Source organism: Dipteris shenzhenensis, chromosome 3 (assembly GCF_047967505.1).
Source record: "Dipteris shenzhenensis isolate YYH24624 ecotype China chromosome 3, Dip_SZ_1.0, whole genome shotgun sequence".
Lineage (NCBI taxonomy): Eukaryota > Viridiplantae > Streptophyta > Polypodiopsida > Gleicheniales > Dipteridaceae > Dipteris > Dipteris shenzhenensis.
In genome coordinates this window covers 2675777-2964134 of record NC_141598.1, presented here as the reverse complement: position 1 = coordinate 2964134, position 288358 = coordinate 2675777, and the positions used below count along the sequence as shown (strand labels likewise).

The 288358-nt window shown below is 43.0% G+C and overlaps 3 protein-coding genes across 3 annotated transcripts; 2 read left to right on the top strand and 1 right to left on the bottom strand.

Annotated features, from left to right (window-relative positions):
* Nucleotides 1–18472: 18472 nt before the first annotated feature.
* Nucleotides 18473–22603, bottom strand: LOC147903232 (uncharacterized). The gene is made up of 10 exons (XM_087371161.1): nucleotides 22372–22603; nucleotides 22091–22236; nucleotides 21911–22005; nucleotides 21245–21813; nucleotides 20357–21145; nucleotides 20028–20188; nucleotides 19861–19937; nucleotides 19613–19760; nucleotides 19351–19503; nucleotides 18473–19180 (listed from the first exon to the last, which is right to left on the bottom strand). Exons 1-10 carry the CDS (start codon nucleotides 22601–22603, stop codon nucleotides 18473–18475), a joined length of 3078 nt encoding a protein of 1025 aa, XP_087227287.1.
* A 70098-nt stretch (nucleotides 22604–92701) lies between these two features.
* On the top strand, nucleotides 92702–100978 carry NPQ1 (non-photochemical quenching 1). Its single transcript, XM_087373000.1, has 5 exons — nucleotides 92702–92921; nucleotides 93314–93674; nucleotides 96653–96749; nucleotides 99612–100003; nucleotides 100276–100978. Exons 1-5 carry the CDS (start codon nucleotides 92852–92854, stop codon nucleotides 100775–100777), a joined length of 1422 nt encoding a protein of 473 aa, XP_087229126.1. The 5' UTR covers nucleotides 92702–92851; the 3' UTR covers nucleotides 100778–100978.
* Nucleotides 100979–138948: 37970 nt separating this feature from the next.
* Nucleotides 138949–284478, top strand: OWL1 (DNAJ heat shock N-terminal domain-containing protein). The gene is made up of 13 exons (XM_087372999.1): nucleotides 138949–139283; nucleotides 183514–183809; nucleotides 184218–184415; nucleotides 184496–184610; nucleotides 204945–205031; nucleotides 205185–205273; nucleotides 210914–210998; nucleotides 211252–211305; nucleotides 232257–232337; nucleotides 235588–235665; nucleotides 245995–246261; nucleotides 273881–273988; nucleotides 284319–284478. The coding sequence occupies exons 1-13, from the start codon at nucleotides 139146–139148 to the stop codon at nucleotides 284466–284468; spliced, it is 1746 nt and encodes a 581-aa protein (XP_087229125.1). The 5' UTR covers nucleotides 138949–139145; the 3' UTR covers nucleotides 284469–284478.
* The last annotated feature ends 3880 nt before the right edge of the window (nucleotides 284479–288358 follow it).

The window sequence follows — 288358 nt, the reverse complement described above, 5'->3', positions numbered from 1 at the left end:
AATCATGCACTTCGGTAGGGAAGTATTTGAGGCTCCTTGAGAAGGTGCACCAGGTGCTTGATGTAAATATTTTTGCTAACTCTTTCTCAGCACACATCCTTCTTGTTGGGAAAACACGCATCTCGGTCTTCTCAAATGATTGTAGGAGTTCCTTTATTTCATCACTGATTAGGCTAGTGCAGTGTTGCTTCCAACATGCAACCAATGAGAATAGTCCATTACCATCATCAGCCCGTGCATAGACTCTAGATCTTGCCTCATATAAGTTACACCTAGGAGCTTGAAGTACTCTTGAGACCTTTTCCATGGGAATGCACTGATTGGAGTTCATCAGCATAGTCAATGCACTTTTCTTCCAAAACAACTCATCTTTGGAAGCTAGTTACTTTACAATAGCCAGTGTACTGTGAACATTGTCAATGAGGCATGCTTGAATGTCAACTTTTTGTCTTGATGAAAGGTCACAAAGGAATTGGACCCAAGGATGTTGCAATATTGAATTGAAAATTTCTGTCCTGAGTTCTGCACCCATACGAGTTGTCATGCTATCAAAAAAATTTATAGTTTTGTTAACAATCCTCCACTTCTATAAGTCATCAATTCCATGTATAGTAACCTCCCTCTTGCATTTGTCTCTTGTGTGCTGGCCTCTTTTCTTTCTAGTTTTATAATCCCTTATGACATTGTCCTGTACTGTTGGTTCAATGGATCTTCCCATGTTGTCTTGCATTAGCTCACCTTGTTGGTAGCTCAAATGTAAACCCCAAACCTGCAATTCAGGTGTAGGCTAAAAACTAAGCAATGCACTGAACGACGAATAATATAAAGCAATGCACTGAACTTTTTGCATAAGCTCCATAATGAAAAGTCTAAAAATAAAGCAACAAGTGGAAGCATTAAGATCTGGTGACTGTGGTGAGCATACTTACCAAAGCTTCAAGAAAGCTTGATTGCAAGGATATTTGACAAGATTGTGGTAGCCCCTTCAATGTAGTCTTAAATGATATGTGTCATTGGAGAGAGAGAGAGTACACACGAGAAAATACTCTGCCTCAACAAGGATTCTTAGTGATAGAGAAGGCAGGAGGAAGCATGCGCCTGTGTGTGAGTGCATGTGAGAGAGAGGTAGTCCAGGAATTGCCATGTCACCTGCAACAGCAAGCAAAGTGAGTGAGAGGGAGGACAATAGTTCCTAGCGACGGAACAAGTAGGAGAAAGATTGCACCTCTATTAGAAAGAGAGCTGGTGATGGAGCAACCAAGATGAAGACTGCACTCCTCTGTGTGTGAGAGTGAGAACGAGAGAAAGAGAGAGAGGGCAAAAGAGTGACCTCGGGCTATAATTGCAATTCAAATTCAAAAGAGAGAGAGACTCCACATACAGGCTAAGTGTAATTGCCAATTAACATTATGCTCACTTACAGACAAAGCCAAAATGTGCTATTCAATCGCACTTTTTAGCATTGTCCATGGATATGCTTTTTTGAGCAGGTTAACGTGCTTCCGTCCCTTAACACAATATGCCACATTGATTCCCAATTCAACCCACATTAGGAAGAACAATCCACTACTTGTTGCAAGGAATAACAATGGGCATGTTGGAGTTTGACCCTTCAAACATTAAAGTTCATGGACCAGTATACATAGCACTATCAAGGATACATGAAGCTATGAACTTGTACATAATCAACAAATTGGAACATTAAAATATAAAAGTAGACTTTGCGAGACTACAAGAGATTGAAAGAAATTCAACTTCAACTTGGAACCTAGAACAAATAGACTTCTCCACATTCACAACAGCACAAAGCACACCCACAGATCCATTTCCTTGACTTAAAAAAAACTTACGGGTGCTTCTATTTGTGCATCTACAGACCCACATCTATAGGTGCGTCTATATAACGTGCCTATATAACGTTTATTTGCGTCTATAGGAGCGTCTATATAACGTCTATTTGCACGTCTATAGACTCGCGTCTATAGGTGCATCTATATAACACAATATAATTTGAGATTGATACTTACAAATTGGGCCTCCCATGATTCAACACCCCCTACTCCAAAATGCACATTTCCATATTGCTCCATTTGGATCCTTTGTGCCTCTCACATGCTGCAGACTGGGGTCTGCCTTCACTGCCTTCATTGCTTTCTTTCACTCACGCTTGTGAGCGGTGTGGGGCTGGCCCCTTGGTGGTTGACCTCCCTCTCTCTTGGCAATCTCGGCTAGTGCTTGCCTCTTAAGTAAAGATCTTTTATTGGCAAGTATCATAACAATCTTTGACTTGGCCCATTTATCTATGAACTGAACATTGGGGGGATTGGGATACCTAGAGCGAACAGCAGCGAGGGTCTCATCAACAAACTTTTCTGGCTGGTCTTTGTAGTGAATAAAGAAATCTCTATAATTGTTAGCAATTACAGAGCACATGAAGGCCATGATGTTCTTCCCCCGTGCATCCATCAAGATGCCTCCTATATGAGTGAATGTCATAAAAGATCGTACCATCACCCTCTAGCATGTCTACATCATCTGAATCATCCCTGCCCCCACCATTTACCCCCCCCAAAGCATTGTGCCATGCATCCCCCACCGCTCTCCCTACTACTATGCTTGCTTTCCTATTGTGTCAAGCTAGTATGCTGGCCACTCGTAGCTAGAGAAGCGACTCTCGATTGCACAAGAGTACGCTGGCCACTCATAGCTGGAGAAGCAACCCTTGACTGCATGGGAGTACGCTGGCGGCTTTGCGAGGCAGAAGGGCCTCCTCACCGCAGGGGGGGAGAAGGGGCGGCTTTGTAGTTGGTTGGGTTGTCTCGACTCCATTGGGATAATCTCAACTAGTGTGGGGTTGGGGTGGTTTGAAGTCTATACTACTGACTCTTGGGGGGTGTTTAGAGTACTCGTCATGTATGTGTATAACTCCCTAGGAGTGGGAGGGTGCCCCAAAATGTTATATAACTCCTGAAAGATGGCATCCCGAAGATCAGGTGAGGCTGAAGAGCTTCCTGGCCACATGATGAACTGAAGAAAAGAAAAGAAGAAGATTACCATTGAGCATGCCCTCTTTCCATCATGCAAAAGAAAAAATAGAGTGATAGCCTGACATTGAGCAAGCATTTACAGACTCCTACATTCTTTGAATTAGAGTGACAGAAGTTTGCATCTGCTTGCTCAATGTCAAGCTATTGAAGCTTCACGTGGGAAAAAAGAGAGAAGGAAAAAGAGGACAAAAGAGAGGAAAAGAGAGGAGAAAAATGAGAAAAGAGAGGAGAAAAAAGAGAGAAAAAGAGATAAGATAAGAGAGAAAAAGAGAGAAAGTGAAAAGAGAAAAATGAGGATAAAAGAGAGAAAAAGAGAGAAGGAAAGGAAGGAGAAAAGAGAGGAAAATAGAGGAAAATAGAGGAAAAGAGAGGAGAAAAAAAGAGAGAAAAAGAGAGGAGATAAGAGAGAAAAAGAGAGGAGATAAGAGAGAAAAAGAGACGAGAAGAGAGAGGAAAAGAGACGAAAAGAGAGGATAAAAGAGAGAAGGAAAAAGAGAGAAAAAGAGAAGGAAAGAGAGGAGTCAAGACAGGAGAAAAAAGAGAGAAAAAGAGAGGAGATAAGAGAGAAAAAGAGAGGAAAAGAGAGGAAAAGAGAGGATTATTAAAAGAAAGAAGGAAAAAGAGAGGATAAAAGAGAGAAAAAGAGAGAAGGAAAGAGAGGAGAAAAGAGAGGAAAAAAAAGAGAGAAAAAGAGAGGAGATAAGAGAGGAAAAGAGACAAAAAGAGAGAAGGAAAGAGAGGATAAAAGAGAGAAGGAAAAAGAGAGAAAAAGTGAAGATAAAAGAGAGGAAAAGAGAGAAGGAAAGAGATGAGAAAAGAGAGGAAAAGAGGAAAAAAAAGAGAGGAGATAAGAGAGAAAAAGAGAGGAGAAAAAGAGAGGAGAAAAGAGAAGGAAAGAGAGGAGAAAAGAGAGAAAAAGAGAGGAAAGAAGAATGCTCCATCATGCATGCCCTCTTTCTTTATCACGCCCTCATGCTTCAGTCCGATTTTCCTCTTTCTTGGACCCGCCCTCATGCAATCACTCATTTTCATCATTCATGCGATCTCTTATTTCCTCACGAATGCAATCCCTTTCTTGATTCACGCAATCCCTTTCCATCATTCATGCAATCACTTATTTCCATCATTCATGCAATCCCTTTCTTGGAAGGGGAAGGGGAAGGGGAAGGGAAAAGGGAAAGATAAGGAAAAGGAAGGGAAAGAGGAAAGAGAAGGAAAAGAAAGGGGAAAGGGAAAGGGAAGAACACATAAGAAAAACTGTCATACCGTGCCTATAGGTGTGTCTAATAGTGTGTCTACAGGCGCAGTTGTCTATTTTTCCAAAAATAAGATACGCTCTGACAGATGCCTTTTTGAAAGAAACTGAAAAGGACATGCACCCGATCCCAAAAAGAACAACACTAGTACCAAAAACAACCCTTCCCTACATATGACAAAGGATGAGAATCCAAAGACAGTAACTTCCAAAGAAATCCAACTGCCAAGAGACTTACCTTGGATAGAGGTATGGAAGCTTCTTGTCCTTTAAAGCTACTTCTCTTTCTTCTCTTCCTTGTTCACCCTCTTCTCTTGTATGCTTGGGGATGATTGTGTAAGCCTAGAAATGAGTGTGGGTGCTTGGAGATAAGTGTGGATGCCTGGAGCTATGTCTATTAATAGGAAAGCAAGCTGCGTGATGCTAAAAGTATATGAAGGAAAGCAAGCGTGCTAAAAGTAGGTTCGAAAATCAGCTCACAGTCTGCATGTCTAAAAGCACATCTAAACACGCATCTAAAAGTGTGTCTAAAAGCGTGTCTAAATGCCATCTATCAACGTGGCTACACTATGTTTTAGATGCACCTATAGACGCATTCCATAGTACAGATGCAGTGTTAGATGTGCTTTTAGATGCACAGAGTTTTGACATTTACAACTCATGCAAGAATGTGTTGTTTATTTGTAGGATGTCTTCATCTTTAACAAGTAACTCCAGTGAGGATGAATCCCTCTATATCCACCATCATGAAATGCATCTGGAGCAAAAAATCAAATGTATGTGTGATCGATGTCAAGGAAACATGTATCGTGCATGCAAAATTACACTCAATCACGTCTCAAAGTATGGAGAATGGGATGCAACCGTAAACATGGTAAGTGTTAAAGAGTTAAGGTTGGTTGAGATACCTATGGGTGTTCATGTGTTTGATATACATGATCCTTTATAGGATGTAGTGCCACACCCGCATATGTTGCCCTATGCTCATCATGAGGAGGCGAAGCATCAGCAATATGAGGTGGGATCTTCAGGAGGGACCGTTACAGATGCATGGAGTGATGGTGATAGTAGCCCTCCACCATTACCTCATGAGGCCATGGAGGAGGAGGTGTTTAATGATATGGTGTAGGATTTATATGTCCATCAATCCTTAGGTAGGGATGATAGCATGGAGCATGACGATCTTTTTACTACAGCATCAACTCCACTGTTTGAGGGGTGCACATTCTCTGTTCTACGTGCCTCCCTTGAGTTATTAAACTTGTAGACCATCTATGGATGGAGGAATGCAAGTTTGAATGCATTACTCAAGTAAGCTTTAAAGTCTATTTTGCAAACATGGTGAATTATGCTAGTGGGTTAATTACTCGAATGCTTTTTCTCATTTGTGGTCTTCATGTGCAAGCTATTGTGTAAAATGCTTCCAAGGGAGAATAAATTACCGACCTCAAGAGATATGGCAAGGCAACACGTGACCTCTCTTGGAGGATTAGATTACAAGCGCATCCATGCATGCATCAATGATTGCATTCTATTTCGTGGACCACATAAGGATGCAAGAGAGTGTCCTACTTGTGGATTTGAGGCAAGATATAAAGCAGATCTCAAAACTTTGGATGTGCCTCGTAAGGTTCCGTGAAATTTTTTCATAATCCCTCGCATCCAACATATGTTCAAGTGCAAATCCATTGCAGATCTCATGTCATGACATTCCTCCCATCGATCAACCGATGGCAAGTGGAGAACTCCTGTAGACACTCTTGCGTGGAAACATATTGAAGACACATGGCCAAGCTTTAAGGAAGAACCTAGGAACTTGAGACTTGGATTGGGTATGGATGGTGTGAACCCATTTGGTCTCAAAAGCACCTCTTATAGTGTATGGCTAGTGATATTGGTGAATTATAATCTTCCACCCTCTATGGCGATTAAGAAAGGACATGTTATGTTATCCCTTCTAATTCCAGGGAAACATAAATTAAAAAATCCTAATGTTTATTTGAAGCCTTTGATTGATGAGCTAAAGATACTTTAGAGAGGTATCGAGCTGCATGATGTGAGTAGACCTTCCTCGTCACGAGACTTCAACTGCAAAGCAGTCTTGATGTGGATGATGCATGACTTCCCAGGCTATGGCGAGTGTTTAGGTAAGCATTGAACCTTTAATTATGAGAAGGCAATCGATGTGGCACCCTGAACCCACCTTGAACTCTTAATTGTGTCTATTATTTAGGTTTCACTACATCGAGTTACCATGCATGTCTTGTTTGTGGTCATTCGCTAGTTGGCTCATGGAAAAATGCATTGAATAAGGTCATCTATGAGAATCACCATCGATTTCTTCCACCTGATCATCCTAGATATGTCGGCCCTTGGAATGAAGTCCCTCCATAGTCACTCACTATAGGAGATTGGATGAGAACTTGGGATGGTTTCACAACTCCTCCACCACTTGGCATGAGCCGATAAGGGTTTGTAACTATTATGTGCTATATTGAATGGAAATAAAGATTGCATGCTAACACCAGCTTTTGTTTAGATACTCCATCTTTTATCATTTACCATATTGGTTCCACCTCAAGATCAATCACCTGCTTGATCCCATGCATATCTTCAAGAATATAGCATCTACCATTTGGGAACATTTGAATGGGACACGAGATTCTGCAGGCATAAGGAGGATCTATGCACCATAGCGAGGATACGTGAAGCTTGGCCACAAGAGAGGCCAAATGGGCATGTCCTTTACCTCATGCATTGTGGAGGTTATCAAAGCTAGAGATAGTGATGGTGAAGCGAGCTATCACTACAATTCGTACTCCCACTAGATGCATGAGGTGTTTGAAGGGGGCCTTCACAAAGAGCAAGAAAAGAGGTGTAGAGTGATTATATGGCTTGAAATCTCATGATTGGCATAAGATGCTTCAAGTAAGTATTTTATGTTGATAATATCTTTTTCCTTCCAAATTTGTGAGTGAATTAGAAGCAACTAATCAACCATTCCTCATGTGTTCAGTTCATACTACCTACTAGTATTTCTCGTAGTGCATCGAAGGACATGAAGAATTGTATTTATAAGATGGGCGAGCTTGTGAGGTACTTTACAGGATACAAAATTTGAAGCATATCAATGGTGTTCATATTGCTAATATGGCATACTTTTTTCTTTCTAGGTATGTGAGCTCAAAGGAAATACATCCCACCATGCTTGAGAATGCTCGAGTTATGTCAATGGAGGTGGTTTGTTTAGTGGAGGAGACATTTCCATGTTCTATTCTCACAAGCCAACTACATCTCATAGTGCATTTGGTGGATGAGATTGCTATATGCGGTACTGTACATGCACAATGTTTGTTCTTCCTCGAGCACTTCATGAAGACCTTGAAGGGTTTCGTGAGACAAAATGCAAGACCCAAAGGTAGCATGGCCGAGGGTTGGTTGGTACAAGAGTCACTTGTATATATTTTTGAGTTTCTTGTTGATGTGGATAGCTCTCTCCCATGACTATGGAGAGATGATGAAGACCTTAGGATGACCTCTATTATGCCTCAAGGGAAAGGATGGAGCAAAGTAATACACACGGAGTTGCTTAATAATATCAACATTTATTGCATGCTTAATAGTGATGTGATGAAAAGATGGGTGACAAGATATGAGGATGCAAAGGCAAGAAGACAAGGAGAAAAGGCCCTCTTTCATACACACCACGGATCTGGTGTCCATACCCTCAGCACTTCCAAAGGATATTCATGTGGATTGGCTATTTGACGAAATGGAGAGAGCAGAGAGAGATGAGGGGATGCATATCACAATGGAAAAATGGGAGTATGCTAGGGGATGCATGAGCAAGGTCGATATATATAGAATGTTATGCATAAGTTAGGAGCTTTCAACAATTTAGATTGCTTATTTAATTGATTTTATCTTGGTGTAGTGCACTATGTTCAATGCTATATGGTGTGATGGCAAGCATTTTCGAACACAACGGATTGATGATAAGAGAAACACACAGGATTGCTGCATCATTGCTAGCTTTAAGGGAGCCAATGGAGCCATGGATGATTAATATTGTGACATAATCCAAGATATTATTAAGCTTGACTTTTGACACTTCTTTGTGTATGTTTTGGATATAAAGTGGTTTAAGGACATGGTGGAAAGAGGCCCTAATGCAACAATCAAACGCCATGCAAGTGGCTTTGTAACTATTGACTCCATAAAGTTTTGACAAAGTAAGAAGGACACACTAGTACTACCGCAACAATGTGAACAGATATTGTACACACATATAAAAATACTCACTTTTAAATATTTGATACCTTCGATGCAAGGAAAATAACATGATTGTATTTGTAATTGAATTAGGTTGTCTATCAACCAATGGCGGATAATAATAGGTGGTGGCATGTCATACCTATTACGCCACGTTCCAAAGTGATGTATAGTACATTTACTAATATGGAGCGTATGGAGGATGATCATGGCCATGGAGGTGATGATGACCGTGATATGAGAGAGAAGGATGATCATGAGATAGGAGATATAGGTATTGAGGCCATTACACGTGAGGACGAGCCTCCCATTGATGATGCTGATTTCGATGAGCACATGAGTAGCACAAGTAGTAGTGGGCTGAATGTATTTCTAGATCTCAACACTAGTTTGGATTTTGAAGTAGATAGTTTGGCAAGGGTTGATCTCATTGAGGATGAAATTGAATTGTAGCCCATCATTGATATTGGGCAAAACTATTTTACATATTGTTTCATTCTCCTCACCTTACTTAATTTTTGTATATGTGGGTTTGCCAAAAAGCATTGATATTTTTATTAAAATTATGTGCTTTGGTAATCATGGGCAATGTTTGGAAAGCAGTGATGTACATTTATCAACCTCCACTGAAATCCCACTTTTTGTATTCTCTGTTTTGTGTTTAAATCTGTGTCTAAATCACAGTGCAGATGCGCAAATAGATGCGCTATTAGACACGCTCGTATTTTCACTATTCTAGCAGTGCTTATAGACATGCCCGCTATTTTGCACGTCTATAGTTGCTTTGTCTTGTTGTGATTACACAGAGACAACTTCAACATACAATCACTAAACATCAGATCAATACAAATGCATAAGCATAACATACGCTACTACACACGGATCCTATTGCGACATTTATGTACCGACGTTTAGCGCCCGCTTAGCGTTAATCATCGGTATGAAAAGCGGGTTTCCTAAAGCATCACTATATAGCGACTCTTGCTAAATGTCGCTATATAGCAACTTTTAAGTGTCGCTATATAGCGACACTGATATACAATTTTATAGCGACGTTTTTCCAGAGAGGTTTTTTTTTTTTATATAGGCCTTAAAAGTTAGTTTTTTCCAATGACAAATTTTTTTAAATTTTCATACATGTTTGAGCTCATAGAGAATAAAAAAATGAGAGCATGTACATCAAGCCTTTGAAGCTCATATATTCATGTCCAAGTTTGAGATGAGAAAAATCAATTAAGAGCATTTACATCAACTGTTTCATCTTGAGCCAAGTCTAAGGCGCCAAACTGCAAGTCTTTCTTAACCTCTATACCGAGTTGATCTCCTATATCATCATCGTACTCTAGCATCGTACGTTCACCTAAAAGTATTTGATCATCTTCTTCAATAAAGTGTGGTGATTCTTGATGATTGTTGTCTTCTTCCTCAATATCGTGATCTCCATCTTCCTCCCATGTGATGTCATTATGCGCATCTTCCTCTTGGCTCATATGGTGATCTACATCTTCTTCGCTAGATTCGTCAATTGGATCCGGCATTGGTAGTGGCATCTCCATATCCACATCTCGATCTTAAAAATTTGCTTACTTCGTGGTGCAACTTGGATCACGTACCACCATCTTGGATCAGAATGATCCGGATGAAAAACCACCTATATTGAAGATGGGTGCCAAATGTCGTCAATTATATATATGAAATTATGCTCAAGCACATGTATCAATGGACTTTAAAAACCAAAGCTTCGACTAATTAAATCATTAGTATGCACCTGCTCACAGTGCTCGGGAAGAACAAAAGTATCACTTTCATCGATCCAATGTTTCGTGGAGTCTATTGCAAAGAGACTGCTACTATCTTTTCTCATTGTCGCATGGGGACTGTTGTAAGTAGTTCTAAACCATTTTACATCAAGAATGAAAATAGTAAATCTGTGAAAGCAATTTCATAGATGTCACATATGGTTCCACAATAATCCAAGTATGAGGAGAGAAGATTGGTATCCGAAGCACTTGCTCAGCTATCTTGTGTGAAGTTAGCCATGACTCCACATTCATACGTGACTCTCTTTGAATCAATGCATTCCACGCAAAAATGTCGTCCATATGACCATAATGCACTGTACTTTTTGTACTGTAAAAGAGCATCATTAAAACAATGAAGATGCATCTATTTTATAGCATATATTGCCACAAATAATTACTTAATTACGTCAAGAGGTAAGAAACTTACATGCACCATACATCCAGATGATAACTCTCGCTCGTGCTCGTTTATTGTCTCTCCATCACATTCAACTTTACGTAGAGCCAGTTGTAGCCAATCAAGTGGCATGTGAGTAGGGAGAAGAGCCAGATCCTGTGGATATGGTTGTGATCGCCTGTACATTAGTCTGAATCTCGTCCTTGCATTTATTCTTTCTGCTTTGGCCACTTCATATCTCTCAATCCACTTCTGCACCGCAGGGCTATTGAGGATACAAAACTTATTGAATTTCTCCATTTGCTCTTCACTCATCTTTCTTTCAATCCCTTTTCCTTGGGGAACCTTGCCAACAATGCGATCATCATCCTTGTTGTGCCAAGCTTGCAGCATATCGGGATCCGTGGATGCAAGAAACTCTCTGATATATACTGATGACTCTTGCACAAGCCATCCCTCTGCCATGCTTGCTTCCGGTCTTGCTCTTTGTCTTACAAATCCCTTTAAAGTTTTCATAAACCGCTCGAGAAAAAACATCCATCGACTATGAACGGTACCTGCTATAGCCACCTCATCAACTATGTGCACAAGCAAGTGGACTTGAGTTGTCATAATGCTCGAGGGAAAGTGCTTCTTAAGAAGCATACGGCTTTGATAGATTCCACCCTAGCCTTCTCGATGCTCGATATAGAGATCTCTTTTTGAGATATCCACCTATTTCACATGTCCATGTAAGATATTTTTATAATCCGTCTACAGATTAATCAGCTTAAATTGAACAAAATACATAATGCGATTTGATAGTAAGCATACCTCACAATACCACAAATCTTGAATATAGCATTTCTAACACCTTTTTGTAAGCACCCTTTTATTGTAATTAGGAGGATGAACTATCAAAGCAACAATGAAGTCATGTCAACAATATAACATAATAATAATTACGCTAACGCATCATGATTATCAGTACACTAATTCTACTTAGAATACCTGAAAGACCTTGTGCCAATCATGGGACTTGAGCCCACTAAGCTTATTGTCCTTTGAAAATGCTCCTTTCAAGCAACGCATGTACCATATCGGTGTTTGAAAAGAGGCAATGTCTGCCGTGACCACTGCCTCCTCCCTCGTAGAGAGGATCTATGTTGCTTTCGAGAGGACAACTTTTCCTGAAGCATGCACTTGGGGCCACAAACGAGACATCCTATTCATAATACGCAAGTCTTCTCGCACTCCTCTCGAGTCCTTGGAACCAACCAAGTGTGCCCAAATAGTAGCCCCCACATTCTTGAAGATATGCATGGGATCCAAGAGATGATTGATTTGTAACTGACCTTAATAAGGAAGCTCGTGAAAGATCGATAGCCTCTTCATACCAAGAGGAGGTTCCTCTCCATTTGCCCTCCAAGCTTGAATCCAGTCACTTGCCTTCAAATATGATGGTGGTGGATCAAGCTGACCTCCACGTGCGAGATGGTCGAGCGAAAGGTATCGAGCATGACCTTCATAAACATTTTTCCTCATATGTTTGGAGTAGCGTGCAAGCGATTTCAGAGCCGGTCCACAAACAGGACAAGCATGGTATCCACTTGTAACAAGTCCTACACGCGTGCATGAATGTGTTAGTACAAGACATGCATGCGAAAGAGAGTCAAAAAAGCATAATCCCTCATTGTACATGTAAAGACACAACCACGTACCTGCGCACTCTCCATATCCTGGGTAGTCATGCATGGTCCACATCAAGATACCCCTGACCAAAATATCATTGGTATGTCTAGGAGCTCTAGAAATATCAAAGACCTGAACTCCTCTCCATAATATCTGTAACTCCTCTATCAAAGGTGCCATGTACACGTCCATGTTTTTTGCCTTGTACTTTCCTGGCACAAGTAGTGCAAGCATGAGGTGTCCCTTTTTTATTGTTAGCCATGGTGGGATATTGTAATTCACCACGACTATGGGCCATGTTGACCAAGATGTCGAGCGTAACCCAAAAGGATTCATGCCATCCATGGCTAGCCCAAGATGTAAGTTGCGTGGCTCCCTCGCAAAGTCCGGCCACTGATTATCTATGTGCTTCCAAGCTACACAATCTGTGGGAATCCTCGATGTGTCATCAGTGGACCGATGAGATGCATACCATGTCATCAACTCCGCTATGGATTTGCATCGGAACATGTGTTGTATTCTTGCAATGATGCGAAAGTGTCTCAAGACCTTTACCGGTATCCGCTCACCCTGCAAGTCATCTCTATATCGTTGTTCCCCACACTTTGGACAACTAGCCAAATCTCCATGCTCACGACGAAAGAGAATACAATCATTACGGCAAGCATGGATGGTATCATAATCCATACCCACCATTGTTAGCATCTTTTTCACTTCATCTCTTGATGCGGGCATGGTATTTGGTGTAGGCAACATCTTCTGGAGCAACCTGTGACAAAGACACTATCCAAATGATGATTCTCAAAACAAACAATATCCAAATAATGAGTGAAATTAATGCAAGAGCTAACCTCATTAAGGCCGAGACACTTGTATCCGACCACCCATACTTTACTTGTAGATTCAAGATTGAGAGACAAGCACGTAGTTTAGACATCCTAGCACCCTCGTACAATTGTGTTGATTGCAACTCTCGCATTTTGACCTCAGACTCTGACATCAAGTGTACGTGGGATGTAGTGCCCCTAAAAATGGAATCCATCATGTCGATCATACCCTCGTCATCATCTGGGAGACTATAGTCTTGTTGAAAGTGAGAAGGTATATGCATACCCTCATCACCCTCCTCATCCTATTTTGAGATTTCGTGTAAATATAAGATCTTCTATTTCCTGGTATACAATAAGATTTAGAACTTAAATAGCTTTGACTTACCGATGGTCCATCAACACGTGCAACACCAACGGTGGGTACTAGTTCCAGCTCCTCCCCATACATTCGCAAGTGGCGCATGATAATACGATGTTGATGTCGTACTTCTCGCTTGCAATGAGTGCAATGACAGTATAACCTCTCCGTAAGCCACTTCGTGCTCCCGGACGTTGGCGCATCATCGGATGAGCTTCCACTCGTCCCTTCCATCTACACTTATAAAATCACAACATAAGCATCAAGAAGAGATATTAATAGTTATAAAATAGCATCTATGAGCTTTTTTTCATGTTACAACAAAAAGTGGCAGTAAGCATCGCTATATAGCGACATTTTTGCTCTGTTCCATCGCTATATAGCGACGTTTTTAATTAAAAAACGTCGCTATATAGCAACGGATAAGCGTCGCTATATAGCGATGCTGTGGGTTAAAACCCAAAACTCTAATCGCACGGCGTTTTCTTCATCCTATTCTCTAATCTCTCAAGTAAGCAAGCCAATATCTCCTCCCACCTATTTTCGACGACCTCCCACCTATTTCAAGCAACCTCCCACTCTATTTTCCACTCCTCACCCTTCTTCTAGCTCTTGTACTCCCTCTCTATTCTTTTTCCTCTTTGGTTTCTTGTAAGGAAGTTCTTCAAGAGGTGAGTTTGTTTCAACAATGTAGGTTGTTTGTTTGTTAGCTTTAGTTTTGTGAGTGCTTCTCCTTGTATTGCTAAACTTGTAAACTAGTTTTCATGCTTGTTTTCAAAGGATTGAAACTGTATTTCTCTTCCTTCTCTTTCTCCTTGTCTCCTCAATCTCCTCCTTTTAAGAGGTTGCTTTTGTAATCTCCTCCTTCCTCTAACATCTTATTTGAAAAAATGGGTTGTTTTCTCTCTTTTGTAGGGCCAGTCCACAACACCGAGCAGGACGTACTATTTCAGGTAAGTGCTTCCTCTTTTTTCCATTTATTATTTTTGTTATTTGCATTGGCCTGCAACTAGTGCCTTAAGGGCTAGCTGCAGTGATGGGCGTAAGAACCCTCTCTTCCCCTCAAACTCTTTCCTTCTTCCCCCTTCTCTTATTCTCTTTTTTCCCCCTTCTCTTATTCTCTCTTTCCCCCTTCTCTCTTTCCCTTTTCTCTATTTCCTCTAACTCTTATTCTCTATTCCCGCATAAGCTCATGCATAAGCATAAGCATAAGCATAAGCTCATGCTTATGCTTCTCTCTTTCCCCCTTCTCTATTTCTTCTAACTCTTATTCTCTATTTCTGCATAAGCTCATGCATAAGCATAAGCTCATGCTTATGCTTATGCATGAGCATGAGCTTATGCTCATGCTTATGCTTCTCTCTTTCCCCCTTCTCTATTTCCTCTAACTCTTATTCTCTATTTCCGCATAAGCTCATGCATAAGCATAAGCATGAGCTTATGCTTCTCTCTTTCCCCCTTCTCTATTTCTTCTAACTCTTATTCTCTATTTCCGCATAAGCTCATGCATAAGCATAAGCATGAGCTTATGCTTATGCTTATGCATAAGCATAAGCTCATGCTTATGCTTATGCATGAGCATGAGCTTATGCTCATGCTTATGCTTCTCTCTTTCCCCCTTCTCTATTTCCTCTAACTCTTATTCTCTATTTCCGCATAAGCTCAAGCATAAGCATAAGCATGAGCTTATGCTTATGCATGAGCATGAACTTATGCTCATGCTTATGCTTCTCTTTCCTCCTTCTCTATTTCCTCTAACTCTTATTCTCTATTTCCGCATAAGCTTAAGCATAAGTATAAGCATGAGCATGAGCTTATGCGGCATAAGCATGAGCATAAGAAAATGAGACATATGCTCATGCTTATGCTTATGCATGAGCATAAGTGGAGTAGACATATGCTCATGCATAAGCATGAGCATATGTCTCTTTTTTCCCCCTTCTCTTATTCTCTCTTTCCCCCTTCTCTCTTTTCCCCTTCTCTCTTCTTCCTCTTCCTTTCCCTCTTCTCTCCTATTCTTTCCCTCTTTCCTTTCCCTCTTCTTCCTCTTCTCCTCCCCCTTCTCTTTTCCCCCTTCTCTTTTCCCTCTAAAATCCTCTTCTTTCCCTCTTTCCTTTCCCTCTTCTTCCTCTTCTCCTCCCCCTTCTCTTTTCCCTCTTTGCCTATGCCTATGTTTGTGTTTGTTTTTTTGTTTTTTGTTTTCGTGTTTGTGTCTATGTTAGACATGGGATCACGTCGCCTCCACGTCGCTCATCCGATGAGTACGGACAGCCTTGCAGGAGAAGAGCTCATGATCTTTATGCTCTAGAGGACTTTGATTCCTCTCAGGCGACTACCCCGAGGACTATCCCTGGTCCGACTCCTCTTAGACCTAGCACTACGACTACCCCTGGTCCGACTCCTCTTCCATGTAGCACTACGACTACCCCTCAGGGAACTCCTTTGCTAGCCACGCATGGCTTTGTCGGGAGTCCCGACGAGTTTGTAGCGCAGATGAGCGATGAGGAGGCAGCGAGATTCTTCTCTCTGCTATCTCAAAGGACCTCAGCAATTCCCTCCCCTACACCGATGGGTGGACGTACTGCCTAGCCGTCCCCTCGTGCCCCTTCGACCGTGGGGTCATCAGGTGCGCATGCCTCTCGTAAGGGAAGGAAGAGTAAGAAGGGCGGCTCATGTTGTGCTGACTCGGGAGAGGTAGACGAGTCAGCACACTCACGTTCCTACAAGTCTCCACTTGGTTCGGAGACACAGTATCAGTTAGGTCCCTTTCCCTCTCCTACTCCCATTGCTACTCCTCACTCCGGAAGTGCTTGCGCAGCTTCCACTCCTTCTGACTCTGCTACCGTCAGTCCTCCTTACTCATCAGGGGATCTCTCCTATCAAATCAAAGCTATCGGAGAGATAATAGAGGATAGAAAGGGCAAAGCAGTGATGGCCACCATGAGGAGATTGATGAGTCATCACTTCAAGAGCGGCATTGCTACCGATTGGCGGTATCAAGATGGCCAAAAGAAGCAGGCCGTCATCGATGAGTGAAAACAAAGATACCCTAACCCGCCAAATGTGGAGTTTAATGAGGATTATATGCGAGAGCGCATGGGTTTGGTCTTGAAGCATCGTAGATCAACCTTGTGTACTTCCATCACAAAGGGGTTGGCTAAACCCAGCTGGGCAGACAAAGCTGATTGGAAGTACTTCAAGAAGCAAAATAGGGACCATCCTGAATTGTTCGAGGGTCAGAGGAGGGCTGCGAAGAGACGGCTGGATGTCGTAGCACTTTGGTGCAGGCGGACGGTATGCGTTCGAGGAAACCGTGGTAAGTCTACTTCTTCTTATTTAATGTATTGTTCTATTTGTTTTACTACATATAACATGCACTTTAGCTAACTCTAACTCTCGTAAATTGGATCCACAGCAAGTTGCGATGGGTCATCTTCCTACAAATGCAGAGACGTCATGTGCATTTCGGATAGGAACAAAGCCGTGGTTTATTGAGCAAGAGGCAATGGGAGCGACAGTCGATTGGACTGAGGTGGCTACTCGCATGGTATAAGTTTACTCCTACTTGTAATCTCACTTTTTAATTTAAGTTCCAATCTAAGTTTCGATTTATATGGTTCACTCTTAGGGTCAAAGCTCAAGCGTCCCATCATCGGAGGCGAGTGATCAACAGGGCCAAGGATCAGACGCACGTGACGAGGATGAGGGAGAAGACGTAACTGACGAGGACCAAGGAACAGGCCAACAAGACGAGGACAATTCGGATTCGGATGAGTAGTAGTGGTAGTGGCATTTTCTTCGCCTTGTATGTCATTTTGTATATCCGCTCATTTGAGCAATTTTGTATCGCCCTTTCGAAAGGGTAATTTTGTTACAAACAATGTTGTATATGTCCGACATGTATATGCTTTTGTTGCTCATCATTTCACAAGAGCGATTTTATATCACCCTTTTCGTAAGGGAAATTTTGTTATAAAAAAACTTTGTTTTGTAATTACCAAAGAAAAAAAGGATTAGTGGGGCTAAAAAGGGCCATAGCAAGCCCTGTTTAGCCCCACTAACCCTTTTTTTTAAGTTCTGTTCATTGTCGCTATATAGCGACGTTTACCAGTGTCGCTATATAGTGACGCTTTATAGCGACGGTTCTTTTTCGACGCTTTTAGCGACTCTTATAGCGACGTTTGCGTCCGTGAAAAAAAAATTTTAATGTAAAAAGCGTCGATATTTTCGTCGGAAAATTGCCTATGCCTTGTAGTGATATTGGCTTATCGCTTGATGGCAACAACAATAATATGCTTCCAAGAAACACACATACACAACAAACACTGCTTTGACATTCCAACATGTAAACATACTCACCATGATGAAGGCTTATACATAGCCACATGTTATAAAAGAAATAACGCTTGCTCACAATTTTCAAACGCACAAACACCCAAAAAATAGCAGTAATCAATGTTGACAACCTCGAAGTGCCTTCTAGATGCAATAGAACAATTACTCACTCTAAATACAACTAGTTACATCATAGGAGACTTTAATATAGACTTTCATTAACAATCAAAATGCCTTATAAAAATTTGAACTTTTCATCGTTACATATAAATGACTCAATTAATCACACACCAACAACAATAGAGGGCTTATACCTTGATCACAATGGGACAAATAATCTTGGTCATATATTGGTAAGATACATTCACTATTGTACATGACAATAAAAAACACACTCGGATGTTCCAAAAGGGCAGCCCCAATGATCTTGGTATCACTCATACCCACTCTAACTTGAGTATGCGCTTCCTTCTTATTCGCAATAAAGAAATGGCGTGCGTGTGAGTCAGGTTGTGGAGTAGCGGCGAGCGTTGGCAATGAGGAAGGTGGGCAAATCGTCGGGGGAAGACGAGAGGGAGGTATGCGCGGGAGGAAGGGATTGGGGGTTGCGAGACCACGTAGTAGACGTGGTAGAGCTGTGTCGATTTTGGTAGACGGATTGCAACTGGGAGATGGTACTGGAGCGACGCGGGAGGATGGCGATAGGCGCAGCAGCAGCTGCTGCTAGAGGAGGGAGAGGGAGCAACTGCTGCTCACTGATGATCTGCTGCTGCTTGTTGATGAGGGGGCGCGGTGAGGTGGCATCGAAGGTCCTGCTGCCTTGCCGACTGCTGGTCGCCGAGCTTCGGCCACTGTAGCCAGTATCGTTGCTGTCGTGCATGTTGTTGTTACTGGATCGAGGCCATACCTCGCCACTGAAACGCTTGCCGGCCGAGTTTTGGTCAAGATTGTTGTGGTGGACTTTCGTGAAGCGAGGCGACAACTCGCCACCGAAGCGCTTGCTCGCCGAGGCACTTAAATTTGGGCTTGTAGACAAGGATATTGACCCCGCCGGCCTCGAGCTCAGCAGCAACGTTTTGCCTCCGCTCATGCTGAGCCTGCCGCTTGTCCCTGTCGATTCTTCCGGCGACTTGTTGCCCGACGTGGAGGGGCTGTAGCCACTGACGGGCACAGGCGATCCTCCCAGCAAATCACCTTCCAAAATCTTCAGAACCTGCGCCATCACCACCACCCACCATCATGATTCACCGTCTGCAAACGGTCTTCGAGTGGCGGTGTTTGCCGCGGTGATCGTCCGCGGACCTCATATGAAAAGCAATGTGGAAGAATTCAATATCACGATTGTTCATTCAGACATTCTGGTGGGTTCGAGTCTCCTCCTACCTGGGACATCCGCGGTCTCGAATGTGGAGCTCGCCTGATGCACAACGATGCCGCATGCAGCATGCAATAGGCCTCGTACTCGGAGTATCGATTCTCCAGTCGTGAATCGATCAGCTCAAACGCCACCTGCCCTTCTATCATCAATGGCCGTGCCTGCACATCAGGGAATTAACCTCAGTTCCATGCTGTGCAAAGATGGATGTCTCAACTTCGAGTTCACAGGACAACATCTAAAGTCGCCCAGCCTACAATCAACATTTACCCATTCGGTCAAACATTGCTGGCCCTTAGTACGCGAGTAGTCGATAGCTTTACGTCCTGTTATTAGCTCCAGCAAGATCACCCCAAACGAATATACGTCTGCCTTTTCTGTAAGTTGTCCTGTCTGAGCATACTCTGGAGCCAAATACCTGTCCGCAACAATTGCAAATCTTGCTGTATTAGCCACGCAAAGGACTAATGCTCCTACTAGGAACTTGCCAAACTAAACAGCTGCACGCATCGTGTTACCCGAAGGTGCCAAGCACTCGAGTCTCCTCTTCGAGGGCTCCGTCCGGTTGACATCTCGCTAAACCGAAGTCCCCAACCTGTGGACAGATTTTAGGTGGTTCAAGTAATTGGGGAGTTTAGGCTTTGGAGTTTTCACCTTAACATATTCCGAAGCAAGACTAGTTTACCTGAGGCTCAAAATCGTGCGTCAATAGAATGTTGTTAGGCCGCAAATCGCGATGAACTATGCAACCCACTCGACAGTCTTCATGCAGAAATCGTAGGCCTCGTGCAGCTCCAACTGCCACCTTTTGCCTCCATCGCCATTCCATAGGCGGGTTATCTCGGTCTGCACGATTCATCCGTAGATTTAATAATGGGCAGAAAGGCTAAGTTATCAGCCACGTCTAGCTGTTGGTCGTGACTAACGTCATGTCGTAAACCAAACTCGACTTCCTGGCGACTCGAAATCAAACATTACGAGAATAGGAATGTTACGGTTCGACAGGTAAATTACTGAAAAGATGCGAGTCCAGCGATCCGTTGCACACATATTCGTAGACGAGCAATCGCCTGCCGCCCTCAATGCAGAATCCGATCAACAAGACGACATTACGGTGCTGTGCGCAGCCTAGCACTTCTACCTCCGAGCAGAACTCCTTGTCCCCTTGTGAGCTGGCCATTCGGAGTTGTTTCACCGCGATTTTCTGTCCTCCAGGCAGCATACCCTTGTGCACCGATCCAAAGCCACCCTCTGCCAAAAAATTCTGGTGCGAGAATCCATCGCTGGCCTTCTGGAGCTCTGCATACGTAAATTTAATGGCGGGCTTGCCGAACGCCGGCGACCGGTGCTGGCAGATGGAGCACAAAGGAGGGGGAGTGGACGTCGAAGAGGTCCTACTGGGCAAAGCTATCGCTTCGCGTATGATGGACATGTCCTCCAGACCAGCGTTTCTCTGACGGCCCGCGTTCTGCGACTGTGGATCCTGCTTGCCACGAACAGCTGCGCGTGGGCTTTCCAGCACGCCGGCGCGAACTTGACCTTCGATTGACCTCTCTTGGCTTCGACTTATTGGCGAACTCAAAAGGTGAGTAAGCGATTTGCGATCCGGATTTAGATTTACCGCAGTAGCTAAGCTCGTCACGCTGGCTCTTAATGCCACTGCTGATTCGTCCAACATACTGGAATCCAGATTTGGGTCGAAAGATTTTCTCCCGGAGCTGGGCGAGCTAGACCTTGAGACGGGTGCGGATATTGCACGCGGTTCATAGGTAGAGGCCGGAGGTGGCTGCCTGGACAAGACCCCTACAAAGAAAATCGGTCAACTACTTCATAAAATCTCTGCCATCTTCACTTTAGAATGTGGAGCGCGCAATGCGAGTAGACGAGCGAGGCGAGCCTAACCTGATTTTGATACTATACTCTCGGCCTGTCTGTGTTGCTCCTGCAAAGATGAAAAATAAGACTTGCCCACCTTCAACGGGTTTAGACGTTCTGGACTTGAGTTCGCAGTTCCCGGTCGAGGGCTCTGCGGCGACGTCAAACTGTTGAATTCAAAATCATTGGTTGCTGTCCCTCCCTGAGCGTCATGAGGCTTTGGAGAATATCTGACGTTAAATCGCTCGGAGCTGGCGGAGGAAGGGGATGTGGCATAGTCCGATGCCGTGAAGGGAGCACTCGCCGCCGAGGATGTTCTGGTTTCGGGACTTCCTTTCTCCGGGACGGGATGGACAGGTTTATCCGAGTTTAAGCCCGTGCCACTGCCGGTGGACTGAAATCCTAGAGGAAGATTAGAAAAACTTAACCCGTCTAGCAATACCGAAGAGGATTCTTGCTCCTCTGGTTCTGCCGTTTGTGCCGCTGATTCTCGTTTGAGATTGAGACGCAAAATTTTAGGAGCTTGGTGGCTGCTCACGATTGCCACGCAACATTGCAATTGCTCCATGCAGTACTTTTCCTCCTTCTTCAGGTGCCTGGAAGTGGCAGAAGCAGGCTTGCATGTATGAATACAACGAGAAGAGAGTATAATTGAATACAATGGATGCAATCTAAAAACGAGAAATATATTGCCTGTCGAGAACCACCCACGACGCGGACAGTTTGCCGGCTTGCGCTGCCACGGTGCCCTTTTTCACTGCTATCACGACCTTAATCTTTACTTTGACCTGGGGTGATGCGATCGATGATCAGCTCGGATTCGTATCAACGAGTGAGCAGAATGAAGTGAATCGAATGAGATCGTGAAGTAACCTTTTTGGTTTCGCAGCGCTTGTGGAACTGCTGCAACATATCAGAGCAATTCTGACTCACACGAGCTTCGATATCTCCCTCTTTCATATTGCCACTGGGCTTTCCGCGACTACATTCTCGGCCAAATCTGGCCCAAAATCTCCACCCTACGCGATCCATGAAAAAAGTAGTCACAATTCTCTACGGCTGTAGCTTTGAAAAGGTAACTATTTTCGTTATTCGAATAGATTATCGGGACAGCGTTCAGGAAACCCATTTTCGTCCACAACTTATTGATTTACCGGAGTTCCCGCTTGGCACGACGGCAAGGAGAGTGATACAATCGCCTTGCTGCGCAACGTTGGTGAGCGCCCAGTCCACCGCATGCTTGGTGATTGCAGTAGTGGAGTCGATAGCGACGACGATCAGTTCCGAGGGGGCTGCAACACCGAGCGGTTTCTGGCGGTTGCCGTTCCATTCCAGTAGGGGAGGAGTTTTGGGGGGCAGGTTACCCTTCCGGAGGAGAGAGATCATCGTGCGATCGATGGAGCAATGAGACCCTGAGGGCGAGGGGGCCGGTTTGAGCAATGAGATGGTGCGATTGGTAGAATTGGGGAAAGGAAGGAGTGGTGTGGCCGGCAGACACCTACGCAGAAGAAGAGGCAGTCCATCTTTGCGGTTTTGCTCTGTAGTCGCAAACCTAGAATAATATTCTTCTTCTTCATTTATTTACTCGTCGTGTTGCAGCGCAGCGCCGGCTTTAAAAAAGAAATGTCTCCACTCCACTCCACATTCGCCACTTGGATCCTTGCAACCCCTTCCTCAGTCAACCCCCATTTTCTTATTTCCCGTTTCTAAGTTACCTACACTCGCCTTCAAATCCTCATAGGGAATGACCCACCGTATTGGAAATAAGCGTTCCTACCTCTTTACTATCTCAACAAGAAATACCACACCATCATCATTCAAAACACTTTTTGCTCATATTTCTATGCAATCATAATTACTTTCCATCTCTAATCCACGGTTATGAGGTGATTAACCTAGCTTGATTGAGACTAATAAGGTGAAAATTTCAGGAGGCCAGCCAAATGCAAGTGTTAAAATGAGGAGTATGCTTGGTTTATCAATTTTAGTAAACAAGAGATCTTCACATTTAGTGTCTTAAAGTTTGCTTTGAGTGGTCCAACCAATAGCAATGATTTGTTCTTGAGATAGTTGCTTTATCGTCGCTAATGTTGATCCAAATGTGGTTTAATGTTGTTTGATATATCATTGTGGGTTTATTGATTATCTGAGTGCATGATGACTGCTGAAGAGTGATTTTGTGAGTGCTTGTTGTGTCTGCTATTTAGTTCCAATTAGTGTTGAAGTGTCCGATGATGATGATTCATGATTGGATTGTTATTGTTTAGCTTCGATGTTCGAATGCTCTTTAGAGTTGCTATGAAGTCTCGAATACATTTTTTTGGCAATTTGTATGTTCCAATTATTTGCACGTTGTCTTACATAAGTTGTGCTAATTAGCTCTATGTTGTCTTTGCAATAGTTGTGCATGCAAAAGTTGTGACACATTTACACAACTATCCCCAAATTTTTGTTGAATCAATGGAAAGAACCCACTTGGATCCTTTCTGACTGTAGCTTGAGTACATCTCCAGACAACTTTGAACCATTTCACAACAAATATAAATATTTGGGAATTTTCTAAAATTTACTTGCAAAATATCTTATATAGTTCCAAGATAATCCACTTTGCCTATGATGAGATTGATATCCCTCGCACTAGCTCTACTGTCTTGTGAAAAGTTGGCTATGACTTCTCGATCAATCTGTGTTACGCTTTACATCAAATTTTCCTACTCAGTAGTGATTACTATACGCCCACATTCAAATTAAAATTTTTTACTCAGTAGAGATTACCCTAGGCCCACATTGCATTGAACGAATGGTATTGGATTCTCCTTAGCATATACAAAAAGTTTATAATGAAAGTAAAGAAACATGATTATATGCCTTTAGATCACAAGCCCATGCAAATTCCTCCTTCCTATCTATCACAGATTACAATATCCCCTCTTCGACTAGCATCTTCGAGAGCATCTCTAGTCCAGTTTTGAAATTGGACTTTACACAAGTCCAAATTTTTTGAAGAATGTGTTAGCCACCATGTTTTTTGCACCCACTTTACTAGTTGCACCCATTGTACTGGTTCCAAACCCACTGTACTAGTTGCACCCATTGTGCTGGTTCCAGACCCACTATGCTAGTTGCACCCATTGTACTAGTTGCACCCAGACCCATTATGCTGGTTCCAAACCCTATATTGGTTATGCTATTTGCATCGACCATGTTGATTACAGCCACTATGCTAGTTTTGACAACTTCAATAAAAATAATGAAGAAAAATTAAGAACATTTATATTAATGTAGTGGCATATATTAGATCTATTCAAACATCCATATACATTTGCATGCATTAATTGTCATCACTTGGATTCTAAGATCCATATAAATAAAAATCTTTGCATATGGAATTCAAAGATCCATTTAAGTATACAAGTTTACATGCAATAAATTATCCACTTTAACTTAAATGTACACTTATCTAAACTTTGGGCTTTAAAGAAATCCCCTAATGCAAATTACAATCTCAATGGTGTATTTAGAAGGCATTTTTAATAACTCTAGGAGATACTTGCTACCTTTACCACACTTTTCTATCCTCCTCTCTTTTAGCTCTTTCTTCATATTGTTTGATCCATTTCTTCATAATTGTTTAAAAAAAAGGTGTTCAGTTTGAGTTGTAGGGGGACACTCACTTTCTTCTGCTTTCCCACCCCTTATTTGTTCTCTCCTACAACCCATGGGTCATCAATATCATCCCAAGGTCAAGGCATGTATGGCATGAGTTGTACAAGAAATTCCATAATGTAAAACATTGACTCTTGCACTAGCTAGCCTTTACTCATGCTTTCCTCTGGTCAAGCTTTTGGTCTTACATACCCTTTCATCACCTTCATAAATTGCTCCAAGAAAGACAAAAGCAAAGTGCAAGACACTTCATTTGCCAAGTGTAACTCTTGCACCAGCTAGCCTTTACCCATGCTTTCCTCTTGTCTAGCTTTTGGTCTTACATACCCTTTTATCACCTTCATAAATTGCTTCAAGAAAGACATATGCAAAGTGCAAGCCATTTCATTTGCCAAGTGCATGAGTAGATGCAATTAGATGTCCATGATACTTGTTCAAAATGCCTTTTAGATCAAACATACATCTTTGATCGTGAAAATTGTTATTTTTGAAATGGATATTTCTTGATCTCTTTTGATGAAGTCTAGAAGGAAATTAGACATGCAATTGTAGATCCTCTAACATACCGAGAACATACCTCACAAATACACTAAGCTTGTTGATGGCATCCAACACATCTTTAGTACTATATCCCTACAAAGCCATCAGAAGTACATACTATAGTAACAATCATGTGTCAGTAAAATTGAAAGAAGAGTTCAAAAATGTTTTGAAATCAAGTGGAAATAATGCTACATGTATCATTTTAAGCCAATCATGTGAATAGTTTGTACCACTTAGTTTTCCATTCGAAGTAGAGGTACCCATTAAGTTTTGCATGTGCCTGATTGGGGTCTTCAACCTACAATAACACTCTTCACCAGGACTCTTCCGCTTTTGTCAACACCCATGGTGCCTTAGGTGTAATCACCTTTCTGGCACGGTTTTGTTTTGGCCAGAAGGCTCTTTTCATTTTCATCACTTTCAAGTCCTCTCATGCTTTGGGATTGTCTCTATCCCCAATTATATGTTTTCACAAACTTTTTAATATGTTTTTGAATATATGCATTGGGTCCAATAGATATCCTTAAACTATGAACCATGGATAGGAGAAAAAAAGAGAGAGGACATGTGGCAGCTTCGAGGAGAAGAGCCTGCAATGTGTCACAAAGAAGGAGCTCTTGGATGGAGGTTTAGAGAGGGGAGGAGGTGGAAAGACAAGAGGTAGCTTTGGGAGGAAGAAAGAGATAAAAGATCAATGGAATGGAGGAGATGGAAGTTCAACTCTGCGTGGAAGCAGGAGATGGAAGGTCAATGGAATGAAAGGAGGAGATAGAAGGTCTCAGAGCCATGGGTTAAGACTTGGCCAAAATTTCAAAAGCCAATCCAATTATGCAAGGTGAATTGATTAGCAATTTAAAAATCGATCAATGCATGCACTACAAGGAGCCTCTCTCTCTCTTTCTCTCTCTCTCTCTCTCTCTCTCTCTCTCTCTCTCTCACTCTCTCTCTATATATATATATATATTTATATCTATGTGTGTGTGTTCGAGAATGGGTGGGTGGGGGGGACAATATGCATATGTATATATGTGTGTCTATGCACATATATATACATTTGTGTATCACATATGTGCACACATGCTCATGTGTATATATGCTATGAGCGAGAAATGAATATATATATATATATATATATAAGAGAGAGAGAGAGAGAGAGAGAGAGAGAGAGAGAGAGATTTCTCATCACAATGACTATGTCCAAAAGAACACAAACAATGATACAAAAGAAATTCTTGAATCCTCCAAAGCCAAATACAAAAAGATCCAATAGATCAACATGTAGCTCCCCTAATAAGTTGAATTGTGTTTGTTGAGTATAGATCAAAGACAACAAATTCAAAAAGATAAATTGCATTTGTTGAGTAAATTGGGTTATATGAAACTTGACTTTTTGTTTATTGACATTTTAAGATCCCACCTTGAGACCTAGCGGAGCGGGCCTCTAACCCATTGTAGACTTTATGTTGCCTCCAATAAGGAAGAGTGTAAATATGGAAAGATGTTGCATGCCAAGTGGAGGTGCTTCAACTTCTAGATCAAGCCAAAGCCAAAGTTGCTCCCATTACCGGATCTCATGACTGGAGGAATAGGAGGTAGGTATACCTCCCCAAAAGATGGACTCACTCGATACAAATGGTCCATAGGAAGAAACTGCCCGTGAGACTTTTTGAGTACCAATTGCACAAACTCTCTCCACAATTAGACATAGCTGGTATCTAGACACTTGGAGACCTATTAAAATGATGAGACACAAGGAAATAGTCTTGAGAAGTGAAAGAAGAACACAATCAATTGCAAATCAATTTTGGTAAATCGAAAGGAATAAATTTCTATACTTGAGCAATCATACAATTTGGGATAATCATGCATGGCCCACATTAGAATGCCTTTTACTTGAAAATGACATTGGCACAAAGGCTTTGAAATGTCTCATAGAACTGCATGCCATTCCACAAAATTTGTAACTCATCTACCGAAGGGTCTAGATACACATCCATGTCCTTGAACTCGTGCTTGCCCAATGCCTAGCACAAAGAGGGCCAACATCATATGCCCCTTCTTCATGGTCAGCCAAGGAGGAATATAGTTAGATTGTGACTACAACTAGCCATGTGAACCATGATCTGGATTGATGCTCAAATGGATTAACACCATCCATAGCCAACCCAAGATGCAAATGTCGAGGCTCAAGACCAAACTCTAGCCATTTCTTTTCTATGTGTCTCCAAGCCTTTCCACCCACAAGGATCCTTAACATTCCATCCACGAAATGGTTGCGAGAGTGCCAATTCATAAGCCTAGCTAATGATCCACAATGAAATAGGTACAAGGTGCATGTTAAGATGGGCATATATCACACTACCTTTCCCAAAATTGTTTATCCTTGTATGCCGTGCTCGTATCAAGATACACCACATTGTGGATAGGTCAAAGAGAGGTACCATGTGCATTCAAAAGGAGGGGTATTTTAATCTTTTTTTTCTGAAAATTTTAACAGAATTACAATAACAAGAAGGGTTTCTTAATTCAATCGAAACAAGTTCATCTCCCTGCATGAAAAGAATTTAGTGAATCGACTGGAAACTATAGTAAATGAAAGAAAACTATAGAATATGAAAAGAACTTAGTGAATCAACTCACAAACTAGCCAAAACAGGACTTGTACATCAACATTCACTTCAACCTTAGGTGAAGGCTAAAAGCGACCATATCCATTTATGTGTATGATTGATGTGTTAGGTAGTCTGCTTATTTGTCCTTTCCCTTTTGCACAATAACACAAAACCCATTGATAAATATTTACTCTACTAGTCTCTTCTTCATATTTTGATGAGCTTGAAGACATCTACAAAGGGAATAGTTGCCTACTATTACATCATTATGTTATTACATAATCCATGCATCATCACAAAAAAATCATAAGGTGAATTCCTGAAAGTTTAACTTTTTTCCACTGCTCTGCTCTGCCAATATTTCCATTGAAAACCTCTGGAAACTTATCAAAGTTGATCTTTTTGTTGAGATTAGCACCAATAAAAGTGTTGGAAATCTATTTTGCTAATAGGGCCCCATAATCTTGCTTTAACGATCTAAAAATTGTTAAGCTACCTCATGCAAAATGATAGAGGAGAAAATACTATGTACTCATAAAGTTTGATGTGGATCAGACACCGTTATGGCATACACTGACTATTTTCCAACTAATAACCAAACTTTGTTTCCTAGCAAAACATGCACCAATGGTCTTCTAGCCATGAAAATGGTACTCGATGGCCATGATACTTTGCACGAGCATTAAACTCACCTAGTTTAAGTCCCATGCAAAATATCATGCCCATCAAGTACCATTTGCATGAATTAGAGAAAATATCCCTTGTTTTTCACTAGGCATCATGTGTTTTCTATGCAAAACATGCATTAGTGGTCTTCGAGCCAATGAAAATGGCTTGATGGACATAATACTTTGCATGAATCTTCAAATCACCTATTTTAAGGCCCATGCAAAGTTCCATGACTATAGGGTACCATTTGCATGGCTTAGGAAATGTTATAAATTTTATATCATATATCTTGCAAACCTGTGGTTTTAAATTACAGGTGAAGACTGAGGACCATTCAATACTTTTATTTCATCAAATAGATATACTATCAATTATAAAGAGTCAAGTCCAAGGATGCCATCTTCATGTTCCAAGGAAGGGTGATTTTCAATTTGAATGGCATATTGCAGGTGACCTAAAGACATTGAAGTGTATGTTTAATATAAGCAAAGGGGGTAACTCAAAGTCTCCTTGCTTGTACTGCAACAAACCAGTGTATGTCTTAGATTCTAAATGGTGGAAAAGAGCACCCAACAGAGATAAAGTAGATAAAAATTTCAAAATAGTTCTTGAGATCCCAATATGCAATGTTCACATTTGTACATTGCATGCATTATGTAGGATCATTGAGAAACTAGTTTTCCTATATATTGGATTTGCATGGAAACTTTACCCCGAGAGCAAAAGAAAAGAGGCACTATAATCATTAGAAGCAGTGCTATCAGAAATTGATATCCATGGAGGAGATGCAGGCAGACAGATTGGCAAGAGATGTCAAGGCAAAAGTGTGGAAATGCTTAGATAAGCTTTTTATTTTTCGTGACCAAGCTACCTTTAGCAAAAATGATCACCAAGCATTTGAAGAAGCGCTAAAGAGTTTTGGAAAGGTAATGAAAGAGGCTTGGACAACATGTAACATCACTCATTACATAGTAAGAACAATATCCTATTTTTGTGCATGTTGCACCCACAGACGTGCACACAAATGCGTTTATTGAACTTAAAAAAAAACTTACGGGCGTGTCTATTTATGCATCTAATAGTGCGTCTATATAGCAGATAGACGCGTGTATAGACGCGCATCTAGACGCATAAATAGACGCTTTGGTAAAAAATTTAAAAGACAGACAAATGCATCGTTAAACGCGTGTATAGATGCATTTGTAAATGGTCTTATAGATGCCTTTATAGATGTGCAAATAGACGCTTCTCGAACAGACAGACGCGTATATAGATGCGTTTATAGATGCACTGATAGACGCGCTATATTTTTTTTAAAAAAAAATTTACAGAATGCTGTGTATGTTGTGTATGCTATATAGTTACAAGAATCCCATTTCCACATTGTGTAATTCAATTCTTACAGCCAACTGCATTTTAATTACAATTCCAAATAAAACATTACAACTCCAAAAATTAATAAAATTGAAAGCTCAAAAAGTGCTTGTATGTACATATAGCACGAAGCTAAGCCATGTCATGTGGCTTCAAGTACAAAAAATAAGAGGAGTGTATATACAAGAGGCACGAAGCCAAGCCAGTGGCTTTAAGTACAAAAAAGAGTAGCTAGCACTACTTCTATGACTAATCTATGTTCTCCACATCCTTGCTCCCTTCCATGCTCCCTTCTATGCTCCCTTTTCCGCCTCCTTCCTCTCGTCTTCCTCGTCTTCTTGTGCAAGGACCTGTAAACAAGGGACAACATATATCAATGTATGAAAAATCAAATCTTTACTTATAATATTGACATTATTTAATTACTTTCAAATACCTCGAGGGCTGCTCCAGTAGCTCGGATATACTGCTCCTCAGTAATCAACTCGTCATGATAGAATTGCTTCCATGTATCTCCTCTGCGATGGTGGTCATGGTAGGCTATCTCAACAGGAGTAGGGTATCTGCCAATGATATCAAGCTACTAGATGACACAATTTGTGAAGGGGTTAGTACAAAGAAACAACCTTCTAATAAACTACATAAGCAATATAATTTGAGATCGATACTTACAAATTGGGCCTCCCATGATTCAACACCCCTTGCTCCAAAATGCACGCTTCCATATTGCTCCATCTGGATCCTTCATGCCTCCACGTCCTGTAGACTGGGGTTCTCCCTCGCTGACTTCATTGCTTTCTTCCACTCATGCTTATGAGCGGTGTGGGGCGGGCCCCTTAGTGGTTGACCTCCCTCGAGCCTGGCAAGCTTCGCTAGTGCCTATCTCTTAAGCAAAGATCTTTTATTGCCAAGTATCGTAACAATCTTTGACTTGGCCCATTTATCTATGGACTGACGATTGGGGGGGTTAGGATACCTAGAGTGAACAATAGTGAGGGTCTCATCAGCCAACCTCTTTGGCTGGTCTTTGTAGTGGATAAGGCAATCTCGGTAATTGTTAGCAATTACACAGCGCATGAAGGCCAGGATGTCCTTCCCCCGTGCATCCATCAAGATGCCTCCTATTTGAGTGATGTCATAGAAGATCATACCATCACTCGGAGGCACGTCTAAATCATCTGAATCATCATCGTCCCCACCACCACCCCTCTGAAAGTAGTGTGCCATGTATCCCCCACTGCTCTCCCTGCTACTATGCCTGCGACCATGTCGTGTCGAGCTAGTACATTGGCCACTTGTAGTTGGAGACTGCACGGGACTACGTGGACCACTCGTAGTTGGAGAACTGAGTCTCGACTGCACAGGAGTACGCCAACGGCTCTGCAAGACAGAAGGACCTCTTGACGGCATGGGGGAAGGGGCATAAGATGGCATGGGGGAAGGGGCATAAGACGGCATGGGAGAAGGGCCTCGATTGTGTAGCCGGCTGGGCTGTGCTGACTTCGTTGGGGTAATCTCAGCTAGTGTGGCTTGGTTTGGAGTCTATAGTGCTGAGAGAGTGCTGACTCCTGGGGGGTGTTTAGAGTACCCATCATATACCTGTATAACTCTGCAGGACTAGGAGGGTGCCCTAAAAGGTTATATAAGTCCTTCAAAATAGACTCACAGAGATCAGGTGAGGTTGAAGAGCTTCCTAGCCACATGATGAATTGGAAAAAAGAAAAAAAGACGATTACTGATGAGCTCAGAAGAAAGGGGAAGGGAAGAAAAGATTACTATCGGAGCGCGTCTATAGACACATCTAAGAAGCGCATCTATTTTTGCATATAACAGCGCGTCTATAGATGCAGTTGTCTATGTCTACAAACAGGCTAGACACGCATCTAGATGCGCCTGTAGATGCGGTTTTAGACACGCTCTGAGATGCGTCTATAGATGCGCTCCGACAGACGGACTATTCAAAAAAGTAGAAAAGGACATGCGCCCGACACAAAAACGTAACACTGATACCAAAATCATGCATTTCTTGGATACGACAAAGGACAAATCCAAAGAGAGCAACTTCCAAAAAAGATCAACTGTAAAGAGACTTACCTTGGATAGAGGTATGGAAGCTTCTTCTCCTTTTTCAAAGTTGCTTCTCTTCCTTGTTCACCCTTTTCTGTGGGTGCCTTCCTCTTAAGTGTAAGCTTGGAAGTAAGTGTGGGTGCCTTTCTCTTAAGTGTCGAGACTGTGGATCTGCTAATAGCAAAGCAAGCAAGCCACGTGAAGTATAAGTAATGTGAAGAAAAGCAAAGCGAGCGCGCTAAAAGCAGATTTAAAAATCGTGTCTATAAGCATGTCTAATAGCGCATCTATACACGTGTGTAATTATGCATCTAGGTACACAGAGCAGACACGGTTTTAGATGCGCTTGTAGATGCGCACCATAGAATAGACAGACGCGGTTTTAGACACACCTTTAGATGTGCCACAGAGTTTTAAAATTAAATATTTGAAGAAAAGCAAATTTTTTTGGGTTGTTTGTTTGTAGGATGTCTTCATCTTCAACAAGTAGCTCTAGTGAGGATGAATCCCTCCGTATCCACCATCGCGAAATGTGGTTGGAGCAAAAAATCAAATGTATATGTGATCAATGTCGACGAAACATGTATCGTGCATGCAGGATTACACTCAATCACATCTCAAAGTATGGAGAATGGGATGTGACCGTAAACATAGTAAGTGTTAAAGAGTTAAGGTTGATTGAGATACCTATGGGTGTTCATATGTTTTTGTTATGATCCCATTTTAATTTGATACAGGATGTAGTGCCACACCTGCATATGTTGCCCTATGCTCGCCGTGAGGAGGCGAAGCATCAGTGATATGAGGTGGGATCTTCAGGAGGGACCGTTATGGATGCATGGAGTGATGGTGATAGTAGCCCTCCACCATTACCTCATGAAGCCGTGGAGGAGGAGGTGTTTGATGATATGGTGCAGGATTTATATGTCCATCAAGGGAGGTATGATAGCGTGGAGCAGGATGATCTTTTTACCGTAGCATCGACTCCACTGTTTGAGGGGTGCACATTCTCTATTCTATGTGCCTCCCTTGAGTTAACTTGCAAAACCATCTATAGATGGAGAAATGCAAGTTCGAATGCATTACTCAAGTAAGCTTTAAAGTCTATTTTACAAACATGGTGAATTATGCTAGTGGGTCAATTACTCAAATGCTTTTCCTCATTTATGGTCACGTGCAGGCTATTGTGTAAAATGCTTCCAAGGGAGAATAAATTACTGACCTCAAGAGATATGGCAAGGCAACATGTGACCTCTCTTGGAGGATTAGATTAAAGCGCCTCCATGCATGCATCAACGATTGCGTTTTGTTTCGTGGACTACATAAGGATGCAAGAGAGTGCCCTACTTGTGGAGAGGCAAGATATAGAGCACACCTCAAAACTTTGGACGTGCCTCGTAAGGTTCTGTGACATTTTCCCATAATCCCTCACATCCAACATATGTTCAAGTGCAAATCCATTGCAGAGCTCATGTCATGGCATTCCTCCCATCGATCAACCGATGGCAAGTGGAGAACTCCCGTAGACTCTCCTGCATGGAAGCATATTGAAGACACATGGCCAAGCTTCAAGGAAGAACCTAGGAGCTTGAGACTTGGATTGGGTATGGACGGTGTGAACCCATTTGGTCTCAAAAGCACCTCTTACAGTGTATGGCCAGTGATATTGGTGAATTATAATCTTCCACCCTCTATGGCTATTAAGAAAGGACATGTTATGCTGTCCCTTTTAATTCCAAGGAAACATAAAGTCAAAAATCCTGATGTTTATTTGGAGCCTTTGATTGACAAGCTAGAGATACTTTGGAGAGGTATCGAGGTGCATGATGTGAGTAGGCCTCCCTCGTCACGAGACTTCAACTACAAAGCAGTCTTGATGTGGACGATGCATGACTTCCCAGGCTATGGTGAGTGTTTAGGTAAGCATTGCACTTCTAATTATGAATAGGCAAAGGATGTGGCACCCTAAACCCACCTTCAACTCTTAATTGTGTCTATTGTTCAGGTCTCACTACATCAGGTTGGTTGGTACAAGAGTCACTTGTATATATTTCTAAGTTTCTTGTTGATGTGGATAGCTCTCTCCCACGACTATGGAGAGATGATGAAGACCTAAGGATGACCGCTATTGTGCCTCAAGGGAAAGGATGCAACAAAGTAATAGACACGGAGTTGCATAATAGTATCAACCTCTATTGCATGCTTAATACTGATGTGATGAAAAGATGGGTGACAAGATACGAGGATGCAAAGGCAAGAAGACAAGAAGAAAGGGCCCTCTTTCGTACACACCACGGATCTCGTGTTCCATACCCTCAATATCTAAGAGCACTTCCAAAGGATATTCATATGGATTGGCTACTTGAGGAAATGGAGAAAGCAAAGAAAGATGAGGGGATGCATATCACAATGGAAGAATGGGAGTATGCTAGGGGATGCATGAGCAAGGTCGGTATATAGGATGTTATGCATAAGTTAGGAGCTTTCAATAATTTAGATTGCTTATTTAATTGATTTTTTCTTGGTGTAGTGCACTATGTTCAATGCTATATGGTGTGAGGGCAAGCATTTTCAAACACAATGGATTGATGATAAGAGAAACACACAAGATTGTGGCATCATTGCTAGCTTTGAGGGAGCCAATGGAGCCATGGATGATTATTAACACTTATTTCATTAATTTTGGACTTGTCAATGTACAAATTCATTTTTACATATACTTTTGGACTAGTTTTCAGATAAAATTTAAGAAAAAACCAATCTTTAAAGCACATATAAAAACATAAAAACAAGCATTTTTTAATATATTTTTTAAGGACATGAAACTAAAATTATAAAATTTAATGCAGCCTAGATAAGTTACATGAAAAAATAAGATTCAATTGTAAACTCTCTTAATATTTAACGGTGTTAATAAACACCTTCAAAAGTTACAGTATTAAAGAATCTCTCACCATATTTATAATAGAATTTGACAAACACCAAAAGTTACAATAAGCCTGAGATAAGTTACACAAAAAAGAGTGGTTCAGTAATTGTAAAATCTCTTAATATTTATAATAGTGTTTAGGAAACACTTCCAAAAGTTACAAGTGGAAGTAGCAAACTGTCACAATATTTATAAAGGTGTTGAAAAACACCAAAAGTTACAATAAGACTTTCATTGGAAGGCAAATCTATTTTCAAGACTACAGCCATTCAATTGGATGAATTTTCTATTTTCAAGCCTTTAGCCTGAATTCAACCCTGAGCTCATCTCATCCTCATCGATGTAGTTAAAATTATAGAAGAGAAGTAAGGATTGATGAATTTTCTCCTGCATAACACTTTGTTTATTCCAGATGGCTTGCACTTCCTGGGGTGGAAATCTTCCATAATGAGCCACACGCGAAGATATCTCACTTTGAAAGTCTATCAGCTCTCTCCTATATGACTGCAATTTATCTATTTTAGTAGTAGCCATACTTATTTTTCTTTTCTCTTCCTTCTCTAAGCCCTTTTGACAAGCAAATTCATCCTTCTCGTACTAGGTTAATGAAGCTGGATTTTGCTTTCTCTCCTCTCTCTTTCCTTGGTTCTCGGCAATCCATACTTTGATGCTGCTAATGGCTTGCTCAATAGAATCGATTACCTTAAAAAGATCCATCAAAACGAGAGGAGGAAGGTAACGAGAGTGAGGAAGGTAACTAGAGGAGGTAAGGCAAGATGAAAGGAGTATGCTTGAGAAGAGGAGGTAAGGCGCTACGGGCAAGATGGAAGGAGCAAGCTTGAGGAGAGGAGTAAGGGAAGAAGAGCAAAGTGGAAGAAGTGTTTGCTGCGGGTGAGATATAGAAGACGAACAAGGTGAGGAATGTAACTAGAGGAGGTAAGGCAAGATGAAAGGAGTATGCTTGAGAAGAGGAGGTAACGCTGCGGGCAAGATGGAAGGAGCAAGCTTGAGGAGAGGCGTAAGGTAAGAAGAGTAAAGTGGAAGAAGTGTTTACTATGGGTGAGATATAGAAGATGAACAACTACTAGGGGATTTATAGAACTACAGACTCATAATGTGGGATGAAATATTTAGAATAAAGAATTGGTAGAGGCTGAGATGACTACATTATCTGAAGTAACAAATGCAAGACCGTAATGCGAGACATGTGAGACATGTAAGATAGTGAGTACATTGAAATCTATAAAATAAAATGATGGGATGCAAGACCATAATGGGAGACATTTGAGACATGTAAGACAGTGATCAGTACATTGAAATCTATAAAATAAAATGATGGAACACAAGAATGATATAATTATTAGAATCTCATCATGAGATGTTTTTTTAATATAATATAAGTTAGACTTGCTGATGCAAGACCGTAATGCGAGACATGTGAGATGATAGATTTTGAGTACATTGAAATCTATAAAATAAAGTGATGGAACATAAGAATGATATAATTATTAGATTCTCATCATAAGATATTTATTGTATATAATAAATTAGACTTTCAAAAAAGTAAAACCAATTTAATAAATTTAGAGAGGTGAGTTGTTCATTGAGTGAAGTAAAAAATAAAAGACCATAAATGTGAGAGACACATGAGATGATAGATTTTGAATCGGTTTAAATCTATGAAATAAAGTGATTGAAGACAAGAATAATATAATTAGACTCCCTTCTTTCGTCCATCCTAGTCCTTCTACAAGAACATTCTTCGTTTATCACTCTTAATTTATCATCTCTCCACCCACCATGGATGTCCTTGTCATCGTCGGAGATGTGGAGTCTAGAATCGACAGTCTCAAACAATGGGTTGCTGACCAAGGAGCAAGGAGAGATGCAAGAATTCGACAAGGCTCTCCACTCACACGGATGGAGAGAGAGGAATTCGACACACAAAGGCAGATAGAGAGGGAGGAGACTCAGAAGATAGCAGTGAGCGAAAGACTTTTATAATGTATTATAAAAGCATGACAAGATCTCTTGGACTTCTTAAGCAACCTACATTATCGAAGCACTCGGTATGGCCGATTTGATTGAGATGCTGAAAGAACAATAAAGGCCTCCCAAAGAGATTATAAAGAAACAATCTGTGGCTATTTGAATTTCTTCCTTCATTATGTTGACGATACGGAAGTGGAGTCCGTGGAAGATTGGATTGTTGAGAAGATAAGAGATACTAATGATGAGATCTTCTAGTGTGATCTCGGCCTCTGTGGCCTGTCCAGTGACTATTTGAATTTCTTCCTTCATTATAATTATGTTGACGATATGGAAGTTGAGTCTGTGGAAGATTGGATTGTTGAGAAGATAAGAGATACTAATGATGAGATCAGATTGGATTGTTGAGAAGATAAGAGATACTAATGATGAGATCTTCTAGTGTGATCTCGGCCTCTGTGGCCTGTCCATCATGATTGCTTGAATTTCTTCCTTCATTGTAATTATGTTGAGGATATGGATGTGGAGTCTGCGACCTGTCCATCATGATTGCTTGAATTTCTTCCTTCATTGTAATTATGTTGAGGATATGGACGTGGAGTCTATGGAAGATTGGATTGTTGAGAAGATAAGAGATACTAATTATGAGATCTTCTAGTGTGATCTTCGCCTCTATGGCTTGTAATAGTTTTGTATTCTCTGCAACAAGTCTGGTAAGACTGAGTAGTTCATATTAGAATTGCTAATACAATTTATTTTTTTAGAATTGCTAATACAATAATAATACAAATTGAATAAATATCATAAGTAAATATCCTAATGTATTGTAACATTTAACATAAGTTTAAAAAACACTATCATTAGTCATTATAAACAAGATAAAAATCTTCAAGGACTCATGTTTCTTTCTACATGTTTTACAACTGAATAGAGTCTGATGAGTCCTCTTGAGGCTGTGATTCTCTAAGAGTACATTGAGTCTCTACTTTTTGTGTGGATGGTGTACATTGAGATTCTACTTCTGGTGCAATCGGGATAGACTTAATCTCTTCCTCCTTTGCAAGATGTGATGTGCAGAAAGTAACTTGTTTGCAGACCTGTCCATCATGACATATGACAAAGTGAATTTGTGTAGTAAATACTAAGATGCATGTTCATAATGATATGATAAAAGAACACTTACTTGAACACCCCGTGAAAGCCTATAAATGAATTGACAAACCAACAATGGTTGTCATCAAGATCCCATACTATCAGGCTCCAATGTGATCTACATCACCAATAAAGAGCGATAAGATTTATCACAATATTAAGTATTAATTGACACAATATTACAAATAAAAGAGTAAAAGAAAGATTGAGACAATACTTACTTCTCATAATATGGCATAAAGACAATTAGCATGCCATCCAAGTCTAAAGGTTGTAGCATTGAATAAACATCATCTATTGTCTTCTTGGTATCACTAAGTACAGCTGAAAGGAGAGAATCGAGCATACACATGCAATTCTGTACTGATCTAGGAAAGTGAGATATAACCATACTACAGCAATAAATAAACAAATGTTAGAAGCAGATTGAATCAAATGATTGAAGTATCAAGCCAAAAGATGTTCATATCAAACCTGAGGATGGCCATCATGACTTTGTCATTAGCCTCTTTCAAAGGGTTGGAGAGGATTGTAACTTCCTCGCTACCAAAAGTCAAAACACGAGGTTGCTTGCTAATGATAACCCTAACCTCAAAAGAGCTCCCCATTTCGTCCAATACAGTGGTTACATTAGGACAACTTATGGGCGTAGCAACCAATGTTTCCTCTGAATGCTCCACCACGTTATCAATAAATGCCATAATGATAGATGACATAAATGCATATAGATGCAAGTCTGTATATGTCGACAATGAGGTTTCACCGCCGCTCAAATTAAAAATTTGAGCAAGGAGCAAAAAGCAGTTATATCCGACTCCACCCACAACTATGGTCATCATTCTGCTTCACTGCACGGGATGTTACATACTCTATTTGATCTTCTAAGTCACCTTCCATTTGCATAAGTGCATCTATAGCACCTACCAACTTTCGAGCCGATCTAAAAACATAAATGAATGTGCTCATTGCATAGGATGTATCTCATTGATGTAATTATGACACAAGTAGGTTATACTTACTCTGACACACTGCCCTGGATAGATGCTATTGAATTGACAAAGAAACATTGCTTGGCTAAGATGTCCACAATTACCAAGCTCCAATGCAAGTTGCATTATCAATTAAGAATAATTATTATTTGATATAATCCTCCACAATGTAAGAGATAAGCTAGGTAGGGATTGATACTCACTCCTCGTGATATGCAGTAAAGATAACTCGCGCCGCAGTCAAATCAACAGATTGCAACCACTTAAAAACATTATCTATGGTCTTTTGCTTATTGCTAAGTACACTAGAAACAAGAGGATCGACCATACATGCACATCTCTCTATATATATGGGAAGCTGTTCTAAAACCATACTGCAATAAAAAGAAAAGAATATTAGTTCATTTGATCCAATGGAAATACAAAAGCATAAAGTCAATAAAAAGTTTGTGTCAAACCTGAGGATGGCTATTATGACCTTGTCATTAACCTCTTTCTTGAAGTTTATAAGGATTGAAATGTCCTCTTCATCAAATAGAAATGTAAGAGGTTGTTCTCAAACTTGAAACCTAACTTGAAATGACTTCTCCATTTGCTGCAAGGTATGATTATTTTCTAGTCATCCGATGGATAGCCAGAGCAGCTTTGCTTTCTTGAGATGAGCTTTCTATATTCTCTACTCCAGCTATGTCCTCCTCATCCTCCTCCTTTCCCTTCTCCTATAAAAGGATAAAATAATTATGAGATTCAAAATTTTAAATTAATTATAAATTTAAAAAGACCTTTAAATGAATAAAGAAAATTAAACATAAGTTTTCATACCTCTACATATCTTCGTGGTCTTTTTATGTAACCTTCTGAGGCAAGGTCAGTGTCATATCCATCTTCTTCAGCTTCCTTACTATCGTTGGTGTCCTCACTATCATATCCAGAGCTTTCATCATTTTCATCATCTTTCTTGCTCTCATCATACATGACCATCTCTATGTCAGCATCCTCTTCATGTGAGATCGGACCTTTCTTATCATACTTTATTGTGAGAGAAGCCACGGTATCAAGGTATTCCAAGCAAGCAAGGCTCTCAATAATATTTACATGGTGTCGTTTTCTGATAAGAGCTTCAAACAAATGTCCCATTCGACACAATGTGACTTCCCATCCAGACGGTAGCAAAAATTCCATCATACTAATTAAAAGATCAGCACTTTTTGCTGGCCTTTCATAGTGATTTGCATTGCGATGGAGGGGACTTGGAGCTTCATGCTCTTCCAGTAGTAGTTGCAATCTCTTTGCATTCCCTCTTATATTGTTTTGTAAGGAGTGATCATTGTAAGGGCTCTTCATGCACAAGAAAAAGGTTTCAAGACTCTATATCTTGAGACCGCATTCTCTCTTGTCCCTTTTTCTTGAGTATATACCATTGTAAATCTTAAGCTCATTGCCATATTGTTTTTCTAGGGTAGCAAACATTTTTTCCTTGTCATCTTTATCAACAAATATGATTATGTTACATAGTCCCACTCTACCAATGGTGGTATGTAATATTCCATCAAGGAGTTGATGAATGTCATCCGGTGATATTTCATAGACAAAGAAAAGCTGAGGCCTCTCCCAAGCAGTGTCGTCGGACAAAAAATCATTCAATGAAACTCCCTTGCACTCAACACTCTTTCCAGACTCTGAAATGATTTCATGTATGAAAAAAAAGCCCTTATTCAAAGTTTTTTCTTTTCTGAGAGTGTGCTTATTGATGACTTTTTGTGCATATGCATACACATTTTCCAGAATGTCACTTGTCATAGAAGGAGTAATTTCAGATCCATCATCTTCTACCTTCACCCATTTATGTGCCCAAGCCTTCTATTTAGCTGACGGTAAAGCTAATGCCATCTACCTCACAATGCTATGATCAATTTTACATTGGCTAATTGGAATATTTTTTTCTACCAACAAATATTCAATTGCACTCTTTACTGCATCACGCTTGACCTGTTGGATGATGCAATCTTCCATGCAATGATCTTTATTCTTTTTTCCAAAAAGCCATTCTTTGGACATTAATTTCTCTGTAGCAAGACTTGCGTATTTGTCTAGTAAGCTTCTTAAAGGCCTCCACATCCGAGCTCTCGGGGGATTCACAAGGGGAAACTTATGATATCATGTGAGACAATAGGGGGTTTTTTTGAAATGAGGCATAAGCTTATACATTAGGGGTGGGGGCCCTTTTTTTTTCCCCAATATTGAATTTAAGCTAGGGGGACTATGTCATATTTAAGAAGGGGGGACATAATATAGGTTACCTTGGGTAACTAGTCCAAACAAGTTTGATTTTGTGTATGGTTTTAAATAGTCATAAGGAAAGTAACCTAAATTTTTATTGTGTAATCTAAATGCTTGAGAGAGAATGTAGATTTAAGGAAAGGAGGGGACATAATGGAATTTTGGTGGTATCTTATAAGCTTAAATAGGGGTGTTTTGTCATCCTACGTGGATCTTAAATAGGGGGTTTTCTTGAAGTTCATGCACGCAGGTGACGTCCCCCTTTAATGAAGAGTGAATCCCCCGGGTCCGAGCTGTCATCTCTTTTTTCTCAATCTTCTTTGCCTTGTCTTTAATCAATGATGGAGCCTCATATGTGACATCTCCTTTCTCACATGCAAGACACACATCTTTGATCTGATGAAGAACTTCATCACTACGGAAAAGTATGCTTGTGTAGTCTTGATACCTATCCCTTACTGTCTTAAAGCTTGTAATCACCTCTGCTCTTTCCTGCTTTCCCCTTGGTACAATGGCACTCAAGCATGTGTAGAAGTCAACAAGATTATCTGCTTCCACTTTAGTTGCAGTTCTTTTGAGAGTGGTCACAGGAGAATGAAAAGTTCTCCATATGGTCCTAGCTTTGAGCAACATCTCTGAAGTGGAGGTGATTTTTCGTAGTGCATAAATGTCATGATTAAGTCTTTCCAACTCAATCAAATATTTCTTCTCATTCTTGAAGATACAAATGCATGCAGAATAGTAGTGAAATTGAGGCACACTCGCGAAGGTTTGATAAGTAATTTCTCCTTTCTTGTATGCCTCTCTAAAGTGCTCATTACAAGCATAGGCATAGTGCTGACCATCTATTGCCTCAAATGTGCAATGAGCTAAGAAATTTCTCTTGGCATCCTTTATATGTCGTTCTGGATCATTCACTGAACTCTATCCTTCTTGAAGTGAGGGAACTTGTTTTCCGAGGAACTTAGTGAATTGCATCTCAAAATCTATAGGCTGAGAGAAATTGATGGATTGACTATAATCTCCCATGACTGGCCAAAATGCTCTTGGACGGAGTACCAAATTAGAAACAACTGATTTTTTTCCATCAATCAAAGCCTGAAAAATCTTTTCAACATAGACAGTATCTAAGGTCCTGCTATTGGTGAAGACACTTGCTTTGATCACCGTTGAAGCATGTATAACTTGAGTCTTCTGGCCCCATATATATCCTGGATCCTCATCTGTCACAGCCTCATTCAAGCGAACATTTAGGTTCTTCATTAATAACATTTCTGCTTAACACCTATTTCATTAATTTTGGACTTTTTGTGTTGTTTTTGGACGAAGCCCAAAAATCCTTCCCAAATGAAAACTTTACTTTGTGAAAATATCCGTCCCAAATCAAAATTTTACTTTCTGAAAATATTCTTCCCAAATCAAAAGTTCACTTTGTGGCACTATCATATTCACATAAAAATATTATTTTTTCAATCTATACTTTTGCACCAACATGTAAGAATTTGAAATAATCCTATATTAGAAATTCTAGCTATATCTAAGTTATTTGTTAATTTAATTATTTTTAATATTTTTCCTTGACGTGATAAATTTATAAATCCATGAAAGGAGACTTAAATATTTCATGAAAATAACATTGTCAATCGCAATATGCACAAAATTTTTAAAACTTTTAATAAATAGAAAAAAGACATGATGCCATAAGACCCAAGTTTTGTATTGAACCAAAGAGGTATAATAGCAATTATAGCTATTATTATATGATTACATTGAGAGATGTTGCTCTCAGCTAGAGTCTTTATATCCAAAATGATATAGATTGAACATATGTTTACAATTTAAATTGTTGCTCTTAAAGAGCCTCAATTCGTGCCATATGCATAATTTGACTCCCCATTGTCTTATTGCTCAATGTCATGACAGTCCCTTGCCAGGTGCCATCTGCATAATTTGACTCCCACTTGTCTTGCCAAGCCTTGCCCCTTGGGTGCATTGACTCCCCATTGTCTTATTGCTCAATGCGATAGTCCCTTGCCAGGTGCCATCTGCATTAACTCCCTATTGTCTTGCCAAGCCTTGACCCTTGGGTGACATCCAATGCAAAATACAAGTGCCATCTGCATAAACTCCCACAAGTTATCTTGCCAAGCCTTGCCCCTTGGGTGCATTGACTCCCCATTGTCTTATTGCTCAATGTGATAGTCCCTTGCCAAGTGCCATCTGCATTAACTCCCTATTGTCTTGGCAAGCCTTGACCCTTGGGTGACATCCATTTGACATAGGAGGTGATGACTCTGATTATAATTGTCTTGGATTGGCTTCTTGCCTAGTACCCAAATAAAATCCTTCAATGGACTTCAATACAAAGCTTTAATCATTGACATTCTTCATTTGCACTGTCTCCTTCTACTTCCTCCATGGCGAGCATCCTTAAAAATTCGTGTATATGCAAAATAGTTTGCTCTGGTATTTTTATTTTTCCTTCTACCTCATATCCCATGTGCTTCTTTGATTTCTTTGCCCTTGAATGCCAAGACACTATGATTGTCTCCGTCGAAACTTGAGAGACCGCTTCATCATTTGGGACCCACTCCTTCATTATACAATTAGTATACAATGTGTTGTTATCCATATTCTCCTTCCTGCCCTTTCGCTCATACCATACTGCTGTAAATGTTGTAGCTCCCCCTTGGTCATCTCTTTGCACATCAACTACTTTTGCAACCCAAAACTTCACATTCTCATATTCATCATCCGATGGCCGAACCACAACAAAACAATCGACCTCTATATCTACTTGTGGCATAAACTCTCTCTTCTTCAGTCCACAATATGGAAGTGGGAGTAATGATACAAATTCATTTTCAAAGACTAGAGCTCGGCACAAATCGTTATGAACATTTGGCCAAAACATATTGCATTCTTCCTTGACATCCTTTGAGCCTCGCATTCTCTCAAGGTCCTTTATTAAATTTCGTGTCTTGTTAATTACAGTGGTAGTGTGTTCTCTCCAAGTAGGCTTCGAATCAAGATATCTCCAGAGCATTTCCTCTTTGTATGTAATAAATGCTTTTAATCCTTCTATTTCACAGTTAGACCTCTCATTGAATTCTTGTATAGGAGCCCATGTTGGATACCTTTCCTTGCTGGGAATTGAAGTTAAGAGACTGTAAGGTTCTTCAGGTTCCCATTTTGTATCATGAGAATACTGTTGCCATTGCATTACGAGTTTTTCATCTTTTAAAAAAAAACGAAAGTAGTGTGGATTGGTATGACCTGTCAATGCATCACCACCCATTTGTATGAAAGGTAGAATGAAGCTCTTCCAATCATACATTCTTTCGAGCCTCTCACATACTGTACTTTCCTTATGACCACTAACTTGCCTGCCACATCTTCTTACCAAGTCATCTATTGTCTCCACATCCTTGCATTTAAGCTCCCTTGAGACTGTGCTAAAAACCTGATCGATATCCTCATGTGTATGCCCAACATACAAAAATCCACATTCGACCTCATTGAAGATTCGATGAGCAACTAGCATGGAGCAAAATGCAAACATGATACATTCTTATTTTCTCACCAGCAATTATCAGCTTGTATTCTCAAAGTCGGTGGTAGGCGACCTTTTTCTACATGTACATTGCAAATTGCCTTCATAATAGATGTTACAACTTGATTGCTATCATGTAGATGCAAGGAACCAATCCATATATCTACAAAGAACTTAATTCCATGCACTAACACTCCACATAGATGTGTCTTTAGAAAGTGCTTTCCTTGTAATTTAGGTGGAGTGGCAACAAAATGAGGAAATGTTGTTGTATTTTGATCCATGCCATCTATAATAAGGCACATGTAGTCATCCGGATGTGAAATAGTTTGCTCCTTCCAAAATGCATATTTTTGTTTGGAATGTCGAATAAGGTCATGATGAGATTTTCGGTTTTTTTTGTATAATTCCCTTTGATTTAGACATGTTGCACTCTCAATCGCTCGCTTTAAATCATCACAGACACTGCACTTTGACATTTTTTGCCTCCTTGGGACTTTAACATATCCAAAGTTCTTCTTCCAAAGAGTATATAAAGTATGAGAAGAAGCTACGGCATCCCCTCTTTGCCTTTGCTTTTCTGCAATAGAGTCAAATACTTCGAGCTTTGTCAAGCCCATTGGAAGGTGCATTTTAGTGATCGCGTCACCATTAGGGAGTTTGGTAGATATATGGGGTTGAATCTCATGAAAATTTTGCTTATAGGGGGGAAAACCAGATCCAAATCGGTATAAAATATACATTATGAGACAATCATGGTCATTACCTCTTTTTTTCAAATAAGTGTCCCTTCCTTGGGACTACTTCAAAAAATCTCTAATGAATGATCCCAAAGACCTTTAAGAGATTGGACATTTTAGTTTACATTAAGGAAATATCCACACGTCTCCATTTTTTGATTGAAAATATTTTTGAAAGAGTATCTTTTCCATTCCCAGTTATTAGGGGGAGCTCTTCCTGCAGTCCAAATCTTAATCCAACAATGATAGCCTTAGAACAACTATGAAATAAGAGAAAATAATGAAACTTTGAATGCTTCTTTACTATCCAAATTTTTAGTATGCTGTCCTAAATATTTCTAAAAAAGAATCATCTCTACAGCTTCTTTTTTCTATTCCCCGTGTTTGAAGGAAAATAGTAGAATGTAGCTATATTGCCTAGAAGCCAAATCGAGAGGTAAATGATTAGAGCTATATTCTGGTAAATAAAGTGGCAAATGATCATAGTAGGAAAATAAGAGTTTCTCTACCCAGTCAGTTATTTATTCTGGTGAGAATAGTTAACAAGGCGATGCCAATAAACAAGAGATACCTTAATATATTCCTTCATTGAAACTATGAATGTTTTTGACTGTGTACCCTAGAGCCTCGGCCCTTCAGAAGAAGGTCTCCATTGACAAAATATGAAGAGGGGAGAGGAGAAGAGTGAAGATGAGGAGAGAGGACATAGCTAGAGAGCACACCACAAATGACTAGCTGTACACTATATTTAGTTAAAAATGTAGAATATTTAGGGTGAGGGTTAGGGCATCTAACCCATTTAGGGTTAGGATTAGGGTTAAGGTTAGGGCATCTAACCCTTTCCTTTATAGCACTCTATTGGATTAGTGCTATGCACATATGATCACATGATGTTGAGCATGAACTCTCAACACCTTCCCTCAAGATAAACATCATGAAATAGGCCTTCCCTCAAGATGATGATTCTGAGGAATCGAAAAAGGACTAAGCATTACATTCCATCACACCCCTTTAATGGGAATGTCCTTCCTCTGCGTCAAACCAAGAGCTAGTCGATGTTTCTCGAAAAGCTCTTTACCGAGTGGTTTAGTAAAGATGCTGCAACATTCTCATTGTTATCACAATGCCGCAATGTGATGTCACCAAAAGTAACACCCTTTCTCTAATGAAGTGCTCCCTGACATCAATGTGCTTTGTCTTGCAGTGGTATACTAGATTCTTGGCCAACGCTTAAGCCGATTGATTATCATAGCATATTGTTGTTGGCTTTGATTCATCAAAGTAATCTATTTCTGACAATAGTCTTCTGAGCCATATAGCTTCACATGCACGTTTAGTGAGTGGTCTATATTCTGCTTCAGTCAAAGACAAAGAAATAGTTAGTTATTTGTTTGACAACCATGATATAGCACCTTGACCAAGGAAAAATGCATATCCCTGTGTTGATCTCCTGGTCTCATGATCTCCGGCATAGTCACTATCACAATATCCATGCAACCTTAGATGACTTCCTCTGTATTCTATCCCAAACTTTCTTGTACCCCTAATGTATCTCAAGACTCTTTTGGCTACATTCCAATGACACTGTCTTGGATTTGCCATAAACTGTACTAGTGAGCTTACTGCATAACAAATATCTAGCCGTGTGATAGTCATATATATAAGAGATCTGATGAGCTGCCTATAGTACATGTCATTGATTGTAGGATTTTTTGAATCTTTTGTAAGTTTCAAACTCTATTCCATGGGAGTGGTTGTTGCAATCTTGCAATCGGCCATATGAAACTTCTTCAGGAGACTGTCAACATACTTGAGTTGACTCATGAATGTGCTATCTAAATCTCTCCAGAACTCAATTCCAAGACAATAGTGCATAAGTCCAAGATCTTTCATGTCGAACTCTACAGATAAGTCTTTTTTTAGCTTTTTGATGAAGCTATCCTTGCTTCCAGTCACAATCAGATCATCTACGTACAAAAGTGCAATAGTAATGTCTTTTCCTTGAACTTTGTAGTAGAGAGTATGATCTCCATTGGACTTCATGTATCCTCCATAAGAGCATAGCTGGTGGTTTCAACCTGAATTGCTTTGCCTTTCTGAGCATATATCAATCTGGCTGGTGGTCTGCTTTCCCTAGTAGGCCGTCTAAGCTACTGTGGCTCTGCTTGGGGTGTTACTGGCAATTCTTGCTCTTCTTCATCAATCTTTTCTATAAATGACTGTGAAATCGGTACATCTATCTCCTGTGTATTTGAGGTTTTCCATTCTGATTCCTCATCAAAGATTACATCTTTCGAGATAATGACCTTTCGGTTGATGGGATCATACAACTTGTATGCTTTGCTTTCTTCACTGTAGCCAACCATGATGCATTTGCGTGACTTTGCATCCAATTTCCTACGATGATCATCATGTACGTGGACATATGCTATGCAACCAAATATGCGAAGATGGCCAATGTGTGACTTGTGTCCAATGAATTCTTCATAAGGTGTCATACCCTGAATCGGTTCTGTTGAAAGCCGATTAAGCAAATAGTTTGCAGTGGCTATTGCTTCTCCCCAATACTGATTCGGAAGATGCTTCTCACTCAATATTTCTCTAGCACTATCTGCTAAAGTACCATTCTTCCTTTCAGCTCTTGCATTCCACTGAGGAGTATCTGCACAAGTGAATTGTCTTCAAATGCTATGACTTTTGCAAAAGTTCATGAATGCTAAAGACATGTATTCACCTCCTCTATCTGATCTCATGACTTTAATCTTTCTACCTGTTTGATTTTCTACCATGGCTTTGAATTCTTGAAATCTAGAAAACACTTCAAATTTCTCTTTCAAAATGTAGACCCAACAATATCTACTTTAGTCATCGATGAAAGTCAAGTAGTAAAGCTTCTGCCAAAATTGGTTCTCTTTTGTTTACCGAAACAGCATATTACTTTTCCAAGAAACTGTAGCTTAGGAATTCCAATTGCCATATCCTAATTCTTGAGATCTAACAAGCTCTTGAAATTGACATGACCATATCTCATTCCATTTTGCAGATAGTGGCATCTATTGTGATTGAGCTGACATGGCATGCATATCTAGTACTGTAGCTAGCATTCTGTATAAGCATCCTTCCTTGATACCTTTTCCTACTAGCTGACATCTTTTGGATTTATCTCTGATAGTGCGTTCATCTCTGTCGAAGATGACTCGATAGTTATGTTCCATCATTTGACCTCTGTGAACCATTCTTGATGATTTGTCATGTGAGATGATGCACCGCTGTCAATATACCAAGGATCCTGTTCTACTTAGTCGACTTGATAACTGAAATCCTCTTTTATATTGAAATCCATGTCTAAGTACACTGTATCAGTTTGCTACATTTCCTCATTTGCAAGAAACATATTCCCATGTTCATTTGCAAAATGACTGTGACTAGAATGTCCACCATGATTATTTCCTCTTCCGCGAAAATTCCCTCAATTGCTACTGGATTGACCGCCTTGGTCATACTACTTCGACAATCTCTTTCATAGTGTCCAAACTTATGACAGTGGTTGCACTAGATGTTTGACACGTTGGTGGATGCATTCCCTTGTCCTTGGAATCTTCCTCTGTTGGAATTATTTCCTCTGTGCTGATTCTGACGTTGCTGAGGATGATGCTGATGATTCTGACGTTGCTGAGGATGATGCTGATGTTGAGATTGACTTTGTTGATGATTTTGTTGCTGATGAATGATCACTTCTCTGGAATGATCTACCTCTCCCTCTACCTCTGCTTCTGTCGGAAGAGTAGACTTCAGAGTGTTCAGAGACATTGCCGATTGATCAGTGGTGGGCAGATAGCACATGCTTTGATTTCACACACACATGCCATCATTGTAAAGCCTATTTGGCTATTTCACGGCATTGTGCACATCATTTCAGCCTTGTAAAGCCTCTTGGCTATTCTCGGCATCATTTGCCACAAGCCTTGTAATTCATATCGGATTATATATTGCATTTCTATCTTCACTGATAGTTCATATTTCACTTGCCACAGTTAATATTTTGCAATTGATTCAGACAATGATTTTCATGACACTTTGAGTACACTTCTTGTACCATGTCTACAACTAGAAACCTCAATCTGGAGGCATCTGCTAAGCTAAACAACTCCAATTATGGCACATGGAAATACCAAATGGAGACCATTTTTGTACTTCAAGACAAATGGGAGTATGTCGATGGATCTACATTTACACCATTGGACGATCCAACCAGCAACAGCTCTACTCCACCTGTTGTCATAGCACTAGCAGTGGGATCTACAGCTACACAATCCATTTTCGCACGTGTAGTATCCTACCATTGCCCAAGCACAGGCAGAATGGGATAAGAAAGATAAGTACGCATATCATCTGATAAAGCAAAATGTGCAAGATGTCATGCTAGGACAACTCAACACGGTGTGTGAATAAAAAAGGAAAATATTTTTCACTTGTTGCATGTTGCTGGGTGAGTGCATAGCTATGTACATAGCTAGTTGGTTGTGGAAATGAGATGTGGACACCCTAATGACGGACTCCACATTAATGATATACTTTTGAGATGGAAGACGCTTCTACAGGGACTCTGGGAGATAATGAAGTGCAGTGAAGGAGCACCAAGCTAATCCAGAGCATGGCCAGAGTGTGACGAGGTTTTGTTGTGGGATGACATGTACTCCTCATGGTTGTCCAATGCCATATGTGCATGAAAGCACAAGTTTTTTGTTGAGAATGCCTTGCTTCCAGTGTGTCAGGAGTGGCTTCATGGTTGTGTGATAGTCTGTGGGGAACTGAGCATTACATGCTGGTTAGCAGGATATGTGCAAAGGTGGAGTGCCTAAGGTTGAGTATAGACACTAATTGCCTTGGTATAATTTGAAGGAAAGAGTGGGAGAGTGGTGAAAAAGTAAAAGCTGACGTGGCTATAATCAAAAAAGGTATCCATGCAGGTGGCTACGTGAGGACGAGGCGAGGAGGTTCTGGATGGCGAGGTGGCGACTGCAAGTAGCATGTTACGAGGAGAGGATGAGCTGGTGATATGGGGGGAGGATGACAACTATGAAGGTGGCACGAGGATCCTACACGAGGGGTCGGATCGGGGCAAAGAAGCCTCACAAAAAGGGGAGCTCAGGGAGCCCGACGGGGGGAAAGAGGCGAGAGCTATCTGTGCAAAAGGAGGCAAACGCAAAAGTTTGTTTCTGTTGATGGAGTGGCTGAGCCATTAATGGGTTCGTAGAAAGAGACGAGAGGACAGCAGCCAACAGTGGCCAGGACGAGAGCTCGAGGAAGAAGCAGAAGTCGAGGAGTTGGAGAGTTGAGATCCCAAAGAGCGCACGGTTGCTGGAGAGTTCAGAGAAGGAGCTGGTCATCATGCAGGAGAGCCGTAAGAAAGGATAAAGAAGACCAGAGTATTGAAGAGAAAGAAGGAGTCGAGGAGCGGGCATGGACTGGAAGTGACAGGTGTGGAAGTTCTGAGAGCAGTCGATGAAGACTGTGAGGATCGCGATCGCATGGTTCTGGAGGGAAGCGAGGAATATACGTGAACAAGGAGAGACCAAGGCATTGTGTGTGCTCCGTTGAGCAGAAGAGGCTCTTCTGGATGAAGAACAAGAGAAGCAGGGAGCTTCTGAGATAGGAGGGGATCTCGATTATGGATTGCTGGGGACTTCACGTGGCTGGAAGGTGAGCTCAGAGGCTGCTGGGAGAAGTCGACTGTGGCTGGTGTGGGGAGCTTCTAGTTTTGTGTGTGCTTCGTGAGCAGGGGAGAAGCCACGAGATAGTATGAGCACGTGAAGGCTCGCAGTAGACGCACGACAAGCAGCTGCAATCCCTCATACCTGCATGTGGTCTATCGTTTGATAGTGGGAGGTCCATGCGAAATTGACGAACAGGTTCGGCCTGTTTTATGTACAAGAGAAGCCGGAGGAAGGTCATTGAAACAAGCCTAGAAAGGCAAACAGTTCGACATTACCTTGAATGCGCACAACTATAAGTTGCAGGTGGATCTCATGAAGACTTCCGAGAGACTGAGCATAAGTTATGCATTTGCGATCTAGGAGATCATGGAAACGAGACTGTGGAAGCACCTCATGAGGAGCTGGCTGTAAGAGAATGTGTGTTGCTGGAAGAGGAGGAGCTGCGTAAAGGCAGCTACCATTACCTGAAGTAGAAGGGCGGCAGAAGCTCGAATGCTTTGAGAGCATGAACATAGTTGCTGGATAGGATGACAGTGAAGGTGAAAGGCATCGCGGATGCTCTGAGAGAAGTAGGAGAGGAAGTTGTAGTAGATGGTTATAGCTAGGGGGTACATGGCAACGTGGATATCATGAAGAGCATTCGGACTTGATTTACAGGATGGAAGTGAAGTATTGCTAGTGCATGGGTTGGAAGAACCATGGAAGAGCTCACAGGAAATAAGGTAAGGATGGTAGGGGTGACATCTCTACTATACTAAGGCTTGGAGAAGCTGAGAAGGATTATCATAGGACCAAGAGGGATAGTAAGCTTTTGTAGGAGAGCTTGGTTTATTTCGGACTCAAATAATTTAGAAGAGAACTCATGGATAGCAAACCTTGTATATGAGACGTGTGAAGGCCTAAAATGGTTGTGGGTGGTTGTCCGGTGGGTTGTGGGATTGGATGCAATAAGAAGCTGAATGCCTTGGAAGCTTGAGCTCAGTCATCAGTAGGAGCTTGTGTTGGGCTGTGTAGTCCATTAGGTTTTTGTTTGAGCTTGTCTGCCTCTGGAGAAAATGTATCCAAGTGTGAGTTGTCTCAGGAGGTCTATAGAGAGAACAATGTTGAATGGATGCCTTTTGCCTTGTGATGGTGTTGTTTGGGTGTTTTAAACGTGGATGAGGGTGGCTGTGAAGGCGGGTTAAGCTCTACTCTTTTTGTCCATCCAACGGTCAAGACATCAAAAGAAGCTTGGGATATGTTTATAGCTCTCTATGAGTTCAAGAACACTTCCAAGATTCTCAAACGGAGAAACCAAATCAACCAAAGTTTCTGCAACAGCAACGAAACCAGTCATGCTTACGTATTCAGAGTCAAAGACTACAACAATCAACTTGTAGCAGCAGGAGAGACTATGAATCCCGCAAAAATGATTTTAAGTCATCCTGAATGGACTAGGAGAGGAATATGAGAATCTAGTCCAGAGTATTGCCATCCAATGGCAAATTCCGACACTGGAAGAGCTCCAGAATAATTTCTTTTCTTTGGTTCTTTTTGAGTGCTAGGTCAGATGCGTCGATGTAGAGGTTGATGTGCATGTAGGAAGTGGATTTGTCAACGAGGCCGAAATGTGAGTGTAACTTGCATCAAAATATATGCATGATGTGACAACCGCGTAGAGCACAAAAAATCAAGCGATTTTCCTTTTTGGAGTGCCCTCAAATTCTTCCTGGATCAAGAGATACGACTTGATCTAGGTGGAGGGGCAAAAGGAGTGCAAATGTACTCAATGATGATGTGGCAGTCAGGGGGTCACATGCAGTGACTGTGCCTAGTAGGGACTGTGCCTGTGGAGCCCTGTGCTGAGGTGGTAGGAGTGGTCACATGCAAAATGAAGACTGTGACTGTGAAGAGACAAGGATTCCCACTTGGCACTGATGAGGTGTCAATCCCACATGGCTGCTGACTGGGCAGACTCATGATGTGGTAGGTGACTAGGTTGATGACATGGCTACCACTGTGGACTGTTTATGTGGCGTTGACTTTGACTGGACCTACTAACGTGGTAGGCGGCTACCATGTGTCAGATAAGATGACATGGCACAAGGCAATAAGGTTGCCACATGGTAATCTGTGGACCAAACCTTGCTGTGTGGTGACCCTAGAGGATAGGGTGGATGGTTGTGCCACATGTCACCTAACTAGAAACCAAAATCTAGAAAGATCCCGTGTGGTCGTGGAGCTCATCTATTTGGCAAAGAGCCGTTTGCTTTGTAGGCATTGATGGGGCGAGGTGACTGTCATTGGCGGCAGTTTTTGGAGCTCTAGAGGCTTATGGCGCTTATGTGGACACGAGTGGCATAGGGTCTCGAGGCGGCGCTTTTGTGCAGGCTCTTTTACTGGAGGTCGCTCAACCGGATGAGCTTTGGACGTGTTGTAGGACGTTTTGACCCAGCGTATGGTGTAGCGTTCGATCATGTAAGCTATGCCACTACAGAGGCTTTGCATGGGTTTTGTGAGCTTCGTAGTCAGTCGTGGAGACAGGAGCCCGTGGAGAAGCCTTTGTAGTCGATGGCTCTGCAATAGCCTTTAGAGTTGCTGGCTGTTGGAGGCGTCATGATGGAGGCTAAGCTTTACTGCCTTAGTTGGAGAGGTCGATGCAGTCAGCCCATCGTTTGTTACTAGACAAAGACTGCTAGTAGACGTCATGGGCTCACTGGAGCTGGTGCTGCAGCCCGTGTGCTTGCAATGAGCGCTTGTTAGGAGCAGGAGGTCCAGAGAGGCTTTGTTGGAGGTCGCTGCTTGTTGCCATGGGAGTGCTGATGGAGCCGCGTTAGGAGACACGCTTCGAGTCATTGGCCTTAGAGAGGCATTGGGCTTAGAGCTGCTGCTGCTGCTGGTGGCCTTTATGAGCTGCTTGAGCATGGGAGCTGGTAGGAGATTTCAGAGGAGCCGCTCGCGTTGCAGCTATGGTGCTGTTGACGATGCTACGACTTGCAAGTGCTGTAGTTGGTGACCCGTCCTTCTGAGGAGGTGCTTGGGCACTGTTAGAGTTATAGAGGTACTTGTAGGAGATCTAGAGGAGCCGTAGATAGAGTAGTCTTTGATTAAGTGCTGGCCATAGATGCTCGACTACCTTTGAAGCTGTAGAAGGTCGAAGTAGGTAGGAGGTCGCAGCTTAGGCTATGGCAGCTGAGAGGTCACAGCTTAGGCTATGGCAGTTGAGAAGTCGATTTGCCTCAATCGAAGGCTTGGACTACTATCTTGAAGTTGATGTTGTCACGGTTGTAGGAAGCTTTCAGGAGCTTTAGTCAAGCAGTTTCAAAATATCTTTCTCCCTCATAAGCTCACAAGTACCTCTGTTTCTCTCTCACACAAGCTCTTGTAAGAGCTGAGATCTTTTCTCTCACAAGAAGCAATGAACCAAATGAATAAAGGGAGCTCTCTTCAAGAAACTCTCACAAATCTCTCGAAGGAGATGAACAGAAATTTCTCTCGAAATGGACGGAATTTTCTCTATCTCTCAAATGAATCGATGAAAATTGTCTCAATGGAAGTGAACTGAAGAAACACACACTCACTCAAGAGAACTCTCAATCTCACAATCTCTCTCGCACTCTCAAGAATCGCAATGCCTCAACGGAAGGCAAGGTAGCTCTGATACCATGACAAAATATGAAGAGGGGAGAGGAGAAGAGTGGAGAGAGCAGGGATAGTGATGCGGGTGGAGAGAAGAGAGCTGTGAAGGAACGAGCGCAAATCGTGAGCAGTAAGTATCGTAGCCGTAGACGACGTAGAGGTAGGGAGAGCACGGGTAAGGAAAGTTGTAATGAGAGGTTCTTGCTTTATAGGCAAGTAATGGTAAGTCAGGGATAGGTAACGGGAGAGTCGGGGAGATGAGGGGTACTAGAGAGGTGTAGAGCCCGAGGATCTAGAAGCATAACAGTCGGGCGCAGAGGCCAAAACAAGGCGAGGTGAAAGACATAGATCATGGATCGAGGCATGAATGGAAGTGCAAATCGAGGCACAGACTACGTGCATGGCGATTAAGGGGGGTTAGTTTATTAAGGAAGGCATTTTTAAACCAAGATAAATAAGGAAAACCAAGGGGGGCAAAAAGGGGAGGGGTGTTTGGGAGGGTTCGGGTCTAGTTTGGTAGGGTTCAGGTTAAGTTTGGTAGAGCTAAAAAAAAGGGGGAAATAAGAACTAAGAAGAAATAAAGAGAATTTAGGAAACATAAAGGGAATTTTAAATGGAAAATTTTAAAGAAATATTTAAAAGGAAAAATAAAATTGAAGAGAGGGGGATAAGGTAGTCGGAAAAAAACGGAAAAAGGGAGGATAATATTGGGAGAAAATAGTAGAAAAGGTAGTAAGAGGGGGTTGGAAGGGAGGGAGATAATTAGGAAAATTTTAAGGAACAGATAAAAAAGAAAGTAAGAGGTAAAAAGCTAGAAAATTTAGAAAAAAAAACTAGGTGGGAGAAAAAATATGGGAAAAGGAATTGAAAATGAAAAAAAAATAATTAAGGAAAAACGTGAAGAAATGGGAAAAGATTAGGGAAGAATAGGAGAATAATGATCATAAAGGAAAGTAGGGAAAGTTAAAAAAATTAAGAGAAATTTCAGGAAAATTTAATTGAGGAAAAATTAGAAAAAATAGCCAAAAATAATTAGGCAAAAATTAGAGGGAGCGTAACTAATCTAGGGAGTGAAATAGGGGAAAATAGGAAAATTAAGAGAAGACTTTGAAAATTAAGAAAGAATTAGGGGGAATATAATGAGCTACAGAGAGGGGAAAAGTTATGAAAGGGTTTTCAAGGAAACTTAAAAAGAGCGGGGAGGGGGGGGAAGGGAAAATAGGGAAAAGTGAATGTAAAGGGGAAAAGGAATAGGAAGTGTGTGTGTGTGTGTGTGTGTGTGTGTGTGTACCCGCCTTTGCCTCAGTAGAGTACATCACACAAGGTGAGTAGGTGATCACCGAGTGTGATGACCTACTGTCTACCCTAAAAGGGAAAGAAGTGTGTGTAAGTTTAATTTAAGATGCGGAAAGGAGTTCGAGGCAATGTAGTCATGAATAATTTTCCTGATTCTATGGGAAAGGAAGTCGTCGTCTTTACAAATGTCAATAAGTAATGAGATATGAAAAAAGGCTTTAAATTCATCAAAACATGAGTAAAGGATAGGGAGAATGAAGATTAGGCAGACTTTGTAAGAGGAGGAAAAAGGTCGGTTGCTATGGCAGTAGATAAGGGAGATGGTGGGAAAGTTGAGGAGTTTTTCCTTCCAAACAAATGTAGAAAAAAATTCTCGAAGAAAAGGCTGGGAAAGAGAGATGTGAGTGTTTAAAAACGTGCAGGAGAGTCCTATGAGATTTTGGTTGGTGTCGATGAAAGAGGTCAGTCTACATTTAAGGGAGATGATGTGAAGTGGGTAGATGGTAAGTGGGTCATCATTATTGAGGGGTCTGGAGGGGTCAAGAAATTTAGTGATGATGGGATTGTTGATGAAGAGGATGTCATCGACATACCTAAAGGTAAGAAGAAAGAGAGAGAGAAAGTGGAAATGGATGTGCTAGTTTCTTTATAAACTTGAATTCGAAGGAAGTGAGGTAAAGGTGAAACCAAAGAGGTGAACAAGAGAGGCCCATGGGGATACCTTTTGATTGGGTCTAGCACTGAGAACCAGCTTGAATAACACATGAATCAAGAAGAAGGTGGTTGTAACTAAGAAAAGTATCAAAGCGGTAAAGGGATTTACATTATCCCTTTTAGTGAGGTGGAATCTACCAAATTTGAGAAAGAAACCTTTGTAACCTACTTTGGCAACAAGTTTGCAAAAGTAAGTGAGAGATTCCATAAGGCTAAAGGGGCCAAAGTGGGGAATAGCTTCATAGCAATTAGCTATGTCAATAGAAAATAAGGAGTGAATCTCATGGGGTAAATTGATGAGGAACTCTAAGTTAGAATCGATACCCCAAAGCATGTTTGTGGAAACATTAAGGAAATTTTTATAAGTAAAATGTCGTTTTTCTCCCTCTAGGGAGATGACGTTTTTTAACTCACCCTGAAGCTAAGAGATTAGTAAGTGAGGAGAAGATGCAATTGTGAGCATTGGTAAGCCAACAAAAGCTATGCTTGTGTGCCTTATAGGTACACATGAGATAGGGGAGAGAATTGAAGTTAAAGGGAAGATTAAGAGAGTTAAGGGTATTAGAAAGGGACAAAAGAGTAGCAGAATAGGGGTTGGATAAGGGAAGGAATTCAGGGGAGTTTAATCTTTCAAGGATCAGGGCATGTACTAAAAATTTACAAAGGATGATGGGAGTTTGGGAGGCCTTATCTAAACCGGTGATGAACACATGGCCAAGGAGGAGTTAACTTCGTCAAGAAGAGTTTTGTCTTCTAGAGGAGACTTTTGGATTTTAAGGAGGGGAAAAAGCGAACGAAATTCTTTCCAGAAGAGATGGGAGAGGCTTATAATAGAGGAGTAGGGTCCAAATTTAGGGAGAGACTGGCATCATGGAAGGTTTGGATAAGTGCCTAAAGAGCAAGATGTGGATCTAAGGGTGTGATAGGAATGTGATTGAGGCCATAAAGGGGCCATAATGAATGTGAGAGCAGAGAAAGGGATGATGAAAGAAGTTGGGGTCAAAGGTACAAACGTGGAGTTTGTTATCAAAGATTTCGAGGAAGGGTTTAAATCTCTTGAGAGACGTGCAAAGATAGGAAGAGGTGAAATTTTCAGCTAAGAAGGTAAGTTTAGGCTTGTAGAGAAGGGATCTAAGAGGAGGTGTATATTTCCAACTAAAGGAGAAAGAGTCAAAAGTTTGAACAGTGTTTGAAAGGGAATTGTAATGTAAAAGAAGAGTAATTCTGTAAACGGATTTGGGGGGGATTTTAGTTAAAATTTAGTTAGCGTAAAGAACATGAAAGTATTTCAGGTTCTTTTGATTAAGAGACAAACGTAAATAAATTAAACCATTATTGACAAGAGTAGTAGTGCGTACCTCGAGCAAACCAGCAAGGGCAATCTACAAAATCGAAGAGCCATAGTAGATCAGTGTTTAACCCAGTCGATGGAGTAGTGCAGATCATCATCACATCAAGTGCTTTTACTTTGGGAACTGAAGTAGAGGAAGAGCTCGACAGGGAATTTTTAACAAGGGAGGCTTGTGAAAGATTAACATCAGGAGCAAGAGGGGATGTCTTTTGGAGTTTGGGGGTATACATGGGAGGGGAGTTATGTCTCCGTTTGAGAGAGGGGTTGGTTTTAGAAGAGGATGGAAGGGAGAGAATGCTGAGAGCAAGAGAGGATCCAAGAAGGTTTGGAAGGAAGAGGGGAATGTAAAGTCAACGGAGGGTGCAAGATACTTAGCTGTATCAATAAGTATCACTCTGAAATGATAAAAGGTAATAAAGGAAAAAATGACTTCCTTTGGTAACTGAGAAATCCAATTAAGAAAGGCAAAGAACTTAGCTTGAAGGGAGCTAAGGGGAAAAAAGATATCTAGGTGATTTAGCATATATCATAAGACATGGTCAAGCCAGAGAATGGAGGATTTGCAGGAGAGATTGGTCTTCTTGATAAGGCGGGTACATTTAATTGTTTATCCCAGTCGATGGAGTAGTGCAGATCATCGTCACATCAAGTGATTTTACTTTGGGAACCGAAGTAGAGGAAGAGCTCGACAGGGAATTTTTAACAAGGGAGGTTTGTGAAAGATTAACATCAAGAGCAAGAGAGGATGTCTTCTGGAGTTTAGGGGTATACATGGGAGGGAAGCTGTGTCTGCGTTTGAGAGAGGGGTTGGTTTTAGAAGAGGATGGAAGGGAGAGAATGTTGAGAGCAAGAGACGGTCCAAGAAGGTTTTGGAAGGAAGAGGGGAATGTAAAGTCAACGAAGGGTGCAAGATACTTGGCTGTTTCAATAAGTATCACTCTGAAATGATAAAAGGTAATAAAGAAAAAATGACTTCCTTTGGTAACTAAGAAATCCAATTAAGAAAGGCGAAGAACTTAGCTTGAAGGGAGCCAAGGGAAAAAAAGATATCTAGGTGATTTAGCATATACCATAAGACATGGTCAAGCCAGAGAATGGAGGATTTGAAGGAGAGATTGGTCTTCTTGATAAGGTAAGTACATTTGATTGTTTATCCCAGTCGATGGAGTAGCGCAGATCATCATCACATCAAGTGCTTTTACTTTGGGAACCGAAGTAGAGAAAGAGCTCGGCAGGGAATTTTTAACAAGGGAGGCTTGTGAAAGATTAACATCAAGAGCAAGAGGGGATGTCTTCTGAAGTTTAGGGGTATAAAGAGAAGACAATCTAGAGTAGGAATGAGAAATGTTTTATTGACTTTAAAATAAAAATCCACTGAGAATGAAGTAGCATCACTAGAGAGTGAACATTTTTTTAAGAAAAAAAGAAAATGTGAGCAGTTGAGCTTTGATGAGTCGTTGGCAGCATCATTTTTATTGGATGGGAATTTGCCTACCTGCCACCATCCAACAAGCAAAATAGTGAGAACCAGTTTTAACTTTAGTTGGGAAGACATGGGTCATCACCCCTCCCTTGTTATCGGAGTCACAATAAAAATCAACGCTTGGCCATACACTTATCAACCTTAATGTAATATTAGGCGCACAATCAATCTAGAGGTTAAAGAGAGAAAATAATGAACAAAAGAAGGGGGGGTAATTTTTAACACAAAATAATAGAAATAATCGAGAGGGAAAAGAGTTTAAGAGAAAGGAATTTTAACAATGGGGGGTTAGAAGAGGTTAAAAGAGTAATAATCTAAATAGAGGTAAGCTAAGAAGAAGAAAATTTTTAATATGATTAAATGGGCTAACGAAGTAAAAAATAATATTAGTAATTAAAAAAGGAAAGGGGGAGAGAAAATTTTGGGATAACTAGGGAGGGAAATGATAGGTAAAAGCTATGAATCAAGATTTTTTAAAAAAAAGGAGGGGAAATGAGCAAAAGGGACAAGGGGTGTTTCAGGGATAAATATAGCATGAGTGTCAGAAATAAGTATGAGAGGGGGGGGGATTAGATATAAGAAATTAAGAGGGGCGCTAGGGACGGGGGGGAACTAGATATATAAAAATTTAAGGACACTAGGGGGGCATTATAATAAATAACTCCTAATGAAAAAGACAAGACCTGGGAGGCCATGATTCCGATGACAACTCCAGGAGAGAGAAGGCGGTGACGATTCCCTCGGTGACGACAGTCACAGGCGTGTGACGGCATCCAAAGTCCGAGCTCCAGAGAATCCGTAGCCTTTGGGAGAGCCAAGAAGGACAATCACCAGAGTGCGAACAGTGATGCAGGCAGAGAGAAGAGAGCTGTGAAGGAACGAGTGCAGATCGTGAGCAGTAAGTATGACAGTGTACCGTAGATAACGTAGAGGTAGAGAGAGCAGGGGTAGGGAAAGTTGTAATGAGAGGTTCTTGCTTTATAGGCAAGTAATGGTAAGTCGAGGATGGGTAGCAAGACAGTCGAGGAGATGAGGGGTACTAGAGAGGTGTAGAGACCCAAGATCTGGAAGCGTAACACTCGAGCGCAGAGCCCGAAATGAGGCGAGGAGAAAGATGTAGATCACGGATCGAGGCATGAATGGAAGCACGAATCGAGGCACAGACTGTGCGCGTGGGGATTAAGGGGGGGTTAGTTTGTTAAGGAAGGCATTTTTAAACCAATATAAATAAGGAAAAGCAAGGGGGGGGAAAGGAAGGGGCTTTATTTAGGAGGGTTCGGGTCTAGTTTGGTAGGGTTCAGGTTAAGTTTGGCAGAGTTAAAAAAAAAGGAGGGAATAAGAACTAAGAAGAAATAAAGAGAATTTAGGGAAAATAAAGGGAAGTTTAAATGGGAAAATTTAAAGAAATAATTAAAAGGAAAAATAAAATTGAAGAGAGGGGGATAAGGTAGTCAAAAAAAATTAAAAAAAAGGAGGATAATATTAGGAGAAAATAGTAGACAAGTTAGGAAGAGGGGGTTGGAAGGGAGGGAGATCATTAGGAAAAATTTAAGGAACAAAACATAAAGATAAAAAAGAAAGTAAGAGGTAAAAATCTAGGAAATTTAGAAAGAAAATCTAGATGGGAGAAAAAATACGAAAAAAGGAATTGAAAATGAAAAAAAATAATTGAGGAAAAACGTGAAGAAATGGAAAAAGATTAGGGAAGAGTAAGAGAATTAGGATAATAAAGGAAAGTAGCGAAAGTAAAAAAATTAAGAGAAATTTTAGGAAAAATTAATTGAGGAAAATTTAGAAAAATAGGCAAGAGGCAAAAATAAGAGGGAGTGTAACTAATCTAGGGAGTAAAAAATAAAAAAATAGAAAAATTAAGAGAAGACTTTGAAAATTAAGAAAGAATTAATGAGCTAGAGAGACGGGGAAAGCTGTGAAAGGGTTTTCAAGGAAATATAAAAAAAAAACAGGGGAAGGAAAAATAGGAAAAAGTGAATGTAAAGGAATAAAGGAATAGGAAGTGTGTGTGTGTGTGTGTGTGTGTGTGGTACATAAAGTAAAATTCAAACTTCAGTACTCCATCAAGTGTAGAATTACTGACAACTATATGGAAGGTATCCCATGAGGATGACAATAAACATAAGAGGAATATTGCCTTAGTCTCCGCATCAAAATTCATCTTCTAAGCCTGAAGCTAGCTGAAAAATAAATGAGAAGCAATGGAGACCCCTTCCTTCATCTACAGCTGAAACAACCTCTTCATGAGGTAAACTTTATTAGAGGCAGTTTCTTTCTCATAAGTGGCACATAATTTCTTCCACAAATCTTCCATACTCTTCCCATTTACTGCTGTGAAATAGACTGACTCTACAAGATAAAGTCTAATAGTAGACTTTGCTAATGCATCCAACTCATTCCAATCATCCTCAGACATATCTGCAAGCTTAGCTCCAATCCTTGCCAAGGGCTTAATTTACTTCTTTTGAATAAGCACATCCCTTATCTATTCTTTCCATAAAGAAAAGTTTATCCCATCAAACTTTTTAATGCTAAAACACCATCCATGGGCATAAGCATCAATAATGCTTCATCCAAGAGAGCATAGCACTATGAGTGCATCAATTACAATGTGTCAAAGCTTTCCCTCATTATAAAATAGCATCTGTGTGCTAAACGTCCATCAATAAAGCATCCCACAAGGCAATCTGGGCCTATTAGCACATCCAACAAGGATCACAATGCATCGAAATGGCCTATAAATCATCCACTACAATCCAATGCAAACCACGAATGAGTGCACACAACTCAGACTACAACCAGAATGATTTGCATAAGGTATAACTAAGAAATCACAACCCCAAGGCAATGACTGCTAGTGAAAATAGAACCTAGGACGCCTCAAAACGTGGGTGTCACTATGTAATCAAACTTATCAAGATATTATCAAAGTATCTCTCTTCTGCTAAAACTCCAAAATCCCAACCGATGAATGGAAAATGGGGAGTCAACCCTTGTAATTGACCTGTAATCCAAAACTCAAAGGTTTGAAACTTTGAATGGATTTTTTATAAAGAAATAGATGATTTGGCACCTCAAAGAGATGGAGCTTCTCCAAATCTATATGGAATCGTGCAAGAGCTGACATGTAGGGGTTTTGGGGCCTCTGAAACGCAATGAAATAGATGGTTTTGAAAACCGTGGTCCAAATCATCGGGTCCAACACACGGGCCAAAATTTTTTTTTGCAAACCAACCTATTTTTAAACACCACCGAGTGTGAATGATGAGCAACATATAATTTTTAAGACCTCTTGAGTCCATTGGGTCTGACAAATCTATGAATGGTTGCTTCAAACTTGAGTTCCAACACACTGGCAGAAAAATATTGAAGCAGAGACAGTGAGTCAAGAAATCCAATGAAATGATTCCAAATTCAAGAATGAAGGAGTTTTTGAACTCACAAAGTGCAATGGACACCAAAAGCAAGCAATGGTTTCCTTTTCAAGTCATTCTAGACCCTCAGTCATCGAAGTGTGTGTGTGTGTGTGTGTGTGATACATAAAGTAAAATTATTAATACAAAAGATTGTGTGTGTGTGTGTGGTACATAAAGAAAAATTATTAATGCAAAATATTGTGTGTTTAAAAAAACAAAAAGTATTATTTAAAAGTAAACCATTTAGAAGGAATCCTTTAGAAAATTAATGATTCTTAGGTTTTACTAATAAAAAGTTCCCCTAGCAACATTATGAAATTTCCAAGAACTTGGTAAAATGCATATGAATTAATAAGTATATCCACACATAGAAGGATTAGAATAAAATGCAAACAAAACAAGAGTATAAATATGAGATAAGGGTTTAAGGAAAATTTAAACTCGGAGTGAGGAGAATTACAAGGCTAAGTTATTAGAAAAATACAAAGGATGGCTTAGGGAAATTACAAGGAGGGTTTTGAAAAAAGAGGAAGAGGGGGATGCAAATGGGGGTTAGTAAAGCACATAAGTGAGGGTAAGGGAAAGTTGTGTGTGTAACACCATATTGAAAGTGTGAGAAATGGAAGTGTGTGTATGTGTGTGTGTGTGTTTTAGACTTGACATGGCCCCTTTCCACATTGAGATGAAAACAATGTAGCTCAAAAGAGAGAGCAATTATCATTAATGAAAAATATCGAACGCTAATGTTTTATCAAAAGGTCAAAAAATTGTAGAATGCACAATTGTTCAAAAGGTTGCACTTTGATAAGTCATGGCAAGCATCACTTTTATTGAAGAGGGGAGTCTGCATACTTGCCACCATCCAATAAGAAAAACGGTGAGAACCACCTTTAACTTAAGTTCGAAAGACAGGTGTCATAAACACCCCTCCCTTGTTATTAAGGTCACAATAAATTTAACACTCAGCTTCAGGCTAATCAAGCTTAATGAGAATTTGCAAGTGTAAAGGAGAGAAAATAATGAGCCTTTATAAAAAAGGGGGATGGGAGAGTTTTTACACAGATTAATAGAAATAATGAAAAAAGAAGGGTTTAAGGAATGGGTTAGAGAAAATTAATTTAAGTAAAGGTAATCTAAGAAATTAAAGATGATGAAATGTTTAAAATAGTAGGAAAATAAAGATGATGAAAAGTTTAATAAATTAAGAGAAAGGAATAAAGAGAATTAAGAAAAAGGGGAGGAGGTAAATATATATTTGAGAGAAGAGGGGAGGAAGAGATAAATAAAGGTGGGGAATGAGAATAATTAGGAAAGGGGGTTTTTGTAATTAAAGGAAAGGGGGGTAATTGGGGGGTTAAAGAAAAGGGTTAAATTGGGACGTAAAGGAAGGGGGTTTTTTTCCCTTAAATAAAAGGAGGGGGAAAGTCATAGAGGGGGATGGGAATGGAAAAAGGCATAGAGGGAAGAGAGTAAGAGAGGGAGAGGGAGGGGGGGTGACTGGACCTGTGAGTCTATGGTCGTGGTCAACCAAAGAGTCCTAGAAAAAGGAACCAAGATGACAGTTCACATTCGTAGGAACATCTCGAGACACTGTGTGCTGTGCTCTAGAGGCACTGAAATGTGATACTACATCACTGAAGGTCTTAAAGGCATTAAAGGCACGGGCTCCGAGGGGCCAAAGCAGGGAGTCGGGTCTGGGGACAGGAACGGAAGGACAAGAAGGAAGTAGGGGGCCAGAACAATGGGCAATGCAAGTTTTAATTGGGCCAAAGCAACGTGGATCGCGGTGCAGAGGTAGAAGAAGGGAGTACGGGGCAGCGGGCGCAATGGGCATAGAGATAGGGAGCCAGCAGAGGGCATATGTAAAAGAAGCAGATATGGTCACGAAGGATGAGCTGCAGAGCAACGAAGGTAGTGGGAGGTCAACTGTAGCCATGGAGTCTAGTTAAATAGGCAAGCCTAGTCGGGATTTCAAAGTTTAGTAGAGCATCGAGGATTATAATAATGGCATGAAAAGGCATGTTTTAATGATCCTACAACTGTGTGCAGGCATTATATAGTGTAAGGGAAGGGAATGGGGGAGCGAGGTAGTTAGATAGTCGAGGACAATCGGGGGGGGCGTGGGTAGTTAGGTTAGGGAGACAGTCAGGGGGTCATGGGTAGTTAGGCTAGGGAGTGTAGTTAAGGAAAGAAATTAATTAAGGGAGAATAAAGGCAATTAAGGGAGAATACCATAAATTAAAGAAAAATGAAGAAGGAAGAAAACTTAAAGAAAAATCAAATGGAAAAAGGGGGTAAATAAGGAAAAGAATAAGAAAAACGAGAGAGAGAGAGAGAGAGAGAGAGAGAGAGAGAGAAGGGGGGGTGGTTGAGAGAAAAAAATGAAGAAATTGAAAAAAATTTAGGGAGAATTTAGGGGGGTAAAAATAGGAAAAAATGGGAGAAGAACTAGGTGAAAAATTAAGGAAGAAAATAGGAGAAAGGGGAGTTAGGAAAATTAGAAAAAATAGAAAATAATATAGAAAAAAGAAAAATTTAAGCAAAATTAGGGAAACAAGGAAAAAATTAGAGAGAGGGTGGGGGGAGGGACGGGAAAAGAAAGGCGGGAGAGGGGAATTAAAGATGGAAATAAATAGGGAGAAAGGTATAAAAAGTAAATTGAATGTAAAGTGGGAAAGGGATAGTAAGTGTATGTGTGTGTGTGTGTGTGTGTGTGTTTAAAAATTAAACCTTTTTAACAACACTGCACACGATGCTCAAATAAGGGTGGATAAGGAATTTCTCATTTTATGGGTGTACATAAAATATGTATACAATTGGTACAAAAGGGTCGAATCCATTAGGTAGTCCAAGCTCTAAGGTCAGGGTCCACTTATGTGTCACCATCCAAAATAAACCTAGGTATCAGAACATCATAGATTTATGAGGGAAGACATGTAATGCATGTACACCCCAGCTTGTCATCACTTATACCAAAGACCAAGACACCAAACAGGATTCTAGAGTAACGATAACAAAATATAGTATCAAAATAGAGAGTATATGCCATCCTAACAAATGGTACATAAGTTTTCAACAATATGGGGGTTGCTTGTGTCCATATCGTAATCAAATTGGGGTGTAGTCCACACCCAAGGTTATATATATGTGTGTTAAACCTTGGGTGTGGACTACACCCTAATTTGATTACGATATGGACATAAGCAATCCCCATATTGTTGAAAACTTGTGTACCATTTATTAGGATGGCATATATATATATATATATATATATATATATATAATAGGGGATAATCCATACCCTTTTATGAATATCTTTTTCTCAAAAAAATAATGGAAGAGAGGTAGACCACTCCCTTGCATATGGGAGGTATTCCACTTAATAATTAAAAAACATGTTCACCATGGGGGATAATCCACACCCATATTAACAAAACAATAAGTAAGCTTTAATTTAAATAAAGCATTTCATTGAATAAAGATATTGAGAAACAACTAAAACTTTTTTTGCAAATTTTACCAAAGAATTAAATGAAAAATGAGTACTACCAAAGGAAAAGACTGAGTCAACATAAGAAAAAATTAGTCTAAAGCCTTTTTCTAAAAGAATAAAATTTCAATGTTACATAAGACATAGAAAAAGAACAATATTAACATTATTGTGGTTAAAGATAAGAAATTACTATAATAGTATTTAGAATAAATTATAATGCAATTAGGTATGGAAATTAATAATAGGAAAGAGAGAGAGAGAGAGAGAGAGAGAGAGAGAGAGAGAGAGATTAAGGGAAATAGGAAAGAATTCCAAAATAATAAATTAAAATCCTTGAGGAAATAAATGTTAGAATAATTTGAATAAATCATTTCCAAGTCATTTACCTAGCAAAGGAAAATACAAGCAATTATAAATAGGAACAGCGTTTGATTTAGTAATTTTTAATAAAGTAAATATCTTTCTTTCCACACTATGGAGTACAAGCTTAATAACTTTGTGTGATGTCTTTTATAAGATTCTGGTTGTGTGTGTGGCTATGCTACCTTGGCAGACCAAGTGTTAGCAACTACAAAGGAATTTTTCTATCGACCACCCGCTTGATTATTGAAGATAACCCATAGAGTAGAGAAGTTGGTGTGGAGTAACCGGTTTTTGATTCATAGTGTGCGGACCAGACAAAGATAACCATCCAGAAAGAGATCATGCTATCCCAGAATTCTAATTGTGCAGTCACAAAAGAAGCTGTGTCTACCACTAAGGCAAGCCATTAAATTTTTAGAGTAAGTCAAGTCGATCCCCGAAAGCTCTTGCAATGTCTAAGGCCATATGGCAAAGTGGAGAGACGATGTGGCTAGGCCAGTAGCAACACGTACAAGACAACACAAAGCAAGCCAATGAGTGAAAGAGAAAGTGGTGCCATGCATGGCTAAACTGACCAGACGGCAGAGAGCTAAAGGCAGCCATGTCAACATCGAGTATGAAGAAAAAGGTGGCAAGATGGAAGAAGTAGTCAAGAAGCAAAACCAATGGCACTCTTGTAGCTTGGGGACCCGTAGAGAAAAGTATCAACCTTTTTTGCATATGGAACTACAGTGTAAGAAGGCCAAGGCCAAGACAATCACCTTGTAAGGCGGTGAGAGAAATGGACAGCGGAGGAGAGATAGGCAGGAAGAGCCTACGTTGTGAGATATGCTTGAGGGAGGAGAAGTCGATGTGAAGCTCGTAGAGAGAAGAAGCAAGGCAACAAGGAGGCAACTGGTAAAGGCACGCTATAGGGGGACCAAGAACAGCGAGCGATGAAGAGGCAACTTAATAAAAGGGACTTTTGAGAGAGAAGCTTAAAGAGGGAGCTGAGGTAGAAAAACAAAGAGCAAGGAAAGGTTTTAACATAGAAGGTCATGAGAGTAACCGGGTGGAGCAAGAAGCGGTTATGAGAGGCAATTCGTGCAATCAGCGAGGGGGGAGGTCAAATGGGTTAAGTGCAAGAAAATGGTGTTGAAGAACGTTGTGGGTGGTCGGAAGAAAATGCCTCGTAGGGATAGGTCTAAATATCTAAATACCAAGCCTAAGATCATGTAAGATTTGTAGCATATATTAAGCAAATAATCTTTAGTGCTTGGTTCTTCCCATGCTTTAAAAATCATATCTCCATATCCCATAATATACTCCTTGTTTAGTTGACATATAGATGGGACCCAAGATCAAGGTGAAATGTGCTTAAATTATCCATGGATCTAGTACATCTCTAGATAATCGTAGAGGTAATAGAAAATCCTATCTTGGTTATCATCCATAAAATTAGAAAAATGTTTATCTATATAATCCTAGAGATAATAGAAAATCATCTCTTATTATCATCCAAATGTATAAACAAGTCCATAAGGGGGGAATAATTAACATGAGAGAAGAAGGGAAATTTTTCCTTGGGTTAATTTCCCAATATTGGGGATTTTTATTAAGAAATACTAAAGTCTAAGGTGGAAAATAATAAATTATAAAGAACGTGTGTGCATACTTTTTTTAAAAAATTAAAATTTTATATACATATATATCTTTCATAAGAGTGATGGAGGAGGGGGGAATTTTTATATTAATAATCACACATTATTTTCTAACAATAGTTCCAACTGGGTTAGTTTTTGTGTGTTTTAACTCCCGAGCATACATAATTATAAAGAGAAAGAGGATGAGTGTGCTTGTGTAACAAATTGCATCATAAAAAGGGGGTGGATATTATGTGCCTACGTAAGTGTGTGTTGGGGGGGTTTCTTAGTGTGTGTGTGTGTGTGTGTGTGTGTGTCAAACCTACCCAGCATACAGGAAGCCAGGCAACCACAGGGCCAAAAGGCAAAGACAAAGGTAAGGCTAAGCAGGTTGACATTGCAAAGTCTGATGGCTGGAAAGTGCCAAGGAAAACTATCTCTCTACAACCAAGGCCCTTACAGTCTCGAAATCGGGATGCCTCCGCACCTTCCCCTGGGCAAGCTTCTTCTTCTTCCACTTTCGGTCATTCTCTTGGCAATTGGGTCTCCGTTGTTAAGACGGGTATCCCCATCTATGATGATACTGTCTCCCCCCAGGTGTTTACTGCCATGGGTCAGCTTGACCCAGATACGATGGTGGATGCCTGACACTCCTTGTTTCATGGAGTACATATCATACACTGTATATATTCTTTATGAGTACTTCCCTTCGGTGTTTTACATACAATGTACAGGGTCTTTGTAATGCTAATAAATGGAGGTTGTTTTGGCATTATGTACATACTTCTCATCCAGACATTGTGTTCCTCCAAGAGCACAATCAGCACCGGTTTGTTGGAAGGAGGGATTACTTTGCAGGCTATGATATTTTCTATGCGGGTAACATGCAGTCTTCGGGCCTGTGTGCCATTGTCCGCCATGAATTGCAGCCGTTGCTGAAATTTAATGATCCCCATGGGAACTGGTTAGTCATTCAATGTTCGGTGGGACAAGATGCCTATGATATTGCATCTGTTTATGCTCCTCAGGTTTCTGCCTCCCGGGCCCGTATTTGGGAACAATTACAGCATTTTGACTGGAATCCTTTTCTTTGTGGAGACTTTAATAACTCTCCATCCCCTTCGGATAGCTCCACTCATCATTCACATATGCTTGCTTCTGAGCATAGACAGTGGCACTCCTTTATGGATTCTGTTAATGCTCAGGACATATGGCTTTCACTGCATCCCCTCCATTCGGGCTATACTTTTCACCATAATGCCTTCACTGATTATTGGGCTCGCTTGGATCGATGGTATATGTTTCATGCTCAGCAGTATGCTGATTTTACATGCCATATGTGGATTGATCACTCTCTGCTTTTGTCTGATCATTCCCCCTACTGGCTCACCCTTTCCTGTGGCCAGCCAATTGATGACATGCCTCCCGCTAATCGGAGGCCTTTGCTTATCAATAATGCATATTTAAAGCACGCTGAATTTCAGAATATGATACGGGCTGCGCTGGCTCCATTTCGTGGGCATGCAGAGGTGGACATTGATTTTGCCTGGCATGCACTAGTGACTCTCCTTCAAGGGGTGATAGAGGATTATGGTCGAGGTTATATGGCTGTTCTTAGATGCCAGGTGGCTTGGGCAAAGCAGCGTATCAACTCTCTTGCTGATTTTAGTCAGGATAATGTGTTATCTTATTCTCAGGAACAGGATCTATGCCATGCCAAACATATACTTGCTCTCAATGACCGCAGGCAATTACATAAGTGGCAAACTAGAGCCAGGATCAAACCCTTATTGGACAAGGGCTGTTCTTCTAAACTATTTTACAAGAATTTGCATGCTTCCAGGAAAAATCAGTCTTTCCATCGTCTTAAAACCCCCAATGGTGTGTGGACCCAGACCTCCTCTCAGTTGCAGGATATTTGTGTTCACCATTTCCAGCAGCTCTTCGGATCCCCACCTCCTCCTTCCCAGAATATCATGCAGGCTTGCAAGTGTTTTTTGGATATGGTTCGCCCTATTGTCTCGCCGCAGCAGGCCTTATCCTTGGATGCTCCTTTTCTGCAGGATGATCTTACTGATGCACTTCATAAGCTGGGTAAATCTCGTGCACCTGGTTGGGATGGACTCACTGCTGAGTTTTTTCATACCTTTTGGGATGAGCTTAAGGATACCCTTCTACAAATTATCAATGTGGCTTGGGAACATCAATCTCTCCCTACTTCTTGAAGCATGGTCTTGTTAAGCTGATACCAAAGAAGCCTTTATGTGAATATTTGACAGACTGGAGACCAATTACCCTTATGCCTGTCATCTACAAGCTTATTTCCAAGATGCTAGTCCATAGACTTAAAACGGTTTTGGATGCTGGATTACATCCCAGACAGTATGGTTTCATTCCACCACGCAGGCAGATTATGAACAATATAGCCAATGCCATGCTTGGTATTGAGTATGCCAAATACTCCAAGCAGGATGTATTGATTATGCAGGTGGATGTAGCCAAGGCCTTCGATACTGTCCAATGGGATTATATTTCACAAACTCTGAGCCACCTCGGGTTTGGCCCCAAAATTGTTCATGTTATTTATTGGCTCTATGCGGATGCAACAGCCCAATGTCTTTTGGGCAAACACCTTTCTTCTATTTGGCATTTGGGAAGATCGGTCCGCCAGGGTTGTCCTCTCAATGCACTTCTTTATGCGGTGGCTACGCATCCATTGCTTCTTCGTTTGGATCACCTTTTGGAAGCTGATTCCTTACATGGTTTGCACATTCCGGGCAGCAAGCCCTTTCTTGCCCAAGCCTATGCTGATGATTCTTTCTTTATGCTCCAAAATACTCCTTCTGATGTTCAAATACTAATGGACACATTGGCTGATTTTGACTTGGCAGCGGGGCTGTTTATTAATTTCAGAAAGTCTAAATTGCTTCCCCTCACTCCTTCCGATTGGCATGCATTGTTTTGGCCAGGAGAGATTTTAGATTCACATGCTCTCATTCGCCACCTTGGTTATCCTATTGGCTGGTTTCTATCTCCCAAGCAGCATATGCAATGGTTATTCTCTCGTATGCAAAGGAAGCTACATTATTGGAAGTTGCCTACTTGGCCTCTACATGTCCGTCTGCGCATTGTCCAATCTATCTTGATGTCATATGTGCAGTTTTATTTGCCACTTCTTCCGTGGTCCAAGAAGGATACTTCCACATTCATGTCCTATGCCATGGAGATACTTTGGAAAACAAAGAACCATTGTAAAGCCCTGCGCTTACTCAATTTGTTCGCCCAAGTCGCATGGGGGGCTTAACATTTTGAATATTCATCTGCATCTCTTAGCGTGAAAGGCTACCCTCCTCTCCACTTTCTTTATGCAGGATCAGCCTTGGGCTATTATGCTCGCTACCATGTGTACTACTATGCGATCACATGTGTTTACGGACATTGGATTACAGATCATTGGGAAGCAGTTTTAGGCCACTTCTCTGGTAGCATTCCAGGGCTCCATGTGCTACGGCGCTCATTCGCAATTGGAAAACTGTACTTTCCACTGCTTCTTGGACAGGTCAGCCTTCTCCACAGGGGAATTCCTTTCGCCTTGAAAGTCTACATTGGAGTGCAGTTTTTTCTCCTCCCTTAGCCTTGCGGTATCCCATCAAGGCTTATAATCTAATGAAGACAGGTATTCGTTTTGTGGGAGATGTGGTCGACCAGCAGGGTTATTTCCTTTCTTTTCCTGTCGCTTGCCAAACTTATGCTCTCCGTTTACATCATCGCGCTCTCTGGCATGCTATTGGTCTCACGCTTGCCCCTTTTTTGCCGGCCCCTCCTTTGCAGCCTCTTCATCGGCTACAGGATTGGTGTCTCCTTCCGCGCTCCCCTTCTGGAGCTCCTATCTCTCTACAGGACCTTACTTCTCACAGGGTCTATCATGGGCTCTGTTCGGTGCCATGGATTCATGATCATGGTAATCGACTCTGGCATCTTTCAAAGCCTTTGATTTGGTGGCAACGAACTCTCAAATCTCTTTGGAAAAGTTCTTTGCCGCTCAAACAACGCCTTTTCCTCTGGCGTTGTTTGGTTGGAGCTCTACCGGTGGGCACTACTTTGGCTCATCGCGGCATTGCTTCTTCTCGATGTCAGCGTTGTGCTTCTTCATTGGAGACCATCCCACATTTATTATGGTCGTGCTCCACCTCCAGGGATCTTATTCATCGGATTTCGCACTGTCTTCGGCTGCGATTTCCTTCGGTGGTTTTTGGCCGCTTCTATTGGATCTTTGGTTGCACCCCTCCCCGACTTCGCTCATTTGCCTTCTTCCTCGCCTGGGTCCGTTTCTGGTCATTATGGAGCATTTGGTTGCAGAGGACTCATCCATCATTTGGCTCTGGTTCCTTTGATCCATTTTATTTCTTTCGAGGATCCCTTCGTCAGTCACTCTATGATTGTATTCAACAGGGAGATCTGGATACTTTGGTCTTGGATGTTTTTTTCCACTACTTTTGTCTTTCAAAGGTTGACTCCATCACGGAGTTCACCTTCTGTATTACATAGTCTTTGATAATTTAAGTTGTGGTTTTACAAAAAAAAAAAATGTGTGTGTGTAAATATTTGTCGGGTCCAGTAAAAAAACAGTAAGGGAAAGACCCTACCACGCTTTTTGCTGCAGCAGTATTCTTTTCCAAATGAAGTATCATAAGGAGCCTCTCCTTGCTCCCACACATACTATGGTAGAAACATATCATAAAGCTTGTGTTGTCCAATCCAACGCGTAGTGCTTTCAAACGTACTGGGAACAACAGGGAGCTTCTTTAGTAACAGGGAGTTCATCTATCAAAGGAGCCGCAATAAATTTAGAGTCAAGGGACCCATGCTCCCTTTCAAATCCACTTAAGACCTCTCACTCAAAGGTAGCAGCAGAAGGAGAGAGCACTGCCACAAGTTATCCTGCTGTGGCTAACATGGGGAACCAGTCAAGCAAAGAAATCTGCAACTACTGTATTTTATAGGCATGTTCAGCTTCCCAAAGCCGAAGCTAAGGGTGGGTTGAAGTGGCTCCTAAGCCATGAAGAGGCTCTTATGTCACACAATTTCTCTACTAGTTCTCTACTTCGATCACGGGAGTAGCACCATAAATCACCTCCCAGCCATATCTTGCTAAGACTCACAAGCAGACAAAGATCTACTTTTCAAATCATACGTGAATCATTTCCTTCTCTTCTCTCACTAGCCTCAGCAAGCCCCAATTCCCTAGATAGATCTAGATGCCACATGTCATCCATATAGGGCCTTCCTAATGCCATATTTCACCCCTCTCTTGGGATGCATTAATTCCTTTGCCCCGAGGCACTCCAACTATAGTCGGGTTGGCTGGTCTATAACCATAGTTCAACTCAAACGGACTGAACCCAGTAGATGAATGTTTTCTATCATTGTAGGCAAACTCCAACAATGGCAACCACTTGTCCCACGTATGTTGCCTCAATGACACATATGCTCTCAGCATATCCTCTAAAGTCTGGTTGACTCTCTCCGTCTGACCATCCGTCTCAGGGTGATCCCCACTACTCATTCCCAACTCAGTCCTTAGTGTCTCAAATACCGCTGTCCAAAAATGACCGGTAAATCTGACATCTCTATCTGACACTATGGATCTAGGCAATCCATGCAGATGAAATATATGTCTAATGAACAAATCCGCCACTTGCGGGGCACTAACAGACTCCCTAGTCGGAATGAAGTGAGCCATCTTGGTTAGACGATCAACCACCACAAGGATAGAATCATATCCTCCTTGGGTCGTAGGCAGCCCTACAATAAAGTCCATGGAAATGCTCTCCCACTTACTCAGTGGTATTTCCAAGGGCTGTAAAAGTCCGGGTGGCTTCACCCGCTCGGCCTTGCTTACCTGACACGAGAAACACCGTGTCACATATTCATGAATATGCTTTTTCATCTTGGGCCAAAAGAAATCTCGCTTCACGAGATCGTATGTCTTCTCGACTCCTAGATGTCCCGCACACGGGCTATCATGGCACTGTCGAATGACTCTCTGCCTGAGATCATTCTGACTAGGTACTACAACCTTGCCATTTCTAACTAGCATACCATCCCTTATGGTATATCTTGCATAAGTTTGGCCTTTTTTGGACGCCAGGTCATCCTTTTCACTTTCCCCGGGTTTTAACACATGAGCCTTAGACCACAAGCTCTGGACAAACTCGTCCACTTTTTGAGTTTCTCTTATCTCGGTCATTAGAGTACTCTCTAATACCGTGAAACTCAGGTTGTGCATAATGCGAGACAACGCATCAGCAACCTTATTGTCTTTTCCTCTTCGGTACCGAATCGTTAGATTAAACTCCTGCATGAGCTTTGCCCACCTAGCTTGGCGGCCCCTCAAGTCAGGCTGTTTACAAAAATGTTTCAGAGTATCATGATCCACATCCACATAAAACTCTGAACCATACAAATAATGCCTCCATGTTTTCAAAGCATGGATAACAGCATACAACTCCAATTCATGAGTTGGCCAATTCCTTTGAGAGGGAGAAAGCTTCTTGCTTTCAAAGGCTACTGGCCTTCCCTCTTGAAGGAAGACTGCTCCTACCGCAATGCCACTTGCATCGGTTTCTGGCAACAACGGTTTCTGGGGATCAACTATTTTTAACACCGGTCCTGAGACCACAACTTGTTTTATGGTGTTAAAACTTTCTTGTTGATTCTGTCCCCAAATAAAAGGTACTTTATCTGAGGTCAGATCAGTCAATGGCGATACTATTCCGGAATATCCTTTGATATGCCTTCTATAAAACTGGACAAATCCCAAGAATGATCGCAACACGCGGTCAGACTCTGAGGGATTGGCCAAGTTAGTTCGCCTACTTGGCTTGACCACTCGGCTGCGAACCACTCCCTCTACTAGCCCACTTTTTCTTAAACCGAAATTTCTTCGGATACCCATACTGGTTCCGACCTGTGCAAACCCACTTGGCTTGCTGCCCTTGGCATCCTCATCGTTCAGGGCTATAGCTATTGCATCATCTAACGTGTTCGCGTACTTAGCCCGAACTTCCATTTTTATTCGATCATTCAATCCAAATATGAAATCTTTCACTTGGATTGATTGAGGCAGGGGTTCGTCAACCTTCATTACACTCTCTCGAAACTTATCAGTGTATTCTGCCACTGATAAATTTCTCTGACGAAGGTTCCTATATTGATCCCAAGCTCGGAATGCTTCGTTAGAAGGTAAGAAGTGTTTCCTGAACTCTCTTTTAAACCCCTCCCAGGTAGTGGATGCCATACCATCTTTTTGTTGTTTAATCCACCACCGATCCGCAGCCTCACTAAACATGTGGGTGGCCTCGCAGATCTTCTTGATGTCATTTCTGATTTCACAAATGGCGAACGCCTCGTCCCATTTGTGTAACCAGGTCTCAATGACATCGGAGCTACGGTCGTTCATCCGACCAGAATACTTTTCCAATCTGTAATTGGCAATATTTGGCACTTTAGCCTTCCTAGGCTCGACCATATGGACACTAGACTCCAGTTCCATTGGAGCCTTTCCCTTCTCTTCTCGAGAAGGTCTGGCAGACATACTCTGTATCGCTCTCCTAAGTTCGGACTGCCCTGCATTGGCCTGTAATTGCTGCGCTAACAATTGTTGCAAGGCATCCTCTAGCAATGCAATCCTGCCAGCTAAAGTACGAGCTACTGGGCGCGATCCCTGCTGGGTTGGCCGGACCCCTGATTCACCAGGGTCCCTCCTGGAAGCTCCTTCTTCTGCTTCCATTCTATTAAATGGGTGTTTTGTTTTGTGGGTTTTTTTTTTTTTTTTAACCAATTGTCACACAATTTCTCTACTAGTTCTCTACTTCGATCATGGGAGTAGCACCATAAATCACCTCCCAGCCATATCTTGCTAAGACTCACAAGCAGACAGAGATCTACTTTTCAAATCATACGTGAATCATTTCCTTCTCTTCTCTCACTAGCCTCAGCAAGCCCCAATTCCCTAGATAGATCTAGATGCCACATGTCATCCATATAGGGCCTTCCTAATGCCATATTTCACCCCTCTCTTGGGATGCATTAATTCCTTTGCCCCTAGGCACAATCATTGCACTAGGCCCTTGGCCTTAGATCTACCTAGTCCGGTGCTATCAGCCCTCACATAGGACCTTGACATTAAATCCCTCCCGATCATTTACATGAAGCGCAAACACATATAAAACACATATATTACAAAGATAGATCCTTTAAGGGAAATGTCAACTGATTCTTCCGAGGTCATGCTACCTCGGCTAGAGCGTAACATCTTACCTGGCTCGAATCCATCATCCAAAGGGTTTTCATCCTTCTTGCTCTAAGAACCTGAAGCAAGTATGAGGGAGTGTGGTATGGATTCCGTGAAAGAGTTTAAGGGCCAAAATGAACCAGCAAACCTGCCTGTAGAGCACCTCGATAGTGCCTCCATTGACTGGGTACGTGTTCCCAGCAAGAAAGCAATAACGCTGTGCATTTTGCATATACACAACCATTTCTACCCCTAGTAGCACTCAGAGATACCCATCGCCATGAGAAACCTACGGTCTTTCACCACAGTCACCAAAAGGACGTAGCAAAGAATGGAATGAAGGTGATCAAATGTACCTCCTCCGGTCAGCATTTCTAAGTGAAGAGGGGAGAGCTGCAGCCATACACAGTCTAAGCTGCTAAGCTCAGTGTATATAGTAACGTCTCAGTGCAGCAATCGTGACACAGAGTGCAAACAACTAAGGGCCCTGAGCGTATACCTGACCAGTCGCCAGTGAGACAAAGGTTTTCGTATGACCGTTGTGAGCCAATGCAAGTCCCAAAGGAACGCCAGAGTGAAAAACCTCTGTTGGTTATCGAAAATCAGCACAAAGCTTAGATCCCCAGTGGTCGTTTCTAATTCACCAGATAGTCGCAAGGGTGGGCTTTGCCAACTTCACCAGCATGGGAGCAGAGCGACTTGCTCATCTCTAATGTAGGTCTCTCTATTTCTCTCTTTATTCCCTCCACCTTCCCCAAAGCCCATCTACAATGTAAATCTCTGAGAATGCAGCATGGGAGCGGAGCGAGCTGCTCGTATTCTGCCAAGTAGAACCATGCGGCTCCAGAAGCTACAACACAGTGAACTACTATAATCCAACAAAGCAAAACGTTATGCTCCAACAGTGAATCATAAGACTCAAACCTGGTAAGAATGCTGCTTCCATTTCACATGTCCTCGTGAGCTCTTCGATTCATGTGTTGGGGTGTATCTCGAGTTCTGTGGAGACTTTGGGGCTTCGTGTCTCCCTCCCCCTCCTCGGCTATGAGTGTGAATATGACTGTGTGAGCTGGTCTTCATGGCTCGAAAAGCGTGTTTGGCCTCCATGCTCTATCCAGCTCTGTGCATAGCTCTTAGATCTTCACACCCCCTTGAACTCTGTGTTTGGGCTCCCCAAACCAGTGAACTCTATCCCATCAAACCGCCTCGGTTTGCGAGAGGAGGGCTTTTTAATAGGTAGGGAGGCTTATACCTTTTTGAGAGAAGGGCTCCTCATAATGGTACAAGAATCCTGCAGGCGCACTTCTCCCTTCTCTTGAGGTAAGTTCAACTCATAAATTTCATTTAAACTCCACGATGGGATCCCATTTCTCCACTTTCTCCCACTTTTCTTACACTTACCGCTCCTAATTATGCTTGCCATGTTTTCCACATAATGGGGTCTAATGACTTTTTGCCTTTTTTCATGAAAATGGACCATGGAGTCCATGCATAAAAAGTGGAGATAGTCTTGCAAAGGTGGGGAGCATAAACATGTATCCATACCCCTCATGTATTTTTCATTTCCTCTAGTTTAATGGGTAGGGGTCTAGACAAAGTGTTCCTCGCTAAAGAGAGTGTTAAAACTTCATATATCTCGAGAAAGTTTCTATCAATTCCCTGGAGTCCTCTTTCCTTTGGTCCTCCTCTTGGGGCTAAGGGGCATCACTTATCGATTAGGTGCTCCCATTTTTCCAATAACTAAGCACATATGGTGTTCCTTCCAACCCTCATTTCCATGGTGGCAAATGTCAATAATGATAATAATACCAAGGTTCATCGAAGTGATGATCAGGTGCTAAGGGTCCCCAAGGGAAGTCTAGCTGGATGTCCATTAAAAGGCGCATCTCCAGACTACAAGGGTCCCTGAGGGGAGGGGTGTGTGTGTGTGTGTGTGTGTGTGTGTGTGTGTGTGTGTGTGTGTAAATATTTGTCGGGTCCAATTGCCTCATGGTTCTTGGTCTTCATCTCGCTCTCAACTTGCTGATTTTTGTGTGCAGCACTTCTCCTCCCATTTTTGGGCATGTGGACCTTCCTTCTCCGGAGGTTTTGTTAGCACGTCAGCTTCTTTTACAGCATGTCCATCCAAGTCTTTCTTAAGCTCAAGCTTTGGAATTGGAACTTTCCTTCACTGAGACGAAATTGTAATATGCACTTAGATCCTGTGGTAGATGGAAGTCTCCAGGATGGGATGGCCTCACTGTTGAATTCTTTCTTGCTTTCTGGGATAGTCTCAAATCCTCTCTATTGCAAATGGCTAATTCAACTTAGGAAAATCAGCAATGCCCCTATCATGGAAAAAGGGACTGGTAAAGCTCCTTTCTAAGAAGCGAGTTTCTGATTTTATCACCGATTAGAGACCAATCATGCTCATGCCAGTCATTTACAAAATCATAGCTAAAATGCTTGTTGACCGTATCAAAGGCTATATATGATGGGCTTCATCCTTCTCAATATGGTTTTGTTCCTCGTAGGCATATCATGGACAATATTGCCAATGCTTATGTTGGGATTGAATATGCCAAGTACACGCAGCAAGATGTTTTGCTCTTATAGATTGACATTGCCAAAGCTTTTGACACAGTTCAATGGGAGTTCATCTCGCAAACAATGAGATCCTTGGGCTTTGGAATAAAAATGCAGCAGGTTATTTATTGGCTCTACAGGGATAGCAATGCTACTTGTATTCTTTCTGGAGACATTTTTGAAGAATGGATTCTTCGTAGTTTGGTTCATCAGGGCTGCCCCCTTAGTGCCTTACTGTATGCTATTGCTACTCATCCAATGCTACAATACATTGATCATCTAGTGGCTATAGATTCTCTCCATGGTTTGGAACTGGATGAAAATCACATCATGGTTGCTCAGGCCTATGCTGATGATTCTTTCTTTACTCCAAGGAATACTCAGCCTGATCTTTCTGCTTTGATGCAAGCCCTTTCAGTTTATGGTTTGGCAGTTGGCCTTCATATTAACTTTCAAAGTCTAAGCTGCTCCCATTGCATTTTAAAGACTAGCATAGTCTCTTATAGCTAGGGGAGATCATCCCACCCACTCAATTAGTTTGACACCTTGGTTATCCTTTGGGCTGGGGACTTACTCATCGATAGATTGGGTTCTAATCAAGCTCTGGAAAAAGCTTGAATATTGGAAATTGGCAACCTAGCCTTTACATGTTCGCCTCCAAATAGTGCAGTCCATCCTTGTGGTGTACATTCAATTTTATTTGCCCTTGATCATGTTCACCAAGGCAAATCTTGATTCCTTTATGTATGTCATCATGGAAATCTTTTGGCATTCCAAACAGGGCTGAAAAAGTCTCAGACTTCTTTCGGTGAATTTGTTCCCCTAAAATGCATGGAGGATTGAATATCACTAATATCCAGGTGCACATCATTGTTCACAAGGGGAAAATGTTGATGTGATTACTGAAAGGAGATCAACCCTGGGCTCTCATGATTCAATATGTGGTCACACATATCAGTACTCTTGCTTTTGGTCATTGGCAACCCACTCAGTGGAATTTCTTATTTGGGTGCATTGATGGCACTTTGCCTGGTTGCCCTATGGTCTCTAACTTGGTTTTTGACTAGAAGCATATTCTGTCTCACCTGGAATGGCATGGTTGATAGTCTCTGATGGGTAACTCTTTGCGGGCTAAAAGCATTCACTGGTCAAAAGTTTTTTAGCCTCCGCTTGCTTTAAAGGAACCTCACCGTTCTTACTTTATTTTTTTTAAAGGAATCAATATTGTTGTTGATGTTATTCATGATGATGGCTCTATGCTTCCCTTTTCTCTGGCCACCACACAGTATGGTTTAGGTTCTCATTATCATACTTTATGGCAGCAAATCACTTGTATGCTTTCCCCTTTGGTTCCAATTCCACCTTTAGAACTCCAAGATCGATTAGAGGATTGGACATTGACTTCCCTTGGGTCCTCCTCTCGTCCTTTGAGGCTATATTAGATTACTGTGCTTGCATTATACAAAATCCTTTTGCCTCAACCCTGGGTTTTGAAAAGGGGTAATTCTATTTGGTGAATGCATCGGCCAATTAAGTGGAGTGCAGAAACTTTGGGCATACAAGATTCCACTTCGGCAACAAGTTTTTATGGTGAGTGATATTGGGAATTTTTCCATCTGGACAGTTGCTGGCCCATAGGCACATTGCTCCTGCTTTATGTCATCGGTGTCTAATTTCTCAGGAGACTGTGCCTCATTTATTCTGGCATCGCCCGTCTTCTCAACAATTTCTGGATTCGCTTTGATAGAGACTACGAGCGAGATTCTTGACTCATCTCTTTGGGAAATTTCTTTGGCTCTTTGGTTTTCATCCTCAGCGACCAGAGTTTCATCTTTTCTTTGTTTGGGCTCGTTATTGGGCACTTTGGACTTTATGGATAGACTGCAATTGTAAAGTCTTCAGTGATCCCAATTTTTCTTTATTTGCTTTCTTTAAGCATTCTCTACAGCAATCTTTGCTTGCAGACTCGCCAAATAGATCAAGATGTATATTTGGCTTATAATGAGATCTTCAGTTGATGTATTTTCAAGTGCCCTTTTTCTGAGGTGACTATTCTTCTAATATAATCAATCAAAGCTTTCACTTTAAAAAACAAGATGAATTACATTCAATAGGCCTGCTGAGATGGAATATCTATGTTTGTATAAATGAGTGAATGGTCTGTCCAGTAAATGAAGTTTGTATCGCGTATGTTGTGATCTTGTGGTTTATTTGTCCAAATATGATCTATAGTAGAACCTTGAATTGTAGTTGGTTGGTTGATTAATTGTGTCATGTTCCACTTGTAAATCAATGTGGAGAGTTCTTTTGTTCTATTGTTTGAATTGTGGTAGTTGATGTTGAAGTCTCCGATAATTATTTAATTTGTGGATGTTTGTATATCAGTTAGTAGTATTTGAAGGCATGAGTTAAGTGTTGTAGTTGATGTTGAAGGGGAATTGTATACATTGATGATAGCAATTTCTTCATTTTTTTAAGTTCAGAAATTTGTTAGTAGGCATTCACAATTTTCTTTTTGGATATATTGTTCTCTTATCAAATGGATGTCTTTTTTGTAACATGTTGCAATTCCAATGCCATTTGTGCCCCCGACACCCCGCGCACCCACGCCTCCAACCCGGCGCCGCCGCGCCCCTGTCCCACGGTGGCGCCCCGAGCTCCCCCCCAATCCCCCCGTGCACGCATGCCCCCCCCCCCTTCCCTCATCCCCCCTTGTGCGCATCCTCCCCCCCTTCCCCCCTTGCACCCATGCCCCCCCCTTCCCTCATCCCCCCTTGTGGCGCATCCTCCCCACCATCCCCCCTTGCACCCATGCGCCCCCCCCACCCGCCCATCCCACTTGTGCGCATGCGCCCCCCCCTTGCGCGCATGTCGCGTATCCCCCATTGCGCCCCCCCCCTTTACAAAATAAGACAATACTTATTTCTCACGGTTATTTGTCGTGGTGCAGTCACACCAGCGCTAATACACCGGATCCCATCAGAACTCCGCAGTTAAGCGCGCTTGGGCCAGAACAATACTGGGATGGGTGACCTCCCGGATATTTTGCCTATACACTATTGTCCTATGATTGTCCTCTTTAGCGCCTTTCATTTGGTCATACTTCTTGCCCAATCATCTCTATTCCATATGTTGTTAGCAGTTCTTTTAGTGCCGTAATATTCCTAGCATGTTTAGCTCTCTTTTCCCACAACATTGTTGTTATATTTCATGTGTATAAGCTCTCTTAACAAATCCACATGCTCCAAGTGCATAACATAGCACGTAAGAGCCGTTGTGTATTCTTGAATATTCTCTGAACAATCATGAGAAGTACATATTTTCTTGTCATTACCAACCACACGTGCAAAATCCATGAGGGTATCATCAAGTAAAGCATCTAGCTGATCATCAACCACACTATCACTGCCATCCAGCTCAACATGCATACTGGTGTTTTCATTCTCTTTCGAAGAGATCAATGCTAACATATCATCCAGTGCATCATCAAGAATGCAATCCAGCTCATCCTCTAGATCACCATCATCCTATAAATAATGAATCTTAACCTCATCATACACATCATAGTCTACATGCACACAATCAACACTTGCTGGTCCGACCCAAACTAAGTGTTTTAACTGTAGGTCTTTCACTTTATCATTAGTAATAGCCACTTCAACTTCATCACTATCATACATGATTGAGCTCTCATCTTCACTGCTAGTTTCACCTCTCTCTTCCTCACTTGCTGAACCTGAAACCTTAGCCTCTTCGGTATGCACAATCACAATGTCAACCACGAACTGATTGCATTTAGCCATCATATGCACATCGTTACCACACAACACTGGAGCATGATCAAATGGTAAAAGGTCTTATTTAATAGCATGTTATGAGTGTTAAACTGCATGTGAGTGAAGGGAGTTGCTATGCAATTCTTGAAAACAAAGTATTGATGCATTTAGAAGGCTTTTGTCATTAATTATATCTTGAAAGTGTGATTTTAGAGCTCTAGTATTGAGTGATTGCAAAGTTTTAAGTTTGTTATTATGGTTGGAGAAGTCTATTTGTTTTGTTTTCCATAATCTTTGTTTTTTCAAGCACTCAATTTCTTTAAGAACATTGGGATCAACTTTGATGTGTTTGTTTTCAATTGGATTGATAATATACAATTTTTTTAGGGTTGCGTACAAGGGATAGGGCTATGTATGCAAGGCCATGAGATTTGATGGAGGAGGGATCAAATGCTAGGGAATCCATGGATAGGCCTTGAGAATGGCCGATTGTCCTTGCAGCAGCTAGCTGTATCGAAAATTGTGTTCGAGATACTGTATTCAAGTGGTGTTTACCGATTTGGAATTTGCGAGTGATTGGATGTATTGGTGTCCAAGTGGAATGGATTTTGTTGTTGTAAATATGCTTGTTGTTGAGACATGCCATTTTGCCGATGTTGTTGTTGTTGAAAAGGACCCAAAGAACATGTGGTTCTTTATTTTCACTTGAGTCTTTGAATATGCCATTTGTGCCGTTGACCAATCCATCTAAAATGTCCAAATTTCCAGAGCATATTTCCACTATCATTCGAGGCTTCAAGTGCAGTAATTTGTGCAAGCCATGAGTGGTTTTTGGGTCTGCTAGTATTGCTACTTTTTTGCTACATGTTTTGTGTTTTTTGTCAATTGCTCGAATGATGTATGGGCTTGTTGTTAGCAATTCAAATACTTCTTTGTTCTTGTGAATGTATTTTGCTACATTCATGTAGAAAAGGTAAGGTATGTCTTGTTTGTTCATAGGCTTACGAAAGTAATTTTTTGTTTATATATGCTATGTCATTGACAGTGTGTTCTCCTACTCTTATTTTATTAAAGACTTGTATAAATTCTTGATTTGATTGATGCATAGGTGTGGTTAGCTCATAGAGGAGTAGATTTTCCTCCTAATAGGTAGAAATTTTTGAATTGTTTACTAATTTTTCCAAAAAAATCCGTGAATCTCTTGTGGGGCTAGCTTGGCAAAGGTCTCCACACAATAGTATGTCTACTCCTCCAAATGGTAGCATGTGGTTGTGTTTGATCTCCCTAAGCCGCATATCTGCTACGACTAGTGCACTATGTCCGATTAGAAAGATTTCGTCGAAGACCACTAGTTGGAGGTCTTTGTAAAGTTGCGATAGTTCTTGGAGCTTCTCTGCTAAAAGACTTGTGTAATGGGATGCCATTAGAGGAAAATGGAGAGCTGAGTGAATAGTTGTTCCTCCAATATTGAAGTCTACCTTCCCAGTGTATGCAAGCAACAAAAATTTTGGCAAATCAACGTTGGTAGTTTGTTTGTGTGAGTAAAACCTTAGAAGTGGCGCTAGTAATGTGAAGGTTTTTCATGTACCTGCGTTGCTGATGAGAAAGAGATGAATATTTTTTTGTGGTTCCACTCTCTTTTGTAACACGATGTCATTCAAAACTTAACATTGTTGGTCCTTCAACTTTCTCAATGTGCTGTAATGCTCATTTTGTGGTAATAGTTTATATGCTAATAGCAATGATTTGGGTGTTGTGTTTTCTTTTTTTTCATTGGCATATCAATGACAATGTTGTACAAATTCAATTTTTTGTCCTAGGATTGTTTTGAGCTTGTTGTAGTACTAGAAACATCTGCACAATTATGTGAAAGCGATTTACTAATTTTGTTAAAATGTGCCTTATTTTGTCTATGATTTCTTTATTGTCGTTGTATTTGTCATGCCAAGTAGCACTTAAGTCATCAAGATTTGGTTCAACTACTTGATATGGTAGGAACAAAGTGCTTAGCTCTCTGTAGTGCTTTTCTGGATTAGTGTTTGCGTTGTAGTTGTTGAAGCGTATAACCCTTTCCTTCTTGCGTTTTTTTGGCGATGTTGTTGAGAGGGTGTATTGACTTGCAACGCTTGCTAGGCAAATGTGTTGTATATTTATGGGGCATTTCAAATATTTAGTAATGATGTCGTCAAAGAAAATATTTGTGATGTCTGGGTCTAGTTGCTCTAGTTGTTTTCGTCGCTTCAATAACAACGTACGTTTTTTAGGTGGACTTGTATTGATGTATTGGAAGCATCTAGATGATGTTGAAAGAGGTAGTGATAAAGATTGGAAGCTTACATGTTGAGTATACAAAATTGCATTGCCTATACACCTGATGTGTTCATTGGGTTGTGCGTTTTCTGCATGCTTTGTAACATAGCTGCTTGAACTGCTTCTGTAGTCTCTTTATCTACTTTTGTCATGTATGATGTGTAGTATGCAATAGCCCCATGTGGATTTAGTATAAATTGTACATCAGTGTTTGCTCCCCATAAATTAGACAACATTGGATTGAAGTTATTTGTATATATGTCTTTAGGATCCCTTTTAAAGAATATAGTGGGTTGTGAAATAGAAGAACGAAGACTTTCAATGTATGCGTGTTCTGGTAATTTAATAGCTATTAAGAAGGAAGAGTAGTCTAGTGTCAATGTTGCATCTTCTAGTAGCAATGACTTGATTGTCTTCATGTTTTTCTTTAAAGTTGTGTTATTTGAATCAAGATCTAATGGATGTAGAATTTTTGTTGCACTCATTGGAGGTCTCGGGAGACCAAATCTGCATTGCTTTTGTCTTTTCTAGCAAGCTTTGTGATGCTTATGTATTTGAATATCTTTATGTGCACATGGAAACAAAGATATGTTTGTAGTTATGTTTCTATCGAGGAAAGCTTCAATTTCTTCATTTGGTGAAATTCCATTGGTGCACTATCGATCCACAGGAGGCCATGATCGTATTGGCTTCCCCTATTTTGAAACTCTGTGACAAAGAAGAAGTCATTCATTTTCCCAAGAATGGAGGGATCATTTCGAAGCAATGTTTTAAGAGCTTGAAATTTATGGACATAATATCTTGATGTAGTAACTGGATCCAAGCGTATGAGGTTTCTAATCTTGTTGTTTGAATTGCTTTGGCTTGCAGTACATGAATTTGGGTTTAGTTTCTTAAGGCAATCTATAAGTGGGTTCCAAAGTTTTTCTGCAGATGATAATGTGATGAAAAAATTTGCGGCTCCCAATTGTCTGACCATTGTAAAAAGATTTTTTTTGAGATAGCATTTGTAGTCTAATGATGTTTGAAGGTGTGCGACATCGCGATAACCTATATTCGATTGCAATAGTTTCTCAATGTTAGTATCTACTATTGCATCCTTTGCTTGAAGTGACCTCCCTTGTGGTTGGCCTTTGCGCATGCGCACCCAAGAGGAAGAAAGTATTTGTTTGACAAGGATTTTCATTGTTTTGAAGAAAATATTATCTATTGATGGTGCAAAGCATCTGTCTACATTCATTAATTCCCATTTTTCTATGGTTTGATATGACGTATGTTCTACCCATGTTCTGGAACATGGTATGCTCGAGCCGTGCCAAAGAATAAATTTGGATATGCGAGCTCTTCACAAAATTTGTCTTTAAACATGCCTAGTGGCAAGAAACCTTCAGATGGAGCAATAGGAATTGTTTGGTTTTCATAGTCAACAACTTGTTGACTACTGTAGATGCCGTGAACGAAAGTGTCGATTAGAAGCTCATCCTCAACGATGTTGTCGGAATTGAATTCTATTTGTTCATTCATTGCTTGTACTCTTTGAATATATTTTATATGTTGTTTGCAAAGATTGTTTATGGATACATTGTATTGTTTGTATAGTGGTGTATCCAATAATTCTCTTAGGGCAAGTGTTGTAAATGTTGGACGAACAATACCACTCATGTAGCTATGGTGATACACTAACTTTCTTTTGATTGCTACCGCACTTGTGTCATTTTTGTCCAAAAAACGTGGTAGAATTTGTTGTGCTCTCCCAACATCAGCAAAAACATTCACAACACTTCCATGAAGGCCGAATTGTCCTTCATATGTTAATTCTCTTATTTGTGCAAATGGTATTCTAATAGCAACTAAGTGTGCTTCAATAGCATTTAGTTTTCTTGTGAAAGTTTTCAGGTCAACCATTTTCATATTCTTGTTAGAAAGCATGGGTATTTTGTCATTCTTGATGTCTTTGTAGCATAGAGTACATAGAAAAGATTTACTTGATTGAGGTGTTGATTCATGAATTTCATTAGCTACAAGGAAAATAGCCATGTCCTCTTTTAGTTTTTGTAATTTTGCTCAAAATGTTAATGTCCCGCAACAAATGCAAGCAAAACTGGGAGTATTGAGGATCTTCTTTGTATATTTTTGGACATGAGATATTGTTGTTCTTTTTCTCTTTAAGTGTTTTAACTTGTTCTAAAGTAGGCTCTATTGTTGTATTATTTTGTTCAAGTGGAAGATTTTGTTGTAGGATTACTCTTCTCATCTTGTATATTTTGTTCAAAGTGCTTTGCATTGTATAATTTGTTTGGGAAGAACATTGAAGAAAGACAAATGCTATGTCTTTTGCTAGAGAACTTGGAAATTGTTGAATGAGGTTATGCAAACAGAGATCATCATCTTTACTCCATCTGTTGTAAGCACGCTTACCTTGTAATTGTTTCAATGGAGTGATTGTGCAAGGAGAAGTTGATTCATCGAGCAATAATTCTTTGACATCACTTTGTATCTCATTGCCTATTGCTATCTTTCTCAACAATTTACTTTTGTTAAAAACTACCAAAAGGAAAGAGGACTTGCAAATAGCATGGAATCGTTGGAGAATGTCTACCACCAGGGCACGAGAACTAGAAGAGTTTTCTACTAAATGTTGGATTGTCTTTATAGACACTGTTGTTGTTTGTGCAATATTTGCAAATGTATGCCATGGATTGTTTGTCATCTCAAATGTAGCAAGGATGTTTCAAATAGAATTGTTACAAATTGTTGGTATCTTATGGCAGGGAAAAACTCAAGAATACAAAGAAGAGTACTTGAGTTGAGAGGGTTTTTATCATGAAGTATTGATTTTGCGTGAATTTGTTTGCTTGAAGTACTTCTTCTATGTTACTGTATTCATTGTGGTGTTTGTAAAATATGATGTCTTTGTGAAGTAGAGGATCTCGACTAACACGCATGACTTGCAAATGAACTCAAGTAAGTCTGCATTGATGTTGGTGAAGTGCATAACGCCAAATACCTGCATTTGGGCAAAGATTGGTGTAATTGAATTTAAACATCATTGTGGCTAAATTAAATTGCATGTGGAAAAATTACCAATGTGCCATATTCTAGTCTTGCAACCTGGGTAACAAAATCTTGTTTCAAACCATCTTTGATTGAACCATTGAGCAACTCTACTAAAATGGTGGTCAAAGATGCAAATTGTCCCTTTTGCCTTCAAGAATGACACATTCTTGAGTACATACATAACAACACCTTCTTCATTAAACTCTTGGACTAGCTGGGTGAGGGTGCTTTTTCGTTCTTTGACAAAAGATAGCTATAACAACAAACAAGGAAACATATACAAAAGTCAAGCAATTTTTTAGGTGACACAAAAGACTATGGTATTAACCAATTAGCATGAAAACTTGCCACTACTCTATCTTCGTCTCGAGGACCATCTGTAACTATGATTTCATCTGCCATTCCTTCATCACTTGCAACCTTTATTATGACAATTGCAATAGTTCCCATAACATTGGAAACACTCAACTTTCCAAAGTTTATATTTTCAGATGCCCAAGGAACATATGTGCAAAGTGAATGATCCGGTAATAATCAAAGATTTCCCTCAAAAGGTTCTCCCTTAATGGTGCAAGTTGTTGCATCAACAAGTAGAGAGAATTTTGATGTTCCTCCTTCTGTCGGTCCTTTCGCAACTACACTTGCCCCTTCTACTCTATAAAATTCTCCAATTTGTAAAAATTTTACAAATTGATGTATATAAGTTGAAAGAATGAGCAAAGTTACACTATGCGAACAATATTTGTCTGTGAAGTTGCCTTTCAAGAATGTAGGATATTTGGGGTTTACAACTTTGTAATAAGTACCATACTTGCAAAGTAGTTTGCCCTCAAAAGCAAATCTATGTGGTGTACAATCTGATAGGTGGCTTATCCCTAGGGATACTAGAGAATTCCCCCCCTCCCACAAAGTTGTCTTTGGATGCAATTATGGCTTTGGCATTGGATGGGCAGCTATGTGGTGAAAATTGCATGTTCTTGAAATCATTAACTCCATTGTATGAGTTCACTTCGTCATTATCTTCTTTTGAGAGTAGATGTTTACTCGTTGTCTCAATAAAAATAGAAGTTTAAGTAAGATGAAAGATGTCTAAAATGAATATTATGACAAAATTCTAAAGTAAAATCTATAACTTAAGAAAATCATATCCATTTGACTTATGCATTCAATAGTACAATCTTAGATAAACATTTTATATATTAAAAAGTACTTGAATTCTCATGTTGTAAATACATAAGAAAATAACATACTTTATTCAAAATTGCTCTTTGTTCAACCTTTGTAGTTTATTTCCAACCATAGAATTATATTAAAAATGTATAATTCTAAAGGCATTAAATCAACAATTACACAATAAATAATATTACAAATTTTGTAAAGTTAAATTGTTTGTACTGCAACAATCAAATTTCAATGAAATAATGACATTTCAAAGTTTATCTCCCAGCTAATCGGGGTCAATGTTTATAACTTCACTTCCAACTTTTCTTCGTGGGGATTTGTTTCTAAGAGGGGGTTCCACATGTGTAGATTTACGTGAGCATCGCACATAAGTAGTGATTGTAGATTTAAAACTAACGTACTTCGGATTATGTCGTACAAGCTTCTTCACTGGATTCAAAAAAAAGTGAAAACTAATTAAAATAAGTAATTCAAATGACAAATGCAAAAAGTCAAAGAGAAAGGGTTACCTTGGGCATATGCCTCTTGAGCCACCTCTTGAAAAGAAGTTTTCAATGAACGTCATGGTGTTTTCCTAATTGGAGAATTCTTCAAAAGGTTTTCCTTAGGCGGCCAGAAGAAGCAAGCAACATTAAATTTGCATTTAGAGAGGGGGGGACGATGTCTTCTCAACATAAGAACATGCACTGTTGCAAATGAAAATGAAAGTAAAAATAAATTTTAAAAATACAAGCCTAAGATAACTCTATTACAGATATGCAAAATGAAAGATAGTAGCAAACTAGAAAAATATATTTTCTACATTGTACATTGGCGGCATATTCAATGCAAAATGTGTTGCGCTGGAATAGTAGAACACACGTTCCAACTGAATGTTCATTGTTCTCATAGATTTCTTTCGTAAAGAATTACCCATAGTTCTAACGACTTTAATATGAGACCACGATAACTTTAACGCAAGGGGGGGTAAAATATGTCATTCAAGATCAAACTGGGTGGTACATGCGTTATTAAACACCAAACCAATGGTGTGGTCCTCTGATCTTACCACAAGGTACTTCTCCTATCTGCTGGCTATCTCTAGACTCGAGCCCGAGAAAAGAGGTCAAGCAGAGCAATGATGTGTTTTGGAGGCAGGGTCGCATGCAAAATGACAACGCAAGAGATAAGAGTAGGGGAAGGAATGTAGAGTAGAGGCGGACTGTAGTGGCTATGCAAAAAGATGCAGAGGGGGAGAAAAGAGGTAGAGTAGAGGCGGACTGTAGTGATGTAGAAGGGGAGAAAAGATGTCAAGCAGAGTGGTGTTTTTTACAAAATACACTGCAATGGGCAGATCACTCATAGTCAACTGAGGCTAGAGAAGAAGACGAGGTCTATCAAGCAGATTTACTCACTGTCAAGTGAAAAAGTACCACGCAGGTGTTCAGAGAAATTTTCGCTAATGTAAACGACAGAGAGAAGCATGCAAACCTGCAGATTGCGCTGGGGGAAAACTGAATACTACACACATGTAGATGCAACCTCACCACCAACATTGGCCTCCGTCATTTTAAACAGAAAATTTAGTTTCATCTTACCGTCAACGATGTTCTTGCCCTTCATTTGTTGCTCCATGTCTTGGACAATCGCCATTTCTTTAGAAGGAGGGCTAGGAGAGTCCTGATAGTCTGGGCATGCTTTGGCAAGACCTGCCAAAAGAAAGCCTATTAGATTGCGTCGACCTACGAAAAAAACATTGTGTTTATAACAAATCAGATTGACTATACGGCTCACGAAGACGGAAGAAAAGAAAAACATTGGAAGACAATCAAAACTATAGACCTTTAGCAAAATTCCCGCTATCAGTTTCCATAAATTCGGCAGAAGCATCCATAGCAGCTATAGCAGGATTAGGTAGAAGTGCACATACCTTCCGTCCAAGGAGCACTTATATAGCCAGGAAGAACCACCACACAAGCAAGACACAGAATTCGAGAGACTCAAACGAATATCTCCAATTTATGGACGAACAACCAAAACCAGTCGAAAACCCTCACCAATCCTTAGATTTTCCAGCCTCCAAATCTAATGCTCAAATTCGGCACAACCATGCACAAAATCCTTTGTGAGCAAAGATGAATCCGTCCATTACAAGGTTTATATCGTTTTGAATATCCTGCAAGTCGTAACTGTGAAGGACCGATGAACCTACACAAAGACTTCATCGTGGCCACGCAGCGCAGTAGTCGACTTGCAACGTGGGCTCATAATTATTTCCATTCGCAATCATTCATGTAGGCATTTATAACGGAGGGCTTGGAAGAACGAAGTAGGCTCTTAACAATAACAAACGATAAGTGGAGGAATGGAACTACGAACCAATTACGACGTGCGGGACCGGAGGCTATTGCGTAACCTGTATTCTCTTATTTCCGCCGCTATGTGATTTTGAGGAAGGAGGAAACTACGAACGAAAATTAGCAATGCATGCAATCCCATCCAATGCCAGCTTGCCAAGTGGACAGTCAGGAAATTTCTATTTTGTAATTTCCAAAAAAGTGTATTTTCTGTTTTCACGTTTTCGAGAGAGTGCTATGTCTCCCCTAATCTTTTCACTAATTCTAATACCAAAATTTTGATGTAGAAAAGATTACAAGCAGTAATTCTAATATCATCAAAAGAAGAACGCAGAATGTAGCTTACCACAGCCACCCGCCTTGGCTCCACGTCAGCACAGTCGCTGGTAGCTTCTGGGATATCCCTTCCCTCATCTCTGAATCTCAAACCGCCGTAACGGCACTCGTCTTTGTTTCCAACAACAATGGCGGCTTTTCCTCCACTTCTGCGATCTACCCTCCCATTCTCATGCTCATGCTCATGCTCTTCCAGTGGTAGAATCCTGTTGCCAAGTTGAAATTACATCGTTTGTCCAATAAGCGGCTGTTGCCAAGTTGAAATTACATCGTTTGTCCAATAAGCGGTTTTCAACACATTTTCTGGGGGAAAAAAACGTGGTTTTGAACACAAAGCATTGAGATTGAAGGTGTCGATTTCTGGGTCGGTTATCGTGTAAGAAATATAGTTTTTTAGTTCATATCAAAGGTTGCTCGCTCCTCAGCAAACGTGGATCCACTCATTCGTTGATACGCTTTTCCAAACAAATGGCAGGCCTTAGTTCAATCAGTCTGTAGATGCTTGTGTCTCATACCGAGGTTGGAGACTATTTTGTCCGACTTTTAAATCTATATTGCGGACACGAATCTGAGAAGTATTACTCCCGTAGGTATCCAAGCACGCAGATTGAGGGGACAAAGAGGCATAATTGAGCATCGACTGCACTGCGATAGACTCGTTTCAAGGACGCGTTGCCTGCAATCTGTACCGAAGCAGAAGTTCCGTTTGAGAATAATAGCGGCCGACCATCCCTCTCCTGAAGCTAGCTCTCCTTCAGCTGCATACACAAGCTGTGGAACGTTGGAGAGAAGAGGAGAACAAAAGGTTGGATTACAGAAGTGGGAGAAGGTAGGTTGTAAGGCGATCACAATTGTGGCAAGCGTCTTACTGGGAGCGCATGTGTTGGCTTCTCCTTCCAGTCATGCCGTTGACGCCCTGAAAACATGCGCTTGTCTTTTGAAAGAATGCAGGTGGGCCCGTTGTTCTTTTGTAGAAAACTTTCGTAGAAAGTCATGCGCAATATACTCATAATGTGTGCAGATGACAGGTTATCTGTGTAAAAGTGTCAAACTGCACCATGAGTTTGTGTGCGTGCATTGAATCCGCAAGAGTTGAGGAAAATGTTGTCCGATCTGGGTAAATTTGGACTTTACATTGAAAATTAATTACGCATGTCGTTGCGTGTCAAATAACATTAACACGTGTTGTATAAAGATTCTGATCAAACATCATGACGTGCGCTACATTTTTCCTATGCCAATCAAGGGCAGGGTGACCACCGAGAGGTTGCATTCTTTTAATACACAATTTTAAAGATACATAAATTAGAAAAGGCACCCTTGCTTTCGCTATTTATTTGTAAAGTACACTTAAATTAAATGTTTGGAGGTAATGTGGGCTTTCAACAGGGCTAGAGTACAAATTGGTAAATCAGAGTTAAAGGCTTCTGAAAAAAAAATCTTGTAAAATTGAGTCTCATGAAGCTGGCTGTATGTTACTTGAAATAGTATTTTGTGCGTGTATGTATGTGCGTGAGTTGTGTGTGCACGAGCCGTGTGTTACACATTTTTATCTGTTTATTTATTTGTATTTCTTGTTAATATATTTGGATGAGAGTGTGAGAGAGAGATTTTATCAAATGACACAAGTTTGCCTTGAAAAACCAATGTAGTATATTGTCAACTAAACCATAAATAGACATATGATCAAATGCTACAGCTCTAATTAGCCATATCACGTGCATAGGGGCTGGATGGATGTAGGTATTGAACATTGCATTTGACCCCACTTATGCCCATATTTGCTGCAATGGGGCAGCACTCTCATCTTCAACCATTATGATGTTCTTCCTTGATGTTCTTCCATATGCCTGTTTTCATTTATATATGATAAGATTTTTGCCATTTGTGAACTTTTACACCATGAGGTAGAACTAAGCACATTGTGTTACTCCAGAGGAAGGTTTAGAGTGGGTACTGTCACTGGGGGATGTGGTGCTTGGTTTCCATATCCTTGATGTGAATCCATGGTACCATGGGAGAAGGCTAAGTGTGCAAAGGACTTCATTGTAGGTGGTCTCCAAAGAGGAGAGGTGGATGCCATGGTATGTGGCTGTCCTCAAGGAGACTTGTCTGAAACCCATCATGTATCTTCTGGCAAATGGGAGTAAGGCCCCAGTACCTCCCCCACCATGACGCCTTGTCCTAGAGACTGAACTGCGCTTTCAAGCAATTTTGCTTGTCGTGAGGTGAGAGTGGGGTTCTGGCAGGAAGGGGAGTCGAGGGAGCTTCCACCATGATAGTCCCTTTTGCTGAATCTCACTGCAGAAAAAGCCCTCTCAACACAAATGAAGTGTCCAAAAGACAATTCGCTAGGCAGGGAACGAGGCAAAAACGAGGGGAAGGAAAGGTCTGTTCAGAGGGGATGCTTAGGGAGCAGAGTGGAGAGAGCAGCTCATCCAAGGAGGGGGAATAAGAGATGAAAGGGGAGGTGGAGGCAATGGGGGACTGTAGGAGGTGGCAGAAGGGAGGCTACATGAGGTGCGGGGGGTGGGGGCTGGGAGAGGGTGGCGAGGGGACAGCAAGAGAAGGGCAGAGGGAGCATTGGAGAGGAGAGGCAGGGTAGAAGGGAGGACAAGCAAAGAAGGCTGAGGGGAGTGGAGCTACGGGATAGGTGGCTAAAGAGTTGAGAGTTCCCTCCATTCGCACACAAATCTTCTGAACTCCCATGCTAAAGAATTGCAAACCTGAGGAGATGATGGTTCTTACCCTTACTGTGGAACCTGAGGAGATGATGGTTCTTACCCTTACTGTGGTGTAAAATGGTAGACTAGTCTTGCCATTAAATAATTGGGACATCACTCACATATATTTTGCGACTAACTAGCAGCGGACTGCAGTGGACAGCTTACACTCCCTCTCTTCAGAGAAGTATTTTGGATACTTTGTTGCTATTTCTACTTTCTGGAGGCATGGAAAGGTGCTTTCCCAAGTTTTTTTGTGTGGAGAAGATTAGTTGCACCTACAGCTTGGTCTAGCATATGGGAAGCCTGTAAAAGTGTGTATGTCTGATTCTTTTATGTTGGATGGGACATAAATCTCTTCACTCACTTCGAGGCTCTTTCATGCCAAGTCTTCATTAAATATGGCATCTTGAGAAAATATAAATTTTGGTTGAATGGACCATACAACCTATAGGCTAAACCTTGTTTACATTAGCATACTAGCATGAATTTTCTTGATTTTACATCAAGTGCTATGTGAAATTGTGCCATAATATCTGTTAGGGTTGGGGAAGGGGGATACCAAGCTACAATCGGTGCATGTGGACTGAGAGGATCAAGTTTGGGCTAGCTTCAGTCAGTTGATGTCTTTCTTACTTGAATTTTGATAGCCACAACTGAAACTGAAATTTGGAAATAGATGATTCGTACTGCATGAGAAGGTGAATCTGTAGGTACCTCGGTGGTCACACAAAGCTGCGAGGGGATACTACAAGTTATGTATGTATACTTGCCGTAGGTCATCCTGGGTGATCTAATGAGTCTTCTGCTATTTTTAACACAAGAAGTGGATGTAGTGAGTACTGATATAGCAGTAAATGATGATGGACATGCTAGCACAAGCTAGGGATCTAAGGAGAACCATTTGATGGGAATTGAGACCCCTTCCCCTCTTCCCAAATTTTTTGAAAGAAAAAAATGCACAAGCACAAATTTTTTATCACAACAAGCCAGCAATTCTGCCTTGTAAGGGATGGCAGAAGGTAACTCACTGAAGGCCTCTTTTATACTGCGGATGATAATATTTTTCAATGTCGCAACAAAAGCTAGAATGTGGAGAGAGAGAGAGATGCTTAAAAATGGAAGTCATTCCTATATAATGGCCAAAGTCCAATGTGGGGGAGAGAGTTTCTGGACTGTAGTTGCTAAGCTGTCCTTTTTTAACAGGGTGGAGTTAGCACGGTGCATCGCTGATCCTGCATGTGCAGCAAATATAGCTTGCTTGCAGGCTTGCAACGACCGGCCTGATGAGACACAGTGTCAGGTATTAACTTCGTTTCATTGCAGTCACAAAATTTAGCTTTTCCAATATCGCGCCTTTTTTCCCAAAACAATTATTTATTGCATGATGAAAAGCATGTGGGCTAAAGGCTCAAGTAATATTGTGGATTCGAACGTGTGTCATTTTCCTTTTTGTTGGGATCAGCAGTAAGGCACTTGTTGAGTTGTTATTGCATGATTATTAACAAGAAATACTGTGGTTTTAACTACGTGCAATCTGATGTTCCAAGGTGAGCCCTCCACTCCTGGATGGATACAGCATGATTGGGCAAGGCCCTTAGGGTATTTGTGGAGTACCAGCCACAGGCTGGAGTTTTTAGGGTCCATGCACTACTATGCACTCTGTTATTTAGTCTGGTTTACATTGTACTCAGGAGGGGTAATATGTACAAACTTCAAAGATTTTGAGTGTCATCTTTCTAAGGTGTTTGTTACCTCTCTTTGGTGCAAAAGGAGTCTGTTGGCGAGTGGAGCAGCTGGATTCTGCCTTTGTGCAATAGTCTTTTTAGTAATTTGGCGCTTTCTTTAAGAATATTGCCTTAATGACAATTTGAGTAGTTCCTGCACTGGTTGTATAATTTGCTGGATCACATTTAGCTGTATGGCCAATGGAAAATTCAAGCAGCACCTTAAACAGTTCAGGATATGTAATTTTTTATTGTGTTGACACTGTTTGCCAATGCTTGTCATAGTGTCTTGCTTCAGTGGAAGGAGTCCCTCTTGCAATAGCTGCCCGTGGGAGAGGCATTGTTTCAAGGATGAGGCTACATTAATGTTTGTTATATTGCTAGACCTTCCCTCAACAATTCTTGTCTCTTGGTTTTCAGGCATTCTGGTACCTGATTTGTGTTGCAGGTGACATTGCAATCCAATGTCAAGTAGTAATCTCTGTTCTCATGTATCATGTATGTATGATAATCTACCCTGATTTTTAGATCAGGCAGACGAGTAGAAAAAATTTGTGCAGGTATTTTCTTTTGAAGGGAAGGGGAAGGGGGGTACTTTCTCACAGGTATGCTCCTACATTGCATGAGTGTAGCCCCGTAAGGGCCACCCTTCTTGAGGGCACAAGGGGGTTACATCTAACTCTCATACAGCCCCCTAAGGAGAACACCCATAGGTTTAGCTACTTGGGATTTCCTGATACATGCACCCAAGGAGTACCCATAGATTCACTAGAGCTACTGTAGAACCCTTGAAAAACAGTACCCTGAGAACTTGAACCCAAGTTATCAGCACTGATAGCCCATGTTCATACCACCAGGTCACACCCTTGGAGGCAGCAAACTAAACTTAGGGTTCAGATAATGCTGCAACGGTGTGGATTTCTTCTACCTAATACTAATTTGGAAGATGCTTCTCACTAAGCATTGCCTACTAAAGTCATGTTCTTCCGCATAACCTTATACATTTGTATGTATCAAATTTACCTCTTACTCAAGAGGTGCTTCTTTCAAAGCTGGCTCTAGATTGTTTATCGAAGCAACATGCTCCATCACCTTTTCCAAGAAATTGATGTTTAGGAATGCCCATTGCCATATTTTGATTTCTCAATTGCCTCAATCTTTTGACCTTTACATGAGCATATCTCTTGTGCCTATTGCGAAAAGTGGCATCAGTTGATGTTTAGTTGAGATGGCATGAAAGTCTAGCACTGAAGCTAGCATTCTAAATAAGCGTAACCTTTTCCAAGAAATTGATGTTTAGGAACGCCCATTGCCATATTTTGATTTCTCAATTGCCTCAAACTTTTGACCTTTACATGAGCATATCTCTTGCGCCTATTGCGAAAAGTGGCATCAGTTATTGTTGAGATGGCACGAAAGTCTAGCACTAAAGCTAGCATTCTAAATAAGCATCATTTCACTAGTTTTTCAAATAGTAGATATTCTAGAGGGTGAGTATATTTAGAAGAAATATTGCATCAAGCTTGTAGAATTACTTCTACGTGTGAGAGACGGATACCCTTGCGAGATCTCTGATTTTAATTCATCTCACTCAAAGATGACTCTATTTTTATGTTTCATCCTTTGTCCCATTGACAAAAGATTATTGTTGAGTTTGGGAACATAAAGTACACCTTCCACCAAGAAAACCAGCCTGGTTCCATTCCGCTACTCTATGTAAGGTATCAAGCGAGTGTTGACAGACAAGTACACATTGAGTAGCGACAGACAAGCCAACATAGGAGCAAAGCAATGTAAGAGCAGCAGTAGAGCAAAGTAAGGCAAAGCAAGGGTGGCTCCCTTTGCATTTGTATGTTCACCAATAAGACTCTATGAACAGTTGTTTTTCTATGCATCTAGTGCTCTCAGCTCCATTATTCAATCCTCATCGCTTCAAGTATGTACTCCAAGAGCCTATCTTCATCTTGTCTGAGATCCGACGTGCAATCTATTGCTATTTTTGTCTACGTACCTACACGTTGATTACTTGATGTATGTTTCCAATTTTCCTCCAGTCTGGCGTGGTCTTCAATTTCTTGAGACCTCTTCTTGCAACACTATCTTGAATTGACAAGGGTATTGAAAAAGTAAGCCGTGTGATTTTGATCACGTTATCCACCATCTGATTTGATCATGTTATTCACCTAGGATACAGCAGCCAGTTGACAAAAATGTCATGAAGTTTTGGTGTTGGAAATACTATTACTTTGAAATCTCAAATGTTACCTCGTGAATTGCTTGAAGCCTTTAAGGTTCGCTACTGGATAGTTTGTTCATTCCTCTGCTTTTTTCAAAATCAAATTTTATGGGCAGGTACATGAGGTTTCTTTTATTGGTCTCTGTGACATGGAATTGTCTAGGGAAGTACCTTATGTTGTCATGATTATTCCATTGTACAGATTGGCTGTGGAGATCTTTTCGAGAATAGTGTGGTGGACCAATTTAATGATTGTGCTGTCTCAAAGAGAAACTGTGTTCCTCAAAAGGTTGACCAGGGTGATTTTCCAGTCCCACCACCAATGGCAGTTGTGGATAATTTCAGTACGCTAGATTTTAGTGGAAAGTGGTATATCAGCAGTGGTCTCAACCCAACATTTGATACTTTTGATTGCCAACTACACGAGTTCTCAGCTTCTCCAAACAAGCTTACAGGCAAGCTGTCATGGAGAATAAAAACGCCAGATGGGGGCTTTTTCACACGGTCTGCTGTTCAGAACTTTGTGCAGGATTCGAAGCAGCCTGGAATACTTTACAACCATAATAATGAGTTCTTACATTACCAAGATGACTGGTATGGCTGCACTGCTTTTTCTTTATAGATGCTCTCCACTTAGTTTTATATGCCTATAGGAGCTCCAATAATGGGAAGCTTGGAAGTTTTGATAGTGACTAGAGTCTCCGGTTTTGCTCTCTGTTATCTGCCCAGAACTTGTTCATCGAACTTTTTTGAAGTACCAATGACGAAGATCCCTTTCAATTTTCACAATAGGTTTTGGAAATAATTTATATTGTTTGGCTTCATGCTCTGACATGTGTGGTAATAATCTTTGTAATTTTTCTTAGGTACATTTTGTCAGCTAAGACAAAACAACAGCCCGATGATTACATATTTGTCTACTATAGAGGACGAAATGATGCTTGGGATGGATATGGAGGTGCAGTTGTGTACACCCGCAGCAAAACACTTCCTGCAAGTATTATTCCAGAACTTGCTGCAGCAGCAAAAAGGGCTGGGCTAGATTTTAAAACGTTCCGGACTACAGACAATACATGTGGGCCACAGCCCCCCCTCCTTGCAAGGATTGAGAGAAAGGTTGAAGAGGGAGAGCAGGCATTGGTGCAGGAGGTAAATGAAATTAAGGAAGAAGTATTTAAGGTTGGGAAAATTGAAATGACTTTATTAGATAGGCTGAAGGAAGGAGTGCAAGAACTAAAAAAGGATGAGGAATTATTTTTTCGAGAGCTAGGTGATGAAGAAAAAGCACTGCTTGGTGACCTAAAGATGGAGGCTGAAGAGGTTGAAAAACTGTTTGGAAAGGCAGTGCCCATCAGAAAACTGAGGTAAGGGTTGTGTTGGCTACTACGCATTCTTATTGTATTAGAGATTGAATTCATTTTTGTGCCTTCCTTCTAGATAATTTGTTCATAACTATAGGAGACTCTTTATTGCAATAAGCATTGATATTGCACTGGGCACTAATTGTGCTGTTTTCTCAGCAAAACTTCTACCTTTTTACTATGAATTTGAGTTTATGTGGAGGAATTTACCCCCCGAGAGTTTTGTGAACTTAATTGTACAGCTAGTGGAAGTTTCTTGGATCTTAGCATTACTCAATCTTCTTGAGGTTTAGAAGTTGATATCTATGATAAATGATAACAGCCTAACTATGCTATGATGAATATCATACAAATGCCTTACATTGACTAAAACATCTCTGATATGGCTGAATATGGAGCAATTAGTTCCCAATTCTATAGGTTCTCTCATCTTTGCACAAGTAAGAGTGAATTTCTCTCTCAATTTAGTAATTTAATCCCACTACTTCTCAGGAAGGGCTATAATACAAGAAAAGTAATGAGAAACTCCGCTCTATCCTACATTGTAGACTTAGTCATTATATCTTTGGAATTTCGGCTTTGGGTATGTTTTGAATCCTTGAACATAGAATCAAAATCCAAGGTGGGGAGCTTCATAGCCCATTTTCTTTTTAGTTCTTAGGTTTGTTCAATTTTTGGAGTTCGTCTACTCTTATGTATCTATTTACTTTAGTTTAGTTTAGTTTACTCTCTATGTGTGTGTGTGTGTGTGTGTAATTAGACTTTCACTAAAAAAAGTGTCTAATTAGAAAATAATGATAATAATATTTTCTTGTATGTACACCTCTTCTTCTTCTTCTTCTTCTTTCTTCTTGTTTTTTTGGTTAGGTTGTGCTAATGGTGGAAATTTGAGCTAATGTAATTCTCTCTCTCTCTCTCTCTCTCTCTCTCTCTCTCTCTCTGCATTTCTTATTCTTATTTTCTGCTTTGTTTCTTCCTTTTTGCTTTCAAAGTAGTTGTTTGTTTGGTTGGGTTTTCAATTCTTAGTAAGCATTGGGTTTACCCAAGAAATTTCATATTCTTTCGGCAGGTTATGCTTGGTTAGTGATGAGGACATAAGCGTAGCTTTTTTTATTAAGTTATTATTACTTAAATTTTTCTAATTTATTCATAATTTTGTCTAAAGTTGCTTATAAACTTCATTTTCTTTGTTCTTACGCTTGTATGAAAACAATTTAATTTTAAGAGTAGGAATTGGTCTTCCCTGCAATGATTTCATGACTTGCCAAACAGATGTAACTTGGGTACGATCTCATTGCAGTTAACGTTTTCTCTCACTATATTAGTTAGTTACCAGATGATGACGATGAACATTTAAATATGAAGAGGAAGAGGTGGAGTGGAGATGGGAGGAGAGAGGGCACATCCATAGAAAACACCCCAGATGACTAACTGTACACTATGTTAGTTGAGAAGATTGAACATTTACATACCTCTTTATGGTTAGTGTCTTTTTGTTAGTGATATGCGCATTATGAACATGATGTTGAGATGAATCCACAACACCTTCCCTCAAGATCAACATCATGAATTAGGCCTTCCCTCAAGATGATGTGTATGGGGAATGAAATAAGGACTAGTCACTGAACATTTAATTCCATCATGCTCCTTCAATACGAAAGTCCTTTCTTTTAGTCGAACTAAGAGCTTACTCGTGTTTCTTGTAAAGCTCTTTCCCAAGCGATTTGGAAAAGATATCTGCAACATTTTCTTTGCTGCCACACTATTGTAATGTGATGTCACCAAGTAACACTCTTTCTCTAGTAAAGTGCTCTATGCTGACATCAATGTGCTTTGTCTTGGAGTGATATACAGGACTCTTGGCTATCGATTGATTATCATGTTATATTATTGTTGGATTTGTCTCATTAATGTAATTTGTTTCTGACAATATCTTCTAAGCCATATAGCCTCACATACACTTGTTGTGAGTGCTCTATAATTTTTTTTTGTTAAAGACAAAAACAAAGTGAATACTATAGTATTCATCAAGTTGGCTTGCAATTGTTATTTTAAATTATTCAGGGCTAATATATTAAAAATTAGGGCTTGTGATTTTGGAGTGCTTACCAGTCGGAGATGATAAAGCCCTACAACCACAAACAACAAAGTCAACCGTTAGTGTTAGATATCAATGCTCCACTCTCGTGTAACTACGCGGGAACCAGCTAACTCTACTTGTAAGCCCTCCATATGAGGATGGAGGCCATGTGTGGCCTGATGGCTGGACGGCTTCAGATAGAGTTGGCACACCACCAACTAGGCTACATGCAGGTGCGGGATGGCATCCCTTGACTGACCGCACTGAGGGTAGATAGAGCATTTCCCGGGGCAGCCCACTCTTCGGTTGCGCGGCCTGTTTGGAGCCTCAGATGATCCCGGATGGCTCTGGGCTCAATGGTAACCGTAGGTTAGTTGCTTTGTTTTGCGCACCGGTTCTATCGTATGGTTGGTGGCCTATTTCGGGACCGACCCCCAGTCGACCATTTTGGGCGGACTGGGTCGGTCACCCAATTGAGCCTAATCGACTACAACTGGTGGCTATATAAGAGCAAGCCCGTGAAGCCCATTTCATCACTGGCTACAATAACCCTGATTCCTTAGCATCCAGCCTCCGTCTTCTACTGTTTCCAGCACGCCATCAAAGCTTCTTTCACAAGAGTGCACGGTTGGGAGGCAGCGCCATCTATTGTATCAGTTCTATAGTAATCAAATTTTTGATTCTCCATACTATATTGTTTTCTCTCTTGCGTACGAGATTCTGTTATCTGTTGAGCACAAACGTATTATTATTTTCTTACAGTTAGTACACTTCTTACACCCAAGGTTGAGGAAGAGAGGCACAAATAAGAAATTTTTCAAAATAGAACTGAAACACGTGGCCATAATCCAATCGCGAGACTCCATGAATTTCCTATTGTATCGAATTCTTCAATTACCTAATTTTGTTCTATTTCATTACTAAGACCTCTCCTTCTATGAGGGCAAGCCAAAAATTGGTAGTGGTTTGACAACCACGATATAGCATCCTGACAAGAGAGAAATGCATATTCTTGTGTGGATCTCTTCGTCTCTTGCATAGTCATTATCACAATATCCATGCAACCTTAGATGACTGTGTCTGTTTTTTACTCCAAATTGTCTTGGACCTTATACCTTTTAGACTCTCTTGGCTGTGTTCCAATGAGTTATTTCGAATTTCCCATAACCAATATCTGGTCTTGTGATAGTGATCCAATGAGCTTCCCGATAGTACTTGTCATTAACTATAGGCTTTTCTGAAGCTTTGGCAAGTTTCAAGTTCTGCTCCATGGGAGCTACAAACTTACTATCTACCATATGAAACTTCTTTAGGAGACTATTCACATATTTCTGTTGGCTCATGCAAATGTTGTTTGAATCTCTCTAAAACTCAATACCAAGACATTAATGCATAAGTTTAAGATCTTTCATATCAAAATTTGCAGATAACTCTTGTTTCAGCTTGTTCTTGAAGCTATCATTGCTTCCTATCATCTAAATACAAAATGTTATCATATAGTCTTGACAAGTTGTTGTAGCTTCAATGAAGACAATGTGGACTACTTTTTATTGTCCTTCTGCTTTAGTGCTAGTCTTTGTCACGGCTCAGTCTGCCCTTCACCTGTGGAGTGTCAACAGAAACCTAGTATGAAGACCTTAGAATAAATGCTCGAGTATGTGTGGGTCTGTGGATTTATATGTGTGAGAGTATATGTTTATACATGGTCTCCGCTGATGACAATGGTGGGGATGCCATCATAGCTGGTCCTTGTTATGCATGAGTGAGTTTATGGTTTTCAATGAGTGACTATCATGAGATTGAAACTGCACTATGTGTTGTGTTTAAGAGGATGAGTTTGGGCATGCTCCTGGATTCATCTATATCTATGTTCCCGCCATATTACGGACATGCAAATTTCAACTTGTGAAGTTTTTATTTAAGTTGCGACCTTCTAATGTTGCGATAAATTCTCCCTATCTTAAGTGGTGTGTTGCCTATCAGAGTATATCAGTTAGATTGTCTAAACATTTTTTTTTCTTGGATGCTCATTTGGGAGAGACTAAAATGAAATTGTATAGTCTTCACAATCAGTTGTAGCTTAAATGAAGATGATGTGGAGTACTTTTTGACTAGCTTCTCTTTTAGTGCTAGCTTTTGTCACAGATGAGTCTGCCTTTCACCTCTGGAGCACCGATAGAAACTTAGTTCCAAGATCTTTGTATAAATTGGTACTTGAGTATGTGTGGATGTGTTGATTTGTATGTATGATAGAATATGTTTACACTATGGTCTACACCCACCGTTGGGCACTAATGACGTCGGTGGGGATATTATAAGAGCTAGTCCCTGCTATGCATGATGGAGTTTATGTCCAAGTTGCGGCCTTCTAATATTGTAATAAATTCTTTCTATCTTAAGTGGTGCATTGCCTATCAGACTATATTAGTTAGATTGCATAAACATTTTTTTTTCTTGGATGCTCGTTTGGGAGAGACTAAAATGAAATCATATAGTCTTCACAATCAATTGTAGCTTGAATGAAGATGATGTGGAGTACAACCATTGCCATATTTTGATTTCTCAATTGCCTCAAACTTTTGACCTTTACATGAGCATATCTCTTGCACCTATTGTGAAAAGTGGCATCAGTTGTTGATGTTTAGTTGAGATGGCATGAAATTCTAGCACTGAAGAGGTAAGAAAACCTATCAAAATCTTAAGTATGAGATGAATTTAACAATATTCCATGAGTATAAATTAGTCATTAACATAGTTGTGTTCTACAGTAAAAGAGCTTCAAATATGTCTTTACATCTTCAAATTTGGGTTACACATGAAAAAGTTACGCTCATTTGAAAGGACATGGGTTTTTATAGTTGTGTATTTTTTGTTTTTTCACTAGTTTTTCAAATACTAGATATTCTAGAGGGTGAGAATATTTAGAAGAAGTATTGCGTCAAGCTTGTAGAATTCAACTTCTACGTGTGAGAGATGGATACCCTTGCGAGATCTCTGATTTTAATTCATCTCACTCAAAGATGACTCTATAGTTATGTCTCATCCTTTGTCCCATTGAAATAAGATTATTGTTGAGTTTGGGAACATAAAGTACACCTTCCACCAAGAAAACCAGCCTGGTTCGATTCCGCTACTCTATGTAAGGTATCAAGCGAGTGTTGACATACAAGTACTTACACATCGAGTAGCGATAGACAAGCCAACATAGGAGCAAAGCAATGCAAGAGCAGCAGTAGAGCAAAGTAAGGCAAAGAAGCACAAAGCAATATCCAAAACACTGCTTAGGTATTATATCATCTTCTACACATCGTCATCTTTCTAGCTGCTATTCTGCGAGAAGAAGATCATGCTCTGCACTTTTTGTTGCTATAAGCAGTGGTAGTTCTCTGTGGTGGTTGACGAGATGGAGTTGATTCTTCCATCTATACTGCTAGATGATAAGGTTTGGGAATCAATGCATACACCCACGAAATCATTTGACATTTTTCTTATGAATAGTTGCTCTCTTCTCTAGAGATGTCCTATGGATCTATTAACAAAATATTACTCCTTTCTCTGCATGCAATCAACAATAACTTTGAGCAGGAGAAACATGCTCTGAAGGCCTAGCATTCCTTTCAATCTGGGTATTTTTTTTATCCAACAAATTTGCATTTGTACCATCTGATCAAGCAAGGGTGGCTCCCTTTGCATTTGTATGTTCACCAATAAGACTCTATGAATAGTTGTTTTTCTATGCATCTAGTGCTCTCAGCTCCATTATTCAATCATCATTGCTTCAAGTATATACTCCAAGAGCCTATCTTCATCTTGTCTGAGATCCGATGTGCATTCTATTGCCATTTTTGTCTACATACCTACACGTTGATTACTTGATGTATGTTTTCAATTTTCCTCCAGTCTGGCGTGGTCTTCCATTTCTTGAGGCCTCTTCTATCATTCATTGGTTTCCAAAGAGGTTGGATGCTCAGTTAAAGCAATCCTAACATCTCAATTACTTCCATGAGATGACGACGCTGTGCAAGACGTTTTCCAAAGTTTTTGATAAGGTTTTCAAGAGCCTTTTATCCTTTTGACATGTGGCATAGGATTATCAACCTTAGAGATTGTTTTTTAACAAGTTGAATACATTCAAAAGGCCTGCCCTGGAAGTTGAGAGAGAGAACAAGAAGAACAACAAGAAGAGAGAGAGAAAGGGGGGGAAAAATGGGGACAAAAATAGCAAGCACCAATTGGATGAGGACAAAAATAGCTGGCCCGAGAGAGAGAGAGAAACAGGAAGAAAAAAATGGGGACAAAAATAACAAGCACCAATCGGATAAGGATAAAAACGGGCACGCCAAAAATAGCATTTTATCATCTCCACCAAAACTAACTAATCACTATAGCCTTTCCTACGGGCAGGCCGAAAAGGTTCTTTCTTTGGTTCTAATCCTAGTCCACCCTTAGATTGACCGGCCTATCGTAGCATGATTCACTCACCATTATAATCACGTCTTCACGAGTGTCATATGTTTTCAAGTAAAGGATTAGACACTGGCTACAATAGCATCTGTAGTTAAGACCTTCCCATCATGGATGCATTAAGAACTAGTGTGCTCATTAAAAATTTCTTGGGATCTACTTGCCCACCTAGTAAACAAAGCTTAGACGTCTTCTTATGCGAGATGTTGAATCTGCGATAAAACCAATGGGAAAGAGAAGAAGCCAACATCTGTTGACAAAAAGTTCCAATGCAAGGAGAATCAAAATGACAAGGAATTTGCCATTATTGGTCTAGGATTAGATGATAATCTCATTGGTCTGGGATCAGATGAGAATCTCAGTCACCATATTGATTTTGATACAACTACACAAGAGATTTGGGAGAAATTAGAAAATCTCTTTAGCAACAAAATCATTAACTCAAAAGTGTTCCTGAAACAAAAAGTATTCAAGTTGAAGATGAAGGAGGGAGAGACTCTAAGTGAAGCCATCTTGGCATTATTCTTTGATAGCTAATGGCTCTAAAAGCCACGGTTGGAGATGATGATCAGGTAGTTGCCTTACTCTCTAGCATTGAGGGTTCCCTTCAGCATGCCCGTCAATAATTAGTGGGAGAAATGGGGGGATGAGTGTTCATCTGGCTGTTGCGATTGGCTTGTTGTTGTCCTTGGTCCTCACAATTTCTTCTTTACTGTAATGATATTAGTCCTTCACACTGCCCTTTACCCCAACAACCTCCCACTTAAAGGCAGTGTGCCTTTAAGAGAGTATAGTACACATATAATACAATCAGCCATAGTCTGAAAAACAAGATGACCAGACCGTCATCCTATGCCCATCGGCACTTTACAATGTGCAAAGTGCATAGAGGATAAGCTGCTAGCAGACATCAGGTTTGCAGGATAGAAAATGACAAGCTGTAGATGCCTGTCAACCAAGATCTCATGCCAGATCTCACTGGGAGAGTGAACTCTCACCACCACGTGCTCCTGTGCTAAGTCCATAGCACTCGAACTATCACTGTGCAGAGAAAATGTCTCTGTACCACCTGTGACCATAAGCACATAACCTACAATAGACCTCTGCTGGTCTACCCAACCCGCATCACCTGCATGCTGCTCCTGGAAGCATAAGGACCTGATGTCCACAACCGCTTCCCTACTGCCAAAATCTACCATAATAATGCTACCAACTCCCACTGCAACGGAAGCAAGAACTGGAAGTGTAGCCCCAATGGCAAACATGTGAGAATTAAGTCTCAACACAGTCATGGATGCATGAAGTACTATGGCTGCCATATCAACCATAACTTGCTGCTCAACTAATCTGTGATCGTCAACTGGGCACTGTACAAGTGGGTGGGCACACTGCCCTTTACCCCAACAAGCTAGGAGATTCTCTTAGATCTCCTAGAGTATATTACATATGTCCTAGTATTAATTAGGGGCATAGTGGTCCAATATGGGTAGGCATCATTCATTTTAGGGGCCTTATCCCATTACATAGTATTAGATCCCATTCACAATATGGTGGTCTCTATGATAATTCTCTATCATGGTCCTAGCCACACATTTTTAGTGAGGGGGAAGGAGATGTACCCCCAATGTAATCACTAGGCCATATTTCTTTATAAGGGGATGTGACAAATGGGATAAGTAAAATGTGAATGCTCTTCCTTCGAGATAAAAATGAAACAAATCAAGTGAACAATTCCGAATGCTTACCAATACTCTCCCCCATACTCTTTTTGCATCCATATAGAGCCTTTCTACCAATATCTGGGATAGATATAAACTCTGTTGTATCAAAACATTTACCAAAATGAGATACACCCCTAGAGATCAAAGGTCCCCAATGGGGAGGGGGGGGGGTGTGTGTGTGTGTGTGTGTATGTGTGTGTGTGTGTACCCACCCTTACCCAAGGGGACACCACATGATGGGGGCAGGACACGCCCCACACCCAAAAAGTCCAAAGAGGAAGCCTTTCATAAGTATTTGTAAGTGTTTCCAAGTGGTTATTTCTTTTGTGATCATCAAGTTGTTTAATGTAATTCGGTGACTGAAAATTCCATAACTATCTTGAAACAATCACGCACTAGGCATAACATTTGCGTAGACTTTATGACAATTCCAGCAAAAAGTAAAATCTAAAAGGAATAAGTCTTACCTCAAGAATAGTTGTACAAGAACCTCATCCCTGGATAATCTGATAAGAGTTTAGCGAGCAATGTGGCACCCGACCAAAGGTTACCAATGTGGCACATGGTTAACCTGGCCAAGGGTTAACAAGGTTTGGGTGTGTGTGTCTTCAAAATATAAAACCTTTTAATAACACGACACACGAAGCTCAAATAAGGGTGGATAAAAAATTATTTATTATATGGGTGTTCATAAAACAAAAGTTGGTACAAAAAGTGTCGAATCCATCATGTAGTCCAAGGTTAGCATCTAATTTATTGAAGAGGAGAATCTGCATACCTACCACCATCCAACCAAAAAAATGGTGAGAACCAGTTTTAGCTTTAGTTGGGAAGACAGGTGTCATAAATACTCCTCCCTTGTTATCATGGTCACAATAAAAAATTAACGCCTAGCTTTGGACTAATAAAGGAAAATGGAGATCAATGTAACCATTTATTCTACTCTAAGAATAAAATTAAAAAAATTATGCATAGCACATGGGAAATTTTAAAGGAAAATTAAGAGGAGGAAATTAGTTGAAAATGGTTAGGGTTAGAGCTAAAGGTCGATTTCTAAAGGGATCTTTAGAAAAAGACCACGGGTTTATTGGGGGGGGGTAAAAGTAAATTTTTAAGGTATTTTTTTGAATTTGATGAAAATAAGGGAAGAAAAAGGGGGGGGGGGATTAAAAGGTTTTTAATATTTTGATGAAAAAATAAGGAACGTGGGGAAAAAAAGATAATACATGAAGGGTTATAAGAGAGATAGTGATTAAAAGTAATGTGAGAAAAATTAGCGATTATAGGGGGATTATAAAGGGAAGTTTTTGGAGGGAATTTTTAAGGGGAAAATGAAAAATATATATATAAAGAAAAAAGATTAAGAGAATAATATAGAAAAATAAAAGAGAAAAAAAAGGAAAAAAAGGCCATATAAGGGGATGTTTATAAAGGAAGAACTAAAGGGTGGGTAATGGAAAGGAAATATGAGAGGATAATTTTAATGGGAAGTTTTGGAAAGAGAGAGGGGAGAATAACCTACAAACTAACTATAACTTTATTAACTAGACAAATCTACCAAAAAATGTAAGTAGGCTAACAGGTCAAAAAATTGTCCAACACCCACCAAAAAGCCATACAGCCCAAAAAGAAGCATGAAAATTTATAGGGCCAAAGAAAAAAGGCCTATGAACATGCGAGAAAGAGTCTGAGAGAAAGTAGGTGAGATATAAACATAAAAAAGCGAGAGGGGGTGAGCGGGGTTTTGAGAATATATATACTTAGAGAGGGGCGAGGGGGGGGAGAAATTAAATATTTAGAGAGGAGGGGGGAGGACATAAAAAGTAGGCCCTAGATGCAAACTTGTGAGTCCATGGCAGCCATGCAAAGTGGTACTCGAAAAGGGAGGCATGCCAGAGGGCTTTAACAACTGCAAATGTGCAGCACGACGTTCGAGGAGTTAGTCCACAAAGGACAGTTAAGGAGCAAGGGGGCTATGCTGCTACTGCTGGGTAGATTGTAGAACAGTAGGAGCTTGGTGGGTGGGAGAAGGAGCACGCGAATGGGGGAGTAAGGGCTGCATGGGTAGGGGAGAAGATGCTAAATGGGTAGGGGGCAGTGAAGACAATGTAGAGGGAGAGGCTTGGAGTAATGAGTGAGGGGGGTACTTGGTAGAGGGGGCTTTAAATAGGGAGAGGTGAGAGAAGTCGAGGAAGTCGGGTAGGAAGGGAGCTCGAAGAGTCAATAGATCCCCAGTATTTAATTCCTTCCTTCATTACAAGAAATAGAGATAATATGCCACCAAGTTCTCCTTGAAGTTGCCAACGTCATATTATGAGTCCATTCAAATCATGCTAGAGATTCCATAATGCAAATCTGATGGAGAGGTATGCCGACTCACCTGGCACCATCACAACCAAATGAAAGTTAGAATAATTCATTTCACTTGTGGAAGCCAGGCTTCAATGCCAGCACATGGTTCTTATCCATGTCACTCTATCTAAATCAGCATTAATCAAATCTTGGTAGTTTTGTATCACAAAGGTTGACATTAGTGAAAAACTTTAATGAACTTCATGAAGTGAAAGGGGATTCTTGTGATAATACAATTTCCATTACGAGACTCCCTTACTATAAATTTACCCAAATGATACTTCCTTAATCCATTTGTCTCATCCCAAGTGTAAAGGGCTAGTGATCTCCACCTTCTAACATGTTCAAGCCAGATGTATTTGTGGTAGTCCTAAGAGGACCCAGCATAAAAATATGCTTCTCCCAAACATAAAGAACTATCCAAAATGACATAAGGGAATCATAAATTTCCAAAATACCAAAAAGATGCATTAACCTAATACTCTTAAAGCATCTTATCATTACATGTCATCCTCAAAAATATTTTAAGTGGCACTCAATTTTCCTACTAAGTGCAAAAAGGGAAAAGGTCCGAAGTAACAGTATTCAAGCTTCTGGCTACTAGGGGAGTAAAAAAATCCTTGGCCCTTTTTCCATTCTGCCATATGACAAGAAAAAGGAAAAGAAAAGGGTCACCCAACATGTTAGAAATCATTTTATAGGAAAGCTTTAAAGTGTAAGAAAACAAACCCATTTTCTTTTCCCACCTCATTTTCTTTGAAACATAAAGAAATACCTCCTAAAATAAATGGTCATACTTCCTGAAATATGTACATATACCTAGAATTTCCATAATATCCATTCAAACAAAATTTCATCATTGCTATACTTAAAACAATAGTATGACACTCACTGTTCATATGAGTTATTCATGGAAAAAGTAATTCCCTACTAATCCATTTAAGCAAAGGACAAGAGGGTTTGCACATTATGTAGGCATATGATTTAAACCATGCTAGCACAACTAACTCATGGGCCTAATATTGCAAAAGAATTCCTCTAATATTGCAAATAATAAGGCTAATGTAATGATAATACCGCTTTAAAGTGTTAGAATAAATCACAAAATAATGAAAGCAGGCTGAGTTTCTACATCATAATGGTGCATCCTCAATCAAGGACCTCAATAACCCCTATACTTCCACCTCGTTCCCCCCATATGTCATAAAAGGGACAAGGGTACACTGTTTTTATGGGAACAAGACATCCAATATCTCACAACAACCTCTAAACTTCCCTAAAAATAGTGGTGCAAGTAGTGTATATGCAAGAAAGCCATCTGGTTTTCAAAATTGTAGTAGCTTGTTCATATCACAGGAAGCGGTTCATACCAACTCGTAATCATGTAGTACAATATCTAATTTCTTATCTATCCACTTCAAGAAATGGATGAGCTTTATGTGGGGAGATTGATGACTACCAATAGTGTATCAACATTAGAAACCTAGAGCATTAAAAGATCTGTCGTCACAACATCTGTCTCTATATTTGGCTAAGTTGACTTCAAGCTTCTCTAATATATGTTAGAAGTTTCCATGCCTAGTAGTGATCTCAAGCTCTTGAAGCAACAAGCCAAAGTAGGAGTTGGTACAGAGGAGTCTATGAGTCTCAAACATCCGTAAGACCATCTGTCCATAAATTTAAAAATCACGTTACAAAGCATCACTCCAATGGATCCTATGTAAAGGGTTCTGTTTAAGCCATGTCCTCAACACTACACCAAATGTATCAGTGGGGGCAGCCTGGCTGTTTGGCTTTCCAAGTCACCCGTGGCATGTATCAAGAAAGCAAAACTATAGAACCCATCTCAAAGGCAAAGCATGAAACATTTAAAGATCATGTAGCCAACATGGTCTAAAAACAAAAGTATATCCCCCATGAATTGCATGCTCATGAGTTAATGACACAATCACGAGGAATGCATCGTGCATCTACAAGTAAAGTTAGTCAAATGAGTACATCATGCATCGTGCATCTGCAAGTAAATCTACAACCGAAGTTTGAACCTCTGGCAAGCTGCCTCCAAATCTAGATGCTTGAAACTTATGAGGAAACCTATTTCTTCAACCGTTCAAGCTATAACTATGTCCATCTCCTATCTACAATTTTTAGGCCATGTATAACCTATGCCAAGTCTACAATCGTGCTCAATTTTTGAGAGCAGGAGGGAGACAAGGAAGACACAGCTGAGAATGCAGTGACATCAAGCTCGCCATTTTGATCATTTCCCTTAGATCTTCTCGGCCCACTCGGGTGGAAGATCACCTCCACCATACTATTGGCATCTCTTCTACATCTAGTATTGCATCTACTTGCCGCAACAATCACCATCATTCTTCTTGGGCTATCAAGTCGCCATCAGATCATGAAAATGGCCCAGAATTCAAAAAACCTGAGGTGGAAAAGAGAAGATCGCTCGCTTGTCAACATCAACCTGAGCCTCATGTGTGCCCTCAACATTCTAGAAATGCCCAAGGGAGGCATTTCCCTAAAAACAAAGTGACTCATGGCTCTCCCTCACGTCATGAGACTACGGGTTTGCCATATGATCCCATATCTTACTTAAGCTAACAATTTGAGAGAAACTAAAGTGTCTAAGTACCAATGGAAAAGCATTGAATTCTTAGAGCCTCTCAAAAAGGGTGCTTGTACTATCTAATCTCTCTATACTTTGTCCATATCTCAAGGCATGATCTTGACTTAGTGTCCTTTCCACATTCTTTACTATCAACCATTAACACATGAAAGATGTGGACAAAGTAGTCCTTGGTGGTCCTTAGGGGTACTTAAATATCTTCTTAATGCTGCTAAGTTTGCACTAGCTCCATATCTAATTAGTATAATATGTTAGAACTGAGGCATAAATGTGGTCGTCCATTTACACCTCACTTAGTATTATCAATTCCAGATATAATCTACTATTCATATCCAATTATATCATATTTTTATTTCATATCCACATGCCTCTAAAAGGGAAATTTTCTAAAACTTTTACATTTCTTGCAAGGACAATCTCACAATGGACATTGTAGTCCTTCCACATTTAATCATAAAGTCCATGGGGCAAACCAATATTATTTGAACTATCAATATAGGAAGGGTATAGAGGGGGTATAGAAACCCATATAAAGCATATCAACACACATACCTCTTAGTGTTTAAGTTCCACAAGTTTATCTATACACTAAATTTACTAGGGGAAATTTAAATTTTAATCTTAAAAGAAATCATATTATCATAGATATCTCTATCATGATAGTGTTTGAATCACACCACGAGTAACCATCAACCACTAAGCTTCCATTTCTTAATGATATATGAAGTCACAACCTCAATCAAGATCCAACAAGTGTGGGCTACAATGAGCCCAAAGATCATAAGCGTCCTCAAGGAGGGGGTGTGTGTGTGTGTGTGTGTGTAGTAGTAGTAGTAGACATTTTATAACACCCCTTTCCATAGTGAAGAGTAGACAAATTTGGAGTAGGAAAGAGAAATGATTAATAGATAAAGTTTGCAATAAACATCACACAAAAAAATAATTAGCATCATTAAAGGACGAACAACTTTTTTTAAAAGAGAAAATGTGAGCAGTAAAGCTTTGATAAGTCATTGGCAGCATCATTTTATTGGAGAGGAGAGCCTGCCTACCTGCCACCATCCAACAAGAAAAACATAGTGAGAACCAATTAAGAAGACAAGTGTCATAAACACCCCTCCCTTGTTATCGGAGTCACAAGAAAAATAAACACGACTTACAAAGCTAGTTGAAAATTTTTATAAATGCTTTGCAAGTCAATATTGAGCAAAGGAAAGGAAAGGAAAGGGAGAAGAAAATTTGTGATAAGGTTTAGAAGTAATTGAAAGTTTAAAGAAAGATTTTTTGTGTAACAATTTAGAAGTATAAAAAGGAACTAATGGAAAAATTTATGGGGAGTGAGAAGAAATACAAAGAATAAAAATAATGCTAAATAATTGTAGCAGGAATTAAAAGGGAAGGGTTTGAGTTGCAACTTAAGAAGAAGGGCTAATATTAAGAGAGGAGAGAGACTAATATAAAAAGAACTAAAGACTAAGAAGAAAGACTAATATAAAAATGACTAACATAAGAGAGGAGAAAGAAAGAGGGGAGAGAGAGAGAGAGAGAGAGAGAGAGAGAGAGAGAGAGAGAGAAAGAGAGAGAGAGAGAGAGAGAGTGTGTGGGATTTAATGCAAGGGTTCTTAATAGGACCATAAATTTAAAAACCTAAGAGATTAATGAAAAATTAAGAAGCCATGACAAGAGGTAGAGCAAAGCAAGGTAAGGAGTCTTTAGAGAGGGGTTAAAGTAAAATAGAGAGGGGAAACTTTATGTATAAAGAAAGAAGGGGAAATTAGATGTATTTAGACAGAAGGGGGGATTTTAACATAAGTAAACAAGAAAAGAAGGGGGTTTATTTAATTGGGATGAGGGAGAGTTTTAAAGTGAAAAAAGAAGGGCGGGGGAGGGGGAAACCATTAAAAAGAAATATCAAAGAAACGATAGAGAAAGGGGGGGGGTTTTTATAAAAGATATATATGTAAAAAATTAGAGAAGGGAAGGGTGGAAAACATAGAGAATAAGTAAGCATAGAGAAAGGGGGGAGGGGGGGAGGGGTATGTATGCATTAATGGAAGGGGACTAAGCAAAGGATGTGGAGTTATGGACTACTGCACCTTTGAGGTTGTGAGTCCAATGCGTAACATGCAAAATGGAATTCGAGGGGAAGGGCGTGTTAAGAAGCCGCAATGTACAAAGAGACTTTGGGTAATAGTACTACGTGTGGGAATAGGCAGATGACAAAGGGAGCTGAGTTTGGGCTAGATAGCAGAGGGAGAGGGTACGGTCCTAAAAAAGTGGGGTAGAGAGCCAAGGAGCTCTGAAAGAGCATGGGGTGAGAGGGAACAGAGAAGTGGGCGATGGGTAGTAAAGACAATGGCCGAGAGAGACAATGGGCGATGGGTAGCAACGATAGCGAGCGGGAGAGACAATGGGCTGGGGGTCTCGTCGACTAGAGCAGGCGAGCTACAAAGTACGTAGCACAAGGAAGAGAGCAAGAGCTCGAAGAGTAGGAGCTTAATATATAGGAGAGGGTAGGGTACTAAGGTAGTCAGGGAGTCGAGGGAGGTGAGGGGTCTAGGGGGATGTATTACAAGGCATTGAGTTTGCAGATCGAGGATTTAGAAAGGGCCGTATTTTGAGAAAAATGATAGGGTTGCTTGGATGTTAGGGAAGTATTCATGTGTGCGTAGTAGACAATAAAGGGAAAGTGTGGGGGTTAGGGTAAATAGGAGAATAAATATTAGAAAATAAGGAGAAAAATAGGAAAAAGTTGAAAAAATAATGAAAATAGGGGCGAATAATGAAAGAGAAAGGACTTTAGAGTGTAATTGTAAGGGGAGAGAGGAATTTAGAAGAAGGAAAAAAAAGGGAGGGGGGGGGGGTTAACGAAAGAATGTAAAGGGGAAAATGAGTAGGAAGTGTGTGTGTGTGTGTGTGTGTGTGAGAGAGAGAGAGAGAGAGAGAGAGAGAGACCTTTACTAATCAATTTGTGTGTGTGTGTGTGTGTGTGTGTGTATGTGTGTGTGTGGAAGACTTGACAACACCACTTTGCATAGTGAAATGACCAAAGAGTGAAGCTGGAGAATGGAATAGAAAGAGAAACTATTATAATACATTAAAGGAAAAGCATTTGAACAAGTAGGTGAACCCCTAAAAGTTGCCAAGCAGTGGGCAATTTTGTAAAAATGATTTTGCACAACTACATAAAAGTAGAGCTTGGATAAGTCCTAGCGAGCACCACTTTTATCGAAGAGGGAAGTCTGCATACCTGTCACCATCCAATAAGAAAACATGATAAGGACCAATTTAACTTTACATGGGAAGATAGGTGTCACAAACACTCCTCCCTTGTTATCAGGGTTGCGAGTCGGGGTCACAATAAAATAGAAGCTTAACCAAAAAACGAGCAGCTCAGTGCAAAGATAAGAGCATAAATAGATGTGTTTACGAGTGTGAGGTGGAATGAAAAAGCAGGAAAAATTGGAGGGAGATAGATACATGAGTGAGTGAGAGTCTTTTATGTGGAGGGAAAAAAGGTTACGACTATGCATGAAGGAGGATTATGGAGATAGCGATACAAAAGAGGGGCAGATAATGTAGAAGTTTAAATTGATAGAGAAGGGGAAGGTGGAAGATTGAAATTTGACACGTAAATTTTAAGTAAGAGGGGGAAGGAAAAAATAATTAATTAATTAAAAGGACAAGGAGGGAAAATAGAGAAGAGCAAGGAAAGAGATGGGTTAGGATAACAAAGAACTCGAGGGCGAAAGGACATTAAGGGGTGATGGGTTGATGTGAGGGCAAAAAGTGAGGGGGAAATTTTTAAAAAAAATTAAGGGGTAATTAGAAAAAGGGTTTAAATAGTAAAAGTAGCGACAAAGGTAAAATAATGAAGCTAATAAAATGTAAGGATTAAAGGAATTTTTTTATAAAAACAAAACATGAAGAAACTTAGAAAAGAAACTAAAGTAAAAGCGAGGGGGGGGAATTTAGAAGGTGAATTATAAGGGAATTTACAAGGGAAAATAAAGGGCAAAAATATAAAGACAAATGGGACGAAAAAGAAAGGAGAGAAAAAGGAACAAAAGAAATTAAATATATGAAAAAAGGGGGAAGCTATATAAATAGAGAAGGGGGAAGAAGGGAGAATGTATACATATAGAGGGGGGGGGGGGTTAATCAAGAAAGTAAGAAAAAAGAGGAACCTATGAGTTCATTGCACACAGAGGGGAGAGAAAAGAAGTGGCTGGTGGAAAATGACCACGAGCGTGAAACCCAATGAGCTATCCTTGTTGTGACAAAAAGGTGGCAAGTCGCAAGGAGAGGAGGCACGATCAACAAGGGCACTCAGTAGTGTAGCACTATAGAGTACATAGAATTGGAAGGTTACCAAGTCGACGCACGAGGTCCAATAGTTAGTACAGGGGCAGTACACTGTTGTCAATGTTGCAATCAAGGCGAGGTGGTCATAAGGGGGCGAGGGGGCTAACAGAGATGGAAGGCAAATTTGTAAATGCCTCAGGAGCTTGCACAACAGCAAGCAAGAGGGAGTAGGGGAAAGCAAACAAGTGTGAGGGAGTACATTCTCTCGCAGGTGCTAGGTTTTAATAGATGGGTATTGGGGGACGAGCATTTTCCGAGCGAAATCTTCCGAGCGTCCGAGCGAAGGAAAAAAAAAGCTTCCAACTATGCAAAAATATGACAAAAATGGATCAGAAGAAAACATAGTTTCACTTAGAAATATGAAAAGTATTATAGGAATGCCTATTTTATACACGAATATTTATGTGAATCTTTGGGAATGGTGAGAACATAATGGGATGGCTTTTGAAGAAACCCACATGTAGAGTAGACTTCTCTATGAAAATTCCCTTATGATCCTTCTTACAACTTTTTACTTAATAGGGGGTGACATTGAAAAACCTCTCTCACCCTATCTTCATGAAAAGGTTTCTCCAAAGAAAACTCATTGAAGCAAGCCATCAAGGTAGTTTCGCCAGCGAAACCCCTTTGAACAAGGTCTTTCAAGGTAGTTTCGCTGGCGAAACTACCTTGGACAGCACTTTTAAAAGTGACATAACTTTCACATCCAATGTCCAAATATAGTCATTCAGCCACTCAAATTGATCGAAAAACCCCATTTGAGCACATCTATGGGGTTATATTTTGGAAAACCTTGCATATATAGTATTAAATATTACATGTATTTTATAAGAGTGATATATAAGCCCAAATTAATACTTATTTACAGTAATTTAAACTTCTGTAGAAACATGTCCATAAATATATTGTTATTAATACTATAAAAACACTTGAAAGATATTTCCATATGATATAAATGTGTTTAATAAGTAATTATTTATGTATAATATTATTATGTTGAGTGATTATGAGGGACGTTTCTTAAATGAATTATTTTTCAATACTTTCTTAAGGTAATAACAAGGGTACAAAGGGATGTCTATGAATAAGAAGATTTATGTTAAGTAAAAATGAATGAGTGACTAGTTTGTATATTTTTATGATAAAGGGATCTAGTTCTAATGAAAATAAAAGTGTAAAAACCATGTTTCCTAAAGAAATACTATTTTTAAAATCTCTTGAAAAACACGCTCGTATAAACTTGCTCATAGGTTTTTGCTCGTAAAATTGACGCATCCGTGGGTATTGGGGGTAGTTGGGGGTAGGAAAAGAAATGCAGTGCATGCGCCAGTCAAGGGAGATAGCGAGAAGGCCACGAGTAGGTGGGAATAAGGGGTCAAAAAATTAATGTGAGGGGCAGTCGATTCATACTGCAATTTGCAGTGATGTAGTTGGGGAAAGTAGAGTAAGACGTGGTCTAGCAATCATGTCGCATGGAGATCGAGAGTTTGGAAGCCCAAGGGACCACAGCGGTAGTGGGATTAAATGCATGATTGGGGGAGAGGGATATATTAATAAGGGCTTCGGATAAATGTGGGAAGTGAGAAGAGGGGGAGGGGAACAAAACAGTGTGAATGAGTTTAGATTTTAAGAAAAAAGTAGAAAGGGGGAAATAACGAAATAGTTGGGGGTGGGGTGGTAGTGGGGGGAAGTTTAGAAAATTGGGTAAAATCAAAAAGAAAAAATAGGACAAAGTTAGAATAATAATAGAAAAAAATAAGAAAATTTTAGGGAAAATTAGGGAGTGCTTCAAAGAGAAAAATGGGAAATTAGGGACAAGATAATGAGATATGTAGAGAAAAATATAAGGAAATTGTTAAGAAAATTAGAGAAAAAACAATTTAGAAATAAATTGGAAAACTTAGATAAAAAAGGAAAAACGGGGAGGCGGGTAGGGAAAAACGGGAAAATTTTAGGGAAAATAAGGGTAACTAGGGAGAAGAGGGGAAGTTTGTTTTCATAGGATTATAAAGGGAAGGAAAGTAATTTGTATTGTAAAAAAGAAGAAAGAGGATAGTATGTGTGTTTAGGAAATTAGAAAAAATTAGGAGAAGACTATGAAAATTAAAAAAGTTGTTGGAGTGGGATAAATTGAGAGGTTTAAGGGGAATTTAGGAGAAAGAGGGGGGAGAGAAGGGTGGAATGTTCCTATCATGTTGAACCAGCACATTACAAGTATAGAGTATCTTGTCATATAAAAAGGCAATACTAACCATCCTTTTTCTCTCAATGTATGACTTATTACCATATTAATTATTTATTGTTGTTCTATAATATCTATGCAAGTCATTAATAATCCAAGGGTGTATAGTCCCCTATCCTAGGGTTCACAACCGGTTTTGGTTATCACAATGTTTCAATCACATGTGGGCAGAGTAAGGCCTTATAAATAATTAATCCAGATGCCTTAAATCAATTAAATAGATCAAGTTAGGGTATAATCATTTGCCCCAACATATTAATAAGTCTCTATATGCTTATTGAACATATTCTTTGTGGAGCATCACATACTCCTACTATGCTTTAAGAAATGTTATAATTCATCACCATTATCCCTTTCATAAACCATATACAAACATATTTCCCCCTGTATCACTATCCAGAAACACATAAATATACTAATATACTACATGTTAAAGTAGGCAATTCAAGGGTTTATACTACTCTCTCCAACCACAATCAGCCTACTTCCATGAAGCTTAAGCTAGATGCCCTTAAGTACGAGGATGGATGTGTGTGTGTGTGTGTGTGTGTGTGTGTGTGTGTGTGTGTTCAACTATTAACCTCCTCCTTCCAACTATATTCCAAATCCTCAAATATTAATCAACATTCCTCCTTTCTATATCCATATGCTAGTAGATATTTGTCTAGGTACCGATATCTAAATAATAGCAAATAAAGTAATGTACTATGTTTATGTAAGCAGTTAAATTTTGAGTTATAAGAGTCCTTCTAGACATCATCAACATATCTCTATCAGAGATACCCATGCAAGGGCATGGTATATGTTTATGTAAGTAATTAAATTTTGAGGAGTTATACGAATCCTTCTAGACATCATCAACATGTTTATGTCAAGCTTACACTAGAGATACCCATGCTAGGGGATGGTATATGTGCATGTAGGTGTGTGTGCATGTGCACGTGCATGTGTGAGTGTGTGTGTGTGTGTGCATGCTAGTGCCATGCATGAAACTAGAAGGTAATTATCTTCACACAAATTCACCTCTTAATCAACTAGAGAAAGAGAACACAATCACACCATGAAAACAACAACAGAATAGGTACAATCTCCCCCCCCTAGATGAGTGGCTCATGCTTCCTCATCTAGAGTATTTATGATATTTCATAAAAGCACTAGGAGCCAAAATTATCCCTCTCATCCAAAAATGAGGGATTTGCTTTACATAGCCATCTTAGGGCCCAAAATGAATTATGTCCATAACAAAATATATTGCTCAAACTTGCAATAATTAAACAAATACAAAATTGGCCCATGGCCATATATAATGCGCTATGCGACACCTCGATCGATACCCTCACACTAACTCCAATCCTCGCTATGAGTTCCATCACCTGTACTCCAGCCGCCAATTACATTAGTTATTAACAATCAATTGAATGAATCACTGAATCAACCGATCCCAACATAACCGCGCTCAAAGCACAATAATCAAGCACAATACCAATAACACTAGTGACATCAATATTAACATGGAATCACCCACAATACCAATCATCTAGCGTGGCACAACACAAGCTAGTCAAGTGTCCCCAACTAACCACACAAAGTATCCACTAGGACCCCTGCCACGTCTCGTGCGCTCCTATGGAGTACTTTGCCATAGTCACACGACTAAAAATAATAATGTCCAAAGCAAGATATATCATAAATATAATTTCCATAACATCCCTCTTGCTTGGATTGCAACTGACCTCAATTGCGTGTTTGGTTATAGGAACTAAGGAGGTCTGGAAAAGTTCAACAGAACCGCTCAGGCATCCACTGAGCATCATCTCTTGGATGGTTCTTAAATTTGAGCAAATATTTAGTATAGACATTTCCTTTTTGGGTCGAGGTCTGTTGATGATCAACAATGCATTCGGGTTCTAGAATTTTTTCTTCATTAACAATCAATGGGGCCTCTTCATAGATAGGATGAATAGGTAAATGTCCTTTGAAGGGCTTTAAGAGATTGATATGGAAAGCATTATGTATTTTCCAATTATCAAGTAATTCAAGTCTATAAGCTAGATCATTGATATTCCGAATCACCTTGAATGGTCCATAGAAACGTGGTGACATCTTGATTACTGGCCATTTCTCAACACTCTTCAACCTTCTTTTCTCAATCCGAAGAAGTACATAATTGCCTTCTTTAAAAAGCATGTGTTTCCGTTTCTTATTAGCTTGTTTTGTGTACTTTTCTTGAGCTATTGCAATCACTTCTCAAACTTCTTTGAGAATATTTTGATAATCATGGGTAAATGCATCTACTGCTTCCACTCTATGGGTCAATTGTGTGATAGAAATGGGTAAAACTTTCGCATAGATAATCTCAAAGGGTGCTCTTTCAGTTGCAGAATGAGGAGTATTATTATAAGCAAACTGCAAGAGATGAATGTATTTGTCCCAAGCCTTTGGTTGACTTCCTGCATAAGCTTTTATCATATCTAGAATAGTACTGCTTGTAACTTCAGTTTGTCCATTCGATTCTGGATGAAAAGCTGATGAGAAGTCTAACTTAGTGCCTAGATTATGAAATAATGTAGTCCAAAAATTACTGCAAAACTTCGAATCTCGATCATACACTATAGTCTTTGGCAAGCCATGATGAACAAAGATATGCTTGATGAATAAATGTGCAGCTTGCTGAGCTGTTAAAATCTTCTTGCATGGGATGAAATAAGCTTGCTTACTAAGGCGATCTATTATCATCCAAATCATATCATTTTGATTCGCTATAGTAGGAAAACTTGTTATGAAATCCATAGATATTTGTTCCCAAGGTTGTGTAGGAATAGGCAAAGGCATAAGCAATCCTGGGGTCTTGCCTTTGTAACTCTTGATCTTCTGACAAGTGATGCATTCGGCTACAAACTTAGCCACATCTTTTCTTATAGTAGGCCAATGGAATTCTCTTGCTATCACTTGTAAAGTGGCAGTCACTCCCCTATGTCCCATATATGGTGGCTGGTGCATTTCCTCCATTACATTTTGTCTAAAGGGTCGAGTGATGCATGATTTCTTTTGATAAAAGAGATATCCACCATTGCATGAATAGTCCAACATAGGATTCCAATTGTTATTTTCTAATTTGTTCCATATATCGAAGAAGTCTGGATCCCCTTGATAAGAATTCTTCATACCTTCAAAAGGCTGGGTCTCTATAGCAGTGATGTGATTAATACTTGGCTTTCTGCTAAGAGCATCAGCAACTACATTTTCCTTTCCAAGTTGATACTAAATCATGGGCTGAAAACTCTATATAAATGATGCCCACTTGATGTGCCTATCGGATATTAGTGGCTGAGTTAACAAATGCTTGATACTTTGTTGAGCAGTTTTGATAAGAAACTCAGATCCCATCAAATAATGTTTCCACATTCATATGGCATGAACAACAGCGGTTAATTCTTTATCATATGTGCTATAATTGCATTCTGTTGGTTTTAATTTTCGGCTCTCATATGCTATTAGATGTCCATCTTGCATAAGTATGGATCCAATTCTATATCCACTAGCATCGGTTACAACCACAAAGAATGGTCTTGAGAAATCGGGTAATTACAACACAGGAGCTTGAGTGAGAGCTTCTTTCAAAGCTATAAAAGATTTATCTTGACGCTCAGTCCATAAGAAATGCTTAGCTTTTCTAAGAAGGTCGGTCAATGGATGTGCAATGTATACAAAATTCTTGACAAACTTTCTATAAAAGCTACACAATCCCAATAATGATCTCAATTCATGTATATCTCAGGGTTTAGGCCACTATGCACTCAATCTTCTTTGGATCTACTTGAATCCCATCGACAGATACAATGTGACCCAAATACTCTATCTGATCTTGGAAGAAACTGCTCTTTTCAGGATTTACCCTATGCTCACGCTCATCGGCCAACTATGCCTGAAGTGCATCTAACTGCTCTTGGAGCATGGGTGGTAGTGGTTGATGCGCCATGAAAATGCAATAGGTACAAATAAAGTGGAGCAGAGAAAAATAAAGATACTAAGTGTATGAGAATTAAATGGATGAAAAAGTGTGTTTCGAGTGTATGGTAAGAAATGGATGGTGGAAGATACTAAGTGTATGAAATATAAAGCAAAAGAAATCACTTATCTTGCTCTGTGATCGGAGGTAGAAAAGACTAGAGTGGGAGATATGTGACCAATGATGCCACTCGTAGTTGCCTTTGTGCTCGACTGATCTCCAATTAATTGCTCGATGATTCGTGGTTCTAATTGCCTTCTTGATTCGAGCTTCTCAGATTTTGCAATGGTCTTCGTCTTGTCGAGCTCCGCCGATCGCCTTGTTAAATTTTCCTCTTCTTCTCTTTTTTTTTTTTTTTTAAAAGGCCTTTGAATCTTTGGGGTCCCTTGCTTTTTTTTTAAAGGAAGTCAAGGGAATCCTTCCTGTGCTTCAATCCTCAGAGCCGCAGATGCATAAAGACTCTCAAATTGTCTTAATACCTCGTTGCAGTGGGCATGCATATTAAGGAGTTTCTTTTTTCTTTTACTGTTCATGATGGCAGAAGACCTGCTTCAAGAGTACGTGGGCTGAAAATTTGCAAGTGGCTGCACATCCGCTGATGAAGGTACATAGAGGGAGAGAGACGTCCAAAGTCTCTAAAGGCGGCTGGCTACTCGATTATTGGTAGCACTCAATGCAAGGGCAGGTATGCAATTTTTCAGAGGGGCAGAATTCTACAGGTTGGTGCACAATGAGGCAGAGCCACAAACCCCGAAGTCCGGAGGACTCTTCTTGGAGTTTGTAGGCCGAATGGCATGGTAGCCAGTACTGCAGCGATGGCTAACTACACTTGATGTAGGCTGAGTATTCCAAGTCCAAAAGGTTATGTCTCCCTGACTCCCGAGGGCATGATTCGCCACATGAAATTTCGATGATGAGTGATGCGCACAGCCCGAGATTGAGGTGACGTCGAAGTTCACATAGGATTCATCTGACAGGCATAGGGAGTATGCAGAATCCAGATTATCATCCATGATGATAGAGGGCCAGAGGTTACCTGCTTGGAGTCCAAGAGTGCACGCGGGCCGATATACTGTTGGCGACTGGAGCCTAACTGTATTGCTTTGCCACACTGACGAGTAGCTTTGGGAGTCAGACAAATCTAATGAGCAAGTAACAGCTGAAAGTCTTAGATATAGGTCTCGATAAATTCATCCTTAATTCCTTGAATCTCTCTCCATAATTCGAGAGAAAGCTTCCGATGTCCAAGCCTTAGAGCGAACCTAAGCTCTGATACCACTGAAACCAGAAGGTAATTATCTTCACACAAATTCACCACTTAATCAACTGGAGAAAGAGAACACAATCACCCATGAAAACGAAGCAGATAGGGTACAATCTCCCCCTCTAGATGAGTGGCTCACGCTTCCTCATCTAGAGTATTTATGATATTTCATAAAAGCACCAAGGAGCCAAAATTATCACTCTCATCCAAAAATGAGGGATTTGCTTTACATAGCCATCTTAGGGCCCAAAATGAATTATGTCCATAATAAAATATATTGCTCAAACTTGCAATAACTAAACAAATACAAAATTGGCCCATGGCCATATATAATGCACTGTGCGACACCTCGATCGGTACCCTTGCACTAACTTCGATCCTCACTATGAGTTCCATCACCTGTACTCAAGCCGCCAATTACATTAGTTATTAACAATCGATTGAACGAATCACTGAATCAACCGATCCCAACATAACCATGCAAAAAGCACAATAATCAAGCACAATACCAATAACACTAGCGACATCAGTATTAACATGGAATCACCCACAATACTGATCATCTAGCATGGCATAACACAAGCTAGTCAGGCATCCCCAACTAATCACACAAAGTATCCACTAGGACCCCCACCGTGACCGGTGTGCTCCTATGGAGTACTTTGCTATAGTCACACTCGACTAAAAATAATAATGTCCAAAGAAAGATATATCATAAATATAATTTCCGTAACAATGCATCTCTGTGTGTGCATGTGCATGTTCCTGTGTGTGTGTGTGTGCAGGTGTGCATGTGCATGCATGCATGTGGGTATGTGTGTGCACACACGCATATGCGTGCATGTGTGTGTGTGCATACACGAGTGCGCATGTGTGTGCAATTGGGACCATTTGGCATATTGTTATTATAAATACTAATAAGCAATATCATTTGTGCTTACATTGGTGGAATTTAGGAATGTGTTGGTTGTATAGACAATGTTTATAATCAACATCAATTTATGGGTCCTATGGAAACTTAGTGTTGACTTTGTTACTCATGTGTGTATAAAAGCCTTATAAATCATTGGAATCTTTAGTTGGACTTCTCTTGTTGATGATTATGAATTTTTTAGTTGAGCTAAAATATTCTCATGTCTCTTGTTCATTATGAATGTGTCTTGGTAGAGCTTATAGGGCTATGAGGTGCTGCTTTGCCTACTTTAAAAGCGGAAACAATTAAATGATAATATATTCAATTCACTGGGTTCTAATTAACTTTTATCCACCAAGCTCTTCCTTGTCTATTGACATATCATACAAAAATAAATTTGTACAAATATAGATATTCTACCTTATAGGCTTGTTGCAAGGGACGATTGCTTTTATGATAATTAGAAAGGTAATGCATTATAAATGCTTTATCCAATAATAAAGGTTACAAAAAAAGCCACGCTTTATTCAAATGAGATTGCATATGCTTGGTTGAAGGATGCACAAAAAGAAGGGGAGATCCCAAAGACATATAGGTAGACCTTAATGAGATCAAAAGGGAACAAGTGAAATACACACATAATTACAAAGAAGCCACTAAGGCTATTAAGGAATTGTATTTTTTATATTTCTTGCTATGGAAAATAATTTATTTTTTTCAAGTGAGACTATTCCATAGGAGTGCACTAGACATGGCAAGGATCCTAGTGGATGCTTTGTGGGGTTTAGTTAGGGATGCCTAGCTGGGTTTTGCTAAGATAGATGGTTAGTATTGTGGGTGATTCCATGTTAATACTAATATTTATAGCGTTACTGATGTTATTGCAATTGGTCACAAGGTGTGTATTTTGATGTCTGTATGTCAAGCGTACAATCGTGTTGGGATTAATTGGTGTGATGATCCATCAAATTGATTGTAACAACTAACATAATTGGCGGCTTGAGTACAGATGATGAGTTGGATAACGAGGAATGGAGATGGTGAAGGTGATTTAGATTGATTGAAGTATCAAATGGTTGCTAAAGGCCATGGGCCATATTGTAAACCAATGAAGACCAAGCCATGTGCTAATTTATTTTATTAATTGTGAATGAGGGAATATTAAGCCTTTTGATATTTTGAGCTCATGGAGCTATGTTGAGAAATCCCTCTAATTGTGGGCAAGGGATACTTTTGGATGTACTATTATTGGCTCTTTGCTTTTTGGAATCACAATTATAAATACTCTAGATGGGAAGCAAGAGCCACCATCTAAGGGGGGTAGATTGGATCCCATGCATTTTCGCTCTCTCTTTCTCTTCTCTCCCCCACTTGTTTCCTTGTTCTTGGTTTCTATGGTTTTGGTAAATCATGAATTTCTGATCATGTTTAATTATATTTTTTGTAACAATGGTATCAAAGCCAGGATATGCTCTAACCAGATGAAACAATCATTCTCATAATGTTCTTCCTCATCATTTTGACTACCTGGTCGCTAGGCTTTGAGTTTGTATGCAAAAGTTATTCAAGATGCTTTTGAAAATTAATGCTAAAATTGCAAATTGACAAAAACAGCTCACATTGACTTGTTCATAGGGTATGCATCGGTTCTTTTGAGTGGTTGGATCACTATATTTCTACTTGAGGTAAGAAGTTATGGTTATTTCTTTTGGCTGCCTACTATAATGAATTGGTAGCTGTAGTCAACATGAATAGCCATGACTCGAGATGACTTAATCTTAGGACATGAGGATGGAAAAGATTCATATTCTTATAGAATGAATGATAGTTGAAGTAATAGTAGCATTAGGTGATTTCAAGAATGGAAATCGTATGAAAATTGCAACAGGGATGTTGCTCTCCTAAGGAAAAGACCACGGCTTATTAATTTGGAATAAAGCAATATGACTAATCAAGAATCGAGAGGTGCATATGAAACAAGGACAAATGTTGCACTATATGCATGTTATTGGTTCAACAACAATTGACAATTTATCTTGTTAGCTTAGTAGACACAATCAAGCATACAAGTGTTGTGGTGAGACGACCAAGGCATCTCTAGATACATCTTTTATCCTTCTTCTTTCCTTTTACTAAATTGTTTTTCTTAAGTTGCATATGATGAGGTCACTACAAAACAGAGGCTCTGCCAAGAATCTTTTCTGAACCACAAAGTTATCAAATCAACAATCAAACGAGAAGCAAAAGAAAATTGATTAGGTCTCAATGAAGCAAGCAAATATTTGGAAGGACAAAGGAGCTACATATATTTTCATTTTCTTACTTTCATAGAAGTACTCATATAGAGACAAGAAAGAATGGTATGGCGATGGAAGGGAATAATTGAAGTTGAAGAAGAGTGATAGATCTCATATTAAAATGTCATTTAAAGGAGGATAAAATATGATAGCTTATATAGGATCTAGGATAACCTAGGTGAGCTAAGAGTTTTTTATGATTAAATAAGAATGATTATGTGCATTGATAAGGATGAGAAGGCATATATCATATGGTATGTATGAAATGAGAAATACAATTACTTAGAGGGCTTGTATCCTCATTGCTTGCTTGAGTAGATGCCAATCCTAGCTTAATTGTAGATTAAAAAGTTATTCTTGTGTGACATATATGGTATGATTTGATAAAGTGTTCTACTAAAGTGAACTAAATTGGAGAGAATTAAAGAGAAGAAAAAGCATATTACATTTTTGCTAAGCTAGAGGGAAGGCATGATTGTTTGCTGGTAAGCTTTTTGCTCTAGTAATTTATTTATGAAATTGCTTTTATAGATAATGAAAAATAGTTGGTATGTCAGATAATATCTTCTACTTATTTTCTAGCAGCAGCTAAAGAAAATACACATTGGATCATTACTAGCTACCAAGTTAAACCATAACTTTGAAAATGGTGTACATATACCCTTCTGCTGATCATAGAATAGTATATCACTTATTGCTACTCACATCATAAGGGAAAAGAATTATGCTTTGTGTTTTTTATTATTTCTCAATATCATACTGGTATGGGACGATATACATATTGAGGAATATGACAAATATAATGCTTGTACTTGTACCAAAATAACATAAGCAATGAAATGGATACGAGATAGTACTTTCTTTTGGTACATGATAAGAATAAAGATAATATTTCATAAGATTTGAATTGGCTAAATTCATTATCTCCTGGTTAATGAGAGCTTAAGATCTCTTGAAGAATTTTTTTGACCATGAATTCAATGCGTAGTGCAAGCATTGGCAATAATAACAAAGGGAAATTTATATAACATGTCAAGTATAATGAAGTTGCATATCTAAAGTAAGTTTTAACCTTTGTATAGGACAAACCATAAGGCTGTATGCTCTAAGGTTTGATCTCATAAATTATATATCTTTAAAAAAATTAGATTCCTTGTTTACGACTGATGAAAGGTGAAGTATTTTGTTTATACCATGGCTGTGCATTAGATGACAATTATTGACTCTTAATCAATTCTCAAATCTATTGCTAGAACTTGTGAAAATGCTTTACATAATCAAGGACATACACCTACTAGCATCTCAAAGATAAAATTGCTCACTTTCTTTAATAAGTGGTTGATCGATGAAGTTATGCAATAGTCTCTATACAAAAATGATTATTTTCCTTTGACATTTTTTATAGGAAATACGATGTTTAAACCAACATAACCAGATTTAACATGTGTTATAGATGTGATCTTTGACAAATCCACTCATTAGCCTCCTTGATGATGACAAAACCATGAGAACTTGGCTTCTAGTTAGGATAGTATGGATCTCAAGTGAATAGAAATTTTATATCGAACCAAGAAAGCAATCTATCTAAGCAAAAGGCCAAGAAAGAGACCAATGAGAGTGAGAAGGACCCCCAAGAACAAGAAAGAGGCCTTAATAGTTCAATTGAAGAAACCTTATAGTAGTAGCTTGGCATTTGAGGAAGAACCAGAGCCAATGAGAAGTGGTGCAACAAATGCACATGAGGTTGCCATATAGAGCTGGAGTATCACACAAAATATTGCAAGGTGTCTCAAGCATGGACATCATAGCTCAAAATGATGGTATCATAACAAGCAGACCATCGGTGCTAGCTATGTGTCCCATGAAGAAGCAAGGTTGACAAGGCTAAGGAGCGCCCACAATCCAAGAGTGAGGTTAAGCCTAGTACCATAGCAACCTATAGATCAAGTTAATCGAGCACCCTGGTGGAACTTCAAATACCAAGGTAGGCTAAAGCAAAGTTTTTCTTATATGGGAAGGAAGGGCACGTGAAGAGCGAACGCAAGTTGTGGCAAGAACACGTCAAGCTCCTCTCAACAACAACTCGAAAAGACATGCCAACTTTTGTATGTTGAATATTAGTGTAGTTTGAGATAGTAGTGGCACTCTAATAGCAAAATGTCTTCATTTACAGCTCTATTGTTTTGCTTTTTTCTCTTGTTTCCTCCAGCACCAAGGAACTATGAGTTTCTTTAAACTTTCTATTTATTGATTTATTTGAGTTCAATCTCTTTTGTGGTTATCTAACTATAAACACATGATAGAAAGTTACTAACTGCTATTTGCCAAAGATGCCATTAGGTATATTACCCCACTCAACTTCTATTTAGCTCTTTGAGCATGAGAGAGGTGAGTGGTCCCTAATCTATTTATGTCGTTGTTGTGTTTTAATTAAGTCTTCAAAAAGCATGAATTACTACAATTTTAGAGCTTTGGAAGGAGCTTTTTCAGGAAACTCTCCAGCCCTTATGATCAATTGAAGATCAAGGGTTAATAACGGTACACGTGGCTCAAGGAGAGCTCTGAAAACCCAAACTTTCCCCTAGGTTGCCTGCCATAAAAAAGCATTGGGAAAAGAATTTCTTTGTAAAATTGGAAGTGCTTTTGTATCGTTCTCAAACAAAACTCGAATATATTGGTCGCCCATGGATGATGAAGTGCATAGAACTGATTATACTACTTGCCCATGGATGTAATAATGATGAAGTGCATTGGGTTGATCTTCCTAAACATACTTTGCTCTTCTACTGTATCTTCTTGAGTTGGGCAAGCCCTCTTTGTAGTTGCTTCTTTTGCCCTTTCTTTCCTCATCTAGACCTCTTCTCTTTGATCTCAAGAGCCTCTTACGTGCATCTAGCTGCAAGGCAACATGCATGAAGCTAGTACATCAAAAGAGAGAGGATTGGCCATATAGAGTCACAAGCTTAAATTCAAAGCAAATAGGAAGTGCAAAAGACATGAAGTGGAGCAAATCGGAGAGAGGTAAAGCTAGATTTACATCAGGAGGATATTAATAAAAGCTAGGATCTACAAGTCCTCTATCGAATTTGGATTCTAGCATTGTTCAAGGATAATGGGTAGCATGTTTCAATATGCCTTCTTTTTCCAATATATGTATTCATGATTGCTGAAGCTGAAAGAGATCTATATGACTAAGGACATGTAAGATATTAATTTCTCGAGTAGCAATGTGAATATGACCATTGAGATTCAAATAATATGTCAGTATCTTATCTATTCACGGGACTTAATCACAATGCTACTCAAGATTATAGTTCTTTAGGGAAGAGGCCCACACTATGTGTGGTTTTATAAAAAACATATTATATATTATTATATAAATATTTTAAATTACATTTCCTTGCCCTAGGTATACTTACTTCAATCTAAATTCTTACAACATTCCTCTCTTTTGATGCATGTTCTCGATGCAAGGGAAGATTTAGAATCAGTAAGAAAGGTACCCATGGATGTGAGATCATAGGATGACAATTCATCTAGTGGTATTCCATGTCACAAAATTATATAGGTTGTGACCAAGGATGAATTATGAGCTCTTGTGAGCATAGACTTATTCATGTATCAACATTGTTGGGCTTCAATTCCTCAAAGGCATAAATATGTGTACTTTACTAAGTCAATTATAAAATACCACCCCTAACATTTGTAAGGAGGATAGGGTGGACCACGCATTGTCTCACATCCATATTTAACTTATTCTTTTAAAAAAAGTATCATTAAATGGTAGGGTTCCAGTTCCATTTCAAGTTTCCATGACAAAAATGGGGCTTTGAATTATAAGGAACGAGCAATAAATGAATGAATGAATGCGAATGACTGTGGATGTAGGTAGCGATCAGTGAGTGAATGAATGCCAAGGAGGAACAATAAGGGAAGTGATGATAAGAATATTTAATTTGTGACCATCTTGCAAGGATTCATGCTACTCAAAAAGCCATTTAAAGAGCCATAATCTCGCAACGCTCTATTTTTTTGGTGATATGTTATTGCCTTTTTTTAAAATCATGTTTGTGCTTTGTTGATGGCATCTAGCCTTATTCACTTTCTTCCTTATGACTTTGTTGTCCCCTTTCATTTAGATGCAATTACTCCTAGAATCTCTTTCTCATTTCACTTAGGACCTTTGGTTCTAGTTTGTACATGTGTGTGATGGTGGGGCATTAAAAGTCAAGCAAGAAAAGCAAGAGAGAAAGAATAAACAAACCAAGCCAAAAAGCAAGCAAGCTATCCGACGAGAGAGCAAACTATTTACAAGAGAGTAAAAACACCAAGCAACCTCCCCCCCCCCCCCAAAAAAAAAAGAGGGATATATATCAAGACCCTGTACAGAATTTGGTCGAAAAGGGGGGACACACCCTTGACCTTCGTTGTGTGAGGTTGGCTTTGATTGCAAACAGTGCAGTGCTGATCACTAGTTCTTTGGAGGCCACTATTGTTGCAAAGTCTTTGAGAAGGCTCTTCACTTTCCTCAAGATCACCGTCTCCCTATGGCCTATCTTAACAGCACGTTGGAAGACTATGTTGTTTTGTGTTTCCCAGATTGCCATGAGGCGGCCGTGCGGATATATGGCCATGTTGTAGTGAGGGTGGATGGAAGCTTGGAGCTATTGCCTAGAATTTCTGTGCGCCAGTTGGATCCGAGGTAGAACTTGGCCATAAGGCATGCCTTTCGCACCACCACTTCCAATTTGGACCACATCTGTCTTGTGGTGGTCAAGCAGCTCCACATGGTATGAGGGATGAGCTCCTTCACTTTGCCACACAGTGGGCAGGCTGTCAGGCTAGGTTCAATTTGATTCGTTTTGCCAACTGATCCCTGATAGGGAGCCATCGGCGTGCAATTTTCCATAGGAGGAATCGGGCTTTCTCGATCTTATACTCTTCTAGATTTCCTGGAATCTGGCTCGCCACCATTTCTGTCCCCTCCTAAGCGTCCAGATCCGATTCAGCTCTTGCATTGGGATTGAACCCTTCATGAGTTCTTTGTAGGTTATTTTGGCCAAGATCTTGGAGAGTTGGACCCCTATGAGGCACCACTAAGAAGCTTGTTGGTTTGCAGCGATGATGTAGTTTGAAGGCCAATCCTCCGGGATTCTTTCTAGCACTGCTATCATCAAATCTTTCTCCCCTTGAGTAAGGTGGAGCTTTTTGCTGACGGTGTTGATGTGGATAGCTAGTCGGCTTTTTTGTCATCCCATATGTCTTGCCAAATCTTTACTCCTTTTTTGAACATATTCCTGGCCCGAGTGATGTCATGCCATTCAAAAGCTTCCACCTCGCTTCTAAATGCCAAGCTCCATTAGATCAATTCCTTAAGACTAGCATCGCCACACGAAGGCCTTTCCTATAGCTCCATGCAAGGTGTTTGACACAAATTTTCCATGCATCAACCAGGCCCCAGGAACTTGCGATTTTCAATGGGAAGTCGAAAACCAGCTTATCATACCAACTCATCTCGGACCAAGTCCCGACACCTTTATCGAGGCCTTGCTCAATGAAGAACTTTATGATTTCAACCCATGGGGGGGATTCGGTAAACAGCTTGGGGAGCCATTTGCTAATGAGGGCAAGGAATTTAACCCCTTAATCAGGGAGGCCAAGACTGCCTTGCTGCTTCAGGAGATTCATCCTGTCCCAAGGGATATAATGCATGTGCTTCTTCTTATCCTCCTTGGCCCAGAGAAACGCTCACAGCATTCTCTCTATCTCCAACCAATGGGTTTTCTTGAAATTCCAAATTGTGGACACATACGTAGTCATGGCAGTACAAACGTGCTAAACTATAAGGAACTAGGCATTCCATCCCATGGGAAGGCTGTGCCAAGCCCTAAGCTTGGCTTTGACCTTCTCGTTGAACCAATGGAAGCATTGTTGAGGTGCATCCAACCCCGAGGGGGCTCTCAGGTACCTGACGACTTTGCCTCTCAAGACCGATTGAACTTGGAGGTCGCTGATCCGACCGGAGGTGCTGCCTTTTTTAAGGAGGTGGATAAGTGGTATTGTGCTAAGGGCAAATAGTAGGGGGGCGAGTGGGCATCCTTGCTAGACTAATCTCTTAAGATCGTAGCACCCCACCCCTCGCCATTCAGACACAGGATTGCTGACGTGTTGCCAAAGAGTGGTTTGACCATACTTATGAAGCCATGCCCAAATCCCAACTTCTCTATAACTGCAAGGAGGTATTCCTAGTGGATTTGATCATAGGCTTTCTTGAGGTCGATGCTGAAGAAGAGGGTAGGCTGGCCCGACTTGCTCGCGTAATCAATGGCAAGCGCGACATTCAGGATGTTCTAAAAAATGTCCTTATTTCTAACAAAGTTGTTTTGCTCTCGATTCACCACCGATGTGCATAGGTTCTTGATCCATAGAGCTATGGCTTTGGCCATTATCTTGTAGGAAATGTTAAGCATAGTGATGGGATGCTAGTCCCCCACCTTGATTCTATTTGGCTTATTGAGAAGAGCTTGACCAGGCCTGTGTTGACATCTTCTGAGAGCGACCCTATGCTGATTGTATGGTTGATCATCTGCATGAATTCATCCCCTAGCATCGACCAGAAGTGTTGATAAAATTCGGTCGTGACCTTGTCTGTGCCCGGGGCCCTGTCCTTCTCCATGGCATCTAAGGCTTCTTTAAGATAGTCATGAAGGGGCATGAGATTATTGTTCTCTGGCACTCTGAGATTCTTGGTTTAAGGCCATTAAATGCCTACTGGAGGTTTTCTAACCACTCCTCATCCTTGGCTTCTTCTTTGCCCATGATCGCACTTAGATGCTGTCGAAAAATCTCTGCCACATGACAGTATTGCATGATAATTTTGATGCTGCCGTACTCTACTCTACTCTATCAATCTAATCCCTTGCTTGTTTGCTCTTGCATGCTTTGAAGAATACCTTTGATGGACAATCCCCCACTTTGAGCCAGATCTGTTTGCTTTTGAGCCTCGTGAGCTGTGCATCTTCAATTTCCTTGGCATTCATGGCTGTCTCGACTTCCACTAGTAAGGTTGCCAAGATCGTGTCCGTCAATGAATCCTAGATTACCTCGTGAAGAGACTGATTGGTTGCCGCTAAAGCACCGTCGAGTCGAGCTCTATATTGCTTCAATTCCCTATCCAAAGCTCTGGCTTTTAAGTGAGCTTGCTTGACTATAGCGTCCCAAAGGGAGGCCGGGTCCGTGGCATTCTTTCGGTCTTCTCGCCATGCCTTCTTGATTTTGTAGTTGACTCTCTTTGAGTTCAACAGATGATTGCTGAACACATACGGGACGTCCTTGGATCTTGTCGTCTTGCATGGGAAGTTGAATTGCCACATGATGGGGAGATGATCGGAGATGCTAGTGCTGGTTATCACTTTCTTACGCATTGAGTTGTGCAGCCACCAACCTTCTTGTGAAGCATAGAACCGGTCAAGCCTTGTTGTTTTGATGTCTTCTCCCTTCTGGAGGTTGGTCCATGTATGGCCATCTAGGGCACCATCCACCAGCTCTCTACAGTCCACCAGCCCATGAGTAAGGCAGAGGTTTTCCCAAGCATCTTTTTCTTCACCTGATCTGAAGGAGTTCGGGTGAGTTCTGTCGTCCGAGTTTTCAGCGAAGTTCTAGTCTTCGGCCACGAGGAAGTGGTCCTTGGAAAGCTGCTCTTTGAGGGTCTTCTAGCAAGCAGCATGAAGGACTGAGTCATTTGGCACATACACACTTGTAACTGCGAAGGAAATCCCAGCATCTCTTACTTTGAGAATCAGAACACTACCCTTGTCATCGGACGCTAACAAGACTGAATTCAAATTGCCGGAGATTAGAATTGCTGTACCCCCTCTCCCATGGCGAGGGCAATTCACGAACACCTCAAACCTGAGCTGCTTGCATGCAAACCAAAATGGAGCTATGGATCCACACTTAACCTCTTGAAGGAGAATAATCTTCGCCTTAAGCTTCTTAATGACCATCATGTAGCCTTTCTGTTTGTTGAGGTCGTAGCAGCCTCGCACATTCCAAGAGACCACTGAGATGCCTTTCAGCTCATCCGTCGTTTGGACCCTTCCGTCTTTTCTATTGGGCAATAGCTCTGTAAGCATCTTTAAGGAAATTCTCTTAGCGGGCCCCTGCAGACCTTGCCACTTCCTTGATTCGCTTAGAGAGACTGTGAGCAGCAGTGCGATCCTCTTCGACTCCTTATCTTGAGATCTATCCCATAGAATCTAGGCACGCTTGTGCTCAGTAGCATGCGGGACCATGAGGACTTAGCCTAGAATTGCGGCCAACTTCTCCACTGCATTTTTGAGCCATGGGGGTAGATTCGGAAAGTCGACCCAGAGCAGGCACTCTCGAAAGAGGAACTCGTCGATGCTAAAAGATGCACTCCACGGGACGACCAAGATGGAGGCTCCTGTGAACGAATGTGCGACCGAGGATGTCGTTTCTAAGGGCTTCCGAAACGTAGTGCACCAAGTAGAAGCCTCTCCCCACACGAACTTCCCCACATACCCGTTCGGGGGCATAGGCCAGGAACTATTCGAGCTCTTCTGCACTAGAGGCCCTTGAAGTGAAGAACAAGTAGACACCTCCTCTTGCCAGGCGTTCCAGCTCCGGTTTAACATCATCGACATGCAACTCGCACGCTATTGCATGCTTCTTCTCAGTCTCAAACCATGTATTTGAGGTCGCTTCTTTGGCATGACACGCCACCAATGCCTGGAGTAGCTTTTTGGCTTCACCTTCCTCGAGGGGGGAGAAGCCCGCTTGGAGCTTCTTAGACACCACCTCGAGATATGACGTGTTGTCTTCATGGGTTCCCACATTCTTGTCTTTTGCAGCCTCCTCGGAGCATGCGCCATGCGGAGCACGTTCTACACTCTCACTCATCTCATCTGTCACTTCCACTCGTGCTCGCTTCACTCCTATATTACCTACGACATTAGGCCACGTGGGTGGCATGCAAAGGGCTCACTCCGTTAAAATCTTGACTTAAGGTAGTCAAGAAAACCCCAAGTTAAAGGAGTGCTTCTTGTAAACAAAGGAGGTTGGAGCCATGACAACAAAAATGAAGTTTGGTAGAACACATATGTAAACGTGCCCTTACATGTATACATCCACATCTATCAATGTGTGTGTCCATACACATAGTGAGACATACTGCGCCTAGTTACCAGACATTTAGCTTCATAACATTGGAAACAAGGTGAATGATATATCTATCATTCATCAGGCCTGCCCCTGCTTGAAGTGAAATGCGCAGAGTGATCATTAAATTGGAGGCCCCAAATTCAGGAAGGGACAATGAAAGTGAAGAGCAAGAAGAAGATTAGGAGTGTGGAGAGAGGAGTAAATGTGAATGGCCCAAAAGTCATAAAGGGATCCCAAATCATCAATTCTCTTTGCCAAGGTTTGGAGCAACCAATGGGAATTTCGAACAACCCAAAAAACTTTTTAGAAAGGAAATTTCCCTTTGAAACCAAATCATCACTAAGGTCTTCTCCATAGGGTAGGCCAAAAAGAAAAATGTTTTGGTGAAGTGTGTTTGTAAACATGGAATTTGGAAAGGCCTTAAAGAAACAAGTTGAACCACTTTCAAGTGGCCTGCCATGAAGAGGACAAGAAATAGAAATTAAGTGGCCAAGAAAAAGGGGGACCTAAATAGAAACAAGAGAGAGAGGGGGAAGATAAAGGAGCCTCAACAAATCACAAATAAGATAGAAATATTTTAAAAATTAGTGAATTTCGCTTCTAAAAAAGTAGCTGCCTCAACTTAGGCCTACTTGTGGCAAGCCAAAAACAAATACGTGGCCAAAATGAGATGTATTTTCGCTTTACTGAGCGTTGCCTTCACTCGTGGCAGGCCAAAAAGAGGCGCACTCCTAGAAGTGAAATGCTCATGTTGTTGAAAATAGCTCATCCCGAATAGCGTGTGTAGAACAGTGTGAACTACATCACAGCTAACAACATCACTTTAGGAGGGTAAGCTGCAGAAATCTCAATGGAGAAGGACAAACCTGCTGATCGAGAATTGTACGCTCTTTTGCATCTCTCACCCGAAGCTTCCGACGAAGAAATAAGGCGAGCATACCGTCAGTGGGCACAGGTTTACCACCCGGATAAACATACTAGTCCTCAGGTTTGTGTCTAATTTTTACAACGGTCAAAATATTGAGCATGCTCGTTTCATTTTCAGTCCTTCATTCTATCTTCGAATACATTGTAAAGTACGTGTAAGCTGTGGTTTCAAGTAGTTTGCTAGCTATCTGCTTTTGTTTTCGCTGGTAATTTTGTATCTTTATCCAAAGTTGCGGTATCTGTAGCCTTCAAGCTCTGTAGCTTCATGCAGGACGAGTAATATCGGCAAATAGATGCTTACAAGAACCAGTTGACGGAACGTCTCCTTAGCAGACCGAAATTTGATTCCAAGCTACTGAATGATCAGTCCAGTTAGAAACTTTTACCACCAGCGTACTCATCATATACAGGATTCTGCATTTCCGCGAGATTCCCTTCGCTCGGACATTATATCTATGCTCGCATTTGTCAATTACTAAACTACATCATTAGGTTGGACATGCAAATTTTTAGGGCCTTCTCTAGCATGGAGAAAAGCATAGCATCACCTTAGAGAATCTTGGACCCATACAAAAGTCTACTCAAGGTAGTTGGATTCTTGCTCTATGCATGAATGCCTAGAAGGCTAGTTGTGAGTTCTGTTTTGAGAGAGATTTCCCCTTCAACATTGCTCACACCCATGTGGAGTAGCTGTGCCATATGTAGGAGATTGTGAAGGAGGTTGAGATGTTGCTCGCAAAGGCATTGATGTGCCTGAAGTAGGCACAATAGAGCGAGAAGCTCCATATGATCGATCCCCAAGGTGTCTAGGTACATAAAGACGGCATACTACATCTTCAGGGGTTCAGGGTTTAGGGCCAATACCATTCACTTGAGCCTTGCCAGCAGCCCTGAAGCTTCCCTCACCACCTAAGCTTTATGTGTCCACCAAGGATCCATTCGTAGTACTTCAATCACTGTTCTAATCGATAGTGGCTGTCCCCGTAACTCCTTGCTATTTTCTCGGTACAACAGCCTCATCTGCACACCAGTCCCAGTAATATGGATAACTAAAGAGAACTCGCAAATGGAACTACATTCTTGTGCAACACCAGGATCAAAGAGCTGACCTTTGGAAGCTACAAACCAGTTAAACTTTGACATCATGCTACTCTTGGTACGATGTCATCCCAGGACAACAATGACTCTATAACTTCGATCCGTAAATCAACTTTTCCACTCAACAATCCAGTTCGTCCAAACCAAAAAACTCATTGGGATAATTGGTTCTAGGGATGCTCTTACAATACCAGTATCCTCGTCACTACAAGTTAAGAAGTGGGTTCATAGACAAGTTAAATGGCATTTTGCTGCTTACCTTGGTGGAAGAGACACCTATTGAGGATCTTCCTAAGTATCTTAACCAACCAAATTTCCAGCCCTCATCAATTACTATGTCAACAACCAATGGACCGCGTAATCGAACTTACTCTAGACAGTACTCCACTGTTTCGAAGCCTCCTTATCAGGTTTGCTTCACTCAACATGAGAAAATCTAATGACAGGTTATAGACTTGCTCGACAAAGGTTACATCTTGCCTAGTCGTAGTCCCTTTGGTTCTCTAGTACTACTTGCGGAAGAGAAAAACAAGTCTATGCGCCCCTGCATTGATTACAGAGCCCTCAACAAGCTCACTTTCAAGAACATGTACCCACTACCTTGCATACATACATGTTTGATCAATTTTTGCATGCAACACATTGGTGAAAGATTTATCCACATTCCTACTATCACTAAATCCGGGGGAAACCCTCAAAGTGTTGGAATTATCGCCATAATTCATGGTAGTGACCAATGTATGACCAATAAGTGGGCCAGGGGCACTTTTCCCTCATTAGAGGGTTTTCCCCCTAACCACAGTTAGGACCCCTAACTATATTTAGTAGTTAGGATAGGGTTTTGTCACTAAGACAAAACCTTTGTCTTGTATCTTGTTTCTAATCTTTTCAGTATAGTGTGGTGTGCTCTTGCTCTCCTTTCTCTCACATTTGGTATTGAACTCACTACAGCCCGTGTGCTGTCCTGCAAGCTCTCGCATCAGCTCAGCTCTAGCAGTTCGTTCAGCTCAGCTCCAGCTTGCATTGGTTGTGAGGCACTCCGTACCACCCGTTGTACTTGCAGCAAGCCGTACCCGCTCCAGTCCCGTCGCCCGTACACTTGCACCTCGACTGTACAAGTGTATGTGTTGCTCCGTACCTGCATCTCCGCACATAGATAGCCGTACAACAGCTATTGCCATGACCGTACACTTGCGCGCTGCCAGCTGTCCGTACACCTGCGCTCCTACAACCTGCCGTACACCTGAGCTTCTGCTTCCCGTACTGCTGTACAGGCTTGCTATACCTTCTGTACAGCCCCAGCTGCACATTCCGTACAGCTTTGTTGTACCATTGTCCGTATTTGCCAGGTGATGTCCATACTGTTGCTGCCCGCAAGAGCATTTGGGATTCAGCCAGTGTCTAGCTTGGATTCAAGCAATCTTTGGAGGCAGATTTGAGCATTGGGCATTTTGAAAAATTTGGGGCTTTTCCTGTATTTGCCCCAATTTCAGCCCAATTTCACCCTGCTAATTGGGGCTTTTGGTCTTGGACACCAATTTTGCAAGATTTGGGGCTTTTGGACACTGTGCAGGTGTTTTGCAGGCTAATTTGGCATAATTTCAGTTGGGCTTATGCTTTTGGGCTGTTGCATTTTGAGCCTTTGATTGGCTGATTTTTTGAGCAGTGGGCAGCTTGCATCTATATGCCGGAAGGGATTTGTGTTGTGCACCTATAAATCCTAGGAAGGAATATTTCTTGTCACATTTGCTGCATTTTGTTTTCTTTGGCAGTTATGGCTCATAATGTTATGCTCTAGTCGGGATAGCATGACCTCGGATAGATCGGTGGGCATTTTCTCTTAGATGACCAACTTTTGTAATAGTTAATGTGCGTAATTGAAATGGTCAAGAGAAGTAACTGCCAAGGTCCTAGGTGAGGGCGGAATGGCATTGACTAGATAGTTCTGAGTGCTAAGGCCTAGGTGCACCTAAATGTGCAATAATGCCAAGGGGCAAGTGGTTTTTAATGTGCCCCAAGAGAGGGGTAAAAAGGTGCACCAAGTGGAGAGGCTAAATTGATGACATTTGGCAAGGAGAACTATCTAGGGAATTGAGGGTCTCATGGATAGGTATGAATGAAATAACGTATGGATCTGACGATTTACTATCCTTTGAGAAAGGCTGGGTGGAATAACAGATAGCCACCGCCCGGGACTGTTTCAACGACGTAGAAGAGGTTCAGGTTACAGATAGAATTGTGGATAGATAAAAATGTTGACATTTTGGTATCAGAGCATGATTAGAGGATGAAGGGAAGGTGGACGATATTGACTTTGGTTGGTGTGTTGCTACGACGACTGGTGAAAGCGACGTGCTGATCACGGTGAAGGCATAGGATAACGAAGGTTGTACGTGACGTGATCCTAGGTGATCGACGTTGTAACAAGAAATAGATGATCTGCGCCAACAGGAGCGTAGAGTCTAGAGAAGGATAGTCGGGTCGAGCTGGACGTGAGCTTGGACACTGTTGACGTTGAAAGAGCTTATGGGTCAACAAATTGACGCTGTTTTCCCAAGCGGATTTTGAGCAGGGGACGGCTAAATTTGGGGCAACGTAGCGGTTCGGTAGTCAGACAGGTTTTTCTAATCGAATTTTGGAGCGGGATAATAATCTACGCAACGTGAAGGCGTCACGTCGATTACATTATCGTGAAATCGTCAGATACGTTTTGGTCGCATCTTGCTTGCTGTCCTGCAGAAGCACCGCCGGTGAGGCATTTTAAGGCGTCTGCACAGTCTATTTGGAATGGACTTTGAAGGGAAACTCTACGTCTGAGAAAGAGCAGCCGGAGTCGTCGCAAAGATCAGGGAGCTCTTTCTTTCCGTGCAGTTTTTTTTTGTTTTCATATGGTCCTGTGATTTCTGCACTGTAGAAGAGAAAAAAAAAACAAACAGGAAAGCAGAACAGAAGTGAAGGGTGTATATATTGGTTATTTGGGTTTAAAAAAAAATAAAATAAAATAAATTAAAAAAAAAAAAAGAAGAAGAAGAAGAAGGAAAAAAAAAAGAAAAAAAAACCCCATCTTCCACTGTGAACCTATGGAAGCAGAAGGGCAGAATTCAAGAGTGAATCCTAGTGAGTCTAGAGTACAGTCTACACAACAGATGTCACATCAGGCAGCACCTACTTTGATTGGTAGGATTTCGATATTAGAGGATGTTTTACAGCAGATTATGAACCAACAGCTTCAAGTGAATGCTGGTCAAAATGAGATCAGGGAGATGGTGCAAGCCTTGTCGGCTAGACCGTCTAGAATTGATAAGGGCAAAGCTCCAGCAGAGCCAGAGCCCAGTATACATTCCTTAGAGCGCGCAAGGGTCAAAGTGCCCAATATCGCTAATTATAGACCGGAGAAGTACGCTGGTCGGATGACCGAGCGCAGCTCTGATGTGATCGAGGTTTGGTTACTCAAGTGGGAAGAAGCCTTCGCCATTTGTGAGATTAGATCCGATCTAAAGAAAATCCGCGAGGCCACACACCTGTTTATTGAGGCAGCGGACAGATGGTGGATAAAGCAACAGAAGGATCAAGTTGCTCCAACCACCTGGGAAGGGTTTAAAGCTGAATTCAAGAAACACTTTCTCCCACCTGATGAGGAATCCCGAGCTTGGGATGCTTATAGAAATCTTCGTCAGAGGAGTCTGTCAGTGGCAGAGTACACTGACAAATTCAGGGAATGTGTGATGAAAATAACAGACCCTCTCCCTATGTCGGTTCAGTTAAAAGACTATATTTATGGACTGAACGACAAAATCAAAATGGAAGTTCGGGCTAAATTTGTGACTACATTAGATGAATCTATAGCAGTAGCCCTGAACTATGAGGATGCCAGAGGCAGATCTGGTGGATTTGTGCAGGCAGGGACTCAGTATGAGCACCCGAAAAAAGGGGGATATCCGAGGAAATGGGTTTCAAAGACAAGTGTCTCGCAGCCAAGTGGCCAAACCAAGCAAGTGAAGCCGGTTGAGGGACCAGTAAAAACAAGTACCACCGTTGGGGTGAAAAGGAAAATAACTCCAATGGCAGCCCGGGCTTGGTCAAAGTCCTCGTTGACCCCTGAACAAAAAGAGAAAGCTAGAAAAGAAGGATTGTGCTTCGGCTGCCTTCAGCGACATCAGTGGAAGGATTGTCCACTGAATAAAGACCGTCGCACGGCTAATATGATAATATCTGAATGTGACGTAGAAATGCAGGAGAGTCCCAATGCGGAGCGTATGCAGATGCAACTGGCGGGACCTTCTCAGAGGTTAGTACCTTGTTTGTTATGTGTATCTGTTGCTAAGTTAGTGACGAGTGCACCTGATAACATCCTATCTAAGCCCGCAGCAACGGGGTATACAGCCTTCAATGATACGGAGTTAATTAAAATGAAAGGGCAAGTGGCCAGTCATGATGTCATTGTGTTGTTTGACTCGGCGTCAACTCACAATGTGATTAACTCCAAGCTCGTGAAGAGGCTGAAATTAAAGACAAGTCCATCTGACTATGCGTATACAGTCAGGATGGCAGATGGAAGTTCAACTGAAGTATGGGACGAAAGGGTTACCCAGTTGGAACTTCGGATTCAGGACTATGCTGAGAAGCTTGATTTTGAAATGACCAAGCTTGCTCATGCAGATATAGCCTTGGGTATGGCGTGGCATTCTAGGAAGAATCCAGCCATTGATTGGAAAAAGCACGTATATCAATTCAAGATGAATGATGTGCTTTATGTCTTGCGAGGTGAAAAAAATATACCGCAGGGACCATTGGTTTCCGTGATGGAAATCAGAAAAGCTCAAGTAGAGTTTTTATTCCTTTGCATAGCATCGGTAGCACTGATGTTACGCAAAGTGGTGAGATGGCCAAGCTGGCTAATCTTATAACAGAGGAGTTCTCTGAATGTTTTAGGGATGAACTACCTTATGGGTTACCTCCAGAGCGGAAAGTTCAACATAAGATTGAACTGATCCCGGGGGCAGAACCCGTAAATAGACCTCCCTATAGAATGAGTTTTGCTGAAGAAGCGGAGGTGCGTAGACAACTGGAAGAATACCTCAAGTTGGGGCAGATTCAACCAAGTTTCTCACCTTTTGCCTCGCCAGTGATATTAAAGAGGAAAAAGGATGATACATTTCGCCTCTGTATAGATTACAGAGCATTGAATAATATCATTGTTAAGCACAGGTATCCGATGGCTCGGATTGATGATTTGCTAGATGCATTACATGGAGCCGTGATTTTCAGCAAGATAGATCTTAAGTGCGGCTACCATCAGATCCGGATTAGAGCCGAGGATGTGCACAAAACCGCTTTCAGGAGCAGGTTTAGTCATTATGAGTTTTTGGTAATGCCCTTCGGACTTACCAATGCTCCAGCGACCTTCGTCATGTGAACACTTAAGGATAGTGTTCAGTACTTTGAGGAAAGCCAGTCTTTATGTGAATAAAAAGAAAACTATACCGTATATGGTTAGGCTTGAGTATTTAGGGTTCATAATTACTCCACAGGGGGTAGAAATGGATCCGAAGAAAGTGGCTGCGATACTAACTTGGCCAATCCCTCAGAGTCTGACCGCGTTGCAATCATTCTTGGGATTTGTCCAGTTTTATAGAAGGCATATCAAAGGATATTCGGAATAGTATCGCCATTGACTGATCTGACCTCAGATAAAGTACCTTTTATTTGGGGACAGAATCAACAAGAAAGTTTTAACACTATAAAACAAGCTGTGGTCTCAGGACCGGTGTTAAAAATAGTTGATCCCTAGAAACCGTTGTTCCTAGAAACCGATCAAGTGGCATTGCGGTAGGAGCAGTCCTCCTTCAAGAGGGAAGTCCAGTAGCCTTTGAAAGCAAGAAGCTTTCTCCCTCTCAAAGGAATTGGCAAACTCATGAATTGGAGTTGTATGCTGTTATCCATGCTTTGAAAACATGGAGGCATTATCTGTATGGTTCAGAGTTTTATGTGGATGTAGATCATGATACTCTGAAACATTTTTGTAAACAACCTGACTTGAGGGGCCGCCAAGCTAGGTGGGCAGAGCTCATGCAGGAGTTTAATCTAACGATTCGGTACCGAAGAGGAAAAGATAATAAGGTGGCTGATGCGTTGTCTCGCATTGAGTTTCACGGTATTAGAGAGTGCTCTAATGACCGAGATCAGAGAAACTCAAAAAGTGGACGAGTTTGTCCAGAGCTTATGGCCTAAGGCTCATGTGTTAAAACCCGGGGAAAGTGTAAAGGATGACTTGGCATCCAGAAAAGGTCAAACTTATGCAAGATATACCATAAGGGATGGTATGCTAGTTAGAAATGGCAAGGTTATAGTACCTGGTCAGAATGATCTCAGGCAGAGAGTCATTCGACAATGCCATGATAGCCCGTGTGCGGGACATCCAGGTGTCGAGAAGACATATGATCTCGTGAAGCGAGATTTCTTTTGGCCAAAGATGAAAAAGCATATTCATGAATATGTGACACGGTGTTTCTCGTGTCAGGTAAGCAAGGCCGAGCGGGTGAAGCCACCCGGACTTTTACAGCCCTTGGAAGTACCACTAAGTAAGTGGGAGAGCATTTCCATGGACTTTATTGTAGGGCTACCTGCAACACAAGGAGGATATAATTCTATCCTTGTGGTGGTTGATCGTCTAACCAAGATGGCTCACTTCATTCCGACTAGAGAGTCTGTTAGTGCCCCGCAAGTGGCGGATTTGTTTATTAGACATATATTTCGTCTGCATGGATTGCCTAGATCCATAGTGTCAGACAGAGATGTTAGATTTACCGGTCATTTTTGGACAGCGGTATTTGAGACACTAAGGACTGAGTCGGGAATGAGTAGTGGGGATCATCCTGCGGATGGTCAGACGGAGAGAGTCAACCAAACTTTAGAGGATATGCTGAGGGCATATGTGTCATTGAGGCAACATACATGGGACAAGTGGTTGCCATTGTTGGAGTTTGCCTACAATGATAGAAAACATTCATCTACCGGGTTTAATCCGTTTGAGCTGAACTATGGTTATAGAACAGCCAATCCGACTATAGTTGGAGTACCTCAGAAAGTGCCTAGTGCCGCGAACTTTGTAGTTCAGATGCGGGAGATGTTAGCACTTGCGAGAGCTAATATTCGTCAGGCTATGGATAGAGCCAAGGTGTATGCGGATGAAAATCGGTCTATAAGAGTATTTGAAGAAGGAGAAAAAGTTTTTCTCAGAATTCCTTCGCACTCGAAGTCGTTGACTTCAGGAGAGTGTGCTAAGTTATCACCTCGATACTGTGGGCCGTGGTTAATTCTAAAGAGAATAGGCAGTGTAGCCTATAAATTAGAATTGCCACAGGGGTGTAAGGTGCACCCGGTTTTTCATGTTTCCCGCTTAAAGAAATTTTTGCATACAGGTGACTCACTAATCGAAGGTGTGGTTTTGTTTCAGGAGATAGAGGATATTGCAAAGCGCCAACCAACAAGAATCCTGGACCGAGGAACAATGCAGATACGAAATCGGAAGATACCCACGGTGTTGGTTGCATGGCATGGTCAGCCTCTATCGGAAGCTACTTGGGAATCCGTATACCAGTTACGGAGAGCTTTCCCAGATTTCATCATCGAGGACGCTGATGCTTGAAGAGGGAAGGAATGTTATGCTCTAGTCGGGATAGCATGACCTCGGATAGATCGGTGGGCATTTTCTCTTAGATGACCAACTTTTGTAATAGTTAATGTGCGTAATTGAAATGGTCAAGAGAAGTAACTGCCAAGGTCCTAGGTGAGGGCGGAATGGCATTGACTAGATAGTTCTGAGTGCCAAGGCCTAGGTGCACCTAAATGTGCAATAATGCCAAGGGGCAAGTGGTTTTTAATGTGCCCCAAGAGAGGGGTAAAAAGGTGCACCAAGTGGAGAGGCTAAATTGATGACATTTGGCAAGGAGAACTATCTAGGGAATTGAGGGTCTCATGGATAGGTATGAATGAAATAACGTATGGATCTGACGATTTACTATCCTTTGAGAAAGGCTGGGTGGAATAACAGATAGCCACCGCCCGGGACTGTTTCAACGACGTAGAAGAGGTTCAGGTTACAGACGTAGAAGAGGTTCAGGTTACAGATAGAATCGTGGATAGATAAAAATGTTGACACATAACAATCCGAATGAAGTGTTTGGTGTCCTCACATAGGAGGATAAGTTGGATGGTACCAATTACTCTTTATGGAGTTTTATGGTACACAATTTTTTAGTTGGCAAACATTTGTGGGATTATATCACTGGGGATGGGACACAGCTAGAGAATGTGGTTGCACCTGCCACTCCTCCTCAACAAGGTGGAGGTAGGGGTAGAGGACAAGCTCAGGGTGCATGACAAGTGCTAGCTGCAGTTGTGTCTCCCACACAGGAACATAAAAGGTGGGATTCATGTGATGCACAAGCACTTTCAATAATCTCTCTTTTTGTCAAAAGGCTTATTATTCCGCACATTCGATCATGCAAGACCTCAAAGGCAGCTTGGGAGTATGTTTACAGTCCGCAATGATGCTAGGGCCTCTTTCTAGAAGAGAGAGTTATCGCATACTCACATGGATGAGGGTGACTTAATGTTTGATCACCTCACCAAGCTTCAGGACTTGAGAGAGCAATTGTTGAATATAGATGAGATTATTCCTGATTAAGAGATGATAACCACTACTCTGAAGTCTCTTCCTGAGTCATGAAAGATATGCATTTAAGTGCCTTGTCTGACAGCTTATGTCGAAACTCAACAAGCGCATGGGCGTATGCATCACATCCAAAGACTCGAAAATGTTCCACTGATCAAAGCCTTAGTGGGAGCCCAATTCAAAACATAGTTGGCACACATGAGACCCTCAAGCCAAAACCTGTGAGGCAACTCTTTGCTTGTGAGCATGCATCTATCCATCTCCATAAGAGTTCTATTCTTCCGCTTAGCTTTGCCATTTTGTTGAGGGGTGAGCCTCACTGTAAGCTGATGTGTGATGCCTTTCTCTTTCAAATAAGCCTCAAATTCATGAGACATATACTCCCCCCCTCTATCTGTGCGTAGAATTTGCACCTTGAGTCCTGTTTCATTCTCAACCTTTGCCACAAAGTGTCAAAAATGCTTAAACACGTCTGATTTTTTCTTTAAAGCATAGGCTCAAGTGTAGTTTGAGTAGTCATCAATAAATGTGACATAATAGAGATAACCACCCAATGCAGGAGTCCTCATGGGACTGCAGATATCACTATGAATGAGCTGTAATGTCCGAACAACTCTTACTGCACCATCCTTTTTGAAGGGAAACCTGTGCACTTCCAAAAGCAATGTTCCGCATCTGAAATCCTTGCTGAAAATCAGCATTTACAGCAAGCTCCTCCTGTTCCACATGCCCCGATTTAGCCACTGGCTGATTTAGTTCCTCCATAGACAATAGAAGATGCTGTCAGGCAAGAGATTAGAGAAATACACGCAGCCAAAACTGTTCCGAATTGGTTGCTCCAAACTCTCAAGGAGAGTAGGCTTGATGATCCTTTGCCTGGCAGAACTCCTCGTGTAGCAAGGCACGAATGGGGGGCTCTTTCTGTTGCATCAGCTTATGCAGGTACTCTCCTCATACCAAAGACAATGTGCATTGGATGCATGCCATGCAAGATGAGTTATAGTCTATTGAGAAAAATCAGACCTAGAATCTTGTGGATTTGCCACCAAGAAAGAATGCCATAGCTACCATATGGGTTTTCAAAGTAAAAAGAAAGTTAGATGGATCCATTGATAGGTACAAGGCATGGCTGGTTGCAAAAGGCTATGCTTAGAAGAAGGGCATAGATTATGAGGAGACATTTGCTCTTACTTCTAGGATGACCACTATCAGAGCAATTATTGCTATGGTTGCACATTCTGATTGGAATGTTCATCAGTTGGACATAAAAACAACCTTTCTCAATGGAGACTTGTTGGAAGAGGCTTATGTTAAGCAACCTCCTGGCTTTGAAATTTCGGGTAATGCACATAAAGTTTGCAAGATGAATAAAGCTTTGTACGGGCTGAAACAAGCCCCATGTGCATGGTACTCCAAAATTGATGCCTTTCTGACCAGCAAGGGGCTTAATAACAATCCAACTGAAAGTACCCTCTACATCAAGAAGGATGGGGGAAAAATTTTAGTCATCATTCTTTATGTAGATGACATGCTGCTCACAAGGTCACATGAAGGAAAAATTGATGTTTTTAAAGTTGAATTGAAAGCTACGTTTGACATGTCAGATATGGGCATGCTACATTTTTAATTGGGGATCTAGTTTATATAAGAGAGACGCGGCATTATTATGTCTCAATCCAAGTATGTGCAAAAGATCTTGGATTGGTTCAATATGCAAGATTGCAAGTGTATAGCCTCTCCCATGGAGCCAGGGATGAAGCTTACTATGTGTGATGCAGGTGAATCAATAGATGCCACACTCTACAGCCAGGCTGTAGGATGCCTCATTTATTTGTGCAATACACGGCCCGATATTCAGTTTGCAGTATCACAGGTGAGCAGATATATGCATAGCCTAAAGATAGCACTTTGGCAGGCTGTAAAATGCATCTTCCGGTACTTGCAAGGCACAAAGTCTTATGGCTGCAGACATCTTCAGCAAAGCACTTCCACGTGAGAAGTTTGAGGCATTTCGAAGTGCCCAGAACTTATCTCCTTTTGGTGATTGATCATTTCCTTGTACATCATCACATTGGCACTAAAGGGGGGTGTTGGAATTATCACCATAATTCATGGCAGTGACCAATGTATGACCAATAAGTGGGTTGGGGGCACTTTTCCCTCATTAGAGGTTCCCCCCCCTAACCACAGTCAGGATCCCTAACTACAGTGAGTAGTTAGGATAAGGTTTTGTCACTAAGACAAAACCTTAGTCTCGTATCTTGTTTCTAATCTTTTCAATATATTGTGGTGTGCTCTGGCTCTCCTTTCTCTCACACAAAGACCAAGGAGAAGAATGTAGGCCATTCTATGGGCTATCCATAGGTGCCACTCATTTCTTGATATGTGCTTTGTAGGCCTAGTTATAGGCAGTTAGGTCTGTTGGCACAGTTAGGACATGTACTAGTTAGGACACCCTGCCCTAGGGTTTTGTTATATTGGGTCTCTCTTGTACTTTCACTCAGTTTTGCAGCAATTCATTACATCAGCTCGTTTTTGCCTCTATTCCTTGCATCCTTGAGCTTTCTTTGCTTGCCCTAGCCTACAGTGGTATTAGAGCAGGTTGGGGATCCCTCCCCTCGGCCATTGACAGCTTTCCCAAGCTGTTTGGCAGCCATTTGAGTTCTCATTCTCGCTGGTGTGCTCACTTTTCACAGAATTTGTGGAATATTGTTTCAGGCACTGAGGTCAGGCCTACTCGTAATGCTGCTTCTGGTAATGCCTCTGGTACAACTAATACTGCCTTAGGCTCATCTAGTGAATGCTACTTTTGGTGCAGCTGCATCTTCCACTACAGGTGCTTTGCCTCCTACTCAGGAGCAGATCCAGTGGGATGGACGTGATGCCAAAGCACATGCCTTGATTGCTCTTTTCGTGAAACGGGTCATTATTCCTTATATCCAGTCTTGTAAGACAGCAAAGCAAGTGTGGGACCAGCTTGCATCCTTATATTAGGTGCGGAATGAGGCGAGGGTTGCCTATCTCCGCAAGTAGTTAAAGGACTTGAAGCTAGAAGAGGGTGGTATTATGGATGCCTATCTTACCAGTGTGAAGGATTTGAAAGAGCAGTTGGCCACTATTGATGAGGTGGTGCCTGACTCTCAGCTTGTTACTAATACCCTTGATGGGTTGCCTGACTCCTACCAGGGCTTTGCTACTACTTTGAGGTTGGTTGCAGGTGGCAATGCCAACCATTATTTTTTTTGACTAGCTGGTTGCCCTCTTACTACAGGAGGAACAAAGCCGTGCAAACAGAAACGCTTCTATGGCTAGTGATCAAGCCTTTGTTGCCTAGCATAAAAACAAAGGAAAAGGCAAGGTTTCAGCTAGTAAGCTCCCTCATACACATGCTGGTCACTCGCATGATGCTTCTTCTTCTTGGGAGAAGAAGAAGAAAAAGAGATGCAACTATTGCAGGACACCTAGGCATAACATTTCTGAATGCAGGAAGAGAATTGCATCTGAGAAGAAGAAGAAAGAGTTTGGTCTTGCAGTCTCTAGTTCTCCTAGTCCAGATGATCGACATGAGTCAGCTAATTTTGCACATGACCAGCACTGGGCTTTTCTTGTTACATGTCAGTATAATCATGATGTTCACGATGCCTGCATGACAGTTTTTGATGTTTCCCATGCCTGGCTCTTTGATAGTGGTGCTAGAAAGCACATTACTTCCTACTGGAAGTTATTCCGCTCACTTGAGCATGCATCCAAGAGGGGGACAATTACATGTGTCAACAATGCCTCATATACAATGAAAGGCATTGGGCAAGAGCTGTTTTTGGTGGTCTAGTTACTTAGACAATGTGCTTTATGTTCCAGGCATCCGCAAGAACCTCATATCTATTTTAGCCACCATAGCTACTTGTGGCTATCAGGTTCTCTTTGATGGTGTTCGGCATGCGGTCTATGATGCTACACATGCCTTTACCATGGTTTTGACTGTGACATTGACTAGAGGGCTCTACAGATTTGATGCCTATGACAGATGCTTGGTTGATGCTAGACTAGCAGATGCAGATGCCTATGCTGTTGATTGTTGTACCATTGGCATGAGAGGTTTAGACACGTCAACTTTGGGGCTCTGGTGAAGTTACATAAGGATGGTATGGTTGTTGATCTTCCTAATGTGTATATGCCTTCAAAGCATTTCTGTGAAGCTTGCTTGCTTGGTAAAATGCATTGTTCTGTATTTCCCATTGATGGGCGAGTTGGTGCATCTCGCAAGCTCTATTTGGTTCACAGTGATGTTTGTGGACCCATGCGGAGTGCAGCTCTTGGGGGATTTTATTATTTTGTCACATTCATTGATGATTTGATCATATATACTTGGATTTTGCCCTTGAAATCCAAATCTGACGTTTTTGCACGCTTCATATATTTCATTGCCTTGGTAGAGAATGAAAGCAGGCTGAAAATTGCCCACATTAATACAAACAGGGGGGGGTGAGTATATGTCAAAGGAATTTGCTGATTTTTTGGCCTCATGTGGTATACATCATCAATGCACTGTGCCTTACACTCCTCAGTAGAATCCCGTGGCTGAGAGAAAGAATAGAGCAGTCATGGAGATGGCTAGGTGTATGTTGAAAGGTAAGCACTTGCCTAACAAGTTGTGGTTGGATGCCGTTATGTGTGCCAATTACATTTTGAACAAATGTCCCACCAAGGCATTGAAGACCATCACACCTTATGAGGCTTGGACACGTCATAAGCCCAGGATTTCCCACATGAGAACTTTTGGATGCTTGGCATATGTACATGTGCCTTCTAAGACATGCACAAAGTTGGATGATAAAGCTGTCAAATGCATTTTTATTGGGTATAGCTCAGAGAGCAAGGGCTACAAGCTCTATCAGCCCCGCATGGGCAAGGTTTTTGTCAGTATGGATGTTGTGTTTGATGAATCTTCCTCTATGCCTTTGCTGGACTATCAAAAACAGCCCATTGTTGATGTCCCAGATCTCTTTGACAGCTTGATGTCTTTGTTTCCGTCAGACTCTACTGATGATGTCACATCTGAGGTTGCTCCTCCTCCTTCTATTCATCATTTGCAGCCACATGGGCAGCCTGAAATGCAGCATGATTTTACAGCCTGATATGCTTCCACCTGATCAGGATATATAGTGCACAAGGCTCTTGACGAGGAGAGAGCTGAAAAACATGAGCCCAAAAAGGTCCCCTGTTGGCTCCTTGACACTTTAAAAGATAGCAAACAAGATACTCCTCTGCCAGCCCGTAGTAGAGCAGCTATCCGGAAAGAGCATGCTAATTTGGTTGCTTATGCATTGGTTGGTACAGCATGCAATGAAGAGCCATTATGCCGTAAGGATGCCTTTCAGAATGAATGTTGATTGAAGGCTATGCAAGCTGAATTGGATTCTATCTATCAGAATAACACTTGGGACTTATGTGACTTGCCTCCTGGCAAGAATGCCATTTGAACTAAGTGGGTTTATAAGATAAAATGGAAAGCTGATGGTTCAGTGGATCGTTACAAAGCTCGTCTTGTTGCTAAGGGCTATGCTGTCAGGATTGTTATTGCCTTTGCTGTCCATTTTCATTGGGAGGTACATCAGCTTGATATGAAGATAGCTTTTCTTCACGGGCATTTGGAGGAAGGAGTCTATGTTATCCAACCTCTTGGATTTGAGGTTGAAGGTTCTGAAAGGAAGGTATGCCGCTTAAAGAAAGCCCTATATGGATTGAAGTAGGCACCCCGGGCTTGGTATTCTTGGATACATGCTTATTTGCTTAGTCTTGGCTTTTAGAACAGCCCTATTGAGGCTACCCTTTACATCCGAAAGAGTGGGACAGATTTGCTGATTTTAGTACTCTATGTGGATGACATGCTTGTGATTGGGACACATGCTGAGCAAATTGCAGCTTTTAAGCTTGACTTGCAGAAGACATTTGCTATGCTTGATCTTGGTCTTTTGCATTACTATCTGGGCATTCAATTTGCTAGTAGTGGGGGGGGTATTTTGATGTCACAATCCAAGTATATTGGACAGCTTTTGCAGCGTTTTCAGTTTGAGGATTGCAAGCCTGTATCCACACCATTAGAGCCTGGTTTCAGTACTCTATGTGGATGACATGCTTGTGACTGGGACACATGCTGAGCAAATAGCAGCTTTTAAGCTTGACTTGCAAGACATTTGCTATGTCTGATCTTGGGCTGTAGTGACAGCTAGCCGAACACTTGGTCTTTTGCATTACTATTTGGGCATTCAATTTGCTAGTAGTGAGGGGGGTATTTTGATGTCACAATCCAAGTATATTGACAGCTTTTGCAGCATTTTCAGTTTGAGGATTGCAAGCCAGTATCCACACCATTAGAGCCTAGTTTTCACTTCTCATCTGAGGATGGCAGTGGTGCATGTGATGTCGCCCTCTATCAGCAGGCAGTTGGTTGTTTGATTTTTATTTATGCCATACCAGACTTGATCTTCAGTATGCTATCTCACAGTTGAGCAGATATATGCACGGTCCCTCTACACACCATTGGAAAGCCATGAAGTGTGTCTTCAGGTACCTCATGGGCATTCAACATTTGGGCCTTCTTTACGAGGATGATTCTTCACTTGTTATGCATGGATTCACTGACAGTGATTGGGTGGGCTGTTACGAGGACGAGCCTATTAAAGCTTACAACAAGAGGTTTTGGGATACATATCAAGTTTTCTTTTCAAGAAATCTCACCAGGCTCACCACCCAAAGTCCGAGCTTTCAGGAACATCCTACCTAACACAAACATGTAGTATCTTATGCATTCAGCTTCACTTGGAGTGCTCATGCACATAAAAGATCATCCTTCCTTTGAGAAAGCAAAGAAAGGGGGATTAGAAAAGAAGAAGATTGTTCGAGGAGGAATGGGGAAGAAGTCCTCTTTGCCATCACGATTCGAAAAGAAAGAATCTCAGCCATAGAAGAAGAGAGGTGAATTAAAACCTTAGAAAAGAAAATCCAAGGTTACTCCAAAATAGATTGAGATCTTTGGAAGGAAGGAAAGTGTTTCGGATGTGGGACGACGGGACACGTAGCTACCGATTGCCCTAAAGTCCAAGAACTTGCAAGAACAAAAAAGGTGAAAAAACCCGTCAAAGAATTTCGCAGGAGGGGTCCCTACCAAATTCTTGCAAGTTCTTGAGAGTGGCTGAACCAGAGGCCAAAGAACTTTGCCTCTCATGCATGGGGAAAAGTAAGACATTGGAACGTGTTGATTTTGTTCGGTCCAAGTGTGACGGATAATTTCATCTCACATGACCTAGCTTTGCAGCTAGGGATCAAGACAGAAGAGTTAGGGCAATCTCGTTATGTGTGACATTTTCCAAGGACAATCAGTACCAATGATGCCTGCTATTGCCAAGCTCAGGATCCATATTTAGGACAATGTGGATCACGACAACTTCTCGTTTCGCCATTGGACCAGTTTGATGTCGTTTTGGGGATGCCTTGGTTCCATAGAAAAGACGTGCATCTTATCGTACCGGAGAGGACACTTGTTTTCACTCATAGAAACAAGGAGCATCGGATTGTTGCTAGGAGAAACTATTCTAGTTGCATCTAGTGTTGCTGGAAAATTAATAAAGCCTTTGAAATCTGCTTATATTATCTTTGTTAAAGAAAAAGGCGATGAGCGCAAAGCTAAATTAGATTCTTGAGATAATTTTTTTTTCCAGTTTCTACATGCTTTAAAGATTGCTTTTCAGATTCACTGCTGGGAGAGCTACCTTTAGAGCCCAGAAGGAGGGTGTCTCCCTGTCTGGAGAACTCTATGATATCATCATGTATCGCCTCATAAGGGTTGTGTCCCTCTGTAGTGACATCATGAGCATATGATGACGTGTCTGGAGGGAAGTAGCATACTGCAAAGAAGATTAGTCAGGCATCTAGCATCACAATCGAGCTCATTGTATGGAACGAACCTCCTAATTGGCCACCTTATTTGGTGAGTGTGGCCCAAGCCGAAGAGATTATGGCTCAGGCATAGGGTTTGCTCTCTAAAGGACTTATCCAACCAAGTTTATTTCCTTTTGTTCACCTGTGTTGATGGTTCGAAAGGAGGATGGGGTCTTCTCGTATGTGTGTTGATTATAGAACCCTCAATAAGATGACTGTCAAGTACATGTTTTCGATCCCACGCATAGACGATGTGCTCGATCGATGAAAGGAACTACTATTTAGCAAGATTGATTTAAAGAGTCGCTAGATAAGGATCCATCCCATGGATATCCATAAGATGGCTTTTCCAATGACGTTCAGATTGTATGATTTTTGGTCATGCCCTTTGGCTTGATGGATGCTCTTGCGCTTTGGTCATGCCCTTTGTCTTGATGGATGCTCTTGCGAATTTAAACAGGATGATGAACCGGATTTTTAGGACTCGCAGACTTTTCACAGGTACCTTCAAAGTCAGAAGAGGAGCATAAGAGACATTTGACAATTGTGTTTCAAGAATAACGAGATAATAGGCTTTACATTAATGGAAAGAAAAGTTGGACGAAATCCTATCTTGGTCATGTCATTTTCTCATTTTCAAGGATGGAGTAGTAATGGATCCCGCAAAGATCAAAGCTATCCGACAATGGCCTGAGTTGAGAACTGTGCATGAAGTACGCAGCTTTCTAGGACTTTTCTGTTAGAAAATATACCCAACAGAGGGTACACACAGCGGAAATAATGCCCAGGAGCTCACACAGTGTGCGGTGTGGGTGTGGAATCACAAACTTCTTTACTTATGTGCATTCAATAGGTGTGCAGACTCATCAATAGACAATGAACCAAACCAGATAGAGAAACCACCAAATAATATATTTCCGTCCACAACTATGGACACAATACAAAAGAGACAGATCCAGAGTCCCACCAATGGTGTGGTCCTTTGATCTTACCACAAAAGTCCTCCTATCTGCTGGCTATCTCTAGACTAGAGTCCGCGTGCTCCACCTCGAGCGTGAGTAGACTTTCCGTCTAGAATGATCTTCTCCACCTTGCTGTCTGGAAACCAGTCTAGGTGGGCAGCTTCCTGTTAGCTAAGTCTGCAGCAGAAGGTACTACTTTCTCCTCCTGACTGTAGGCCCAAAGATAGCCCTGCTGCTGCTCCTTCTGCTGGTGGAATTGCTGCTCCAGATGATGATCTCAGCAACCTTCTGCCCTAGAAGACAGTCTAGGTTCAGCCTCTCCCTGAGCTAAGTCTGCAGCACCTCAGCACAGTTCACCTCCTGGTCATAGGCCCAACTGCTGCTGCTCTGCTGCTCCTTCCTGCTCCCTGAAGTGCTGCTAGGCTGGATGATGAAATGAGGCCTGAGCCTCTCCTTTTATAGGCCCTGAGGCCTGCTGTAGAAAACCGACCAGTCTGCCCTGACTGGGCCGACTGGACAGACTAGGTTGGCTGGCCCAACCGACCTGGTTGGCTCAGCCCAACCAGCCCTATATAAGGGCCCTTTGCTGGCCCTTTGTTCCATGCAGGGTCCAGCTCCTTTGCTGCTGTCCTGCCACCTGCCAGCCCTGCTTGCAAGCCATAGACCTGCCCATAGACCCGCACTATACTGCGCCTTGCTGCAGCCCTTTGCCGGCGCCTTGTCCTTCCCGTACACGTCCGTACTATTGCTGATGTCATCGTGCCTTTTACCTGGGACACCCCGCCATGTCTGCTGTTCCAGATTCACCTCTTCCAGGCTAGATCCTGATGCTGAATGCCTCGCCATCTGCTCCTGTTGTTGGCGCCATCTGTTGCAGCCACCTTGACTACAGGTGTGTTCCCTTAGCTGGCTGCCCACATGACAGCCTATGTGCTGCCCATGTGGCAGCCCCCCCTCTCTCTCTTCTCTGGACATATTCTGCCCTAGGTCTCCCTTCCCCACGCTCTCCTCATATGGGGGCTAACAGATGGGGAGGTGACCATTCCAACACCCCCTCTCACCGACACATCTCGGCCCAATGCCAACACGTCGATGAAGATGCTCCAGTAACTCCCTAGTCGTAGTCCTTTGGAACCTTTCGGTGTCGAAATCTTTTCCTGGCTTTTCATCGAGTGGCTCCTGCTCCACCAGGTCCGGTTCCGCTTCCGCACACCATCCTGGTACACAGGTCCATCTTTGGTAGCACCTCCTGGCACCACCTCCTTCAGTCACGTTCCCGCCTCTAAACTCAAGCAATCCAACCGTCACGATCTTCCAGTCGTCCCCCTCATAATGAGTGAACAACCTGGAGTCTTCAAGGCACCATGCTCTGAGGGTCTGTTTCAACCCGTCCTTCCTTTGGCAAGGTCTGCAACAAAAGTACATCTCCAGATCACCTGGACTGCGAACTTTAAACGCACCTGACTGAACCTGAGTCACCCTCCTTCTCGCAAGGGCACAATCCTCCAGTCGTGGAAGTCGATTACCTAGAGCTTCTGAATCAGGGTCGTCCTTCAGCAAGGTCCGTGCCTTCAGGCTTCCACACCTGTGAGCCTCCTACTTGGGCTCTGATACCATGTTAGAAAATATACCCAACAGAGGGTACACGCAGCGGAAATAATGCCCAGGAGCTCACACAGTGTGCGGTGTGGGTGTGGAATCACAAACTTCTTTACTTATGTGCATTCAATAGGTGTGCAGACTCATCAATAGACAATGAACCAAACCAGATAGAGAAACCACCAAATAATATATTTCCGTCCACAACTATGGACACAATACAAAAGAGACAGATCCAGAGTCCCACCAATGGTGTGGTCCTTTGATCTTACCACAAAAGTCCTCCTATCTGCTGGCTATCTCTAGACTAGAGTCCGCGTGCTCCACCTCGAGCGTGAGTAGACTTTCCGTCTAGAATGATCTTCTCCACCTTGCTGTCTGGAAACCAGTCTAGGTGGGCAGCTTCCTGTTAGCTAAGTCTGCAGCAGAAGGTACTACTTTCTCCTCCTGACTGTAGGCCCAAAGATAGCCCTGCTGCTACTCCTTCTGCTGGTGGAATTGCTGCTCCAGATGATGATCTCAGCAACCTTCTGCCCTAGAAGACAGTCTAGGTTCAGCCTCTCCCTGAGCTAAGTCTGCAGCACCTCAGCACAGTTCACCTCCTGGTCATAGGCCCAACTGCTGCTGCTCTGCTGCTCCTTCCTGCTCCCTGAAGTGCTGCTAGGCTGGATGATGAAATGAGGCCTGAGCCTCTCCTTTTATAGGCCCTGAGGCCTGCTGTAGAAAACCGACCAGTCTGCCCTGACTGGGCCGACTGGACAGACTAGGTTGGCTGGCCCAACCGACCTGGTTGGCTCAGCCCAACCAGCCCTATATAAGGGCCCTTTGCTGGCCCTTTGTTCCATGCAGGGTCCAGCTCCTTTGCTGCTGTCCTGCCACCTGCCAGCCCTGCTTGCAAGCCATAGACCTGCCCATAGACCCGCACTATACTGCGCCTTGCTGCAGCCCTTTGCCGGCGCCTTGTCCTTCCCGTACACGTCCGTACTATTGCTGATGTCATCGTGCCTTTTACCTGTGACACCCCGCCATGTCTGCTGTTCCAGATTCACCTCTTCCAGGCCAGATCCTGATGCTGAATGCCTCGCCATCTGCTCCTGTTGTTGGCGCCATCTGTTGCAGCCACCTTGACTACAGGTGTGTTCCCTTAGCTGGCTGCCCACATGACAGCCTATGTGCTGCCCATGTGGCAGCCCCCCCTCTCTCTCTTCTCTGGACATATTCTGCCCTAGGTCTCCCTCCCCCACGCTCTCCTCATATGGGGGCTTACAGATGTGGAGGTGACCATTCCAACATTTTCTCCTAATACAAGAGATTCATCATACATTTTGCTGATATTGCAGCCCCACTTCATGATTTCTATATGGGAAGTGGGAGAAACTTAACCACCGAGCCCATTCTTATTTTTCCTGACTTGCACATGACTGCGATGCATGTGGAGAGTGTGTTGGTGGTGCCACCCATCCTTGAGAGACTACTGGCTGGTTGACTAGCCTTGCTGAATATTCTCCACCATCTCCCCAAAATCCAGGTCCTATAAAGAGTGCTTTGCGACAGCTTTAGCTCAAAGTTGAGTCTCTTGAAAGGAGGATTTCTCAATTGAATGACTCAGTTAGTACTCTAAACACATTATTGAATAGTTTCTTTGAAGCTCAAGCTAGGCAAGACATTTATGGAATGACTCTTATATCATTTGCACCTAGTAGTGTGCCGGTGATGTCCCATGGTGAGGGCACTTTGGTATTGAGGAGTTGCAATAGTGCCTACAAACAGCTTGTGATAGCTGTGAAACCTTAACACGCTAACAAACGATCCCTTATGGTCTAGGAGGGAGTTGGGGTCCCACGATTGAGTAGACCTTCTGCCTTGTACTTCCCCTATTGCTTGATGAACTTGTTGTTTGTATTCAGGTGAGAGGGCTAGCTTGACGTTGATGGGTGTTGAGGGTGTTGCCATTACAGCTTCTCTGGCCAGATTAAATTGCTACCTTCTGAAAAGACGCCTTCTAAATCCTGCTAGCAACACAAAAGAAGCAGGCGGGAGAGAAGGTGGACAGGAAAGGAAAAAAAGAAAGGAGTAAGAAAGAAAGGGGTCTACTAGAGGGTACTCTAGACGAGGGTAAGGGAAGAGGAGGAGGAGGAAGGATGAGAAAAAAGGTGGAAGAAAGTGGGAAGAGACTTAGGAAAGGGCTGATGAGCTACCTTGCCCCGGAAGGGGGAAAAATATAAACAGGCTGTGAGCAAGAGAGGGCAAGAAAAAGCCTGAAACAGGGCTGCAAACAGTGTTGAGGGGATTCAGGGTGACCATAGGCAGAGAGAGGGCCTTGAGTTTGGCCTCAAATCCAGCCCAAGACTGGCCTAAAGCGGAGGCAATACCAAGAGGTGAGAAACAAGGAGAAAACAAACAGGAAAGAGAGAAAAATTGGGCAGAAAGAGGTGACAGAAAAGAGGCTGAAGTGGAAAGGTGGACAAGGAACAAGAGAGAAGGAAGAAGGAAAACGAAAGTAGAGGAGCGGGTGGTGGATGGCGGGAAAAGAAGCTAGCTAGGAATAGGGAGTAGTTTGGTAATGGTAAAACAAGTCCATTATTCGTGTCATGAAGTTGGTTTAGGCCAAGAGGGTGATTATGGTCAACCAGAGTTTGTGTTGGCTATGGTCAAAGAACTTTGACTAGAGTTAAGTATTTTGACCTCGATCAAATCAAATTGGGTTGACCTCGATCAACTGGAGTACTTTCATTTTGGTGTGCACGTGTTTGTTTGGTGGGAACGTCCACAGAGACTAGAAAAAAAGAAAGAAAGAAAGTCTAGTAACGTCCACGGGAGACCAAGAAGTCTATGGGACAATGTGAGAAGCCAATTAGTACATAAGCTTCGGGAGGGCACATGGAAGCTCCCAAGGAGTGCGAAGGCAGCTCCATTTTATTTAAAGTACCTACGTGTAACCTGGATAAAACATACATATATATAGCTGGCCATACAGTTCAAGACTGAGAGTCTTTGGTTTTGATTTAAACTCTTTAATGAGTGCTACTCCTTCAAGATAGACAGCCCATTTACCGTCCTTCCTGGCAGCCCGAACCTTTGCTAATTCCTTTGCCTTATCCTTCAGTTGAGCTCTTGTGAGTTCTTCGGCTATCCATATCTTAGTCCCTTTCAGCTTGTGAGATTGTTGTAGTACTTTTATACAAATGTCTCGTGAGTTGAATGTAATGACAGCATGACCATTACGTCGACCGATCGGGACCACTCGAGCCTCACCATATCATCAGGATTGTTAGGATTGTCATCTGCTCATCTGTCCAATCAATAGTAGGCATGGTTGCTTTGACATGTGCAAAGGTATCACGGAATGATTCCTGTTCTTTATACCATCCATTTGGAAGCCCGCCAATTGGGATTTTCAAAGCATTATCCTTTGTAGCTGCATGTTCTTTAATTTCTTCCTGAATATCAACTTTGTTGACCTTTGCATCAAACTCCACAATCACTTCTTGCTTGGGTGTTTGCACTTCAGATCGAACTAAATTCTTGACTACAGAGACTAGTTGGGGGGTAGGAATTGCATGACTTTACAACCTCGTCAATGACTTCCTTCTTATCAAGTCCTTCCAAAACGTGAATTCTAGTTATGGCGTCTTCCAGCTGCATCCTCAGCTCTCTCACTTGTTCTTGTAAGAAGCAAATCTGTTCATGATACCAATAATGGGTTGGTCAAAAAGACCACCTCGTTCATAGATATGTGCATACAGGGAAGGCGTTCTGGCTGCAACTGTGGCGTATTGGGCTCTGCTATTGGAGGTTGTTGGAGTAGAGGGAGATTTTGAATAGGAGGGTAGGCTAGGCTATTCTTTACTGGCCATATCTCATGTTGCCCCCTGGCTGAGCTAACCTCCTAGTTGAGCTAGTGCTTCATCCCAACTAGGGGTTCCAAATTAACGAGCCTACCTACAACCCTGCTGGTGCAGTAGTGATAACAACAGACTGTCTACGAGAGGGGGTACGGGAGGAGCAGACGGGAGCTACGGGAGGAGCAGACGAAAGGGCCATGAGAGCTAGGAGAGGAGCAGATGGGAGAGCTATTGGAGCGATGGGGGATCAGTGACGGATATCAGATATTCGATGGAAACGGCGGGAAGCAATGGGATCAGACGGGATCAGCGATGAGTCAACGACGGGATTAGACACGAAGGGAACGGATCAACAATGGCATCAGTGACGGGATCAGCGAGATGACGGGATCAGACGGATCAGCGACGATGGATCAAACAAGAGGGAGAGAGGTATAGGGGTTTCTATTGCAAAGTGCAATAGAAACTGTCTAGAGATTTCTATTTGCATGCAAGAGCTAACAGTTAATGGATGTCATGGTTATGTGCTTCAATTAATTGTTGCAGGTTTTCAAGAGTGGTTTAATACTCCAAGCTTATGGAGCCTAGCAAGCTACAAAGGCTCTAGAGTTGCCAACTAAGTGGCATGTAACTAGTAATGAGCTTAGATTCATGACAAGTGGCATGTTGCCAAGTTGGGAGGCTGGATCTCTCCACCCTATGTAATTCCTTCAGCCTGTGGATTGTGGCGTTGGAGCCACAACTGAAAGTTGCAGGAAGGCGACGTTGCGTTTGACAAATTGATGGCCTCCTTTTTGTTTGGTGCAGCACCTTCCCATGTGGCTGCAGTTCCAGACGAAGTGATAGAGAGAACGCTCAGGATGGAGCATAGCAAGGCTGCACGAGCTCACTGGTCAATTTCGTCAGAGCACCAAAGATTCGAGACTATCTCCTTCCTCTACGCCTGGTGTACATATTGCGCCCGTCGATGCTCAAAGTAGTGTGACCACAGGATGCGCGGTAGCAGACCTTGACAGAGAAAGAGAGAGCAAATTCTTTCCCCATGCCTGCTCCGAGGTCACGTGTACTCTGTCAACCACTCACGTGTGGCTTGTATCATGACAACTGGAAAGAAAGAAACCGCTTTCCCATTCAAAGTCATGGTTATCGTTGAAGAGTCAATGGTTGCTGAATTCATGCCATTCTTTGTCAGGATCTTGTGCTTTCAGCAAGAGGCATTCTAAGCATTAGGCTGTTTTAGAGCAAGGTGCTCCTTATGTAAGAGTTTCATGGTGAAGATGCCGGCTCCCTGTTAATGTGACAATTTAACCTGAATATAAAACCAATTTACAGGCATTATTATCCACGAGGTGTAGAATTGGAAATAACACAATTAAGCATACATAAAGGAGTAGGGTAAAATGAAAAATAACATGATTGCATGTTGAGGCGCATTTCCCTTACCAGGGTTTGTCATTTGGTGTATTCTATCTTTATTCAAGAGGTAGGAGATACGAATTGGTAAATAATCAGACTTTTAACGAGTTGTAGAATTGGAAGTAACACAATTAAGCATACATAAAGGAGCAGGGTTTAAAATGAAAAAGAACATGATTATGTTTTGAGGTGCGTTTCCCTCAGCAGGGTTTGTAATGTGGTGTATTCTATCTTTATTCAAAAGGTAGGAGATACGAATTGGTAAATAATCAGAGTTTGAGAGGAACTATCTACATCTCTAGTTAGTAGTGCACAAAGGCACCTCATAAAACTATAGATACAGTAGGGATTGGCCAGGCGTGAATTCTAAACATAAATGACAGCCTCCATATACAAGCCAAGAACATGTGCCAACACACTACTATAGAGTTGACAATTTGTGTAGAGGGAAGAAGCGGAATCGAGAAACAAATACAAGCAACCTACAAGCACTTTAAGATCTTCTCTGCTTAATCCACTTGTAGGGAAGAGAGGTCAGCAATGATAGGTCCTAGAAAGGGGCAAGAGGGTCCAAGAAAGGATCACAATTCTCTTGGAGAGAATGGGCGGCTGGCAGCGAATCACAGTTTTAGCAAGGCATGATTCCAGGAACATACAAGGCTGATTTTTGCTGCGATCTGCATTCAGGAGCCAGCGGTAGTATCAGCATACATGTAGCAAAGTCTTATGAACTACCGGATTTTCCCCTAAAGTTGGATTTAAAAACCCCTCATATTATTGTAATCCTGTTAAATTTGGGAGGTATGGCCAAATGTAGATTCAGTTTAGAAGGGTCTTATGACAACGGAGATTGCCAAGAGATAGAAATGATAAGCAATTTTGATCCAAAAAACAGAGGGAAGGAGGAAGGTACACATGAGGATAGGGTTGGTTAGGTACAAAGGTTACCTGCATCCTTAAAACTGTTGCCCCATTGCTTTCATATTCAACTAGGTAATTAATTCAATGCAGTCTACCCTCAAAATTGATCAATTTCCAATGGTCATAACTAGAGCTAGAAATCTTGTATTGAACCCAAACTTGCCCAGGTTCAGCCATACCACACCAATGTGACTAGATGGTCTTAGTTTGCCTCATAGACTCTGTATCTTCCCCTTAACTGTTCAGTCATGCCTAAGGCACTTAGAAATGATGGTGTATAACCAATGAGGACGCCCTTGTATTCTAGTGTGCATGTTGATGTAAGGTTTTGGTGGAGGGTGATTCGGCTGTTGTCTTGTACAACAATGAGTTGCGATATGACTATCCAGTCTGTATACAACTCTTGAGCTCTTGAATGGCTCTAACCTGTCATCCAGGGATAAAAAACAAGCACTAGTCCAACCCACTCAAGGACACTAAACTCCATTTGATGCTTACCTCGAAAATTTGAGAGCCCTCTGAACTGTAAGTCAATGACCATGGTGTATAGAGTCTTGTAATAATACACACCCTGCTCACAAAGCATGTATTATCTAAATATGTCGTAATTAAAATATCAGAATTGTAACAAGGTGATGGAACTAGGTGTTACTCTTTACATAGAGATTCGGCGTTATTGCAAAACCTTTAAGAGATAATCTTTTGATTTAAAGATTTTTGAGTACATCACACACACACACACATAGCCTTGGGGATCCTTGTGATCAATGGATGTGCATACAGTTTTACGCACTTTTTTTTTTTCTTTCAAGAAAGAGACTCCTATTAAGTAAGAGAAAAAACCCATGAGAGCAAGCTCAAAGCGGAATACATCATGAAACCATGAGGATAAATAAACCCCCTCAAAATGAGGTGGAAAACAACCAAGGCTGAGGCTGAAAGTGCCACCTCAACCGTGTAAGAGTCTCAGAGAAGAAAGGAGAATCCTTCCATTCCCTGAAGAAAGAAGCCCTCCTAGCTGAGGCTGCACGGGAGTCTCCGTGCATACTCGTCCATACGTCCATCAAGGTATGTATGGTGTTTGTCCATATACTAGGCAATGTGTGCTAGGGATGAACCTGAGTTCCCTCCAATGCCTTTGTGCATCTGGCTCTCCAGATATGCCAGGCTGCTATGCTTGCTAGAATCTCCCAAGAGGTATCCATAGAGGCATGTACAGCTACAAAAGGAAGGTGTGGTACCACATCCAAAGAACTAGACTCAACCTGATGATGTCGAATCGAAATGGCTCGAGAAGAGTCAAGTCTCTCATAGAATACCTGAGGCCCCATAGGAGAAAGCCAAGCCACTGAGCCCCATGTCATAAAGAATGGGGAGTGGGCAAAGTGACTGAAAATCCTGGCTACCCCCATCCAAATCATCCTCGCCTGTCTGCAATTTCAGAAGCAATGCTGAATCATCTCCAAAGCAGAAAGGCAACGAGGGCAAGTAGGGTCGGCTCCAAACCTGGATCTCCAAAGGTTCACTACAATCCCACCATGGATAGAAACCCAAAAGAAAAGAGTGATCTTTCTATTCCCGTGGGATTGCTAGAGTCTCTTCTAGAAGCACCTCTGCAAATCCTCTGTGATATCAAATGCCTCCCAATGAGGAACTTTGGAAGGTCTCCAACCTCTACTACTGAGCTGGAATCTCGTGGCATTACTGACCGTGTAACGAAAGAACGGGATGCTCTTCTCTTGATGCCCTGCGTCAATCCACTCCCACTCTCCAGGGGCCCACTGCAAATACCTAATGGAAACTCCCCCGTAGAGCCAAAGTCTCCAAGATCCGGTGGAAAGAAGTCGGGGGTCGACTCTGAATTTGATCCTTGCTCCAAAAGACCTACAACCTTAATAGGCTGAAAAGCAGAATCAAGCAAGATGTCCTCTCTGGACGTGAACAATCTGCCACCATCATGCACACCAAAAACCAAGGCATCCTCATGTGCATCTCGAAAGGCCAAAACCTGAAGAGGAACGCCCGCTCTTGTAAAAGCACCTACCCAAGTGGAGCAAGTGAGTGGCATATCACCTGTGTCTACCCAATCCGTATGAAGGGCTGCCTCAATTTGCAAGATCCTCCCTGCACTCCCTTTGAGATGTCCTGTCAACTGAGATTTGGTCTCCTTTGGAAGCCTACGAAAAGCTTTCCATGCTCCTAATGATGAGGCGGGTCCCCTCTCCCACCTGGACCATTGCATGTAGAGTGAAGCACCAAGTGGTCTGCGAAGATCATCCAATATACTGTCATTCCACATGATTGGCTGCTTATCAATCTCTTTACGAGAGGAAGGGGGAATCCTCCGAAGAGTGCTCCTGAAACTGGCCCATGCTTTTAGGATGGCAACTATGAGAGGGGATGAAGGAGACCTGAGGTGTGCTGCGGTGAAAATCCACTTAACACTGCCCATCCAGTCTCTACCTGAAGAAGGTGTGCACCTCTGTATGCTGCTAATAAAAAATTCCTTCCACGGCTCTTGCCCTGGCATAAGTCCCCGCACCACCATCTTGCAGAGTAAAGCTCTGCATTGTAAATCTGGATCAATAATATTGAGATCCCCTTCCTGTGTAGGGAGGATGAGGGTCTCCCAAGCCACCTTGGCTAACACATTTGCTGTGCCATTAAGCCCACTCCAAAGAAAATTTTTGATCGGTCTCTTGAGCTGAATGATGCAATCCCTAGAACGGCACCAGCATGAACAAACAAACTAGGCCGTGGCCAAGAGGACCTGGTTGACCACCACAACTCTAGAGGTAAGATCCAGCTTGGCTGAGCTCCAAAAAAGGAGCTTCCTCTTGATGCTCTCCAACACGGGAGCAAACTGCTGCGTGGAAGAAATATCCAAGCCCGACCTGGCAGCCCAAATACCTGACTGGCACACCCCTCTGAACCCAAGTGAATCCTATGTCAATCCACCAAACAGGAGTGTCCTCGTCACTGATCCAAAAGCCATTGGATTTATGCCAATTTATCTGCGTCCCCATCGCCAAGCAAAATAAATCCAATGCTGTCCTGAAAGAAGTGAGCGTCTGTGGTGTGGCATCCAAGTAAACTGCTGTCATCTGCCAACTCACTGTCAAGTAGCTCCCCTTCCCTTCTGATGGTAAGTCTCAGCCCAAAGATGTCATCTTGAGATCTAATATAGATACTGATAGCTTCAGCCACGAACAAAAAAAGAAAAGGAGCGAGGGGGCATCCCCGACGGACTGATCTGGAAATCTGAAATCTCTCACCCCTTAACCCACCAATAAGTACCTGGCTGTGGGCTGATCTGGTACAAAGAGGAAACACCTCTGATCCAAGCATCTATAAAGCCAAAACGTAGTAGGTGTCCTCCAAAAAACCCCAATCTACTCTGTCATAAGTTTTCTCAAATCCAAGAGTAGAATGGCTAGGTTCTGGCCACTCTGCATGGTCCACTCTAAAGCTTCCCAAAAGGAGAAAATGTAATAAAAAATGCTTCTGCCATGCACAAATCCCGTCTGAGTGTCATGAATAAGATTTGGGAGAAGGGGCTACAGTCGGAGGCTGATTGCTTTGGCCAAAAACTTGTAACATGCCCCCAAAAGTGTGATAGGCCTCCACTGGGACACTAAATTTCTGCAACCTCCTTTCGGGATAAATGGATGCTCAAGTACGAAGACTTTGTATAAATGGATGCTCAAGTATGTGTGGGTGTGTGGATTTGTATGTGTGAGAGCATATTTTTATACTATGGTCTACATCCACTGTTGGGCGCTGATGACGTTAGTGGGGATGTCATAGTAGCTAGTCCGTGCTATGCATGATGGAGTTTATGGTTTTCAACCTTGTGAGTGACTATCATGAGATTGAAACTGCACTATGTTGTGTTCTTAGAGGATGAGTTTGGGAATGTTCGTGGATTCATCTAGGTATATGGTTCTGCCGTATTAGCGGACATGCAGATTTCACCTTGTGAAGTTTTCGTCCAAGTTGCGGCCTGCTGGTATTGTGATAATTCTTTCTATCTTACATGGTGCGTTGCCCTATCAGCTAGATTTAGATTTAGATGCTCGTTGGGGAGAGACTAAAATGAAAATGTTTAGACTTCACAAGCAGTTGTAGCTTGAATGAAGAGATTTTGGACTACCTTTTGATTAGCCTTCTCCTTTAGTGCTAGCCTTCATCATGGCTGAGTCTGCCCTTCACCTCCGGAGTGCCGACAGAAACTCAGTACAAAGACTTTGTATAAATGGATGCTCAAGTATGTGTGGGTGTGTGGATTTGTATGTGTGAGAGCATATTTTTATACTATGGTCTACACCCACTGTTGGGCGCTAATGACATCAGTGGGGACGTCATAGTAGCTAGTCCCTGCTATGCATGATGGAGTTTATGGTTTTCAACCTTGTGAGTGACTATCATGAGATTGAAACTGCACTATGTTGTGTTTTTAGAGGATGAGTTTGGGAATGTTCCTGGATTCATCTAGGTATAAGGTGTATGAGACCCTCTGTAAGCGATCCAAGTATCTCGCCCGAGTCCCAAATGCCCTGCAGGGCCGATGTAATGTAGTCTCTAATCATATCCCAAAATGCACTGAAGAAAGAAGGGGTGAGACCATCCGAACCAAGACATTTACCCTTGTGAAGGGCTAAAAGTGTAGTCTTGAACTCTGTGTTGGTGAAAGGTGCATCAAGTAAAACGTGCATATCCGATTTCACCAACAAAGGGATGCTCTGTCAAATAACCTGTCTAGCATCCTCTCTATTAAAAATGTGAAGCTATGCACATGACGTCATCCGGATCTGTCTGTAAAACCGCATGTGAGTTAATGAGCTGGGATACACTCTCTCTACTATGTCTAGGGCCAAGAGTAGAGAAAAAGTGTTTATTGACTCTGCCACCCATCTCAATCCAGAAGGACTTCCATGCATGAAAGGCATACTCTGCTCTCTGATCAAGCAATATCTATTGATGAGCCCTTGTTGCAGCAAGGCGCTCCTGAATCCAAGCATCTGAAGGCCATTTCTGCTCTTCCCTCTGCAAAGCTGCCAACTGCTGGCGAACGCCAATCTCACGTCTGAGAATATCTCGTCTCCTGGTACTAACAACTGAGTGGTAGAAGTCGCTAATACCAAAAAGGGCAGCAGCTACATGTGATGGAAATGGCTGCCCACCCTGGACATGAGAAACCCATATCTGCAGGGCTGCCTTTGTAAGGTCCTCTTCTATGTACAAGGCATTTGGAATCCTGATGTTGGCAGACCGGCCTCTCATGTAAGGCTCTGAGATAGCCAGCACAACAGGAAAGTGGTGTGAAGTGGAAACCCCAGCAGCAATGCATACCGACCCACCTCAGTCTAGTGCCCAATCGTCTACATAGAATCTGTCAATGCATGCATGAATAGGCATCTGTTGCCTCTTGCTCGACCAAGAGAACAGGAGGGACTGTGGCTGAATAAGAAAGGCATCGTCCAACCAAGTATCTCTGTCACAGGGACAGTGACCTGCTCCTACGAGCCCTCCTCCCCCTAGCCGTAGCCTCTACCTCCCTACCTCCCTTCCGCCTCACCTTACGCCCTCGCCTGCGCCCCTCGCCCCTCGCCTTGCGCCCTCGTCCCTCGCCACCACGCCCTCGCCTCCGCCACCACGCCCTCCGCCCCTCGCCACCACGACCTCCGCCCTCGCCTCCGCCCGCCGCCCTTCGCCCTCGCCTTCGCCCTCCGCCCTCCGCCCTCGCCACGCTCTTGCCCCGCCCTCGCCTTCACCCTTCGCCCCCACCTTCGCCTCGCCATTGCCTCTGCCTTCGCCCTCGTCTTCGCCCTCGCCTTGCCCCCGCCTTCGCCCTCGCCCTCGCCACGCCCTCGCCTCGCCCCCCCGCCCTATACCCGCCGCCTTGCTTCACCTCGCCATCGCCTCCTCTTCTTCCGCCCGCCTCGCCTCGCCTCGCCTATCCTCCTCCGTCACACCCAGGCTCCATCCCTAGTCTATTCCCCCCTTTTTTTGGTGGCAGCCTCTTCCTCATCGGAGTTCTCGCAGTTTGTCTTGGTGGTATGGCAGCTCCCTGCCCGGAACCGGAGGCCCAGCCGGACCCTCCCTCTCCAGAAGCCTACCGCGTGATTTTGATAGAGCAACAGTTGTCACGGGTACAACAGGTTGCCAATGACTTTGCCCACACTTCAGTCTATGGCAGAGTCATTGGACACTCCCTCCAGACCAGCCATCAGGGATTGGCTTCAATCCACTCTTATGCTAGAGGACAGCCACATCGAGGAGGTGGCCCTTATGGAAAGGGGCATCTTCTGGCTTAAACTCTCCACTGCGAAAGTTGCGAGCAACCTGATTGCTGGTTCCCCCACATCTGTGGATGGAAAGATCATCATGATAGTCCCTTGGTACCGAGGATTTAGCGCAGCGGACTTTGATGCTCGTTTCCGCATACCTCGCCACCCAGTGACGCTAGTTTTTCCAGGCCTTGCTGCTGAGTTGCGGCCGATAGTCAGGGACCTGGGTTCACTTTGGCTGGGTGATGCATGACACTTTCGTCGACGTGGTTGCTGTGGCAGGAGCTCCCAGAGTCCGTGTGGCTGTGGCAGATCCTGCGTCCCTCCCTGCAGTGATTGAGATCGTGACAGATGTTGGCAGCATTACTCAGAGCATGGTAGTCACAGGACAGCCAGGCCAGTGCCTGAGGTGTCATGGCTTTGGGCACCTGACTGTTGCTTGTCCGCGCTTCTCCAGCTCCTCTCGGCCCCCCCCCGTCCCCCCACCCGTAGCTTCCTCCCCCTCCCTCCGGGCAGCCACGTCAGGAAGAGCAGAGGCAGCCAGAGTCCGGTCCAGAGGTGGCTGGCGGCTGGACTGAGGTCAGAAGAAAAAGAGGAAAGAATAAGAAGACTTCTGATAAAGGCAAGGAGGTAGAGGTTACCCAGCTTGCAGCAGCGCCTCAGAGACCTGACAGGCAGCCGCCCCAGGGTCCTGGGAGAGCTTCTTCGTCGTCTGTAGCCCGCCCTCCGCAGCCTCAGTTCCCCCTCTCTTCCGATCCCCAGCTCCCGTCCACCCAGCCCCAGCCCCTATCTCAGCCGCAATCCCCTTCTTCCGACCCGCAGCATCAACCCCCGCCTCTTCCTCTTCAGCCCCAGTCCCAGCCAAGCCCCAGCCCCAGCCCTCCTCCCCCGCCCCTCTGAGCTCTTCCGCAGTGTTAGCTTCACCGGTGGTTTCTCAGCCGCGTGCAGCCCCCACTGCCCTACCTCCGCCCCCCCCGCTAGTCGCTTCCGTGGAGTCTGTGTCGCTTACCCCTCAGCCTCCTTCCCCTTCCTCACCCCAGGCAGGGCACCCTGAGACTGCACCACCCCTGGAGTAGTCTTCGTTGTCTGCTAGCCCGTCGCCCTCAGTTGCAGATTCTGGCGGGCCTCAGCTCCAGGAGAGAGAGCTTCCTCGCGACTTCTACAGGTCTGGCCCTTGGGATTATCTGGATGTGGCCGACCTCGGGACCTTCCCAGCTTGCCTCGACATCAGTAGCTTCCTGCTCCGTAAAGGGGCGGATGGGAAGATCGTAGCCTTGGCCCCAGCTTTGCTTTCACTTTTCTCAGCGACGGCACCGAGATTTGGACAAACGACTCGGTCTGGGAGGCTCTCAAAGAGCAGACGCACGCTCAGATTTGCTCCTGGATAGGCCCGTCGGTGGACAGCTTCTCGAGACTCAGTGGTCCGAGGGTGACGTGCGCCTGTGGTGGCGATGCGCCGCCAAGCGTTTCAGATTGATTGTGATCCTCAGGCCCCCTCTGTCGTGGCCCCTCTTCCAGGATGTCAGAGCCTGGACTCCTCAGAAACTTCGCGCCTTCTACGGGATGACTACCTCAGAGATCTCGAGTTGGCTCGAGAAAGCGTTTGTCCATGGCCCCAAAGGCCTCACACCTTCGCTAAAAGTTTTGAAGAACGGGCAGGATGACCCCGCCTCCCCCTCCAAACCCTCACAGAAGCGTCAGCGCCTTCATTCCGAAATACCAGCCTCTTCATCGACCTCAGCCGTGAGCAGACAGTTGTTCGCAGCCTACCAGTCCTCATCATGAGCTTACACCTTGTCTCCTGGAACGTGAATGGGTTTCATTCTTCTGGCACCCGTGGTCCTAGGAAGCTCATCTTGAGACAGGAACTTCAACCAGCAGTGATTGGTCACTTGGATATACTCCTGCTCTAGGAGCATAAGCTTTCAGTGGCTCATACCCGTAGCGGAGTTAGGGACAGCTGGAGAGACCCGTCCTTCCGCCGATGGCACGGGAGCTTGGACCTCTCGTGGGGCTTCCGCAGGGAAGGGGGCAGACTCCTGGAGAGATTGGACAGATTTTATGTCAGTGATTGGGCCATCAGCAGAGGTGGTCAGGTGGGTGTAGTGCCAGGGACGACGCTCTCCGACCACACGCCAGTGCTCTTATGACTAGACTCGGCAGCTCAGTCCCTTCCTCCTTGTTCGTGTAGGATCCCTGATTCCATCTTCTCTAGGGAGGAGGTGCGCAGTAGTATCGGTAGCCTTTGGGACAGAGATTGGGGCGAGTGCGTGAATCTAGTAGAGTTGGTGGCGCAGGCTCTGCAGGAGTCCAGCCAGATTTGCCAGCTCGCAGCCCTTTAGGTTCGCCAGGAGTGGTGGGGCAGAGAGAGAGCTCTTCGTAGGGACCTCGCCTCCATTCAGCGACTCTAGCAGGCAGCTCCGGGTTCGGAGGAGCTTCGGATCTAGGCCCTTCGAGCCAGAGCCCTTCTTGAGGAGACTCTCCAGTGTCGCTCAAAGTTTTCTTATCACGCCTCCCTCTCCTACTGGGCTCGGAAGGGCGACCAGATAAGCAAGGAGTTCTTCAGGACGCATGGCCAGAGGGCAGCAGCAGGTGACCAGCTCCGGAGTCTTAGGACAGCGGAGGGGCACATCATTACCGACCAGGAAGAGGTCTTGGGGTTGGCTATCGACTTCTACAGGACTCTTTTCCAGTAGGAGCAGCTTACCCCCCGTACTAGACGTTCCCGCGAGGAGGTGTGGAGGCACATTCCGGCCCTTGTTCAGCCCAACATGCAGACGACGCTGATGGCACCGTTCACCACTGTTGAGATGCAGGAGGCCTTGATGGCCATCGATGGGCAGAAATGCCCTGGCGAGGATGGGCTTTCTCGCGCTTTCTTCACCTCTTTCTGGGATCAAATTCATCAGCCCCTCCTAGCAGCCCTCCAGAGGATTTTCAGCAGCGGACATATGCCAGAGAGCCTCTCTTCGGGATTGATTTGCCTCATCCCGAAGGGAGGAGATCGACAGGAGATTCGTCAGTGGCGCCCGATCACTCTCCTCACCACTACCTATAAAATCCTTGCCAAGATGATCAGCGCCAGAGTTCGGCCACTACTTCCTGACCTCATTCATGACACTCAGACAGGCTTTGTCCAGGATCGCAGTATCTTGGATAATATCTTCACCTTCTCAGAGGCGACGGAGTGGGCTCAGCACAGCGGGTCGCACTTAGCCATCCTACTTCTCGACTTTGAGAAGGCCTACGATCGAGTGGACTGGTCCTTCCTGGAGGGTACTTTGGAGAGACTTGGATTCCCAGTAGGATGGATTCAGGGTATCTTAGCGTTATATAGGATAGCTTCCAGCAGGGTCATCATCGGCGGCAGGATGGGAGAGCGATTTCGATTGGAGAGATCTGTGTGTCAGGGTTGCCCCCTCGTTGGAGAGATCTGTGTGTCAGGGTTGCCCCCTCGCTCCCTACATGTTTCTCTTCTTAGCCGAGGCGATGACATACTATCTTCGAGCGAGGTCGACAGGGACCCGGGGTGTTCGCCTTCCCATCAGGGAGGACACGGAGCTCCTGGACTCGGAGTATGCAGATGACACATCGATGTATGTTCAGGATAATGAGATGATGCTGGAGAGGGTGAGGCTGGCCTTAGAGGTCTTCTGCTCGACAGCCGGTGCGAAAATCAACTGGAACAAATCAGTTGGTTTTCTCACAAACCCTGGGGCATGCTCACAGTGGGGGAGGTTTTTGGGCTTCAGATGGATCCCACGGGGGCAGACTACTAGATATCTCGGCTTTCAGGTCGGCCTGGACATTACGCCAGCTCAGCAGTTTCTCCCAGTGCTAGATTCCATACGACGGAAGCTGGCTTTCTGGAGCACTGCTAAGCTCTCTCTTGCAGGTCGTGCTCTTGTAGTCAACCAGGTTCTCCTGGCCACGGCCTGGTATGTTGGTGCTTCTCGAGATCCTGCGTGGCACAGCTCAGGAGGATGGTCCGGAATTTCCTGTGGTCTGGGGGGGATGGTCTCAGAGATACCAGAGCCAGGGTAGCCTGGCAGACAGTCATTCTTCCGCAGGCTGAGGGTGGCTTGGGGGTCATAGATCTTGAGCTTCAGAGTCAAGCCCTGTTGGGCAAGTTAGTTATACGCGGTTTGACCCCGGGGGGGCAAACGTGGAAGATGTTACTTCAGCAGGGGATTAGTTCTTGCGTCCCGCGCCGAGGTGGAGAGTGGCTACCGTCCCTCCGGTGGATCTTCACCTCTGCATCGCTTACTCACTCCCGCTCCCCGCTCATTCGTAGCCTTCTCACGGTTTGGAGGCGACTCCGTCTCAGTCTCCTCCAGTCCCCTCCTAGCAGTCAGGAGGAGATCGACCGCCAGCCGCTCATCTGGAACGATCAGGTCAGAGATACCTTGGGCCTTCAGCTGGGGGAGAGGTCACATATCTCGTGGGACGGCTGGATGCGGGGGCCAGCCCGATCCCTTCGAGTTTGGAGGGACACTTACAGACATTTGGAGACCGTTGCTCTAGCAGCCGCAGCCGGAGGTGTCTGTGGAGCTCAGGCGAGACGCATAGAGATAGATGGAGCGATTCCTGCCGGTTGGTTGGTTCCATGCGAGACTCAGATCCTCATGCCTGGTGATGCCCGTTGGCTTGGACAATTCACCCCCCGTGGCATCCCACTGGTGGTTGCAGGCCGGCTGGACGACACCTCTATATCCTTCTTCGCGGTTTTGGGGGACGTCCGACTCAGGAGAGAGGGTGTGCTCATCGACCCCCTTCTCTCGTGGCAGAGGGTTCGTGTCGTAGGCCTCGTGGGGAAGGTTTGGCGGATCGATCCTAGTATAGAGCAGGATCAGCTACAGTTATGGCGCCTCCGGCTTTTGGAGGGGCGGGCCCTGTCAGAGCTTGATTGGGACCTAGGTGAGTGGAGATGGCCAGAGGTTGTGGCAGGCTAGGGGCCGACCCCTTTCTTTGCCTACAGCACGAAATTGGGCAGGAGAGTTCTCGGGAGGATGCAGAGCCGACCGCCTACCCAGCGGCCCAGTTGGTATGCTCAGGGTATCTCCACGCTATTTTTGCAGGCCTTCTGGAAGGCCTTGTGGGAGAGCTGGCGGCCGCGGAAGATTTCCTACTTCCTTTGGCTACTCGCCCACAAGGGTCTTCCAGTGGGGAGCTGGTTGCGACAGATTGGTCAGGATGGACTTTGCCAGATTTGTCATGAGGACGAGGAGACACCAAAGCACTACCTGTGGAGCTGCACTCGCGCCCAGGACGTGTGGAGGTGGGCCTTCGGGATCCTTACTCGCGCAGCACCGGAGTTAGGTTTGATCACCTGGGGCGCGTTCTGCTGGTGCAGCACCGCACCTGGCTATCATCAGTTGTTCGAGGCAGGCCCGCAGGACCCCATGTTCCTTATCACACAGGGGACTTGGGGGCCGCTTGAGAGCATCCCGCAGCACTTGGCAGAGGCGGACACAGGATCTCAGGAGAGGCAGCCAGTCTGGGAGATTATTAGCAGCATCGTCGGATGGCACATTTGGACCTCGTGCTGCGCATAGATCCTCGGTGGTACCTCTCTTTCGACTGCCGAGGTCATGGCCGTTATCTGGAGCGAGATTATCCACACACTCAGAGGCCAGTGGGACCAGATCTAGGGGGATTCCCCGGCTGGCCGGGAGAAGCGGAGACGCTTCCTCCGAGATTGGGATACGCAGGGCCTCTTCTTCGAGCATACTTCTCAGGGCCTTCAGTGGCGCTATTCACTGCCTCTCTGGCTGTTTATTCACACCCGCCTGATCCCTCCGTGAGAGAGAGCTTTTTGTTTCCACTTAGGGCTGCGTCCGATTTGTGAACGCAGCCCCGTCAGCTGCAAAACTGACCCCATGTATCTTGTTTTTTCGAAGTAATATAATCGGCACTGTTTTTTCGGCAAAAAAAAAAAAAAGGTATCTCTGTCACAGTAGTGAAAAAGGAAGGCATCCCAAGCTGCTCTCTCCAAAGAGTGAAGTCCTTATCTACCCCCTTTTTTATCTGACGGTAACTCAACCATGTTAAAGTCACCTCCAATCACCCATGAATCCGCAATGGGGGCCCAGGAGAGCAAATCCTTTCACATAATGACGTGTTCCCCTCTAATGTTGGAGGCATACAGGTTAAGGAAACCAACCTTACGCTCTCCAATCAAGAGAATAATCCACTGAGCCCTAGAGGGGATAATGACTCCGTGTCCAACAACTAAGGGGAGAACCAACTGTGAAACTGAAATAGAAGTGCCTCCCCTAGTGCCCAAGGCAGGCGACCAAAATGTATGGCCAGAAAGCAACTTGCCTGACTTGGCACAATCTCTAGAATCCAGTTTGTTCTCTTGAATAAATAAGATATCAATGGAACCTCCAGTAACACCTGGGTGAAGTGGATCCTGGATCAGTTGTCTGCGGGGGCGATGTGGGACGCCACCTAGGGCCTGTATGTTCCAGCTAACAATCCTCATCGACGGGAGGATGTAGACTGGAACACCTTACCCGACCTACTGGCGGAAACAAACCCCTCAACAAGGGAAGACCTCCTGGTCGAGGAGCGAGGAATGGAAACAAGTGGCAGAAAATCAACAGGGGATTGAACCCTGCCACCTGACGCCCTTTCAACAGGAAACCCAATCAGTGGCTAACCAAAAGTAGAGGGCACAAACTCCTCCTCTGGGAAATTTGAAGCATCTGCTAGAGCTGAAAATGAGTTCCTGTGAATCAGGCCAGACACCGAAGTGCGAAGGATCCCTTCTGAGGGAAGAGGATCAATAGTGTAAACCATCCCCTTTCCCCTATCCAAGGGAGGAAGTGAGGACTGCTCTAGACGACCCTGTGTCTGCACGGCCGCAGAGATCTCTACTACCTCGGGGAGAGTGTCTGGCACCGCTGGTTCCAGGGGAGAAGCTGCAACCGAGGAGGAGGTCGAAGCTGAAGCGTCTCGGACTGTGTGAGGTGAGATTGGAGGGACATCTCGAGTTGAAGCAGAGTCCACTAGTGTATCCTCGTGAACTGAAGGTGGAATTCACACATGAACCGGAACCCACTGGTATGCGACGGGTGCCCCTGAAGGTCGTGAGGCACCGGAGGTAGAAGGTGGCGGTACCAAAGGAGCGTTGTTGATGAGGAGCACTCTGGCGAGTAGGAGTTGTACCACCACCCTGAGGAGGACCGCCCTGTCGAGGTCGAGGAGCAGGTGCTGGACCTGTACCACCCCCTTGTCGAGGTTGAGGAGCAGGTGCTGGACCTGTACCACCCCCTTGTGGAGGCTGTGGGACGGTAGCTGTACCAGAGGGCTTCTTGGGCCTTTTCTTCTTCCTCGGGCAATCTCTGGCAAAGTGTCCAATGGTCCTGCATATCCTGCATTGGTCCTGCCTTCTTGCAATCTCTACTCTCTGGCGAAAAAAGGAACCATCCGGGCGTTGGATCATAACATGGTCCATCGTGAGGTTGGAATCCTTACGGAGGACCCTAACTCTAGGTACCCCATCAGCCTTGGTTGCCTCTGTTGCAGTCAACGGCAACCTAGGGAGGGGTGGGATCTCAGCAACTGCGCCAAAATGCTCCCCAATTACAGAAAGAAGTCGATGGTAAACCTGGGGAAGCCCGAGAAATCTGATGAAGAGCGAAAAAATTTCCTTATCTGCCTCCACTGGGTCGAAACCAATATCGAAGGCGTCCAAGAAAATCTTCCTGTGTTCTAGGTGTAAAAACTCAGCTTTGAGCACGGTGCTCGCAGCCTCTGGAGTGTGAAAAACAACCTTGTCCCAGAAGGCGAACATCTAAAAGTTGTGGAGTGAGGTCTGGGGGAAGAGCGCAAGCATCCAGTCTCTGACTTGGGATCTGGAAAGGTGAGACCTGAAGATGCGTGCGAGCAACGTGGTATAGCATTCAATCTCTACGTCCTTCTTGAGCTGCTGCAACTTGTCTTCAAGAAAAGGAATAGTTTTCGCAGCGGGTGGAGGTGGAGTAGGATTGGCTGACGGGATATCCATCGCCAATCGAGGTGAGGAGGCTGATTCGAACACTTTTGAGGTTCCGTCCGCTCCAAAAATCGCTGCGGGAGAAGGAAAGAGGGGGGAGACAGGAAGGGGGGTAGAGAGCTTTGGAGAGGAGAGGGTTGAGGCGGGGGGTAGGGAGCGGGGTAGAAGAGAAGGGGGAAGAGGAGAGCAAGGAGAGGCGGGGGGATAAGGAGCGTGGAAGAGGGGGGGGTGAGGCGTAGGGAAGGGAGCGGGGAAGAGGGCGGAGTAGAGGCGGAGGGAAGGGAGCGGGGTAGAGGGTGGGGAAGAGGGCGAGGTAGAAGGCGGGGGTAGGGAGCGGGGTAGGAGGCAAGGTAGGGAGCAGGGGTAGGAGGCGAGGTAGGGAGCGGGCGGTAGGAGGGAAGGGAGCGGGATAGAAGGCGGGGGGTAGGGAGTGGGGTAGAAGAGAAGGGGGAAGAGGAGAGCAAGGAGGGGTGGGGGGGATAGGGAGCGTGGAAGAGGGGGGGGTGAGGCGTAGGGAAGGGAGCAGGGAAGAGGGCGGAGTAGGGGGCGGGGTAGAGGCGGAGGGAAGGGAGCGGGGTAGAGGGTGGGGAAGAGGGCGAGGTAGGGAGCGGGGTAGAAGGCGGGGGTAGGGAGCGGGGTAGGAGGCGAGGTAGGGAGTGGGGGTAGGAGGCGAGGTAGGGAGCATGGGGTAGGAGGGAAGGGAGCGGGGTAGAGGGCGGGGAAGAGGGCGAGGTAGGGAGCGGGGGCAGGAGGCGAGGTAGGGAGTGGGGGGTAGGAGGCGAGGTAGGGAGGGGTAGAAGGGAGCAGCTGAATGGGAGGGGGCGGGCTGAGAGGGGGTAGAAGGGTGCGGGATGAGAGGGGAGGGGGTGGGCTGAGAGGCAGGGAGGGGGTGGGGTAGAGGCGGAGGGAAGGGAGCGGGGTAGAGGGCGAGGTAGAGGGCGGGGAAGAGGGCGAGGTAGGGAGCGGGGTAGAAGGCAGGGGTAGGAGGCGAGGTAGGGGGTGGGGGTAGGAGGCGAGGTAGGGAGCGGGATTGGAGGCGAGGTAGGGAGGGGTAGAAGGGAGCGGCTGAAGGGGAAGGGGCGGGCTGAGAGGGGGTAGAAGGGTGCGGGATGAGAGGGGAGGGGGCGGGCTGAGAGGGAGAGGAGAGGGAGCGGGCTGAGAGGGCAGGGGGCGGGCTGTGAGGGAGAGGAGGAGGAGGGAGGGAGGGGAAGGGGGAGGGGCTGAGGGTGAGGGAGGGAGGGAGAGAGGGGCTGAGGGAGAGGCTGAGGGAGAGGGGGCAGAAAGGGAGCGGGGAGGAGCAGGCTCAACTCTAGGACCCTCTCAAATTGAAGTGTGACCACCTTTCTGCTTTGACTCGTTTTATGCACTTTAATGGGTGTAACTAGCAAAAGTTTTTGACCCATGCAAATATGATTGGCCATGGCAGTCCTTAGAGTTTTGGACCCATGCAAATATGATTGGCCATGGCAGTCCTTGGAGTTTATCATCATGGAGTTGATTGAATTTACCCGTTACAATTATCTATTAGAAGAAGGACACATGTGGGACATTGGACCACCAGGTCCACCCAGTCAGTTGGGATCAGGAGTAAATGGAGCAAATCCAAGTACCCCATAGAACTTGATTTTGAATTGATGGCTGAGTTAGAACACATGGGGAAGTACATACTCCCCCTTTTACTTGGACCACTATTAGAGCTTGGGGTATTTTCTATTTTTGATGACACTACTTGGATTGCTGAAAGAAACGAATGGGATTATGGGGGAGCCCTCATATGATTTGCATCCAGAATTATCTTTATTCACTTGGAATTGATGGGACTTGCTAAGAGAAAATTTGGGTTATAAGGAGTCACTGGATACTATTAGGTGACCCAGATAAACCATTGGATAATGATCGGCCCATTAGCCATTAAAGTGGCAGGAATAGTTGGATATGGATGACACGGGATTCTCTGCTAAACTACCTCCACCAATAATGAAAGAATAGAATGGACACTAGTACAAGGGGAGGAGTGAAGAGCATGGGATGAAACAACAATCGAAGGAGAAAGAACTCGACATGGCATTCAAGAGCTCTACTTTTGCTCTATTGTGGGTGTCTTGCACAATTGCGATTCTAATTCTTTGCAATGACGTTGTGACTAACGATGATCTACAACACCACAATCCACTTCTCAACTATTGCTTTTGGCAGTGACTATGGCCACCTACACTCGGCCTTCTTTACCAGGTATCATCATAAAGTAGTTTCACGTCTAAACTATCTGCTTTGAGATACGATGCACTTTGAATAGCCACTTTGAAAGACAACTTACAGCTTCGGCATAAGGGCAACTTTAGTCTATGGACGAGGATCAAGTGGAAGTCCAACATTTTGCACTGGTTATGGCACTTGTAAGAACCTTCTTCATTGGAATACTACTGATCTTAATTCTTTCTTTTGCATGTTGGATTATGGTTGGTAACCCGGCTTTACCGTCTTTTGTTCATGTTTATCTCATGGATGCATGAGATTATACATATGCTGTGGTCAAGGCAGCTCTAGGGTCCCCCATGTGCGTGTTGCTGGGTGCACTCTGATAGTTTTTGGTCTCATAGGGTGGTTTGGGCTTGTCACCACATTCAACATTGCCCTTCTCGTTTGAACGGATTTGGGTGACGAGCTTTTCACAGGTGTCTGATTTTTGTCTTGCGTTTCTTCTCATGTTGCTTTCCTTCTTTAGGCTTGGCAGATGTTTTCACTAAAGCCCTCATTTATTTATAGATCACGTAAGTCTTGAGCTTGGTGTATGACTGAAATTCAATGTATACTTTGAGTTGTGGTCTTGCTGCATAAACGAATACTTCGCAGACTGGTTTGTCATTTATCTAGTGTGGATCTTTCTTATCGCAATAGTATTGGGTGTGTGATCAAGGAATAGTCTCACATATTCTTTCAAGTAATGACATTTAGAGATTGGTGAGAGTATTTGTTTGACTTGATTGGCTGGTATATTTCTCCGTCTCACATGTGTCTAGAGTGGTGACTTTTCCCCTATTGGTGTGCTTCTTGCATATCTTTGTTATTCAACTAGTATTATGTGTGCTACGTAGTGATAGCAGTTAGAGATTGCAAGGGTATTTTTGCAGCATGGTGTTTGCATCATGGTCCACAGAACAAGAGGAGGATGACACGAGTGACTCTCTCTAATTTCTTTTCCATTTCTCTGATTTTATGAGTTAAATTGTCTTTCTTATTGTTGTTTTGAATGGAATGGAGCTGAGTGGTTGAGACAGATATTAAGACTTAATAAATGGCTCTATCCTTGTTGTTGGGAATATTAAGATGTGACAAAAGCAAAATATCAAGGGTGCATTGAGGACCATATGTACAGCTTGAAGGAGTGTTCATAGGCAAATTTGTACCCTTGGTACATGGGAAGGGTGAAGTCTTACTGTCACTGTGCTGAGCATGGCTCGGATATAAGAAGAATTCCTTATGCTATGGGTTTTTGAGTTTTGTCTTTCACAATAGTGGTCTTAAACTGTCCTTGTGTTGCAGATGCAAGGTGTTGCTACAGAGAATTTTCAACGTATCCGTGAAGCGTACGAAATCTTAAGTGATGAGCGAAAGCGTCAGATATACGACATATATGGTATGGAAGGTCTCAAATCTGGGATGGAGCTTGGGCCAAAGCTCAAGACAAGAGAAGAAATATTGAATGAAATCGAGAGACTGCGGCAGCGGTTGCATGAACAACGATTGACAGATCGAATCCATCACTCTGGCTCATTGCTTGTTTCCGTGTCTCTGGCAGAAATGCTCAAGTCATTGGATACTGGTCACATTTTGCAGGGGTATCAATGTTTAAGATATGCTAGTCTATTATGAGATATGCTGGTCTGTTATGCATGGCTTGTATGTTATGGAGCAACTAATTCTACCTTTTGGTTATGCTCACCACTAAGTTAACAGTCAATCAACCAAAAGCTTAGAAACTAGCTTCTGGAACTTTTCAGAATGATTTAGAAACTAAGATTTCCAGAAAAATTAGAAACTAAAGCTCTGAAAAGTTTTCAGAATGATTTAGAAGATTTAAGAATTCGGAGTGTGGAGTGTAAGAATAAGAAAAGACTTTGAATCTAATCATTTTAAAATGTCTAGTGGCTTTATTTCTGCATGAATTGTGATTTCAGCTGGTATTTGTTAACATTCTTTTGTATATAAATTCATCCATCAAACATGACTATTTTTAACTCTAACAGGATGACATCCACCACTCAAGTTCGTGCACAACTTTCCAAAAAGGATACCCTGATTCTTGGTGGAAATGTGTTATTTCGTCGTGGTATTGGAGGGGGTGCCCTAACTGCATTGTTCCGACATCAAATTTCTCCACAATCAAATGTAGAAGTACTTGCGATGGTTGGCTTGCGGTCAATTCTTAGTTTGCAAACATCAAGGTATTATCACCCACCAGTGCATTTGGCCCTCTTAGTGACGAAGAGAGAGGTTCTTAATAGTTATGGCTTTGTTCTAGCAGGGAGTTGTCATCACATGCGAGTGGTACTCTCGGTGTTTCATTGTCTCTGGTGGATGGTTCTGTAAACTTGGCAAATACTTGGACTCGCCAACTGTCTGAGTACACAACAGGCAATGTAAGGCATCTAGTCAATGAAAAGATTTATATTACGTTATAGCTTCAAGAACGCTTGAAAGGGTAGATATCCGGTGTGAGTTTTGATAATAACTAGTGGTAAAAACATTGAAGCTTGATGTTTACGGCTGCAGTTTATTGCACTAACTGCACTTGACTTAAGAGATGATGAAAGAGAACTGCAACGGTCGAAGTTATTGAGTCCGGTTTGCCAATGCCTCGCCTTGTGTGTCCGACTGGATGTATCATGGACAAGCTTCATGATTTCAATGAAAATACCCATGGATGATGTGATTGAGTGTGTGGATATGTATGTGTGAGAAAGAAAGAAAGAAATAAATTTTATTAGAGTCTTCGGAAGACCGATGGGTCTATGAGACTGAAAGAAAACTCGATACAAATCACAGTAAGGGTGGAGTTACTGAAACGAGCATCATCACCCGTGCTGAATCCTAAGTCTGATCATACATAATCAAATACATCTGGATGTAACAATGAAAAGAAAAGGATTGGAGCGGAGTGGAGCGGAATCCTCCTTATGTCATGTCCCCCTGGCTGGTGCATAGCCGGTGATGGGACGTTGGTGCCCGTCAAGGGGTGCCGTGCGTCTCGGTCTCCTGGACGAGGCTCAACACAAGACTAGAGCCACGGTGACTCCCGTGGGACGTATCCCGGGTCTAAACAATGGCGGGAGGTCCCCCAGAGTGATCTGTGTGTCCCCTCGATGTCTCGTGTGTCGTGCTGCGATCGTCGGGTCGGGGTCTCTGTCACGTCGGCGGCTAGAGATTGGACGATCAATGTCACTCGATGGGAAGAACTTTGTGATCCTGCTCTGAGAGGTGTCTGATGATGTGGCCAAGCCCCGTCGCCTGAGTAAGTACTCTCTATGTCAGATTCCCTCGTGAATGAAGGCCGCGAGGCATCTCTGATCTAGGTAGGCGACGAATTTGGAAAGGAGCCCAGAGCCGTCTCTGAAGAGGCAGTGGTAGCGACCTCGGATCTCGTAGTACACTGGGCACCTAAAAATAAAATGCTCCTCCAACTCAACCTGCATCTAGCTGGAGTGGAGAGGCACCAAACTCGGCCTGAATGATGTGATGTGGTACAGACGGTTTCCCCCGGATCATTCGTGAGAGCATGAGGATCTGCAAGCGCTCCACTCGTGTCCACTCTATCTCTGACATGTCAGGCCCCCAACAAGGGCTGCCATACATACCGGCTGGTCGGACCAAGAAGTCGAAGAGAAGAGCCTTGGTCCGAGGGTCCTGGAAGTGGGAGTGAAAGCACTGTCTCTCTAGCCGAGCCAGTGAGGCGTATCCCCTACTCAGTCTGGCTTGCATCGCTGGTCTCATCGTGAAGATTGGGCCGGAGAAGATGACCCCCAAGTAAGTGTATGAGGATACGATCTCAACTAGTGACCCACCCAAAGTAAAAGTAAACTGTTTCCGTTGCATGTTTGCTCGAGAGGTGTTAAAGATCATAACCCTTGTCTTGCCAAGGTTGACCTCCAAATCATGGGATAAACAAAAATCGTGCAGTGCATCTAGGTGTCGTTGGAGCCCCTCAGGTGTGGACGACAAGAGTGCCACGTCATCTGCATAAAGAAGAATCTTGATGATGATCCCGGCAAGTGAGCAACCGGTCCCTTCGAACGTCCCCATGAAAGTCTCAAGCTCATCGATGTAGAGGCCAAACAGGGTCGGTGATAAGGGACAACCCTGTTTGACCCCTATGGTACTGAGGATCTCATCTGTCCAACCTGCGCCTGTACGAACTCGGCCTGAGACTCTCTCATACAGTGCCATGACTGCCCAGATGATCTGCTGATCAAATCCCAGTGTCTATAGGCGTGTGATAAGACGAGCTCGAGGTACTGTGTCAAAGGCTTTGCGGAAATCCACAAAGCAACAGTATACCCTCTCCTTCCGTGATCTGGCCTCCTCAATGACACTCCTGAGTGTGAGTATGTGATCCATAGTCCCATGGTCTCGCCTGAAACCAGCGAGACCCTCTGCTCTGAGCCCTCTCATCTCTGCGAACAGGCTGACCGATGTATCCAATACAGTTGCATAGATCTCGGACATCACATGTCCAATCATGATAGTCCTGTAGTTACTCGGGTCCATGGGATCCCCTACCTTGTGGATGGGGGTGATGGTGTTGAGTGTCCAAGTGCGGGGGAAGCCAAGGCAAACAACGTCATTGAATAGCTTTGCTAGGATCGGGGCTAACGTGTCGATCCCATAGGTGATAAACTCAGTGCATAACCCCTCGTGATCCTTAGCTCGGCCATTGTGCAGTTTCAATGTCGCATCCTTGACTCCCCCTTTGGTGAACAACGTGCAGGTGGTGGGACGAGGTGTGTGTATGAGGTCTGGAGTGGGCTGGTATGGGACATTATATAGATGGTGTGCATACGTGTGCCAGACTCTTGTGTCGGTGAGGGGTGATGGGGACCTACGCTTAAGGAATCTCCGCAAAAAATCCTTAGGGTTGTTGCTGTACAAGATGTGCAGCAGCTCCTCATTTTGACGAAGAAAAGCCTGCTTCTTCCAACATACGAGACGTCGGTACTTGCGTATCGTGTCTGGTGTGTTCGGGAGGTGACATCTGGTTTCAAGTCGGAGCTGTCGGCGATAAGCCTTGCATTCCGCATCGTACCAATTGTTGCAGGGTACAGAACCAAGAGGTGGTGGTCTAGTGGACCGTGTGGTGTGGGAAAGATTTGGAGGGCAGCCTCGTAGAGTGTGCGACTATTAGGGCAGCATGGTCCTCTATGAGTGGTATGTGATTGATGTATGTTAGGAGTCTGTTTAGGCGTCCAGAGTAGGCCGGTGAGAGGCTGTGATCAAAGTGTATGTCGTGGTAGGTGTCGTGCTTCCCATGTGGTGTGTGTGGTGTGGCTAAGCATGGGGTGGCGATAGTGAAGAATAGGTATGTGTGATCAGCTCCTGGAGGGAGTGGTACTACGGTGAAGTTGGTGATACATGAAGTAAAGGTAGGGGATCCCATGATGTAATCTACTACACTAGTGCCCCCCCTGTGTGGGAAGCAAGTAAAATCACTTGAGGAGGGCCATAGGTCGAGCCCGTTGTAGATGATGAGATCATGCATCCTGCCCAAATCAAGGAGCGCGTGTCCATATGGTGTAACAGGCCCGTGTCGGTCCGATGAGGTCCTAGTCATACCTGCTCCGTCTAGGTCCATGTCTGGAAGCATGATAGAGTCGTCTCGGAAGTCCAGGAGTGGTGCCTGTTGCGTACTCGTGCTGGCGTTGAAGTCCCCAACAAGGAGAACTTCCCCGCGGGCTGAAAGGTCTGGGATATCTTGATGTAAGGGTGCATATGGAGATGTCTCACCCTCTTCTCGTGCCACTTTGGCGAAGTGGGATGTGTCTGGCGGGAAGTAGCATATTGCTATGAAAAGGTCACGGGTGTCTGTGCGTCGGATCCGGATCCACATGAATTGGGAGCGTGCGTCCTTCCTCTCAATGCGAGGGAAGACTTGTACAATACTGCGACCTTGCCTGATCCTCGGACTCCTCCTGTATCCCTCGTCTCATCCCTGAAGGCTGACTCCCATATGTAGCCACTATCGGTAGTGGACGCTCTGGGCTTTGGTGTGTCTCCGTGTAAAAGACTATGTCTCGTCCTGTATAAGACTCCGAGAAGTTTCCTGGGTCTGACCATAAGGTGGCATTACAGTTCCAAATGGTGCAGTCTAGGGTCTCGAGAACCTGAGTCTCATAGGCCCCGTCCCCCTAGGGGGTACGGGTGGGAGCCCGACGGGTGCTGGTCAACAACCTACCATCTCGGACCACGGCCCATTTGAGTGTTGCTAGACGAGCATGTGAATCTCCGAAGCGAATGACTAGGGACTGCTCTCGGTTGGGATCTCTCCCAACACGCCATGCTCCCTCTATGCCATGGTCGGGGACCCCCATGGTGGTGGTCACAAAGGTAATCGCCTCCTCCATGGGCGTCGTAGTGGTGCTGGTGCTGTCTCGTGTGTTCCCTCGTATCCGGATGTTGAGGGCCTTCGAAGCCCTCTGCTGCTGCTCGTGTATGGCGGCTGAAACGGTTGCCTTTGCGGGCTCCCGTTTTGCCACGTTCACCCATCTCTGTGACTATCTGTATCGTGGCTATCTGTGCCTCCATCTCTGTGACTGGGGTCCCTTCAGGCGCTGCTATGAGGGTCCCGAGCTCCTCTCGAAGCTGTGTGATGTCGTGTTTGAGTCCCTGGATAAGGGTGCCCTGCTCGTGTATAATGCGGGCCTGCTCCTGGGTGTATCGGGCCTGCTCCTGGGTGTAATGTGTCAGCTCTGCCTGATGGGCCCGGATGTTGTGTATCTGAGCCAATAGGGAGTCCCAAGCATCTGACGAGGGCCTAAGATGTGCTGGTCCAGGTGGGAATTGGATCTCGAGAGGGGTTGGAATGAAGGTGGGCTGCTGAGGTTGTACTGAGGGTGGGGACAGTATGATCTGGGCAGGGGAGTGATATGTAGGAGTAGCGGGGTCGGACGAGGTGATGAAGGGTGGCTAACTGAGAGGTGTTGAGCCGTGGCTGATGGGGCCAGTGGTGAGGCTACTGGAGAGGAGACCTGTGATGATGATGCAAGAGAGGGGGAGGAGAGAGGTGGCATAGATGATGAGGCGGATGATGGTGGTGAAATAGTGGTGGTAACCATAGAGGTTGAGGATGTGGTGAGCAGCATGGGCTTTGGGTGGGCCCCTTTCTTCTGGGCCGCGGTGCTATCCACTGTCAAACCGCTCCGGTTGCTGTGTTTGTTGAAGTCCTCCAGATTGAGTTGCTTTTGTGTTTTCGCCTTGTCACCGTTCCCCTTCCCCATCTCCACGCGTATGCAGATTTGGATCGAGGGGTCTCCCGCCTAGTCTCCTGTCCTCATCCCCTTGTTCCTTTCATTATGGGGGCAAAGAAGGGACTGCAGGAGGTCGAAGCTGCTTCCCCCCCCCCCCTTTTTTTTCCTTTCCGCGGAGGGGGTAGCGGGGGGGTTAGTGGAGGGAGTAGCGGGGGGGGTTAGCGGAGGGAGTAGCGGGGGTAGAGAGGGGTAGCGGAGGGGGTAGCGAGGGGGGTAGGGGGGGGGTAAAAGCGAGGTAGCGGGGGGTAGCGAGGTAGCGGTGGGGTTAGCGAGAGGATGGTGCGTTGCCCTATCAGCTAGATTTAGATTTAGATGCTCGTTGGGGAGAGACTAAAATGAAAATGTTTAGACTTCACAAGCAGTTGTAGCTTGAATGAAGAGATTTTGGACTACCTTTTGATTAGCCTTCTCCTTTAGTGCTAGCCTTCATCATGGCTGAGTCTGCCCTTCACCTCCGGAGTGCCGACAGAAACTCAGTACAAAGACTTTGTATAAATGGATGCTCAAGTATGTGTGGGTGTGTGGATTTGTATGTGTGAGAGCATATTTTTATACTATGGTCTACACCCACTGTTGGGCGCTGATGACATCAGTGGGGACGTCATAGTAGCTAGTCCCTGCTATGCATGATGGAGTTTATGGTTTTCAACCTTGTGAGTGACTATCATGAGATTGAAACTGCACTATGTTGTGTTTTTAGAGGATGAGTTTGGGAATGTTCCTGGATTCATCTAGGTATAAGGTGTATGAGACCCTCTGTAAGCGATCCAAGTATCTCGCCCGAGTCCCAAATGCCCTGCAGGGCCGATGTAATGTAGTCTCTAATCATATCCCAAAATGCACTGAAGAAAGAAGGGGTGAGACCATCCGAACCAAGACATTTACCCTTGTGAAGGGCTAAAAGTGTAGTCTTGAACTCTGTGTTGGTGAAAGGTGCATCAAGTAAAACGTGCATATCCGATTTCACCAACAAAGGGATGCTCTGTCAAATAACCTGTCTAGCATCCTCTCTATTAAAAATGTGAAGCTATGCACATGACGTCATCTGGATCTGTCTGTAAAACCGCATGTGAGTTAATGAGCTGGGATACACTCTCTCTACTATGTCTAGGGCCAAGAGTAGAGAAAAAGTGTTTATTGACTCTGCCACCCATCTCAATCCAGAAGGACTTCCATGCATGAAAGGCATACTCTGCTCTCTGATCAAGCAATATCTATTGATGAGCCCTTGTTGCAGCAAGGCGCTCCTGAATCCAAGCATCTGAAGGCCATTTCTGCTCTTCCCTCTGCAAAGCTGCCAACTGCTGGCGAACGCCAATCTCACGTCTGAGAATATCTCGTCTCCTGGTACTAACAACTGAGTGGTAGAAGTCGCTAATACCAAAAAGGGCAGCAGCTACATGTGATGGAAATGGCTGCCTACCTTGGACATGAGAAACCCATATCTGCAGGGCTGCCTTTGTAAGGTCCTCTTCTATGTACAAGGCATTTGGAATCCTGATGTTGGCAGACCGGCCTCTCATGTAAGGCTTTGAGATAGCCAGCACAACAGGAAAGTGGTGTGAAGTGGAAACCCCAGCAGCAATGCATACCGACCCACCTCAGTCTAGTGCCCAATCGTCTACATAGAATCTGTCAATGCATGCATGAATAGGCATCTGTTGCCTCTTGTTCGACCAAGAGAACAGGAGGGACTGTGGCTGAATAAGAAAGGCATCGTCCAACCAAGTATCTCTGTCACAGGGACAGTGACCTGCTCCTACGAGCCCTCCTCCCCCTAGCCGTAGCCTCTACCTCCCTACCTCCCCTCCGCCTCACCTTACGCCCTCGCCTGCGTCCCTCGCCCCTCGCCTTGTGCCCTCGCCCCTCGCCACCACGCCCTCGCCTCCGCCACCACGCCCTCCGCCCCTCGCCACCACGATTTCCGCCCTCGCCTCCGCCCGCCGCCCTTCGCCCTCCCCTTCGACCTCCGCCCTCCGCCCTCGCCATGCTCTTGCCCCGCCCTCGCCTTCACCCTTCGCCCCCACCTTCGCCTCGCCATTGCCTCTGCCTTCGCCCTCGTCTTCGCCCTCGCCTTGCCCCCGCCTTCGCCCTCGCCCTCGCCACGCCCTCGCCTCACCCCCCCGCCCTATACCCGCCGCCTTGCTTCACCTCGCCATCGCCTCCTCTTCTTCCGCCCCGCCTCGCCTCGCCTCGCCTATCCTCCTCCGTCACACCCAGGCTCCATCCCTATTCTATTCCCCTCCTTTTTTGGTGGCAGCCTCTTCCTCATCGGAGTTCTCGCAGTTTGTCTTGGTGGTATGGCAGCTCCCTGCCCGGAACCGGAGGCCCAGCCGGACCCTCCCTCTCCAGAAGCCTACCGCGTGATCTTGATAGAGCAACAGTTGTCTCGGGTATAACAGGTTGCCAATGACTTTGCCCACACTTCAGTCTATGGCAGAGTCATTGGACACTCTCCCTCCAGACCAGCCATCAGGGATTGGCTGCAATCCACTCTTATGCTAGAGGACAGCCACATCGAGGAGGTGGCCCTTATGGAAAGGGGCATCTTCTGGCTTAAACTCTCCACTGCGAAAGCTGCGAGCAACCTGATTGCTGGTTCCCCCACATCTGTGGATGGAAAGATCATCATGATAGTCCCTTGGTACCGAGGATTTAGCGCAGCGGACTTTGATGCTCGTTTCCGCATACCTCGCCACCCAGTGACGCTAGTTTTTCCAGGCCTTGCTGCTGAGTTGCGGCCGATAGTCAGGGACCTGGGTTCCCACTTTGGCTGGGTGATGCATGACACTTTCGTCGACGTGGTTGCTGCGGCAGGAGCTCCCAGAGTCCGTGTGGCTGTGGCAGATCCTGCGTCCCTCCCTGCAGTGATTGAGATCGTGACAGATGTTGGCAGCATTACTCAGAGCATGGTAGTCACAGGACAGCCAGGCCAGTGCCTGAGGTGTCATGGCTTTGGGCACCTGACTGTTGCTTGTCCGTGCTTCTCCAGCTCCTCTCGGCCCCCCCCGTCCCCCCACCCGTAGCTTCCTCCCCCTCCCTCCGGGCAGCCACGTCAGGAAGAGCAGAGGCAGCCGGAGTCCGGTCCAGAGGTGGCTGGCGGCTGGACTGAGGTCAGAAGAAAAAGAGGAAAGAATAAGAAGACTTATGATAAAGGCAAGGAGGTAGAGGTTATTACCCAGCTGAGTCTGCCCTTCACCTCCGGAGTACCGAGAGAAACTCAGTACGAAGACTTTGTATAAATGGATGCTCAAGTATGTGTGGGTGTGTGGATTTGTATGTGTGAGAGCATATTTTTATACTATGGTCTACACCCACTGTTGGGCACTGATGACGTCAGTGGGGATGTCATAGTAGCTAGTCCCTGCCATGCATGATGGAGTTTATGGTTTTCAACCTTGTGAGTGACTCTCATGAGATTAAAACTGCACTATGTTGTGTTTTTAGAGGATGAGTTTGGGAATGTTCCTGGATTCATCTAGGTATATGCTTCTGCCGTATTAGCGGACATGCAAATTTCACCTTGTGAAGTTTTCGTCCAAGTTGCAGCCTGCTGGTATTGTGATAATTCTTTCTATCTTAAATGGTGCGTTGCCCTATCAGCTAGATTTAGATTTAGATGCTCGTTGAGGAGAGACTTAAATGAAAATGTTTAGACTTCACAAGCAGTTGTAGCTTGAATGAAGAGATTTTGGACTACCTTTTGATTAGCCTTCTCCTTTAGTGCTAGCCTTCATCATGGCTGAGTCTGCCCTTCACCTCCGGAGTGCCGACAGAAACTCAGTACGAAGACTTTGTATAAATGGATGCTCAAGTATGTGTGGGTGTGTGGATTTGTGTGTGTGAGAGCATATTTTTATACTATGGTCTACACCCACTGTTGGGCGCTGATGACGTCAGTGGGGATGTCATAGTAGCTAGTCCCTGCTATGCATGATGGAGTTTATGGTTTTCAACCTTGTGAGTGACTATCATGAGATTGAAACTGCACCATGTTGTGTTTTTAGAGGATGAGTTTGGGAATGTTCCTGGATTCATCTAGGTATATATTAGCGAGAGGATAGCGAGGTAGCGGGGGGGTAGCGAGGTGGCGGGGGGGTTAGCGAGAAGGGTAGCCGGGGGTGGCGAGGTAGCATGGGGGTTAGCGGAGGGGGTTAGCGAGGGGGTAGCGGGAGGGTAGCAGAGGGGATAGCGGGGGGTTTTAGCAGAGGTAGCGGGGGGGGTAGCAGAGGTAGCGAGGGGGTACGGATGGGTTAGCGGAGGGGGTAGCGCAGGGAGAGAGCAGGGGGTAGCGTAGGGGGTAGCATAGGGGTAGAGAGGTGAGCGTAGCGCTGAGCGGCAGAGAGGTGAGCTGAGAGCGCTGAGCGGCATAGAGGGAGGGTGAGGGAGGAGGGAGAGGGGGCTGGCGAGAGGGGAGGGAGAGGAGGAGCAGCGAGGGGGGCTGGCGCGCGCGCGCGAGAGAGAGAGAGAGAGAGAGAGAGAGAGAGAGAGAGAGTTTCTTAAAGTCTTCGGAAGACCGATGGGTCTCTGAGACTGATAGAAAACTGATGGTCTATACCATGGTCTACACCCACTGTTGGGCGCTGATAACATCAGTGGGGATGTCATAGTAGCTAGTCCTGCTCTATGTGATGGAGTTTATGGTTGTCAACCTTGTGAGTGACTGAACATTGTGTTGTGTTTTTAGAGGATGAGTTTAGGCATGTCCCTAGATTCATCTAGATAAATATATGTGATAAGGAGCAATCAGTTAATATTCATGAGGCTGAAATATTGTCTTGATTTTTGTTTTTTATTTGCAAACGTGGTAATTTATTTTTAAAAGAAAATTATACAAAAGGTGGGAAATATGATATGGTACGATTGTATTAAAGTCCTCTTGAGACCCTTAGGATCTATGGGACTGGTGACCACTTTTAAACAAAATAGTGGTCAATTACAACACGTTTTGAAATAAAATTCTCACAAGTCTTTGCGGGGCTATTTTTTGTGCTAGTCTGAGTACTTTGCTCTGCGGTGTTCTACGATTTCTTTTAGGTAGCTTCCAAACTTGTGGGCTGGCTGTTCCAATAGATTCTTGAGATTACATCGGTTTTTTCCACGATTCTCGTTGATGCGTGCGTATGCTCGACATTTTAAGAGCACGTGTTGTTAAATCTTCTACATCCCCTGTAGGGCAGGTTATGCAGACCCTTGCCTCTCTTGGAATCCTAAGCGGCATCCATCTACCCTTCTCCACTTCTAGGCCATGTGAGCTGGTCCTTAACTCCCCAAAAAATTTCTGCATTGCATAGCTGTCCATCGAGATGATTTCCCGTTTGTAAAACTGCATTTTTGTTCTGGGTCATGCCATATCTTCTATGGCATTTTCAGCGTCACTAAGTCTGATTTCACCTGGTTCTTCTGGTATATCAGCCACCTTAATTCCATCCATTCCTCCCCATCTCTGTACCAGCCTGCGGTCTTAGTGGCCTCCACTGCTTTGTGTGGTATCCAGTGTGCATCCATCTTCTTGATCTTGTTGACGTATCCCATATAATAGCATAGTGCTTCACCTGCCAGTGGTATTATACTTGTTTCAGCTAACAAGATGGGATAAGGTGTCTGAGTCTTTACTCCCAACTCTCCTACGATAAAGCGTTTGTGCATTGTTCTTATTCTTTTCCAATAAGCTCTGGAGAGCCCGGGCAGCCTGGACACCCATATAGAACCACTGTTTGCACAAGCATGGTGTACGAATATTTCCTCATCTCCCAATTCCACAAATGTGGCTATTTGCAATTTATTTTGGAAGCTGTAAAACACTTTTAAACCTCCCAGGATCCTACGTTCCACAAATGCGTTCCACTTGTAATTATCTGTAAAATCCAGCCCTAGATATTTGTATGACGTGACTGTTTCCTCTTTGAATGTGAAATTTACCTATTTATTTTAAGACCCGATCACCATTACTTTGGGTTTTCGAAAGGGAAATTTTGTAACAAACAAGGTTGTATATACTTCGGCATGTATATGCTTTTGTCTATCGGCTCATTTGAGTGAATTTGTATCACCTTTTTCACAAGGGAAATTTTGTGACAAACAAGGTTTGAGAGTTTTATCTTGCCTATTTGCTTGTAAATATGATAGAAAAGCCGGGGGGGGGGCTATAGTGCCACAACATCCCAAAAGGGGGAGAGTAAGATATGCCTTGACCTCTACGATATGACAGAAAAGCCAAAGGGGGGGGAGTCTATAGTGCCACGACATCCCAAGTAGTGTCAAATGAAAAATCCCATGTCCTCAACAGATCAATCACTTTCGTGCTGCTGCAGAGGACCTAATACATCTCTCCCACTTACTCAGGAATATATATATATGTCTTCTACTCTATTTTTTGTATATATATTTGATTATATATATAAAAAATTAATTATTTTCTTAATTTTATATATCCTATTTTATGCATTATTTTTTATGTATGTATGTATGTATGTATGTATATACATACATACATACATACATACATACATAAAATAGGATATATATATATATATATATATACACATACATACATACATAAAAAATAATACATAAAAAAGGATATATAAAATTAAGAAAATAATAATTTTTTTTTTTATATAGTCAAATATATATACAAAATATAGAGTAGAAGAATACTGATGTACGTGCATACAAACATCTGTCCGTCCGTCCGTGTGTCTACACACATGCACACATGTGCGCGTGTGTGCACACACATGGATAGAATGTTCATAAAATAGAGTAAATAAGGTCCGTTCAATTAGAAGCCAATATATCAGTTGCGATGGATGGCTGGCCGCCTAAAACATGCACACATCTCGAACACCAGATTTGCCACACCTCCCAAGCGAAATCAGCCGGCGAAGAAGGCAAGGAATCTTGAGCAAGGAATAGGAATAAAAAACCAATCTTGTGGATCCATGATGCTAAGATCTATAGGACCACATCTCAGGCAATGTTGCATGAAGAAAGCATGGTGACCAGCCTGAGACTCATCAAGGCACTAGACCCTCTGCCCCAAATAGCATATGCAAAGTAATATAAAGGTGCTGCTCCACTCTCACACCTAAACATATGCCAAGCTCACTGAAGCATCCAGACCAATTGAAAATAGGTTGAGGATCCTTGTGAGGCTCAGTGAGAAGCTCTATCCATGGCTGAGGAATGGCTCTCATAATGTGGAGTCCAGTAGTAGCGACCTGCGGAAGAGGCTCATAAGTATGCATAATAGTGTCCTCTTTGACCCCCCTAAACCTCATAACATATCCAGCAGTCTAGCAAACTGGGAAGCAGCAGTAGCAGCTACTCACATACCCACAGTTCTACTTCCAGGAGGCAGAGAAGACCAGAGAGTGGCTGCAGAGACTGAGCTTTACTAGGCTGGTAATCTTGGCTGTCTCCTAGGGCAGCAAGAAGCTGAGATTTGGACGGAGTGTCTATGTGGAGCATGTGGGCTCAAGTTCTAGAGATATCCGGCAGATAGTAGAAGTATGTGGTGGTAAAATCAAAGGACAACGCTTTGGTGGGACTTTGGATCTATCTCTCTTTGTATTGTGTCCATAGTTGTGGACGGAAATGTATTCTTTTTGTAGCTTCTATATTTGGCAGGATCATTGTCTATTGATGAATCTACGCATCTATTTGAAGCACATAAGTTTAAGAAGTTTGTGATTCTGCACCCCACATCAGTCTTCCGCTGTGCATACCCTCTGTTGGTCGATTTCTAACATTCATTGCCAAGGGTATCACCTTGTTACTGTACCAAGGTGTTATGGAAAATTGGATATCTGGCTATGTTGTCTTTGGTGGATGGAACTTCTTGATGAGTGTTGTATAGAATAATCCCAGATTGAATGAGCCTTCTCACCAACAGAGAAGTAGGCTGATTACAATGATCTGCCAAGAAAATCCAGCTAATACTTCATGGTTGCTAACTAGCTACCCTAGGAGTACAGAGAAGAATACCATGTAGCAGAAACTGCTTCCATGGCTGATCCCTTGGAGTCAAGCCTCTCACTAGAAGTTTGACCAGGAGAGCTCTGCTCTAAAAGATCAAGGATCCTAGACCTCCATGTGCTATTGGAAGGGTGATAGTAATCCCATGATACACTGGCTCTAGTGTCCACTAAACCATCCCCACCACTCCACAATGAATTCTTGAGCAATGTCCTCACTTGTCTGATACTAGTAGCATGAAATCACCAGCAGGAAGCTACATACCTTATGGTTGCCAGCAGCATCTGGTTGAGTACAAGTGCTCTACCAGTCAAAAAAAGCCTAGCTATACTCCAATAGGGTAGCTTCCTTGGTATACACTCTAATACAAGAACAAACTGCTGAATAAGAGACCCAAACAAAGACTGTTCCCACAATCACAGGACTGAGCAAATAGCTGAAAGTACAAAAAGCCCAAATATTTGGTGGAGGTGACTCTGGGCATCCAGGCGAAGCCTCTTTCAATCCCCCAGGCTGGAGTATCTTGCTCAGCATTAGTCCAAATACCTTTTGATTTGTTTCAATTGACAAGTCCTCTTGATGCTAGGCAAAACTTGTCAATGGAAGAAGCAGTGGTAGTTAAACTGTGCAGATCACCCTTGATTGTCATAAATGTGTTATCTGCAAACTCTGTATCCAATAACTCCTGCTCTTACCTGATTGGGATAGAAAGCTTCAGAGTGCCTTGAGTAGTAGCCTCCTGCAAATAATAAAACCACGAAGAGAAAAATAGATGGCGCAAGAGAACAACCCTCACGAACTGATCTGGATAATTGAATGCAAGTCCTCTAACTCCACATAACACCATCCTGCCAGCTGAGTGAGTGTAGGGAAGATACCCATGAAATCCATTTGTCACTAAAGCCCAACCTCCTCACGGTACCCTCCAAAAGGCTGCAGTCAGCTCTGTCATAAGGCTTCTGGAATATTTTGTTGACTCTCATGTCGACTCTCTTGTGCCTATTGTGTAGCCTTGCGAAAAGTAAACACGGTGTCCAGGATACTCCGATCTTGAATAAAGCCTGGTTGTGTAGCTTTGATAATATCAAGGAGTAGGGGTCGAAGCTGTAGAGACAAAGTCTTTGCTAAAATCTTATAGGCAGTCCCAAGAAGAGTACTAGTTCTCAAATTTCTTCGTGTAGTAAATAGCCCATTTGGTCAAGTTACCGAAGGAGGAAGAAGAAATTTCATCTACTGCCCAAGAGACTAGAATTGTTAAGCAAGAGTTGCTAATAGCTAACTGCAATCTAGGGAGACTTGGCAGTCACATTATTAATACTATACTCGTGCAGAAGCTGGACATAAGTAGATATTCATATTAAGGTTGGCCAAGGGGAGACCATAAGTGGAATACGAAGGTCCCAATGATTCCTATCAAGATTCAAGAATACACAGAGGAGATATAGATAGGGCTACACATTTGATTCAGACTTCTAAGGGTTTTTATGAGCCTGTGAAGGTAGTCCTGAAAAGCAATCTGTTTGTTTTACAAGGTGATTAGGACGCATTTGTTTGAGGGATTCTATCATCACCCTCATGTGTTGTAAGCTGTATAGAAATTAATAACTCTGTGTTTTATTTGCATTATGGTACATGTTTTCAGTTGTTGATGTCTTTTTAACAGATTGAACTGGTGACCTATTTTTCCTTGACTGATGATTATGTAAGGAATTATAGTCTTCTAAAGCTAGCTCCATGCATGTGTGTACAAGCTTCACAATCATTTTCATCTTCATCATTCTCAAGAATATTTTTCATCTATTCAGGATTCGACATTTGAACTTAGATTGTAAATTGTGTACATAAATCATCTAAATAAAAGCTATTGAGCCAACGAACCTATCAGCTGAAGCAATAAAATGTCAAGAGAGTGCATACAATTGGTGAACGTGGAGCCCTCCTTTGTGACAGCCACAGTACATCACACGTTGCAGTTTTCAATGGAGAAACATCTAGAAGATGTGAAATACCCTTGGTCATTTGGCATAGAATCACCATGATCAGGCTTGAGAAATTATCCTCTTGTCTGAACATTGCACTTCTCAATGAAAATATACTTTCTTGTGATGTCGAGGATTGAGGGTGACCCAATTTCTAGTAAAAACCATATAGCATTGATGATTTTCCTTTTAGCCTTATTTTCTAAGCCCAAAAAATAGTCTCAATGTTTCAAGCAATGCACACTTTTTTGTGAAGATTAGGTTCAACAATCGGCACAAGAACTAAGCTAGGCGACTTCGGATAAATCAAGTTCAAAGTGAAAGTCAATTGGGAAGAGCAGACAACATGTCAAGGCTAGGTGCTAGGCAATTGCAAAATCACCAACAGTCATGGAAGATAGGAAGCCTTGATCATATGTTACAGTGTTATTAAAGGAGAGAACCATTACAGATTTTGACATAGGCCTACTTGCTCAAAGAGTATCCTCTCCACTCATTCAACTTGTAGACCACGCTTTTCCATGCTTCATCTCAAACATTTACTAACCATCCAATTCCTAATCTTAGCAATTTAGCGCCAACTCCATTGCAAGCATCCACTCACTTTGGTATTAAGGGTGCCCTGAATATTTGTGTAGGAGGTAAGGAAAAGAATGATGACATAGGGATGCTAGATCTGAAATGAAGGGGTGGAGCACAGTATTAGAACGACTTGCTTTTGAGGACTTGACATTGGCTTTATTGTTTGCCCTATCTTGCAATATCCAGATTTTATAGCAATATGTAGATTTTACTAAGGGCTTCTACAATTGAGGCTGATGCTAGTGGAATGGACATTTATTGATGTTCCTAATTGAAGAACATTGAGTTATTGCTTATGAAAGCAGAAAGTTGGATGGCACAGAGTTGACATCTGCTACTCATGATAAGGAGAGGTTAGTAGTAATTATCTACTCTTTAAAAATGACCATTTTGTGCATACATACATACATACACCTCCCTAAGCAAGTAGTAATTGATGAGGCTGTAAAATCTTGTACCCCTACCCCACAGCTAGTCTCTACAGTCAAAGATCTTGTTCACACTGAAGTACAAACTACTAAGAAGGAAGTGATTGTGGAAGTGGACAACAAAGCAAGTAAGTCTGATATTCAAGCAGAGATTAAGGAACATGAAGCTAGATGTGATAATGCGCTAAAGATTAGAATAGGGGGACTCCTAGAAGATTGGTACAAAGAGGAGGACACAGTGTGTGAAATATTGACAAAGATCAAAGCAAGCTTGCCCAACATTGAATGGGTGAATGATGGTGAGTAGGATGATGACGACTCCAGGTGGCCAGCTTTCATTTTGCACTATAGAGGTCATGCAATCCTTACATTGGAGTGAAAAGATATGCGGATCAAGCTTCTTCGACAATCTTACAAGCTGAAGGGCACCAAAGTATGGATAGCAGAGGAGCTTACACAAGCTCAACTCAAGATTAAGGTAACTGAATTAGCTAAAGTCAGGGCTGCGAGAAAGGATGGAAAATGGGCAGTTTACCGTGAAGGCGTAGCACTAATCAGAGAGTTTAAATCAAAACCAAAAGACTCTCACTCTTAAACTGATGTATGGCTGTGTACTCTTCGAGAATATCATGTAGGTACTCTAAAATAATATGGGTTGCTTTTTGCACTCCTTGGGAGCTGCCATGTGCCCTCTCTAAAGCAGATGTACTAGAGGGTTTCTTGCTGTCCCATAGACCTTTTGGTCTCCAGTGGACGTTAACAGACTCCCTCTCTCTCTCTCTCTCTCTCTGTGTCCGTACGTCCATACCACAGCTCGCTGTCAATTGTACCTCTGTACCACAGCCCCTCGTCTCATACATCGTACAACTCTCTCTCTCTCTCTCTCTCTCTCTCTCTCTCACCTGCCGCACAGCTCCGCACAACACCCCGCCGTACAGCTCCACAACTCCTCCGTACAGCATATCGTACAGTCCCGTAACCTGTTGTACATTCCCGTATAGCCCGTTGTATATTCTCTGTATAGCACTGTACTTTCTCGTAGCAAGCTCCTAGGGTCTCTAACCTCGAGTTAGGCTAAACCCTTAGCCCAACTTAGGGGTTAGGTTCAGCTAGGGTGTTCTAAAGAAATAACCAATATCGAATGGCCCACCCTCTCCTCCAAATCCTCCTCAACTCCATCAACCTCAACTATCAGGACTCGGTACTCTACAATTGCAGCCATGACACCCTCTTCGTATGCACCCAATTACCAGCAAGAAGGGTCCAAATGACCTATCATTGGTCAACATGAACATATTTATTATTTGCAGCAAGCACTCAGAGGGTTAAGGCTTGAGCTGGTAGAAGTAAAAGCCTGACTTCAAGTTATAGAGGGATCTGGCAAGCAGGTAGTGATTGTTGAGGTTGTGAACTTATGTAAGAATTCTCCTCCTACTCCTCAACTAGTCTCTACAGTCAAACGTATGGTTCATCTGAAGTACAATCAATCAAGAAAGAAGTGATAGAGGAGTTCAACATAAAGGCAAACAAGACTGATATCCAGGAAGAGATAAAAGAACACGAAGCCAGACGTGATAATGCATTGAAGATTAGAGTGGGGGGGCTCACTGAAGGATGGTTCAAAGATGATGACTCTTTCAATGAGACTTTAGCACATGTCAAAGCAGCCATGCCTAATATTGAATGGAAGGTTGATGATGGCAATGTTGTTGATGATGATGATGACGGGGCAACTAATATCCGGCACTCCAAAGGACATGCTATTCTTACACTTAAGTCCCGAGATTTACGGATCAAGCTTCTTCGACAATCTTACAAGTTGAAAGGGACCAAGATATGGATAGGTGAGGAACTTACATGAGCTCAATTGAAGAATAAGGCAACGGAATTAGCTAAAGTCAGGGCTGCTAGGAAGGATGGAAAATGGGCAGTTTATTGTGAAGTCATAGCACTAATCAGAGAGTTTAAATCCAAACCAAAAGACTCTCAGTCTCAAACTAATGTATGGCTGATTACTCTTTTAGACTATTATGGAGGTACTCTAAATAATTGGGGTTGCTTTTGCACTCCTTGGGAGCTGCCATGTGCCCTCCCTAAAGCAGATGTACTAGATGGTTTTTGGCTGTCCCATAGACCTGTTGGTCTCACATTAATAGACTTTCTTTCTTTCCTTCTTTCTTTCTCTCTCTCTCTCAAGTGACAGCCTCTCCTGTCCTTGAGGAGGAAAGTAATCCCCTTGGCAGAGGCAGCTGTTGAAGACGTGTGCATACTCAACCAAATGACCATCAAAGTGTGCACCGTGTTTGTCCAAATATTGGCCAAGCTATGAGAGAGGTGGACTTGTGTGCATGTGGGTCTCCATATATACTAGGCTGAAATTCTCGCTATGATCTTTCAATATGTGTCCCCCGATGTGTGTGGATATTTCTGGGGAGAGGGGGGAACAACATTGAGAGAGCATGGCTCAACGAATTTGTAGATGTATTGCAATTTCAAAAATTTACAGAGATTAGGCCCATCTTATTCAAGGGGAGTATATGGGTGGCCATGAGTTATCTTAAGTGTTCCAATTCTTCAAGATTCTTTCAGCTCATGATTTTCAGATTATTGCTTGAAAAATGGGTTGATAGAGTTTAATAATAGAATACTCCTAGCACCAGCCTTTAACAATTGGTGTTAGAGGAGCTACATTCTTCACCCATGGCTGGTCATATTGGACTCAACAAGACTTACGAAAGGGCAAATATATTGGTAGAAATGGCTATGGAAGGATTGTCAAAAGCTCTTAGGAGTCAACCCAATCATCTTCAGGCATGCTTCAGCCACTCCCAAGCAACTTCAGGACTGCTTCAGGCACTCTACCTCTGAGGTAATGGACTCACATTAGCATGGACATGGTTGCATACCATAGCTAAGGGGTGACAAAAGTTACTCACTTCATCTCAACCAAGACTACCTACTATGGGGATATTAAGACTCATCTTGTGTAGCAATGTTGATTTAAAGTCTTCGAAAGAGCGAAGGGTCTATGAGATTGAAAAATTCAGATACAATGAGCTGAATGGGTGAAGCCATTGAGTCCCCAATGCACAAGGGCCAATACAAGGCAACGGGACAAAGAGCCCCAATTTCTTTCAAGCTCAAGGTGAGAAATTGAAGGACAAGGCCTTACCAGGCAATTGAGAGCAAACGACTACAATGTTGGCAAAGCCCCAAATTTTGGAAAGGGCAAATGTGCCAAAAGAGGGCGAATCCAAGACAATCCCCAAATGTGACTGTACCAAACAATGTCATTGCAATGTCACTGCAAATCTGCAAGTCTTCTTGCAATGTGCTGTCAATGTACTAGAAAGCCCCAGTTTGGGACAGCTCTAACAGACCCAAGGTCAACTCAGCTGACTGTTTTGCAAATGCAAAGCTCCAAACAAAAAAACTGTTTCTAGCGATGATTTTCTAGCTGGAGCCTCAAATCTGTTGCTGTTAGTAGATACAAGCAACAATGGCAACAAAAACGACAAAAAATGGCTTGGAAATAGTCGTGGGAGCGTACAAAGGACCTGAATCTGCAAGTTGAGTTCAGAAACAAGTTGCTGGTGGACTCTATGCGATGGGACTCAGGGGTTGTGGCTGTGGACATGACTTCATGCTTGGCTAACCTCAGGCTCAGAAGGTGATCCTTTGTACTAGATCCATGGCTGCATGGTGAGCTTGCTAGCTCCCCAAAAAGGATCCTTCTATGTTTGGTGGTTTCAGGAGTCAAATGTTAAGAGGGTGATAACACCTTGGTCTTGGCAATGCTACCCCTCAATTTGGTGCATGCTTCATCTTACATTTTAGAAACAAAGGCACTTCAAATTGAGAGCTCGTGTGCACCAAACTTGACTGACCTTAACGACTGATTGGCAAATTTTCATTTGTGTTGTGAACCAATTGGCAATTTTGTGAGGCCCCCTCTACCAACCCATCCCTGGATATGCTGTTAGAAACTAGATCCCATACTGGATTTGTTCCTTGGGCACCACGGCATAAAATTAGACCTTTTGAATGCTGCTTTGGATCGAGTAGCCATATCTTTGTGCTTTTATGTTCATGGTTGATGCCTACGAGATCCAGGGAAAGTGTGATTCCGTTCCCATCAATTTAGATACTTCAGGGCTTGTGGTTTCCATTGAAATCTTTTCCTTTATTTCCCTCTTGTCAAGTCAAATTAGAAAATGATCAAATTCTTATCCATAAATTTGTCAAGTCTCTTCATCCCTCCTTGGACTTGTTCTTCATCATTGGTCATTTGGTAAATTTAGAGGCTTTCAGCTCCATCGCACAGGGGTTGATCTAATGAGTTTTAGTTTTTTGCGAAATACAGGCTATCTATAAATTTCATGCTTTCTGCATTTGTTTCCAAGCATTCTACAATTTTTAACTCCACTCAGTTCATTTACAGATGTTCTGCTTTTCCTTATGCTAAGTGACCCTTGATGTGATGGCAGATTCAACTTGTGATAGGGCCGGATACAGCAGTAGCTGTGGGATGGCAGAGAGAAAGCAAACAGAATGTGTGCACTGGGGAGCTAAAGGTTTTGTGCTGATTATTCTATTCTAGCATTGTCTTGATTATACATTCTTGACAGACCTCTATATCTTTGGCAGTATCCAGGCTTATTGCTGTTCTGTGTTCACAGTCAATATTCTAATCAATTTCTTTATGTTCTCTTGGGGTAAAATGACAGCTTGGTCAGTCTGGTTTCGGAGCTTCTGCGCAATATGTTCGCCATTTTTCAGCATTGTCTCATGGGCGAATCACGGGAAAGATAGGAGGGTTAGGATATTTCCTACCTTATGTCTGTTTTCAAATTTTTATGTTGCTAGCATTGCTTCTGTTTGGTCCTTATTCTGCTTTAGTCCTGATGGCAACATGCCAATAGACACTTTTAGACAAAATTAACTGTAGGAGAGCGGTGGATTTCACCTAATGGACGAAACTTGACTAATAACTTTCTTATAAGCGATCTATCATTGCATTGAGGACATGCTTATTATTATTAGTCTAATAAATTGTATGTTGACACTTGCTTGCAAATTATTGAGCCTGAACAGTGTGTTTCTATATGCACAGCTATGATGAGTAGTACATGCACTGCTGTGAGAGGCACACATTTTCTCCCATCATTTATTCACTCCACACCAATAATGTTCTTTTAAAGCACAAATTATGCTCTTTAGTCAGCATCAAGGGTCATGTCGGGGAATCCATAAGCATCTAAAAGATGAATCTCTAGCTTCCATCATTGCTTGAGCTACAACATTGAATGGCTTTGGCATACTGAATCTTGTTTCCCTTGTGATCCCCCAATGGGTTTGATATTGAGAATCTTGCTTTTCTAGTTATCATCTTCAATCGGATACAACGAGTTGAAGGGGTTGAGCCTCTAAGCGGGCATCGACAGCCATGAAAAAATGCCATAATCATAACCATACTGATACATGGAGAGAAATATTTGAGCTCATCGAGAACATAGGGGCTGGTGGCACTACGATGGTCATCTAGAAGCTGGGGGAGATGTCAAGCCTAAGAGGGGCTGGGGTCGGCGATGCATGGGGCTATGGTGGCAGCATAAAGGCTGTGATAGGGCATTGATGGCTGTCAATATGTGTTGTCCGCTGTGGTCCCCTAGCTATGGCCCCTGCGACGAACACGGGTTACTGTCACTCCCGTTGGCAGTGCCCTTGATTTGGTAAGCATGGAGGGAAGATGCCCTAGTCGTACTATGCCTGAACCTGCTGGCAAATCTGCCATGTGTCTAACCCTGGTCCTCAGACCCGCTGTCTCCTTGAGCCCTGCTAGTCAGTGTTGTCTACCTGGAAAAACTCTAATTGAAGTCGTAAGGCATCTCTAATCTGGATAGGACAAGAACTAGATAGGGGTCCGAAATTGTCCCTGAAGAGATACTGAGAGCGACCTTTGATCTCATAGTATATAGGGCATCTAAAAGTGAAATGCGCCTCTGACTCGATCTCCTACTGAGCTTCACAGGAAGCTTGCAGGGTGGCAACTAGGTCTTGAATGTGTGTAGCTATAAGAGATCCTCTCAGATGACCTGGTCACCTTGTGATTGTGAGTGGGACAAAGGGGGCTTCAATGCTGATTGGAAGGGGGGTAATCTGCCTATGTGGAGCCCCAGGCTCTTAAACCATCTGCATCTATATGCATACTAGTACCTCTGGTCACCCTCAGCTGCGAAAGCCATGGATGAGGATAGGGCCAACCAAGGTTGCTTGCATCGCAGGGACTGAAGGCTTCCTGCGAATCAGCCGTGAAAGCACAAGAACCTGCAGCTTCAGTCTCTGATAGGTCTGGCTCCCAAAAAGGCTGCCACACATACCCGTTGGGCGGACCAAAGAGTTAAAGAGAATAGTTTTGGTCCAAAGACCTTGGAAGTAAGATCGAAAGCACTGCCGCTTGAGTTTAGCAAGTGCTGCATATCCCCTGCTCAGTCGGGCCCACAACGCTAGTTGCATCGTGAAGATTAGACCAGAGAAAAGGATCCCCAAGTATGTATGAGATGCAACCACCTCCACTGGTAACCAATCTAATGTGAAGTGCTCTTTGTGCATGGTTGCTCGAGATGTATTGAAGATCATGACCTTGGTCTTGCCAAGTTTGACTGTAACTGGCCTCCAAACAATTAGAGGGCAGTGAAACCAATCTTTAGACCACTTTTGCACTTAATTACAGCTCACATAGCATTTATTACAGCCATTATTCGTTGCATCACCATTGTTAAACATTCACCCATTTGATAATAAAAGAAATAACTGAAATTGATGGGAGGCTAGAACGCCCGTACTTAGCAGCAGTTTGATTCACTAAGCCTTCACAAGGATTTCAGACATCCAATACCATCACATAAGTGCACTTAATTCATAGGCATATACCAAAGGCATTCTTGTCTCTGAGTGCATTCCAGTAGCTATCCAGATGCATAAACTAAACACTCTGCACCCCATCTGCACTCACTGAGTGGCATCCATAGGCAACCAATAGTGCTCACCAAAGCATCAAGAGAGAAAAACCAGCACAGTACCCAATCACAAAGTGACCATTGTGACACTTCCAAGGTACCTGTGAGCCAAAGAAAGGGCTGCACACGAGGCCAGCCAAAAAATTGCAATAACCAAAATACCACTCACCAAGCACTGAAAACTTGAACCAAATCTTCAAACATGAAAAGGATGCTGTAGCCAATGTCCTTTTGCATTCTCAGCCAGAGAGAAGTGCAAATACATGAAGAGGGAGCATTCACAAGAGTCGACCAGCAAATTCAGTCAAAAAAGCCAAATTGGAACACTTTTGTCGCGAAGAAGTTGGAGATCTTGGGCTCAAATGAAGTGTGCTTCAGAGAGGACTGCGTTGAGCAGCTTTTGGGAGAATTTCATCGCCCGAAAGTGCCTCAAAACTGAGGAAAACCAGTCGACCAGCAAGAAGGAATGCTCCAAAGGCAGCAAAAAGTAAGGCGCCCAGCAAGAGGAAGGGTCCAAGAGGTTGAGGGAGAGGGGAGATGCCAAAAAGTGCTGCTCAGAAAAGTCGACCAGCAGGAAAGGTGATCGGAGCAGTCAAATCTACAAAACGCCTTTCAAGAAAAGGGTATCAGTGTATAGGGGAGGCAGAGGAGAAGCCATTAGGACAAACAGAGATCGCGGAATCCAAGCGGGTGAGGAGCTATGGCAAAATTCGTCACTCAGCTGTGTGAGGGTTGCAAAAGCATGAAGAAATTCCAGTTCTTGGAAGAGAAGCCTCAAAAACACTAGAAATAACCAAACCCATCTAGAAAAGTCAAAAACCACCTCTTGAATGCTCTCGAGTGGCCTAGAGTGGTTTGGGAGATGCCAAACCACTTGGCCCTCTAGGGTGTAGCATCTACTGTCTGAACCACTTCTGCAATCGCACATCCAAGTGCCCAACCAGCCAAGCACGGTTGAACAACTGCAAGACAAAGCCCTCAACAGCTGAACTCTGGTGCAATCAAACAACCAAACACTTCCCTGTGAGTTGCTTCAATCTATAGCCTCCCTGGCCACTGCCCAACATCATAAATCAACCCTTCTTCGCGAGGAAAGAAACCCAAACACAATAACTAGCCAGCAACCAATCAGGGAATGGCAAAAATAGGCAACGACAAGCCTTCTTCTATCCGGAATCCACAGAAGAAAGGTCACCCTGGGTGGAAAACCCTAGATCCTGCGGAGATAAGCTGATTCTGCCCTGGCACAGCCCAAAAGCAGCCTAGAATAGAACACCCACACCTGGAAAGATACCAAAACCAGCCACAACACCTAGAAAGCTCCACAAATCAGGTCAAAATCTCCTGCAAAGCCTGAAAGCCTGAAAAAGCAAGTCACAGTTCACCCGGAGCAGCCTGGTCAAGTCCAGAACTCTTGGAATAGCCCTAGAACCAATCGCAGGCACTTGGAACAGCCTGGAAGAGCCCAAAAGCAAATCGCAAATTGGAACAGACACCCTGGCAAAAATCGACACTTGCAATAGGCTCCTGGATCAATTGCGATTTGCTCTGGTAGGCCCTGAATCACCTGGAATTGGCCCCTGGATAAAATCGAATTTCGCTGGTAGGCCCTGGATCACCTGAAACTGGCCCTTGGGTAAAAATGAATTTCCCTGGCAGGCCCTGGATCACTTGAAACTGGCCCCTGGGTAAAAACGAATTTCCCTGGTAGGCTATGGAACACCTGGTAAAAAATGATTCGACTCTAGCAGCACCTGGTAGGCTCTGGCAACTCCAAACTGATGATCTGGCTCCTCTGGAATTGATTTGGCCAACTGCCTCCAAAAGAAGGGCTCCCCCCCCCCCTTTTAAAGCCCTAGGTTCCAAAAAGCAATGTTTTTAAATTGCACCACTCTTTTGGGCCCCCTGTTGCACACTTTGGCCCTAGGAATTAATTGCCTAGTAACTGGGCGCACATTCACTATTTCCAAGGGCCCACTAGAAATTTCAATTCCTCAAGTCCTACCCCATGGCCGGACCCTCGCACCCCAGAGGCTCAAGGCAATCACGGCAAATTACGGAAGTCGCAAATCAAAAGTCCCATAATTTCACGTCCTCATGACAGAGTTTATGGTTTTCAATCTTACGAGTGACTATCGTGAGAGTGAAACTGCACTATGTTGTGTTTTTAGAGGATGAGTTTGGGAATGTTCCTGGAGTCATCTAGTTATAGGCTATGAACAAGCCTCTACCAGGCCCACTTACCGACCCTCTAACCTTGGCATTGTGCCTGGCTAAACCCCCTCCTAATTTGCAGAAATATAGTGAGAACGGACTCATATACTTCTCTTTGGACGGGAGCATCCACATAGAAGCCCTTAGTCCCTAGTATACAAATATGAGATGTCTAACTCTAACAATAACGCCGATCGACTTGTGTATAACAATCAATCACACAACTTGAACTTCAACCTTAAATATAAGATCAAAGACTCAGAAACCTTTCCTAGTGACATTGTTGCTTAATCTTCAAAATTCTTTTTAGTGTTCCAAAGTTTGTCACCTTCCAAAGTCTTTTGGCATTCCCAAGTTTGTTCCAAAGTGTTTTTCAGTGTTCCAATGTTTGTTTTTTGACCCAATGAAGAAAATAGATTCTTAATTTGTGGGACAATGCAGATTTCTTAACTTATCATAACCATATAGCCCTTGCTACATGGTTAATGCATTGTATAGCTTTCAAAATTTGAAGATCTTGATCCCGATGTACAGAAGCCTTGGATGGTTTCCAAGTCCACCCATCACACACATTGGCTTAGTATCTGGATGGACGTAGTACACACTTTGGTAGCCATTTGGGGGACTACGCAAGGTCTTTACGGGCAGCCTTTACCAGGAGGAATGTTTTCTTGAGGGAGTGGAATGGCTCCCCATTCTTCTCGAAGACCCCACAGGGTTGAGGTGGCACTATCAACCTCAACCTTGGTTATTTTCAAACTTTGTTACAGGAGCTTGATTTGGATTTTTTCTCATGCTTTGTATGATGTACTTTTCCATTTAGCTTTGTTCTTGGAGATTTTTTCATACTTAATAGACATCTCTTTTTTGCACCCAAAAAAAAAACTTTGAAGCTCTTCTTACATACTTTAGGATTCAGTACCTTCAGAAGGCATTAGAGGGGCTAGAGGTGTATAAGATGATAAGAGGTGGCTTGTACGCTTTGAAATTTGGGAAAAAATGTATTTGTCATAGTGTGCTACAAATATCTCTGTTAAAAACACATGCTGTGCGGATATCATTTTGCAAATACTCGTTTGCAAGAATACATAGGATTTGGCGTTAATAAGTTGGATTTTGATGGGCTCATGAATTTGATTGTTTTCATGATTATGTAATTATGCCTTGCAATCATTGGTTGGCTGCACTATTTTCGTCTACTAATATAGATGAAAATTTTGCAGCACTGGCCTCGAAGTTGAGGTTGGTGGGGAACGAAGAATCTCTGAGCATAGTGCCTTTGCAATGTTTTGTACAATAGGTACACAGGTATACATTTAATTTAATTGGAACAATAATGTTGCTTTCTGACTATTTCATTTGGAAAACGGTTTTTTGGAAACAAGTATTCCAATTATATCCCTCCCTTTCCCTCTTATTTTTTCCTTTCGTAATTTACCCGTCTGATAAAAGCTGTGTGAGACTGATCGTTTGTTTTTTCTTCTTCAAAATTTAGTTGGGCAGGGCAGCGCTTTAAGGGATTGGTCTCAATACATGCAAACACTTCTTATTGTGTCTGCAGGGTATAGCTTGGAAATTCCGCTTTTCTCGAGGTGGACAGAAATTTATCATTCCTGTAAGTGGCAACAGATATTATGATATTGTTTTAACTTAAAAAAGTCTTTAATACTTTCCATGTTCACTTCACACATGCACCTTGCATTGGTATCCGCGTGAATGACACAATGATTTTATTGCTAATGTTGGTGACGATATCTTTAACATCCACACAAGCACTTGAGTCTATATCCAATTAGGATTTATTGTATGACCTTCAGTATTGACCTCGGTTCATATCCAGATTACAAATTTTTGTGAATGGTTTCAAGCACGCAAGGTACTTAATGTAGAGCACGTGATTGTTGTAAATTGTTCCTCTAATTTGTACTTTTGCTTAGTGTTCACTTCTAATGAGTCTTTTTGACAATGGAGGCAACCAAAGACAAGGGTTAGTACAAAGCAGGCATGGAATGGATCTAATATGTGGGGATAGATGTATCAGATCTCCCTGAGAAAGATATGGCCATTTGTGACAAGAAACTCCTAGACAAGAAATGGCATGAAGCAAAGGAGAAGACGGATGGCCTTCTACCAAAAAGAAATTACCTCAATGCTGACGCAAGGGAGATGAGAGTATCTAAATGAGAACATCTCTTTGTTGTGAGAGGGCTAATATACAGATTAAGAACAACATGAACATGAGGTGGAAATGAGCAGTTGGGAAGTCTTCCAAGATAGGAGAGATTTTTCAAAATATGTCCATTACAAGACATTAAGCATGAACACCCTACACTTATGCCACGCAGGTTGTTTCAGCACATCAGTGAGAAATACAGGATACATACTTTCTCACCCATGAGCCTGCACAACCTATCTGCACAGCCAGTAAAATGGTAAGATCCCCCATATAAGAGAGATTCAAACACTGTATAGGGTTTACACCCTACTGATCATGAGCACAAACCACATCAAAACTTTGCCATTGGCAATTGTAGAGCTGCAACTTGTTATCTTTGGTAGAGAAGCATCCTTTGTCCCATAGATATTTTTGGAACGTAGATAACATCATATGACATCGTATTCAACTCTCTCTCTCTCTCTCTCTCTCTCTCTCTCTCTCCCCCCCCCCCCTTCCCCCTTCTCCCCCCCTCTCTCTCACCCTCTCTCTCTGCTGTCCCTCGCTGCTCCCAGATCCTCCTGGAAACTCCCTGCTGTTCCGTTGCTCCCTCCTAGCTCCTCTCTGCCCCCTCCCTGCTGCTCCCCCTCCCTCCCTGCGCCTCTCAGCAGCCTCTGCTGTTTCTGTCCCTTCCCAGCTGATCTGCCCCCTCCTGCTGTTCTTGGAGAAGATAAGGGTAAAGGAGAAGGAAAAAAGGACAAATCCAGAAACAAGAAGGACAAGGAGAAAGGAAAGGGTACGGCAAGTACCAAGACCAGCTCAACATGAGAATGAATCGGTGGGAATTGGATTGAAAGCACCGCCACATTTCAGGACGGCACTACTTCAGTGCCCCCCCTTTGCTGGAGGCTCTTCCTGGGGCCCCCTTGGCTCACCTCAGTCTCTGCCTTTATCCCCTCCACCTCTCCCGTGGTGTATTCTCTCTCCCTCTCGCAGCCTCTCCGTCCCCCCCTCCCGTAGCCTCTCCGCTCTGCCCCCCCCCTCCCGTAGACTCTCCCCGCTCCCCCTCTCGCAGCCTCTCCGTCCCCCCTCCCCCTCTCGCAGCCGCTGCCCGCTCCCCGCTCCCGTAGCCTCTCACCGCTCCGGTAGCCTCTCCCCCGCTCTCCCTCCCCCTCTCGCAGATCTCCCGTAGCCTCTCGCAGCTCTCCGTCCCCCCCCCTCCCGTAGCCTCTCCCCGCTCCCCCTCTCGCAGCCTCTCCGTCCCCCCCCCTCCCGTAGCCTCTCCCCGCTCCCCCTCTCGCAGCCTCTCGCAGCCTCTGCCCCCCCCTCCCGTAGCCTCTCCGCTCTGCCCCCCCCCTCCCATAGCCTCTCCCCGCTCCCCCTCTCGCAGCCTCTCCGTCCCCCCTCCCCCTCCCGCTCTCCCTCCCCCTCTCGCAGCCTCTCACCGCTCCCCCTCTCGCAGCTCTTCCCCCCCCCTCCCGTAGCCTCTCACCGCTCCCCCACTCCCCGCTCTCCCTCCCCCTCTCGCAGCCTCTCTCCGCTATGCCCCCCCCTTCCCGTAGCCTCTGCGCCACCCCCCCCCTCTCGCAGCCTCTCTGCCCCGCTCCCCCTCTTGCAGCCTCGGTAAGGGACCTGCTGCCTACTCTCGCTTGCACTTGGCCTGCTGCCCCGTGGTCTGAGGGCCCTTGTCAGCTGTTGGCTTGCAACTGGCCCTGCGCACCCCTACAGCAATGCTGAACAAGGTCAAGATCTGCCTCTGCAGGAAATCGTGCACCTAAACAAGTCCTACAATGGCCCACAAACCCAAACAGTCTCCGAAGCCAATTGTGGGAGACATCACAAAGCGCATCTCCAGGAGTGGATTAGCAATTGACAGCCAACCAGTCTTGAAAACATCAGGTGCAATGGGCACCAATGCAGTTCTTTCTCCCGCAGCCATCATCTTTACTCCGACCACTGCCTCCCCCACCAGTGTACCACTCAGCCTGCCCCCCACAGGAGAGGGTCACAGTTCCTCACCCCCCACACAGCTCCCTTTTGTCTCCACCACTCTTATGTCCCCCCTTCCCCTCACCCAGCAGCCTTTCTCCACTCCCCTGCCATTTACAGCCAGCCTATCTCCCACGCCCCCTCAGCCCTACGCCATGTCCGAGTTCGCACCCCCCCGGGTCCCACCTGAGACGATAGATTACATCTTTATGGAGCTACATCGACTACGGGATCAGACCGTAGCACAAGATCAGCTTAGTCAGAGCATGTGCCAGGAGATCACTCACCTCCGTCAGGAGGTTGTCTCTCTCACTGCTACAGTCACAGCGGCCCCGCGCACTACACCAGAGGTGGAGGAGCGGATCGCTACCATCTAGAGTACGAGGTATCCCCCGTGCAAATTCACTCACCCCCTTAGCGGACGCGACTACTTTCGTGACCTCTACCCTCGGCCTCGCCGAGCATGGGATCGAGTATGCATGGCGCACAGGACGGGACCCCACGCGCCTACGGCCACTCATCATCCGATTCAGGGATACTTAGGCTCGACTTGCAGCACTCAAGCAGCGTGCTACACTACGGGACCACCCTACTATCTTCATGGATGAGGATCTCACACCTATGCAGGTGGAAGAGCGGCGCACCCTGCTTCAGCAGCCAGATGTAGCCCTTGAGGAGGGGAAGTGGGCTGTCGTCCGAGATGGCCGCCTATTACTTGGCCCTCGCTGTCGAGCCCCACCAGGTACTCCAGACACGGTAGCAGGCTCCCCCCCCAAATAGGGAGACATGGTCTATGAGATTCAGACTCAGCACACAGTACCCTTGGCATGCACCATATGGAACTGTAATGGTACCCTATGTTCTGACCCTGGGAACTTCTCAGAGTCATACACTGGACGCGACATCGTTTTCTATACAGAGACACATCAGAGCGCCGAGCGCCCTCTCCCCTCGGTCAGTGGCTATACCTGGGAGTTAGTATTCCGTGAGGAGACCAGATATACTGGGGGGGTCCGAGGATCAGGCGGAGTTGCAGTACTCCTTCGTTCAGCGCTCACGAGCTTGATATCTGTGGTTAGACGGGATGTCCATGCCCGTTACCTATGGCTCCGATTTCGACGCCCCTCCACACGCGACCTCTTTATTGCAGCCTGCTACTTTCCTCCTGAGACGTCACATTTCGCACGGATGCTACGTGAGGATACGGGGGTATCCCCCTATCTAGATCTCTACTCAGACATTGTGGAGTTCTTTAGACGCGGAGAGGTCCTCCTAGTTGGGGATTTCAATGCAAGGACACTACAATGGACTAGACCGGTGGCCTGCCTCCTTTGGTTTCACATGTTTCCCACATGGCGGAGGAGCCAGTGTCGTCGACTACATTCTGGGATCTCCTGCTTTAGCCCCATAGATCACTGACTTCGGCACTGCACCCTTACCCCTAGGAGCCGACCACACTTACCTGTTCTTTCATATCCTTGCGCCTCGAGCCCCTCCCAGCCACACCCCGCACTACACTACCTATCATGATATACACTTTGATCATAACCTCTCACGTGATTACTCAGCCCACCTAGCCTCCCTCCTCAGACACATAGACACCATACCCTCTCTAGATCACCGAGCCGCCCTTATCACCCACTCCCTTCACAATGCAGCCCGACACATTTTTCCTTCCACTACTCGGTCCACCTGCCCTCCACCCGCTGGCTCCACCCCTTGCAATAGCTGGTATGATGATGAGTGTAAAGCATTACGCCGCACACTCCGACTCACGACCCAGTGAAACGCTAGGGCCAACCCACATCTCACCAGGGATTATTGTCGACTAGTCCGTCGCAAGAAGCTAGCCTTGTTGCGCCAGAATGAGGATACGCTACTGAACATCCTGTTTAGTAGCAACTCCAAGGATTTCTGGAGGAAATTCCTAGAACGCCAATCCCCCTCCCCCCTCACAGACACTTCCCTCTGGCACTCCTACGCACGTACACTCTATCTCAGCCACCCCCCGTCCCACTTCTTGCACCCTCTTCACAACCCAGGGAGTCACCCACGCAGCGCTTAAGCTTCACAACGGCCGAGCTAAGGATCATGAGGGCCTATGCACAGAGTTTGTTGCCTATGGCATCAAAACTCTAGCCCCCATCCTGGCAATGCTGTTCAATGAAGCTGTCTGCCACGGGTTCCCCAGAGCCTGGACCCTGAATACTATCACACCCATTCACAAAGCAGGAGATCCCATGGATCCAGGGAATTACAGGACCATCATGATTGGACATGTTATGTCCAAGATCTATGCATCAGTGTTAGATGGCGAGGTCAGTGCTCGCGCAGAGGTATAGGGGCTCAGGGCATCCGGACAGGCCAGTTTCAGGGCGGATCACTCGACTTACGATCACATTTTTACACTTAGAGGGATCATTGAGGAGGCCAGACACAGGAGATAGAGAGTATATTGTTGTTTTGTGGATTTTCGCAAGGCATTCGACACCGTTCCCCGCGTTCGACTCGTCAGACGCCTATAGGAGTTAGACTACGACTCGGAGGTTATCTGGGCAGTAGTAGCTCTCTATGAGCGGGTGACGGGTCAGGTCAAGATTGACACCAGCTAGACCCCAGAGATCACGAGCACCATCGGAGTCAAACAAGGATGTCCCTTGTCACCGACTCTATTTGGCCTCTACATCGACGAGCTCGAGACCACCATCAGGACACTCGGAGGTGCAGGCTGCTCTCTTGCGGAGGCTGTCATCCAGATTCTCCTATACGCAGACGATGTAGTACTACTATCCTCTTCTGCTACTGGTCTTCAGCGACACCTGGATGGACTTCAGGTCTTCTGTGATACACATGACTTGAAGGTCAACCTTGGGAAAACCAAGGTAATGATCTTCAACACTTCCAGACCCGCTATGCACCGAGAGCAGTTCCTCTTCGCCGGTGACCCTATTGAGATAGTTGACTCTTACACATACTTGGGCGTTGTCTTCTCAGGCCCGATCTTCACGATGCGCCCGGCCATGCAGGCTAGGATCAGCCAGGGCTACGCCGCTCTTGCCAGGCTGGAGCGACAGTGCTAGCACTCCCACTTCCAGGACCCGCGGACCAAGTCTCTCCTTTTTGATTCTTTGGTCCGCCCAGCAGGCATGTACGGTAGCCCGTGGTGGGGAGCCAACCTTTCAGACACAGAGTGGGCTCGAGCCGAGCGCCTACAGATACTGATGTTAGCTCAGATGATCCGCAACAAACCATTGGTACCACACCAGATCATTCTAGCAGAGTTCGGCGCCTCACCCCTACAGCTCGATGCGGCTTTTCAAGCTATCACTTATCTATACAGAGTCTAGGATTTCAGCTCCTCCTCCGACGGTCGCCTCCGCCTACCTTGGCTAGCCCTATCCTCCTCTATGGCCTTATCCGTTGATGGGGACCAGCGATGCTGGTATAGTCGTCTTTCCAGTTGGTTTACCTGACTGGGCCTTGACTTAGGCCGGTTGCCTCCTTTTCAGTACAGCCTCGACGCTCCACCATCTCCCCTCTCCCCCACTGACCAGGAGGTCAACCGGCTCATTCGAGCGGATCTGCTCCAGCTCCACACCTGGTGGACATGGTTTCTTCACCCCGAGCTTCCTGTGAAGCTCGACTTCTACCGCCGACACTGCCTCCAGATGTCACAGGAGGGCTTCATCACACCTCCAGGTTACACACAGCTTCATCTACCACATGCGCTTCGGATCTCCCTCGGTCAGTTTAGGGTTTCGTCACACCGATTACGGATCAAGAGCGAACGCGCAGAGGGTATCCCATGAGAGGGCCACCTTTGCCCACTTTGCGACTTGCAGGAGATCGAGTCGGAGGAGCACTTTGCTTTCAGATGTCCTATCTATTATGCCATTCGAGGCCGGTACCACTGCCTCTTCCGTGACGGATTCGGTCCCCTCCCTCACATGCTGCAGTTCCTGGATCAGCGATGCCTAGCCGCTTTCTTACATGAGATGACTCGCCACCGAGATACCTCTTTCCGAGCACGGCGACACGTGCAGCACACACAGCGTGAGGACACCCAGCAGCCCATCACTGATTTCTTCCAGTCACAGGATACCTCTCCTCAATCTAGCCGACGACGCGGACGTGAGCGAGAGCCAGACCCACGACAGCTGCGCCAGCGGACAGACTCACACATCCGGGTCCATGACATCTCGTCTCTGCTCTGTGCCTGCCCACCGGGGTTACCGTTGCCCTCATCCACAGGGCCACCCGCCGCCCCCGACGACCGAGCTCGACTAGGCTGCGTGACGTTAGAGGTCAATCATCTATCGCAGGGTTTTTCCCAGCCTCCCATTTGACGGCCCCTCTATGATTGGTCTCTGACGATCACCACCTGCACATATATATTGTATCTCCCCCCTCTGCCCCATTTTTGGTGCCCCCCCCCTTCTTTTTTGTATCATCTGGAGGTAGACACATATTTTTTGTATCAGGACTAGAAACTTCATAACCTCTTTTTTGTAGAAACGGTTGGCTAGCCCGTTTTGAGACTGCCACCGTTATGCTCATTGTATCAGTTATCTTTAGTCTCATAGACCTTCACGGTCTCTCGAACACTTTAATAAACTTTCTTTCTTTCTTTCTTTCTAAGTCCCACCCCCTTTGATATCCATGCCATACCTACTCCCTTTGACTGGGCTTACTGCTGCTCTCCATTTGCCTTTCACCTACATGCTGTATGCATACTCACCACAGCAGCCCTTGGCCTCCCTGGATCTGCAATAACAGCTCCTCACAGAGATGCACCACATGTGAGCTTGAGAGGTTGAGTAGCATGACATATAGACATCCTTTGGTGTGACTTCCTCATGATCAGCTGAGGCTTGATCTCCGAAAGGAGGTAATTGACCTTCCACGGCAGGTAGCCATGACCCTAGGGAGCAGTGCAACTATGGAGGAGTATTGTGCCACGATGCAGTCTACTACAAACGAGACTTCCAAGTGGAGGTAGTGAAACAAGATCTTGCATAGGCAGCCATTTCAGCCACCATACTTCAGCGGCAATAGAGAGCGAATAAGGCTCTCAATATTTGAGTTCGTGGGACTCCTCATACTCCTCCACTATCATCACAGGTGCCACGACTTTTGTGACCTTTGCCTCAGGGGTATAGGAGCATGGGATCAAGGGGACTTGGCACGTAGAAGGCTATCCCACCAAAGACCACTCCCTGATGATAACTTCAAAGATGCCTAGGCTCAGCTGGCGGCGCTGCCAAATGTGTAGCTCTTTGGAATTGCTCACAAGTCTATATGGGTGAGGATCTGACGCCCATATAGTCAGACGAGAGATGGACCTTCCTATAGCAACATGATGCAGCCCATAAGGAGGGGAAGTGGGTAGTAGTATGAGAGATGACTCTTGACTGGTCCTCGACCGACACCTATTGGCACACTTTCATAGGAAGACAGGGTCCATGAGACTCAAAGGACCGAGACCCTTAGCTGCACTATTTGGAATTGTAATGAAACTTTGTGGGTAGAGTTAAGGAAGTTCTTGGAGTCATACATAGGACGAGATATTATCTTCTACACAGAGACTCACTAGAGCCTAGAGTGCCCACTACCACCACTTTGTGGATATATGTGAAAGTTCACTAGCAAGATGAGACTAGAGAGGCAGGAGTATGGCGATTTGATGGAGTTGCAATGTGGAGTACCTCGACCTACATGCCACATTCTTGTGGATTTGGATAAGAGAACACTCAGCAGCACGCTTTCATGGCAGTTTGCTGTTTCACCCTGAGAGACCTCTCACTTTGGCAAGGAGCTTCGAGAGGAGAATGAGACGCCGTCGTACACAACTTTGTGCCTGAATATCATGGACTTCTCGAGCCGTGGGGAAGTTACCCTTCTTATGGACTACAACTTGAGGACTGTAAGAAACTTCTTGCATGTTTTTTAAATGATTTTAATTTGTAAGACTGGATAAATTTGAGTCTTATAAAGATATATATACAACATCAGTACTATGTATCGATCATAGACTTTCAACATGACTAGATCATATTACATGACTTTGATCTAGATGAGACAAGTAAATCTTGAGGCTTTGCATACAAATGTTCCCGAGTTTCTTCATATGGATATTCCTTCATGGATATGTGCATGATGCATGACTTGATTGCCTACAATGGTTTGGAGTGATCTTCAAGTAGATTCACTTGTTTTTTGCATGGAGGAGCTCCCAGTGTACTAGACTACCTCATGGGATCTCTTGCCTTTGCCTTTCACATAACACATTTCTCCATCCCACTTGGAGCCTACCATACATACTTGTTCTTCCCACTCTCTATATTGAGCATACTCCATTGCATATAGATCACCTATGAGGAGATCCACTTTGATCACAAGTTAGCCCTGCTTACGCCTTCTATTACTCTACTATGCTTATTGATATTGATGATAACCCCCCTATTTGAGGATAGAGCTGACCTGATCACCGCTCCTTTCATGATGTTGCTCTCCAATCTTTTCCCCACCCACTAAATTGACTCAGCTGCCACCTATAGATCAATCCCCTGCTATATATACACATACATATACATGCATGCATGCATATATGTATGTATTTATGTATGTATGATGGCATGATGATGAGTATAAGACCTTGTGACGTTAGCTCAGATTGGAGACCAAGCACTGTCTTTCGATTGAGACGGAGAACAGACAAGATATCACCCTCTCGTTCGTCGGAAAAGAAAGATTTCATCTGCCAGAATGAGGAGGAATTACTAGACATTTGGTATAGCATTAACTCTAAGGAGTTAAGAGTCTTGGTGGAAGTTTCTCATGTGGAGATCTGCATTCCCTCTCGATGACCCACCCATTTGAAACACACACGCACGCACCCTCTATCGCCAGCTGACACCAGACCTCTCACAGTTACCCCACCTCACCTTCGTTTATTTTTCACAATAGGGAATATCAAGCCCGCAACCTTTTCCTGTGGCTCTGGGTTCATAGAGACTTTGGCTCTATGGAGGTGTCCCTATCAGATGTTTGTAGTGGGACCCTAGAGAGTGGGAGTGGATTGATGAAGGGCACCGAGAGAAGAGCATCCCCTTCTTTCGTTACACAGTTAGAAATGCCAGGAGATTTCAGCTTAGTTGTAGAGGTTGGAGGCCCTCTAGATCTCCTCATTGGGACAACTTTCACGTTTCTGCAAATGTGCAGAAAAACATTTGGAGGAGACTATGGAAATCCCTCAGGAATAGAAAAATCACTCTTCTTTTGGCTTTTTATTCATGGAGGGATTGCGGTGAACCTGTGGAGGTCGAGGTTCGGGGCTAACCGTACATGTCCTCATTGCCATTCTGCGATTAAGACTGTTCAGCATTGTCTTTGGGGGTGCAGACAGGCGAGGACGATCTGGAAGGGTGTTGCAAGGATATTATGTATTTTCCATACTTCACCCTTCTTTGTGACCTGGGGTTTCGTGGCTTGGCTTTCTCTTACGGGGCCTCAGGTTTTTTTCGAGGGACATGATTCAGATGGGGCTTTTTTGGTTCGCCGACACTTAGTAGAGCCATGTTCCCTACAGGATGTTGCTTTTACTCCTTTAAAGCTGCACATGCTTCGGTAGACACATCATGGGAGATTCTGGCTATTATTGCAGCTTGGCATATTTGGAGAGCTAGATGTACAGAGGCATTGGATGGATCACAAGTTCACCCCTCTCAGACTTTGGCCAGTTTTTGGACTGATACTATACATACCTTGATGGCCATCTGGGCGAGTATGCAGGGGTCATCGAGAGCAGCCTCTGCTAGGAGGAACACTTTCTTCAGAGTTTGGAGGGGATCTCCTTACTTCTTTGATTTTGTCTCAGGGTTGACTTGGCATTTTCAGCCCATCCTTGGTTATTTGCTAGCTCTTTTTGAGTTTTGATTTTCTCTCATGTTTTTATTGACATGATGTACTTTTGCATTGAGCTTGCTTTGCAGTTTTCATTCATACTTAATAGAAGTAATTATTTGCAAAAAAAAAAAACACGTAATGTCAAGCTACACAATGGCCGCAGCAGGCTGTAAATTGACTTAAAATAAGCATACGATCCTAAAAACTTGAGCTGTGTCTCTTTCCTCCAATTCTTTGCTAGCGAAAAAGCCTCGATGAGCTCACAAATCCTTTTATAATCCCCAACATAATAGCTGGACTTAGCATAATAAAATCTAGGATGGTTTCTACAGCATCTGAAAGGCTAAGAGGTCAACGGCGTTTTCAAACATGCAATGTTTTGCTGTTAACGTCCTGTCCATATCATTGATGATCTATAGGTTCTGGTATCAAGTCGAGATCAATTCAGTCTATTCTAGAAGCTAGGCTTTTGGTTCCATCTAGCAGAGTGGGACTCGCCTAGAGTCCATAGATTTGCAGGTACCGATGCACTTACAAGAGTTGAGAAGCTTAAGAGCAGACTCCAGTTAGCTGGAATAAAATAAAAGTCTTATGGTTTAGGTACCAAATAAACAATGTCAGGCGAGAAATGTTATCCAGATCCTAGGATCAGGAAAGATATAGAATGGAGATGTATAGTGGGTACAAGATAACTGAGAGCATCTTGTGCGTAAGTGACGTCTCAAGCCAATAGCTGCTTGGACTTCATTCATCAGAAAGCAGGGTAGTTACTATCATGCCAGCTTCAATTGCTCCATTAATATCTCCAATGGCAGCTAGCTTGCCTTTCATGCAAGCCCTTTAATTGGTCAACTAAGATCTACAGTGGCAGCTAGCTTTCCTTGCATGTAAGCCCTTCATGGGAAAGGCAACTAACATGAGATGACAACCTATAATGACACACCCTCAATTTTCTTAAGATCCCACATTGCCAAGGTTATTAATGTTCTGCAATCCTTTGCAAAAGTGTCTAAGATGAAACACTTCCAGAAAAACCAGCTCTAGACGAGAGCAACCAAACAGAAATTTACACAACAGAAAGCTGGTGTTTTCATGCCACAAATCAAAAGAATAGTCTTCTAAGTGTTTATGAAAGAACTAAAGACAATACCGAGCAGGTTATAGCATTGTCACTACAGTATGAGGCTGTGGGATCATATTTGATATTCTATGTTCCTATCAGACATTAGCCCACAGATGATGTATGTTACTCCTCCAGTAATCTTACCATTTGTCTTTTCCCCCCCCTGGGCGGGGGAGGGAGGGGCAAGACGAATATCAGCATTGAAACGTTCCATAATAGTTAAAACTTAAAAGCCTTAAAACTTAACATTGAGATTTAAACATTTGGAGCTTTGAAAATATCACATATAATAATGAACATAAACCTAACAAGCTGCAAATTGAGAATTGAAATGCACTTATGCTGCGACCATGCAGCATGATCATTGACCATAAATGATGCAAGTTCAAAATTCTATAATTTCAACTTTCTAGGTTCAATTTTAACTTGTGCAAGGATGCAGCATAATCATTGATTTATAATCCATGAATTAATGAAGTTCAAACTTCTATCATTTTAATCTTCTAAGTTCAACTTTAAAGCCAACATGAATGATTGAAACTTCCAAACACATTTTAAAAGTACTGTAAAATGACTCACCAAGACTCTTACAGTCCTGGCTAAAACATACAGATAAATGCCTGTCTTTTAGGTCTTTCACCAAAACATTTCATTGCCTGAACTGTTTTGACATCTCAGGGCTCCTAAAACGTGATTGCTAGTGACTGTGTTGGGGTCTACACAGGACATAATATAGCATCATCGTGAAAATTAAGTATCTCTTCCTGCATTACCAATGTCCATGCCCCCACCGGCAAAACCTGCCCCTACCTCCACAATCTTTCTCTCTTAAAGTATAGTCTGATCTGCCAAGCACAGCAAACCCTCTTCATGCTGGTACTGCTCCTAACATGCAGGTCTCCTCTCCATATCTAGATTCCCATATTTAACCGTGTAATACTAGGAGGCCTTTCTCTACACACCGGGCTATCTACATAACAGACAATGTCCTATTTGCAGGGTCTCGATAAAATTGTGTGGAAAGGCCCATAATATCCCCATATAGAGTCTTAATGTTTGCTCAAACCACTCTCTCTTATTTGTTGCTAGATGATAACCTTCCCATTTATACATAGCCCCCTTCCCATGAAATGTTGATTTCTTTATCTTCATCATGGCTTCTTCTTCAACTCCTCTTGAAATTGTTAGAAACATGGTGTTGACGAAAAGAGAGTGAGAAGGTAGGTTAGAGTCACGAGTGAGAGGTAATGATACTCAAATGAAATCATAATGGAGATGAAAGGACTCAGATGACTAAAAGAGCTTGAGCCTTTCATTCATTCATTGATGTGACATGTGAAGTACAAGCCTTTGTAGAATAGGCACACACACTCGTATCACCAAATGTATATGGGATAACTCCCAAAGTGACACGTGGCACTCACACATAAAACTACTACTAGTACATCACACCAAAACACACTCCAACACCCCCTTCTGAGCAAAGAGTGTGAGACCCAACATGCAAGGAGTAGACCCCCCCCTCCACCACAATACTGCAAAGAGCAAGTCCAACTATTCGACACCTCCCGTTTCTCAGTCAGCTTGCGATCGCAAGAGTAGATCATCACTCGTCCCCCCCCTTACTTTGAACTCGGTGGTCAATACAATCATACCAAAGTAAAAGACATACGATCATTTTTGGGGGACAACCCAAGGCAGAGTACCCTTATTGACTCCAAATACAATCATTTTAGAGGGACTACTCAAGGCAGAGAACCTTTATTGACTCAATTTAAAAACACACATCGTATAGGGCCTAGAATCCTAGTCATAATGTTCCATAGCAAAGAGGCCGTCAAACTCAGCAGTGGCTGCATGTATCTACTCAGGGGGATCTTCAGGTTCGGCTTGGTCTTCAACAATGAGATTGGCATGGTGCTTCTGTTGTTCTTGTTTCTTCTTTTTGAAGCAATGAGCTTCAACATGTCCTTTTTACAAAATCTGCAAATAATATTTTTATTCGTCTTCCATTTGCTTGTGGAAGCAAGCATGATCACGAGCAGAGGCAATAATGGCATCTTTATTACGGCGGTCCTTTTCAATAAGTAGAGCCACCATATCATCAAACGTGGTAGTGGCAAGACGTAGAACTTCAAGGGTCTGCTCAAACCAAGGTATCCCTTGCATACTCTTCATAAGGACAACCATTTTATCCTCATCATCTGGCGGGCTTTTCAAGCTTGAGAGTTGTTGAACAAGAGACTGAAATCTTGCTAAATGATCACTCAACTCTTCACTCTCTTCCATTTTCAAAACATAGAACTTGAGTTTCAAAAAGACTTTAGAGTTGGTGATTTTTTTACCAAATTAGCTCTCAAAGTGATCCCAAATCTCCTTAGCAGTTGACTTGAAATCCACATGATGAATGAGAGAGTCAGCCAAACAAAAACCAATGAGAGCAATTGTTCTTGTATTCTGTTGCTTTCAGATTTTGCGTTGTTGCTGATCAATGGTATCAAAGTGGTCTTCCTGAACGACGTCCCAAACTCCTTCACGCATAAGAAGCAACTGCATCTTTGTTTCCCTGTTGGGAATCCTTCCCCCTTGAACTTCTCCACGAGCAGGGAGCTTGAAGACAAGGAAATCGTGATGTAAGAGGGCTTCATGAAGGCAGGCAACGTTGTTTGGCTGAGCTGCGTGGGCAGCAATACCACGGCATGTAGGTCGGTGCGTGGTGGGAGCTGGAGTGAGGAGACTTGATGGCAGCGAGCTGAGGCTGATGGTGGTGTATTTGAGCAGTCGACTGTGTGACTATTGGAATGGCGACCAACGGATGCAGATTTGGTGTCGAATTGAGCGGCAAGGCGGCAGTTCCTCAACACGTTGTGTAGTGGCGGCAACAACTCTTGCAGTCGCCTGTTTCTCCACAAAAATGGCTTCAAACACTCGAAGCACTGAAAAAGTAGCTCAGAGGTAGTCGACTATGTAGCAGCACCACCAAAACATTGATTTTCAACGATGAAAGGCTTGACAAAGACCTCGGGTGACCATACGTGCACATGTGCCTTGAGAAGTGTGCCGACCAGCAAACCAAGAGGCCGCCAAGGGAACCTAGAGCGCTCAGGGTGGCAAGAAATGCAACCTAGAGATTTAGCAGATGACGTGGCAGGACATGTTAGGGTAGGGACGACCTGCTCTGATACCATGTTAGAAACATGGTGTTGAGGAAGAGAGGGAGAGAAGTTAGGCTAGGGTGAGAGGTAGTGATACTCAAATGAAAACATAATGGAGATGAAAGTACTCACACGACTTAGAGAGCTTGAGGCTTTCATTCATTCATTGATGTGACATGTGAAGTACAAGCCTTTATAGAATAGGCACACACACTTATATTACCAAATGTATATGGGATAACTCCCAAGGTGACATGTGGCACTCACACATAAAGCTACTACTAGAACTCCTAGTACAACTCACCAAAACACACTCTTTGGCTATTATTTCTCCAATAGAAAGTGGTAAGTCCCCATTAGTTCCCTTCAGAGCTGCTGTTTTGTGAAAAGTGCATGGAGTTTAACAACAAGAAGCTTTTTTTTTGTCATCTTTCCCCACTACAATACCGTTTCAATTTGTGGCTCCTCAATCCCAAAATTATCTTTTGTAGCTTTCCAGCAGTGTCCAATTGGGTGTTCCCTATATGTATGTACGTACGTACGTACTGTTTTGACACAATGTCCAATAGGTCTCTTGGATCAGCGTGGTGGGCTTGCATTTTTTTCTCTGTCTACCCATGAGGATGTCTCTTTCATGTGGGCTTTTAGCCTCCATTTTTCTGTTGATTCCAATGCCATCGCTTGATTCTATTCAGCTCATCAATCTATTTTGTAAGAATGGCATGTTCTGTTGTATAGCCTTGCAGGCATTCACGTGGTGGGATGCTAAGCAGGTTGAAGGAGCTTAGCAAGGGCAGGAGATCGAATTGCTCTAATACCAAATGATAGAAAATGAGGGAGCAGGATGCAAGAGAGCAAGAGAGTGAGCTGAACGTAAGTGTGCAATAGAAGAGATGAACAAAGTACAATAGGGGTAAGATTTTGTCTAAGTGACAAAACCTTATTCTATTCACTAACAGTAGCTAGTGAACTAACTGTGGTTAGGGGGAGAAACCTCTAAAGGAGGGAAAAGTGTCCCTAACCCACTTGTTGGCATTACATTGGTCACTGCCTAGAATATATCAATAATTCTAACAGCACTATCGACTCTCTGGAAAGATAGAAATCATAGTCTTTGGTGCTCCCGTTTTCCCCCTATACTATTTCTTCATGCACTCTTTGCAGCAATCTTTTTTTGATTGCTTGCAAACAGGTTCTTTTGATCATGATGTATATTTGTCATATCTTGACATCTTCTCTTGATGTACTTGAGCGGATCCTGCTTTGGGATTGTGACTCTTTAATATAAAAGAAAAATCTTTTCACGCTGTGCGTGCGTGTGTGTCTTAGATCTCTTCCCCGCTCGCGCGCTTTTCCACAGAAATAGAATCTAGAACTTTCTTTGCCAAGAAGGGCTTCACTATATACAAAAATGTCATTACTATGCTTGGGGAGACTAAGAATGACATGCTAGAACAAATGCAAATCGACTCGAGCATTCCTGTGACGTCGTATACACTTGAGTTACAGACTGTCAAGCAAGCGACATGCCAAGGGTAGCTCTCACTAGTCACTCTCCATTCCAAGCTTGGGAGAGCCCAGCCGGTACCTGCATCTTCAGAGGCGACCTGTGCAGCCATCCGTACAGCCCGCGTTGTTCCTTCTGTACACCCCGCTATAGTCATCCGTACTGCTCCGTACCTGCAAGTGCACCCATCTTGTACAACTTTGCCGAAGTTGTCCCTATAGCCCGACAGTACGGACTGCTTCTGTACAGCCCTCGTTAAGCGTCCGTACAATGTAGCGCAGGCGTCTGTACATCTCTACACATGCGTCGTACACTCCAGCCGTACAATGCCGTCTTTTCGTACAATCCTATAGATTTCCTTTTAAGAAGGATGGTGTAGTGAGAGCTACACGAAAATTACAGCTCATACACAGTGATGTCTGCGGTTCCATGAGGACACCTATGGTTATCTCTATTATGTTACATTCATAGATGACTTCACCAATTACACCTGGGTCTATGGTCTTAAGGCAAAATCGGAAGTGTTAATGCATTTCAAACACTTTGTGGCTATGGTTGAGAATGAGACAGGACTCGGGGTGCAGAGACTTCGCATAGATAGAGGGGGGGATTGTATGTCTCATGAGTTTGAGGCATTTTCGAAGGAGAAAGGCATCACGCATTAGCTTACAGTGAGGTTTACACCTCGGCAAAATGGTAAAGCTGAGCGCAAGAATCACACTCTTATGGAGATGGATAGATGCATGCTTACCAGTAAAAAGTTGCCTCACAGGTTTTGGCTCAAAGGCCTCATGTGTGCAAACTATGTTTTGAATCGGGCTCCCACAAAGGCTTTGAGGACAATCACTCCCTATGAGGCATGCAAGGGAGAACGCCTTCAGTGGATCGCTTCAGGGTTTTTGGTTGTGTTGCATATGCCCACATGCCTGTGGAGCTTCGACATAAGTTTTCAGATAAGGCACTTAAATGCATTTTTGTTGGGTACAGTTCACAAAGCAAAGGCTATCGTCTCTATAATCTTGCTTCCCGCAAGATTTTTGTGAGTAGAGATGTTATATTTTCAGAAAATTCAGCACATACACATGCTGAATTTACAATTCCAGCTTCTTTAGATGATGTTTTTGAGGGGATGCTTCCTATAGCATTTGGTTCCCCCCCTGAGGCTCATGCTGAAAATCAGAATTTACAGCAACTTCCTTCTCATCCACATGCCCGGATCCTTAAAGATGACATCATTGCTGCGTATAATCTTCCGTTTAACGGGATCCCATAACCTGTACCCCATTGCCACAGGCTGATTTTGTACCTCTGCAGGTTGTGGATGAAGTCGTCAAGCAAGAGATTCAAGAGATACACACAACCAAAACAGTCCCGAATTGGTTGCTACAGACTCTCAGGGAGAGTAGGCTTAAGGCCTCATTGCCTGACAGGACTTGTAGTGTAGGAAGGCATGCAGGGGGGCTCTTTCAGTTGAGACATCTTATGCAGGTACTCTTCTTGAACTCTTCTTGATGAAGAAGAACTTGACTCTTTTGAAGAAGCAAAGGATAATGTGCATTGGATGCATGCCATGCACAATGAATTGCAGTCCATTGAGAAAAATCAGATTTGGGATGTTGTGGATTTGCCACCAGGTAAGCATGCCATTGGTATCAAGTGAGTTTTTAAAGTGAAAAGGAAGCCAGATGGGTCCATTGATAGGTACAAGGCAAGGCTGGTTGCCAAAGGCTATGCACAGAAGAAGGGCATAGATTATGAGGAGACTTTTGCTCCTACATCCTGGATGACAACCATAAGGTCCGTTATTGGCTGCAAATTTTGTTTGGAATGTCCATCAATTGGACATAAAAAAACTTTCCTTAATGGGGACTTGCAGGAAGAGGTTTATGTCAAACAACCTATAGGCTTTGAACTTTCGGGTGATGCACACAAACTTTGCAAGTTGAATAAAGCTTTGTATGGGCTGAAACAAGCCCAACGTGCATGATATGCCAAGATTCATGCCTTCCTGACCAGCAAGGGGCTGCAAAACAGTCCAACGGAAAGCACCCTCTACATCAAGAAGGATAGGGGGGATATATTAGTCATCATTCTTTATGTAGATGACTTACTGCTCACAGGCTCAAATGAAGCTGTAAGCATGCATCTGCAAGTCACCCCCCTTGGGAAATATCAAGCCAAAAGACTCCGTGCCTTGCAAGTAACGAAAGATGCGTTTTAGAGCCTGCCAATGTGTTGTCTTTGGGCTGTGCATGTACCTGCTCACCTCAGATACTGCAAACTGAATATCTGGCTGTGTATTACACAGATAAATGAGGCATCCAACAGCCTGGCTGTAGAGTGTGGCATCCACTGATTCACTTGCATCATACTAAGTAAGCTTCAGCCCTGGCTCCATAGGAGTGGTTGTAGGCTTGCAATCCTGCATGTTGAATCTATCCAAGAGCTTTTGCACATACTTGGATTGAGACATAACGATGCCATGTCTCTCTTGTGTGAACTGGATCCCCAAGTAGAAATGGAACATGCCAAAATCTATCATGTCAAATGTGGCCTTCAATTCAGCTTTGAAATCTTTAAGTTTGAGGCATTTTGCAGTGCCTTGAACTTATCTTCTTTTGGTGATTGATCTTTTCCTTGTACATGACATTGGCACTGCAGGGGGTGTTAGAATTATTGATATATCTAGGCAGTGACCAATGTAATGCCAATAAGTGGGTTAGGGGTACTTTTTCCTCATTTAGAGGTTTTTCCCCCTAACCACAGTTAGTTCACTAACTACGGTTAGTGAATAGGATAAGGTTTTGTCACTTAGACAAAACCTTATCCCTCTTGTACTTTGTTCATCTCTTCTATTGCACGCTTACATTCAGCTCACTCTCTTGCTCTCTTACATCCTGCTCCCTCATTTTCTATCAAGTACCCAATATCGAACCCATACAAAAAACAAATCAAAACCCTGTCTCTGTGGGTGAATCCCAAATAACCAGAAAGATTTTCCAAAAGCAGCATTGGAAAATTTGGTGTGTAAATGTTGGCGCAACAATCCCAAAAAGTCACGTGTGTGAGAGCAATGCCAAAGAAGATGAGGCACTGACTGTTGTGGAGCCAAGCATATGTGACAAACAGATGGAGCAACATGTCTATGTGACGGAAACTGTCTAGATGGAAGGACTCCTAACAATATTCTCCAAAGAAAAACTTGATGTCGAAGTGGAATTTTAGATTTCCTAATCCCTCGCAATCTCCGTTGCCACCATTGTGCAGAGGATTCATATGCCAAAGGTTGTTTGCCCGTTGCGAAACCCAAGGCAAGGGCTGAAGAACCTTATACAAAGAAGAAACAGTTATGTGAGACAGCTTCAAGGGACGATACCCGAGCGCCTGCTAACCATCTGCATGTCCAACCATACCAGGCTTTGATCCCCCTTGGTCCCTAACACCATAGACTGGGTTAGGGCAAGTCAAGGTAGCCTACATAGTCTAGATGTAGTGTGTCAACGTCCTTGAATATGTGAGAATACGTGAGCACTTAGAAAGATGCATCAAGCTAGAGAGGGGTGGCCCCAAACTTTGCTAGCAATGTATGGCGTTGGACTGATGACTTGCTATGGATCGTTCGTGCAAGAATTAGAACATGTAGTCTTTCTATACGGGAATAGTCTACTCCGATAGATTTGTCTCCCAAAGGGATTCCCACGCATCCCAATTGGGCAAACAAGAGAGTCGAATAGGAGAGACTTGGTGCTGGGGTCTTGAAAGTGGGACTAACAGCGTTGACGTTTGAGTCTGGCAAGTACAGCATACCCTCTGCTCAATCGGTGCATAAAGCTAGTCTTTGAAGAACGAGAACCCCTAGGTACGTATAGGATGCGACCATCTCATTTGGTGCCTTGTTGAAGGTGATGAGCCCATCAACATATAAGCAAAACAAGGGCGATGTTAATGAGCAACCCTGTTTCACTCCATCATGCTCATCATCTCCTCTATCCACCGACATGCCCGATCATAACGGTCCGGTAGTTTTCTAGCATCATGGAATCCCTTGCCTTATGGATTGGGATGATGGTGCTGAGGGTCCAAGTGTGAGGGAGAATATTTCTCTGCTGTTAAGAGATACCCTTCAATATGGGGGACAAATGTAGGATATTGAGGCAGATGAGTGATTGCAGAACACGACTTAAAGCTGGGTGAAGTTTCCAGAACATAACTGGGCATCTTGCGGAGAAATTCGATACCTTCATGTCTAGAAATAGGGTCTTCCACTAGGAATTTTAGCTCTGAAGCTATAATAGAGGAGACTAACATGTTGGGTTGGAGAGCTGACACAGATTTCCAGTTATGTGAGTTGCACTTTCTACATTGTGGCTGTGTATTCCACAAGCTTTGACTGAAAACCCAAACATGTGTTGATCCTCAGTTGGGTGAGATCTGTGACTGCATGGATCCAATAGCCTTACTGCTTAAATAAAACGTTGAATCTAAGAAGGATGTGCCTTTAATGCCTTTGCTACCTTTAATTGGGAAGTGAGCACAACATGAGAATATGGAAAAGTCATTGCTCATATTTACTTTCATAGTGAGCTCAATTTGAATGCAGCTGTGGAGATCGTAGTGCATATTGAATTCTGATGAACTTTTCTTGCTTTGCATTTGTAATTGAGCTTAATTGATATTAGGCGTTGCGAGTTTATATGCTGGCTATCTTCTTGATCAAAATTTATTCTGTCAGGTTCTACTATCAAGAACTGTGAACCCTTTTGCTGCTGCAGGGGCATTGATAATTCCTTCTTCTCTTTACGCCTTTGTTAAGGTATGTGCTTTTGGTGTTTAGAGGTAATGGAAGGCAAGTTTTCTGCAAATGATTAGATATTTAATATGTTATGGGATGATAGCAATACTGTTCTTTTGAAGTGTGGGATCAGTCTATTTTCAACCTACAAATGCAATGATGCTTATAGTGCTATTTTATGGGGCTTGGAACAAGCTCATTCTCTGTATAGTATTGGTGATGTGTTATCTTCAAGATGGCCGGAAGGAATGGGTTCTAGGTTCATGAAATATATGATGGGGCTAGCCTTGCCTCTAAAGTTACCACTTGATTGTTGAGCTTGCAACTCCTGCAACAGACTGTGCTTGATAGTTTAACGAGATTTTTGTGAAAGTAGGAGCACAGCAGTTGCATTTACTATTAGCGGAATTATCGGATGGCCCTGTGTGATTATATTTCCATGGTTGAACTGCCAGGTTTAAGTAACATCGTTGTGATGTTGGGATAGTTGGCCTCTAACAATTCATGTCGGATATAATTATTCCTTTCATCTTATCATATGGTTTTTGTTGGGATAATCATGATTGAGCACACAATGGGCCTTTGGGCTGGTGGTCCAAGGATATGGTCATTCAATTTAGAACATAAACTGTTTATGCATTTCCTTCCCTACTTTGGCTCACACCAGCGTAACACGTTATTGGAAACATCCCTAATGCAAACACACTTTGCATAGGATCAATCAAGATTGATATTTGTGTAATGAGGACGTGAAAAGTGATGTAAAGTATCTTCGTAACCCAACCTACGCTTAACCCAAGGTTAACCATGGTTAAGTGCTGTAATAGGTTGGCCGTGAGGGATTGGCTAGAGGAAGTGCACACTTCCTAGAAGTTCCTAAGGGCAAAGTCTAGGTGCACCACTAGGTCCTAGGGGCAAGGCAAAGGCTTTAAAAGAGGGGTCTAAAAGTTGGGCCCAAGGACAACCAACGTTGTCCTTGGTATGGGGGTTAGGACTTTAATGAAGGGGCAAATGGCAAGGAGGAGATGCCATTTGTCATGCATGTGTATGCATGCCCTTCCCCCACCTTCCATCTCTCTCCCCTCACTCTCCCAGAGGTGTTGGACGTTTTCAGTTGTTCTTGTGCAGTTTTTGGGCTGTTTGAGCTGTTTCAAGCATGTTTTCAGCTGTTTTAAGCCGTTTTCACTGTGTTTTGATTGTTCCAAGGCTAGTACGCACTTCTAGGAAGCGCTAGAAGTCATTTCTGAACTTTTTGAAGATGTTCGTACGGATTGTACGGACTTCCACACGGTTGTATGGAATCCGTATAGACGTGTTCAGCTGCCTCCAGCAGGTGCCTAGGGTTGTCTTTTGCTGTGTTGGACCTTTGTGCACATGTTTTTGGCTGCGTGGTGGCTTTTGGAGCTGTTTTGGACCAGTGCAGGCTGTAGGAGGAACTTTTCCTATTGCTTTTGGCACCTTCTCTTAGGAGGACTCAGGCACAGATCCCGAGGCAATCATTTCGGGGCTGATCTGTGAACCATCTTTCCTCTACAGCTCTTTCTTGTTCACCCTCCGCTCTCTACCTTCATTTCTCTCTTCTCTTGATTGCTGGAAGACCCTTGCACCCTGTGGGGAGCGTGGACAGAGGATTGGTGCGAGGAAGGAGCTCACCCCTCTACCACAGACAGCGGGAGTTGGTTCCAGGTTCAGTTTTTCCTTGTTCTTTCTTGCTTTGCAGCTTTTTGCAGTGCATGCGTGTTGTGTGCAGTCCTTTCAGGACTCCAACAGGTTCTAGGAAGCACCCAAAGGCAAGGGTGATCCTGTGGAAGGCCTAAGGACAGTGTGGATGCATGTGATAGCCTTGAGGCTGCCTTGAGCTCAGTTTGCCAGTGGTTTGGATGCCGGAATGCCTCTAAGTTGTGTCAAATCAGAAGTGAATGCCTGAGTATGCCTTGCGAGTGGGAATTCTAGTGGTGCACTAGGATTAGATGCCTTGAAGACAAGTAGAGGATTTGCAAAGAGGAGGAGTGCAAGGTTGAACCCTTGTTGTAAAGCATTTCCATTCAGAAGCATTAAATAAATACTGTAAGGGGCGCCAAGGCATTTGGGGCCAGTGGGTGCACTGTGTACTATTTTCATTGAGCAGGGGCATTCTAGCCTCACCTTTGTTGTTGTTGAAGCTTGTTTCTAAGTTGTGCTAAGTGATTGAAGTGACTGAAGCTTGCATTGTGGCTATTTATGAAGTTTATGACTGAGTAGAAGAAGATCACTGCCCTTTTGTTTATCGAAGGCCGGTTTCAATTTGTCAAGCTTCTTGGAGAGCTCAAGAGCGCAAGGAGTTGCCATTAGGACAACCTGTATCTGTGGTATGGGTGTGGATCTTTGTAGTTATTAGTAAAGATGATGACTTTACCGAGCAAAAGTGGCTTGTTTTGTTGAGGCCTTTAGAAGTAATTCCTTCCATCCTATCCATGGGAGGAATTTCTTTTTTACTAATTTACTTGCTCCCATGGACCATAAAAATGGGCCTTACAAAGATTTGGAGTGGCAACCAATAAGGTAGAATTTGTGGTCTATGAGGCTTTAAAACTAGGTACACATTGGCTAGTATCTGGACAGACATCGTACACACTCTGATGGCCGTATGGACGGGTATGCAGGGGGACTCCCGTGCAGCCTCAGCTAGGAGGGTTTCTTTCTTCAGGGAATGGAAGGATTCTCCTTTCTTCTCTGAATCTACTACAGGGTTGAGATGGCACTTTCAGCCTCAGCCTTGGTTTCTTTCCACCTCACTCTGAGGGGGTTTTTTATTATCCTCATGATTTCATGATGTATTCCGCTTTGAGCTTGCTCTCGCGGGTTTTTGTTCTTACTTAATAGAAGTCTTTTTCATGAAAAAAAAACTAGGCACAATAGTTTGGAACTACATGAAATATAAACACAACCAAAATAGTTGGAGTAGCCTTCAGGGCATATTGAAGGAGTCATGGCTTTTGTTTCTTGCAAGGTAAGGTTCCATGGCTTAAAGTGTTAGACATCCTGGTTTTTGTCTGAATCATTTTTATGACTTAGGGAACTCCTTGTAAGGTGAACAGCCACATTGTTGCACTCGTTCTACTTGCTTTTACTGATTGTGCTTTTGGTTTGAGAGTTACTTTGCTTAATGTCGGGAAGAAGCACTCCTTAACTTTTGTATACAATTTACAACATAAAAGAACCAGTTTGTGAAAGAAAAAGGAAAGAGCTTTATTTTCAAGGGAATAAGTAGCATGTTGGTTTGGTGATGCAGGCCTACCTGATTAAGCCCTATTACTTGCAAAGGAAGCGAAATAGAAGAAGGGAACAAAGGCAATTGACCATTGCCCAGGTGCTCAATAAGAATGTGCTTGATTCATCAACTAAATTCGATTGTTTGTTGACTTTGTATGTATATTATGTATCTTTTAGAACAGTTAGAATCTAGTGCGGTAATGTATCTCTTGTATTTCTTGTAGAACATTTATAAACTAATGCGATACTACAACGAATAACTTGCAGTTTTAAATGCTTGCCAGATGTAAAAAGAATCAGCAGGCATATACTTTGGGTCCAGTTTGTAGGGCCAAGATACCATAAGATTCTACCTTTTGAGGACTGAACGAATGACATGCTACCTAGCTTCTGCCTGGGAAACACTTTTCAAAGCCATAATTTCAGGCTGAAATATGAAATTCTTGCATTAACACGCTTCTGCAACCCAGAGCAATGCATGGGGCATAAATAGGGCACTTGATTTGGGGGAAGACGTGTAGCATTAGGTTCTCTTCCTACAATAGTAGCATTTATACAATGGGATGCCGAACTCTTCATGAGAACTTCACAGAGATGATTTATCGAGCTGGACAAGTTTGACAATTTTCAAAAGCTCCAAACCCTGAACCAATGTGCAATCAGGTTGGGAGGCTAGGAGACTGCGACTACCTGAACCTAGACCACTACTCCTCCATCAGGTCCAAGCTGCCCATATCTAGGTACGACACTGGGGAGAGAGTCCAAAGACTACACCAAGGCGCAGTAGATGTGAGAGTCCTCCTCGCTCCATGTGTCATGTACTACACCCCACCATCTCCACTAGATGGAATTAGTAGTATACCACTCATCATGATCATCATGATTGTACATTCATACTGATGGAATTAGTAGTATATCACTCATCATAATTGTACATTGATACTGGATGGAATTAGTAGTGTACCACTCATCATGATTGTACATCTATAGCATGCTAGACACTGACTCCATAATGAGGTGCATATGGCTAGGATTAGCTTTTCATTACGGTTTTGTTTTCCATGATACTCGCGACATGACTTGTTGTATATGGGTTTGTCCCATAGGGCAATTTGGCCTTCCATAGACGTCGATATATCTTCTCTCTCTTCTCTCTCTCATTTGCCCTGTTTTGGGGCAACGAGTTCAACTCGACCTTTTGAGAGGATCTTTTACAGCTACACACATTGAGGACTTGGTTGGCACCGAGAGAGCTCCTTGTAAAGCTCATCTTCTATAGGGATCACAGCTTACACATCTTCGAGGAGGGTTTGCTTTGACAATGCCCTTAATGCTATTTATATGAGCCACTTGTCTGGGGAGCTACCGACCTTCCTTGAAGATGTAGACCTTGCCCATGCCTCAGACACTTTGGAATTAGTGGTGTAGGCTGCCGCAGCAGCTAGATAGCTCATCCCCTAGTTTGGAACCCATGGTTTGATGATGAGTGTTGAGAGATGAGATCCCTTTTCATATGTGAGTGGGCTTTGACTGGACCTAGACCTCAAAAGTCCACTTTGGGAACGATATTTCAGCAACTATGGATGCTTTGGACTGGCTGGACAGCAAAGGGCACCAAAGGATCACCTTCCCAATCAAATCGCAATAGTCCTTGGGTACTATTGGAATGTTTCTTGGGTACCTTTGGGCATAGCACACAGCCAAAAGCACAAATTGCAGCAAACAAGGTCACCTGGCAAAATCGCAACATTAGGGCAGCTCTTGGAAGCCAACAATTGAATCACAATCACAACAGGAATACTCTGGGACAAATCGCAATCATCTCGGGAAGAAGCCTGGTGCTGGGATTGCTTGGATTACAGGAAGAAGCTATGAGGACACGGTCGCCTTCAAGAAAGAGTGCGGGGAGAAGAGGGATAGAAGCATCACACTGCACTAGGACCCAGAAAAAGGGCTGGACCCCCCCGAAGGTCTTTATTGCAATAGAAATAGACTTTTGTACAACTGGCTCTCACAAGAGCTTGGGTTGAGTACAACTCTTAATGATTCTAGAGCTCAAGGGCTTTTCTTTTATAGGCTTGGCCCCAAACTGAAAGCAGAGCTTTCTAAAAAGTTGGGGCTAGCTTTATTTTGCCTAATTTAGACTTTCTTTTTCTAAAAACTGATTCGCATGCTTTTTGGGCCAGAATCTTGGATTTTAGGCTATTTCGTTGGCTGTTAGCCCTATGGGCCCCTCCATATGTGGGTGCCACCTCCTCCTGGTGCTTTTTGTCTCCTAGATCTCGCTTTTTGGCGCTTTTCTTGGCTTTTGAGCCCTTTTTGCACCCTTCTTGGACCTACACATCCAAAATCCAACACTTTAACCCGTTAAAGGTTAGTCTAATGCATGCATTCTTGTTCTTGGACTATTCTAGTCCCTTGTGGGTGTCCCCACAGTTTCTTTTACTAATGCAACGCAAAAGTAAAACAATAATACTTATTCTGGCTTGTTCAGGTTCCCGTTTTTGTTTTCAGCTTATTTTCAATCATTCTAAACATGCCTAAGGCGGATACACCATAGATAAAAGACTTCATTTCTAAGATTGTGCGTACTTTTTTTGTTATTTTTCTTGGATTATACCTTGTGTATTAGTAAAGTGATCAAATTACTACCTTGAGTGATAAAAGACTTCTTAGTTGAAGGTGAGAAAATCCATGGAATTGGGGAGAAATGACTCCATATTTTGCCAAATCAGAAATGTTTGAATCAATGTGAGGTATTTTTATAATGTGTAAACCGCTATACTCAGGTTGTTCGCGTTCATCATATATATCAAGCTCTACTGTAGGTTGAGAAAGTCAGAAAATACCACTTTAACTTTCTTTGGCCAAAGTCAATTCTTGTTTAAGAATTATTCCTTTATTTTCTTAGGAGAAGTCCCAAATGGTGACATCCCCTCGGCTTCTAAACAGTTGTCCTCAATTGAAAAGCTTCTTGATATAACTATAGAACTTGAGGATATTCTGTAAAGATTTCCTCATCAACCCACTTGGCATCAAGTGCCGAATAATTCTTAAACTTGATAAGGTATCTGCGGATAACCCTACCTCTTGGTCCTTTCTTCTCTGTATGGTACACACTCTGTTCTGGTTGGAGGATCTCCTCCATCTCTTTCACCTCTGGTGGCTCTTGTTGAACTGAATCTGTAGGTTTTGGTCCTTGATACTTCTTGAGAAGACTCACATGAAAAGCATTGTGAATCTTCCAAGTCTCGGGCAGCACAAGTCGAAAGGCGACTTCATTTATGGGCTCACTAACCCGGAAAGGCCCATAATATCTGGGAGATAGCTTTGGGTATACCTTCTCTTTTCCTTTCATCTTTCTGAGTCGTGCTTTCTCAAACTTAAACAATACCCAGTCTCCTTCTTGGAGATTCATCTCTCTCCGATGTTTATCCGCATCCTTCTTTTGCTTCTGTTGAGATCTTTTAATGGCTGTCCAGACTTGAGAAAAAGCTGTGTCCAAATCTCGAACATATTGGTCGGCTGGGAATATCTCATCCTTTGTTCTGAGGATGGGTAGCAAGACCACCTTTCCATAAATGACTTCGAATGGAGCTTTTCCTGTGGAACGATGAACCGTATTGTTATATGCAAATTCCACAAGAGGAAGATACCTTTCCCATTCAGCCTTTTGCTCAAATACATAACACTTGAGAAGGTCCAATACTGTGGAATTGGCAATCTCACTCTGTCCGTCTGACTGAGAGTGAAATGAAGATGAGAAATCCAACTTTGTCCCCATATTATCAAATAATGCTCGCCAAAATAAACTAGTCATCCTAGGGTCTCGATCACTTACAATTGACTTGGGCATACCATGATGTCTGAAAATGTGTGCCAAAAACAACCTGGCCATATGATCTGCTTTTATAGGATCACCTTCTTAATCAAATCGCAATACTCTCTAGGTACTGTGGGAATGTTTCTTGGGTACCTCCGGGCATAGCACACAGCCAAAAGCACAAATCGCAGCAAACAAGGTCACCTCGCATGAAATCACAGCACTAGGGGAGCTCCTGGAAGCCAACAATTGAATCACAATGATAGCAGGAACACTCGGGGACAAATCGCAATCATCTGGGGAAGAAGCGTGGCACTGGGATTGCTTGGATTACAGGAAGAAGCTATGAGGACATAGTCTCCTTCAAGAAAGAGTGCTAGGAGAATAGGGATAGAAGCATCACACTGCACTAGGGCCCAGAAAAAGGGCTGGATCCCCCCGAAGGTCTTTATTGCAATAGAAATAGACTTTTGTAGAACTGAGCTTGGGCTGAGTACAACTCTTAATGATTCTAGAGCTCAAGGGCTCTTCTTTTATAGGTTTGGCCCCAACCCAAAAGCAGAGCTTTCTAAAAAGTTGGGGCTAGCTTTATTTTGCCTAATTTAGACTTTCTTTCCCAAAAAGCTGGGCTTTTACACTTTTAGCTTTCTGGAGCTTCTAAAAGATGATTCACATGCTTAATCTTGGCTTTTAGGCTATTTCGTTGGCTTTTAGCCCTATGGGCCCCTCCATATGTGGGCGCCACCTCCTCCTGGTGCTTTTTTTCTCCTAGATCCTGCTTTTTGGCGCTTTCCCTTGGCTTTTGAGCTCTTTCTGCACCCTTCTTGGACCTACACATTCAAAATCCAACACTTTAACCCATTAAAGGTTAGTCTAATGCATGCATTCTAGTTCTTGGACTATTTCTAGTCCCTTGTGGGCTTACCCACAGTTCTCTTTTACTAATGCAATGCAAAAGTAAAACAATAATACTTATTCTTGGTTAACCACTTTAACTTTCTTTGGCCAAAGCCAATTCCTACTTAAGAATTGTTCCTTTATTTTCTTAGGAGAGGTCCCAAATGGTGACACTTTCACAGAGGATGGATGCGGTGATCAGTTCTTTTGGAGGATGGAATCACGCTATTGCATGGGGGCTTCTCATTGAGGGTAAGACACTCATCCCCTTCACAGATCTTGGATTTGGCACATGTATGCAGGCTCATTCTTCAACGCCTTGACCCAGTCACCTCCTAACATGTCCTCTTTGCCCAAACCCACTACATCCATCTTGTTCATTGCAACGGAAAGCCCAAGATCATGAAGGGTTGTGGACTAAGTATTCGTACATGGGCATGAGGTTTTGGCTTCAATTTTGGCGCAGATATTAAACCATGCAGTATGCCACAGTTTCCTAGTTGCTTGGAGTACCGCCAATATTGTGCCAATACACAAAGCAAGGAGATCCCATGGACACGGGAAATTACCATAGTCTCATGACTGGTCACACACTGGCCATGATCTATAGATCTGTGATAGAGATAGAGATCAGCTCCTACACAGAGGCAATGAGTAGAGGGCTTTGGGACAGGCTGGTTTCCGAAGCCAGAACTCCACTCTTGACCACATCTTCACCCGGTAGGTTGTCATCGAGGAGACGAGATTGAGATTTTAGAAAGTGCTTTGTAGACTTTTAGAAGGTCTTTGACATAGTTCCATGAGCTTGCATGATTAGGAGGCTCCAGGAGATGCAGACATGATTTGTATAAGTCAATCAAAGGGAGAGTACAGAGGCTTGTCTGATTGGATCGAGAGCATGATTGGAGTGAAGCAAGGATGCCCCTCTCATCAACATTGTTTACATTGATGAGATCGGGACTTTTATTGATTGCCTACGAGGGGAGGGATCATTGTTTGCTTATCTGATGATGTAGATGCTATTGTATGCAGATGACATAGTCTTCATCTTCTCTTCACCGACGGGCCTACATAGATACCCAAAGGCACTAGAGGTGTTTTGCACGAAGAGAGGCTTGATAGTCAACCTTGGCAAGACCAAGGTTATGACCTTGGCATTACTTAACAGCTTCATCTATTGAGGAGAGCCTACCTATGGGAGGTCTTTGCAAGGCCAGTTTTCACGATGACTCATGTAGCTAGGGCACGACTCACATGAGGGCAAGGAACTCTAGTTCGACTAGAGAGAGAGTTCTTTCAGGCACACTACCATGACCCTCCGACAAGGAATGGCTTTTTGACTGACTTGTGAAGCTAGCAACCATGTATGAAGCATCCTTCTGGGAGAGTGACCTATTGATGACCAAGTGGCAGAGATTCAGAGGCTACATGTGACTATGGCATCTAGGATGATTTGGACTAAGCCTTTGGTCCCTAATTAGATTGTACAAGCAGAGTCTGCTATGACACTACTCTAGGTTGATGTCATCTTTCAAAGGTGACATACCTCCATTGCGTTTGGGCCCTGCCTAGCTGGAGACTCTTGAGGTTGGTACCAGAGTCATCCAGACGACTAGCTGAGAGAGGGGTTCTCACGGCGTGGTACGCATGTATCTAGATGGTTTGCCAATCAGGGTATGAGATTGACCACCTCGCCCTACCCCCCCTCCCTTTCAGTACAGCTTGGATGCCCCATCCCTGTAGATTTCACGAGGTGAGATCAACCGTATCACGGACCTTGGGGGGGACTAGGAGTCTCCCACCAAGATCTAGTTCTATCATGAGTATTTCGTGAGAGTATCAGAGGATCGAGTGATTATTAGACACCAGTATCTGGAGGATAGACAAGTCTCACACGCATTGAGGATTGCCATTGGATAGATGTGAGTCTTGTTCCATCAGCTGAGGATCGAGGCAAGGAGAGCTAGAGGCACACTGAGAGAGCAGCGGATATGCAAGCTGTGCACAGTGGCAGAGGTGTTCTCAGAGGAGCACTTCCTATGACCTTGCCCCGCCTACTATGAGATCTGAGGACGATACCTCCGTCTCTTCAAGGAGGGACACAAGTTCGGGCCACGCTCTTGGCTGATCCACTTTTGTGACGAGGTCGGCGTTGGCCTCTATTGATGGAGATAACACAACGAGATCTTACTGCAGCATGTCAGATAGTAGGAGGTGACCGTGCCATAGGGCACATATTGAACATAGTGACACATTACCTACTTCTATGCATTCGAGTCAGCCCCAAGACATAGTGGGATAGAGGAGGAGGAGATAGCGGACATTAGGGCATCATGGATTAGCGGAAGAGACGGTGCGGAGCAGTGGAGCCAGTGACACAGGGACCATGTACAATGGAGAGGGTGACTAGAGCATGTACGATTCAGGTCCAACCCATCCTTGCTCTACTCAAAGGAGACCGTCCAAGCCGCCATAGCCAGAGATGACTCGATAGACACAGATACAAGACATCTTTGTGTCTCATCAGAGAGCCACAATGGCATGGGGATATGTATTTGGAGAGTTTTTGAGACTATTAGCTGGGCACTTTAGCACTCAGCAAGGGTGTGAGTGAGCCCTTTACTTCGGCCCACAGAGGCTTGTATGTGTTACTTTTTTTATTGTCCTTGTCTCATAGGCTTGCAAGGTTTGTCGAAGACAGTAATTTCTTTCTTACTCACATTCGCTTCATGTGTTTGCTCACTTCATATTGGTTTTGTTTGCATTTTCATATCTCGCCTAGGTTCTTTACCTTAGACTCACCATTTGAGAGTAGTGTCATGGTCACTTTTCAAGTGTTAAGTGGTTCATGAAACCGAGGTGTAGGAAGAGGGTTGGAATTTTGTGACCTTTTTGATGTTGAGAAAGCTCAGTCTTGGCCTAAAGTGCCACTCAAGATGCATGCCCTTGTAGATCTTGGCAAGATGCATCTTCATATTTAGAAAGTTATAGAAACAAGAGTTGTCTTGTAAAAGTTATCCTCACTTAGTTTAGGAGTTGAGTGAGTGATTTAGGACATCAAGGTGATTCCGTACTTGTTTGTTTTCTGGATTTCCATTTTCTCCTTCTTCTTTTTCAGATTTGGAGAGAAAGGGTTGAGAAACTCATAGATCAAGCATTCAAATATGTGAAACTCACATAAAAGCGTGTGAGTTTTGAATGTAAAATTTGCGTAAATGCGTGTAAATCTTATTTGCAAAACTTTTTGAAAGGTGTGAGTTTTAATTGTGAAACTAGCATGAAAGTGTGCGAGTTTTGATCTTTGATACTAGCTTGAATCCTACGAATTTTGATGTGGAAAACGCGCATGATATTGTACAAGATGTGGGAAACGCGCATGATATTGTACAAGTATTCATGTTTGAGAAACTCACATGAAATTGTGTGAGTATCGATCTGTGATGAGAAACACGTGTTAAAAACTCAGTTGGAGTTCTTCAGCCGCTAATCCCTACACACTTGGTCTTATCATTCCCATTGTATTGTAACTTGGGTCTTATCATGCTCATTGTATTGTAACTTGATGACCTCATCATTTTTGGGAATCACCTCATTAGGGGCTGACTGATGGGATCTTTCTTAGCCAGTACAATTATGACTTGGAGCTTTTGGAGAGGTTTTGCATGACAGATTGCTGCACTTAGTGTTTAGGCAATTGTCTTGAGAAAGACATGCAAGTGCAAAGCAGAATGAGTGGTATGGGTGTTTGCAGGGAAAAATCAAAAGATTTAGCACGTCATCATCCTCAGTTAAGGACATACTACAAGCAGTGCAATTGTCAGCGATGATGAGTACCCTTGCATTGAAACTTTGAGTCTTGACCTTATAGACTCCGGATATCTTTGTAGGTCTCCTTATCCAAGAAGATAGAAGGAATTAAAACTTTGACAATGAAAAGATGTGAGGTTCTGTCCATGCAGCAATTGTCTTGAGAAAAACATGCAAGTGCAAAGCAGAATGAGTGGTATGGGTGTTTGCAGGGAAAAATCAAAAGATTTAGCTCGTCATCATCCTCAGTTAAGGGCATACTACAAGCAGTGCAATTTTCGGCGATGATGAGTACCCTTGCATGGAAATTTTGCATCTCGACCTTATAGACTCTGGATATCTTTGTAGGTCTTCTTATCCAAGAAGACAGAAGGAATGAAAACTTTGACAATGAAAAGATTTGAGGTTCTGACCATGCACCATCTGCATCTATTGGCAATGTACAATACATCTATCAAGGTAGAGTTTTACAAAGACAAATGCTTCGTGATGGACTTGAACCGTGAGTCTAAGGTTGTTGCCAATGGTAGTAAGTACAACTAAATCCAATAGTATATGGTAAAGCACTTGCATCATTGACAACGGATGATGGGGGGTTTGGCATTGCAAATTTGGTCATATAAGCATGAAGAGCATCCGGCATTTGAAAGATCACAATTTGGTTGATGGTCTTATCGAGGTGAAAGGCCTTGGTACAATATGTGAGGGTGCATGAAAGGTAAACAACACTGTGATGAGTTCCCATAGGGTGGTGTAAGAAGAGCAATAGAAGTGCTTGAGCATTTCCATACTGATGTCTCTGGTAGATTGCAAACTATGTCAAAGGGGGGAGGTTACTACTTTCTTACACTCATATGATTTCAGTAGGAAAACTTGGATTTACTTATGTGAAGAAATCTCACGGGTTTGCCAAGTTCAAAAATGGAAGCCAATGGTTGAAAGGCAAACTAGCAAGCAAGTGATTACTTTGAGATTAGATGGCATGGGAGAGTATTTCTCACAAAAGTTTGAAAACTACTATAAGTAGTCTGAAGGTATCTAGATACAGAATGGAGTTGCTGAGAAGAAGAACTATTGAAATCATGGTCTATGATTTATGTAAAGAAGATGTCTAATTCATGGTAGGAGGAGGGATGTGACATGGGAGTGCACAGCTTGAATAGATTTTCACAAAGGCATTGAATGGTTGAACACCTGAAAAGGTCTTTCCTAGGAGGAAACCTATTACTTTACACTAGGTAACTTCTGGTTACTTGAGGGTCATATTCCTGATGAGAAAAGAAAGAAGTGGGAACATCCAACTGTTTGCTGCTCCAATATAATAGTTTCTTTCTTACACAGTAAGATTGGTGTGAATTGGTATGACAGCCTCTCTGGAAATTTGTTGTGCAGTGGGCTTAAAAGACAAAAAGGAAAACAGATTTTGTATCTATTTACCCTTAACCAGCAAAGAACTACTCTAACAAAGCAAAACGAAATTCATAGCTTGACAATTCATGAAAGCTACTCACAAGTACATAGGCTGGGAGGAGCACGCACGAGCTCCACTCCTGTTGTGAAATCGCAGCACAAAACTAACTTGAGTTTCACATCCTTAAACTGCAAAAACCAAAAATGAAATTGCAATCTTCAGGTACATATAGGAAGCAAGCAGATAGAGTAGGCTCTGATACCATATGAAACACCCCTTACAATGCTGATTTCGAGAAAGTGCAGAGGGTAGTTGTTTTTTGAAATAATAGCAGGTGAACTTGGTTTTGTGTGGAGAACACATGAAGATAATGTGCTTTTGGTGAACGATGCATCTCTCTAGAATTCTTTCATAATACGAGCAACAACAACTATTTGTTTGAATTAATAGTTTTAGGAATCTACTTCTAACACGAACATTGATTACAGGTGCTTGAGGCAAGAGCAAAAGCAGAAAAGGCTCAGTCACTTTTGAAGAATGTAGCAGAACGAAAGCAACACAAACAAGTTGACATAGGAGGATTAGTAGTAGTACAGGCAATCTATGGCAACTTGCTTGATTTTGAAAGGGGTAGCAGGGATGCTGATGAGCTTCCTCCTGAGGGGCCAGCAATTGAAGAGAATGAGTATCCTCCTCCAATACTAGATGTCACGACGACGTTGAATTTTTTGGTGGATGAAAGTGGCCAGCTTCTGGTTGGTTTCAGTGGAATTCATATTGCCTTTGACATTCAGCATGTTGATCTTTGCTTTGTTAAAGAATTTAACTCTTTGGTATGTGTCTGTAATTATTCTACGATTATTAGCATGGGTGTGAAATCATTGCTATGGGTTGAGAAACTAATTTGCAGATGGAAATGACATCTATAATACTTGAAGATGGAAAGATCACAAATTTAGAGGAACAAGTAGTCAGAGTTTGTGTCGCTCAAACCATCAAGTGTTGCCAATCCAATTGCAGGCTATCAATAGCACTTGAATTATTGACATGACTGAGATTACGTTTGTGGGTGGACCGGCATAGTTTGTACAACGAAGCTGACAATTCTAGCGAGTCATTAGACATCCAAGTTGACAGTTCTGTCCCATAACGATGGAAGGCAAATCTGATGACGAACTTTCGTCCGTGAGATTTTTCTTCAGCCTTTCTCTCTTCTTTTCTCTCTCACACACAGACTAGGGCCCAGAACCAAGAGCCCCCCCTCACCCTGCCTGAAAGGTCTTCATTTCATAGATAAAAAGAGTTTGCAGAGTTTCAAATCTGCAGCTTGCAGGCTGATTACAAAAAAACGTAGGAGATCCAAGATCAGCTCCCCTCTCGTGGCAATTGCCATCTATCATTTTCCTAGCATCTCTAGTTACATGCCAAATAGATTGGCAGTTGTGGAGACTTCTTATCTCTGGGTCACATGCTGATGTACACTTCTCTTGGTAAGCAGTCTTAGCCCTAAAAAATAGGCCACTTTAGCCCCTTTTTGGTATTTGTAACAAATTAGGCACCACTAACCTGTGTTGTATCAAGCATGTGTATTATGTGCTCCTCAAACACCTTGCGTCCCGTCTGTGGTAGTTGTTTGTGATTGAGCTTTGGGATAGTTTACTTGTTTCATTTCTTAAACCAGGCTTGGAACATCATGCAACCATAGGTTGGTTCAGCTCAATCACCAGTTATGTGATTGTTCTGAACCAACATGGTTAAACAGACATTAGTTGTTGACCAGCCCGGTGGCGTGTTTGAGCAGAAATTAACAGCAATATATTTCACAGCAGAAAAACAATCACCACCATGGCACCCATCAACTGCTAGCTTTTGCATGCAGAAATAATCTCTAGACTAATTCTAGTCTCTGTGGCCGTCCTCACCAAGCAAACCAAAGTGCATGCCAAGCATTAATTCTCAAGTTGACCAAGGTCAACCCTCCTTGACTATAATTAAGGGCCTTTGACTAGGCGCCTTAATTATATCCAAACCTCTCCAATTGAGGTTGAAATGTCTTGGTTGACTAAAGTCAAACCTCTTGGCCTAAACTAAGTCTCCTTGACCAAAGTCAGGACTTCTTGACCAAAGTCAAATGTCTTTGACCAAAGTCAATACTTTGACCACTTAAAAGAAATCTTCGATCATAATGAAGAACTCTTAAATTATGATAAGATAAATGGTCAACCTTGTACTATACTGGAATATTTATAGCTTGGTAACATCCCCTTGGCTTTTAATCAGTTGACCTCAAATGAAAAGCCTATTTGTAAATATCTACAACTTGTTGATAATCAGACAACATGTCTTCATCCATCCACTTGGCATTCAATGCTGAATAATTCTTGAACTTTACAAGGTATTTATAAAATACCTTGCCCTAAGGTCCCTTGTGTACCGTATGGTCCACAATCTACTTTTGCTGAAGGATCTCCTCCATCTCATCCACTTCTGGTGGATTTTTCAATATCGGCTCTGTAGGCTCCAGTCCTTGGTATTTCTTTAGAAGCCTGACATGAAAGGCATTATGAATCTTCCAATGCCTTGGCAACTGCAACCTCTATGCCACTTTATTGATTTCATCTGTGACCCGAAAAGGGCCATAGTACGTGGTAGACAGCTTGGCAATGGAGGTATGAACGGTGTTATTGTATGCAAACTTGACAAGTGGAAGGTACTTTTTCCAATCTGATTTTTGGTCAGCCACGGAGCATTTCAAAAGATCTAGCAATGTTGAATTTGCTACTTCACTTTGACCATCTGTTTGGGGATGGAAAGAAGAAAAATTCAGATTCGTCCCCATATTATCAAATAAGGCTCTCCAGAATAAGATGGTAATTTTGGGGTCTCTGTCACTAACAATGGACTTAGGCATACCATGGTATCTGTCTGGCGATGGAAAGAAGGAAAATTCAGATTTGTCCCCATATTATCAAATAAGGCTCTCCAGAATAAGATGGTAATTTTGGGGTCTCTGTCACTAACAATGGACTTAGGCATACCATGGTATTTGAAAATTTGAGTCATGAAAATTGTAGCCATATTATCTACCTTGATTGTCTTAATGAGCCTGCTTGCTGAATTTGTCAATAACAGTCCATATCCCATCATTTCAAGTTTTTGATCGTGGCAAATACAAAATGAAGTCCATTGCTATGCTTTCCCATGGTACCTGAGGTATGAGTAGGCCAGGTGCCTTCTGTCTGTCATATTTGACCTTTTGGCAAGTAAGACATGCCGTAACAAAGTGGTGTAACAAGTAAGGCATGCTGTAATAAACAGGTGAGCTTGAGTAGTAGATGTAGTTCCTCTATGCCCATCATATGGAGGTGCATGGCATTTGTCCATAATCTTTTGCCTCATATCTCGGGTGATGCATAAGTAGTCATATTTCATTAATTAGCCATCTTTCATGGAATATTGACTTCCTGACAGCCCCTCTTGCATTTGCTGCATTATCTCTCCAACGTCTGGGTCATTGGCATACTGCTCTCTCATCTCTTCCAGATCCCTATGATAAGCAATGGTCACATTATTGACCTGAGGTCTTCGACACAAGGCATCAACCACTCTATTCTGAGCTTCTAGTGTATGGACAATATGCATATTTGCCTATTTCATGTGTTTCTTTCAAAGAATAGTCTATGCAAGGAAGTATCTCAAACTTTGGTGGCCAGTTTTTATAGTAAAATCTGCACCCAAGAGATGGTGATTCCATGTATTAATGGCATGAATGACAGCTAACAGGTCTTCCTCATAGATTCCTAGATATCTCTCAGCATCTCATAGTCTCCGGCTTTCAAATGCAGCTCCAACAAATTCTCCCCAAGCATTGCAATCGACATCAAAATGCTTGTACAAATCGGAGACCACCAGAATTTGTTCTATAGTCATCTTGCTTTTGAGTGTATTGAATGCTGCTCTTTGTCGCTGATGCCATGTGAAGGCTGGATTCTTTCTGGTTAAGTCATGAAATGGAGCAGCTATGTCAGCAAAATGTCTGATAAACCTTCTGTAGTACGAGCATAAACCCAAAAAGCTGCGTACTTAATGAAGACTTTTCAACTGAGGCCATTCTTGAATAGCTTGAATCTTAGCAAGATCCATCTGAATTTCATTCTTGGAAAAAATGATGGGCCCTAGATAATGGATCTCTTCCAAGAAAAATTCACTCTTCTTGCTATTGGCATAGAGTTGATGTTTACACAGCTCTTGGAAGACAGTAACAAGGTGTTACCTGTGCTCTTCTTCGGACTTAGATGTCATCGAAGAAGGTACTAGTGAATTTTCGATAAGGACGAAGATTCGATCCATCATTCAATTGAAGGTAGTAGGGGCATTTGTCGACCCGAATGCTGTTTTGTGCACATCCTATGGCTATATGCGGACTTGATGATAACCATTTTTTAGATCTATCCTGCTAAATACCGAAGCTCCATTGAGCTGATCTCATCATCTGTGCATGGAATAGGGAATCTACTTTTAATAGGCATTTTGTGTAGTGTGCGATAGTCAACACACATCTGAAAGGAACCATCCTTCTTTTGCACTAGAAGTACAAGGGACCACACAAAAGAGGAGCTGGGCTAAATTAACCCTTTGGACAGCAAGTTTTGTAGCTGAGTCATAATCTCCTCTCTCTGAGTGGCACTCACCCTGTAAGGCGGTCTATTGGGTGGCTCATTGCCAAACATAAATTCTATACAAGGGTCTTCTGGTCTCTCATGGGGTAACTCCCTTGCCATCTGGCAATGCATTTGAGAAGCCATCTTTAAAATTTTCAAGAAACTGAAATTTTTCTCTATCAACATCATTCAAATCAGCATGCATTTCCAAATCTATTTGTTTAATGAAAACCATGTATGTTGAAACTGTAGATTTCACTGCTTTACTAGTAGAAACATCAGATACAATAGGGATGGTCTCCCCTCTATTCCTGGCAACGATCCTTTGCATTTTTTCCTTATGTACAAAATCAAAATCTCTTTCAGCCCGTTGATGAGGATTGTTAGTTGGAACATACAGGGCCTAGGTGGCATCCCACATCGCCGCCGCAGACAGTTGATTCGAGATCAGCTTCATCCAGGTGTTACTGGGGGTTCCATTGATGTCTTATTTATTTAGGAGCACAAACTGCATTTTAGGGATTGTGCCAAGTCAGGCATACGTTTTGGTCCCTGCCTTGGGCACTAGGGGAGGCACTTCTATTTCAGTTTCACAGCCGGTTCTCCCCTTAGTTGTTGGACACGGAGTCATTATTCCCTCTAGGGCTCAGTGGATTATTCTTTTGATTGGAGGGCGTAAGGTTGGTTTCCTCAACGTGTATGCCTCCAACATTAGAGGGAAACGTGTCATTATGTGGAAGGATTTGCTCTCCTAGGCCCCCATTGCAGATTCATGGGTGATTGGAGGTGACTTCAACATGGTTGAGTTACCGTCAGACAAAAAGCGGGTAGAGAAGTAGGACTTCACTCTTTGGAGAGAGCAGCTTGGGATGCCTTCCTTTTTCACTACTGTGGTAGAGATACTTGGTTGGATGATGCCTTTCTTATTCAGCCACAGTCCCTTCTGTTCTCTTGGTCGAACAGGAGGCATCACATGCCTATCCTGCACGCATTGATAGATTCTACGTACATGATTGGGCACTAGACAGAGGTGGATCGGTATCCATTGTTGCTGGGGTTTCCACTTCAGATCACTTTCCTGTTGTGCTGGCTATCTCAGAGCCTCACTTGAGAGGTTGGTCTGCCAGCATCAGGATTTCGGATGCCTTGTATACAAAGGTGGACCTTACTGAGGCAGCCTTGCAGATATGGGTTTCTCATGTCCAAGGTGGGCAGCCATCTCCATCACTTGTAGTTGCTGCTTTTTTTGGTATTATCGACTTTTACCACTCGGTTGCTAGAAACCAGGAGACGAGATATTCTCAGATGTGAGATTGGTATTCGCCAGCAGTTGGCAGCTTTGCAGAGGGAAGAGTAGAAACGGCCTCTAAATGCTTGGATTCAGGAGCGTCTTGTTGCAGCACGGGCTCATCTACAGACATTGCTTGATCAGAGAGCAGAGTATGCCTTTCATGCACAGGAGTCCTTCTGGATACAGATGGGTGGTAGATCTAGTCAATAAACACTTTTTCTCTACTCTTGGCCCTAGACATAGTAGAGAGAGTGTATCCTAGCTTATTGACTCACACGGGGTTTTACAGACAGATCCAAATGACGTCATGCGCATAGCTTCACATTTCTATGCCGCCTTCTTACTGCAAATCCTGACACACAGGATAGAGAGGATGCTAGATAGGTTATTTGGCAGAGCATCCCTAACTTGGTGAAACCGGATATGCATGTTTTGCTTTGATGCACCTTTCACAAACAGAGAGTTCAGGATTGCACTTTCAGCCCTTCACAAGGGCAAGTGCTGAGTTTCGGATGGCTTCACCCCTTCTTTCTTCATTGCATTTTGGGATATGATTGGAGATTACATTACATTAGCCCTGCAGGGCATTTGGGACTTTGGCGAGATGCCGGGGTTGCAGAAATTTAGTGTCCCACTGGAGGCCTATCATACTTTTGGGGACATGTTACAAGATTTTGGCCAAGGCAATCAGCCTTCGATTGCAGCCCCTTCTCCTAGATCTTATTCATGACACTCAGACAGGATTTGTGCATGGCAGAAGCATTTTTGATAACATCTTCTCCTTTTGGGAAGCTTCAGAGTGGGCCATGCAGAGCGGCTAGAATTTATCCATTCTACTCTTGGATTTTGAGAAAGCTTATGACAGAGTAGATTGGGGTTTTTTGGAGGGCACCCTTCTCCGTTTTGGCTTTACAGATGCTTGGATCAGAGGTGTTTCCTCTTTGTACAGATCAGCCCACAATCAGGTGCTTATTGGTGGGGTAAGGAGTGAGAGATTTCAGATTTCCAGATCAGTCCGTCAGAGATGCCCCCTTGCTCCTTTTCTTTTTTTGTTCGTGGCTGAAGCTATGAGTATGTATATTGGATCTCAAGCTGACATCTTTGGGCTGAGACTTCCCATCAGACGGGAAGAGCAGTTACTTGATAGTGAGTTGGCAGATGACACGGCAGTTTACTTGGATGCCACACCATAGACGCTTACTTATTTTAGGACAGCATTGGATTTATTTTGCTTGGCGGCGGGGGCGCAGATAAATTGGCATAAATTCAATGGCTTTCGGATCAGTGATGAGGAAACTCCAGATTGGGGGCTTGACATAGGTTTCACTTGGGTTCAGAGGGGCGTGCTAGCTAGATATTTGGGCCGCCAGGTGGGCTTGGATATTTTCTCCACGCAGCAGTTTGCCCCCGTGTTGGAGAGCTTATTAAGGAGGAAGCTCTTTTTTTGGGGCTCAGCCAAGCTGGACCTTGCCTCTAGAGTTGTGGTGGTCAACCAGGTCCTCTTGGCCACGGCTTGGTTTCTTTGTTCTTGCTCGTCCTGTTCTAGGGATTGCATCATTCAGCTCAGGAGACCGATCAGAAATTTTCTTTGGAGTGGGCTTGATGGCACATCATATGTTTTAGCGAGGGTGGCTTAGAAGACCCTCATCCTCCCTACACAGGAAGGGGGTCTCAACATTATTGATCCAGATTTATAGTGCAGAGCTTTACTATGCAAGATGGTGGTGCGGGGACTTATGCCAGGCAGGAGCAGTGGAAGGAATTTTTTATTAGCAGCATACAGACTTGCATACCTTCTTCAAGAGGAGACTGGACTCCCCTCTCATGGCTGAAAGCATGGGCGAGCTTCAGGAGCACTCTTCGGAGGATCCCTCCTTCCTCTCGTGAAGAGATTGATAGGCAACCAGTCATGTGGAATGACAGTATATTGAATGGTCGTGGCAGACCACTTGGTGCTTCACACTACATGCAGTGGTCCAGATGGGAGAGGGGACTTGCCTCATCTCTAGGGTCATGGAAAGCTTTCCAGAGGCTTGTAGAGGAGACTAAATCTCAGTTGACAGGACATCTCAGAGGGAGTGCAGGGAGGATCTTGCAGATTGAGGCGACCCTTCCAGTGGATTGGGTAGACAGAGATGATATGCCTCTCATCTACTCCACTTGGGCGGGTGCTTTTACGAGAGGGGGTATTCCTCTTCAAGTTTTGGCCTTTTGAGATGCACATGGAGATGCCTTGGCTTTTGATGTGCATGATGGTGGCAGATTGTTCAGGTCCACAGAGGACATCTTGCTTGAGTTTGCCTTTCAGCGTATCAAGGTTGTAGGTCTTTTGGAGCAGGGATCAAATTCAGAGTGGTTGCTTGACCCAGACCCCCGGCTTATCTCCACTGCTGAATCTTGGAGACTTTGGCTCTTCGGGAGTTCCCATTAAGTATTTGCAGTGGGACCCTGGAGAGTGGGAGTGGATTGACGCATGGCATCGAGAGAAGAGCATCGCCTTCTTTTGCTAGACGGTCAGTAATGCTAGGGATTCCAGCTCAGTAGTAGAGGTTGGAGACCTTCCAGGGTTCCTCATTGGGAGGCATTTGATATCATTGTGGATTTGCAGAGGTGCTTCTAGAGGAGACTTTGAAAATCCCAGAGGAATAGAAAGATCACTGTTTTCTTTTGGGTTTCTATCCATGGTGGGATTGCAGTGAACCTTTGGAGATCCAGATTCGGAGCCGACCCTACTTGCCCTCATTGCCTCTCTGCATTGCAAACGATTCAGCATTGCTTATGGGATTGCAGATAGGTGAGGATGATTTGGATGGGGGTAGCCAGGATTTTCAGTAACTTTGCCCACTCCCCATTCTTTATGACATGGGGCTCAGTGGCTTGGCTTTCTCTTACAGAGCCTCAGGTATTCTATGAGAGACTTGACTCTTCTCGGGCCATTTTGACTCGGGACCTCCTTTTGCAGCAGTACATGCCTCTGTAGATACCTCTTGGGAGATACTGGCGAGCATAGCAGCCTGACGTATCTAGAGAGCCAGATGCACATTGGCATTGGAGGGAACTCAGGTTCATCTCTCGCACACATTGGCTAGTATCTGGATAGACACCATACATACGTTGATGGCCGTATGGACGAGCATGCAGGGAGACTCCCATGCAGCCTCAGCTAGGAGGGCTTCTTTCTTTAGGGAATGGAAGGATTCTCCTTTCTTCTCTGAGACTCTTACATGGTTGAGGTGGCACTTTCAGCCTCAGCCTTGGTTGTTTTCCACCTCATTTGAGGGGGTTTATTTATCGTCATGGTTACATGATGTATTCCGCTTTGAGCTTGCTCTCGCGGGTTTTTTTCTCTTACTTAATAGAAGTCTCTTTCTTGGGGAAAAAAACAAAATCTCTTTCAGGAAGAGACAACCTCACACCCCTACGATGAAACCAAGGCATCCTAAGAACTACATCATGATGCTTGAGAGGGGAAATGAAGAAGTCTTCCTGATCCACATAACTGTGTACATGCGCACAGAGTTTCCCAATCAAGGGAGTAACTGGCATAGTGTCCCCATGAAACATCTGATCGGCATCAAGGGCCGTGCCCAACTCTTCAATCTTTATTCCTAGTCTAAGATCTAAGTCCTCTAAAATAAAATTATTTGTTACCCTTGCATCAAACAAAATGAGTGCCTCCTGATTTTTTATCTTTTCCCATGCAAGGCATAGCTCTCTCACTTCTGGGTGACTAACCCGTCCCAAAACATCAGGGACTCCTCTCGCCACTAGCCTTGGCGGTCCTTGTGGCTTCTTCAAGTCCTTTGACAACAAAGGCCTCTAAGGGCACTGTGCAGCTACATGCCCCTCGTTTCCACATTGGAAACACTCCCCCTCTTTGCGAAAAACAACAATCTGCTCAGGGGTGAACTGGGGCTTGCCCTTATATGCTCTGTGCATCCGAGCACCCCTCGGCTTTTGAGGCTGAAATCCTTTCTTCTCATTCATGGGGAACTCTTTCTTTTGTGACCTAGAAAATCAGGTTTCTTTCTTTCAGTGGTCTCTGCCTGCAAAGGTGGCATAGTGGCAGGGTCCTGCATGTGCATACGAGTGGCTACTACAGAGGCTGAGTGAATGATGTCGTGTATGGCTTTTAGACATTGGGTATTTACTACAGCCTGTATCTTTGGATTGAGACCAGCGTTGTATTTCCTGAGCTGGGTTGTCTTGGAGATCTGTTTGAAGGGAGAGACCTGCAAATAGGCATCCCAAAACTTCTGGTTATAAACCTCCATTGTATCCCTTGCATCGATGTGCAAGCTCTCCCAACCAAGGAGGAAGTGATCTCTGAACTGCTTGGGGGTAAACTGTTTATGGACAGTTTTCTTGAAGCCCTTCCATTTCTTTGGCGTTGAGCCATCTGTAGTTTGGGCACTCCACCATGCACTAGCTATCCCTTTCAAATGCAAGTTTCTTTAAACTCTATAGGCTTAGAGGCCTTTGCTGCATCTCGCTTGTGCTTAATCACCCGTTTCTTTTTACTTGGGCATAGGTGACCCATATGAAGTAGACGAAGATGAAGACGTAGAACTTGAAGAAGAGGAAGAAGGACTTGAGGATCTATGATGATGCCTGGTCCTCCTCTTCCTAGGGTGAGATGTCTCTTCATGGTCATCTCTTTTTCTCTTTTTCTTGCCCTCATGGCAAGACTTCTGACTCTTCCTGCATGCATCATTTGAGGAAGAAGAAGAAGATGAACTCAGAGATCTCTTCCTACTAATTGCCTTCTAGGTTGATCCTGAAGGAGCTTGCTCTAGCCCCTCCTCGGCAAGAGGATGTTCTAATCTGTGAAACAGAGGATCCTTTCTTGCTTGTGGTAGATGCGCAAGCAACTCCCTATAGGAGTTTTCCTTATCAGGCTGCATACCCTCTTCCTGGCTGACCTCTCAGTGCCTGTATTTCAATTTTCCTTCATGGGATGATCTAGCATGATCTTGTGAGGCCATCACTACAACCTGGCCTATAACTGTCAACCCTCACACAAGAGTATAACACGAACACTAATGCACACAATCTCCTCCAAATTGAAGAGTCCAACAGCAAGAGGTGTATTGCATAAGCCCCAAATTTTCCTTGGACATCAAAGGCATAAACCACAAATTTTATTAGGCATTAAGACTTTGTCATTTTTGGGCAGTAAACTTAGGCATCAAGGCCTGTCATTTTTGGGCAGTATGGCACTCGGGGCTGCTTCCCTTTTAGGAGCCCTTTTTTTTCAAAAAGAGTTTACCGCAGGTTTGGGCCAAACCTTGACTATGGTCTGGTCTAGTAAACCCATCATGGGTTGCTTTGCAAGGTAGCTTTGTGAAGCATGCTGCCAATCGTCCATTCGTGCTGGTTGCCAATCTCAGAAAGTCTCTCTGCACTATCAGCTGGTTCATGGAGGATGATTGACGCTTTTTACGAGGGCGGATTATGGTGTGCTAGAAGTCGCTTGTGTTTTCCCCTCTTGCGTCGATAGTCATCGTTTCCCACGATTGGGGTTCTCTTGCATCACACTTACATCGGTGGCTTCTTGCTTGACACGCAGGTGGACGAAACCGAACGTAGGGACCTAGCATGTTTATCCTTCTTTCTTCCACACGACGCACACTTCAGCATGAATCTATGAATTTAACCATATTGTACTTCCACTTTGAGAGATTGCACTCCATTCACCATCAAAGACACATTATGTGTATTAAGTGGCTGTGTCCACCATCGTCACACAATACAACCTCCTCGCCAAAGTGAATCCAAGCATAAACAACTATCAGATAGCAACACAATCGATTATAGTGTTCGTGAAATTGTTTTTCCCACGCTGAACAAAGGTCTTCGCCCGTCACTGGTCTATGTGTATCAATTTTAGAATTATTTGAACACCAAACCAGCTGACCCACTATATGTGATGTCTCACGTATGTCACTCAACTATCAACGAATTGCTAGATTGTCACTGTCTGAGAAGACAATATAGCCAAGCTCTGATACCAATACAATGAAGATGGCAATTCTGGCAAATATTATACAATGAAGCTGACAATTCTTGTCCAATAACGATGGAAGGCAAATTTGATAATGAGCTTTCTTCTGTGAGAATTTAGACTACGATTGTTCTTCAGCCTCTCTCTCTTCTTTTCTCTCTCATACATAGACTAGGGCCCAGAACCAAGAGGCTGGACCCCCCCCCGAAAGGTCTTTATTTCACAGATAAAAAGAGTTTACATAGTTCTAGATCTGCGGCTTACAGGCTGATCACACAAAAAACGTGTGAAAACTGAATTACAAGGGAGATCAGCTCCCCTCTCATGGCAACTGCGATGTGTCAATTTCCTAGCTATCTCTAGTTACATGCCAAATAGATTGGCAGTTGTGGAGACTTCTAAGCTTTGGGTCAGATGCTGATTTAGACTTCTCTTGGTAAGCAGCCATAGCCTAAAAAATAGGCCACTTAGCCCCTTTTGGTACTTGCAACAAATTAATGAAGCACACCACCGTGGCACCCATTAACTGTTAGCTTTTGCATGCAGAAATAATCTTTAGACTAATCCTAGTCTTTGTGGGCGTCCCCACCAAGCAAACCAAAGTGCACGCCAAACATTAATTCTCTGGTTGACAAAGGTTGTAAGAAGAAATGCACACAGGAAGCAAGGAGATGGAAGCTCAAGCTCAAAGAGTACTTGTTGTAATGAAAAATGCTGTGTACAACTGAACGGAGGCTCAAGAGAGAGCCAACATAACAAAACCCTAGGGCTAAGTGCCCTAACTGGACTAAGTGTCCTAACTGTCCTAAGTGGTACATCTACTAACTGTACCAACTGACCTAACTGATTGTAACCAGGCCTACAAGGCACATACCAAGGAATGAGTGGCACCAATGGATAATCCATAGAATGGTCTACAAAACCCCCTCCATGGTATGGGCTGAAGCATCTTGGACATGGCGCAAGATGTTTGAATATCTAATGTCATGGTTGCACGTGTTCATCCTGTTAACAGAGGGGGATTTCAGGTCATCTTTGAGGATGACAAATGTGCTGTCCGAGACAGGGAAGCTAACTATGCCTTAAGGTTATCTGGTACTTTGCTGCGTGGGCTTTTTCAGCTTGATATTTTTGAGAAAAGAGCAGCCCATGCTCTGGCAGTTTCTACCCCTACAGCTGCCACGCAAAATGCAGAATTATGGCATGCCAGATATGGCCACATGCATTACAATAGCTTAATGACACTTCAGAAATTTTCAATGGTTGATGCATTGCCACCTCTTGAGATACCTCCTCCACATGCCTGTGAAGGGTGCATTTTAGGTAAAATGCATAGATTCCCCTTCAAGAAGGATGGTTCAGTTAAAGCTGTTCGCAAATTGCAGCTTATACACAGTGATGTCTGTGGTCCCATGAGGACTCCGTCATTGGGTGGTCATCTCTACTTTGTCACATTTATTGATGACTACTCCAATTTTACTTGGGTTTATGGGCTGAAAAAGAAATCTGAAGTGTTCACGGTGTTTAAACACTTTTCAGCCATGGTTGAAAATGAAACCGGACTCAAGATACAGACTTTACGCACGGATAGAGGTGGGGAATACCTATCCGCAGAATTTGATGCTTTTCTCAAGCAAAAGGGTATTGTGCATCAGCTCACAGTCAGGCTGACTTCTCAGCAAAATGGCAAAGCTGAGAGGAAAAATAGAACTCTCATGGAGATGGACAGATGTATGCTGAAAAGCAAACACATGCCTCATAAATTCTGGCTAGAGGGTTTGATGTGTGCCAATTACATTTTGAACAGGGCTCCCACTAAGGCTTTAAAAACAAAAAACTCCTTTTGAGGTCTGGAATGACAGGAAGCCTTCAGTGGATCACTTCCGAGTCTTTGGATGCCTTGCCTATGCACATGTGCCAGTTGAATTTAGGCACAAATTGTCAGATAAAGCCATCAAATGCATATTTATTGGATACAGTGCAGAAAGCAAGGGGTACCGTCTCTACAATCCTGCTACACGCAAAATCATTGTAAGTAGAGATGTGATATTTTCTGAAAATTCAGCTCACACTCAGGCTGAATTTCAAATGCCTTCGTCTTCAGAAGATGTCTTTGAAGGGTTGCTACCCATTGCAGGGTTGCTACCCATTGCTTTGGGTTCCCCTGCTGATTTTTCTGATCCAAATCAGAATTTACAGCAACCTCCAAATGCTTCAGTTCCGCCACAGGATGTCTTGCCCCCTCCACAGGCAGTGGAACAGGTGGTGCAGCAAGAAATTGCAGACATACATGCAGCAAAAACAGTCCCAAACTGGCTGTTACAGACTCTCAGGGAGAGTAAACTTGATGCTCCGTTACCTGGCAGGACTCGCAGTGCAGCAAGGCACATGGAAGGTGCTAATTCAGTGGAATCAGCATATGCAGGTACTCTCCTTGATGAGGAGGAGCCTGCCACATTTGAAGAGGCAAAAGGTAATGTGCATTGGATGAATGCCATGCACGATGAGTTGCAGTCCATTGCAAAAAATCAGACTCGGGATGTTGTGGACTTGCCACAAGGTAAACATGCCATTGGCACACGATGGGTATTTAAAGTCAAACGGAAGCCAGATGGCTCCATTGACAGATATAAGGCCAGGCTGGTTGCTAAGGGCTATGCTCAGAAAAAGGGCATAGATTATGAGGAGACATTCGCTCCTACATCCCGGATGACCACCATCCGACCAGTAATTGCAATGGCTGCACATTTTGAGTGGAATGTTCATCAGTTGGACATAAAAACAGCCTTCTTAAATGGGGACTTGCTGGAAGAGGTGTACGTCAAACCACCTCCGGGCTTTGAAATTACAGCAAATGCACTTCAAGTATGCAAGCTCAATAAAGCTTTATATGGGCTGAAACAGGCCCCTCGTGCATGGTATGCCAAGATACATGCCTTTTTGACCAGCAAGGGGCTGCACAATAGTCCTACTGAGAGCACCCTCTACATCAAGATGGATGGGGGGGAAATCTTAGTCATCCTTCTTTATGTCGATGACTTACTGCTCACAGGGTCCAATGAAGAAAAAATTACAGATTTCAAAGCTGATTTGCAGACCAACTTTGACATGTCAGATTTGGGGCTGCTTCACTTTTATTTGGGGATCCAGTTCTCTCATGAGAGACGTGGCACTATTATGTCTCAGTCCAAGTATGTTCAGAAACTCTTGGACAGATTTAACATGCAAGAGTGTAAGCCCATATCCACTCCTATGGAACCGGGGCTGAAACTCACAATGCATGATGCAGGAGAATCAGTTGATGCCACACTTTACAGTCAGGCTGTTGGATGCCTCATATATCTCTGCAACACTAGACCTGATATTCAGTTTGCAGTATCTCAGGTGAGCAGGTACATGCACAGCCCAAAAACTATGCATTGGCAGGCAGTTAAGCTGTTATTTGCAGGGCACAAAGTCTTTTGGCTTACTATTTCCCAGGGGGGGTGACTTGCAGATGCATGCCTACAGTGATTCAGATTGGGCTGGTGATTATGACACTAGGCAGTCCACTAGTGGCAATTGTTTCTTTTTGGGTAAATCTTGTATTTCATGGCTAAGCAAGAAACAATCTACAGTGGCTACCTCATCATGTGAAGCTGAGTACAGGGCAGCTTTCACAGCAACAGTTGAATGTGTCTGGCTGCGACGTCTATTTGCTGATCTTCATCTGTCTTTGGAGGGTCCCTCTCCAATTCTCACTGATAGTCAGAGTGCCATTGCAGTGGCAAAGAATCCAGTGTTTCATGCTCGCACGAAACACATTGAGGTTCACTATCACTACGTCAGAGAGAAGTTGCATGCAGGAGAGATCAATATGATCTTTGTGTCCACACATGACAACGTTGCAGATATTTTCACCAAAGCACTACCACGTGAAAAGTTTGAGGCATTTCGCAGTGCCCTGAACTTATATCCGTTTGGTGATTGATCAGCCTTGTACATGACATTGGCACTGCAGGGGGGTGTTAGAATTATAGACATAATTCAGCAGTGACCAATGTAATACAATAAGCTAGTTAGGGGCACTTTTCCCTCATTAAGAGGTTTTTTCCCCTAACCGCAGTTAGTTCACTAACTATGGTTAGTGACTACTAAGGTTTTGTCACTAGGACAAAACCTTATCTTTTCCTTCAGTGTGTTGTATTCTCACTCTATTCTATTGCAACTACGTCTTCAGCTTCCAAGCCTCCTGCTCTCTTACTCTCTCTTGCTATCTCTCACTCATTCTATTTCCTTCACAAGTTGGATTGGCTGGTCTATAACCATAGTTCAGCTTTACCGGACTGAACCCGGTAGATGAATGTTTTCTATCATTATAGGCAAACTCCAACAATGGCAACCACTTGTCCCACGTATGTTGCCTCAATGACACATATGCTCTCAGCATATCCTCTAAAGTTTGGTTGACTCTCTCCGTCTGACCATCCGTCTCAGGATGATCCCCACTACTCATTCCCAACTCAATCCTTAGTGTCTCAAATATTGTTGTCCAAAAATGACCGGTAAATCTGACATCTCTGTCTGACACTATGGATCTAGGCAATCCATGCAGACGAAGTATATGTCTAATAAACAAATCCGCGACTTGCGGGGCACTAACAGACTCTCTAGTCGGAATGAAGTGAGCCATCTTGGTTAGACGATCAACCACCACAAGAATAGAATCATACCCTCCTTGTGTTGCAGGCAGCCCTACAATAAAGTCCATGGAAATGCTCTCCCACTTACTTAGTGGTACTTCCAAGGGCTGTAAAAGTCCGGGTGGCTTCACCCGCTCGGCCTTACTTACCTGACACGAGAAACACCGTGTCACATATTCATGAATATGCTTTTTCATCTTTGGCCAAAAGAAATCTCGCTTTACGAGATCATACGTCTTCTCGACCCCTGGATGTCCCGCACACGGGCTATCATGGCACTGTCGAATGACTCTCTGCCTGAGATCATTCTGACTAGGTACTACAACCTTGCCATTTCTTTTCAGCATATCATCCCTTATGGTATATCTTGCATAAGTTTGGCCTTTTCTGGATGCCAGGTCATCCCTTTCATTTTCCCCGGGTTTTAACACATGAGCCTTAGGCCATAAGCTCTGGACAAACTCGTCCACTTTTTGAGTTTCTCTAATCTCAGTTATTAGAGCACTCTCTAATACCGTGAAACTCAGGTTGCGCATAATGCGAGACAACACATCAGCCACCTTATTATCTTTTCCTCTTCGGTACCGAATCGTTAAATTAAACTCCTGCATGAGCTCTGCCCACCTAGCTTGGCGGCCCCTCAAGTCAGGCTGTTTACTAAAATGTTTCAAAGTATCATGATTCACATCCACATAAAACTCTGAACCATACAAATAATGCCTCCATGTTTTCAAAGCATGGATAACTGCATACAACTCTAATTCATGAGTTGGCCAATTTCTCTGAGGGAGAAAGCTTCTTGCTTTCAAAGGCAGTATGGCCTTCCCTCTTGAAGGAGAACTGCTCCTACCGCAATGCCACTTGCATCGGTTTCTAGGAACAATGGTTTCTGGGGATCAACTATTTTTAATACCGGTCCTGTGACCACAGCTTGTTTTATGGTGTTAAAACTTTCTTGTTTATTCTGTCCCCAAATAAAAGGTACTTTATCTGAGGTCAGATCAGTCAATGGCGATACTATTCCGGAATATTCTTTGATATGCCTTCTATAAAACTGGACAAATCCCAAGAATGATCGCAACAACGCGGTCAGACTCTGAGGGATTGGCCAAGTTAGTATCGCAGCCACTTTCTTCGGATCCATTTCTACCCCCTGTGGAGTAATTATGAACCCTAAATATTCAAGCCTAACCATACACATTATAGTTTTCTTTTTATTTACATAAAGATTGGCTTTCCTTAAAGTAATGAACACTACTCTTAAGTGTTCACGATGCTCAGTAATACTTTTACTGAATATCAGGATATCGTCAATAAAATGTACTACGAACTTTCCGATATACGGACGTAGCAAATCGTTCATAAGCATGACGAATGTCGCTGGAGCATTGGTAAGTCCAAAGGGCATTACCAAAAACTCGTAATGACCAAACCTGCTTCTGAAAGCGGTTTTATGCACATCCTCGGCTCTAATCTGGATCTGATGGTAGCCACACTTAAGATCTACCTTGCCTAAAATTACGGCTCCATGTAATGCATCTAGCAAATCATCAATCCGAGCCATCGGATACATGTGCTTAGCAGTGATATTATTCAATGCTCTGTAATCTATACAGAGGCGAAACGTATCATTCTTTTTCTTCTTTAATATCACTGGCGAAGCAAAAGGTGAGAAACTTAGTTGAATCTGCCCCACTTGAGGTATTCTTCCAGTTGTCTACGCACCTCCGCCTCTTCAATAAAACTCATTTTATAGGGAGGTCTATTCACAGGTTCTGCCCTAGGGATCAGTTCAATCTTATGCTGAACTTTCCGCTTTGGAGGTAACCCATAAGGTAGTTCATCCCTAAAACATTTAGAGAATTTCTCTGATATCTCTTTAGCCAACTCGGCCATTTCCCCATCTTGGGTAGCCTCAGTGCTAGTCGATGCATCATCAATCGACTCTACCGATGCTATACACAGACACAGAAAATCTTTCGGAGTCTTCTGAATTTCCATGGCTGAAATCAATGGTCCTCGAGGTAAATCCTTTTCACCTCGCAAAACATATTCTACCCCGTTCATCTTGAACTGGTAAATATGCTTTTTCCAATCAATGGTTGGATTTTTTCGAAAATGCCAAGCCATGCCTAGGGCTATATCTGCGTGAGCAAGTGTGGTCAATTCAAAGTCCAGCTTCTCAACATAGTCCTGAATTCGAAGTTCCAACTGGGTAACCCTTTGGTCCCATACTTCAGTTGAACTTCCGTCCGCCATTCTGACTGTATAGGCATAGTCAGACGGACTAGTTTTCAACTTGAGCCTCTTAATAAGCTTTGAGTTGATTACATTGTGTGTTGATGCTGAGTCAAACAACACAATCACATCATGACTGGCTACTTGCCCTTTCATTTTAATCAACTCGGGCTCATCGAAAACCGTATACCCCGTTGCTGCGGGCTTTGAAAGGATGTTATCAGGTGCACCGCTTACTAACTTAGTAACAGACACACTTAACAACACAGGTACTAACCTCTGAGAAGGTCCCGCCAATTGCATCTGCATATGTTCCGCATTGGGACTCTCTTGCATTTCCACGTCGCATTCAGATATTATCATATTAGCCGTGCGACAGTCTTTATTCAGTGGACAATCTTTCCACTGATGTCGCTAAAGGCAGCCGAAGCACAATCCTTCTTTTCTAGCTTTCTCTTTTTGTTCAGGGGTCAACGAGGACTTTGACCAAGCCCGGGCTGCCATTGGAGTTATCTTCCTTTTCCCTCCAACGGTGGTACTTGTTTTTGCTGGTCCCTCAATCGGCTTCACCTGCTTGGTTTGGCCACTTGGCTGCGGACACTTGTCTTTGAAGTCCATTTCCTCTGAAATCCCCCTTTTTTCGGGTACTCATACTGAGTCCGTGCCTGCACAAATCCACTAGATCTGCCTCTGGCATCCTCATAGTTCAGGGCTACTGCAATAGATTCATCTAATGTAGTCACATATTTAGCCTGAACTTCCATTTTAATCTTGTCGTTCAGTCCATAGATATAGTCTTTTAACTGAACCGACATAGGGAGAGGGTTTGTTATTTTCATGACACATTCCCTGAATGAGTCAGTGTACTCTGCCACCGACAGACTCCTCTGACGAAGATTTCTATAAGCATCCCAAGCTCAGGACTCTTCGTCAGGTGGAAGAAAGTGTTCCTTAAATTCAGCTTTAAACCCTTTCCAAGTGGTAGGAGTAACTTGATCCTTCTGTTGCTTTATCCACCATCTATCCGCTGCCTCAATAAACAGGTGAGTGGCCTCACGGATTTTCTTTAGATCAGATCTGATTTCACAAATGGCGAAGGCTTCTTCCCACTTGTGTAACCAAACCTCGATCACATCAGAACTGCGCTCGGTCATTCGACTAGCGTACTTCTCCGGTCTATAATTAGCAATATTAGGTACCTTGACCCTCGCACGCTCTGATGAATGTATACTGGGCTCTGGCTCTGCTGGAGCTTTGCCCTTATCAATTCTAGATGGCCTAGCCGACAAGGCTTGCACCATCTCCCTGATCTCATTCTGACCAGCATTCACTTGAAGCTGCTGGTTCATAATTTGCTGTAAAGCATCTTCTAATACCGAAATCCTACCGACCAAAGTAGGTGTTGTGTGATGTGACATTTGTTGTGTAGACCGTGCTCTAGACTCACTGGGATTCACCCTGGAATCTTGTTCTTCTGCCTCCATCGTTTCAAAAGGGAAAATAGTTTTTTTTTTTTTTTAAAGATTTCCCTTTTGTTATACAGAAAAGATAAACGACAGTCCCTGCTGTACAGAACGAATCGACTGCAACTCAGAATTTTTTTATAAAAGAGGAAAAAAACGCTCCCTGGAAGCTCCACGAAGACTGAGTAGGGGCGTTCATTCAGAAGATCCCATGCCTTCCTTTATTTCTTCTGTGCGCAAATCTATCACGTCAAAAGCATTTGCTGCTAACTGCGCTCAGGATTATAATGGTAAATATATGGCCTGCAACTGCGACTTTGTTCCAACCACTCCAATTCGTCAGGACAGTTATGATACGCAGGTCATCGCCCGTCGGTGCTCCACCAGGGAGGTCTAGGCCTGGAATTCGTTGACTGACCGAATTCCCATAGGCTCATTGATGGACAACGCTCTGATGGAGGAAGGCCTGCGTAAATGCCCGTCAACACCACGCCACGTCGTCGCAGCAGAACGTCAACCTGAGATGCCCGTCAACACTACGCCACGTCGTCGCAGCAGAAGGTCGACCTGCTCCGCTATTCCCTACACCTGATCAAAATCCTCCGCCACCACGAAGGTTCCCCGTCACGGACAGCCGATTATCACCCGCCACGGAGGTCTTCGTCACGGCCACCGATCCTCCCGTCCATCGCACATCACGAACAGGCGATGCAAATGATAACCTTGCTTCACCTCTGCGCTCCAAGCCTTTTCTTCCGTCACCTAGCTTGTCTCTCTTCCCTTGATCTCTTTCCTTGCCTTGAGCTCTGATACCAATTGACACATTCCCTATTCTAACTCTCTCGCAGATCACGGGCGATGGCACTAGTTATTTCCACCCAGCCATACTCTCATGGATCACATTTTTCAAGAGATACGTCTTTTCTTTTTTTCCTCATGCATATCCACGAGACCCACAACTCCCTAGATGGTTCCCCTTGCCACATGTCATCATTTTAGCCTTTTCACTTGGTGCACTATTTACCCCTCTCTTGGGGCACATTTAAACCTTTTGCCCCTTGGCATTATTGCACATTTAGGTGCACCTAGGCCTTAGCACTCAGAACCACCTAGTCAATGCCATTTCACCCTCACCTAGGACCTTGGCAGTTACTTCTCTTGACCATTTCATTTACGCACATTAATTATTACAAAAGTTGGTCATCTAAGAGAAAATGCCCACCGATCTTTCCGAGGTCATGCTATCTCGGCTAGAGCATAACAATGAGCCGATGCAAGAGGGGCCTCCAACAGCATCGGGGTGGCTGGAAATGGCTAAGGGGTGGATCCCTAACCTTCTTTGATACCACTATAGGAAGAAATGCACACAGGAAGCAAGGAGATGAGAGCTCAAGCTCAAAGAGTACTTGCTGTAATGAAAAATGGTGTACAATTGAATGGAGGCTCAAGAGAGAGCCAACATAACAAAACTCTAGGGCTAAGTGCCCTAACTGGACTAAGTGTCCTAACTGTCCGAAGTGCTACATGTACTAACTGTATCAACTGACCTAACTGTGGGTGCAAAAGTCCCCTCAAGTCAATGCCCTATTGATGTGGGTAGCCTTTTGCAACAAGGTGGGCCTTATTGCCGTTAACACTGCTGTCAAACTTTTGGGTTTGTAAACCCACATAGTGCCTATGGTGTGCTTGCCTTTAAGCAAGTCACACAACTCCCAAGTTCCATTCTGATGTATTAAATATAACTCGGATTGCATAGCATCCATCCATTTCCCGTTCTCAAAAGCGTTTTTTGGACACAGTGGCTCTTCATTGCATGCGGTGGCAATCAATGCAGCTTCCACTTAAGTGTCCTTGCATTTGACAATAGGTGGTCCTCGTGCAGCCATGCAAAGGCTTCGTTTGTTTGCTGCCCTTTAAGGTATCCAACAGCCAGCTAGGGACTGTTTTCAGCTGCCTAATGACAGCCCTCTCTTCAGTCGTATGGTGACCTGATCGATGGGAGGCATATCAGCACGACACACCTCCTTGTGGCTGAGTTGAAGGGGTTTTCTGCTGTAGGTCAGAAAAACCAGTGTAATCCATGAAAGAACGGCTTAGGACAGCTCCAAATGTCCTCAAAACAGGTTGAAGCCGCTGAACTGAAACCCAAAACTGTGTCATGCCTCGAAATCGTCTGAATAGTCGACTTGTTGAAGTGCTCTTGTGGGCGTTCAGCAACTAGTCGATGTGTATAGGTGTTCCAAATCGCAACAGCAGGTCCGAAATCTGCAAAGCGGTAGTTGTAGAATGCTCCAAGTGCGAAGGTAAGTCTCGAAATCTATAAGGCTGCTTAGCAATTGACTCTGAATTGCTGCAGCAGATCACCAAGCTGAAAGTCGGTTGGTATTTGTAGGCTGGAGCGCTGGAAATAGCTCGGAAGTGGCTCTGTTTAAGGCGGCTATGCAGCAGCAGCGCATCAAACCCTAAATTCTGCGATAGAAGGCTTCAAAACGACCTTGAGGAACCACACGTATAGGCGCCTCCGTGGGCTCATCAAAGTTTGATCCGGACTTGAACTAAGGTAACAATGTATCGAATACGTGAGAGCAACAATGGTTAGCTACTTTTGACAAGCCAACAAAGGCATGACAGAGTTTTCAGCAAAGACCACGTCTTCGCTAATGATAACCTTGCTTGTACTAGGCTGATATTATCTGTCATGCTTCGAAATCGTCTGAATAGTCGACTTGTTGAAGTGCTCTTGTGGGCGTTCAGCAACTAGTCGATGTGTGTAGGTGTTCCAAAGCGCAACAGCAGGTCCGAAATCTGCAAAGCGGTAGTTGTAGAATGCTCCAAGTGCGAAGGTAAGTCTCGAAATCTATAAGGCTGCTTAGCAAGGGACTCTAAATTGCTGCAGCAGATCACCAAGCTGAAAGTCGGTTGGTATTTGTATGCTGGAGCGCTGGAAATAGCTCGGAAGTGGCTCTGTTGAAGGCGGCTATGTAGCAGCAGCGCATCAAACCCTAAATTCGGCGATAGAAGGCTTCAAAACGACCTTGAGGAACTACACGTACAGGCGCCTCCGTGGGCTCATCAAAGTTTGATCCGGACTTGAACTAAGGTAACAATGTATCGAATACGTTAGAGCAACAATGGTTAGCTACTTTTGACAAGCCAACAAAGGCATGACAGAGTTTTCAGCAAAGACCACGTCTCTGCTAATGATAACCTTGCTTGTACTAGGCTGATATTATCTGTACCCACCAATGAAAATGTGTTTGAGCTGTAGCCAATGAAAATGCATTTGACAGCCTTGTCCTCAAGCTTATTTCGAGGCTGAGACAGAATATGGACATATGCTAGGTGTCGAACTCTCTTCTGTGCGAGACAACCACCTTACGACCTGTCCATGCCTTATAAGGTGTGATAGTTTGTGCAAATAAATTCTTGTTGGATGTTGTCATGTGTGCCAAGTATGTCTGTTCATGGGTCCGTAATTGCCACACGGAAGTCCATGTACTTGTGCATCTATTCTGCAGTGTGCGACTTGGTGATGCACCCTAACAAGCCCCTACAGCTCCAAATAGCTTGTGGAACAGTTGCCTTTTGCTGCCGACTGCTGCGCAGTTATTTGCTGCTTGCAGCCATGCTCTGGACATCTCTCATAAATTGTAAGAAGTTTCTCTCTCTAGCACATAGTGTAAGGACTTTCCCTCTTGAAGGTGTAATGATTTTCTCTCTCTAGATCAAATTTCTCTCACAATGTGTAAGGAGCTTCTCTCTCTAGCACAAAGTGTATGGAGTTCCTCTCTCACAAATTGTAAGGAGTTCCTCCCTCACAAAGTGTAAGGAGCTTCTCTCTCTAGCACAAAGTATGTGGAGTTTCTCTTTCACAAAGTGTAGCGAGTTTCTTTTTTTAGCACAAAGTGTCATGAGCTTCTCTCTCTCTGTGTACCCCTGATCATCTCCAAACCATCCTGCAACAATATTTGCTTCCCTCCAATCTGCCCCTAACAGCTCCATATGTCTTTCCTTGCAAGATTTCTTTGCTCTAGGCTGATGCTATTCCAGTCGCTGCTATGTGGTATTCTTGTGAACACAAATGACATCTAGCATGGTGCCCATGTGGCAGCCCTGCTTTCTTTCTCAGTTTTGCCACTATGACATCTCTCAGTTCTTCTTAGTGCACCTCCTTCCTGTTCTCCTCTTTGGGGGCTCACAAGTAGGGAGGCTACATTACAAACTCGACCAACCCACCATGCGGATTAGAAAGAAAGAACAAACAGTGCTAGAGTAATGCTTAATGGAAAACATATGTCAATTCAGTATTGAGAGAAAACCATCAAGACAATGAATCACTTGTCGAATAGGCTACCTACAAAACTTGTACAAGGAAAAACACTATTTGATCATTGACTGGTTACAAGCCAACATTGGGCTTCTTAGAGTTTTTGGATGCATTGCTTATGCTCATATATATGACGACAGTAGAAGGAAAGTTGGTGTGAAATCAACAAAATGGATTATGGGATCCAAACATATCAACAATGAAAAGACATTTCTCACAATTCATGTCAGAAGAAAAGACATCCAAAATAGCAATGTCACAAGGATTACTTGGAGTACATGATTCAATTAAGTGGACAGCCGCTTTGCCCTTTCCCTAACCACGGTTCAAAGGACAAGCATTCAACATGTAACCTAGTTTGCCGCATTTGAAGCAGTCACATTGCTTGGGAGAATCGATACGAGGCTTCTTAGCAAGAGGCCCGGATGTCTGCTTACCAAAATTAGTGTTTTCAGGATTGGTGTTGCCGGCTCAACGGTTCTTGCAGTTGTTAATTTATTTGGAAAGAGTTTTTGCTGCTGCAAACTGTTTTCCAGCACTTCTCCTTGCTGTAGAATTTCTGTTGCACGTCTGGCCAGGGTCACTGGCGAGGGTCACAATATGCTCAAGCACCCTAGTATAAGTCGCCTAGCAGACAATTATCCTTCCCTAGGTAGAGGGAGGCATGAGCATTATGGACCCAAAGATGCTAAGTGGGGCAAGCTCATCATTGGAGGCCTCACTCCGAGCACGGAGCCTTGGAAGCTTCTACTTCCACGGGGGCTTCTAACTCTCTGCACAGGTGGGTAGTGGTAGTAGTCTCTTGGTTGGTTTTTTAAGAGGCCTTCCAAATAAGGAAGGGGTCACCATTGATGTAAAGCTTGATGAGGGTGTAGAGACGCACTCAGCCTATCTCATATAGGATAGCCTGCAGTGTAGGGACGAGTTTGTGTGCTATTTGGCTTGAAGAGGTCCCAGACCAAAAGGGGCACATGTTGGGGACATTAGTGGGGCATAGTAGGACAATGGACCTGCCTGCTCCATCCTGGAATCCTCGGATAATGGACTTGCCCACTCCGTCCTGGAATCCTCTGCAACTCGCTCCCAAATAGTTTGCGAGGTGTAAATGATATCAGGCAAAATATTGACAATGGTAGCCGCTCTTGTCCACCCATGACAAGACTACAACAAGCCGCCTAGATGAGCCAAAGTATTGATGCTAGCAATCGTTTTCTAGGCGCTGTCCTTTGGGGAGATCTCTAGCAGCGATCTCCTTAAGGGAGAGGTGTCAAGGATGTTCTCTAGTGACCTACTTGCCATCAATCAGGCATGCTAGTGAAGTTGCCTTGATGAGGAAGGTGTGCCTCCCCTCTATCAGCCAGTCCACTATCCCCTAGAACTAATTCTCAGTACCTTGGCTAAGATCCCAAGGGAGCCCAACCAAATCATTTTGAGCTGCAAGGCAGTAACCAGTCATGCTTCTTGGATGGGTTCCATGGTGAGGCCTAAAGCTAGAGCTGCCTACCTATCTGCGTGGTGTAGGAAAAGGACCTATCTCCTCCATCCTATTAGAGCTCTCCACTCAAGAAACACAAAACCACTCCTCGGGTCTCACTGGATCTCTCATAAAGGGGCGGTCCTCCCAAACCCACAAACGCCATTGAAAGATTGCCTTCCTGTTGGCAATGGGATCTATGGCCCATCATCTCCTTGTCGGCCTATCATTCGAATCATATGCCACGCCACAAGGGCCAAGACATCATTGTCCTAGGGTTCCACATCCGTTGGCTTTGACTCTAACAATAGCTGTTGCCCATGGACAATGCTATAAAAAGTTGGGTAGGGACCAATGCGTCTAGCCCTAAAGAGTACTCTGAGCGGCACTCTTGTCCTAGAGAACTTGTCGAACAATTGAGAAGGATGCTCTAGATTTGGGGCCACCTTAATCCCCTCTTGCCACGACATTGGTTTCACGGCATCTATCTCTGCAAGCGTGCCTCTGTTAAATGAGCTAGTGTCTTGAAACGCTGCTCCCCCTGCTTAGGAAGGCGAGAGGTGAAAGGCATGAGTGGTTTTGCAAGGCTTGGCCCGTAGACACCTTCTACAAGTCATGGATCGGAGGTATCCCATTGGTTGTCGACTCCCCCGGGGCTGTTGGAACTTGTTGCCTGCAAAGCGAGCTTAGACAGTGAGAGGTAGGCTGCAAGATGGTTAGCACCCTTCATTTCTGAATCACGGAATTTGTATTGTCAAGTTTTCTAATAGAAGATTCTTTTTTTTGGAGGGGCGAAAAAGTTCTCAAAAGATGAATGCTTTAATAATCGCGAAGTTGAGAAAGTAGCTTGAAGAAAACAATAGGTTTGCTAACCTTTCTTAGAAAATATTCAAGTGAATGCTCAATCGTCTAATGACAAAGTAGATAGGACTTTATTATCATATGAAGGACTGAATCCTAGTCAAGTGTGATAAGGGGATGACATCCTTGTGGTATGTCTTGATTGCATAGTTGGGTTTGCAAACATGTTATTTTTTTGGGCATGCTTCACCTGCAACAATGGAGGGGGTGAGGATGATGAAGGCCATAAGGCAATGGCACTTGAGCTTGACTGCTGACTTGCAGCCTATAGGCTTCAGCCCTCTCATGCAGTTTGGTAGTGGTTCTGTTTTTTAATGAGGATGTTTGAATTTTAGTAGCTTGGAGTTGCAATATATAATGCATCTATTAAAAATTATAGTTCTTTAAAGTGCCCATGGTTGTTTCAAACAGGACTGGGAAGCAAACGTTTGCTACTTGCCAACATTTTCTTTGTGACTAGAAAACACGTTTCGCCCAAGCGAAACGTGTAGAAACGTTTCACCGAAACGGGCAAAACGCCAGTGCATTGGGCGAAATGCCCTGGTGCCAGACTGTCATTGTTTTTGACTCTTTTGAGAGTGTTGTATGTATGTGTGTATCTGAGAGATCTTTTCACATAGAGAGAGAGAATCTGGAGAGAATTATTTATGTTTGATATATAATTTATATAAAATATAAAATTTTAACCCGTTTCTAGACGAAACTCCTAGCAAAACCTAGAAACGTTTCTTGTGACACTGAATCCTACTATGCTTGGTTGTATGAAGTTATAGAGATTTTTCCTAGAATAGATAGGCAGTTACTATCTTTGGAAGGTTGAATGCTACTCAATTGTGATAAGGATGTCAATTTTATACGGGTGAGATTTTGTGTAATGAGAGATGATCGGGATCGTGTCATGCAAAAGAGACCGCGCTCCTTCAAGGGCTGCTGCCTTTCTTTCAATAAATCAAACCTCCTTTATAAGGCCTCTATTTGGGAGGGACGATCTTGCCCTAGAAACATAAAAGCAACCAAATGAAACAAGGAAACAAAGAAGACCATTAGTACTTGGAGGTTGGGAACTGCTAGTAACTGTTTGGGATAAAATCTCTAGAGCAATGACCTATAAGTGGGTGACGATTCACTATTTCAGCAACTCCGCTTAGCCAGTAGGACATTCCCTCACTTTCAAATGTCCATAGTATTGCATGCCCAAGAGGACTATCATTTGACCCTTGTGTTATATTCAATGATATAGTTGGACTAGAAATGATGCAGCACATGCTGAACAAGATGATTGTCTAATTCGATGCTATCCTCCTCTTAATTGCCCTTTGAAAGAGTCGTGATCCTTTTGCTTAAACAATGTGGATATATTGTTTCCTTTACAGCTTCATGGAGGAGTCAAGAAATCAGGATTGATGGGCTTTTGTGATCCATGCCCTGGAGAAGTGAAGCAGCTAAAAGTGGTCTACACATATCGGAATAACAAATATGAGGCAAGATCTCTCTCTCTCTCTCTCTTTCTCTCTCTCTCTGTGTCTCTCTCTATCTCTCTCTCTCTCTTTCTCATTGTGTGTGTGTTTGTGCTTGTACTCTTGATTTGTGATCATTACAAAGGTTGGGAGCTATTCACTACTGCCTCTTTCTAGTTCTTGGAAGTCCTTGCAAGTACTTTTTAAGATTCGGGAATCATATCAAAGATTCTTGTGTCAACATTTGAAAGTGTAGTACTTGTGAACTAGTTTTAATCTTGAGAATTTGCTTCTTTCTTTAAACAAACTTTTCCTTCGCATGAGGGGAGCAAGGGTGCTTAAAGTATTCTTAGGAGATAAATATTACGAGTGGTAGAGAATTGTATCCCTAGATCCATTACATGATTTTTTTTTTAAACAGAGAAAAGGAACTTATTAATGTTTAAAATCCAACCATACAAATTGGCAAAACCGGAAAGTAGTTCAACTTGCTCAGCTCATCTCAGCTCCACGCTACTATTCAAGGTCCCGTGACCGTGCCGTTCGGCCGGGTACAGAGCTAACAATAGAGATTGTGCCCTCCTAGTCTATGCATTGCAATGGCTTGCTCGGCTCAGCTCAACTCAGGTCCACATTGCTATTCCAGGTCCCATGATCATGCATTCTAGTTCAACCATTCGTTCAGGTACGGAGCTAACAAGCCCTCGCCCTCCCCAGTTCGTGCATTGCAATTCGACCCGCTTAACTCAGCTCCGCATGTTCCGTGTGGTCGTATGGGTGAGAAGGCATTTATTTTATGTGTTCTTAAGGATGTTCTTGAAAGCCTTCTAAGAGTCCACGAAGGAGGCAGGACGCCGCTCCTATTTAGACCATTGCATATAACCTGAAGCACCCATAGATGTAGGCTGTGTCAAAATGTGCAACGAAAACTAGACAAACTCTAAGAGCAAACACACGCAAGAGATGCAAGAGAGAGAAGCACATAAACTCTGCTTTATACACACTGAAATCTATTACAATAGTGGGGTAATATGCCCCTATTAAAAGGCTGGGGAGGGGCTGACTAGTCGGTCTATATAACCCTAAAATCTTTTACAATAGTGGGGTAATATGCCCCTATTTATAGGTTGGGGAGGGGCTAGTCTACTGGTTAGTTGCTTTGTTGGTCAGCTGGTTGACTGTTTGGCTGGGCCTACAACTACAAGCTATCCTCTCGCCAGAGCAGGTACACCTATAACACAGGCGCTCACTTCCTACGATATATTATAGACAGGAGATGAATAGAATGCTAACACCTCTCATCTCCTAGGTGTGAAACCAATCCCAGTGAGCTGGAGTTGACAGAGCATCTGTTGAGAAAGAGACTTCGTGAAGAGGTCTGCCGCATTGTCCTCTATTGAATAAAAAGTTAGCAAGATGTCACCATCTAAAATCTTCGCTTAAAAAAACTGATATTGTATCTCTATATGCTCCGTGCCGACATGGAATATTGGATTCTGAACCATAGCTATACAGCTCTAGTTGTCATGCTTGATGTACTGTGGGTTCGTTTTGCGGAAAGCCTATCTCGCCAAGTGACCTCCTCAGTCACACCACCTCACAAGCAGCACCACAAGCAACGTGATACTCTGCCTTAGGGGAAGACAAGGCAACGATTGGTTATTTTTTGCTCCTCCAAGAATTCGCTCGAGTTAGGGTAAAGCCGTATCTTGAAGTAGATCTCCTCGTGTTTGGACCTCCGTCCCAACCAGAGTCACTCCATCCTCGAAGATTGACTTGGTCCTTTGATCACCCTCCAGTGTCATAAAAGGTCTAAAATCCTCAAGATACTGCAAGATCCGCAATCTTGCGTCCCAATGAGTCTCAAACAATTTGCTTATATACTTTTTCACAAAAGAAAGAACAACACAAACAATCACATTTCACACAAATAACTGCCGGGATTAGTTCAATCTTATGCTGAACATTCCGCTCTGGAGGTAACCCATAAGGTAACTCATCCCTAAAACAATCAGAGAACTCCTCTGCTATTTGATTAGCCAACTTTGGCCATCTCTCCATTTTGGGTAACACCACTGCCAGCCGAAGGACCATCAATCGGCTCTACCGATGCTGTACAAAGAAACAAAAACTCTTCTTGAGCTTTTCGAACTTCCATCATGGAAACCAATGGTCCTTGAGGTATATTTTTTTCACCTTGTAAGACATATAACACATCATTCATCTTGAACTGATAAATGTGCTTTTTCCAATCTATGGCTAGATTCTTCCTAGAATGCCAAGCCTTACCTAGGGCTATATCTGCATGAGCAAGCTTAGTCATTTCAAAATCAAGCTTCTCTGCATAGTCTTGAATTCGAAGTTCCAATTGGGTAACCTTTTGGTTCTATATTTCAGTTGAACTTCCATTTGCTATTTTGACTGTGTATGCATAATCAGATGGGCTAGTCTTTAATTTTAGCCTCTTTACAAGCTTGGAGTTAATTACATTGTGCGTTGACGTTGAGTCATATAACACAATGACGTCATGATTAGCTACTTGCCTCTTCATCTTAATTAACTCCATATCGTTAAAGGCTGTATATCTCGTTGGTGTGGGCTTTGATAGGATATTATCAAGTGCATTGTTTACTAGCTTAGCCACAAACACACATAACAAAACAGGTACTGACCTTTGAGAAGATCGCGTTAGCTGAATCTGCATCTGTTCTACTCTAGGACTTTCCTCCATTTCCACCTCGCATTCTGAGATCACCATCTCAACCATCTGACGATCCTTGTTTCCTGGACAATCTTTCCACTGATGAGGCTGAAGGCATCCAAACACAAACCTTCTCTCCTTGCTTTTTCTCTTTGTTCTAGGTTCAAAGAAGACTTCTGTTACTTTTCTTTTCACTCCAATGGTGGTACTTGGTTTAGGAGTCTCAACTGGCTTCGCCTGCTTGGCTTGACCACTAGGCTGTGAGGCACTTCCTTTGCTAATCCACGTCTTCTTAAACCCAGTTTTCTTTGGATACTCATACCAAGTCCGAACCATAGCTATACAGCTCTAGTTGTCATGCTTGATGTACTGTGGGTTCGTTTTGCGGAAAGCCTATCTCGCCAAGTGACCTCCTCAGTCACACCACCTCACAAACAGCACCACAAGCAACCTGATACTCTGCCTTAAGGGAAGACAAGGCAACGATTGGTTATTTTTTGCTCCTCCAAGAATTCGCTCGAGTTAGGGTAAAGCCGTATCTTGAAGTAGATCTCCTCGTGTTTGGACCTCCGTCCCAACCAGAGTCACTCCATCCTCGAAGATTGACTTGGTCCTTTGATCACCCTCCAGTGTCATAAAAGGTCTAAAATCCTCAAGATACTGCAAGATCCGCAATCTTGCGTCCCAATGAGTCTCAAACAATTTGCTTATATACTTTTTCACAAAAGAAAGAACAACACAAACAATCATATTTCACACAAATAACTGCCGGGATTAGTTCAATCTTATGCTGAACATTCCGCTCTGGAGGTAACCCATAAGGTAACTCATCCCTAAAACAATCAGAGAACTCCTCTGCTATTTGATTAGCCAACTTTGGCCATCTCTCCATTTTGGGTAACACCACTGCCAGCCGAAGGACCATCAATCGGCTCTACCGATGCTGTACAAAGAAACAAAAACTCTTCTTGAGCTTTTCGAACTTCCATCATGGAAACCAATGGTCCTTGAGGTATATCTTTTTCACCTTGTAAGACATATAACACATCATTCATCTTGAACTGATAAATGTGCTTTTTCCAATCTATGGCTAGATTCTTCCTAGAATGCCAAGCCTTACCTAGGGCTATATCTGCATGAGCAAGCTTAGTCATTTCAAAATCAAGCTTCTCTGCATAGTCTTGAATTCGAAGTTCCAACTGGGTAACCTTTTGGTTCTATATTTCAGTTGAACTTCCATTTGCTATTTTGACTGTGTATGCATAATCAGATGGGCTAGTCTTTAATTTTAGCCTCTTTACAAGCTTGGAGTTAATTACATTGTGCGTTGACGTTGAGTCATATAACACAATGACGTCATGATTAGCTACTTGCCTCTTCATCTTAATTAACTCCATATCGTTAAAGGCTGTATATCTCGTTGGTGTGGGCTTTGATAGGATATTATCAAGTGCATTGTTTACTAGCTTAGCCACAAACACACATAACAAAACAGGTACTGACCTTTGAGAAGATCGCGTTAGCTGAATCTGCATCTGTTCTACTCTAGGACTTTCCTCCATTTCCACCTCGCATTCTGAGATCACCATCTCAACCATCTGACGATCCTTGTTTCCTGGACAATCTTTCCACTGATGAGGCTGAAGGCATCCAAACACAAACCTTCTCTCCTCGCTTTTTCTCTTTGTTCTAGGTTCAAAGAAGACTTCTGTTACTTTTCTTTTCACTCCAATGGTGGTACTTGGTTTAGGAGTCTCAACTGGCTTCGCCTGCTTGGCTTGACCACTAGGCTGTGAGGCACTTCCTTTGCTAATCCACGTCTTCTTAAACCCAGTTTTCTTTGGATACTCATATCAAGTCCGAACCATAGCTATACAGCTCTAGTTGTCATGCTTGATGTACTGTGGGTTCGTTTTGCGGAAAGCCTATCTCGCCAAGTGACCTCCTCAGTCACACCACCTCACAAGTAGCACCACAAGCAACCTGATACTCTGCCTTTGGGGAAGACAAGGCAACGATTGGTTATTTTTTGCTCCTCCAAGAATTCGCTCGAGTTAGGGTAAAGCCGTATCTTGAAGTAGATCTCCTCGTGTTTGGACCTCCGTCCCAACCAGAGTCACTCCATCCTCGAAGATTGACTTGGTCCTTTGATCACCCTCCAGTGTCATAAAAGGTCTAAAATCCTCAAGATACTGTAAGATCCGCAATCTTGCGTCCCAATGAGTCTCAAACAATTTGCTTATATACTTTTTCACAAAAGAAAGAACAACACAAACAATCACATTTCACACAAATAACTGCCGGGATTAGTTCAATCTTATGCTGAACATTCCGCTCTGGAGGTAACCCATAAGGTAACTCATCCCTAAAACAATCAGAGAACTCCTCTGCTATTTGATTAGCCAACTTTGGCCATCTCTCCATTTTGGGTAACACCACTGCCAGCCGAAGGACCATCAATCGGCTCTACCGATGCTGTACAAAGAAATAAAAACTCTTCTTGAGCTTTTCGAACTTCCATCATGGAAACCAATGGTCCTTGAGGTATATCTTTTTCACCTTGTAAGACATATAACACATCATTCATCTTGAACTGATAAATGTGCTTTTTCCAATCTATGGCTAGATTCTTCCTAGAATGCCAAGCCTTACCTAGGGCTATATCTGCATGAGCAAGCTTAGTCATTTCAAAATCAAGCTTCTCTGCATAGTCTTGAATTCGAAGTTCCAACTGGGTAACCTTTTGGTTCTATATTTCAGTTGAACTTCCATTTGCTATTTTGACTGTGTATGCATAATCAGATGGGCTAGTCTTTAATTTTAGCCTCTTTACAAGCTTGGAGTTAATTACATTGTGCGTTGACATTGAGTCATATAACACAATGACGTCATGATTAGCTACTTGCCTCTTCATCTTAATTAACTCCATATCGTTAAAGGCTGTATATCTCGTTGGTGTGGGCTTTGATAGGATATTATCAAGTGCATTGTTTACTAGCTTAGCCACAAACACACATAACAAAACAGGTACTGACCTTTGAGAAGATCGCGTTAGCTGAATCTGCATCTGTTCTACTCTAGGACTTTCCTCCATTTCCACCTCGCATTCTGAGATCACCATCTCAACCATCTGACGATCCTTGTTTCCTGGACAATCTTTCCACTGATGAGGCTGAAGGCATCCAAACACAAACCTTCTCTCCTCGCTTTTTCTCTTTGTTCTAGGTTCAAAGAAGACTTCTGTTACTTTTCTTTTCACTCCAATGGTGGTACTTGGTTTAGGAGTCTCAACTGGCTTCGCCTGCTTGGCTTGACCACTAGGCTGTGAGGCACTTCCTTTGCTAATCCACGTCTTCTTAAACCCAGTTTTCTTTGGATACTCATACCAAGTCCCAACTTGCACAAACCCACTTGGTCTGTTCCCTTTGGCATCCTCATAGTTCAGGGCTATGGCAATTGCTTCATCTAGCGTGTTCACATACTTAGCCCGAACTTCCATCTTGATCCGATCATTTAGTCCAAAGATAAAATAATTTACTTGCACCAACTGAGATAGAGGCTCATAAATTTTCATTACACTTTCTCTGAACTTATCAGTGTATTCCGCCATTGATAAATTTCTCTGACGAAGGTTTCGATACTGATCCCAAGCTCGGGATGCTTCGTCGGGAGGTAAGAAGTGTTTTCTAAATTCTTTTTTAAACCCCTCTCAAGTAGTGGATGCCACTCTATCTTTCTGTTGTTTTCTCCACCATTTATCCGCTACCTCATTAAACATGTGGGTGGCGTCGCGGATTTTCTTCATATCATTTGTGATTTCACAAATGGCAAAGGCCTCATCCCATTTGTGTAACCAGGTCTCTATGATATCGGAACTACGATCAAACATCCGACCAGAATACTTATCTTGCCTATAATTGGCAATGTTAGGCACCTTAGCCCTCCTAGGCTCGACTGTATGAACACTGGTTTCAGGATCCATTGGAGCTTTACCTTTCTCTTCACGAGATGGTCTAGTAGACATACTATGAACCATTTTTCTGAGCTTGGATTGCCCTACATTTGCTTGCAATTGTTGTTAACATAAATCTGTTGCAAGGCATCCTCCAATAATGCAATTCTACCAGACAGTGTATGGCCTGTTGGGCGCAACACCTGTGGGGTTGGCCGGACTCCCGACTCTACGGAATCCACCCAAGAAGCTTCTTCAATTTCGATTGGTTTTTTTTTTTTTTTTTAATTACACACCTGAACTGTATCTACAATCAAAAGTCCAAATTCCAAAATTATAGCTAGCTAGGCATATACCGAATTGCAAACCAAAACCGCTTTTCCCTAAGCTAGGGGAACTTCTGCAATCTTAGAAACCTCAAATCCTAAGGCAAAATGAATGAACATAAACCACAATTGATTTTAAAAAGCATAGAAAGCTCCCTGTTCATTCATGCTGCATGGAGAGATCAATTTGTCCCTGCAAGCCACTCCAATACCCAATTACGTTCTTGGTCAAGCCAACTGTGCGCAAGGAAACAAAACGTAAACCTCGTACAATCCTCTAGTTTGCAACCGCTAGTCGTATCACCATTAAAGCAAATGAGCTCACAGTTAACTCCCAATGACCAGCCGAGCTCCTTTAGCTAATTCATGCATATGAGCAGACGCACGAGACTGGCCTCTTCTCCAATTTAAATATGTGTCGTCGAATTGGCTTCTGCTGACCAGGTAGGTCTTCGTGAGCGTAGTCTTGACCCGTATTCAGCGACTAAATGTAACCAAGCTCCCCCAAGAACAGTTCACAGCAAATGCACATAGCTCTGTTGGCTACCAGGCCCAATAGCTGAGCCCACAACTAGCAAAGCCAACTGTACTATCGTAACACACGAACTTTGCAGAGCAACTGACCCCACCGTTCGAACGCCAACTCTATTCCAACAGCCTCTCACACCATACGATGTTTTGGCTCCAGCCTTTGGTGTTAACCAAAGTCCTGCCCGCCAAGCATGACGCCAGTTAAAAAGGCTGCTTGCTTCATCTAATGGAGTGCACCTCACATGCAATAGCTGAAGGATCTCTAGCTACCACACCCAGCTCTCGCGATCCCAAGGAGCCCTGAAGGCAGCAATCCATGAACCTTCACGTGCGCCACTCCGATGCCCTATGCCCCAACGCACACTCAACGCTGACAAACCAGGAGTGAACGATCTACACCCGCACGACATATGGCCTTAGTCTTTACTTCGATCCCGTACGACAAGATCCATGCTCCTCTAGTGGCTTCGCGGTCATAGCTCGCTAAGGCTAAATGAAAAATCCAAACAACAGCCTTGTCTGCCAGAATTCAGCACAGCCCGATGCTCCACACATCGTTCTTCCACAGCTTCATCTCCCTATTCCGATCACCCACTCTAATACCAAATGTTCTGACCCAAAACCCGCATACCAAAACTGAAATCTAACTTGGAATCACGGGTGGTGGCAGAGTTATGTTCCACCCAGCCAATTTCTGCTGTAGCAGCTCAAAAGATACGTAAGTAGAAAAAAACCCGGCATGCTACACACAGAGCCCACATATCCCTAGATGGATCTAGCCTGCCACATGTCGTCATTCTAGGGTGCACCATATACCCCTCTCTTGGGATATCCATTTATTCACTTGTGCCTAGGCACATTTACACATTTAATGCATTTAAGACCCACACCCTTGGACCCATCCTAGTCAGTGCCTTGTCACCCTCATCAAGGACCTTGACATTAATCCTTTTGACCATTTACATGAAGCCCAAACAAATATAATACAAACATTGATCCTTTAAAGGAAAATGTCCATTGCCCCTTCCGAGGTCATGTTACCTCAACTTGAGCGTAACACAAATGCCCTGCTTCTGACCGAATCGTTTTCTGTGTGGATATTGATCCTTCACTTACTGAGGGTTGCATTCATCTTTTCCCTAACGGGCGTGCGGAGGGGGGGGGGATTTGGTCATGGTGGAGATGAAATACATTGTTGGGCAGAACCTATAAAATCTTAGCAAAGCCCATCAGCCTTCAGCTGCAGCCACTACGTCCTGATCTGATCCATGATACACAGACAGGCTTTCTGCATGGCCATAGTAATTTTTATGATATTTTTTCATTCTAGGAGGCTTGGGAGTGCGCTACACATAGTGGTCAGGACCTGGCTTTTCTACTCCTTGATTTAGAGAAATTTTATGACACAGTTTGCTGGAGTTTCTTGGAAGGCACGTTATTATGTTTTGGCTTTTCTGAGTCTTGGAATTTCTATAAGTATCATTATTCATGTAATGGTCTATGTTGTGTGTATTTCTTTTAACTTGCATGTTGTAAATTCAAAATGCCCACACACATATTGTATTAGAACTATGGAATGGATTTTCGAATCTTGTTCAGTACTACCAATACCATATAGGAAGTATGGATCAACACTTGCTTTGAAAAACACAACCCTATTCAGATCTCCTTGTCACACAGCAAGGTCAGAGAACAAGCTCCCATATTTGAAAGTGGGACATGGAGATACCTTTTGGAATTTAGGATGTTTTGCTAATGGTAAGTGGGGCAATAATAGAGAGAGAGCATCTGGGCAAAGCTTTTTTCCGTCAAAGATTAATGTGATAGGGAAGGCGCTTGCCATCTAATGTATCTTCTTGGTCAAATAATATTGGGTACTGCCTTGACGAGCAGCATAGCCTTGTGTTATGCGATGTACATTAATTAATCCCCAAGCAGAGGGGTAGATACCTATGCTTAAGCCAGTTCAAGGCTCATGAATATTATTCTTTGTCTGCTGTCTAGTTGTTGTTACTGAGTCTGTTCTTGTGGCAGCATCAGTAGTATCATGCATGATATTTACCTTGCTACATTGGTTATTTAACTCGAACAGGGTTATGACATTCTTCCACATGGATGATGGCCAGTAAGTTTTGAGAACTAACTTGAATGTTACTTTTTGTTCATTGCTTCTGTGAAAATTGTGCTTGCTCAAAAGGGGCAAATGGCCTTGCACTTCAGTGTTCATCCTTACCATCTCATACTGGTGGATTTTTTCGTGTGAAGGTTTCTTCAAACCTGAAAAGCCATGGGGTTTTCTTATGCAACGAAAGAAGTAACAGGAATTTTCATTGATACAGGTAGTTGTAAGTGATTTCGATGAGTTGCTCATTCCTCAAGAAGCTCATAGGCTCTTTGCAACCAGGTAATTATTTTTTGTCCATCGAGTGACTGTAAACTCTGTCATGGGCGCCCTTATCAACCTCAGCATTGCATGTTCAAACCTGAGTCTCTCTCTCTCTCTCTCTCTCTCTCTGTGCACCCCAACACACACACATTACCACACACACAACCCTTGGTGATATGAGCCATGGCATTTTCTTATGCAGCAAAAGAAGTAACAGGAATTTTCATTGATACAGTTAGTTGTAGGTGATTTTGATGAGTTGCTCATTCCTCAAGAAGCTCATAGCCTCTTTGCAACCAGGTAATTATTTTTTGTCCGTCGAGTGACTGAACTCTGCCACGGGCATGTCCTTATCAACCTCAGCATTGCATGTTCAAACCTGAGTCTACCCTTGGTGATATGAGCCATGGGGTTTTCTTATGCAATGAAAGAAGTAACCGGAATTTTCATCGATACAGGTAGTTGTAGGTGATTTCGATGAGTTGCTCATTCCTCAAGAAGTTCATAGGCTCTTTGCAACCAGACAATTATTTTTTGTCCATCGAGGGACTGTGAACTCTGTCACAGGCATGCCCTTATCAACCTCAGCATTGTATGTTCAAACCTGAGTCTACCTAGTGGTCTTCAGAGGACGATAATATATTCTTCTTCTTCTTCTTCTTCTGCACCCCACCCCAACACACATTACCACACACACAACATTTGGTGATATGAGGTATGTTTCAATATAAAACTATTGAAACTTTGTGTACTCCTGCACTGATGCCCTTAAACAACCTTTCCTTGATGTAAAGGAACGTAGAAACCAAATGTCTTATTCCACAATGTTCACATCCACCACTTCTGTGTCCAATTAAGGCTCTACCAAACACATTGTCTTTTTGGGATCACAAATATAAAATCCTGATGAACTGTCATTTTACGGCTTGATTGCCTCTCTTGTAGAAAGGATTTATTGTAAAAGAGGAAACAATTTGTCAATAGTTTTTGAAGATCCTGTATTATTCAAGCACACCAGAACACTTTTATTAATAACTCTTTTTTTAGTACAAACAGCAATGTGTGATGTGTCTTTGCTCTTTTGTGTGCACCTGGTTGGGAAATTATCCAAGCAAATGTTGAATTTGGTTCCAAAAATGGAATGCCCTCTGAAGTTAGATGTGTAAGTCAAGCCTTGATCAGAACAGTGCAGGTTGGTTGATTCTGCTATTGTTTTAATGCCGTATCTTAACACCCAAAGTTCACCAACACAACGGACTAAAGAGGCAGTAAATTTTGGGTTAAAGTAGCGCATCCTAATAATTTCTAAGTTTGTCAGCACACCATAAAGCGTTGGATGCCATATAACAAAGCTTCCCACACTTTTAACCCTCTTTTCCATGGCAAGCTCGAAAGTCTAGTCCAAAAACCTCCAAACAAAAGGTTAGAAGTTCTTGAATTCCTTTACACATTCTCACTAGAGATTTTTATCTTTACATTCTTTAAATCCTTGGATTTTCACAAGTGTCCAATAAGGTTTTTAAATTCCTTTTGTAACAAGTTTTGGTTTTGGGTCTTGCTTGTGAAATGTCTTTCCTTTCAATAATTAATAGTGCCCATTTATGTGTTTAAAAAACCACAAGATGGCAAAAGCATAAGGACATGAGGCAAAATGATGACACTCCATTCTAATGAAAGACACCGTTTGAATAAATAAAAAATTCATTTTGTGGAATTGGAATGTTGCATAATATGGGAGAGTATTATCATTCTATTATTCTATTCATTCTTAAGTATGTCATCAACGAATGTGAATCATAAAGATATATTTTTAAGGAAGTCACTCTTTTCACCCAACTACTTTTGAAATAACCCATCCATAAACATAAGATTGGGTTTTCTATTCACTTTTTAATCACAATGTATAGGTGCTAGTTCCACAACCTCTCAATTTTATCTGTTGTGTCCATATTAATGCTTCCATCCAGCAAGTGCATTGAGAAGATTATGGAAAGTAGGTGATTTGCTACAATGGTTGGAAAAGCATTTAAATTGTATCATCTTTTGATTGTTAATGGAAGATTTGTTATAGAGATAACTAGGGAACCATATGATGAACACTTTGAATGACTTGACAATTGCTTTGCCATGGTGGTTGTTTTATGATGAAGTTGACACATACTTTGTACTAAAGCACATAAGAAGCAAATATAAATAAAAGATCCTATTTGAGCATATTTTGGGCGTAATTCATAAGAAATGGGGTGTACTAGTTGGAGGTATTTAACAATGTTGAACGTCAAAGAGGCTACGCAAATGCAAGTTGGTAAATATGAGTAAGACATTGTCTACTCATCGACTTTGAGCAATCAAAATTGACACATATGTCCACGAAAGAGAGAAAGAGGCTATTAAACGTATTAAAATGGAGGTTGATACTCTTCGACACCTCATCTATTCCTGGCACCTAGGTGGCAGCTCTTCGTGATTGCTCGTGCTGTTCACTGAACCTGCACTCTATAAGGTGGTTGGTGCTCGGTTTGATCAAGTCTTGGTGTTAGGACCAAGGAGGGGTAATGAAATATAGGGCCTTGTGTGGTCCTAACACAACCCCATGGTACCTTGGGACTACGTGATGAATGGAGAAATTAGAGACTAAGGGACTCATGGCTTTGCACATTGACACGTGGTAAATATGGCTTGTGAATAACCCCATAAGCACATATTACCCTAAGTGACCTTGAATATAAAGTATTGGTCATGAAGATCCCCCCTCATATCCCTCCCGGGCTCTTTTAGGAAATGAGGAGGCCTTGCATGGCTATTGGATAGGAAGTGGGACAAAGGTTGAATTATTGACCATAGAGAAATCGATTGGTCTATTTTGAATCATAGTTGGTTAGGCTAGTTGTAAGGGATAAGCTAACCACACAATCTAAGGTACACCCACCTTGAATGGAATAGAGGAATGTTTGGTTTCCTAAGAATAGCTTTCACACAAATAAAAGAACTTACTTTATGGTCAATATGATGTGAAAGGTTCTCTACCATAATAAAATCTCCTAGTACCACACTATTTCCCCCTTAAGTTCCTCCCCAAAAAGGAAAGACAGCTCTATGTAGGATTTTTTATTGTTTGCATCTCAAAGGTTTACCTTTGCTAAGTTTTTCTTGATCAAAGCGACCCATACAATGTCTTTTTCTTGCAATGCTTCAATCGTTTCCCTTTGAATCGATTGAAGGTTTGCCCACATTAACGATACCTAACTCACCCTATTTCTTTGGCAATGTGCAAAAATCCCCTTTGACCTTTGACATCTTTTTGTCTTTCCCAAAACAAAGTTCGGGAAAGTGCATTAATCTGCACCACCTCTTTTTTAGTTGGATACTAACAAGATATACAATGATTGATCCAGAGAATACTTAAATTGCTTAAGCAACAATTTTCTTATTGTCAATGAGGGTTGCAACTTTTGCCTCTTGGACATCTTATCTTTAATTCTTTGGAAAGCCTTCATGCCGCAATGAAAACCCATGGCCACACCAAGTAATCTCCCTTGTTAAATTAACTTGCATCACTTGTTTACAAAAGATCAAGTGGATCCATATATCCCATTAATCCCACTTTTATTGTTATTTATTCTTGACCCAGATGTTGAACAAAAAGCATCAAGGGATTGCGTTGTATTTTGCACTAGAAGTGGATCATTTTGAGTGGTTGCCTCACAATTGCCCTCCTATCCTCTTGGTATTCGCCTTTGATCAGATTATCAGCTACTTTATCTCGAATAAGCGACCCTAAGGTATATACAGCTATTGCAAACAGTCGAGAAAGGGAATAACACCACAGATTGATCTCTGGAGAAAAAAAGGGAAAGAAGCCTAGATGTTGACATCTATTTTAGCCACCACTTGTTTCCCACAAGATTTGACATAACAACAAAATTTAATAAGCATCTACATCATTTGAATTTGCATGTTATGTTTACTGGTCCAAATAGATATGGATGCTATTATGCTCTCGTACTTTGTGAAGTTTGTCCTTTCGATACGGGTTACTACTATCTACAAGATATGACAACTATCCTGTCTAATGTTTTGATTTTTCATACAAAACAACAAAAGGGAGACGAATTTCTATAAGAGCACACATCTGATATAACATATCTCCCTCTTTAATTTTCCTTGAATCAAATAGTTGACATTGTCACAATAATTTCTATTTCACAATGTTTGTTACATATCAATTTCATGTATTACATTCTAAGCATTGCATGCAACCAAAATATTAGTATTCAAAGTACCATATACTATTACACTATTAATCCAAACCAGCCATTGCATAATGCAAGCTAAGTTATTTAGGAGAGTGATATCTACAAATGTGCAATTGGCACTCACCACATAAAGCAGCCCCTTTGTCAACCAACTTGTTGATATTTAAGAGTGTGTACCAAATTTAACAATGCATTCACCAAACCTTTGTATGTCTCCAAGGGAACGCCACTTATCACAATGC

What these genes read in the sequence shown, in the direction of transcription:
- LOC147903232 (XM_087371161.1), bottom strand. Translation starts at nt 22,603, where the DNA reads ATGATCTCTCTCCTCCGGAAGGGTAACCTGCCCCCCAAAACTCCTCCC. An exon ending in AGCGCTGCGAAACCAAAAAG is followed by an intron (nt 22,006 to 22,090) that starts GTTACTTCACGA and finishes GCATCACCCCAG; the next exon opens with GTCAAAGTAAAGATTAAGGT. An exon ending in GCTGGACTCGCATCTTTTCA is followed by an intron (nt 20,189 to 20,356) that starts GTAATTTACCTG and finishes TGAATCGTGCAG; the next exon opens with ACCGAGATAACCCGCCTATG.
- NPQ1 (XM_087373000.1), top strand. Translation starts at nt 92,852, where the DNA reads ATGGCGGCTTTTCCTCCACTTCTGCGATCTACCCTCCCATTCTCATGC. An exon ending in ATGCTCATGCTCTTCCAGTG is followed by an intron (nt 92,922 to 93,313) that starts GTAGAATCCTGT and finishes TTACTCCCGTAG; the next exon opens with GTATCCAAGCACGCAGATTG. An exon ending in CTGATGAGACACAGTGTCAG is followed by an intron (nt 96,750 to 99,611) that starts GTATTAACTTCG and finishes TCCATTGTACAG; the next exon opens with ATTGGCTGTGGAGATCTTTT.
- OWL1 (XM_087372999.1), top strand. Translation starts at nt 139,146, where the DNA reads ATGGAGAAGGACAAACCTGCTGATCGAGAATTGTACGCTCTTTTGCAT. An exon ending in CTTAGTTTGCAAACATCAAG is followed by an intron (nt 184,416 to 184,495) that starts GTATTATCACCC and finishes TTGTTCTAGCAG; the next exon opens with GGAGTTGTCATCACATGCGA. An exon ending in GGCAATTGACCATTGCCCAG is followed by an intron (nt 235,666 to 245,994) that starts GTGCTCAATAAG and finishes CATTGATTACAG; the next exon opens with GTGCTTGAGGCAAGAGCAAA.